This window comes from Amblyomma mixtum, chromosome 1 (genome assembly GCF_055824585.1).
Source record: "Amblyomma mixtum isolate Tamu chromosome 1, ASM5582458v1, whole genome shotgun sequence".
In the NCBI taxonomy this organism is placed as follows: Eukaryota; Metazoa; Arthropoda; class Arachnida; order Ixodida; family Ixodidae; genus Amblyomma; species Amblyomma mixtum.
The window spans coordinates 221,973,071-222,238,103 of record NC_143012.1 but is presented as its reverse complement, the minus strand read 5'-3'; the positions used below and the strand labels follow the sequence as shown (position 1 = coordinate 222,238,103).

Below are 265,033 nucleotides of genomic sequence, written 5' to 3'. Positions count from 1 at the left end.
TGTTCGCACGCATGGGTACGGCTTGATTCACTTCTTTAATCAAGTTAAACGTATACAGAATCTATTTTCGCTCTTGATAAGACTATTGATTCGGCGTGCTTTTGTAAACCCCTCGCCTCACGGTCAGGCGATCAATGTGCGCACACATAATTTACACTGGACCGGAGTTGTACTAAAAGTGTCATTACCTTTAGTGCGAAAGCACTTATACGCTCACCAACACCGACCATGGATCTTATCACCGTAGGTACGTTGTACGTGCGATAATGTGCCGCTGCCTAGCAACCCGAGTTACAATCCGAGCTTATCCGAGTTTCTCGGGTCGCACAACCCGTACCGGTGGCTGTGATAGAAACAGCCACCTGCCAGCGCAGTGGCGCAGTGGCGCAGATGCGCCACTACTCTGGTAGTAACATGAGGACTCACCGCTATCTGTGAATGTTCAGTATAGAGAATTACCAACTCTGCATATATGGCAATTAACCCACTAAGATATCGCGTCATACCCTTAAGGCGGAGCTTAAGTGTCTCCTCCAATTGAAGAATGAACAGCTGCATGCTTTCGCACGTCACCCTGCGAAAGCCATAGAGAGGGCGCATCCAACATCTGAGTCAAAACCATTTCCGCGCATTTCCTTGCGCGCTTTTCGCATAACTGTTCTGTTTTTGAGTTGCAGCCTATTCGTCAATAACTTTGCGAGTACAGAAGCTACTGCGGGATGAAAGAACAATCGGTTTACTGCGCAGTATGTGCAAGGAGGCAGGAAAGTTCACGATCTGCTTGTACCACAATATTTTTTTTAATTGCTTTAGGCCCGTTGCACCATAGGTGGTGCGGTCAGGGCCATTTTTATTTTTTCTTGGGCTGCCCACCACTTAACGAATGTTTCGCGACACAACAAGCGCGGACATACATATGCATATCACCCCGTCCCGCCTCTTTCTCTATCGCTATCGATCGGACCCTTCCTGTCCCAACTGCCCCTGTATCTATGCGGTCCTGGCCCATTGCCTGTTCTGTTGCCCGGCTGCTCAGCAGTCGGGTTCCTACCCCCCACCCTCTCTACCCATCACCACCTGGCTCGACTGGCTTGGCGCTGAAGGGGAGGAAGAACAGCGACTTCTGGTTGCCCAGGCGGTCGACATGCTCGGCCTATAAATTATGGTCGAATAAAGGTCTTTTACTACTACTGCATGCCATCGCGACTAAGTAAAGTAGCATTTCTCAGAAGATTCCTAAAGGAATCTTAGCTGCTTGTGTCCTGATGCTGCTTTTTTTTTCTTACGCACCATTCGTCTGCATCAGACTCTGCTGATAAGATTTTTTCCAGGTATGCTCTTTTTTCTCCGATGGCCCGTTCAGCGCAACCAGCTCAGCTGCTGCTTGTGCCGTTTGTTTTGTATATGATCTAATATTCATCATAATAATGAACGCTTTATTAATATTTTTCTCTTCATCTACATAGAATAGCAGCAGTTGACGCCAGCATCAAGCTTGCAGCGTGCAGCGGGGTTGTTGCTCAGTGCACAGTGCAAGCTTGATGCGGGCCCATAGTGCTCGAGCTTCTCTTTTGCAGAATAAAACGAACAAAATTTGTGGGAACAAATTGGGGCTACATATTGCAAACATCTTCTAAACTACCTGCACTCGTGGAAAAAAGGTCTTCCTGAGGCTCATTTCCAGTCTTTTTTTTTTTTTTTTTGAAGTTTGAGAAAGGTATTTTGAAGAGCACTTGGAGGTTCCTTGACTATGCCGAGAAGGCGGATTCTGAAACGTCTTTTTATACGGTCATTAGACGAGCTATTTAAGACGTTAACCAGCTGAAAATGAATTTTCCACACATTTTTTCTAGCCGATTGTTTCGTTTCGGATAGTTGCCTTGAAGATGTCTTCCCTCAATTTGTGCTGCCTGGGCACGGCCGTTTTGAGGAACGGCATAATTTCATCCAAGGAGGGCTGCGCACTTTGCAGAAGTATTTGAGCATCCAACGATGCAGTAATTCGTACAAGTCATCGTGAAACGCTTTCAATTGGAAGCGCACTTCACAATGATAAGCTTTGTTGGAACATTTTTTTTATTCTAATAAAAACTGTAGGCAACAAACGTGCACTATTGATTGTAATGGCAGGACTCTTTCGGCGCGAGGTGAAAAAAAAAAGTTTTATAACGCATAAAAGGCGTTCTGCCTTAGAAATCAAGAGCTCGCGAAATGGGCTATCAAAGGAAGCAGAGTCAAATCGTACAGTAGATAGTTACAAGCACATATAAAAATTCAATAATCAGGTTTAGAATTTTGTTTTTATTGTAGGTTACGCTTTAAATGAAGTGGCAACAAACTATCCAGAGCTTCTTTCCTTTGAAAACGTCGATGCAAGGTCAGAGCGCAAAACTGTGAGACACTTACACTACTGCACCTGAGAGTTCCCCAAGAAAACCCTGAACCGACCACCGAAGATAGCACTCCCGGTGTTAGTCGGTCACGAGATTCTCCTTCGCTGAGGAGGACAAGGAAAGCCAGGGAGGTTAACCAAGAGAATAAACCGGTTTGCTACCCTGCACTGGGGTTACGGTGTAAGAACAGCGTGACTGGGGTAAAGGGATGAGGGATTTAAAAATGAAGAAGAAAAGAGAGTAGCAGAAAAATGAAATGCAAATTCAGCAAGCGTTCTGTAAAATCACGCTGAGGTTTGGTTCGGATGTCGGAAAAACTGACGCCACATTGAGATCGACCAGTGGTTAGCATGGCGTCACACTATTTTTCTTGCCATCGCTGGGATTTTTTGTATCATCTGCAAGTATACACACATGCGCGCCGCCGGCTTTCCTCACAATGGGACCAATAATGCTTTCGCATTTAAAAAAATACAAAAGAAATAAAATAGCCACTTTAACGCCACTTCCCGGATTCAAAGTGGATGCTAAACGTTGTCTGTCTGTCATTATCTGTGTCTATCTCTGTCTGCTTGCCTGCTTAACCTCACCTTACCTACCTGCCTGCCTACCTAAACCTACCTACATAACCTACTTGCCTACCTATCCACCTGCCTGCCTTAATTACGTAGTACCTGCATAACCTACCAGCCTGCCAAATACATATATCTAATCTACCTGCCTAATCTAACCTTGTCTACCTGCCTGCCTACCTTACCAGCCCACCCACCTACCTACCTAAGGTGCAATGTGTCACCTGCCTACCTAAAGTAGGTAGGCAGGCTGGCGGTTCGGTTAGTCCGGCCATGGTATATGCTGTCGCTGCCAAGTCTTCTCAATACAATAAATCCCTTTGTGACGCCGTGCCTATCAACTCCCGATACTTTGTTATTGGAGGGAATAATTTAAAGTCCCGCGTATAGTTCGTGCAGCTCAAATTGATGCTATTGCTAACTAACGCTCACATGTTTTCCCTGGTGTATGACTGCAGCCGTGTACCATTCCCCCCTGGAGCTGTAGGGGCCTGCAATGTCGACGTAGAAGACATGCTTCTTTGAGCCATAGTGGCGGTGCAGGGCATCCGCCCGCGCCTGGCGCCGGCCATTATGGTCCTCCTTGTTCATCTTAGTCGGAAGGGGTCGAACGTAGAGGGCGCTTCTCCACAGTTCGGGCACTCGAACCCGTTTCATGGTATGGTGATCATGTCTGATATGTAACCGGTCCAAGAGGCGTCGACCGGACACGGTCTGGGCGAGACGCGTGTATTGGTTAACGAGATGCGCCTCGCGAAGTTCTCGATTGGTGTTCACCACCCCCAACGCGAGGAGTCGCGCGTTGGAAGTGGATATCGGGAGGTAGAGGGCTGTCTTGAAAATTTTGCGGAGTACAATCTCCAAGCGATCTTCGTCATGTTTCCGTAAGCGGAGGTAAGGAGTCGAGTACAGTACTCGACTAGTTACGAAGGCATGCGCGAGCCGCATCGCATCCCTTCGCAACCCTCCTTGCTTGTTGGAAACGCGGCGAACCATTCGGCCCACCTGGTCGCCGACTTTGCGGAGTTTGGCAAGAGTTGTGTCTGCCTTACGATGTTGATTAATGAAGAGACCGAGTATCCGTAGCTCCTTCGCTTCACGGATGGGGCCGCTTGCGAGAGAAAGCTGAACGGAGATTTTGCATTTCGGAGAAGATCGAATATGCACAAATTCAGACTTGGACGGGGAGCACTGGAGGCCGCAGTACGTGGCATAGTGGTCAACTATGCTCGCCGCTGCTTGCAGGCATTCCTTCATCTCTCCTATGTTTCCCGTAGTGGCCCAGATGGTGATGTCATCGGCGTACAGCGCATGCTGAACACCGCCGACAGCCGCCATCTGTGCCGGGAGATACACCATAGCAATGTTAAAGAGAAGCGGGGACAACACAGCGCCCTGTGGTGTGCCCCGCGTTCCCATCTCAAACGGGCCGTACTCGGTCTCTTGTATACGTATATAGGCCAAGCGGTCTGCTAAGAAATCTTTGATGTAATTGAATGTACGGCCCAACAGGCCCTGGTTCGGCGGACTTGTGTAGCGGTCATGACCAACGAGATTCCGGAATGAGGGACTCCGCCTAGTATTGTAAGGGGTGAGACCCACTAGGGGCTTCTCCCCGAGCACCTCTCTGTAATATACTAAATAAATGCTTTTCACCGCTACCACCACATGAAACGAGAAATTTGGAACCTTGTTCACGCGGCACCTTGTGCACTATGCACGTCCTAGAGCATAAAAGACGGGCGTGGATGGACGAACGATAACCGGACAGACAAGTTTTCCGGACAAAGGGAGGTGATAATGTAGCCGGTAAATGCAATACAACGAAACGCGAAAGGCTCGCGGTTGGTGGATCACAAGGATTTAAATGCTGCGGCCGGTTTCGGCGTCCGCGCTTGCAACCACCTCGCAAATACCGCGCCAGCCGCGATAGCGCCCCTTGCAGATGACGTCATGCAAGATGACCTCCTATAGGCCGCTTGTTTTGCAAGACTTCCCGTTAGACATACAACGAGCTGTTTTTTTTTTCGATTCCTTTTAACTACTTGTCTCTTGAATGTCAATGCTTCGGCTACAGTTTCTGTTCCTCGCTAAACGCGCCAAGAAATGTCACAAACTCGTTGCATCACAAGCAGGCTCTCACGACAGAAAACGCATTCAGCGAGCAGTGAACTCTCTGCTTGATCCAAAGCGTTTTGATCAGTTATGCTGAGAACGAACTACTTAACTTGCTCGTCACATCTGTGGCTGTCAAGTAGTGCTATCGTGAACTGCTTGTAAGGGGGGAAGCATGGGTGGAAGTACGAGGGGGTACCCAAAAGAAACCGGAATAAATTTTTTGGTCGGCAAAGCTTCTGTGGTACCGCGTTTTGCCACTAGCAGCGCATAGAACAAACATTCCAGAGTCAGTAAGCCGAGTGCCGTCGTTGAAGGAGGTCAGCCTAGTTTAGACAGAGTTTTAGAGTGAAGACTGTTTGGTGTGAATGTCGTTTTTGCAATGGCTGATTTTCGTGAACAGCGTGCGCCGGTGAAATTCTGATTTTCGCTCGGAAAAAGTTGAATGGAAACTCTTGAAATATTAAGAAAGGCGTACAAGGACGATGCTATGGGGACAACTCAAGTGTTCCCGAATTGAATCCTGAATCAAAGCAGCAATCATGCCAATGGAAAACTTCAAATTCACCTCGCCTCAGGAAAGTCGCCAGGTGAAGCCAAACCTCAAAACAATGCTGATTTGTTTTTTCGACGTGAGAGGAGTCGTCCATTGAGAATTTGTTCCGCAGGGTCAGTTATCCAGGCTTTCTACTCGGATGTTTTTAGAAGATTGGGCAACGGTGTGCGGTGGAAGCGGCCAGATTTGTGGCGGTCGGGTGACTGGTTTTTCCATCATGGCAATGCCCCTGCTCACACAGCCCTGTCTCTAGGACAATTTTGGACCAAAAATGGCATGACCCCTATTCCTCAACCCTCATACTCTCCCGACCTTGCCCCGTGCTAATTTCTTTGTTTCCTAGAATGAAAAAAATAGGTGAATGGAAAGCGTTTCGCTGATGTTGCTGAGGTGAAGAAAAAAACGACTGAGGCACTGTCAAGCATCACAAAAGATGAATTTAAACAATGTTTTGAAAAATGGAATGAAAGATTCGACAAGCGTATCATTGCAAGTGGGGAATACTTTGAAGGAGATTGAAGGTCTGTGCTTAAAATGTGAACAAATAAGTTCAAACAAAAATAAGTCCGGTTTCTTTTGGGTACCCCCTCGTATGTCATTTGAACGTTTCTAGCTTTGAAAATCATATGCAACCATCTGCGCTGTGGTAAGACTGTGGGAAGTCGGCACACTTCAGACTGCCAACCGCCCCGGTGGCTAAGTGGTTATGGCGCTCGGCTGCTGACCCGAAAGACGCGGGTTCGATCCCGGTCGCGTTGGTCGAATTTCGATGGATGCGAAATTCTAGAGGCCCGCGTACTGTGCGATGTCAGTGCACGTTATAGAACCCCGTGTGGTCGGAATTTCCGCAGCCCCTCACTACGACATCCCTCATAGCCTGAATTGTTTTGGGCCGTTAAACCCCCACAAACCATAAACCAAACTTCAGACTGCCGATAGCAGTTCGCCGCGTGCAGCATGGAACCGCAGTTTGCAAGGGCTGAAGCTGCCTCGTCACACCTAAGGAGGCTATAAAACTGGGAGAAAGAGAACGAACAGTTCATTACTTGCCTGGGGGCGCTTTTATTATCCGGGTCCATGCGATCACGGCAAGACCAGTCGTCATATTCGTGTATGGCTTTCACAAATTCTTTCAGACTCCTTGTATTGACTCCGCGTACCAAGTGCTTACACGTGCTCAGTGCGGAGCCAATATGCAGCCTATGTCGTCTGCCTGATACAGTAGGTATTGTTTCTTTGCGGCTGGTTGAGGATACAGCTAGTTTGCCGGTACTGCCCCATGTTTTGGCTATACACGTCATGATGTCACAACCGACGCTATTCGCAATTCTTTATAGCCGTTCTACAGCTGAAAGGGAAGCATGCACGTACTCTGTTTTTGTGTGTGTTTTTAGTCGACCTTATAAAAATCACGGTTGACCAATCCATTTGAAAGCTTCGACTGTCCTGATAACGGGCTGCAGCGCGTTGTTTGACCAAGAAGCAATGAGGAGCCGATGACAGGATGCAAAGCAGCCAAACCGGGGGTATCTGTCCAATTAAGTTCGGGCAATACAGCCGGCTTATGAGCTTGATTGCCCTGCAAATCAATGATTTCTGCCGGGATAGGCTCATTGGACAATTTCACGTGTGTTTGCTCAGTGAATACAAGGTCCCTTGCCGATACAACGCTGCGTACGAGTGTACGTGTTCAAGGGCAGGGGATGGGCCATTTATTTCCTACCCGCCCTCCCCTTCAACCAAATTGCCCGCCTCATCGAGAGCATCAGGTCATCTGAAACAATTACGAAGGCCATTTGAGAGCATTAAGTAGAGGGCATTTCGCTAATGAAATCGATGTCTACCGTCTGTACGCTTCTTGCAGCGCAAGTGAATATCACAACCAGTCTCGAAAGCAGGCCCTGCGATCCACGACATGGACGCTCTTCGTGAGAGGCATTGGAAGATCGCATACCTGTCGGTAGGGTGCCAGGTTTTCACGCCATTGTGAAAGACGCATTTGGGCGTAGGCAAGTTAAGAGGAAGCGCTGCAAACGTAGCAGTCCATTGAAGCGAGTGGCGTGCATGAATTTTAGCAGCGCGGTTACGTCGGCTCGCGTGGGCTCCTCATACGCGTTAGGTATAGCTTTGGTGAAGCGCAACTCAGTACATCTCCTCGGGCGCACTCGCGCAGCTGACGGCAGCTTCTACATGCTGCTTCTACATGCTGCGATAATCTATAGCTAATCGGTTCTCCCATTTTTTACAATTTCGAAAGCTGCACTTAACTTTGCTGGCTTTGTAGAGTGTTAGAACGCCTAGGGGTAGAACGTCGGTTAGGGCCTTGGTTCGACCGTCATTACAGTCTTCTTCTCTCTAAGGCTTTAGTAGGCTAACCATTGCTTCTAATTGTACTGGCTCTGCAGCACACGGCAGAGCTAGTGACATGTCCTTGTTTTCAGAGGCGCATAAGGAACTTCTGGACAGTTGTTCTTACTAGCCGAACATGTGCTGGTTAAAAGATGCATGGAATTCCGTTTTAATTTTGACGCTGTTTCTCGCAAGAAATGTGACAAACTAGGCGAAATACTGCCTAGAGCCCGCCGAGAGCGCGCACTGGTCAGCTATAACCACATTAGACTTCCCTCAGTCGCATATTGTACACCTATTTGTCATCATATTATGCGCCGTAAGAGGAGACAAACTTCAAAGGCGATCGAGTATTATCACTCTGCCAAAACAGGAATCTAGGGCGTTCACGAATGCAAAGCGCGACGCGCCTGTAACCGCACTTTGTTGTCGTCAAGCTTTCACTGTCCAAGCACACGTTCTAGATTCAGATTTGAAAAGATGGTTTATGGTTTATGGGGATTTAACGTCCCAAAGTGACACAGGCTATGAGGGACGCCGTAGTGAAGGGCTCCGGAAATCTCAGAAGAGTTACCAAGATTTGCCGCAGCTCGTTTGATCAACTGTGATATTTTCCGTGTGTCATTTTTTTGCAACATGAGTATATTTCTTGTACTGATATAAAACAACGCGAATATCAGTTGGGAAAAGTGATTTTTTTTTTACTTCTTTTTCAGTACCTTCCTTACATCGATGCTAAGGTGGAGAATGGTCAGATTCAACTACTCGGCTTTATCGGGAAAATCACGCATGCCGCGATAGACTCCTTAAAACTCAAGTAAGTGGTATACCGCTGCGTCGTTCTGCAGACTCTTTCTGGTCCTTGTGAAAAAGCGTGATGCTGTGCATCGGCTAGTCTTTCTTTTCTTTTCCAATTTGCTGCTTTTACTCAGCAGAGCTCCTTATTGGTTGACTTAAAAGAGGCTGCGATGTTATCTCGATAATGACAGAGACCAACAGCATGATCGTTTTACGCTGGCTTTGTCTACGTTCGAATTACAACTGGCCCCAGAAGATGCTTTACTGACGCTTTTGATCGGGTGGTTGAGCAGTGGTTAAAGTTTAGGAGAGCCGGTGCAATTAAATGTTCAATGAAGATCTTATTCTTTCTCTCCTCTTCTCTGCATTTTTGTTTTGTTTCAAAGCTGCACTTTCGTCAAGCCGAGATACGGCACGTTCGGCGGCGAGTCGGTGAACAACACGTGGCCCGGAATCGTGGGGATGTTGGTCAAGAACGTAAGTCTCACACCACTCCAGTTCGCTCCAGATACTGCGTGGCCGCGCTGTGGGGTTAATTTGGACGGTAGACATATGTGTATCAACACAATTCTCAACTAAGTACAGCGACAACATTCGTAATATGGCCATCGTAGATTTCTATAACTTTTTTTTGCGGTTGCTATGCTATACAACAAGCACAACAATGGGCACTGATAGAACTATGGCTGGCACATTCCCTCGCACTCAAGGTGGCAGAGTGAAGGCGTATAAGCTTCTATTGGACCCTAAAATGAAGCAACCTATTGACAAGGAATCAGTGTGTACAACGGTAAACTGCCAGCAGTAAGCTCGGCGCAAGATGGCATGTGGTCAGCGCGACTACAGCTATACAGACACGCCAATTTCAAACCCAGTAGCCACGAAGGAACACAGCATTAGTTCGAAGAGAGGTGGCTCGTTAATGAAACAGCAGAGATTGTATCCAGCTTGCAAAAACCTGCGACATGCGTTGGGGGGGGGGGGGGGGGGGGGTAGTGCAGGAAGCAATTAGGAAAAAAAATGGATAAAAATGGCAGCAGAATCAGGGTGCGGGGGTACATGGATATTTCAAACTTATTACAGGGATGCGTTGACAAAGGGCGTCAGCACCAGCATTAAAAAGCCACTCAATAAAATCTCGGCAAACTTGAAGTGACGAAGAAATAAAACAAAAGAGAATCGTAGAGAGAGAGAAAAAAAAAAACTTTATTGTAACAGGAATTCGGGGCAAGCCCCAGGGTCCCCGCACGACCCCACTACACTCAAGTGTTTATGTTCCTGAGGTCCATAACACTGCATGGCAGCACGGCCGGTGGCGATGGTCTGCACGGCCGGGTCCTCCAAGCGCAGCAGGGTCTCCCAGTCCTCCAAGGTCTTGAGGTTCTCTAGGTCCCGCGGGGGAGGGTCCGCCGGGCAGAGGGAAAGGATGTGTAGGGAACAAGCGAAGGGTCCTGGGCATAGGGCGCAAGCAGGAGCGGGGAAGAAGGGATGATAGGCTAGGGTAAGGGGTGAGGGGAGTGTGTGTGTCTGTAGTCTGCGCCAGAGTGTTGCGTGTTTGTTATCTAGGGAGGGGTGGGGCGGGAGGTAGCAAATGTTTGTGTGCTCAAATAGCGCCTCTGCAAGTCATATTTGTACACTGACGTATTTTTGTGTGTCCCGATGGCCTTCTCTTTATCTGCACACAGTAGTTACGGTCTTATTTCGACGTCTTTGTTCTCATGTTTATGACTTCTTAGTAGCTTGAAGAAAAATTTCGAGGGGGCGCTTTGGGGATCTAAAGTGCGAGGAGGCGAAAGCCTTTCCCGCAACGCTGTCCAGCGTCCTTACGCTAGACAAGGAGAACTGCATATGCGTTGGCAGAATATATATATCCTTTCTGTACATAACCACGATGAATAAATACCAATAAAGAAAAGAAAAGTCGGCGTAGCACAGTGGTTAGCATGCTCGGCTATGGAACTGAAGGATGGTGGTTCAATCTCGCCGTGCAAAAGGTTATAGGAGTTTTTTTCTGGGTAATGACAAGTTATTTATGACTTGGGACTAGTAATGACTAGTTATGACTTTCACTTCAGATGTAACGGACGGACGGAGTCATGGCCGCGAGTATGAGCCATTAAAGGCTTTCGCCTTAAAAACCAACTCGTCCAATAATGGATACTCGTGTGGCAGTGAATGTGATTTTGATTTACAGTATATATTTCATGTTGTTTCTCTAATAGTCTACTCTCCGTTATTCCGACTCGAAGGGGACCTAAAGTTTGTTGGAATTTTGCGGAATTTGAATAAAATGAAGCCTTTTCAATACATGTCATAAATATGAGAACAAAGCGCCGTTACGAATTAACCGGAAGCTCGAATTAAGCGAATTAGAATGAACGACATTCCATATTCACTTGTCGTTATTCTCTGCTGCAATGGCGCATACCCTCAGCGGGGCTTGTCTCGTATTTTGCTTGCCCTCTTTCTCGTCCGTTGCATTGCTTTTTTTTTTTTTACCTGGAGAAATGTATTATCTTTCTCTTTTGTTTCGCAAGGAGGCCGACATAGCGCCAGGACCGCTGGTGGTGACGTCACAGCGCGTCTCTGTGGCCGACCCTACGGTGCCGTACTCGTATGAGGAGATGGTCATCCTCGGAGGAAGGCCCAAGCAGTTCAAGAGCAACCTTTTCAGCATCGCGCTCACCTTTTCTCCCGCGGTGAGCGCGTTTTCCTGATAACCTTTACTTTACCGGAAAAATATAGCGTGCGTGCTTGCTTGACGAACTGTATATGCACGAGACCAAAACAAGACACCAAGGCTCTGCCTTTGTCTCGCTGACCGCGATGGTAGGCAGAGATACACGCACACTAACCAGCCTCACAGACAAAAAACAAACAGCATAGCTAGACTGGGAAACGTAATTTCCTGAAGGTTATAACCTCAGATAGATACGCAACAACATATTGAGAATATTACCACCACTCGCTTTCTCGCTGTTAAGAGTAGTCTGAACGGATGCTAGAGCCACATCGTGCCTTTTAATATCTCCTTGTAAATGTCTAGCCGCCGCGGTGGCTCAGTAGTTATGGTGCTCGGCTGCTGACCCGAAAGACGCGGGCTCGATCCCGGCCGCGGCGGTTGAATTTCTTTGGAGGAGAAATTCTAGAGGCCCGTGTACTGTGCGATGTCAGCGCACGTAAAAGAACCCCAGGCGGTCGAAATTTCCGGAGCCCTCCACTACGGCGTCTCTCATAGCCTTAGTCGCTTTGGGACGTTAAACCCCATAAACCAAGCCAAACCTTGTAAATGTCTATATTTTCGCTTTTCTCTGTAAAGTTTGGTACAGAAAGTTCCTGATTTATGAATCTAGCAACATGTTTTGCAAGTATTGATCAAAGAAAACTGCACACTCGGCGGTGCTTTTGGAGCGAGTTTTCATCTGAAATTGCTGCACAACTCGCACGCGCATATATTCGTCCACGCCACTGAGTGTATGGCAGGCTTAGGTTGCGGCCTCCGGGTCCTAGCCGCCGCATGCTTCATTTTCAACGATGACCGAGCGCTCCTCGAATGAGGCACTTCACCATATATACTGTGGCTGCGCGCAGGTGTGGGCTCTGATCATCGCCAGCATGGTTGTGTGCGGGCTGGCCCACTACGTCATCGAGAGAGTTCTGCGGACGCACGGGGGGAACAAATCGCGCGGACCGGGCTACTTCATATGGCCCTTCGCCAGCAGCGTTCTCTCTGAGGGTGAGCGCACTAGCTGACGTCGCTTGACCTCCAGCTCTGCACAGTCGTCGTCAATGGCGAATGCGTTTACATCGGCCGACCGAGAGCTATAAATTTTTTCCCGATCGTGATGATGACTTGCTCCCCGAAAAAAAAAAAATGGTGGTGAAGAATAGAAGGCACGAAAAGGCACGAAGGCACGCAATCAAAGCGCTTAATTTACTTGGCGCCGCACTGTAACTCAGGCCCCCATTTTCTTCTTTTTATTGAACTAGCTTTCAGTTGTTAAAGTAGAGCTCAATAGTTCCTCCATTAAAGTACTATGCTTTTATTGCGAAAGCAATACTACTTGAACTTTCACGCCTTTGCCGTGCCGCGGCGGTGACCACCATTGACCACCATTGACCTTCATTTGACCTTGATTGCATTAGATTGGATTGGACTGGACTGGACTGGATTGGATTGGATTAGATTAGATTAGATTAGATTAGATTAGATTACATTTGATTGGATTGGATTGCATTGGACTGAAATGGATTGGATTGTATAACCGATGCATCACCACAAGTCTAACCACAAGCACCACCACCAGCTACACTACCAGCTGTACCATGGCGTAGGTACGGATATTGCTTTCGCAATTACCGGGCTTAACCAAGCGAAGCCACAGCGAATTTTTTTGTTATGAAAGCTTAGTATTGCTCCTATTCCCGACGGCAGTAGTTCAAGAATTGTGGAAGTCGTGAAAAAAAAATTAATAACTCTGGTAAAGGTGGTAGCTCCGCTGACGGCAGTAACTATATTACTGTATGCTATCCCCCAAGACCTGGAGAAGAAGCCCTTGAAGGAAATCAGCATGAACAGAATCACGATCTCTCAGCTACAGAAAGCCGCGCTGCTGCTGGAATCAGCACTTATTTTCCTCCTGTACATAACAATATTTCCTACCAAAACAAATTAAAAAGAACTTAAATTATAACAACAATAATAATAATGCAGATGCTCTTGAGAGTAGTGGAGAACAAAGACGCAGGCAGGCGCATTACGACTCCTTGAGATTGAGTTTTTTGTGTTAAAACAATGCATTATTGGCTTCGAATCAGCGCAGATATCAAAGAAATACATATAAGCGGCAATGCATATCGTATAGGCACGTTTGTGGAAGCTGTCGGTGCTCTCCAGAGTAATGTCCCCAATTTATGGAAGAAGGCTCGACCTGCATTAAAATTCTGACACTTTTTAGAACTATTAGTACTATCACAAAAGACACGTGGCGGCGCTGCCTGCCTGGTTCGTGTCGTCAACAGCAGACGTGCCCGTGGTACGTGGTCTCAGTCGTATCCCTACTGCACGCGTGTGCTTTCGAGCGATCCCGAAAGTATGAACTTCGTTGCTTGCTTTTTTTTGTTTCCACAGTCGCTTTAATGAACTCTCAATGCCTCCGGTAACTCTGATTTCAGTGAATGTAGCTAAAGATGAAATAAAAACTGACAGTAACCAATCACAGAAGACAAGCGTGTATGTGCCTATCTGTTGTCTCCCGGTCATATTCGCAATACAGCCGTGCCTCGTTGGAGCAAGCCGGGCCCAGTCAGTCAGCGACTGGTGACGTGCTTCTGGTTGCTGGGTGTGATCCTGGTGACCACCTTCTTCACGGCCTTCATGAAGGCCAGCCTGCTGGTCAAGCAGGACGTTGAGCGGCTGTGGGACATCGATGACCTGGCTCGAGAGCAGAAGATACGCCCGGTGTTGCTGCGAGGGTCGGGATTCTACCAGGCAATTAAGGCGAGCGGAGCCGCTCATCTTCGAATGAGCTTACGTTTGACGCACCTTTACGGATCTGCATCTGCGGGCGCTGTCATAAAAATCTGAAAACAGAAGGTGCCCCTGTTTACGACATGCGCATTGCAACGGTTTCGCACTTGGGCATGGTGACCTTGTGGTACAGTTGGGTACAACTAAAAAACGAAGTGGCTTTTCCCCGTCAAAGGACCCCCTTCCAGCCAATGGCGTCGGCCGATTCTCATATGAGCCTGCAAGCGGGACAAGGGGTCCTTTGTTGCAGAGAAGCCGTTTTGTTCTTGAGTTGTGTCTGACTATAGCAAGTTGTCGACTAAGTCAGAGTACGCTTTTGTTGCAGGTAAGGGCTGAAAGTGGCGGTGTTCGAGAAGCTAAAATCAAACTGCGCGTTTTGAGCCCAGAGATGTGTAACAAGAAACTTTCGAATTCGTTAAGCCTGTTTGTACGCTTTGTGCCTAGACTGGAGCGTAGATTTCCAAATTTGTGACCTGCTGGCTGCCGGGTCACTGCGCCCTAACATAACAGTATAGGACTATAAAGGGAAGCAGGAAGTTATATTAGGATCAAGGAAGCGGTCTTTATGTTGACATTTCCTCAGTTCAGCACTGTTTCATACCCTTCTGGCTTTGCATATTCACAATTCGTGAAGGCACTACGAGTGTGCCAACTTCCTTGTTTTTATCACAATTTCCGCCTTGGTACAAACTGGCTCTCCGTTTGCTCACTGCGTGTTGTCCTCTGGCCGTGCAGTACACACGGGTGGACGCCTTCCAGAAGGTGTACCGGCGCATGGCGGAGCAGGGTGGCGCCCTTCCGGCCTCGGAGCTGTTCAGCCTGTCCACGCTGCGTGACATCCAGGCCGAGCGGGCGGCCATGATCTTCACCAAGGTGGCCATCAACCGCCGCCTGCATCGCTACTGCCACATGCTGCACGGCGAGTTCTACTACGCCCGCCAGCCGGTCACGCAGGTGCCCATGGCCATGTTCGTGCGAAGAGGACTGCCACTGCGGCGGACGCTGGACCACAAGTAGGTCGCCGTAGGTTGAAGTCGATCGCGCTGGATTTACTGCTTGTTTATCATCCCCTGTTGATGATTACCGATTGCTGCTTATAGGACAACGGAGTGGATTCCAAGATGGTTTATGGATTATGGCGGTTTAACGTCCCAAAGCAACTCATGCTGAGGGATTCCGTAGTGGAGGGCTCCGGAAATTTCTACCACCTGGGATTCTTTAACGTGCACGCACTGACATCGCACAGCACATGGGCCTCTAGAATATCGCTTCCATCGAACTTCGACCGCCGCGGCCGGGATCGCACCCGCGTCTTTCGGATCAGCAACCGAGCGCCATAACCACTAAGCCACCGAAGAAATGGACGAGAAAGAATCGGGTGTGCAAATGTTAAGAAGTTCGCTGTGATAGAGCGGCGCAGCTGGGGAAGACAAGGTTATTGGAAACCAGTGAGAGGTGCCTTTACCTTACAGTGAACTAGTTAAGGGCTGATGATGATGTCTGCTAACACTGGTCACCAGGCGACATTTCATTTAATTGTAGAACTTGATTTCTATAATTGGTAAACGTTTGGTCGGATGCAGAAAAGTAAAGGCAGAGAAAGGTGATGCTGCCCAACTATACTTGCAGACAATACATCCAGGCTCGTCACGCTGGATGTCCTTGAGGTCGTTTTGATGCTTAAAAGCAAGTCTTTCATTTGGCGCTTGTTAGAGTGCTGCTAAAGCTGATGTCATTTCTGATCGGCCACTGCCCGAAACTCCAAAATTATTTGCGCGCAGTAGAGTTTGGATTCCCAAGTATATGTAAGTAACCTATGCCCTTTTGGTCTCTATACGTACCCCGACTTTTGCGCTTTCACATCTGCTCAAGGCCAGACCATGAGAACGTTGGGCAGACGGTGTGCCTTTATTGTGCAAAGTGCGGCGAGCATCTTATTGCACAATAGGAGTCTGGGAGGGGGGGGGGGGGGGAGGATCTGGATCAAAAGGCCTACAGGTGCTCTCCCTTCAGGAGGACCATGACCAGCTGGTCGGTGAGGGCCGTCGACGCCAGACACGCCCGCCGGTGGGGAAGAATGGAGAGTCGAAGGACACGAACTTCAGTGTAGTGCACGCCGCGAGTCTAAGACTTAGAACAGCTGATAGCCCCGCGAAAAACAGCGAGTATTTCAGCTTACACAGAAAAGGCAATGGGGTGATGGAAGAGGTGCTCGCGTCGTGGAAGTCAGTATTTCTGCAATGTCCGACCTGATCTTTCTATGACCACTGCCTATAGTGATGTTTGGGTGGGGCCAAGAACAGAAAAACGCATCACAGCTACGGCTTCAAACCTCAAGTATATAAACCGGATGGTCTTAAACTGCAAGGCTGTATTCTACACCATGACTTTTTCTTTTTGCCAACGTGAGCTTGGAACGCCGAAGCTCACGTGGAGCCGTACTACAGCCAGCATTTAGTATCCAGCTAAAGCATTTCTGCGGCTTCTTGCTGGTCTGAACAGACCTGAAACGAAAGTTCCATTTTAAAGTATAAAGCCTGGAGATTCTGCTGACTGCACTTTCAGAAATGCTTACTTTTAATCGGACTGAACTCTTTGCCATCCGAGGCTGAGAGCAGAGCTTGCGCACTATGTATTTTTTGGACAGAACTTCGTACATTCGCTGTAGTATCAGAGGTGTTGTTATGAGTGAGACCAGAAAATATGATGACCTTGGGAACCATACATACTTCCTTACTGAACGGTGGGCACCTGGGCTGTTACGCGGCTGAAAAACGCCCAGAGAAGACTGTATGAAGGATAGATCGTGCAAATAAGTGATAACGAGGAGTATGCAGCAGGTAAGCAGGGACGCAGAGGTGGAGAGCTCCAGGGCGTCCTGCAAGGACATCTCTGCCTCAACGATGCGAATTGCGCACCCTATTTCGTCCTTGGTGGTAGTATTGAAGGATTCCGGTAGTACAGTAATCTGCTGCGGTATGCTCACAACCCTATCTCACCCGTCTCTGCATCCTCATAAATTTATTTCGAGTGGATATGCAGACCAGGGAGGAGCATGTCCTTGAGGCCGACCTCTTCACCTTTCGTGCGTTAGGAGCCCTAGCTGGCTTATGCGGCTTGAGCCAGCTATATGTGACGAGTAAAAGTCGCCTTTTTGAAATAAAGATATAGTACGAGAAATTCTATATTATTTACGATTCGGCCACTAGGCATCCCTTGATTGGTAGATTCGCCATCCTTCGCTTATGACCACTCTCAGTATACACCCTTGTGACGGTGCTGTTCCCGCTGCAGGCTGGGCCAGATGCGTGAGGGCGGCCTTCTGGACAAGTGGCTGGCTGAGATCTCGGCCCCGGGCTGCGAGGCCGTCGTCCCGCCGACCTCCTCGGAAACGGAGCCCGAACCAGGGGAAGGATCCGCCAGCCTCAGTCATTTCCTCGCCACGTTTCTGCTCCTCGGCCTCGGGCTGGGGTGCGCCGTCGTGGTGCTGTTCCTCGAGAATCTCGTTCACTTCTATACGACCGAGAAGATGCGTAGGGCGACACTGGAGCGACGTTGGAACAAGGCTAAACTTCCACAGGAATGGCGCAAGGGTAGCGTCAGGGCTGCGTCGAAGAGGCGATGAAGCGACGTATAGATGGGAGCGTTAAAATGATCCATGAACCTCGTGTGGGGTCTTTTGCGATCACACGCTTTGTAGTTGCACCTGAGTTACACGTATGTCACACAACGGGTGGGGCATTTAGCTTTGTGACGTTCGCACTTAAGGCTTCCTTTGTCCTCGCTGAATTGCTGTTCTTGTGCTCCGGCCGGATCACGAGGTTTGCACCGCGCCGCTGAATGCATTTTAACCTTGCAAGTACGTCAGCACCACGATGCAATCTCACCGCATGGCCTTTCGTGCCCTATTCGTGTAGCCAGATGAGAAGCAGAACATGGCAGGCAGTACAATATTGCGTTTTCTGTCACATCACTTGGCTCATCACCAAACTATGTATGCACTGTGGCAACGAAGGTAGGCCACTATTCTACATCACTGAGTTAAATAGTCAACGTTCTACTTGAACATATTCTATTCTATTAACTCAGTCTGTTTACTGAACCACGCAGCTATTTGAAGAAATCATTAGATGCGCACTGACTGCCGCAAGTCCTATGCGGAGAATAATTTTATGAACTTAATGACACCGTTTCGTTTCTCGCAACTAGCGATGTTGCAAAGTGTCCGCACCTAATTAGAAATCAGCAGATACACTTCTCTGTTTAATGAATGATGCCCGGTCTAAATGTTCGTGTTCGTAAAAACGCCACATTAGCTTTTTGGTAGAGGCCCGCCGCGGTGGCTCAGATTTTAATCCGGTCTACACGTTCAAAGATATCACAACCTACTATCAAGATAGCCATCGCCTTTACCCTAGCCCATGTAAAGGCCTCAAGAAGGCGGATGAGCGGCCCCTTCTCCGCCTCTTCACCAATACATTGCTGTGCCCGGCAGCCCTAAAACATTTCGACCCCTCCTTTAGCGGCAACTGCCCGCACTGTAGTGCGGTGTCTTCGGACACCTATCACATGGTGTGGGCCCGCCCCTCCAACCCGGCCATTCCCCCCATCCCCAACCCAACCCGGGAGGACTGGGAGGACTGAGGGCTGGGAGGCGACCCTGCTCGGCTGTCACGACTAACAGGCCCAACAAGCCTTAGTCGGGCGCGCCCGGGCGGCGGCCACCGCCACTGGGGTCCCAAACTAGGGACCTCCACCTAGTGCTTGTAATGATCGGTCCCTTACGGGCTGATCCAAACATACCTCCTGTCCCTTCTGAATAAATGTTTTCACCACCACCCAGCAGTGGCTTTGGCGTTCGGCTGCTGGCCTCGAGGGTCGCGGGTCCAATTTCAATGGAGGCGACATACCTAATGATCGCGTGCTGTGCGATGTCAGCGCAAGATAAAGAACCCCAGGTGGTATAAATTAATCCGGAGCTCGTCCTACGGCGCCCCTCATAGCCTAATTGTCACTTTGGGACGTTAAACCCCACAATTATTGTATAATAGAGAAGCCAACAGCCAGAGAAACCAAGTAGCATAGGGGATTTTTAAAGAAATTTTTGGTGCTGATCACTGAAAATTATTAGTAAATGTTTTATCACTTAAAGATAATTGATTAGAAAAGCAGAGGAAAAAACAACCACATGACGCCAGTGGGAACCGAGCCCACGACGTCCGAATTACATGTCTAGATCCGGATCATGAGAGGGAAATAACTAGAAGAATAAGAATGGGGTGGAGCGCATGTGGCAGGTTCTCTCAGATCATGAACAGCAGTTTACCAATATCCCTCAAGAGAAAAGTATACAACAGCTGTATCTTGCCGGTACTCACCTATGGGGCAGAAACGTGGAGGCTAACAAAAAGGGTTGAGCCCGATTCGCAGTCAGGCCTGCGCTCTTTTGTCGTGCGTGAGATATTTTCACACTATACCAAGAATTCCAAGTTTCCTTAAAAGAAAATAGAAGCTATCAGATTCTGCTCAGATCGCTCACCGCGGTCCGCACCACTGCTCAGACAACCTGCACGTCGAGTTGGACTAAATCCCCTGAATATTTTGTCGGTTTGACGAGTCGATGAATTACGGATGACCGATCAATGCAGGCATGTACTTTTTATCGGCCTAAGGAATTCCCAATGTTTCGCAGACGCTAGATAACCTGAAGCCCACGAGAACGACTGGTAAACACTGAGAATTATGAGAAAATGTTTAGTTTATGGTTTATGGGCGCTTAACGTCCCAAAGCAACTCAGGCTATGAAGGACGCCGTAGTGAAGGTCTCCGCACATTTCGACCACCTGGGGTTCTTTAACGTGCACTGATATCGCACAGTACACGGGCCCCTAGAATTTCGCCTCCACTGAAATTCGACCACCGCGGCCGGGATCTAATACGCGTATTTCGCGTCTTTCGCGTCAGCAGCCGAGCATCATAACCCATGGAGGAAGGAAAACTAGTTCTTTCCTTCCTCCATGATCATAACCACTGAGCCACCGCGGCGGGTCTACCGGAAAATGTGCACCTTATTTTTCGGTTATTTACTTATTACGTCTAAGCTTTGCATTTAAACTAGTTGTTCTCATTGCTCCTCAAAGTATACTTCCCCAATTTGCCAACATTTTGTTGCTGACGTCTATTGCTGCCCAATTTACTTTGCCGTTTCTAACTCCAAAAGCGGTCGCAGTCGTGTGGCGCCTTCTGGCCGAGCACAGAGAACTGCGAGCGGTTCTGTGCCACCTGCAGAGAGCTCGTTGAGACAACTTTCTATTCTTACATCGTGGCATGGTGTTGCGGAGAACATGGAGGAAGGAAGGCGGAGAAACTCACATGCATGCTCACGGGAGAAGCGCAAGGTGCGAGGAGTGGGGCAGCTGCGTGCGACAACGTTTTCTGCGCCCAATTTTGATGAATGAATGAATGAATGAATGAATGAACTTTATTCCCGTCATCATAAAATAGCCGAGGAAGTACTTTCAAACCAACCAGGCAGCCGCTTTCACCCCGCTTGCGTTTCGCCTCAGCCTCAATGGTAGAGCGCTCGTTCCTCCGACGGGCACAGATGGCCCTACGGGTACAACTGCTGAGAAAGCTTTTGCAGTGTCGGTCCGTGCCGTCGTACACGATGGAGGTTTTCGATTAATTCTGACCAAATCAGGCAAGTACCCCATCCACCTGAAGTGTAAAACAAAACTGGCCGCCAAATGCCACATTTGGTGCGAAATTGGAGCCCAAACAAGCAAGCGGGTAGGCCGAGATTATTTTGTTCGATTTTCTCTGATCGACGCAACAGTCGGTAGACACCAAATTTTTGCCTGTGTGTTTTCTTCTTTCAAACGATGCGTTAGATATTGGTATACATTGAGCACCCTGTGGTATTCGTTTGCGCACGATAAATAATTTCTAATGTCTTCTTCACGCTGTTTCGGTTTCAACTGCCGAACAATGGTTGTGACGTTCAGTTGATGTTTACGACATGAGAGGAATAAAAGATCTGCTGTATAATTGCTGATAGGTCGTTTGTTGTCATTCCGGCTCTTGGTTTGGTTGTGCTTTCCTGGCGTGTAACATCCCAAAGCGGCTCAGGCTATGAGGGACGCCGCAGTGGAGGGCTCCAGATAAGTTCAACCAAATGGAGTTTTTCAAAGTTTATTCACACCGCACAGTGCGCGGGCCTCTAGCATTTCGCCTCTACCGAAATGCGACCGCCGCGGCCAGTATCGAATCCGCGCCTTTCGGGTCAGCATTCGAGCACCATAATCACTGAACCACCGCGGCGGATGTTTCAGTGCATGGAGCAGGCTGGCAAAGCCTTACAGTGAACTAAAACTGAGTGTCAGCGATTATATTGGACTTTGCTTTTCATGCTTCACGTCACCTAAACACCTCTCACACGCCACAACCGTCGTTCCGTTTATGAAATCGAAACACCGTCAAGAGGAAGTTTATAAATTATTTAGCGGTCGCAGGCGAATACCACGAGGTGATCAACGTATACACAAACGCCTAACGCATCAGCTGAGAGATGAAAACACGAAAGCAAAAATTTGGTGCCTATAGGGGACCGCAGCTTCGCAGGAGGGCGCTGCGGACGCCAGTGAAATGCGCCCTCTGCGGCCGGCTCCGCACTTTTGTCCGGGCAAACCGGTCACCCCTCCCATTGAGTAGCTGCGCGAGCAGCGCGCTTTCTCCCGAAAAAAAGCGAGTTCTGCACGTACTTTGCACGTGTTGGCCAGCCTGCAAATCTCTTTGTGCAGTCGCGAGCTTTTTTGGCTTTTTCCCCTCGTGCTTGAACGCTGACGAGCTTCAGAGGATTAGCAAAATGTACAGGGGCGCTAGAAAGAAATGCGAACAGCACGGCGCCCACGCGCTGCGTAGTCGGAATTTATCTTTAATGCGTTTTTATCTCGGTAGCAACAAAAAGACGCTAGAGTGGTACATTATTATATCACGGACGTCTCTAGCGTATTTGTGTTGCGAGCCAAGCATAAGAGTGACGAAAATAAATTCCAACAGCGGCGCACCTAGGCACCGCGCTGTTTGCATTTCTTTCTGTCGCAGCAGTACGCTCTAAGATGTAGGTTAAAAGAAATAGTGGACAGTGATTTTTTTTTCGCTGCGCAAACTTGAAAAAAAAAAACTGCTAGTGGATCAGACCCACTCCGTGAAGCAGATGGTTGACGAAAAAGCCGGTACCGTAACGGCGAAATGTGTATCGCAAGTAAATGACGAGATCATTTAAGACATGGAATTCGAGGTAAATACCATTTTTTTTTGGCGCAGCCATCTTCGCAAGATACTTAATTTCGTTGGGTGGCTGAGCAGTTCGGTGCATGCAGGTTTGTTGGCCAAATAATGATTTTTTTACGTGTTTCGCTGAACACTAATGGAAATAATTTTCATTTTAACTTAAAATAAAGTGGCCTTAAGGAGACATGCGAGGCTGAAGAGAAAAAAATGGCTGAGGCTTATCTAAGGTTAAGCCTAGTCAGATGCGAAGCATATTGATGGCTAGGCTTGGTAAAGTTCCTCGCTTTGTTCTTCAGTTGTTGTAGAACGTTGTCGCCGAGCCGCATATTGAGCACGCCGCTTCCCAAGCAACCACCGATATCCTTCGGACGGCCGACAGAGGTCTGTTTCGGATGTTCTGTACGTCCGCTGAACATCCGCAAACAGCCGGTAGACGTCCGTCGGCCGTCCGAAAGGTGGCCAAAGGTATACGGTTCGCCGGCCGACGGACGTCCAGTTGAGTACGTCCATTGGCGGATCTTTCTCGAATATTCGCATATATGGTGCATGCGTGCTTTTTTCACTCCGCGCAATGCAATAAAACAAAAAACAGTTTGATGCATAGCAGGCATATTTTATTGTGGTTGATGATACATCAGCAGAGCAATGGGTTATATTCGGAAAATTTCTTAAATGTGACTCTTCAAATGTGGTAAGCTTGGGACACACATCCGTAATCTTCCCACCCACAGTATTTCTGAAATAAAAAGAACGCGGCAAACATCAGTCATGTAAAACAAATGGCACAATGCAGCAGCCCAAGTAAAAACATTGGAACCAATTAATAGAAGTGTTTAATGCTGCAAGTATAACAGACAATGCACTTTAACAAACACCTCAATAAGTATAAGACAATAACAGCTCTCACTTTCCACACCATATTTGACAATGTATATGTTCTTTATTTATTCTCATGGGCCTTAGCGCACTAACCTGCGCAGCACTGTACGCGACTGTGCACAGAAAGCTGCAAAGCTTCCGTTGCGAACCACTGCGAACTACACGTGCTTGCTATGGTCTGCCTTTCGCGCGTTGTCACTCTTTATATAGGCACAGAGAACCTAGCGATGCCTTAAATATTAACAAGATGCGAAAATACTCCGTCCCGCAACTTTGAAGAGGAGTGGGAATTAGCCGTGCGAGTCGAGGGCTCCCGAAAGTGTGAGAACAGCACACACTTGTGGAAGCCATCTCCTCGCGCTTACTGCTCCCACTGTCCTGTGAACGAATGTTATATGAGCATGCATGCTGCATTGTCCTAGAAGCAAGTTCCAAGAAGTGTACTGGATACATACCTTCGTAGGCAATCACATGTGCACTAAGCCTTCTTTAAAGGGTCCCTGAAACGGTGTCCATGCAGGCAAGGAGAAGTCGAAATATTGATAGACATTGAACGATCCATCATCCTACCGCAAAAATTTTTGATCTACCTTGTGTGGAACCAGAGATAATGGCTATTAAAAATGACCACCAGCCTTTTCCCTCTCAACTCGTACACCGGAGCGGACCATAAAAAAATAAAGATTACAGGCCGGGACCATGCTCCGCCCACAAATACGTCATCGACGAGATTGGTTTGTTTACTTCCGGTTGACGCGCTCTTTCGCTCGCTCGCTCGTTTTCCGGCTGTCTGCTGTGTTCACCTGTCTCGCAACCGTCGCTGCGGCTTCTCTCGTACTATGGACCCCGAGCTGAAGGAACGACTTTTGCGGATGAGTGCCGAAATGGGATTTCAGCCTTAAGGCGGGGACATATGTGCGAAAAGTGTGTGCGATTCGCTGCGGCGCGCCGTTGTGAACGACGTCGTAACGACCGATCGCAGCTCGTCTCCTGCGTCCAACCTGCTGGATGTCAACGACGAGCCGCGCGCTGAAAACGCAACGACGGGAAGCGGGAGCCAATACGAGCGCGGAGAGCGGCAGCGTCATGGTGCCGTACAGCGCGCTGCTCAGGGCGCTCGGGGCCGAGCCACGCCGGACCGGCCTGCCAGCCTTGATACCGGCCGCCGGCGACTGAAAAACGCGCTAGTATTGTTTGTTCTCGTCCATAGCAAGCCCTTGGATAGATGCATGTCAAAAATGCATAATTTCTGACGATCGTTGGCCAATACCGAGTTGCTGGTAAAAGTGATGACTGCGATACAAGCAAATTTCATCCCACAGCCGCTTTGGTGCTGCTGCTACTTGGTGCGGTTCGCCTACCGTCTGCTAGCTCCGTTGCTGAAGGCATTGTGGAAATTGAACATATCTTTTATTATGGGACGAGTTCGCAGTAAAGCGATGTGAATAGTAGGCCTTTTATTATAGGGCAGGCGACTTCCGAAGCGCCGTCAGCTGCGGTTTCAATGCGAAACCAGATAGGCCTAGCGACGACTAGGGCAGCCTGGGACCAGCGCGCAGTTCGTCGCGCGGCGTTGCCGCAGGCGGTGTCGTTGCCGAAAGATCCACTTTTGCACAGACATATTTTCGTTGCTCGAATCTAGGAAGCATCCTCTCTGGTATCATGGCTGTTTTGCATTTTCTTGTGCGAACGTGATGTACGCCGAGCATGCCGGCCGGCCGGCCAGCCTGGATCCCGTCTGCCGGCGTCATAAAAACGAGCTAAAGTGTGTTTTTGACGTAAATAATAAACCCTGGGATAAGAAATGTGAAAAATGTGTCATTTTTGAGGATCGCTAACCAATACTGAGCTGCTGGTAAATGTAACGACTGTGATACGAGCAAATTTCTTGCCACAACCGTCTCGCAGCTGCCTCTGGCCCGACGTGGGATCCGGCTCGCCTGGCGCCCGCTCGCTTCGCTGCTGAAGGAGTCGCGGAAAGTGACCATACTATTTTATTGTGAGATGATGCTGTTGACTGCAAAGCGATGTGTAGAGTAAGCCTTTTATTATAGCTCAGGCGACTTCCGAAGCGCCGGCCGCTGCAGCTTCGATGCCAAAGAGGCAATAGGCCTAGCGACGACCACGGCAGCCAGGCAGCAGCAGAGCTCGTCGCCCGGAGCGCCCGCGAGCGGTGCCGTTGCCGAAAGCTCGCAACATAAGCAGGCATGCTTTGTCGCTGCTCGAGAAGTATTTCTGATAACAAGGCGATCTTGCCTTGTGATATGTATTTGTACACCAACCCAAGCAGCGCTCAGGCATTGCTGCACGGCGGCGAAGTGCGACTGCGACACCGGTTGTGAGCGAAGCTTGGGTAGAGTGGCGCAGCGATGCTCACCGCTCCGTGTGTCCCTGCTTGTAGTGGGGCGGCAGTTCGCAAGCGACGATCGGTGCGGCGCGTTGGCCAAGTTTTTAAGGACACGCCGTTCAGAAATCGCGGGCGCTGAATCCTGACGACGACAACAGCTCGCTCACTTCCATCTTTCAGCAGACAGTGCCGAAGGGCAATATCTTGCCGGTCCCTGGCTTTGCAATCAATGACGCAGCACGGCCGATTCATTTCGATTGAGCATGCGACGGAGGTCACGAAAGAAATCAGTAGCGCGGTGATTGAACCGCACCTCGATATTCGATTCGACGGCGACGCCGGCGGAGTGACACAAGCGGTACGAGCAGACGACAACAATGTAAACCGGAAGTGTAGTACTAATTTCTGACACCGAACACACAATAACTGCGTAAACATGCATATAAACGACAACTCTGCTTGCTGAAATGCGAAATGTTTCCGAAAAGAGTAAGAGTGTGAAGTATCTAGAGCTTCTAGTTTGTTAAATGCGTGATTTCACGTTGGCACCGCGGACCAATCATAGCCCAGCACTTGTGACGTAAAGAGTACAAACTGACGTAATGAGTACGGATTCGGGCGGAAGTTCACCGCCGCTGGTCGCCGCGAGGCTCGGGAGAGGTAGTTTTTGAAAATGTATTATAAATCATCTACTCGCCTTTGATGTATTGTACGCGGCATGAACGTTCAGTGGCCTACGCTCTACATAATGCAAGTATTTGTTTGCCAACCTCAGACACCCCTTTCAGGGACCCTTTAAACCAAGGTAGTACGGGATTCCGGTGTTCCAGAAGAGCTTCAGGAGCTTCCCGTATCTTTCGAATTGCTTAAGTTACATACTACTTTCGTCCACAGACCGAACAAAGCCACACATTATAATAACAGAGCTATAACGCTCTGCGCGACAACACTACGCGACAAATCAACAGCGCTACGGAGCCGTACTGATGGATTGGATTGGACTGACCGCGAACTGACATCTATGATGATGGTGATAGCAGAATGCGCGGGAGTTTTGATACTTACGGGTGGTTTCAATGGCAAGTTTAGCTAGCAAAACGGTGGACATGTCGCACAACTCCACTAATTTGGAGGTTTTATAAATATACAACTAGTTATTGAGTTCTTGCAAAATTCTGCAACTCCTGCTTTTCCTCTTAGATAAATTTAGCTCGTTGGCGGCTCTTGCACTGCAGGTAGGAGTGGAATCGCATAAATTTACAAACATCTTCGCGTCAAACCCTCCAACTGATGCAAATAAAACAGTATACATACACGAAATACGCGAATTTTCTGTAAAATAAAAAACGTCCATACTCATGGCCTGGGAAAATACTCGGCCTTACATCCTTCGGACGTACACCTCGTCTCTCATGCGGATATACAAAAGTGGACACTGTCCGTACGTCCAGCGGATGTACGAATACGGATATCCGAAATCGGATTGTGTTCGTACGTCCGATGGACGTCCGGTCTCGGCAAAGGACGTTCGGATCTAGCTCGTACGTCCGACGGATATCTGTGGTTGCTTGGGTTAGCCAGACGTTCATCCCGCTCTTCATCGGTCTCTGTGGCACGCTGAAGCTTTCGCTTCTCGTTCAAATCAGCCCTGCTTCTAGGCGGCATCCCAACACCTGGCCGCCTCGTAAGTGCCCGGAGAGGTTGGTTGCGGTTGCGACTGAGAGAAGATGAAAAGGAAAGTGCACGGGCCTGTCAACTGGCTCCAGCCGAGCCACCACCGCTGCCACGTGCAGATAGTAAGAGAGTTGAAAGAGAAGAGGAGAGAGAAAACCAGAGAGTAAAGACGCGCGTCGCAACAAACCGCGTCCGCCGGAGCGGACGCTGGCTGAAAGAACAGATACACGACCGTAGCCCGAAGGCTGCCGACCTCGTCACCTCCTCCCTAAGTGCCCGGAGTTGTTGTTGTTGTTGTTGTGACTGAGAGAAGGATGAAGAGGAAATTGCACGGGCCTGCTACTGGCTCGAGCCAAGCCACCACCGCTGCCACGTGCAGATAGAGGAGAGTTAAAAGATCAGAGGAAAGAGAAAAAGGAAAGAAAAGACGCGCGTCGCAGCAACAACTGCGTCCGCCGGAGCGGACGCTGCTCAAAAAGAAGCGGCCGAAGCCGCGCTCGCCGAAGCGAGAACAGATACTCCTCTAAGTGCCCGGAGAGCGAGGCAAGCTCAGCTTTATACCGCTGTTGTACAGTCACGTGGTCAGCTGCAGCGCTTCTGATGTGGAGCCTCCACCGCCGCGGCCGACAGCCCATCTCTCGTCTGCTGTGACGTCATGTTGTCACGTGGTGTCACGTGGTCACGCTAAAGGTCAAAGGTAGCTCCATCGCCGCGCTCGACGGGCTGTAGTGTAGCTCTAGTAATATGCTTCGCATAAAAACGAAAACACGCACGGAATGCTCCTACCAGCTGCTTGCTATATACGGCTAAGAGAAAAAATGCTCTAGTTTGGTCAAACGCTGCAACGAAGATAAGCGGTTGGTATATTTATTTTAATGCCGATTACAGCGCACGCGCATCCCCAAAACAATTAATTTGCAGAGCCATCGCTCATATGCAAGCAAACATTTTATTATTTTTATTTTTAGAATTTTTTTACATGTAAAGCAGCTTCGAAAATTGAGCCAGGCGTCACAAGTCTGAACATTGAGGCGATCACTGACCTTGCCTCACACGCGTCTGCATAACGCCGCTAGCTGTTGTTGTCAGCCTCCAAAACAAAAAATGGCAAAAAATTAGTTTCGTTAGCGCGAGCTTTACTAAACACTGCATGCTTAGTGAATTAGAGCAAAAACTGCTCAGAATATCACGCGTCCAACATACCAAACGTGTTTAGCAACAGAAAAAAGCTTACTTCACCCTGCCCACAGTAGTTATCGAGGCCTGCCGTTTCTCGTTCTCATCCATTTCATACAATTCCGGAATAGAAAAGAGTGTGTGAACGCATTTTTTTTTTCATATACCGGAAGACTTCACTATAGCAATCTCCCATCGATAGGCTTGCATTTTTTTTTTCGTATTAACGTTTTTCCTATCGTCAACTGCTCGATAAGAGCAATGAAAAATTTTTAAGACCATTATCTTCAATATTTCTATTACTGTACGTTACAATTTTCCAATATTAATTTTTTTCCCCCCAAGAATGTAGGACATGTCCAGGAAATCTATAGAATTCCACGGGCAGTCCTTGGCCGTTGATGTTCAGAGAACTACTGTGACAGCCGCTGACACAACAAGTTTCTCCGCTCTTAGAACGTCGCGGAATTCTAACCATGACTCACAGCGAGCGGCAACACCTATTTTGTGCGCCCGCGATCAGGACGGCGCGTGCTCACAATGAAAGAGAGAGTGCCAGCCGCGCGAGCAGCACGCGCATGCCAGTCGACAGGCTGCTGGCTCAATGCGCTCCGCCGGCGACGTGCCCGGACGGAAACGCCAAAATGACCGGCAGGGGAGAAGTGGCGCTGGTGCAGTGGGAGCAAACTTCAGGTGCGCTTACCATTGTTTGCGGGACCGCAAGGAATAATAACAGTCATTCATGATATGGTAATATTTTACAGCGACAGCTGTTAAAGGCCCGTTTATTGGGCTCAGCGTCGGTGTAGTAGTAGTAGTAGTAGTCAGCGTAACCGGCAGGAATATAGGAGGAAGGTTGCGCTACCGTAACTCATGACGTCTCTGGAACGGGCTGTGGCAACGCACCATGCTGAGTGTTCCTTACCCTATGGCGTCGAGATCGAGCCATATCTTAGTTCCTCTACCTCTTAACTTCACGAACTGGTTTGACTACCTCCGGAAACACATGCAGAGAAATGACTTCATCTTTCAGATACAGGCACTGGTCCAACACCTTGAAAACATCTCCTGCCACTTGTCAGACTACATAGGCTTCCTTCATGGAGGACTGGGAGACAAGTGCTGCTTGAAGATATAGTATGTCTGAAGAATGAATGATGGTCTATAACTTACATACATGCATGTCGCTCTCAAACTCTTTGTCTCAGTATATCGCAAAATTGCAATAGCTCAATAGCCGTTTCGTAAATCTCGCGCTGCACAGTGGTAACCGCCCCGATTTTTTTTTGTGTTTGCTGTTTGCGATACGGAATATTGCTATTTTCAACAGTTATTGCTAATAAATCTCAACAACGAGTTGATGCGATGAGGTTTGGTTGTGTGCAGCTGTGCATAACGCACAGTCGAGGACAGAAGAAGAGGACAACTTGCTTTGGACCAGAGAGCAAAACCAATGTTTTATTCGCACATTGATTTCATTCGCATTCCAATCGCACATCAACTGCACTTCACTGATTATATCTCGTTTTATTTATCACTCAGCATTCTCTTTCATCGTCAAAGGCACCCGAGACATCACACTCGACAGATTTAGCGCTCGTCAGAAGTGTACGCTTTGAGCGGACACAAGAAACCATGCCGAAGTATAACTCGTCATAAATAGTACACACCAAGTCACAACGAAAGGGAAAGGAAACAAAGATGGCGCTGAGGAGAGCGAGAGGGGTGATTACACAAAAAGCTCTTCAGAGACAGAACATTATCAGGAATTCGGGACAGCGTCCATCCAGTTCTCATTCTCTATTTCTTATGCCACGGATGATGTCAGTACGCTATTTTTTAATAACCAAAGCCATGCGCCACGTGACGGCAGCCAAGGGAACTAGAAGTGCTTGTCCCGAAGTCCTGGTGATGCCTGCGTTAGGCGACGCGGTGCCGGGCAGTCACCAAGCTTGGTTCTTTTTCCCTTTGAATCTTCCGACTCTTGCTTCCAACCTGTTCAGATGTGCACGCCGTGCTTAAAGTGGTCGAAAGCTAATTTGTGTGACGTCGGAATCAGTGGTCGCTGGCATCCTATTAAGCCGTGCCAGCCCCCTATAGTCGCAGAGAGCCCATTTTTCCCCTTTGCTGAGGCCAACTTTACGAGGGAAAGTACTTCAGTTTCATCCATTACGCTTCTTGAAGCTCATTCTTCAAATCAGCTTTTCCGCAGTGGGAGCTTTTCCTACTGATAGGAACGCCACAAAGCACGACCTAGCGAACATAGCAAGCGGCTTCTATAGCTGTAGCTATAGCAATCGAGCAGTCACGCTTTCGTGACGCCATCTGCCGGAAATACACGCATAGCGTGCGTCTTCGTACCTCTTATCACACCGGGAGTAATACATAAATCAGCCGCACTTCTCTCGTCGTTTAGAGTGCTGCCACAGCCAGTAGGTTTTGGTACTACACTTTAACGATCGCAGCGCCATCTAGCTCGAATACCATTTTGCTACGGCTCTCAAAAATGGGTCTGCAATCTGCTTTTTAAGTAAATTAAATTATTAGGCAGTCTTTATGCGCAGCATGTTTTACGAGCGTTGTCAGCTGGCGCGGTTGGGTCACAAAAATTGAGTGGCGTGGCGGTTTATACTGCACGTGCGTACCGCTACACCTGCAGCTTTCCTCAGAGGAGCTGCGAGAAGGAGGCTTTCACCGAAGAAAGGTGCCCGAATGCGAGAAACTCCTTCGTTGCGCTCTGCATACCCACTGCACACGCGTGGCTTATTCGCAAATAAAGTGGAATTATGCTGTCACGGCAGACACAGGATGGTCGTGAAATCAATGAGAGAGAGGCGTTGATAGCTTGCTTAATTTCTGCGGAAACTGTATTCGCACTAAATTTCAATTTACTTCCGGGCACCGCTACTCGCGTTTTTAATGCTCCTTTTGCAGTTATGTGCGATAAGTGATTATCCAATAGGGTAATTTTCCCTTTTTGAGGAATTTAAGTAGTAAAATCTAGCGGGAAACGAATTTTCCCGGAGATTTACGGAAATTGTCCAAAACTGTCCATATTTTTTTCCAAATTGCGGCGGTTTTCAAGCTGCTCTTGGGAAAGGGAGCTTGAAATAGCGATTTTTGTGTCTAACTGAGGGAATTTTCGGTTACAGCATGGAACACAACTTTTATGTGCGTCTTTTTGTTTTGTTTTGATGTCATCAAGAAAGTAGAGTACCGTTGTATAAGTTGCCACGGTTACAGGTGTCTGCACGTATCTGCCCGTCATTTACGCCATTTCAAAGTCACACCAACAAGTTTCTCGCGATTTGGAGCCAAGCAAAGGATGGGCTGGTTACGACGAATAATTGTGCAGTACATGACCCACGACAGTACACATACAGTGCATGAAGAAGGATCGACCAGCACTGGGAGAACAGAGAACAAATAATCAAAAAATGTCCACGTACAGGGTTACGCAAATCGACAGATCTGTACAAAAGAAAAAAAAAAACAGTCACAGCGCGGTGCGCAAGCACACAGCAGCACAACTTCAAGGGCGACGCAAAGCACGACTAGATTCGCTATAAGAGACACAAGATATAAAGAATGGGTGTATAATATCTGAGCGGCGCGTTTTTCATCACTCCAAAAGCATCCCCCCCCCCCCTCTTTTTTTAAGCAGCTACATTTTCTGCTTCTCTGCGGATGCATTTGATTGTAAATGCTTATTTGGCGTGGAATAAGCACTTTCTCCATGATACCTCAAGTGAGTCCACACTGACGTCATATGTGATGAAAGAAATATGGAAAATGAAATGATGGAAGCCAAGGTTCAACTTCAAACCCGCGACAGTTTTTATTCAGCGAAGAAAGATTTAGATGAAGATATATTTTTTTGTTAAGATAGCATGGACTGTGGGGGCAGCACTAAAAGTTAGCTACGGCAAAACTAGGGTCGCAGCTAAGAACGCCAGTCGACTGTCTTGGCAGTAGAATGCATTCTGCGTGTATGAAGAGCTTTCCTGAATTTTGAAACCGACGCTTTGCCATACACTCTTCCCCCTCAATATTCGTTGCGCGCTCCATGCGACCCTTTTTGCGCCAACTTGTTATGCGTCACGTTTATGAAGTATAATTCTTTCTTTTTGTTTTATTTCAACCAAAGCAGCGACCAACTAAAAGCCCCAGACAGAGTCGCGTGCTGAACGTTTTGGCGAATATTCCTTCACCGTCTTGCATGTATGGGCCTTTCTACAGTACAGTTATGGTGGCATTCCCTGGCCGGCCGGCAAAAGCATGGCGGCGAAGATAGGGTTAACTAAGCTAAAGTCCTGTGTATGACACACTCGTATCTCGCTGGTCCACTGTTTGCATTAAATGCTCCACTGTGCTTCAGTTTGCACTAGTATATCACGGCCATGAACGTCATGTGACGCGCTAGGTCTTCACAGCTGTGTTCGCTGCCACAAGAAACAAGCAACCATTTCTTTTTTTCTGTTTGTTTGTGTTTTGCGTACCGCGTACCCTGCACACTTCATAGCGGGATGTGTGAAAGCCCTCAAAGCAGTTATCAGAGATCACTTTTGTGCCCTCTCATAAAGTGAGTTGTCCTTTCATTTTTGTGGAGAAAAGAGGCTTTCTTCCCACGATGAAGGCATACAGGTTGCAATGAAAATGCAGTATCTTACCAAGCCACTCAAACTTTCTCAGTCTTATTCATCTTGGAATCCATATTAGAAGCGAACATGTACGCGGACTAGGCGATTTAAGTACCTCCCTTGCCTAATGTAAAGAACTGTAATATGCGTGACTTAAAAAAAAAATAAACGCAGTGAATAATGAAATCGAGTGTCTGTAACGCTCCTCCTCACTACGGTATACCACATCTACACTTGGATACAAATTACTTTACACATCGCATTCATAAACCATATATATCCAACGCTTTATACGTATTTTCAAGATTCGTGACAAAGAGGCGTGGTCTTTTCTTACATATTGCGCCCTTTCGCGAAGGAGAACGAGGCGAGGTTGCGGCATTGCCTTCTTTCGTCAAACAAGCTATACAGGATTCGAGCCACCGTTGGCAGCAAAGCATGCTCCGCGATAACTGCGTCGACCTATTAGAGAAACAACCGGTCGTAGTTCATACCTACAGAGTATAGGTACAGCCACGAAGTTTTCAATCTATTTCACTGTGTCAGCAGTTCCTGTTGCACAAAACGACAAAAAAATCTTCCTTTTGACGTAATCGCTTTTCTATTCTGAGCCTGATGGCAAGGCGAGGGAAATACGAGCAGAACATTGCGGTTTAGGGCCGAGGAGCAGAAGGGGCGGGTACGCCATGGACCCTGCTCTCCCGGTGGGCACTGAAACTCCACTGGACATCCGCAGGACGTCTCAGACGTCCCCGGGACTTCCACAGGAGTTCAATGCCCATTGGGCTCTTACTGTACAGGACGATCGAAGCGACAACGAGGAAAGAGTGCCGTCATTATACGATCACGAAACACAAGACGGCGTGTCCACTGAGACTACAGTACAAAGTTCTATTTCACAGGGTTCATTTATAAGGTGCTATGCGCCACACGTGATGGTACCTTGCAGACGCATTAAGCGTCGTCATGCCATCTTCGCACACGCTCACCTAACCTTGCTTCGAGCAGGATCACGTACTCCTTCAACACATGTCATAAGCGAAAAATATGAGTAAAAAAAATGTGCTTGCATCCAGTCCCCAGTGGGGACTTATGGGGTACCCTTGGAAGAGGTGGTTGGGGGTGGGGGCAGTCCCATTTGAACCACGCAGTTCTTCAACTTTTTTTCTAAAAAAAAATGGGGTTCAGAATTGTTTTCCTGTGTACAATTTCTCTCGAGGAAGGGAGGGGGACTACCCCCTTCCCCATAAATCCGCCCCTGCCAGTCACTGCACCAAACTTGTCCAGCTGACAGGCACGCTGTATCATCCCCTTTGTGTTGCGGTTGCTATCTCGCACTCATCATCCTCCTTTCTCTCAAGCAACAACATTATCAATAGCGAAACATCATGTCCTATTAATTGAAACTCTCCTGAAGCGCGCAGGATGTGTTTATTTACAGGTCGCGGGTACATGTCTCAATGCACACAATTTGCATACTAAAAAAGTGACTCAGTTTGATTAGCGCTACAAGATATGAGAGCTCATGATTGTACGACCCAACTTGTACATAGACATCTTTGCGAATATTACCGTTTAAATGCTAAACACACCAATATGCCGACGCTTGGTATACAGGGTGTCTCGCATCACTTGAATGAAACTTTTTTTTTTCGTAAAAGTTGCGCGTTTTACGAGAATAGTCTACGGCCACCTAGAGCAGGTGAAGAAATATCTTCTTGATTAAGTCAACTTTTTCATCCCTTGTGGCTTTATTCTCTTTTCAGCTTCTTATCTGCACAGTGAAGAATTGATAACTCTACTAAACAGATTGCCTCATAAAAATCACCGCGATAGGAGGCGTCACATGTGGTTACCCCTCCTACTCAACAAATTATACAACTTTGGTAAAAGCTGTTTGAAGGTCCCTGTGAGAATAAAGCTGCCTTTTCCGAAATTTCACTGCTCGGTGTTTCTTTTGCTTATGCAGTTCATAATTAAAACATTTCACACGCTTATGTAAGTCGAAATATGCAAGAATTGAATTTAACGAATTAATGAGTCACAATACTCTTTTTTGCAGTAGGCGGCAGAATAATGCGCTGCTCGAACTTGAATCCTCAGAGTTTAATTTTTATATATTTAAACCTTAGTGCTAATTCACTTTACAGTAGGCACCCTGTATATGCTGGAGCTGTTCGTAAACGTTTGTTGCGGCAGGTTGGGCGGGGTATAGCTAGTTCTTCTGGCTCGTACGTTTTCACTTGCCATGCTTTCTTATAGAAGCAACCTTATAATACATCTGACACCACAAGCTGTGTACGCTGTGATAGTCTGTCACCAGAGAACCGCAAGAATTACTGAGAGTGCCTAAGTAGCTGAGGTACAAATGCTATTTTTATGCACACTTGACAACCATCAACACCACAAGGGTTGGCTCGCAATATTTCGAAGCAATAACGTTGCTTAATACAGACACAAGAACAATAACTATTTAGCCGCTCAAATTATAGTGAAGCACACACACTGATAGTGAAACCGGACATGGAACTTGACTGGCGCTGCAACTCTGTTGATCATTCCAAGACCCCGTACAGTGTACATGGTGACGGCTATTGTTATTGGGTGAAGGATCATATACACGAGACAAAAAGAAAGCTCTAGGAGTGACCTGATTGGCCGCCTACGTGCTAGAGCCATTTTACTGCGACAGTGAAGCTGAAAGCGCGTAGCATTGGTCGTGCGGTCACCTTTTAGATGCCATCAATAATAAACCTGTAAAATTTTCAATGCCACGTTCAGTGTCTTGGTTTTATCAAAAAAAAAAACAAACAGCAAAGCAAAAGTATCTCACGCGGAACGTGAAGTATCTGTAACACATCAAAGAAGCAAGGCGAGAAGGTGTGCATGTTTTAGGACTTGAAATTATGCACATGCACTGTTTGTTTGGAAACAGAAGGGTGAAGTGCAATGGGCCGTAGAGAACGTAGCAATATTTTTGCATCGGTTCCCTATCTGTATACATGTACAGTCTTTGTCAAAAGTTTAGAGCCCAGGTGGTTCACTTCCAAGCTTTATATTGGGACTCCAGGAGCATTCATGGAAGTCCTACCTATTGCAGGAGGCAGTACCAGAAATCTTCTCATGTCCAGGAAATTTGGAGCGCTAGAGATCCATTAGGAACGACACAGTTTGGCTCAAAAGAAAACCCCCTGGGCTCCAAACTTTTGACAAAGGCTGTACGTTTGTTGAGCTTCCAAACGGTGTTATCCATGCCCTTGAACGCATTCCACATACTGCACTGTATGCGGGTAGCGACCCTTGCGTCGATAAGTCTTCGAAGCTAAAGCAGCAGAAAACACGCGCGAAGATAAAAAGAATCAAAGGAAGAAATGGGTCATGCTTGCCTTGTAAGTATTTTTGCAAGCTCGGAGCTTGGCGGTTGGCGTATACGAAACGCGCGCAACTGAATGTGGCTTGCCATGACTCGCTGTGGGGAAAACGCGTTTTCCCTCGTGTGTATGTACAAGTTATCCCTATATTTTACTTACTCTGAGCGTTCAACGAACAAATAAACAGAAACAAAAAGCGGGCTGCAAACGTATACAGTAGGCCAACAGGAAACGAGATGTGCCCTTCTTTTTTGGCGGGAACGGGTGTTTTGTTCCTTGCGTCTGTGCCGCCCAGGAGGCCCAGCGGCGAGAGCGGACGAAGACCAGTCAAGTCTTCGGCCTGGGTGCAGCAGGTGGTGTGCCTATCTACCTTGGACCAGCAGGCGTCACAGGATGGGGGGCAGGAAAGTGCCAGAGTCCTGCAGTGGGTCTCCGTGGAACTTGTGACCGTTGATACTGCTCCCGCAGTGGCTCACAGAGCTGCTTGGCAGGAGCGCTGCGCAGAATTATACAGACGCGTTTTCAGTGTGCTGTTACCAGGGATATATATATATATATATATATATATATATATATATATATATATATATATATATATATATATATATATATATATATATATATATATATATATATATATATATATATATATATATATATATATATAGAGAGAGAGAGAGAGAGAGAGAGAGAGAGGAATCGACATAAAATTGAAAAGACGCAGAACGTCAACCCTCTCACTCAAGTAGATTACGGTTTGGTTTGGTTTATGAGGTATTTAACGTCCTAAAGCGACTCAGGCTATGAGAGACGTTGTAGTGAAGGGCTCCGGAAATTCAGACCACCTGGGGTTCTTTAACGTGCACTGACATCGCACAGTACATGGGCCTCTAGAATTTCGCCTCTATCGAAATTCGACCGCCGCGGCCAGGATCGAACCCGCGTCTTTCGGGTCAGCAGCCGAGCACCATAACCACTGAGCCACCGCGGCGGCTCAAGTAGTTTTCGGTTTGGTTTGGTATATGAGGTATTTAACGTCCTAAAGCGACTCAGGCTATGAGAGACGCTGTGGTGAAGGGCTCCGGAAATTCAGACCACCTGGGGTTCTTTAACGTGCACTGACATCGCACAGCACATGGGCCTCTAGAATTTCGCCTGCATCGATATTCGACCGCCGCGGCCGGGATCGAACCCGCGTCTTTCGGGTCAGCAGCCGAGCACTATAACCTCTGAGCCACCGCGGCGGCCAAAATTACGCCGCAAATATTGCAGTACTAGATCATGAGAAGCAGTTCAACACAAGTGTGAAGTCAGGTGTTCACCCAGATTGAGACAGTTAATGCGCCTCTCCATTCATCTTGGCTCCGGCCTGACTCATCAAACCAAATATGCTATGGTGTTTGGTTTATGTTTGGGGGTTTAAGGTCCCAAAGCGGCTCAGGACGCCGTAGTGGAGGGCTCCGAAAATTTCGACCCCCTAATGTTCTTTAACGTGCACTGGCATCACACAGCACAAGGGCCTCCAGAATTTCGTCTCCATCGAAATTAGACCACCACGGCAGGGATCGTCCCGTGGGCAGCTCTGTTTGCGAGGTATATGATCCGCGCGTAAATCGTACTCACGGGACTCTTCGGATGAGGCGCTCGTGTCGCCGCTTGAAGTGGTGGCTTTCCTCTGCTCTGTTATCTTCTGTTCCGTTGGCCTAGCACACTTGTAGACCTTGTAGGAGTTCGACAAGCTGCCTGAAATGGTGACGGAAAATATCAGAAGGTATGTATTTTCAAGTGAGTATATTACAAGTATTTTCAAATATAGAAACTGAGCCCGGAGTCTTGGGCTTAACAGCGTGGTCTCTCAATCACCGTTACGCGTGAAAAAGTTGCTATCTGCTTTACCGGTACGGCTCTTTTAAGCTGTCTACTAAAGGACCACTTTTTCTTGAAAAGAAAGATCGTTCAAGGCAATTATACAGTGCCTGATTTCAAGATACGTTTTTTTGCAACCTGCTCCCCATTAGTTAACCAGAGTTAAGCTGCTCTGAAAGGCTGTATTCAGAGCCACAACTTCTGGCGCTCCATGGCAACAATCAAACTACAAATTCCCCCGCTATTCGCGAAGGTACAGTATTCCTTACTAACTGCATATTCGATATTAGCTGTGCATTTCTAAGAGTTTCATAAATCTGAGCCAGGCTCACGACGTGGCTTGCTGAAGGGAGTGAATTTTTGCGAAGTCGGAAAAAAAGAGTGGTAGGGTTTTAACGTAGTTAAACCGAGTAGACGTGCGAAAGCTTGCGTTTATTCTTCGCCTCTTCTTTCAGCTATGTGCACGCAACCGCGTTTCTTGCTGTCCATCTTCACATCTTCACTCTGCGGCAGCTGGCGCGACGCCCTCCTCCCATTGGCTAAAGCTGGCGCAACAATCCCCCGAACTTAACCGAGCTTAATCATATTGGCTGCAGCTTGCGTGACACTCCTCCAAACTAACCCGAGCTTACCAGAGTTACTGATAGGCTTCACACAATAATCTTGGTTGGGTTTGACTCCGTTAGGTGCGCTTTCACATTATAAAATTACGAAAAAGCCACGGATGGGGGCAAGAGGTGCTCTACTGCGGCGCCAGGGCGTAAATAAAAGAAACTTGCCCGTTTCTGTCTCCTTGACAGTGATTGCCTGCACCGTCTTGTATATTTGCCTCGAGTCCTTGGGCATGGCAAGCCAGGAATGCCTCAGTGCCTCGTCAGGAGTCACTCGGGTTTCGGGGTTCCACCTTTATGTGGGAAAAAAAAAAAATAGTTTAGTTTTGCTGAAATTTACGTCTACGTTTCGCGCATGCGCAGTATAGTTTTGTGACCACACTTTGCTTCGGATAATTATATAATACTTCCTCACATTCTCTTCTGCACAATCACAGCTCCATAGTATAAATTTGTGAATCAAACTTTCACGAAGTCATTTATTATGAGCGATATCAGGTGGGAACAAGAAGAAGCTTGCTTGCCATTCAGTTTATTCGCAAGTTTCCCAGAGATATTACACACTCTACGAAGTGCCATGAGACCTACTCAACCAGAGCCGGTTCGTTTTTCCAGTGGTTTTGGAAACTAAAACAAAACTGAAGCAGTTAACTGCTGAGTCTACTATTGTGCAAGAAAAAACGTCCTTGTTATGCAGTCATGGAAGCGAAAAAAAGTGACCAACTTGAAATTTCTTCGAGACGCGTGCAGTAGCATATGACGTCATCTGCAAGGGGCGCTTGCGGCCGGCGCGGCATTCGCCATGTTGGTGGTCGCGCGCGCGGGCGCCGCAGCCAGCGGCAGCGTTTGAATAGCTGGTGATGGGTGAAATGTGAGTGTATTTCGCGTCTCGCCGCACGTAATTTCTGTCCGACCCGTGCCGCCGCGTGACTGAGTGAATATTCCGTGAACTGTGCGAAGCAGAAAAGAGCGGGCACGCTCAGAAGGTTCTATTTTGTGAAAAGTTCGACCCCCCGTAGGAATGCGGAGGCACCGGCATGGTGTGCGACGTATACAAGACTGCTGCCGCGCGTTGAATTCACCGGTATCGAGGCCCACCTTGTGCACGGCTTAAGTTTGCTGGCAGGCCAAGGAATTAAAGGATATAAACCTATGAGAGGGTGCAATTACTTGACAAGCGGGTGAGTCCAAGAGTCGTGCTGTGGGTGCCGACGTCCGCGGTGCCGACGGCCGAAGTTCCGTTTTTGAAGAGGTGAGTAATTCGAAGGGTCTGTTCACTTAGCTGTAGCTTAACTTGTCATCTCTACCTGCTGAAAGTGACGTGTTACAACTGAATCTAGCGGAATGGCTGCGCACTGCGTTGCTGCGAAAACGGTGTTGTGCATACGAAGCAGCGCTACGTAGCTACAATCAAAACTGCAAAACATTCTCGCTGTGTCTGCCGTTCGTGCTGCGAGCGCATGGCAGTATTTGTTTGGCCGTTCTGTCGGGTAAATAAGGCAGCCATGACGCTTTGCCTTTCTGCTGAAAGACCGTACGTCTGAGAAGCGTCAGCAGTTCGCGGACTACAGCTAGGCGCTTGAATTATCAATTTCTGCGGTGGCAGTTCTGGAATTTCGGTAATTAATCGTGCTGTTTATCCACGATGTGCCCTGCATGACTAGCTGACAGTTATCAACTGATATTAAAAGCTGCGAGTCGTGTACGTTCTTGCGTGCAGCGCAGCCAGCCAGTTTTGTTGCCGAGTTGAGGCAGCTCGGTTATATCACGGCGCAGAAGAATTCTGCTGCAAACTTCATGCACAATACGCGCTCCACAAAGATAAGTGGTCGCTGACGTATTCAACAACGTACAAATATGTTACGGATCACTAACAGTTCAGGCCGGGTACCTCACGGCGCGCCGTGACACTGCGCGAGCTGGCCTGAAACGACCGCAAACATGGCGCGCCTGCCGCGACGACGCTCGCGCCGTCTGGTAGCGCGGCCTCAGTGAATACCTCCTATAAGAAGGAGAACACGCAGTCATGCATGCGCACAGGTATACGCTTTCTCTACGCGTCAGTCATAATGGTGTATAGATGGTGCTTGAACGCACAGTCATGTAGGGCAGTCATGTACAGGGTGGTCCACTCTAAGTGCGAACACGGCTCCGCGTGGCCGCGCTCCGCGGAGCGCCAGCGGATCCGGCGCGTTCGCGCATCGAAGCAAAGCCGCGCAGGCGCACAAGGGCCCGGGGGAGGAGCTTCGTGTCGTCTGCTACCGCGCTGGCGCGCACAATGCCAGCAATGCAAGCGAGGTGCGCGCCAGCGCTGTAGCAGACGACACGAAGCTCCTCCCCCGGGCCCCTGTGCGCCTGCGCGGCTTTGCTTCGATGCGCGAACGCGCCGGATCCGCTGGCGCTCCGCGGAGCGCGGCCACGCGAAGCCGTGTTCGCACTTAGAGTGAACCACCCTGTACAGTAAAAAGCAACGACCAATTACACTGCGGTTCCTGAATTTTATGACAACTGAAAGCGTTTTGAGGCACAGCATCAAACCTACGCGGATACCGCAGGCAACGATGTCATTTCGAATGACAGCTAAGTGCGTATGTTTCCAGCACTGATGGGCGCGCACTGCTTCGAGGAGTGAGCTGCTATTACGTCCTTTCTGTTGCAGGAGGGGAGGTTGAGCATACGCCTCGTGTGCCGGAGGCCCAGGGTTCGAACCCCGGTGTCGCCTCAGTTACGATTTAAGAAGAAAACTAAGCCAGGTTCAACCACGTTCAAATGCATCCCCGAGTGAGCATAACAACGCACCCCTCTGTCAGCACAACAGTTTGCCACCGTGGTGCAATAACTGACCACCATCTCCCATTTGACCATCAGGGCTAATTGGTGGTCAGTGGGAGAGGAGTTTATCCTGCAGTGGGTGCAACTGGGAAAGGAGATGATGTTAATGTTATCTTGCGAGGAGGAAATGGACATGTACGAAACACGCAATGAAAATAGCAGATAACCAATAGTTTGCTAGCGCAACAATTAGATTAAAGAAGTACAGATGGGTAGCTAAATGCGGCAGAAAGTTAAGAGGGCAGATGGGAGTAGAAAATTTGTTAGGATCGGATGGCCAGGACTGGTGGTGACATCACGCTTATGCAGTGTCCTCCGCCATTGTAACAGAATTCCGAACATCGGATTAACGATGGGGCGCGAAAAAAGGACACAGACACCGTGACAGACACACATACGACATACTTATTCGGGATAATGTGCCAACTAGCCCACATAAATGTACTACTTATGTAACAAAAGTTAGAATGATGCATTTCGCAGGTGCGTATAGGGCATGCCACATTGCGGGAGGTAGTCAGTATGACGATTTTTTTTTTATCTAACAAGCGCCTACTGTATACTCACACGAGGCAGAGGGAAAGAAAGTCGACAAACTCCTCGTCGTTGCAGCCTAAAACAGCAGCCAGCGTTTTCGAGTTCGGTTTTCGCTTCTTTCCTTTGCTGTTCTGAGTTAGACGAGGAACGTTCTTCGAATCTGGACCAGAGGCAGGGAGAGGATAAAAAAGGAAGCAATAAATATAAAACAGGTGCTACCGCGTTTTTGTAAGTGCCTGTTCAGGCGACCACAACGAATATGTGCTGAAATTTCCTCCTGTTTTACATAACTGCAAAAGGTTTAGCTCACGCAAAATGATTGAGTATTAACAGATCCCCGTCTTCCTTCATTCGGAGTACGTTCGAATATCTTTGCGGATGTTTTTCCTTTTCTTTGGAGGAAAACTTGGCTAGTTCGCGCTTTAACACATACGATGCGAAAAGCCGGAAAATTCAAACTTGGGGAAAAAAAAAATGCTGTGTGAAGCTCAATAATGTCTGAACAGCAACTAGCCCCGCAAAGTCACATTATTGAAGCACTGCCAGTTGATCTTCAGCGCTGACTCTTGTCTGTTCAAGTTGTCGATATCGCAGCTAGTTTCACTTGTGCCCCGCCTGAGGCCGCAGTTATGGGCATCAGGGGCCGTATATATAAGAATCCATTATCCATTTTCCATTTATTTTGGCGTGACGTCTGTGTGACGGCAGCGTAAGGCGAAAGAAACGAGCGGCCAATCACAGAAATCGCAACGCAGTGGGTCTCCCTGTAGATGATAGCTTTCGCCATTCGCCGCACGTACTGGAACTCATCATTGGCTGCGTATCGCAACCAATGGTGAGTTCCGGCCGCCAATGAACCAATGGCCCGGTCGCTTCCCACGCACGCTCGAAAGCCGCTGCTTCGTCACGGAACCACAGCGACCAATGCCAGAGGACGAAATGAATCCGAAATGACAAATGGATAAGAGCTCCTTATAGAATATGGGCGCATCAGAGTTCGATCCTCTTTCTCTTTCAGCATTCGGTCTTGGTTTGGCGAGTTCCGTTGCTGTGACCTTCTAGTAGACACCTTTAGCATACCGTGTACCGTGTTACCGCTACCGTTACCGGAGTACCGGAAGCCCGCCCACCGGCGGTGAGAACGCGCTGATTGGTTCCGACGCTGCGGGCGCGATCACAGCGGCCGGGTATGTGGCGCCATCTGGCGCCGTCAAGGTGATTTGCGCATGCGCATTGGCTGCGCGCAGGCTCCCGGTACCCCGGTACTCCGGTACCGGTAACACGGTACACGGTATGCTAAAGGTGTCTAGTGTCGGGAAGAGACAAGAGTGGCGCCGTACCGAAGAAGAGCCTCCTGCGCGTTGCCAGCTCGAGGACGGCGACGGGCGGCACGCCGAGCACCTCCATGATGCAGGCCAGCTGGTCGGCCTCGTGCTCGCCCGGGAAGAGGGGAAAGCCCGTGTAGAGCTCAGCGAGTATGCAACCCAGGCTCCAGATGTCGATGGCCGTGCCGTACGGGAGACCCAGGATCACCTCCGGCGACCGGTAGAACCGGGACTGGATGTACGTGTACACCCTCTGGTGCACGAAGCAGGAGCTGCCGAAGTCTATCACCTTGATGGCGCTGCTTCCCCTCTGTTTGAGAAGAATGTTTTCCTGCATAGCGGGACAGAAACGGAGGAGTAATTAATGGTGGTTAAGGCGCCATCAAACGGCAAGAGTCCTATATACGCGCCGGCATAGTTGAATGGACATTTAATTTTGTATTTTTCTTTAATCTGAGAAAAAAATGCAAAATCGCGCTGTTCGCTTTATTTATTCTGATTATACATGCAACACTAGTGTGTCCGCTTTAAAATCTAGAGCCAATTTACCCAGCCTTGAAACGCGACGAAAAATTTCTCGATTGTGCCTCTTTCATATGTTTTGTCATTCATCTCTAGGAGAATCAATCATATCACCTGCTCATCGCCTCTCCCGCCATATTAGTCACCATAAGGCCGTCTACGCCCCCACCGCAAGAACTACCGCTCATTCCCGATCTTTTTTCATCACGCCATTCCGGGACTGGAATGATCTACCACACGACGCCGTGCTTCATATCAACGCCATCCATTTTAAGAACGCGATCAAGACCATTTTTGTTTAACTGCCACGCCCATCCCTCGTGTAATGCCCTATACCAAGGGACTTTGAGGTATCGAAAAAGTAAATATATAAAGACAGGCTGCTTTCATATAGTCAGTCTGCTAGCGTCCTCCCCCAAATGATGGAAAGAGGAACTCGTTATTCGCAGTCTTTCCGAGCAGTTTTATGTGATATGTCACGAGCGTGGATCGGTAACTAAACGCCCAAGATAAGAAAGAGGTGATTTCCACGCAAATGTTATGCACGATATTGAAAGGAACAGTAAACTGGTGTTTTTTTTTAATTGACCTGTACTGAGATCGACCTAATGCACACAGTTTCAGAGAGTTGTCACAATTAAGTTAGGGCTTTTAGCACTAGCTGATAATTAAGCTTCAGTACTATGTAACAGAAACAAAATACATGGATCTTCATATGAGATCGCCTCTGTCATAAAGCGGTTACCTCGGCTGTGTAGCATGCCACAACAGTTGCCATAGCGCCGTGCTGTCCACTTACAGGCTTGAGATCACAGTGGATAATCTTCTCTCGGTGGAGGAGTCGCAGGCACTGCACAAGGGAGTAGGCAAACCTCCTGATGAGATTCAAGCTGAAGCCTTGGTAGTTGTTGTTCTTGATGAGTTCGTACAGGTTCATCCTGTGGACAAAGCATGCATGCATAGTTACGGCGTGACGCATAACAGTGGGTTTTTACTCTAAACATTCTTTATAGAGAAGGCTCCTTGTAGGCCGGCACAGAATACGCCTAAGCTATTTATCGCTGAAGTTGGATACAAAGCCAGTGACGCAACGACAAGTCCTCTCAAGGCCATTCAAGATGCTTCCCCTCTATTTATATTGCAACCATTCAAATGAAGGGAAAACCGCCCCCGTCAAGTGAGTAAGTCTCCCAGTAACAGTCACGCTTGTATAATGGGGCGGTAGCGTGTCGCATTTCCGAGAGCACCACGACGAAAGAGTGCTTCACCATTTGCACATTGCTCTGCCTTGCTTCGCGTACCGAAAACGTTGCCTCACGTTGCAGCGGCGTCGACGTTCAGAGGCGAGAAGCACGCACCAGCCGACCCACATTACGTTTTTATATGACGGCGACAAATAGCGCATCGCATCCAATTTGCAACATGCATCCTCCTACCCCCTCCCCTTCAATAAATCCACGTACGCACAAAACCTTGGCGTGAGCAGCAGCTGTCACTGGCTGATAGATGTGAACGAGCAACAATTAATAAAGGAATGATACTTTCGAACTCCGTGGTGTTATTGCTCTATGGAAATTAAAAGCGCGTATAAACGTAGTTGCGCGATGCTCTTGTGGAAAGCCACTCACCCCATCAGCTCGAACGTGATGCACAGGTGATTCCTGAAGTAGAAGTAGTCGTACATGTGGATGACGTTGTGGTACGCGTCCTTGTCTTTCTTCTTCAAGTGGTCCAATATCTTCACCTCAATGAGGGCCTGTTGGTGAAACCTGGAACCAAGTTTGACGCAGTTTGATGGCTGCGAGGGCGCACGCACATGTCGCCCACACACACACACAAGCATGCACTAAGTGACGGATCAAGTTGAAGCTAGTGTAAGGAGCGCCACAACATGATCATCAGCTAAGGCTACCCAGACAACACCAAAGATCCGTAGGACGTCCCAAAAATGTACGCACGTCCCACATCCCTAACAGGACGTCCCTGGGACATCCGTATGAAGTCCGCACTGGGATTATCCCGGGAACAGTCGCGGCTCGAACGTTACACGGACATGACGTCCGTATAAAAGCCGCGGTGGGATCATCCTGAAAACAGTCGCAGATCGGTTGTTATAAGGAAGTGTTTATATTCAGAGGGTCTGCATCGTGCAGATGGCCATACAATTATCATGAGCGCTCGAGTGGCACGCTCCACTGTCCTTTTCCGACGTCTTTGGCTAGCGGGCTTGATACAGCTGTTTAGAAGAAGTAAACAATAATCCATGCAATGTATAAGCGCAAGATGTCACAAAGTAATACACAACCCAGTACTTATTTTTTGAAAGAGCCAAAAAACCGTTAAAAGCAGAGGGCCATTAGCTGAATACAGAAACCCTAAACTTTAAAATTTCGAAATTAGGGAAGGGCGACCTAATTACTCTAACTGAACCTGGCTTAAATAGTCTAATTCCCGTTTTGTTATAGCTATCGAGGATGTACACTCTTCTCCTCCAAGATAACAACATAACCACCTTGACGCCAATTGTATTCCCGCCTTCCGACCATAACAGCTACTGACGATGACAGTGACACCACAGCAAAAACAACTGGCCACTTGTTCGTGCTCTTAGAGCAGTGATCATGAAACTTAATAACACACATCCTTTTTTGCAGTTATTTTTTGGTTTATTTAGGATCACAGTTTTATTTTTGTTTTAGGTGCATGTTGCTTAAAAAGGCTCTTTGCTCATTAACTCAATGGCACCACCATCGTCATCGCACTACTGAAACAATGCAAGTTATTTTGCTTAGCTTGATGTTTTGAGGCGTGTATTAGCCAGTTTTCCGTTTTTTGGACCAAAATTTCAGGTAATTATTGACGTTCTTACTGCATGTTGGTTGCGTGACGAGTGTAATTTTTTTTACGTATTCAGCAAGGTTCCAGCAGCGGGAAACACAGATGGCACATGCGGCAAGTGAAAGTAAGTGGCAGTCGGTAGTCCTCGCCTGGTGTGTGAGCCGTGTAGCGTGATTTCTAGCTTTTGAAGTAATTTTAGCGGTGGTATTAAAGTTCAGTGACTGATTCTGGCTCAACATGAGCAGAAGCTTACTGGGGGCCAGCATATCAATATGGTGACAGCATAATGGCTACGGTGCCGAGGAGTACTGCTTACAGGCGTGCACGCCGAGAGGCACGTCGTGATATTGAGCTAATAGCGTCGGCTGCTGGCGATGGTGTTGCATACAACCCTTCTTAATTTGATCCGTGTGCTGCTGCAAAGTCGCAAGAGCAACTAGATCCTAGCTCGTCGCATGTTCCGTGCCTTCAACATTCGACTGAATATGCGCCTAAAGTTCCTGTTCTAATTTTGATTTGGTTTATTGGTTTGTTTGGGTTGAACGTCCCAAATCAACTCAGGCTCAGAGGGACACCGTAGTGAAGGGCTCCGGAAATTTCGACCACCTGGGGTTCTTTAATGGGCACTGACATCGCACAGTACACGAGCCTCTAGAATTTCACCTCCAACGAAATTCGACCGCCGCGGCCGGGATCGAACCCACGTCTTTCGGGTCAGCAGCCGAGTGCCGCAACCACTGAGCCGGGGCGGGGCTGTTTTAATTTTGTATTCTGTTTATAACTGTTGCATGCTCACAGTTTTCTTTTATTGGTTTGTTACCTAGATATATAGATATGTCCTGCTTGGACATACAGCATGTCCGCTGTATTCAATAAATAAATATAGTATTGAAGAGAACTATTGCAATTTCATTTGAACTATATGTGTTGTTTGGGCCTTTTGCATCCAAAAAATGAGGTCATGCATGTTTTGCTAATGAATTTTTTGCTGGCGAGGGCCAAATCTGCCCCTGTGTCATATGGACGGCTCATAATGAAGGGCATATGCATGTTTAATTATACCACCTTGGGATACCTCACAACAGCATGCCAGCTGCCTTCAATATGATAAAAACTGACTATAGCAATAGAGTTCCCCACTGTTAACTTAAGAAATCCTGATTTTATTTTCTTGGTCTGATTTCGAACCTAATTCTGTTTTGATCTAGAGAAATCACATGACTGTGCAAGATGGAGAGACACTGCAAGAGAAAAGACATCTCACATTCTGCGAAGTATTCTAACATCTGAACTGGCTTCTAGCTACAGCTGGTATGGTGCCAAGGCAAGAACAGGCTCTGTGAGCTGAATATATGCAAAATCATGTGCAGTAAGTATTATTTGGAGGAAGCTATTTCAAATCTTAAAGGAGCACAGATATAAAATTTTAAACTCAATAAGTGATCCTATCTGTGTCCTGGGCACAAAGGGCTTTATTATTCCAAATTCTCTGATTTCACTGATTCCACATGCCAAAAATCATTGACAGAGGAGCTGTTAGCCAATGCTGACAGCAAAACATGGGGTAAGTCCTAACCATGCCATCACATGATGCCATAATGGACTCCAGCACTGGCATTGACCTGACAGAGACCAAAAGTACTCATATAAAACAGTTTAACTGTTCACTCTGTGGACTAGATATTTAAGCTCATTTCCATGATTAATAGGCTTTTACGTCTCATTAAAAGCAGAAAAATGAACACTTCAAAACTCTGTGTCTGTATCCCTTTAAGACTTCGAATATAAATCAGATCACAGAATCAATATCTACATTAAGTGTTTATAATTGAATTTGTAGGTCTTGGTAGGATTGCGTCAAGACCAGTGATATTTGCTTTGAAAAAAAAAAGCCAAATTTTCATTGTTTATTTTCAGATCTGCACATTCACGCACTTCACAACTAGCCACATGGATTTTTGTTGTCATCTGGTTCATTGGCTCATGGCTGCAGTGCCATGAATGTTACCACAGGCTAGAACAAGCTAGAATTACAGCTTTCATAGTGTGCATTTGGGACTGTTTTCATACTGCCTGCACAGAAGGCATGGTCCAGCAATGGAATTGGTAATAAGATGTGTAGAAATATGCCATCCTTTGTTACTCAAGCTCATGCCCTTTGCCTGCTGATTCAAAATTAAGGAAATGCAGTAAAGTTTGGCTACAAAAATTTTTAGAGGTGAGATATATTTTTCTGTAAAAAATACATAACATATACCCTCTCATTTGTATATAGGTTGCCTAACTGACCAGCAGACCTCAACTCAGGCACAGCAAACTACGCTGAAAGAAATAAAAAAGGCAGCCATGTCATGGTTTCGACATGCAACTGAATGGGTAATGCGCAAGAAAACTGGCGAACAAAGCTTTGCTCCTGAGCAAAACTAAACGGTGAGTGTGTTGCTAGTGTGATACATTTTTTTGTTGATATTAACATCTTGCGTTGAGGATTTTTCATTCCAAACTGTTGATATTTTTCCTGTGACACTGTGCTGAGAGATGATTGATTTTGAGAGAGCACAGAATTCAGTAGATTATTTCAATAGATACTGTGAAAACTTCTGCATATTAGCCTGTGTAGTTAGGTAGAATCATGAAATGTATCTTTAAGTTAACTTGGGTATTCTTAGCCTGCTAAGTCCTCACGCACCTCTCTTTACTTGGCTGTCTGTTTGTGGTGGTATTACTCCTGGAAGTATGTACATTTACTTGTGCAAGGATTAATTCCTTGCCGCAAGTACCATTTGGTGCCAACACCATGTGAAGGTGCTGCAATTTGTATATTGTGCTGCAAGTTTTTTTTTTTTTTTCAAATGCAGTCAGTGATTGAAAAAAAAAGGTGAACTGAAAGAAGTGTCTATATGTATTGGGTTTTTTTTTTTGTCTTCCTTCCAGCAGGGCAGCCTATTTCAGCATTGGCCCAGGTGGCAGGATTTCTGCTTTACATGTATACATGACTCTTCTTTTCGGTGACACTATAGCAGAACCGAAAAGAAGACTGCCTAGAATGAGAAGCCGAGCAATATCTTGAACGTGTCACTTTATTGATACCTAGCAGTTGTAGTATACTTAAGTGTCTAGAAATGCGATGCTTTGTACTTGAACAATTTCTTTTTCTCTGACCAAGCTGGGGATTTTGTTGCCCATTTGAAATTTGCTTGTATCGAGCTATACTTGCTGTTATGGTCTCTAGTCCCACTATGCTTGTGTAAATTTGCTCCTGACTGCTACTACTAGAGTTATTTTTCACCCCCGTAATGCGTTTGTATTGCTGTTCCAGCAAAAAAAAGAGGATATGTGGATTTTAATTACTTTTATTGTCTATGTAAGAGACGACCATAGTTGCTGTTGCTTGTAGCAGTCTTATAACTTGTTAATGTTAATATCATACTATATGCAGCGTGTTTTAGATTTTTTTCTTCTGGCCGTGCTAGTTTCCATAAAGCCCATCTATATACTCCTTATGCACACTTATACGTGCTTTTTATTTCTACTCCTGTGCTTGCTGAAATGTGATTCTGAATGGTTGTGCTTGTGTCAATATTTCAACCTCTGATCTGTGTGCATGTATTGCTGTTATAGCGAAAAAAAGGCTCATTTGTGATTTAATAATCTTTATTGTTTTGAGTGAGACAAGTATAGTTCCTGTACCTTGTAGCAGTCAGACAACCTGTCTTATTTTAGTCATTCCACATGCAGCTTGACTGAAATGTTTATCTTCTGACCATGCTAATCGCCGTGAAGGCCACCTACTACTTATGCACAGCTATATGCCTGCTTTTATCTCTAGTTGCATGCTTGCTGAAATTTGATCCTGACAAATAGTGCTTATGTTATTATTTTAATTTGTAATCTGTGTAGTTGGGTTGTATTGCTGTTATAGCAAGAAAGGGTCATTTGTGTTTTAAGAACATTGATTATTCTAAATAAGACAAATAGTTCCTATGCCTTATTGCAGTCACATAATTTGCCTCATTTTAGCTATGCTACGTGCAGTGTGATCGAGATTTTTTCACCTCTGCTGCGTATGCTTGTATTGTTGTTTCAGTAAAAAAAAGTTGCATTTGTGTTTTTAGTTTGGTTTTTGGCGTTTTACATCCCAAAGCGACCCAGGCTATAAGGGATGCCATAGTGGAGGGCTCCAAATAATTTCGACTACCTGGAGTCCTCTAGCATGCACTGACATCGCACAGTACACTGGCCTCTCAACTTCTCACCTCCTTCGAAATGGGACTGCAATGGCTGGGATCAAACCCGCGTCTTTTGGGTCAGCAGCCGAGCACCATATGACCAATGAGGCACTGAGTGGCATATTTGTGTTTTGTTGCGTTCATTATTTATGAGACAGTCATATAATATTCATGCCTTACAGTATGCCGCTACTGTTTGTTTTAATGTCATGCCCTTTGCAGTGCAATTAATATTTTTTGTTCTGACCAAGATAATCATCCCGAAGCCTGTTTAGACCTTACATGACTTATATGTATATACCTGCTGTTTTAGCCGTATAGTTATTTTGCATCTCTCTATTTTGCAACTCTGCATCTGGGGTTGGCTTGGCTACTTATTCTATCGGAATCCTACTGCTTCAAGTTTGAAAACGTGATAATGTTGCCTCATACTAACCAGACAAGCTAAACATAATTAATGAAGCCTATTACACACATTGCGAAGCAAGGTCTATGTGCACACCATCCATGAACTTGCTCTTAATAACGAGAAATGCCTGAGAGGAGCTGTTAAAGCTGTGTTAGTGCTTCCTTTATGTAAAACAGAGTTCTGTTTCATGTGCTGTTATTAAAAAATAAAATTCAGCTGTGAATCAGCATTCGGCCTGATCATCAGCATGCCCCATATATTTGAATAAAACTATTTTAGCCAAAGCTTTGTGTTTTAAATCAGTCTGCAGCATAATCCAGGCCTGTGTTCTAACTTTGTGTCGTTTTTACTATAGCATCGCTCTCGGCCATATGCAATTGGCCGAAATGCCAGAAGCGGAAGCTGGTTCTGTTGCGGCTATGAGGCACTGCTTCTGCTTTTGGTATTTTGGTCAGTCATGCGTGACCAGTAGCGACACTTTTGAAAAGGACACGAGGTTATATATTGGGTCCTGGCCAAGGAAAAAATAAAAATAGTAACGTCCTGTTGCAGTCCTGCGAAGGTCCCAAAAATGTACTCGTCAGACATCCGAAGGACTTCTTTCGGCGTTTCACTTCGGATGTTTTCAGGATTTTTTCGGGACATCCGCGGGATGTGCGTAAAGTCCTGCCGCGGACTTCCCAAGGACGTCCTTAGGATGTAGGTGTGTTGTCTGGGTACTTATAAGCTGTGAAGGCGAATGCATTGACTTCTTTTTAATTCACCCACGAATCCACTGTAATCCACCCTTAATGCACCCAATCTCTCGAATCCAATTTCAGGTACCTAATCCACTCGTAATCTACCGCAATTCGTACTAATCCAACTTAATTCGACGTAACTCGTTCTTAGTCCACCAAAATCCGCCCTAAATATGCTACAATACACGGGAATACAAATTAATCCGATCTACTTCAGCTTAATTTAATATATAATAATAATAATAATAATAATAATAATAATGTTTATTTCATCACCACGTTGTACATGATGATGCAGGGGACCGAAGTAAAAGCTGTCTTTCAACAGCTTGACAGAGCAACGGCCCCCCTTTTTGGCAGCATACAAAGTGGCGCAAAAACAAAATATACAAGGTAAAGGGAAAATACGTGCGATGAGCGCACCGCACTAAAAGACAGTACAGAAACATGTTACAAAACAGATGCACCTGGCACATATATTTAAAGCAGTACAAAACCATAAACACAAGGCAAAAAGAAATAAGGAATTCTAATATTTAGCACAATGCAATTACATGGTAAAGACGCTTTAATAGAAAACATATGAATACGAGCCAGGAACACCAACAGTTCCACTCTTATCTAACACAATCCACCTTAATCCAACTTAATAATACATGATCCACCAAAATCTGCCAGAATCCACCACAAGCCAACTTAATCATACGTAATCCACTCTAAATACAGCGCAATCCATCGTAATCTTAAAGAAAACAAAGTGACGAATGGAAGTCGAGTTGCCAGGCGCATGACTACACTAGTTCAAATCGCCCGCGGTTAATGTTGCTAAAAGGCACCGATAGATGGCGCCACACTATTATTAGGTTTGCGGCTATTAGCCCACGGTGGCCACAGGGAAGAAGGCGCTGGTGAGCACAGTTTCAATCGCTTGTTAACAACCGAGAAAAGAAGAGTGAATGATTAATTATTATTTTTGTGCTTCTGATGGTCGTTTTGTCCCGGCCTCGGAGCGGCGTGGTGAAGGTAGGCCTAAGTGAACAAGTGTGGTTCGTGGGACGAAGATTCACAGAAGAAAAAATTAAAATCTGCATCCACCGAGCACCTACACAAAATAAACAAAAACATACAAATGCCGCATTCTATTAGCCGCTTGTTACAGCTCTACAGAACAGCTGTCAGGATGGCCGAGTGGTCTAAGGCGCCAGACTCAAGGCACTGCCTTGCCCTTGTGAAGGGCTCGGGATTTCTGGTCCACGAATGTGGGCGTGGGTTCGAATCCCACTTCTGACACACTTTTTTATTCTTTTTTTTTTGTTCAAAATTATTATGAACTGTGTTAGTTTGTTTCTACGAACTTCGTTTTCACGAGTACGAGGCTCTTGCTGTTCCCCACATCCCTTCTGAGCGGCGTGGTGGTGCGAGAGAGCGTTAAAAGATACTCATAACTATTAATAAATAACTTGCTCCCAACTTCTGCTTTATATTCGAATAACCACATATAAACCTTGTGCAGCTGCACAGACCGCGATGCTCAATCCCACCTTCTACAGCGGGACTGAACAAATGACCTGAGTCCTCACCTTGCAAGCTTTACGCGACAGCGTGTACAGCTCGTTCGGTCGAAAAGCCGTGGGCGTAGTAGTAGTATTATATGTATATCATGCTAACGGTTTGCCGCAGAATGTTCCGGATGGTGTCATACGATTCAGCGTTTTGTGCAGCATAAACTTACTAGTTAGGTTAGAGCCTAGCTCGCGGCAGGGATTCGAACCGGCGACCTATAATCGGGGGGGTGCGTAAAAAAAATCGTATCATGTGCGGTTCAGATCTTCATCAAGACAAGTGAGTCTGTTACTGGGTCATTTCCTTTCCTCGAAAAAAAAAAAAATTTGTTCAACGGGCAAGGCGTCCCGCCGAACGGGCGATGGCGTTACGTGGACTCCCGCCCCTGCTACGAGTGTACAAATAAAATTTTTTGAGTCACGGATAGTAACCGTAACATCTGAACAAACGGTTCCTTCTCAGGGACGTTTATTAAGGCGAAAGCCTTTAATGCCTCATACTGTCGTTAGCAGACGCGTCGGCAGCCGTGTCGACAGAGGCGTCGGCAGGAGTGTCGACAGACGCGTCGGCAAATTCATCCGCCTTTCGATGAATAAAGGCGCATCTAGTGAATGCATGGGCTTCATAAATAAAATAAAAGGAGGAAAGTAAATAAAAGGAAAATAAAAAATAAAAATAAGAAAATAAAAACAAAATAAAAATAAGATGTGAAAATAAAAATAAAAAATATAAAATCAAGAAAAGGAGCAAAAAAATAAATAAAAACAAAATATGAAAAATAAAAAAGTAAATGAAAACAAATAGTGGCCAGGAAACGCTTTCGCCTTGCAGCACTTTAGAGAGCCAAGTGCCCGCGGATTTTTTTGTTTCTGTGACGCTGGGTTTATCTAAGTGCAGTATTTGCCCTTGAAATCGAGAAATGCCTTAAACCTGTGAGGTCTCTGTCTTGTACGCAGTGCCCATAAGTTGTTCTCTGAGTATAATAAAAACCTCTAGTATTCACAATAACAGCATACTGCGTACTGCTTTCGTGCCGTCGTGGCAACAATTAAATTTAAAAAAATGCAACAATGTCAGAGGTTGGTCCTTAGTTGGGCCAAATTTTACCAAGGTTAGCTGGTTGAAATTCGCTATTATCCGGCGCTATCACAGACCATACGTTTCTATTGGCAGTGGCGACGGATGCGCAGTGGACTGAACTCACCTCTTCTTGTTGCGGATGATCTTGAGCGCGACGTGCTCTTTGGTCTTGTGGTCGTAGGCCCTGATGACCTGGCCGAAGGAGCCCTTCCCAATCACCTCCAGGATTTCGTACCGGTAAGCGATGTGGTCATGCATCACCTGCACAGCACACGGAAGGGCGCAACGATACCCGTGTCATCGCATCCGCTGTTTACGTCTGTTTCTCGCGGCAATTATGCAGTCAGGGATTGAATTGCAAAACATTTATTCCGTCAAAAGTGCAGATGCAGACGGTCCGCGCTAGATGGCCACCAAACCATGGCTGGCGGCGACCTGAGCGGCGCACTCGGTGGCCAAGGCTTGAATGCCCGGGTCCGAGCTGACCAGCACGGCCTCCCATCGCTCAACGGAAGGAATTCGTACTAGATCCTCCGGTGGAGGTTCTTTACATTGCCATAGTATGTGGTCATACGTGGCTGTTTCGCCACAGAACCTGCACTCGGGGATATAGTCATCCGGCTACATTTTTGATAATAGATAGGGGGTAAGAAAGGACCTCGTTTGGAGTCTCCTCCAGGTGGTCTCTTGTGCCTTATCCAACGTTTTGTCAGGTGGTGGAAATTTGTGTCTTTCCAATTTGTAATGAGTTGCAATATCATGAAAAGATGCCAGAGCCTCCTTGGAGTAATCCACGAGTACGGACGACCCACCGACTCGGTTGACGAAACCTCGAGCCATGTTGTGGGCTCACTCGGGGATGCAGTCAGGGAGAATTCCGGCAAATTTGCGGAGGTCGCGGGTTCGTATCCCACCGGCGACATCTGGTTACCTTCTCTTCTAGTTCAATTTCGCAAAATTTCCCATTTGCTTCTTTACTCAACAAAATACAATATAAACAATAGTAATATTCTCCTTCGCAAGTAGCGCTTACGTGCTACAGTAACGTTATTTTTTCTTTGATTCAAACTTTAATACATTGTTCTTAACCTATCATTTTTTTCCCAACTTTACTGAAACGTTACAACTTAACTTTAGTGTAACGTTTTCGTAACAATTGCTGAAACTTTTGTACAACAATTAAACCACTTTAAAATGAGAATTTCCAAGAACCAGACGAAGCAGTTGGAGTGTTACATACATGCACACCAGCATCCTCATTCAAGTGTGCATGAAGAATGCTACAAGGGCGACAGCAGAGCTGTATAATACAAAAACATATAAGGCACGCCTCACTCGTACACTCACCCGTTCAGTGCGGTTACCCGGTGTTAATGCTTAGACACCCAAAAGCAGTGCCGCTAAGAGTGTTAGTGATCCATTGTTCAGGTGTTTTGTATAGTAATTTTCAGCAGTAATTGCAAAGTTATGCTAGTTGTTAACGGCTGAAATGTGAAAAAATCCCTGGAACAGTGCTTAAATTAGATACCTGAAGTATGCTTGTTTTGATCACGAACATTACATTAACGTCATAGCAATGTTTTGCTAATGTTCTAAGTTACGTATTGATCCACAAACATTACTGAAACACACTTCCAATGATAATAAATAGTTTTTTTCTTGACTTCCATTATAGCTAGTCACTGTTTTAACGAAGAGCATGAATTCTTAGTTGCACAACAAGTTTCATGTGTTACATATTTGCATGTTACACCTCTGCTTCTTTCTACAGGTAATTGCCTCCTGTACATGGAACATTACATAAATGTTTACAACCTAAAAATACATTTCATGCGAAGTTGCAATGTGTTTCACTTATGTTTTATTACTGACGTTACAATTTCGTTTTACTTGGACCGCTATATTAACGTTCTGAGCGCGACAGATAAGTTGTACATTAAATTTTAGCACTCTAGATGGACATAATGGCGCAACAAATGGCGTTATTTTAACATTCATAACAAATATATATAACGTTATTACAACTTTTTGTGCTATACTGGGCTGTGGCGTGCGTCCGCGCGAGTGCGGCACAGCACACATTTTTTGCGTCATCTCCAGGCGTCCACCGAATGGAAACATTTGCAGGCTTCTTTATATTTTTCTTTCTTCTTTTCGGCATCTTTCATTTACTGTTTTTACCCAACGGGCACATGAACTCCCTTGGACGTCTTGAGGACGTTTGAGACGTCCTGCGGACGTCCAGTGTAGTTTCAGCGCCCGCCGGGTAGTCTTCACTCTTTTAAGCTGCGCAAACGGATAGGAACCGGGTGAGCGTAAGGCTCGCTGAGCCAATGACCTCCGGGATCCGCGTCGATTCCCCGAGGCTATTTCGTTCGCTCGTAGCGTGCCTGGATCGCGCGGAGCCGAGATGAGCGAGCGAGCGAAATCAGAAATGAGACGAGATGAGAGACATTTCGGGCGCGTTCTTCACTGAGTCGCAGCTGTCATCGCGTGGGCGCCCAGAAAGCGCATTCACTCGGTCGTTTCGCTGGTCCGTTGAGGAAGAGGGACTCCAATACACGCTGTTCATCTTTCGTCACGAAACGAGAGAACGAGAGGGTGTAAGAGGCCGTTTCTGTCTGATCCAGTTCATCTCGAACGACGCACGCCCGAATCATTCGCTCCACATGGTGTCCATCCGAACATTCTTCGTGAGCAATCTTCGCGAACGAACTCGGCCGCTCAGCACTCTGCGTAATGGTCTCCCTCCGTTTTGGTATGTCTGCGTGTTGTTGAGTTATAAGTGCCGCGGTACTGTGCACAGACTTTGATCAACCTCGCGGTATCATGTGTCTTCTGAGTTTTCACAAATAGGTGCGCAATGGCTGGCAGCGTTTGAAAATAATTTTTATTTCTTTTTTAGGAACTTTGGACGCATTAGGACTAAAATCGGGCATTAAGCAAAGGGGGAGTGGTTCCGTTCGAAGCTTATCCCGCTTTCATGGGTATGCCTGCTGGAATGCTTCGGAAAGCTATTTAGTATCTCGATTTTACCTTTTGTTTTGTGAGGAACTGTGCCGGCTCGAAACAGGAATTTGATTGTCCATACTGTTTGACGCAAAATGTGTCCTCTCATGACTCTACCTGGAGCTAGAGTTAAGCACAGACAATTTTAAGGGTGTTTGCAATATCTAGTTTATATCCCTCGACCACTTAGATATAGCGCGCTACTTCAATTATCGCTACCTTCTGTTTCGAGCAACCAACGCGAAAGGCGTATGAAATGCGGCGGACGGAGGCCACCAATTCATTTTCTTTCTTTTTTAATGGGTAGCTGTTCTTCCATTGCTGCAGCTTGAACACTTGCTACGGTCGGTGCAGAGTTAACGGGACATGTTTCGTGTGCCATCAGACCTGTGTTCTGTGACTAGTTTAATGTTTATTCACTGCATTCTTCGCGACGCAGGTAGAGCTCAGCTTAAAAAGGCAAAGGCTTGCTCGGCAAGGCACATCGCAATGAGCACTAAAATTCCCTTGGATGTCCTGAGGAAGTTTTGGACGTCTATGGGACGTCCAATAGAGTTTTGATAATCACTGGGACGCAAATGGCAGCGGCATGAAGAGATGAAAAGTTTTTGGGGAGAATAGAGCTCCAGAAAGGAGACGGAACGTACGTTTGCAAGTTTTTGTTGAGAAAATTTTTTTTTCAGTGAAACTTCATTTCGCTTTTTCAGCCCGCAGATTAGCCATGACGATTCTCCTCGGCGCAAATTCAAATTTTATAACAGGAGCAGCCTTTTAAGTGCATTTAACAAAGAGTATCTGAAATCAATTGGTGAACATTCTGATATTCAAATTAACTAGCAACACTTTGAGAAAGGACAATTCTAAAGTCCGTTGTACTCGATCGCGCAACCGAAGTGGAATCAGTATCTTCTCAGCATGTGTATTTTCACCAGCCACTTCTCTTATTATGTCTCACAGAAACTTCATCCGAGAGTTCGCCCCGCTTCAAAGCCTAATGCAAGTCTCCGCAAAAGGCCACTGTCATTTTTTAGCCCTTAAAGACTTCAGCGACGCCAGGCGTTTTTCCAATGGATAGCAACGAAGTTTCTAGCCCGGACACTTGCCCCTTCTTAGATGCACAGGGCAAATACTCAGAAGCCTTGGTGACCTCTCCAACCATTCATTATCATCATCAGCCTGACTTCGCCCACTGCAGGACAAAGGCCTTTTCCATATCTCTCCATTTAAAGGACTGTAGACAGCAAATTTTGGCATTCGTGTTTTCTTCTCTAAACGGTTCGTTAGACATTGGCAAACATGAAGCACCCCGTGGTATTCGCTTACGACCGTTAAATAATTTGTAGTTTAATTTCTTCTTAACGTTGTTCCCTTTCCGTTTCATCAAGAGAACGATGGTTATGACGCATACTTAGACTTTAGGTCATGTTAGGCACAAAAAAAAAAAACGGCAGTATAACTGCTGATCGCCGTTTATTGTAATTCCAGCTCTTGACGCAGGCTAGTTTAAGTGCTGTAGTGAGTTAAAACTAAGTATCACCTTTTATATCGCAGTTTTTACTTGCCTCACGTAACCTAAATTTCAACTGCACGTCACAGCCGTCGTTCGGTTTATGAAACCAAAACGGAAACAGCATGATAAAAGACATTCAATTACAAATTATTTAGGGTTTCTAGACGAACACCACGCGGGGATCCGTGTATTCGAATGTAAAACGCACAATTTAAAGAAGAAAATACGCAATTAAATTAGGTTTCTATGTTCCTTTAACTTTGTCCACCACGCATTGGATGTTTATCCGTCGACTGATCGATCAATCGGAAGACGCAGATAAGAGACAGGAAGCTGTACCTTGATGTAGGAGCCGGTCTCGTCGTCATATCCGCCGTTCTGGCCGGCCCCCTCGTCGAACTCGATCTTGCTGGCGTCGAGGCCCAGGTACCAGATGTCGCGGTACTGGGACACCTCGGTCCGCTCGTAGTTGCTCAGCCGGGTGCCGTAGTAAAGGATGGCCTCTGCGCGATCGGACAAGAATTTACATGTAGTGCTGAGGCAGTTTCAGCAGGGGAGGAAGCCTCAGTTTTGTCTACGCATGTGCTTGCGGGCAGAGAAAAGAGGCTCTTCAAAAAAAAAAAAAAAAAAAACGCTGAGGCAGCGTATGAGCATCGAGCGTTGGCTATATCGAAGCAATATTGCGTCGTTGTCATTTTCGCTATATCCGGTACAAATTTTTCGTTATATCCGGATGTCTACTTTTTCTGCCAACGTATACAGCGCAAAAAGACAAATCGTTTGACACCACTTCGAATGTCCTACGTCAAATATTTTGGCCGTAATGGACGTTTGAAGTTTCAAGAAGTCAGGGTTTAGGGAACCAAAGGTCGTCAGTGCGAGTCCCTGTGATATACTCCGCTTTGATTCCGCTAGTAATCGTATGCTCCGTAACGCGCTGAATTTTTTGATACACTCCGAATATTCTACGCCAATTAGGTGGTACCAGTGATACTACCCACTGGCCCCACTTGACTGACCTTGTGTTTCGTACTAACGCGACCTTGAGTAATGTGAGTGTTCCAACTTACGCTCTAAAATAAGATGTGGAATCTTTAGCATCTCACGTAACTGGCTCGTCATAGGGTCCCTAGCCACAACCGTATAGGAGACTGTATAGAGTGCTAGAAAATGAGCTAGAGAACTAGAGAGCAGTAGAAGAAGAGAGTGAGAGGCTGTGGTCGTATACGCATCGCTTACCCTGCTGGCTTGTGAGCAGGAAGACTTTAGTGAAAGAGCAAGACATCGCGTGCACATCACTAATGAGCGTGTGAAGATACATTTGATTCACAGTGACCAACGTCCGCTAGTTGTGAAAACTAAAGCGGCGGTCTATATTCGTCGCATTGGTGCGTCAAATCTCGACGAAACGGTGCTACTGACAGCTATGCGTCATCCACCGCGGTGGCGCAGTGGCTAGGGCGCTCTTCTACCGAGCCGCAGTACCCGTGTTCGAACCCGACCGCGCTGGCCGCGGTTGCAAAACATTTGCTCCCTTACCTTACGGCACGGTTCGGGTGTCCACCGAGATGGGAGACAGATATAACGCATTTCCTTTCCTCAAAAACCCTCAAAAACTGATTTTCAATTTTGTTCTTCTGTGCTTTACGTGTGCGGGTATTCTACGGGAAAAAAACTTATTGCGAAGTATTAAGTAACACCGTAAACTTAAACAGAAGCCAAGTGTAATGACTACAACTTATACTTGGGATACAATGTGGAGAACATTTGCAGTTCGAGACTGCATAAATCTCAAATACGCGGAAGCTATCTGCGCCGGGGAACAAAACAGCACTGGTAAATTGGTAAATTGGTTTTTGAGGAAAGGAAATGGCGCAGTATCTGTCTCACATGTCTCGGCGGACACCTTAACCGCGCCGTAAGGGAAGGGGTGAAGGTGGGAGTGAAAGAAGAAAGAGAGAAAGAGGTGCCGTAGTAGAGGGCTCCGGACTCTCGACGCAATAAATGTTTTACAATTCAATCCGGAATAATTTCCACCACTTCGGGAATCTTTAACATCCACTGACATCACACAGGACACGGGCGCCTTTTGCGTTTCGTCTCCACCGAAACGCGGCCGCCGCGGTCGGGTTCGAACCCGGGTACTCCGGCTCCGTAGACGAGCGCCTTAACCACTGAGCCACCGCGGAGGGTCACAGCCATACAGCAAAATTTCATTTGCGGCTTTCGCAATGGTTGCTCCTAGCGAGTCAAAGCCATGCTTCGTCGCTGCACAGTCAGTTCCAGGTGAAGTGGCCGGTGTGGTGTATACATCCGCGACCACTGCCTACGTCTTCTGCAGCGCCAAACCTTGACTTCGCAGAAGGAACCCCGGGGAACTTCCCAGCTCCGTCCGAACCGGACAAGTGTACGATGACTAAAGTCCGCAGCGGGACGAAGGCCTCTGCCGGTGCGCGACCGTCAATTTCCCCTGCTGTGTTGTTGTTGTTGCTACTGTAGGAAGGATGAAAGGGAAAGTGCACGGGCCTACCCACTGGCCAGCTGAGCCGCACTCGCTACTACGTGCGGACAGAGGAGAGTTTAAAAGTGTGCGAACAAAGATTGAAAGAAAAGACGTGCGTCGCAACAACCGCGTCCGCCGATGCGACGACGCCGGCTGTAAAAGATACCCCAAGCTCAAATCCCCCCCTCCTCTGCTGTGCGTCAACTGTAGCCTATACATACCCGCCGGCGTTCATTGTGCTCATTGGCGTTGGCGCTGACAGCGTTTTACACTTCGATCATTTTGAGGAAAGGCAGTGCGCATAACTGGTTCCCTGGGTCAGTGGAAGCCTGAGTCGCACTTAAAGCTATGTGGGGTGGAAGAGAGATGTGGGCTGCGTGCCCTAGCGCTGACAACGGTGAGCGAGGGTGGTGGTGGTGTAAACTTTATTGGCCATGACAAATTACAGGTGGGGGGCAGAGCCCCCCTCATGGCCTGCGGGAGGGGCCCACACAGTGGGTTCCTCCCTTACAAATGGTGTGCCAGACCCTGGAGGGCCAGCCTGTTAGAGGCACTGGTGATGGCGAGTCGTTGGTCTTGGAGTGCTGAACTGGGCATCAGCTGAAAGTGAGTGCCACCTCAGGGGGAGTGGGGTGCGGGACTCTCGCGATCAACCATTAACTGCCCCCGGCCAGCGTGGCAGGGTGGGTGGGGACTTTAATGTAGATATAAAGACAAACAGAAATTTCCTACCACTTATTCGGTTTGCAGCCTTCGGGCTGCAGCCGTGTATCTGTTTTTTTCAGCCAGCGTCCGTTCCGGCGGACGCGGTTGTTGCGACGCATGTCTTTACTCTCTCTTTTACTCTGTCCTCTTATCTTTCAACTCTCTTCTATATGCACGTGGCAGCGGTGGTGGCTCGGCTTGAGCCAGTTGGCAGGCCCGTGCACTTCTCCTTTTAAGGCGGAAGCCTTTAATGCCTCATCGTTGTAAGCAGGAGTTGACTGAAATAACACGCTCTTCAATTGGTCGTAACGGTCGTGACCTCACAGTGCGCGAATTTCAAACGGGGCCAATTGTACTTCGGCTAGTAACCATGCAACCAGTTAAAGGGATCGTATAGTGATGCTTCAAGTAAGTGAGACTGAGTTTAGTTAATTCGTTAATTAGCCAATCAGCCTAATTAACCCTTCTAGTCAGGCCAGATAAATAAATAAAATCGAGTATGAAATTGGTTGAGTTCGGGAATCGAACCCCATTCTTGGGAGTGCGAGACGAGCATTCTAACCACTCCGCCATGCCAGCTCGATGGTTTGGAAAAATTCAGGGGGCACTTTGGCTCTCTAAAGTACTGCAAGGCGAAAGCGTTTCCTGGCGCACTGTTTATATTTATTTACTTTTTATTTTTCATATTTTTTATTTTTTGCTGCCTTTTCTTGTTTTTTATTTGTATTTTCATATCCTATTTTATTTTGGTTTTATTTTTGCTTATTTTCTTATTTTTATTTTCCTTTTCTTGACTTTATTCCTTTTATTTTATTTATGAAACCTATACATTCACTAGACTGCCCTTTATTCATGCTCGAACCTTGAGCCTTCGTGGCGGAGTGGTAGCGTCTCCTCTTCAAATGCCAAAGGCCCTGGTTCGATTCACACCCTCGGCGCAGTTTCTTTTTAAGCAGTGACGCCGAAAGGCAGACAAATCTGCCGACGCCTCGGTACTCCCAATCAGACAATCTGGCCCTTACATTCAAGCAAATCACCGATTACTACAAGGAGGAGCACCGGCGCTACCCGGCCCCTTGTAAGGGTCTGGATCGCGCTGACGAGCGCCTCCTCATCAAAATTCTTACTAACACTGTGCTGTGCCCGGCGGTGCTTAAACACTTCAATACATCCTTTGATGGCGCGTGCCAGTTCTGTGGGGAGGTGGCTGACACCTTCCACATGGTTTGGGCGTGTCAGTCAAACCCATCTACCCCCCCAACCTCAACCCCACCAGAGAGGACTGGGAGGCGGCCCTGCTCGGCTGTCAAGACCTAAAAAGCCAACAGGCTTTGGTTCAACGGACGCGGGCGGCGTTGCTTGCCAATGGGGCACCGGAATAGGGGCTCCACCCAGTATTGTAAGGGGAAAGGGCCAATAGGGTCCTACCCCAGTCATCTTTCTGTAAAAAAACTTAATTTCCCATAAATGTTTTTCACCACCACCACCACCACCTCTGTCGACACGGCTGCCGACGCGTCTGTCGACATTCCTGCCAACGCGTCTGTCGACACGGCTGCCGACGCGTCTGCTAACGACAGTATGAGGCATTAAATGCTTTCGCCTTATTAGGATATTTGGAACGAACAAAGGCGCTTCTAGTGAATACGGTGCCTTCGTTCACTCCCATCTTCTTCCCTTCCCTTACGGCGAGGTTCAGGTGTCCCCCGCGGTATGCGGGACAGATACATTTCCTTTCCTCAAAAACCAATTTACCGACGAGCAAGGCGTAGAACCGAACGGGCGATGGTGTTCTATGGACTCCCTGGCAGCGTTGCAAGACGCTGTCGCGTTTCACTCTTAGAGGCGAAGCCTAGCATCTTAGCAACGCTTCAGTGACGCAAGCAGCAACACCGCGCTTAAGGCTTTCGCCTCACCGCACTTTAGGTGAACAAAGTGCCACCTGAATTTTTCATCCTTCTCTCAGTCGCAACCAACCAACCAACCTACCACTTATGCTGGAGAACATCCCGTTACTCTCACTTTTGGTTGGTTGGTAAACATTTATTAAAACAGTCAAGGGGCCGAAGGCCCAGATCTAGGGGTCGGCCAAGACTCCTTGGAATCTGGCAGCCTCTAGAGCGAGACCGATGAGCGTTCGTTGGTCGTCTAGGGTAGAGCTGCGTAGACGAGCCTCCCAGGTATGTTGTGTGGGTGTTGGCATGTGTTGTCGTGGACAAGTCCAGACCATATGAAGGAGATCTGCTGGGATATTGCAGTGTTTACACATCGGCATATACCGTTCAGGAAATATATTATGGAATCTTTAGGGATTGGGGAAAGTGTCCGTCTGGAGTTGGCGCCATGTGACGGCCTCTGTCTTTGTAAGTTCTTGGTGCGGACCTGGATAGAGTTGGCGAGAAAGACGATAGTGCTGGAGCAGATCGCGTGAAGTGATTATGGTGTCCTTCCTGACCAAGGCGGGCATGTTGGGGGCGGGGTGATAAGCTGCTCGGAAAGTGAGCCCTCGAGCTACTCTCACTTGTAACGCCTCCCACGGCTGTGACAACTTCGCGAAACACTTGTACAGACCTCGTCTTTGAGAACCAGACATTGGTGCAGCAAGTCGAACATATATCCATCTATTTCTCCGACCACAACGCTTCCTTCATGACAATCAACAACTGTTAGTGGAGTGTTACTTGAAGAAGGAATATGTGTGAAAAATAAGTTGTCTGTAATTGTACATTCATGTCTTGCTCGAAATGTTTGCCTCAATCTACCGAAAAGCTGAAACAGCTGATGAGCTGCGCTCAAATTTCGCATTAGGAAGTAACGTAATCGCCGCCATTTTTTTTTCTCATCAAAACAACTGACTCCCTGCCGGCCACGACGACGTTGCCTTTACGAGGTGTGCAACTAGTCATTCTGATGGACGACCGGTTGCCTGCCCTGCGCTTGCATGTTCTAAGTCCACTTCCCGGCGTTATTTCGAATTAGACTGCCATTAACTCAATTTTAATCGTTCCTAAAGTCTCATTTCAAAATTTCAGGATAGCCTCCAAGTTTGGGCCCAATACATGAAATTGTCAAATACGTACACTAGGATAAGTTATCGACTAATCACAATTGGAGGCGAAATCTAGACCCGTGTACTATGCGATGTCACTCGAAATTTCCGGAGCCCTTCACTACGGCGTCCCTCATAACGTTAAATCCCATAAATCAAACCAAATCAAACCAATTCACTTTCGATATTGAACCAATGAAAAGATCAGTGGATCTTGATGAACTCTGTGCGAAGGCCCCGTTGCTCATATGCAGAGCTTAAACCTTGCCTTTTTCTACGCGTGGGTACAGCCAGAAAACTAGCATTTGCTTGTGTGTGCTCAGTGCCAAGAGCGTTTGCTCTGTTCATGTTTTTCTTTGACAAAGACAACATTCACACCACGCGCAAAGGGACTATCTGTGTTTTTGTAAATGTGAATGTATGGAAATAAATTTTCTCTAAACAACTGCTCTAGGTTACAAAAAAAATTGGCTGGGGCGTAGCTTTGGTTACGCCTGGTAGGTTGCGAAAGCGAGCGCAGTGCCTCTAACGGAAGGAACGCGGCGCGCCGCGTCTACAGGTCACGCGTGGCTATCGGCCGCCGCTGCGCGACGACTCGACTTGGTAGCCCATCTCTCTCCCTGGTATGACGCCACGCTATGACGCCACTAGTCATGTTATGACGTCATAAGTCATTCACGCGTGGCTACCGGCCGCCGCTGCACGACGACTCGACTTGGTAGCTCATCTCTCGCCTCGGTATGACGTCAGAGGTCACCCTAAAGGTCAAACGTGGCTACCGGCCGCCGCTACGCGAAATGCCGTTCATGAGCGTAGTATTGCTTCCGCAATAAAAAAAAGAGAAAATCTCAGGCATACACGTGATAAGCTGGGTAGTGCCACCGGCGCCTTAATGAATTCCCATAGATTGCCGACAGGACCCAGTGTACTGTAAGAAAGCCCTATTTATTTATTTATTTATTTATTTACTTACACGCACTGCAGTCATACAAACGAAACAAAAGGGGGGGGGGGCGGGCAACCCACCTTCATCTACTGCTTCTTCCTCATCTTCGAAGCTCACCGCTCACCTGGAGAGCAGGGATAACCTCTACACCCATTTACGTGCTATGGCGTGCAATGCAGGTTACACGTGGCCACGTGTACTAAGGTTTCTAGATCGCTTTAGTACTGGGTCGTTTCAATATTTTAGTTACGTTTATGTTACAGTGCTCGCTTTCAAAGTCATGAGTGATCTTCATTGTGCGAACGCTTAAATTTTTTGAAAACTGAAAATTTTCAGCATCTGAAAGCAGAGTGCCTTACCAGCTGGTGAGAGGGGTAGCCGCCGTCCGTGCGGGTCGACGTTTGGTCCGTCCGGCGACTGCCTTCTGCGGTGGCCGTCCCCGGAAGGAACGGCCGCCGCCACGCCGTTGCAGGCCGACTCCAGGTTGCCGCCGCGCAGCTCGGACACGCTGCCGCCGCCGCTGATGATGCCGTTGTTGTTGGCGTTGTTACTGCAGCTCTGGCTCCGGCACGCCGCACTGCGGTCATACGAGATAGAAAATGACACGTTTATACCCTTCCGCATGGACCTGGGGACATGTGTCCACGTGACTAACCACGTGACTCGCCGTTCGTTAGAAAGGGAGACGGCGCCGCTTTAGCGTGCATACACCCCAGTGGGCACTGGTATTCTCTTGGACGTCCCATGGACGTCCAAGGGAGTTTCAATGCCCATTGGGACACTGCCGCCTCGCACTGCTGGGACCGTCTCCGCCATCGGGACGGTCCCGTAGAAGACTGATCATCCGGCTGACGTTGCCAGTCATGCTAAGTATTTAGCTAGAGGTAGGGAAGTTAAACGTGCCAAGCAAGCGGCAGGGACCGACGAAGAACGGGAGCGGCGACTGGCTCAACGGCGGTTGAAGATTGCCGAAATGCGACAGCGAAGATCTTTGGAGGCAGCCGCTGCTGCTGCTGCCTCCGCCTCGACTTGGCGACGGACGAAGAGGTTGAGTGTAACCTGTCTTAGCAACACAGCATAACCACGCATAACAAAGCTTTCGCTTGGATGACCGGGCTTAGCCGAGCTAAGCCGCGGCCATTTTTCTCTCACGTATATTTCAGCCCCCCTCTGTCAGCATGTGGCAGCGACTGGCTCAGCTCGAACCATTGGACATGCCTGTGCACTTTCCTTTCCATTCTTCCAGAAGTCGCAGCACTACAGTAACTTGATTGATTGATTGATTGATTGATTGAAAGCCCTTTGTTATGAGAGGAATTCACTTGACTTATTCAAAAACTGTTCTCTACTTAAGGCTATCAACGAAGCAACTTGAGAGACAAAACTCAAAATGTTGTTTTCTTCCCAGAATGGAACCGGAAAATAGCGACCGTGTGTAAAGAGGTTATAGTTAACTAATTCATTATTTGATTTGATGATATAAAAGGCGCAGTAACAGCCTCACCGATTATAGTCAGAGTGCTCATTTTATGAGTAGTGGGTGAGGGAGAAAGAGACCTCGCCCACGAAGAGTACTGCGGCACTTTCTTCTTTGAGCCCATAGCACCTGGCCACAGTAAAGCAACAAAAAGTTGCTACTATCAATTTTAATTTTCGTTCATATTCAACGCGGTTCGAGGAATGACAGTAGAGCCACAGTAACCGAGAAATTCGTAACATCGCAAAACCAGCGGGCACGCAGAAATAAAAATTGATCTGCAGACGTAATTCTCAGACAGCATCATTCCTATTGTACAAGCTCAGCTCACGACCCAAGTTCTCGTTGAGAAGAATCCGAATTGCAAGAATTCCCTCGAACACGCCAGAGTTATTTTTTGTACCGAAAACGACGCATTCTGCCTCGCTCGGCAAACAGACCTCGTCACGGTGAAGAACAAATCAAGAATCCAAATGACCCGGCCGCTCTCTCAGCCGTATGGCGCAGTTCGCTTTGGTTGAGTAACGATAACCAACGGGCCGTGCGCATTTCTCGCCCTCCCTCGGGGTTTATAAGACACTGCGATTTCTGCACTCGACTCCCTAGAAAAAAAAAAAGTGGATCGATTCTTTCATCGTTCCTTTTCTGCTGACTGTGCCCAGAAATCCAGCCTGAGGGCATAGTAGCGGGGAGGTTGGGGAGCGTTGAAGTTCGCAAGCTCGCATCTGCGTTACAGGCGATGACGAAAATGACGCAAGTCGTACTGCGTCTCGCTTTGTCGCCGCCGCGACAGTCGACTGTACCGTGGACCTCGACAGACTGACGACCCCTCACTCTTCCTCCTCTGTCTGCCTGTGAGGGTAGGGGCGTCGCCCAAGGCCTGTTAGTAAATGTCGATGACGAAACATTCATCGCAGTGGAAGGCTGCCTAGCGTATGTGTCAAAACGGAAAAGAAAGCGCGACTTGATGCAGAGTGCGAAGGCAATCAATTTGCAGCAAGAGTGTCTGCACAGCCAGCGCCTTTTTCAGCGGATCCGTGGGCGATCTTTCTGGTTTCATCGCCCAGTCGCTGTCCCAGTGCGCCGAAGAGAAATGCGCTGTCAATTACTTTCCACTGATTTGGCCACCGCCCATTGTGTTCCCGCTTCAGCGGCACTGTGCCAGACCATTTCATAGTTGCCTAATGAGAGAGGCACCGAGCGTGTAATCCGCGTGGATTTCTTTTTCTTCCCTTCAAGGTGTCCTGTCGTCGGGTCACGTGATGAAAGCTTCTTTATTTTGTTCTCTTCGTTTCTGTTTCAGAAGTGTGAGAGATCGTAGCTGATGAAACCTCTCGCCATAACTTTCACTCGTGACAGGCTCCGCTTCTTCGATCAGTTTCGACGAGCGTATTGTGCAACTTAGGAACATGGCGGCAGAATAATTATTCACACTGCCTGTATTTACTTCGTCTCTACAGAGATTTTTGAACGGACACTGCGTTTTAGCCAAAATTTTCGCGGCCGTATATTCAAGATCGGTGTACCGAATTTCCACGCCTTCGATTTTGTTTTGGGGAGTCAGTGGCTATGACGTTATATCACTTGTACCATTGCAATTTTTTTATTATCCTCATCTAATCCAGTTCTTTTAGCCTATGTGCTTTCGAAAGCAGCGGGCCAACATTGGGCTCACTTTGTCGAGGCAGAAACGTTTCTGTCCGATTCGCCTTGGCATCTCAGTGGTTATGGCGTTCGACTGCTGAACCCGAGGTCGCGGGTTCGAATCCCAGCCACTCGAATTCCAGCAAGATCCGAATGAATATCCTGGACATACATTTCTTTGGCTACTCACGGAGCAAAGACCTCACCTTTTTTTTTAGGAAGCCGAAAAGGATTTCAAGGACATACAAGTGACTGGCTTCTCAAAAGGGCATACGATGTAGGAACAGCCCATTAGGACGCAGCGAGCTAAACTAAACACCGAATCGGAAAGCTGACTGCATGCGCCACTAGGCACGTTCGGTCCAGTCGGTGTGCGCCGCTCGTGGAGCTCGCGGATACACGCGCGGATGTCGGCCGCTCACCCGTGCATCGAGGATGAGGAGGAGGCAGCGGAGACGGGCGGTAGCGCCGCGCCGCAGGACGCCGGCTGCGACGCCGGCGTCGCGGTTGCTGCGCCGGCGGTGGCGGCCGTCGCCGTCAGGGAGCAGCGGGTCGCCAGCGCCGCCGAGAGCCGCGACGACGCCGGAGCCCCGCCGCCGGCGCCCGAGGTGGAAGCGTGGTGCAGCAGTCCCACCCTCTGCACGGCGATGCTGGGCAGGGAGGTGGACTTGTCCCACAGGGCGCTGCTGCTGCTCGCGGCGCCGGCGACGGCGCGAGACAGCCGCTGGGAGAGCGCCGACGTGAGCGGGGCGCGGCCGCCGCCGCCGGCCGCCGAGGACGCGGAGAGGAACTGGGAGGGGGGCTTCAGGTGGAGCTGCGACGCCAGCGCGCAGCCCAGCCGGGCGCCCAGGTCGCTCGTCGAGCTGCCGGGGCTCTGCGCAAAGAAGAGGGGACAAGTGGGTCGGGGCCCTAGGCACGTATTGGTAGTGTTGTTGCACAAGCACTGCGAATGAAGTCGGCTTTGACAGGCCAGACGTGTAACTGTTATCAATAAAGCATGCATTGTATTGCATATACATTGCATGCGACAGCAGCAGCAGTAGCAGTTGTGGTGCAATATCGGTTGTCCTAGTTCTAGTATTAGTTGCATAGTAGTAGTTGCAGCTGTTGTAGCAAAAGTATTAGTAATAAGTTGAACCTCGTTATAACGAAGCTGAAGGAGCCCGGTGATTACTTCGTTATAGCCGGAGCTTCGTTATATCCCGTGTTAAACAAGCTTACAGCGTTAATCGCCATTCCTTCGTTATATCCATTATTTCTTTGCAAACCGTTTCGTTATAACGAGGTTGGAGCAGCCACTCATTCACTCGTTTCACACAAGCTGCTAGGGCAAACAAGTGTTCATCCTGGAACAAGTCTCTCCATAAGGCGGTAGGGACAAAGATCATGGCAACGATTGTTCGTGTCTTCTGTGTGACCTAGCACAATAATGGACAAATTCCCCCCTCCCTCCCCGGGCTTATTACGAATAGCTTCTTAACCCCCCCTCCCCCCTGCCACCCTTCCTCCGCTCTGCGCCCGCCTGTGTTGGGGGGAAGGTCAGAGCGGGGAGGATGCTGCTGTTGTACAGGCTACTGCTGTGAAAGTGTGTAGCTTCTCCTACAAGAGCATTGGTACCTGAGTATGAAGTGTGCTTCACCAGTCGCCGCTCATGCTTGGCGTAAGCAGAATACGTCATGAACTTCCCAGTAGTGCAGACACTGTACAAGACTGTGTCGAGCCACTGGCATGCATTTGCGTGCTTCTAAGTGTTACTCCAGCAGATGAACAAACAGATCGAATCTATCGTTGGGGTTTTTCATCAATTTGGTAGGAAGCGATCCCGTGGGCGCGATATGCAACCTGTGCAGCATTGTGTCGTTTGTTGTAATGATCATTTTCTCAATTCTTCACTATTCCCCGCTACCAATTGGTAAGTGTTGTCCAGAACGTCACAGCTGCGGTTGCTTTCTATAGCTGTCAGCCCTGATATCACATGCGAGAGGTTGCAAGCAACATCTGTCTTCAACTGCGGTAACGAAGCCGGGTTGACAAACAGCGAAGAGGCAAGGATATGGATAATCAAAACCGCTGTTAGAGAGCACAGCCCCCTATTAAGGGTTGGGCAAACTGCAAATATGAGAGCAGGCGTTCCTGTTACCCGCAACTCGTAACCATTGTGACCGAAAAGCCTAGTATAAATTTACGCTACTCCGAGCGTACATTAGTACATATATATATATATATATATATCTGCGTCATATTTAAAAAAATACTGCCTATTTGGTTTTAACTATTTATGCATTTTATTCGCAGCTGGGATTAAATATATGTCGCGGTAGTAAGCCATAAAGTTGAGAAACAAATAAAAAAAAAAGCTTTTCTCCTCTCTGTGTCACGGAACATGATGTAGGCACTGCCGATGCCGTCATGAGGTCACGTGGGTTTTGGGTCTGTTTCTCGTGGACAGAACGCAGGATTTTCTGACTGATGAGCCATATAATGTTTTCACATTAAAACAGAGGCAACGAGCGGCTGTGGCCTTCGCCCCGTAAATTCTGGTTGGTTGGAGGGAAACCCATTGTCTGTAGTTCTAATAAGTTGACCACACGATGTTATGATGCCATTGAGAAAACTTAGACTGGCTGGTAAGAAATGAGGTCTCGCTGGCCAGAATGAGATGACATGACGTTGTGGCATCACATGGTATTCAGTTACTGACGCCAGCGCCGCTGTTAATTCCACAGAACCTCCCTGATGCAGGTACAATCTTAAAAAAGCATGGTGCCACAGTGGTTTGATTTGGACAAGCAGTTACTAAGATCACAACAATAAATATAATTTCTGTGCTGGCTCGTCTGCCATGCACTTGCCACAGATATATTTATATTTATTCATTTTATTTACATTTATATTTTATAAATTATAAATCGAAGATATTAGGGAGCTTGTGATGACTCGTTTGGCGCTCGCGCAAATGACTGCATATGTGGCATGTTACAAACGGTGGGACACTACTGCCTTGAGTTGGTTTGAATGTGTTGCCTTCGCTATAGCAGTCAACGCCGTTACCTGAGCCTACACAGTGAAGCCGAAGTGAGCACACGGCTGCTAGACAATAAACGTCAACCTGGACTCGCGCTAGCTACCATAATGACGTCATCATGATGACGTCTATAGCCGTGCGGAGAGCGATTGAGTAAAAACGGTTTCATTTAGAGTGCTTTTCCCTAAAAAAATTTAAACATATGCGCTCACGTGCAATTAAATCATGGATAATTTTTCAATGTCCTTTTGCAAGACACAGGACTAATATATACGCTTTTTGAGCTCTCATAGATCGGCAGGAACTGAAGTGCTGTGGTTCGTTTCACATAAATACGTATTTCACCCTCCCGGCCAGTGAACGTCAACGAGAGGCACCGTCTTTCACGTACTTACAAGGCTTGTTGCCAAAATTAACCCTCTTTGTCCTGAAGAACATCATAAGTTGTCATTGTGCATTTCACCTTACAAAGCCTGCACGTTCATTCCACAACCGGAGCACTTTGTCCTTATTTGAATTCGACGAGCACCGTACTAAAGAGGGACCGGCTTCAAAACACACTAGTCCTAGTTTACAAAGCGCGAGAGCATCTGCATTGAAATTCAAGTTTCAGCGTACATTCAGTGAATAAAAGGCGAAAGGAATCGAGGCACTCGTTCGCTTTTTTTAGAAAGCCTCGCATTCAAGTACCGAAGTATGCTTGCGTCGGCTCGTTGCGAAATAAAACTTCGAAAAGCCTTACTAAAGAAGGAAACGAGCGTTAAGCAGCTCGAGTTGAAATCCGCGGTAGCGGTGCAGTGCTTTGTGAAGGGGTGCTTTCTTTTCAGCGTGTCACGGGATTTGTGGTTGTTGGATGAGAAAGGTATAAAGTATATGACTGCACAGCGCGTTTTTGTATTCAGTTCCTTGTGTTCGTTTGTTTGTTTTTGTCACTTCATTTGATATTTCTTCTTTACATCTCCCCCGCCGCGGTGGCTCAGTGGTTACGGCGCTCGGCTGCTGGTCGCCAAATACGCGGGTTCGATACCGGCCGCGTCGGCCAAATTTCGATGGAGGCGAAATTCTAGAGGTCCGTGTACTGTGCGATGTCAGTGCATGTTAAAGAACCCTGTTTGGTCGAAATTTCTGGAGACCTTCACTGCGCCGTCCCTTATAGCCTGAGTCGGTTTGGGAAGTTAAACCCCAATAAACCAAAACCATAAACCAATCTTTATTTCTTTTTTCTTTTGCTCCGCTTTGCGAGCTCTCTTCTCAATCTCTTGACCGATTCCACTTGTCGTAATAAATTCATTTCGCGAAAATAATTTCAAATTTCTAAGCGAGACAAAACCCATCCGCAGGGGCCGTATTCTATAAGCTGTCCGTTTTGAATTGTCCATTTCTCGTCCATTTGGTCAGTCTTTCATTGGTCACCCAGATATAGCAGCGGCTTTCAGGCGTCCGTAGGAAGCGACCACACAATTATGTGGTTGGCGACCGCACCTGACCACAGGCTGCCGTCGGCTGCGATATGCAGCCATTGGTGAGGTCCGGACGCCTTCAACCCAATGGCAGGGTCGCTTTCCACAGACGCTTGAAAGCCGCTGGCATATCTGAGTGACCAATGAAACAGTGACCAAATGGACGCAAAAATTGCGAGGACACTTAGGCAACTAAAGTGTTGAGAGGAGGCGAAAGCCAAGGACACTATGCCGTGACGACTTGTGATGGAGGTGACGCCACGCCATTCCCGTGGCTATATTGATACCCAAATTACACGTATTCCGGGGATCTGAAGTGTTAACTGCGCTTAATTACACATTTTGCCATCTAATTTGACACAAATCCGACGTTTTTCCGACCATTCTGTGTAAATTTTTACTTTGCCGTGACGACTTCCGGTGGATGTGACGTCACACCATTTCCGTGGTTATATCGACGTCCGCGCTATTTCGACACAATTTCGACATTTTCGCCTATAATTAATTAACTAAGTAATCTACAGTCGTCAAACTTGGCTTCTGGGTTCATTTTGTCCTCCTCTATCTGAAGCAACCATTCGTTTTCTCCTATCTTTTTTAATTCCCGAGTTAACACGAGTTAAACGCTGCCAAAGGTGTGACACCCTCTGCTAACGGACGACAGTATGACTCTCGCCTAATGGAAAATGGACACCTAATAAAATACGGCCCCGGGAGTATCGTTATATATTTGTACGGTTCTATGCTTTTTACGCCACAGCTACTTTAGATTTAACAACAACGAGAGAGAGAGAGAGAGATGCAGCAGCGTACCTTACGCTGATTTTTGCCAGCAATCGCGTAAGTTGTAATTCGTTTTGGCGGAATTCCCGGGTTACCGTATGGACGAGGTAGAATGATGGCACCACTGAACGGGCGAACGACGGTGATTTTGCGCAAGTGAATTTTGCCTAGCCGTTGCGTGCAGCGGCGACATCAATTCAGTTCGTGGCTTTTTATTCCCGATTCGACCATTTTACGAGAAAATTGGAGTAAAAGGACAGTGCTCTAAACAACGCTGCGCGTGAACGGAATGGTTCGAAGCATTTACATTTTTCCTCCTCCTCTTCCATCTCATAATTTAAGCGAACAAGCAGCTTATATCTGGCAACGTGAATTGAACGAGCCACCGAAAACGGACAAGCGGCCAGCGCTATTTCAGACCTCGCAGGAACTGGGAAGAAAGAAAGGAAGAAAGGAAGAACGAAAGAAAGAAAGAAGGAACGAAAGAAAGAAAGAAAGAAAGAAAGAAAGGAAGGAAGAAAGAAGGAACGAAAGAAAGAAGGAAAGAAAGAAAGGAAGAGAGAAGGAACGAAAGAAAGAAAGAAAGAAGGAAGGAAAGAAAGGAAGAAAGGAAGAAAGGAAGAAAGGAAGAAAGGAAGAAAGGAAGAAAGGAAGAAAGAAAGAAGGAACGAAAGAAAGAAAGAAAGAAGGAAAGAAAGAGAGAAAGAAAGAAAGGAAAAAAGAAAGAAAGAAAGGAAGAAAGGAAGAAAGAAAGAAGGAACGAAAGAAAGAAAGGAAGAAAGGAAGAACGAAAGAAAGAAAGAAGCAAAGAAAGAAAGAAAGGAAGGAAGAAAGAAGGAACGAAAGAAAGAAGGAACGAAAGAAAGAAAGAAAGAAAGAAGGAACGAAAGAAAGAAAGAAGGAACGAAAGATAGAAAGAAAGGAAGAAAGAAAGAAAGAAAGAAAGAAAGGAAGAAAGAAAGAAAGGAAGACAGAAGGAACGAAAGAAAAAAAAGAAAGAAAGGAAGAAAGAAGGAACGATAGAAAGAAAGGAAGAAAGAAGGAACGAAAGAAAGAAAGAAAGAAAGAAGGAAAGAAAGAAAGAAAGGAAGAAAGAAAGAAGGAACGGAAGAAAGAAAGAAAGAAAGAAAGAAAGAAGGAAAGAAAGAAAGAAAGAAGGAAAGAAAGAAAGGAAAGAAGAAAGAAGGAAAGAAAGAAAGAAAGAAAGGAAGAAAGAAGGAAAGAAAGAAAGAAAGAAAGAGAGAAAGGAAGAAAGGAAGAACGAAAGAAAGAAAGAAAGAAAGAAGGAAAGAAAGAAAGAAAGGAAGAAAGAAGGAACGAAAGAAAGAAGGAACGAAAGAAAGAAAGAAAGAAAGAAAGAAAGGAAGAAAGAAAGAAAGAAAGAAAGAAGGAAAGAATGATAGAAAGAAAGAAGGAACGGAAGAAGGAAAGAAAGAAAGAAAGAAAGAAAGAAAGGAAGAAAGAAAGAAAGAAAGAAAGAAAGAAAGAAAGAAAGAAAGAAAGAAGGAAGGAAAGAATGATAGAAAGAAAGAAGGAACGAAAGAAAGAAAGAAAGGAAGAAAGAAAGAAAGAAGGAAGGAAAGAAAGAGGATGCGGCCGAAGGAGAGGGGGAAGCGGAAAACACGCCTCAGTCACGCAATGGAGTCGTGCTCTGAAAAGGTGAACGCTTTGCTGGACGGAGAACAAGTTCGAGAAACTCCGCAGGGTGTCCACAAAAAACGTCCACTCAACGAAGAGGGCTCGTGCGCTTCAGCGAGCCTAAATTGCACGGCGTGGGTGGACGTCCTTACCGGTCGTTGCTGGCGCTGCAGGCGGAGACAAGCGAAAAATAAGAGCGGAGAAAGGAAAACAAGAAGAGAATATATTGGTTGGAGTGGGCTGAGCTGTATGCGGTTTGATGTGCGCTCGTATAAGCGGAGCGATGTGACCTCCCCCGCTGAGAGATCGCGTCCGCGGAGTGATTTATGTCGGGTCCGATTCCGCTCGCGCCAACTCGTCGAAGATATAGGAGTCGGGCCAGGGTTATGCGCCCGTGTACTCCGCCTGTCTCGGGCTGACGGCGGGCTGAGGCGTGTCCGATATCCCGCACTCGTGCTCTAATGAAGTCCGTCGGTTTGAAAAAGAAAAAAAAATGTTATATTGACTGCGCGGTGCTTTTCTTTCTCTTTCTCCCTTTTAAGTGTCCGCTGATGTCCTGACTGCATTACTAGGTTCATGTAACTAAAAAAAAATTCGCCGACCAGTTCTCAGAAAAAAAAAAGATTCCCAGTCGTGAGGGCTAGACGCCTTCGTCATCTTCGTCAACCCAAGCTCTGCATGAACATAGGTGAGTTACGGAGTTGACGTGCGGTTCAGCCACGGAGAAGAGCCGATTTGATAATGGGTTGTGCCTCTCATTGTCCTTGAATTTTTCTTGTGACAACAAACAAGCCCAGGAAGCCTGGAGAGCGTCTCAAGTTTGCGCGGTTTCCACCCTAGGTAGCGTGAACATAAAAAAAAAAATCTGAGAGGTTTTTAAAATGTTTTTGTAGGCACTTTATTGATTTCCTACAGCGCGCACAACTAGTCGGTGAGAACGTGGGAGTCATTTAATAAGGCCGATTCTGCAGTGCGTAGGAAGAGTAGGACCTCCGTAGTAGGCCCTCCGCCACTGACCGATTCTCCTCCTCTCCCCCTTGACCGATCCCCTTGGATCTGCGAGCCTGAAATCCAGGGTTGTGGCAGATGAAAGGGGTGGTGGTGGTGAAAAACTTTAATCAAAGAGAGCTTGAGGGTTAAAAAAAAAAATAACCCTGCTGCATTGTCGGTATCCTTAGTCCGGGACACGATAACTGGGGCTTAATCGGGTTAACCATCTCCCCCGGAGTCTCACTCGGGAGGAGGAGGTATCTGTGCGCCGGATTAGGGCAGGAGCGGCTCTGACTCCTTCTGTGCGTGATCGGTGGCGTGACAAACGTTTCGAGGTGACTGACAAGTGTCCTCATTGTGGTGCTGCGCTCGACCAGTGTGACGAAAAACACTTGCTGTGGACTTGCCCGGCTACAGCTTCCGTGAGACGACGCTTCCTAAGAAAGGTAGGCCTGCGATTTGACGTTCCAGGCGACTATCGCAAGTATGATAATCGCTTTATCGTGAACTTTTGCCACTTTTTAAGCGAGGCTTTTTTACACTCCTTCTTAAACTTTCTTTCCCTTTTTCATTATGCCTAATGCAAACATCTCGAATAAAAAAAAAACAACAAAAAAAACCCGGTGTCATGAAAAACGACCGACGCAATTGGCTGGAGGGCTGGCTTTGAGGGGCATCTGCCGCTTCGTCCAGGCAAGAGGAGAGAGAGAGAGTAAGAAAGGGGGGGGAGAGGGACGCCCTCCTGACTTGAGTAACATTACGCAGGCATCCCAGCCCAGACGCGCGCTGAAAAAACGGACTGACGCGCACTTTACTGAACCGTCCGCTTTGTTAAGCGCGGAAATCAAAGGCGCAGTAAAGTTAAACACACGACACGCGCGCATGGCTGAAAGATCTTATGCACCTTCCCCGGAAAAACAAGGCGTCGCGTTCCCACCCGAACGAACAGCAACGCGTCTTCGACGGTCTCGCTCTCCAAACCACTTTTTTATTTTTTTTTCCAAGAAAAAGAGCGCCGCTTTAAAAACACGTCTCGCGAGTAAACAGTCGGGTCTCTCGCGGCGAGCGATTAAGATGAAAAATAATAAAAGAACGAAGAGCCAAGGAGAAGCAAAGCGGAAGAATATCGAAGAAGTACTTTAGTAAAAGAAAGAGCTAGCCGTGCCGAGGCATTCCAGATAGGAGGAATGCGCCTGGCACAGCTAGGGCGCGAGTGCGGTACATCGACCCGAAAGAACGACGAGCCCTCCGGGGGGGGGGGGGGGGGGGGAGCGGAACAGACACGGAGGCAAGAAGTTTGCAAGGTGTCCGCCCAGGGCGTGGGCCTCATTCATCCCACGGGCAGCCTTTTTGCCTCCGAGACACACCGAGAGGAGCGCGCCCGGTGTCTCTCTGTGTGTGTACTGCGCGAGCTTTCGCGACTTCCAGACGGCTTCCTCCTCCCCCTTGCCTTTCCTCCTTCCCTTCGTTTACTTCAATCCCTTTCTTGGCCGCGTCAAGGTATATACGCGCGAAGGCTTAACGTGCGTGGGCCCGTAATACGGCGTTCGCAGAGGAAGAGTGCATTCGCGCCCTCGCTGGTACGCGGCGGTGGTGCCTTGGTGTATAACTGCATTACGGACTCGCCCCGTAGCCGCAGTGTACGTATGTACAAAAGCACCGGAACTGCGCAGCGCGCGCTCTTAATTGAAAGCACGCGTAGGTGCCCAAGGAAAGACAGGGCGCGAGCGTTCACGTCGCTCTGAGACGAATATGTACGCGTGTGTGTACACGAGAGGGGGGGGGGGGGGGGGGAGCAAGAAGACCCTGAAACGACACGGCAACGTCAGACCCAATGCGCTCTTCGACGCGCTAATGCTTGCTCGCCTGAGGCACCTGGTGGGGGATGTATGCATAAGGAAGCGTTGCTCACGTCAGGGCAGATTCACTTATGACTCAGGTCACTAGAAGGTAGTTGGTTCAAGCATCGTTAACGCATCGCTAATTGGCGACGCCGGGAACCGAAAGACAATTCTCAGCGAATCTGTTCTCAAACTACCATAAGGATGGAATCGTAAAGTGGAATCATTACCAGGAATTCGCGTCAGCGCCCAGTCAGTTCCGCTAAGCCCAGCGGTCTATCACGTTCTGTTCAGCAGCCAGTCGGTAATTCTCTTTATTTTCTACGTCACGGATGACGTCAACAAGCTGTTCTATTTTTGAATGTTCAATATTATGCGCCCCGTGGTGGCAGCGAAAGGAACTAGAAGCCGTCTCCCGAAGTTGGGGTAGAGCTCCAGAAGAATAGAGACTGTAGGATGTATGACTTACTAACTAGCCTGTGGACACGTAATTAATTAGCGAGTGGGCAAATAAATCAGAAAAGTCAATTAGGAAGCATACGCGACCGCGAGAGAGGTGCAAGTTATCTGTGAGCTAAACGAGTTTATTTAGCGAAGTGAGGTAAGCTGGTGTGCGTAGATAAGTTGCCAGAGCTGCGGTGAGCAGCAGTTATCTTTTTACCCGACGCTTGCTGTTTTGTTAGGCGAATACTAACTATATTTTAATTCACACGAACACGTAATTAGAAGCTGATGCCAGAGAGTAGCTCGGCCTAATCGCTGCTGCAGACTTGAACAGAAACCGCAGAAGTACTCAGGACATACACAACACCGCCTCTATAAGTACAGCACGCAACACATGGTACAGTCGCAACGCAACGTGTCACTCGTATTAGCGGCAGAAAAACCTAAAAAAGTCCGAAGTTACTTAATCGAATCAAAAGTGCGAGTCTTAAAAGAAACCGCTGTTGCAATGGACGAACACGTTTTTACATTTTGGTCCGCAGCTAAAGAAAATGAAACAACTATAAGAGGGCACAAAAAGGTGCATGAAGACGGACTCCGCGGCTCAGACGTCATGCGGCTAAAAATGGTGGGCGAAAAAAGGCCGCCGCTTCTTTCAGGAAGGCGCCTTCTTTTCAGACGTCACAGCGGCGGTAACAGACGCGCATTTCATTTCCAACAAGCTATAGCGGGGAGTTCAGGAGTCTTCTTTTTTTTTTTTTGCAGTTTGTTCCTCTTATTTTTTATTTCCTTAAGGACATCTGGCAACCACTTATTTCACAACTTCTTACTTTTTTTCCCCATGTGAGGCAAATGAAGAGACGGCGTCCGTCCTAACCTATTTGTGTGTGGCTGTCAACTTTATGCTCTTGTGAACGCGTTAATGTATACGTGGAAATTCATTTTGAGCACTACTCAAAGCGTGGCATTTACATCTTGAATAGCTTAATTACTACTTCAAAGATGAAGTCGCGTGATGGATGTAACTGCGCCTGGCAGGCATCAGGGAAGCGGGAATTTACGGAACGGGAAGACCCAGTCGAGAGAGTAGTCGTGAGAGAGTAGTCGAACATGGGTTGAGTGATACATAGAAGAATAGAAAGCTGGGAAAGTTGGTTCTGTTGTCGTGCTTGTTGTTTCTTAATTTGTCTTTTTCGCGCTGTTTACACTGGGTTGAGTGAATGAGTAAGTTTGAGTTAGAGTATTAAGTTAGTAATTCAATGTAAGTTGGCGGGCGAGTGAGCGAGCAACCCAATCAGCCAGTCAGTAAACGATCCGCAAAATCTATACCCGAAGACCTTTTAATTTCAAGCTAAGCACAGTGTTAAAATTTTGTTATGTAGGTCGATGTGCGATCATCAGAAGTGTGCCGCTGATTTTAGAAAATCATTGAAGAAAAAAAAAAGCAGGGTGTTGTGTTCATATGAACGCAACAAAAAACGGTGTAATATGATTAAAAATTCTTAGGAGGGCTTTTTTTTTGTGGCTTATTTTCGAGAGTTAGTTAATATCAATAAATATTTTTTAAAACCACAGCAGAGCACTTCCAGGTTGAAAGTAGCGAAGAGCTTCACAACAATTGACCGTCTACAGCGATTAAAATTACTGAAAACATGCCACTTCCCCATATTTGCGGCTAAACATAGATAAGTTTATGTTTATTGTTTATTGGCGTTTAACGTCCCAAAGCAACTCAGTCTATGAGGGACACCGTAGTGAAGGGCTCCGGAAATTTCGACCACCCGGGGTTCTTTAACGTGCACTGATATCGCCCAGTACACGGGGCTCTAGAATTTCGCCTCCATCGAAATTAGGCCGCCGCGGCCGGGATCGAGCCCACGCCTTTTGGGTCAGCAGCCGAAAAACACAACCTGAGCCACCGCGGCGGGGACTAAACACAAATAAAACACGCGAAATTCTGGAAAATACTAGAATGGGGACGCTGTCGCGCTAATGTATGGCTCGCGACTGCGCGCAATTAGGAGCGGTGTGTCAAGAGCTGTCGGCAGGTGCCCCCGACAAGCAGTAATAAATCAGGCTTTCACGCGATTAATTGCCGAAACCCGCAATTCTCTCTTGATTGCCTCACAAAGAAGAAAGAAGAAGGAGAGGGACTGCCTTAATAACGGAGAGCTATAGCTGGATTTCCGAAACTGCTTTTAAATTACACGCACTGAGCTCGAAAACTGTAGATTTTGTGTAGCTATAGACATGTCAGGTTTTCCGCTATTAAAGGGACACTGAGGAGAAATTGAAGTTGGCTTGTATCGACAGAATACCAGCTCCTGATTACAAAAACGCCACTCATACTGACAACAAAGCTCTTGTAACGTAGAAAAGAGCAAGAACCAAAATACAGGTATCGCCGCCACAGGCCAAACTCGCAAGTACAAGCGTCATGACGTCATATAACAAAACAGTGTTGCTGGAACCAATGGTTCTAGCAACGCTAGGACACGAGAAGCACAAATCACTGAGGCGCAGCCAATGCATGCGCAAATCTCCTTGACGTCGCCAGATGGCGCCACGTGCCGGGCAGCTACGCGCTCGCCTGAAGCATCGGGACCAATCAGCGCCTGCTCGCCGGCGTTAGGCGGGCTCCCTGTATTCCGCTAGCGGTATCAAGGTACACGGTATGCTAAAGGTGTCTATTTGCGAGAACTTCGTTGACGACTTCGAGAACGAGATCCATCGTAACGCTCGCAAAACGCCGGTGCAAACGTAAGCGAAGCGACTGTAGCGACGGCCGCAATAGCCGATAGATGCCTTCAACGTGCGGCCGGCGGTAGCTTTCTTTTCGGCTGCTGCTAGGCCGCACTGCTGGCAACAGAAATCACGGAGTCTGCATCACGTCATGTTTCACGTCACTTAGTCCTCTGTCGTCATAGCCGAATCCCAAGTTTGAATCACAGCGGCGGGAAAAACCTTTTCAACTTCGAATCCAAATTTCTTAGAAATAAATGCATTTTTCGCTGCCGGCCAAGTGGCAACAAAGCCATGACATGCCGAACTATCGGATTTTGCTATAAAAAATATATTAATAGTGCTCTCCTCAGTGTCCCTTTAAGCATAAAAGCAGCTTAAAAAGTGGGCTCTTGGACATTAAAGTGAATGATTTTTTTTTCTTTAAACTGCACTAGGTGGTGTTTTTGTTTTCTTTAATTTGTATTGTTTGATTCATTGTGCTTTTGTTGTACTGCTAAAAGATACTTAACTTATGCAATGATGTTTGGATGACCATGTAAATTGCACACATGTACAAACTAGAGGTAACATTTTTCTTGGTGTTAATAATGTGTTTTTCTCTGAATTGTTTTCTTCTGTTTTTTTGTTTTTTTTTTTCTCCTCGCCTGTCACTGCTGCCCGGTATAAGGGGGCTGCGGCTCAGTCAAGCTGTCTATGACAGCTTTTTCTGCAGCTCCTCTGTCATTTTTTGGAGGCAGAAATAAAACTTATTGATTGATTGATTGATTGATTGATTGATTGATTGAAAGTGGTTAAACATCAGAAAACAACCATCGCTACGCGTGCAAGCCTGTATGGGGTGAGGGAGGGAGAGGTCTCAGCACTTACGAGAGAGAGAGAGAAAGCAGTTCTTTAAACGACCCATATCTGGGTCCGCCGCACGTAAAGGGCGATACCAATCTTGCAGCCGCAACAGAAATCTTTGAAGTAACTGCCACCGAAAAATGCGTACAAGGGCCGTGCTTCCGCCGCCACACCTTCTATAGCAACCTTGAGCAAACGATTCTTCAACATTGCGCCCACCACACGTCAGCTCACAAGGTTCGGCAGGCTTTCTTGTGCTTCAGCAAAGACACTGGCTGCAGTCCAGTCGGCCTTTGGCTTTAGCTGTGTACGTCGCGGTTCCATTGCCACGCCTATAGACCAGATTTTTGAGCCTCTCCTGGGCGCGGCCATTTTGCACCGACTGGCGCGCCGCGGTGCGGGCGTTTCTTTGGGGACTGCGGGGCTGCGGCAGTTCCGCGGCCGCGCCTGCATATAGCCGCGCTTCGGGCGCTAAAAAAACATTGTCGAGCATACTTCCGCTGCGTGGCTGTGTTGCAGGAAGTATTTACGTTATCAAAGCGATAACATTGACGCGTTTTAATGACATTTAGTTTGGCATTCAGGTTAATTGTGCCGGCGCTTAGAACGCGCTCGTGCTTATATCGAATTCCGTCTTGGTGCTCCACCGCAAAGAAACTTTTTATTCAATATCAAGAATTAGGTGTGCGGCTAGTATGCAGTTCCAATTCCCATGCACTCTTATTCCTTCCTGCCGGCCATAAAGCCCCCCCCCCCCCCCCACTTCCACAAACGGCTTTCTTGTCGCCGGGCCTGTTTATCAACAAATTACCGCTGTGAGCTCAACTGAGTCGCAGCGCCAACAGAAAACAAATTTTGTCATGGTTTATGCAACCTTGTGCATAAAAACGTACTTTCGCTTAATTTATAAAAGCTTGAATAGATATGAGCAGCTAATCCAGCTTTCACTAATTCTGAGGTCCGAAGTTGCGTTATGTTATTCAGGAGCTCTCGCCGCGTGTGAGAGCGTTGCGTAGGCGTTTGGCTAAGTGTGGAAAATGTAATGAAATCGCGCATATTTTCCTATGAATAATGTAGATACCGCACCGCTGCGGTGGCTCAGTGGTTACGGCTCTCTGCTCTGGCCCAAAAGACGCGGGTTCGATCCCGGCCGCGGCGGCCGAATTTCGAAGGAGGCGAAATTCTAGAGGCCCGTGTACTGTGCGATGTCAGTGCACGTTAAAGAACCCCAGGTGGTCGAAATTTCCGGAGCCCTTCACTACGGCGTCCCTCATAGCCTGAGTCGCTTTGGAACGTAAAACCTTAATAAACCAAACCAAGCTAAGGTAGATACCAACAGCAGAAAGATACTATAGATAAACCTTTACCCCCCAGATACCTCTGACATGTGTGCGGAAAAAGCAGCTGGATTCGGTAGCGGTCGTGCTTACAATCATGTGCATGAAATGTGTTTAATGGGAACAAGAGCAAGCTCAGCGCAAGGATGCCGAACACGTACTAGTGATCGAAAACACGCGCTCCGTCGGGACAACCTTCAGTCTGCAGCTCGCCTATCCAGTTACTATTCCACTGAGTCAAATCAATAGATCTATATTCTGATGCATAAAATTATCATAGATGATATCGCACATAAAAGGCGACAACAAACGACACGACAGCGCAGAAATCTGCTTCGAAGTGCCGGTTTCCAGTCGGTACACTACCTGGTCGACTACCCTCGGATGTCACGTTAACGAGTAACTGCGCACAAGATAACCGCAGCACTGTCTGGAAGAGGGCAAATGTGAGTAGTGACGCACAGCACACCCTCATACGTTAGCTGATGGAGCACAAAACGGCAGAAGCGAACACGTAAACATGCGTTCTATGCGCGGCGCCGGCGCGACCCGCAGTCCCTCGGGCCGCGCGCGCTGACAGATGGCGACTGGCGTAGAGAGTAGGCGCGCGTCCGCAGCCTGCGTGCGAGGGTAAAAAAATCTGGTCTATATACACTCTGTATTACCCTCATACTTCTCTTCCCCAAATATACAGCAGCAAATACTATGGTCTGGTCGATTCTAGTCATGATAATGATGATGGTGTCCTCAGGCTTAATGGCACATACCCAAGGCGGGGGATTGGCCGGGGTGCATAGCGGATACAAACGCACACATGTGCAAGGAATGGAGTATTTTGATAATTTTGGGACGTAGAGCTAAACAGCGCTAAAGACGAGGATGAAGAGCAAACAGGACAGGGGTGTAAAGGCTGTCATCCTTTTCTATCACAAACAGTTATTTTAGATGCCCATTCGGCAAAGATCAACCGGGAAATCATTGAGGCCAGGCATATCATGAGATTAGGGGAAGAATGCGTCAGTGACCCTTCCATTGCTTTAACAGAAAATGAAGTTCGATTTCTTGAACAGGGCATGTTTAGGGGGTTGTCGTGACATGATTTTTCGGTTTTTGATGATTGTGCGGTGTTCGTGCTGCTTGGCTTGGATATATTCTGTGTTTTCCTCAATAAACATTAATTGCGAGTCAGCGCTGGTTATGTTTGCACTTCGTCATCGTCTTTAGCGTTGTTTGTTCATTATGTCACAGTACCAACTAGCCCAGATGCCCCCCCCCCGTTTGCTTATGTCCCGCAGATCTGGGCGCCTCGCGCTATAGGAGATCAACGAGTGCTGCAAAGAGGCTCATGGGAGGTTGCATATCATGAACGACGTCAGTTTCTAACCACACTCGGCGTTACCAACCTTGCGTGCAAAAGCCCAAGCGGAAACCTCGTGTGACTGAGAAAAATGGCTCGCCGTCTACGCGAGCGATGTCCTCTTCGCTTGGACAGGCGCCAACTTGCTGCGGCTGTGAGAGGCAAGGTTTTTCGCGGTAAAACCGCAGCTTGCACTCACGAAACGGTTTCCGTGTGAAAACGCATTAAGACTGACCGTCACCTTGACTGTTGTTTCGTTAGCAACACTGGTTAGTCAGTGCTGGCACGCCAGTCAAAAACCGTTCGTACGCGCAAATGCGTTTGTGAACACAGTCCCGTATTTAAAAAAAAGGGGGGGGGGGGGGGTAGTAGGGATGGTTGCAATTAGTTCCCTTTAGACGTAAAAATGCGCAGCTGAGAAAATTCTCATGGAAAAAGAAAGCGTGTGGGACGAACGATTTATTTATTTATTCGTAACATCAGTACGATAATATCCGGTACAAAAAGTATTGACGAGACGCTTGAAGACGCTTGAGAGGCGTACTGACGAGGCGCCATTTTGGTGCTAGCGCACAGGCCTGGAGGAGCTGGCGATACGCCGATTGGACACGGCGGGCTACCTTTCGCTCTTTTCCACCCTTACAAAAATTTATTCAGATAATCTATAGACTGCCTATAGACTTCTGTCTATACAGTCTATATACTCTCTGTAGACAAATCCTAGAGAACAGTGTATAGGCAATACAAATGATACAGACAGTCTTTAGGCAATCTATAGATTTATGGCCATACACTTTGTGGGGGCGCCTTCGTCCCCTGCGTTCGCTTTCCCTCAACTCACTACTTCCCTGTGGCTAGTTCCCTCGCAAAGCACTCCTCTCGGTTCGGTTACTTCTAACTAACAGGGGAGGGCGCTCGCGTCGCAGCGACACCAGCGCCACGGATGGCGTTTTGCTGCGCGCTCGCGGGGATCGACGGGGTCTCTTCTCCCTGGGATCGGGAAGCGACCGGACGTTTCGCTCGCAACTCCGCTCTTCGCCGCGGGCGCCTCATGGTCGGAACTTGCTCCCGCCGAGCCCGTCCCGTCGGGCCTCGGAGTTCATCCCTTTGCCCTACCGTGGGCGAACGTTCGCTCGTAACCGTGCTGGTGAGTCGGACAACTTCGATTCCTCAGTGTATTTTGTTGCTAGCTGGCGTTATTGTTGTTATAGCAATAAATGCCTTGCTTGTGTCAGCCAGTGTGTCGTTCCTTTGTTCCCGCAGAGCACGGCCCGCCGTGGTCGGCGTGCGCTCGGTAGCGCTCGCGACCACGGGGTGGGGTCAGCGCGGCTTTGAACTATGTCAGCCGCGCTTAAACGGGGAATACGTGTTTATCTCCCCATTTTCAACCCCACAACTTTTAGTAGAATTTTGTCTATAGATAGTCTATAGACTATAAGTAGACAAAAAGAAATATCTATAGAAAGCAAATAGAGTACAAAAAGTCTGCAGGCTGTTTATAGACAGACTATTTTTACAATGGTCCGTACACCAACAAGGCGGCCACGCGGACAGTACATGTTGAAATGTTCAAACTTTATGCAGTGCGGACTATCTAGTTTTGGATTCAAAATCGCCTATCAGAACCTGCCATGTCCAACCTACACTCATGGTGACGAGTACGAACATACTTGCACACCGTTTACATTTATTTCCATCGCGTAATTTATTATTTCGACGTGTGACTACTAGCAGCTATCTCCATTTCAGGAATTTCTCGTATCTTTTCCATACGACCCACACTGAAACCAAAACACGCGCCTTATCAATGGCCCCTGAATTCGAACTAAGACAAGCGCAAAGTCTTGCTGGCATCACAATCGGTCAGCGCAATATGCTGCTGTGCGTTTCGCTCAACGCATGCAGAAGGACTATGGAGTCCGAGGCAATAAACATCGCTTAAAAAAAAAAAATCGGAGCCAAGAGGACGGTGAAGATGAACGCTTCGTCGATATGTGATTGATCTTGTTTGCTACAGCAGCCTGGGTAATGATTTTCACTGGTTCTAGTGGCTTCATAATTTTGGTAGCGACTACAAAAAATCTTATCCTCGCCAGAAATAGGGGAAAAAAGCACGTTTACGTTTCGACGCCTGTACCAGTACACATGTCCGTTGCTGACTATGTACTTGGCGTAGACGATCTAGTAAAAAAAAAAAAATTGCTCTGAACGAGACATGAACACCATGGAAATTACAACAAAAATGGAGTTGAAACAATTGCTGTTCTAAGACTGTGTAGTTTGCGACACATACTTTAGCACGATACACAATGATATAAAAGGGGTACATGCTCTTAAAATACACTTGAGTAGCGAGCAGCGACATCAGCCAGATTACCATAACATCAGTATATGCTTTTCCTGGCTTAATCTACTGTTGGCTTTTCCCGCACAGGCGTATCCTATAGAGACCCATCTACCCACTCTCGTCTGCTCGGAATGCAATGATAAGAACTCATGGAAATGCGCAGAAAGTAATTTCATTCTCATTCTGAATCCGATTTGGAATTCTGAATTTGATTCTAACGGTAAAGAATTCTAAGAATTTCTTGGAGCCCGTTGCAGAGTTCACCTGCGCTGAGCAAAGCTGATGAAGAAAGGCAAGAGCTGGTGCGACCAAAAAGGCACTTTTGAAACTTGCGATCATTGAGCAAGTCGGGCGCTGACTGCAGGCCTCCTTGTGAAATTAGAAGATAAAAGTCAGCAAATACATACGTGCTGAAACCTTAATTAATTGCCAAGTGGACAGAAATTAGAGCTACCGATGACGCGCTCACGAACTCTTTTTTTCAGCTTTTTCGCTTCTGGTCAGTTTATCTATTTGCCACTTTTTAACGGATCAGCTTACGTGTTTCTGTTTACACGTTCGTAAACCAAGTGGATTCCAAAACCCGGCTGGTGCAGGAGCTATATACACACGGCCGATGCGCCCTTGCCAGTGGTGTCTCAACTATAGCCTTAGCAATGACAGAGCGAAAGCGAGTGTGTTTGCAGCGAGCCTATGTACAGGAGCAACGACAGCCTTACAGCATCATCTTGCCTGCCGCATCTGGCTTTACAGTCCAGCGATGTATTTTAGAACGTCGGCAGCTTCCAGGGCACTTGAGCGCGTATATACGCTCCTTAACCTTGGCCCGTCAGGAAGCAGCAGGAAGAAAGAACGAATAAAAAAAAAGCTCGCTTTGCTGCAGCAGGAGAAGCACTGCCATTGTTTGGGCAAGGCGAGCGGAATAGATGAAAATAGGAAACGACAGGAGGGGGGGAGAGATTTCAAAAGTGCGCTTCCATATTTCACGCGTGGCAGGAAAGAAACGCAAGTCAGAGGAGGTCGCGTTTTCTAAAAGTCGTTTACCATGGAGCGCGGACGGGGTGCCAACCCCCCCCCCCCCCCCCCACTATATATATATGCACAGACGCACAAACACCAACCCTTTTCTATTTCTTGCTTCCTACGAGTTGAGCGCTGTCCCAGATTTCTTAGTTCTTCTGCGTTCATCATTTATACACTACGGATAACGGAACTCGGTTCCTACAGTTTCATCCATTTTCTTTTAATGCGTACGGCGGCTGCTTTCTCACAATGAGCGCGGCGCCGAAAAGGAAGAAGACAGCTTGAAGGGGCCGCCCGCTTTTCGTAATTGGATTTCACGCAGACCGAAGCGCTGTGGCAGGCTGAAAACTGAGTAAAGCACAACAGACCGAATTCAACAACCGGGCGCGCGTACGTAGTCGTTTGTCGGTGTGTTCTTATATGGATTTGAAATGGGTCAAATGCTCGGGGACTCGTGCTAGATTACTAAAGCGAGCGAGCGGCGGATTTATTATGCAGTTGCTTTCAGACTCGAGCAGCGAAGCGCGAGAGAGCAGTGCGCCCCTGCACTGCGACAGAGACGTGGTGCAAATGTAGTGCAGTTTTAGCATCCGAAAAGGTCGCTAAGAGGATCTAGGAAGAACCAAATTGCTTGTGAAGTGCCCGTCAGTGGAAGTAAGAAGTGCCTTGGAACACCACGAACTTTTCACTTGTTCCTGCTTTTTTCATGTCAAAAGTGTCTTTTTTTATTTGAATAGAATATTTCCGTGAATAATCTTCAGCCAAGAAGGCTCTTGCTTTACCGCCGTAATGCATTTCCTGTTACGCACGTTGTGTCATGAATGTCATACGTGTGTATCCCGGCCGCGGCGGCCGAATTTCGATGGAGGCGAAATTCTGGAGGCCCATGTACTGTGCGATGTCAGTGCAGGTTAGAGAACCCCGGGTGGTCGAAATTTCCGGAGCCCTTCACTACGGCGTCTCTCATAGCCTGTGTCGCTCTGGGACGTAAAAAAACCATAAACCAACCAACGCCATACGTGTGTGTTTTGATTTGTTCCGGGTTAAAAAAAAGAATACAAAGAAAAGTGTCATGTTGCAATGCGTTATCCACCTTTAGTAACGCTGTACCAACACGAAGTTATAAGCCTCCTTAGGGTTAGTTCACCAAAGGTTCTAGGGTAAACCGCCGTGTTTCGTCCGATTGAGAAAAAAGTTCAACTTTGCCGCAGAACTCCAGCAGAATACAACATGTATTTCTTTCTGGAGATGGAAAGGTTAGGTGTTTGCACGTTCGAGGCCCACTGAGTCCTATTCATTTGAAAGAACACATTTAGCTTGAAATTTCAGGTGTTTGCATAAAGGGCAACTTCATAGGTTTTAGAAATCGCCGAGTTTGAAGCGGTCGAATGTGTGAAACTTGCAGGTTAAGCGCGCGGAGTCACTTCGGGTTAGCATTTGAAATGGTGACGTAATCACCGATTGAAATCGAGACGGCCATCAAGCTTCTCCGCAGCGCACAGCTCCAAGTGGGGGGCGGATCATATCGTTTTCGAAGGTACCAGTACATTTCCAACACATAAACGCTTGCTTTCAAGGAAAAAAACCAACGCCACCGAACGCAAAGGCCTCCGAGTGCTGTTTGATAGCATCCAATTAGGCACCGCAGGATGTGGTTGGCGGGAGCGGAAATTTGAAATCTTATCTTCCATGACGTCACACCGGGCTTCTCTGCATTCCTCCAGTGCTGTGAGGAGAAGCCTAAAATTTATTAATCGATTACATCACTATCTTAAATGCTAGCGCAAAAACACTTGGCATACTTGACCTGCAGCCTATATAAATTTAAGTCCTTGAATTGTACGGAATTTTCAAGAAGTGGTGCAGTTGTTATTTAAAAAATGGTGTCTTTCTTTCTTTCTTTCTTTCTTTCTTTCTTTCTTTCTTTCTTTCTTTCTTTCTTTCTTTCTTTCTTTCTTTCTTTCTTTCTTTCTTTCTTTCTTTCTTTCTTTCTTTCTTTCTTTCTTTCTTTCCTTCTTTCTTTCTTTCCTTCTTTCTTTCTTTCTTTCTTTCTCTCTTTCTTTCTTTCTTTCTTTCTTTCCTTCTTTCTTTCTTCCTTTCTTTCTTTATTTATTTCTTTATTTATTTATTTATTTATTTATTTCCTCCTTTCTTTCTTCCTTTCTTTCCTTCTTTTCTTTCCTCATTCCTTTCTTTCTTTCCTTCTTTCTTTCATCTTTTCTTCCTTAACGTAAAAGGCGTCTTCGGCAACGGTCTCGAGAACCTGAACAAACCAGCGCAGCAACCGGGAAAAAGAGCTCTTCACTCGACCGCTCGAAGTTCTGTTGTCCACCGGAGCGAAGCACGAACTGCGGCCGGGGCCTAATTGAGTTATTCGTTTCTATTAATATCGCGGGGCGCCTGCTTTCGTTAAAAGGCGAAATAATGCCGCTGTGCAGATGCAATTACTCAAACACTTCAAGCACCTTTCCAATAAACGCGCCTGCAGGCACGTAACAAACCTTTTACGCACGATTCGTGCCGCTAGAGTTACGCGAAGAGCTCATAGGAACCCTTGACATGGAAGGGTTTAACCGAGATGCAAACGCAGATATAGTGTAATCTAAAAATATTCGATACATAGACCCAAAAGCGCCAGTGAACTTATAAAACCACGTCACGTTGCGCGGCTTGAATTCTTTCGCTGTATTGAAGAAAGTATAAGAGCGCGGAGTTCGACGCTTCTCACGTCTCGGAGCACGTTCTGTGCCGTCTTTTTTTTTTTTTTTAGTTGGTGATGCGAAAGCAACACTACGCTAGTCACCGAGCTATTTCGCGGAGCCGAGGAAAGGCCATACTGCGCATGCGCGAGGAGCGCCGCCGCCGTCGTTGCGCGGGTGACTCAGAGGTGCCGCCGCCGCGCTCGCCAGTTGCGCATGCGCAGTAGCGGCGCATCGCTAGCATGCCGGGGCCGCCGCCGCTGCCGCGCGCTCTCCATCGCCTCTCTCTCTTTCCTCGTTGCTTTCGCGATCCTCCAGGTTTAACCAGAGCTAAACCACTGCCAATTTTTTAATGTTTCAGTTAGCATTTTTTGCCCGTCTCCGCACACAGAATAAACTAGTACAAAGCGGAAAGTGCGCAAGGCTACATGCGTCGGATTGAGACGCGTAGACAGAACGACGACATCCGTCCTGCAGCCTGCGTACGCACTACACAGCTTTCCTTCGCTCCAGGACGCGTGACCGACCAAAAATAAAAACGAACAAAATGAAAAAAAAAGAACGCGTGGGTGTATATAGTGCAAACCGGCGCTCCTCCACGACCCGCTTCCTACGAAGGAGGCATGAGCAAGAGGAAGTCGGGCGGAACTTTCCGTCCGGTTAAACAACGCGAGCACTGCTGTGCGTCGCGCGCACGTCAACCCCCCTCCCCTTTCGTATTTGGTTTCCTTCTCCTCCTCATCCCTTGCCCGCACGCTCTGTTCCTCCTCGCGTTTTGTGCTCCATTCAAATGAGACGGGCATCCAGCGTGCTCCTACTCCGGCGGTCGCTCATTTCGCAATGTGGCGGAGGTGCACGGGATCACCTCCCTGCCGAAGCGCGGAGCGGAGCACCCGGGGAGAAGGAGGATGACACGGAGGAGCCGATGCGCGTGTGCGACGCGGCTGCGCGGGCACAATGGGTTCGTGTGCAGCGCGGCATTACTTATTCACGCGAGGACGTCGTCTTAACGGCAGCACTGGGGCAGGGAAAAAGGAAAGAAACAGTGGGTGAACGAAGATGAAAGGAGATTCAAGCGGGGTAAAGGAACTGGCCTACGAAGGAACAAGACAGGATCCTCGCTAGCTCATCGCGCTTGGGTCATTCGAGGGAGTGGAGAATATTTTGTTAGCGCATGCTCGAGTACTTCAATGAGATGTACGAAGGGTGGGGCTGGGGGACAGGGTAGGGGTGCGGGAAAGAGTAGGGTAGGTGACTTGTACTGTTCGTGTATTCCAGCGGCAAAAGCGTAAGACTCTTGATGCGCTGAGCGCGGGAACAAGAAACAAAGGGAGGCTGGAGAAAGGAACAAAGTGTAGACAGTTCCTTCTGGATGAAGATTCAGTATGAATAGACGAGTCTCATCGATCGGTATCTCAGGCATAGAAAGCGGCTGGTTACTGAGTCTCTGTCTGCATCGATCGTGCCTCTTGTGAATATACTTACGGTTTGTGTATGGTTCTTTGCGTTTCCACTAAAAACGCGTGGTGAATTTCCTGGCGAGGAATTTTCAGGACAACGCAAGAACAAGGAACGTGGAAAACTGCCCTATTTAGGAAAGGATGCTAGGAGGCTGGTGATGAAAAAAATTGGCGGGGTCACTACAGGTCCGCCTGAAGTGTATGGCTCGATAGCGTTAATGTGTTGAGATGCGGAATTTATCATGCGGAAAGGCCAAATCTGGGGATTTTTGAGCATTTTTAGTTGATAATCGCCTCACAATTGCTACAGCCCCTTCGCCTCGGTACTGAAAGCCGTTTTTCTCAAAAAAAAAACAAAAACAAGTAGAAGTGTTTGAAAAGAGCAGAAATGGCCATGGCAAACCATGCTGTGACGTCATGAGTACTGTCACAAGATATATTTGTGTGTTTTTTTTCAATAAACCCAGTTGTTAGTCAGCGCCTGTTTGTCTTTACCCCTTAGTTTCCACGTCCCGTCTTTGTTGCGCTGTTCCAGAAATGAATACATACCAACTTGCCCAAATTTCTGCTTTACTCAATGTCACAAGACCTATCGTGCGCACGTCGATTCGCCACACTGGCCACTTTAAGTGAGGTCTTGGGTCATTATTTGTCTGAAATGACCAAAAGCCAGCTAGAAATTCTTTCTTTCAGCAAACGCAGAGCGAATATCGACAGCCGTGCGTCCGGTGACGTACGCGAAGTACGTCCGGTGACGGTGACGCAGGACAGTCGGAAACCAATTGGATAGGCCTTTGTCCTGCAGTTAACGTCGCCTGGCCAATTTATGCGAGCTTAACTCCTGAATCTACCCTATGTGAACAAAAGTAAGAGAAGTCATTTAAGTGCCGGAGCAGACGTTCCAACGCATTAGGTGCCGGAGCAGACGTTCCAACGCATTAGGTGCCGGAGCAGACGTTCCAACGCATTAGGTGCCGGAGCAGACGTTCCAACGCACTACGCTGTTCCTAGCAGCAGGATGTTACATACGACAGCTGTCTCTCGTCGCTGCATTAACCAGTCTTACCGAGCCTGACCTAATCTAATTCAGTCCAATCCAAGCTAGTTTTGTTCTCCGCTCAAGAGGTTGTTCGCAGTGTTGCGGCAACCATCAGTTCAGGAGGGAAATGCATGACACCATACTGCGCAAACCTACTACCTCGTATAAAATTTTGCTGCGTTTCTCTCTGCACCAAAAAACCGCCGTCAAGCGCTAAATTTTCAATGCTTACGAGTGGAACTTAGCACTCAGCACCCTGTACCAAAACGGGTAAAAAGTGGGTCTAACCTTACCACTAGCTCCAAGGACGGTTAGTCCACGGAGGGACTAACTCTGGTAAAAGTCTCCGCAGTCAGTCTCTAAACGAGTCATCCTTGCATTCTGAGTGACCAGTTGTGGCAGCGCAGTTAGTCCCGTAAAGGATCAGCCACTGTATCATTTTTAACCCTTTGGTTTGGTTTGGTTTGGTTTGGTTTATTGGGGTTTAACGTCCCAAAGCGACTCAGGCTATGAGAGACGCTGTAGTGAAGGGCTCCGGAAATTTCGACCACCTGGGGTTCTTTAACGTGCACTGACATCGCACAGCACACGGGCCTCTAGAATTTCGCCTTCAAGAAATTCAGCCGCCGCGGCCGGGATCGAACCCGCGTCTTTCGGGTCAGTAGCCGAGCGCCGTAACCACTGAGCCACCGAGGCGGGGCTTTTAGCCCTTTGGGTTTAGAGTTTACTTAACGGGAACAATACACTGCTAGTTTTTGGAATGCTGATGAAGCTGAAGCATTGTTATCCCTTTCAGGTTTAGAGTTTACTTAACGGAAACAAGACACTGCTAGTTATTGGAAAGCTGATAAAGCTAAAGTATCACGCCTTTGCGTTCACACCCTCAGCTTCCGCCATGCTGCACACAACTGGTCCCAGTATACAAGCGCTGCCCATGTACCGCACAGCGCGGCCTTCGCGTCCCCACCACCGTGGGCGCCCAGCAGGCTCATGCATACGCGCACAACAGAGGCGCGAACGACGCAACCTCGTTGCGTCAATTTGGTGCCGGCGTCGAGTGGACATTTATTCAAGCCCTCGCGAGATGCGAGCGGATAGATACAGGGGGGACAGATTCAATAAGGCTGCGACGGCTGCTTGCATCTGGCTATACAGCGGCGGCGACCCACGGTCAGGTTGCGCAAACCTGTCCGCGTGGTCCGTGCGAGCGTCGCCGCGCGGCAGCCGCTCACGCGTCGAAGTTGAGGCAAGCGAGCGAACGCGCGCGGGCAGGTCTCCGCCCTCCGCTGACATTGGCGGCCGTGTTTTCCCGCATACAACACGCGCAGTTGCGTAGCTCGCAGCTTCACCCTCTTAAAATTCGCACTACGCCTGGGACAAATCGCACAATTTAGCCACACATTTGCATTAGTCGCAGCCTATCTCGCTGGTTGCCTCATTTAGAAGACACTTGTATACTCTGAACAGAAAGGAGTAAAAAGGGGGTAAGGTGTCATCTAGCGCACTGTCTTTTATAAAGGGAGTAGTTATGTGGAGTGAACAAGGGAGTAAGGTGTTCTCTAGCGCACTCAAGGGAGTGAGCTAGAGAAGAACTTACTCTCTTTTACTCCCATCAGGCGTATTCATGCATAGAGTGTCGTAGGTGCACTACCGAAAGCTCCAGAACAGAAAAGCCACGGCCTTTACGCCGGAATATGCGGCACTCTTGGCGAAGTATTGCTTCTGTGGCGTGACGGCGTCGCTTGTCGCCGTCGGCCGGCGCCTCCACCGGCGCGGCAGCACACAGAACCGAGGTGCGTGATAAAGCCCGTGCACGGCGCTGTTGCCACAGCGGAGGCATGTGCCTGCCTTGTAAGCGTGGCCCCTCCTCCTCTCCCAACTCCCTCCGCTCTCCAATCGAGCAGGCCTTGCCTCTCCATGGAGACGCGTCGCCCGTGCGTTGCGGAGGGACAGTCGAATACTTCGTCGCAATGGGCCGCCGTCAGATGATCTTCGATTTCTCGAGCATAAACATAACTAGGAGAAAGGAACGTAGAACATGCATGCGATCGGTGAATCTGTGTTTTCGCGAGAAGAGGGTGGGGTTACTGAAGCGATTCCGAACCGTCACGGTATTCGTTTGAGTTACTCGCACATGCCCCAGTGTATGCGCGAGTAAACGTGGACGAGAATTATCCTATCGGGCTCTCTTTGAAATGTCGCATGCGATCGAGCAGTTCGCTTCCGCATATAGGCGTAGTAAAGACTCCCAGGCGGGCTGAGCCGCAGCTACGGAACCCGCATACATCGTAGACGAGGTAAAAAATCGAGGCAAAATTCTTAGGCACCATCGATGTTGACGTTCGCTACAGAGCACGCCCTGAGTTTCGAGAGAGTGAATAAACGTTGATTGATCCAGAACAAAGAATAATTCCCCGGGTGTGTCCCCAATGGCGCCGACACCCCTGTCGCTACAGTCGACTATCCATTGATGGTGTATGCGCTACATATGGCATGCACAGATAGTGCTGCATTTCCTCACTCAACCCGTGTCTTGCTTTATATAAGGGTTATCTGTGCACTGTTTTGGCTTAAAGGTATCACTATATGCTATCATCCGCTATAGCGCTACCATATGGCTGCAAGTGAAAGCTTCAAACAGCTACGCAAGAAAGCTACAAATAATGCTAATGAGTAATCAATTTCATTTCACATCTTCTTGGAGGAATCTCCCAAGCACATTGTACAAACACTGCTCAAATTTCGATGTTATCAATTCGGTTACACCCCGCCGCCTGCTAGCCTTCCTGATTGGCTCATGTGGTAGAGCAGTGGTCCAGAGTCCGGCCCTCAGACAAGGACGAATTTTTATTTAACTGCGAAGCTTGAGGAAGCTGTATAGTTTTCCTTTGTAACCGTATATCATTCGGGTCGATGCTAATGAGTAATTGCTCCTTTTTTAAAATCTTGATTACTTCAGCTTGTGGCTCTCCCCTACACGCATTGGACTAAAAGGTTTGCGGAATGGGCATCCTACAATGTTTGTCGCTTTCTCGTAACACTGCGAAGGTGCGTGCAAAGTGCTGAAGTGCATTCATTAATTATAAGCCAATTAAAGACACGAAGGGTAACTAATTAAACGACAGGGGTGGTAGCAGAACCGCAACGTTCAAACGCGTTGTGCTCCCATCGTATGGCATTCGCGTCTGAAAACAAAAGCGCACAACCCAGAGATTAGCAGGAAGCCAGCAAGTCAAATGGGAGAATAAGCCGCTCACCTACTGACGCTGCCATGCACAAACCATCACACGACAGCTATAGGTCCTCTCTCGTTAGCATTACCTGTCCCTGGCTGCTTGCCTAAAGGAAGCCGACGTTGTTATTTCGGACGACTGCTCTCCTGATGTATTAATTGCCTTGCGGACACCCCTAATTAATCTTATTAAGCCAGCCCTCCCCGTAAGAGGCGACACATATATATTCGAGCAGCGAATAACAACGCACCCCCCCCCCCCCCCCCCCCCCCCCCTGGCACGTCCACACATTGGATGGCAGATATCCAACCCTCCCCGCCCACTCACTCGACGATCATGAAAACGCGTATATACGTACCGTATAAGTTTTGTTTGCCAAGCCGCTTCGACAGCTCACCCGATTATTCGATTGTACGCGAAGAAAAACAACTGCGGCAGAGGCGCGGGGCGGGTGCAGGTTGAGATTACGCTAGCAGAACAGAACGTGGCAGGTGTTTTCGGGTGATCACCCGCGCGTCATCTCTGGGTTCGCGTGGCCGTGGTGGCGGATTAACGCCAGTCAGCACGAATAGCGGGCTTTCGCAGCCTAAAATATGCCGTATGACGAGTGCCGCTAGCCTAACGTTACGTCCAACGAAACAAAAAACAAGAAAACGAGAAGCGAGGGCCCCACGTTGCTTCGATCATGCTTCGCAAAAAAAAAAAAAAAAACTCAAAACTTGTTGCTCGCTGCTGCCTCTGACACTGCTGCGAGGGAACGGTAGACAAAGCGACGTTCCGCGTACGAGGAGGTAGGCCGCGCCTCATCGCGCGCTTCCTTATACGTGGAAGCGCTCGTCGTATTCGTCCTTGTGGGCGCACAGGGCGTGCGTGACCTCAGGCGCTTCTGAACGTTGACAGAGCGGCGGCGGCGCTAGACGCGAGAAGGCGCCAAGCGCCGCTGCTTTAGCGGTTAGCGTGGCGCTGCCGTCGCACGGCCACCGCCGCCACCGGGTCAAGATTGTTACGCGCCGGGTGAAAAGGACAGCGCGGGCTGCCGGAATTCAACGCCGCGTCGCGTGAGGAGAGTGCGGCGTCAGGTGAGTTAGTGTGCCGTGCGGTGGGAAGCTCCGACGGCCGAGTCCATTGTGGACGAGCCACTTCGTGAAGAGCTTGCGAGAGGAAAAGTGAAAAAAAAAAGAAAATGCAGTGCGACTCGCTCTAGTCTTCCTTTTGCCTGACCGCTCATGAAACGCGTGCAAAATGTTTTAATTGCAGTCTTTGCGCAAATAACCGTGGCTGAGTTCGCTGCGAAGTTAAGCCGGCTTTTGTTGCACGCATGCCAGGGAAAACCGTAAGTCCTTCAGGGAAGTGCTTCTAAGTAACACTCTGTCTTTAAGTCGTGTTGATTAGACTCTGAGTCTAAGATACGCTGGAAGCAAGCCCCAAACTGCGTGTGGATGGGCCCATAAGGAAGAGCGTTAATCCACTCCCTATGCCCGGAAAAGTGGTCACAAAACGCATTCTGAGTAAACGTGGTATCAATATTCATAGGTGAGCTCGTGAAATTGGCTTCACGATCATTTTCTCCGAGCTGAGCAAACACTTAATCGCTTTGCAAAAGAAAAAGGATGTATAAATTCCTCGCAGGGGGCCATTAAACCCGATCCAGACATACAAGATGTTTTACGCCAGAAGTTAACTACGCTAATTTTTTATGTTATGCTGACGAGGAGGAGCCAGGTTTTCGTTTGGTCGGCTTTCCAGGTGGAAAACTACAGAGAGCCCGCTTTAAAGGCCACCACCGTGGCATGTGCCGACGAACCGTTCAAAAACATATAACGCAGTGTACCTGCTACGACTACCAATACGAACTTACCCTAAATAGAAGTACACTGAGAACTTCTGTGAACACTGTAGCGAACAATTAGCCCCTACAGAAGCCGTTCGAGATTTGAGCTGAAATCTCAGAAGACCAGAAACTCAAAACCAGCGATATCTGCTATCGCTAGCCCCCTGGCGTGTGGCCCGATGAGCTTACAGTGTGCTTTATATTAACTGATACTGATACTGGCGGTTGTGCTGCAGTATCACCAATGGTAATACTATAAATACTGCTCTAATGTTACTGTACCACAGATGCTGGTACGACTCCTGTTGCTACTACTACTATGACTGCTATAGTAGTAGTAGTAGTAGTAGTAGTAGTAGTAGTAGTAGTAGTAGTAGTAGTAGTAGTAGTAGTAGTAGTAGTAGTAGTATCAGTCTTTCTTTAATTTATTATCCATTTTTTGTCACCTACATAATAGGAGAGGCATACTCCTATTATGGTCCTGCTGTTGCTATCACAGAAGTTACTAGTAGCCTAGTAGTAATAATAGCAGCACTTCGCCTTTGCTTCCTACTAGTAGCACTAGGAGTAAAATTCGGAAGAGGAGGAGCAACATACTACTACTATACTGCTGCTGCAACTACTATTACAACTAACAGAGGTTAGATTGGGCTAAAGAAAACAATTGCCCTGCCCGCACCGTCTTGCGGCACAACGCACTAATATTACAACTAACATTCAATAGCTTGGGGCAATCAAAAGGAAATAAAAATAATAAGCCCCTGCCTGCAATTACAACTAACAGTAGAAGCAGCACCAGCGATGGTCACAGTAATAGCAGCACTACTAGTTGAACAGTACTAATGTAATAGTAGCTCTACTACTACCCGCAGCACTACGTCTAAAGCCAGGCGTTGTTACTAGCAATGCCATCTCTCCCTCCAATCCGCTGCGCGCAACTCTGCCACGAAGTACTGGCAGCAACGTGCGGAAGAAAGCAAAGAGAAGGACGCCAGCCGGCGCACGTTGCAAAGGTCGAGGCGAAAGCGTCGAGGACGGGCGGCGAGGAAAAAGAACAAAGGGACGCCCGGTATCGTCCTTCGACCCTCGTCAAGTTGGCCGCAGGAGAGGGCGGAGAAGGGAGAAGGGAGGAGGAGAAGGGAGTCCGCTATTCCCATGGAGGCTGCAGCGGGCAGCCTTTGTTTCATCAGCGCTTGGGCGTCGCTGAGAGCTAGCGGGTGAGCGTCCGTGTGAGAAGTTTAATTCGCACGCTTTTTCGTCCAGTTCGCCCGGTGTCGGCCGCTGCTGCTTTTCCGACCGACGCCGCTCGGAAAAAAAAATGAAAAAAAAAAAAAAACTAGGCTGAATGACGTGTCGGCTGTGCTCTCGCTTTTGCCGGCGGGAACTGCCGCAGGCTCACGGAGAATGCAGAGACGACAGGCTCAGCTAGCCCTGTTCAACGACACGCTGAGTGTGAGGAGGTTGAACAAAAGGCTGACAGTAAGCACGCACTTTAAGTGCTGAGTTTCTTGCAAACAGCAGGTGAAGTCTAGAGAATTGAGGGCAAGGTTTTATGACGCGTACATCCACGGATGTCATGACAGGAGTGGAAAAAAGGCAAGGGCGAGGTAATAAGTCCGACATGTACAATAGTTAGGTTAGGTTAGGTTAGGTTAGGTTAGGTTAGGTTAGGTTAGGTTAGGTTAGGTCAGGTTATGTGGGACTCGAATTTCAACCTGAACTTTTGTTTGAGCGCAATTGGTCCACTTTCGCTTCTCCACAAAAACTATCACGCTTCGAGACAGGACAGTCCCGACTTCGAGTTGAGACGGCTTCGCGAAATGAGCTCCGTTAAGCACAAGGAACGCGAACGGCCGAACTGACGCAGTTCGGAGCACCGGGAGCATCCTCATCAAAAACAGCCATTTGGGAGCCAATTCGCGGGCGGCCAAACCCTCGCGTGTTCTCTTTCCAGGCAAGCGCGACGTGATGAGAAGACGGCTAAGAAAGAGCGAGGAAGAGAGTGAGAGAAAAAAAAAAGACAACTTAGTCTTATTAAAACTCGGACCTTGGACCGACCTACATCGCGTCATCAATGTCACCGGCGGCAAACTGCGGTTTCGAGGGAAAAAAAAAAAGAGTAAAATGAATCGCTCGCGACCGTGTTGAGAACGGGGAAAAGAAGGTCGCGGTGTTATTATTGTATACGAGAGCAGGAGCGAACAAAACTGCAAGGAGTCCCGTCGCTCACCGGCCGGGCCCACAACAACGAGTTCTCCGCGGGAGTTGCATAATTCCCGAGAGCGACGCGAACCCACGGACCAGCGTGTCTGTGTGTACGGACAAAACCTGCACTCCAGAAAATAGAGGGCAATACGCGGGCTGTGCACGAGGTCCTTCTTACTTTTCTTTCCTCGCGATTTATTTTTTTCTTTCTTCAGTTCCCGTTTTAAAAAAGGCTGCAAACTGCCCCTCCCCCTCCCCCTTGCCGCCTTGCGGTGGCGCGCATATTACGCCCCGCGAGCCTTTTTAAGCGTGCTCGGGCACGCCACATCATTGCCGACGCCGCACCTCGTCTGTCCTCTCGGTGCGCGCATACACACCCTGTCTGGCTCTCGTAACCGCGAAACCAACAAGCATCAGCAGCAGCTGAGACGAGACAAAAAAAAAAAAGAATCGGAGATCCCTCGCTGATCGGCCACTGGCCTCGGCTGTCACTCCTCCCTCGGGAATAGAAGCGGCTACCGTAAAATATACACAGAAATGCACGATATATAGCGTGGCTTCGAGTTGCTCGCGGCCTGTGACACAATAAGCTCAGAAACGGGAAATAAAAACACGCCGACCGACGGCGGTGCGGTGAAAGAGCGGTAACATACACACACACACATGGGTTACGTGTTCTTCGCTCGGAGGTGCTTGCGTGATCGTGCGTGTGCGTGCGTGTGTGTATGTCAATAAAAAGCCTCGCTTCGCGCGGACGGCTCTGCGCGCGTGGAGAGACAGGGTGGGAGCTTAGATTGGTCCCAAAACGAACGAGGTGATGATACGACAGGGTAATAATAAGGTCAGCCTTGGATGCCAAAGGGGGTAGGGAAGAGGGGGGGGGGGATGTTGGATAGAAGGGGCCTATATTCGTGTATGGCGGTGACTTGACCTCTAGAACAGCGACTGCTGACGTCTGACCGCAGCGAGGTCATACGGGTTCCACGCCTGCCGACGACGGTGTGTGTAGTAGTGACATTGACGGCGCGAAGCAAGCAAAACACTGCCGACGTTTCGCCACCGTGTCAAGTCATGGCGTATAGCAGGTTATAAACAGCGCATCACCAAAGTAATGAACGTGATTTATATTTTTTCTGTTTGTTTCTATCGCGATACACGCATACCACACGTCTCTGCTTTGGAATCAAGGACTCTCGTGACTGCGCCGAGGTCGTTGTGGTTAGCTATTTATACGGCGGAGACACCGTTGTCGCTCCTATAGCGTTCCACCGTCGTACGCGTACGTTATAGCGCGCGCGTCCGTGAACGCTGAGCCGCGCGGCTAAATGAGAAGCGACGACGCGTCCATCAAACGGTGGTGCCTGTGCCACGCAAGGAGCAGGTTTTTGTTCGCGTAAAGAAGTAATGGCCTGTTCCCTTTTCCTCGATGTCGCATGCTCTGCTGTAAGCGGGAAGAGAAAGGTCGTTAATGCGATAAGGGTGAAAAGCACGCACGCACGCACGCACGCACGCACGCACGCACGCAAGTTGGAGGGAGCGGTACCGAAGACGGACGACCGCGTTTCCTTGCAGATTCGGTTTACTTCAACTGAGTTCAATTTTTCCACCAGCGTTATTTGAATATTCCTCCGAGATATGTAGCAGAAAAGGTCTTCCTTTTTGTGGTGACATGCACGATGTCGCTTATAAATGATAGAGGAAATATGAGAGTTGCACGATTTTCAGAATAACGCGGCGTGATTAAAGCCTATTCGGCAAGGAGACGACGCAGTCAACTAGACATGTAACATGTAGAATACGGTGACCCTATCGGTTAGGTGCATAGGGGAATAGCAGGCTGATACGGCGCAGGCGCACGACAATAACCACCCTCCGGTTATTGTCCCGGCACCCTGCTATGCCAGAACCGATACGGTCACTTTATTCCAAAAGTCTCTACTCTTTCCGCAGCATTCTGATTGAAAACAATAGAATAAAATATTCGAAATCGCATGTTAACGCTACTTAACCGATGTCCATAGAGAAGTCTTCATCGCGACCGCGCCTTTAGTACACAGACTGCAGTGACCTTTGTTCTGTACGGGCACAGTCAGCTTCCGTGAGCTAACTTGTGTTCAACGTTGTTTGCCCCCGATGCGCCGCAACAACTGCGACTTCCAAGAACCTGGACCATTCGGATGAAGGGCAGTATACTCGTAGCGACGATGCTCGACCGTCTATAGCTGCCAGCACCTATATGGGTGACAGTTCGCTGGCACCCACTTTCGCAAGTTGTTTGCCTCTCAGCTCCGGTTGCTTACGCCGACCACCTGGCGTCAGGTTCGCCTTCCTTTCGCATCGATTTCCCCCTTATTAAGCAAAACAACCGTGACGGCTTACCTTCCCCCTTGTCGGAGGTGCACCTATATACTTCCTCCACTGACGCTGTCAAGCATAATGTAGTAGTCTGCAATACCGAAGGTTGGGCCGGCGCGCGCTTAGATGCAGCCCGGCTTCGAGATTTCGTCACCGGTTACGAATCAACGAGAAAAGTGGGCTGTATACGCTACACCCATTCTGACGCGCGTGCCACGTCGCTCGTGTAAACTGTTCCAGCGAGCAAAGGCCACCTCATGAGGCCCGCCACTGCCTTCGAGACGACGGCGACGGCGCCGAGGCGGCTAACGTTGCAAAACGCTGTCTGACGGCGTCCTGGCCCTTCTGCGTGTCGCAGGAAGCGCGCATTCATATATTCCCGGAATATTAGATCGACAGCGTATTTGCATCGGTCACCCCCTTCTCCTCTACCGCGTCGCGCTTTTCAAGGAAGTCGGCGCGCTCCCGCCAAGCCAGCGTCAGGAGCTCAAGCTGCGGCATGTTATGAATCAGGACGTCAAACGTCGCTGCCGCCGCCCGCCGACGTTAAGCGATGGAGAAGTGGATGCGTGGGCAAAGCACGCCCGCTCCTCTCTCACCTTCTCCTCACCCTCCCCTCGCTGCATTGCGGGCGACCACCGCCGATCGAGCAATCAAAAGCTATGCACTCACGTCGAAGCCACGGCGGTGGCGGCAAGTCTTTGCGGCGACGACCACGCCGACCGGATCGGAATTTGTTTCCCGGCGGAGCCGGGCGCGCGGCTGTGCACATACGTGTAGTATACGGGCGGCGGAATGCTCGCTGCCTGCTTGGCTTCACGCTGTACTGCATAAACCAACGCGCGGCATGCGACGAAGGGGGCGTGTCGCGAGGGCTTTTGCGACGGCGACGGATTAGCATAGGGCCTACTCCACGACCGCGCCAAGTATTCGGTGGGTTGAGGGCTCATGGAGACCCAGTAGAAGACAGACCTGTCCTGAAGTTAACGATGCGTGCTTAGATCTATTCTTTTTTCATCTTGTGTATTTCGTTTCCTATCTTGATGGTTATTTCCCCCCCCCCCCCCCCCTTTCCTCCCTTTACGCGTAAGTTGCGGCCAGTCCTGTATACTCACTGAAGTGAGAAAGTGAGCGGTCCGGGAGGGGAAATGTACACAGCCCTATGGGTGCAGTTACGCTTGCGAATACGTGTGCGTTCTAACGTATCCCCGCACCCCGTGTGGCTGTCACGAAAGCGTTTGAGATGCCAAACGTTCTCTCCTTCTTGTTTGTATGCTTCCTCTTCTTTATTCTTTTCGCGCCCACTATAAATTTCCGAAACTCGTGCCCGGTGGCCTTACAGAGCGAAAAATGAGTTCCTAAAGTATAACGGCGGGAGGCTTAAACAAGGACTGTGACTGCGGGAAAACTGTGCTTAGTAAACTTGTACACCGACGGCCATCTACCGCCTAGCGAAGTTTTCTGTCAGCAATGAGGGATGTTAAAAAAAAATTATTACTGATTCTGGACAACCCTTCTCATCTATATTTGTTTGCTTCCCCCAGAGACATAACAGTACCACAGAACACATGAGCACAAGATATTAAAGCGCGTATAAAGAGGAACGACCATGGTATCAACGAGCATGCTATGTTTTGCTAGCTCCTCACTTTTTGCGAAACGCAGTCCGCATACTTCAACAACGTGGAAATAACCCGTTTCTGAGCGCCAACGACAAAAACGAATCGGCACTCAGCTACAGTCTAATGCATCTCGAGAATGAAGCGGCAAATGCTCCTCAATGCAGGCCTTCCAGACAGTGGCGTCGACCGGTTCTCATGACGTCGTGGTTAATCCCCTTGGACTAGCATTGACGACGTGGTTAATTTCCTTGGACCTGCTAGCGTGACAACGCAAATTATGGATTATGAAAGTATGAAAGGGTGTTGACAAAGAATTAATCGGATTAACCGCGGCGTCATGAAAAATCAGTCGACGCCATTGGCTGGAAGGTTTCCTTTGAGGGGAATGTGTTGCTGCGTTGTTGGGTTATATCCGACTACAGAGAATTGAGAAAAATGGCAGTTTGGGCGAGTTGGTTATGCACCTTGTAATAAAACAACGCATGGACACAGGACAAGAACGGAGAGAAGAGAAATTCTTTTGGAAAGTGTTCAACAAACTTGGCCAAGCATTGCCTCGAGTGTAAGTGTACCCCGTTTCTCGTTGACACCGAAGTCTTGTTCATCCATAATGATCGTAGCACCACGGAAGTAGCAGAGGCATTTCATATCTTGAGAAAAGGAAACAGATGTGTCAGCCAGCCGCAGTAGCATTGTCCTGTAAGGAAATGAAGTTGCTAAACAGTGGTCAGCATCGATAATCACACGTGCGATTACGGGACATATTATTACCTGACAAGTGTATTTTTGACTAAGCGCATGCGCGCGCTTTCTTGACGCCCTCCCTTAAAAAAGCAGCTTGTTTTTTCCAAACAACGCAGTTGCAAGTAAAAGCAGCGCCGTGTGTGTGTCTTCTCTCAGTTCTTGTCCTGCGTCCACGCGCTGTTTTATTAGAAGAGACTTGAGAGTAAAGTGCTAGCCATTAGGCGACACCATGAGACCCGCAACCGATCGTAATGACACCTTAACCAACGAAATTTCTATAGAAATTGTGGTACTCTTGCCGCTTTCATTATTACCAGTGACGGAAATGAAGTGCCGCCATCGTTCGCCACGGCTGGAGAGGAGAAAACTTGGGGGAGGGGAATGGGCGGTTCGAGCCACTTCCAAACCCCTCTCCAAGCTCTTGCTGAGCAATATATAGCTATTATTTTCACAGTCTTCATTCTTTCTACGGCAAAAATAGTTCCTGCGAAGTTGTGGAAATCTATCTCCGGAATGACAGGAAGACCCGCAACCGATCGTAATGACACCTTAACCAACGAAATTTCTATAGAAATTGTGGTACTCTTGCCGCTTTCATTATTACCAGTGACGGAAATGAAGTGCCGCCATCGTTCGCCACGGCTGGAGAGGAGAAAACTTGGGGGGAGGGGAATGGGCGGTTCGAGCCACTTCCAAACCCCTCTCCAAGCTCTTGCTGAGCAATATATAGCTATTATTTTCACAGTCTTCATTCTTTCTACGGCAAAAATAGTTCCTGCGAAGTTGTGGAAATCTGTCTCCGGAATGACAGGAAGTCCAAAATGCGAAACGACTTCTGATAGCAGGTATATACCCAACTGGCAGACTGCCTCACTGTTGCATATATGTCCGATATATAATGCGATTCTCGGCGCTTTGTTCGTCGTCTGAGCGGCGCAGACGTGAAAGCGGCGATAAGTACGTTGTCCGCCCGGAAAAACCACCCTTTTAATTCCCGTGCACGGAAACCTCATTCGCACGCTTTGTCAAAGCGTTGAAACGGATATTTCGCGTCGCGATACGTTTCAACAAAAAGAGCGGAGTTTTCCACGCGTTGAAGCTGCAGCCCTGACTATCGCTGAAAAAGAAAGAAAGAGAAGATGGAGAGCGGGGGAAAGACGAGGCGGGAGAGGAGGGTTGATGGTCTTCGCACGCCGGTTTCCCCTTTGATGCGAAGCGGGGGCGCTACCTTCCTATACGCTCGAGGCCGCTCATAAGAAAAGCGGGTCTCAGGCAGGCAAGGTCTCTCTTTCCGACGGCAGCCGCATTGTCGGAAAAGGGAATCGAAAACAAGCGACTAACGATTGCGATTTGCTTGCAAGACGTGCTCGGCTCGGCTGCCGGACCATTTGCGCGGCTCGCTATCGTCACGACTTCTTTTTTCTGTATTTATTTTTTCTTTCAGCATTGCGGTGCTCGCGCACGGCTCGCGCTTTTCAGAAAGCCATCTTGGGCGGTAGTGACTCCGCACGCGACGTGTCCGTGAGCTTTCTTTTCCGCACAATGCCGCAAAGGCCGATAAGGCGATTAAGTCTTTCATCGCTCGCGAAAAGCAAAATAGCTTTTAGTTCGCCGCGTCCAGGTTGCTTGCATCAGGTCTGGTCGCGCCAGCTATTTTTGGGCTCGACTTTTGCGCGTGGTTTATGGGGGCGTGCATTAAGTCCTACGAGTGCGTCAAGCAGCGCTCCTCATTGAACAGAACATTTAAATAATCGCAATTATTAGAGAACGAACATGCTCTCGTTTTAAGAGTGCCGTCGTGGTAGCTCAGTGGTTATGGCGCTCGGCTGCTGACCCCAAAGACGCGGGTTTGATGCCGACCGCAGCGGTCGAATTTCTTTGGAGGAGAAATTCTAGAGGCCCGTGAACTGTGCGTAGTCAGTACACGTTAAAGAACCCCAGGTTATAGAAATTTGATCGAAAGGTGATCGTCCCTCATAGCCTGAGTCGGTTTGGGAACTTAAACCCCTACAAACCGTTTTAAGAGTGGCTGTGCGGTGAATTACAAAAAGCTAGTCAGCTTTTCATCGTAGCCGTTTGGCGGTGTTCACGCGAATTTCAATCATAGTTACTGCTTTCTTTCTCGCTCAAGTTCTACGAGTCCATCAACACGGATCCTTTGAAGGCCAGAGAAGCACTGTAGTTGTGCCCCTCAAGAGGCCGGTAAACACTGTTCCTGCAGCGTGCTATGTGGCCTGTGTAATTTTGGCAAAGGTTGTAAAAATGCTTCAAATCAGCTGGCGTACACTGTATGCTAATGAAAACAATGGCTCATATAGCTATCAACCCATTAACGTTTTCTACATGCGACACCGTGGTCAGGTTCGGCCAGAGAACTTGGACATTAATTCTTGTTTTTGCGTTTTTTTATTTATTCATTTCGATAGCCCTGCCAGTAGCATTTTGTGTGCTTTAAGTCACTGCGAAATGTTGATTCAGTGGCAAAGCTGGCTGATGAGAAAATGCCACCTGGAAGTTGGAACTTAATGAGAAGCTCAACGAAAGTACAGGAGCGTTTTTTTTTTTCCTTGTCTCTTTTTCGCTTTACGCTTCGGTATTTATTAAGCTGTCAGGCACAATTAACAAGCCTGAAATTTATAGATACTGAGAATGTGGAGGTCTCATGGAATGATTTGAACTGATCAAGGCACCAGACAGCTTTAGACGAGACAAATAATTTTGTCGTAGACGGAATAGTCAGATATGGATTGTTCGATATTTGCTTTCTAGTTTAATTAAAAAATCTTTGTGAGTGAAACGACGGACAGCGTTCAGATTACTGCCGCAAGCACGCGAAAACGACTGCCCTATATTGAGGTACGCTGAGTCGTTTGGTGGTTAGCGTGGTATAGATAAAATTACGGTTTATCGAAGAACCATGATGGTTTAAGCGTCCCTGTAATAATGTATGCAGGCACAAGCAATATTGAAAGGGGGACCTCCTTCGTATTTATAAGCTCATTTTATTTTACTCCTGCAGGAACATGAAAAAAAAAAAACATTATTATGAGGATCACTTGTTTGGAGGCTTAGTGGCCCATTACATCTTCCTGTGCTTTGTTTTCTCTACTCGTTACGTGTGCTGCTTCTGATATTTGCGAGAGGGGGTTAAGGTGCTAAAATGAGCCCAAATGAAAGCCATGGTATCGAAACCGCATGGCCAAGGGAATTGAAGCACCTTCGATTATATGAAATCAAGTTATGAGTAAGGTACTGCGCTTTCCCGTCGAGCACAACTATCAGCTGAGACAATGACCTCGCGCATGCTCCTTTGAGGTCTTTATTGGAACAAGCCATCCCCGTTCGCTGATATGCAGAGACCGCGTACTCACATTAAGTACATGTGACGTCGAGCGAAGCCCCGTGACTGACGACGTATACTGACGACGTACACGAGAGCCGTACGAGAAGGCATACATCTTGCTTGCTGAAATACGTACACAACGGCTTCAACCCTTCCATCATCATCAGTCGTGCCCCTTCTGGTCTCATCGCGCACCGCGGATCCTACACTACGTGAAGGCGGTGGCTATTACACTAAAAGCTAGGTCACCTGCAGAACGAGTTTTGTTACGCCTCTTTTCCTCTTTATGTGCGTTTGTTTGTGTGTGTGTGTCTATGTGTTGGTTCTAAATATACAATAGAGTCGCTGAGCGCTTCTAACAACGCTCGTTTTGATGCAGGCCATCGACACGAGGTGAAGGCTCTTAAGGGATATCTTTCAGACAGACAAGAACCCAGCACAGGACAGCCAGGCGCATCAATCATACAGGACGAGCGCAGCCAAATGAAAAAAAAAAGAAATAAAAATATACCTGCCTCAGAAACAAACGCGCTAAACACGGATAGCACACCGCAAGCTGATGTGCGGCGAAGCACAGGGGAATCGACACCGAGATCCTCTCTCGCACAGCTCGCGTTGTTATATTCCAGACCCGGGCGCTCGGCGCATCCAGTACCGTGTTTATTCATGAAGGGAATGACGGGAAGGGGTGAGGGAGGTTAAACGAACCATCGCGAGACGCTGATCATCGCCGATGGGATTTCAGGGCTGTCGGTGCGCAATCTATTTAGGGGAGACGCGCGGAGAAAAGTTTGTGTTTACGCAACCCGAGCTCTCTCCGAAGAGTCCGTAACGAGGCACGATGGGTGGCATGTGGCGGGGCGGTATACGTGTCTCCTCCACCGCAGACAGACCGGGTGACCGATCGAAACGGTCCCTACTGTGTGCACTTACACGCAGGCGCAGTGCGCTTCCCCCCCCCCCCCCCTCCCCCCGCCCTCCCTTTTTTTTTTCTCTGCTCCGCATCCCTCGTGCGAGCTCGCTTATGGGATGATGGTCCGTGCGGTGGAGCGCAGAAAAAAAAAGGAGGAAAAGAAGTGATCGCCGAGTTTGGTGTCTATAAATAAACCGAGCCCCGCCAACCAGAAAGCGCCCGCCACTCCCGCCGTTCAAGTTCATTGTGCGCACTACTGACGAGTGCGTTTTTTTTTTCCCCCCAGCGGAAGAGTTAATCCACGACGTCGGGACGGTGGAAGATTGCGACCGCCGAATGCGGGATAATGGAGCGAACATTAGTTGCAGCTAGAGTTTGAACGTTGCCGGAGTTGTTGCAGGAGAGAGAAAGAAGAATGAAACGCCGGGAATATGATGGTGTTCAGTGACGACAGACTCCACATAAGAGCAGTGCGTGGCGGATCAGCGGGAATATTTATGGGGGCGAATATTAATACCATTGTACAATTTCGTTCCGGTAATATAAGAGGACGGTCTGCGCCGTCGAGAACAACGTCGATTTGTCTCGAGTTTCTGAACGCTGAAATTAAGAGGAGTAAGGCGCGAGGCAGCCATTTTGCATTGTCTTTTCAAGCTTGCGATTACCGCGTGAACTGTGCTGAATGCAATCCGAGTGTACTAATCTATTTCAATGGGACATAGCTGGCTGCCTTTCATGACTGCTTGGGCATCTCGTTTCATCATCAAGCTGCTTCGGCGCTTACTTGTATATATGAAATAGGGAGAACACACGTTGCCGTATTTATTGCTGAACTTTTTGATTCCACTAACCAAACGTGCATTTGCGATACCATGTATTTTTTTTTTTAGCGATGATAATGAAAATATATCCGCCACGGTGGCCCAGTGGTTACGGTGCTTGGCTTCTGACCCGAAAGATGCGGGTTCGATCCCGGCCGCGGCGGTTGAATTTCTTTGGAGGAGAAATTCTAGAGGCCCGTGTACTGTGCGATGTCAGTGCACGTTAAAGAACCTAAGTTGGTCAAAATTTCCGGAGCCCTTCACTACGGCGTCTCTCATAGCCTGAGTCGCTTTGGGGCGTTAAACCCCATAAAGCAAACCATAAATCAAACAATGAAAATATGTTAAGCGCAAATCTCCCGAATATCTTGTAGACTTTTCCGCAAATAGTAGTGCTATTCTTGCGTAGATCACTTTTTCTTCTGAATGAGTTCTTAATTTCGTTATGTTACACGAATATTATGTTGCATATAACGCTAAGGGAGTGCTTGCGCTGCACAGACATTAAGACCGTGGTGCACGGTTTTGTCAAGTAGTGTTTATTAGATCTTTTTTCTTTCGCTTTCTTAATTGCGTACTTTGTACCGGATGAGAATAAAGTTTCAATTCGATTGAAATTCATGCAGCCAAAGCACTCGCACGGTGCCTTCGCAAGGTTTCGGGCGAATAATCAAGGCGCAAAAAAGCCAATAACAAACTACCGAAATCAAGAGGCGGAACAAGTTCACTGAACGCAGTGCTCATACGTCGACAGATGCACTTGCGAAACATGCAACTCTTCAAGAAAGCTCGTAAGATTATCGAGAAAAGAAGCCTGTCGGCGGACTCCATCTGGCGCATTTCATCAAACATCAGTAAGTAGTTTCCTTTCCTCAACATTTATTAACTTTCTATAGGTCTTTCACATATTGTATACCGATTCGCTTTCAAGCAATGCCTTTCAATTAGCAGCGCGAAATGAGTTACGAAATGTGGTGTAGAAGATCCCTGGCAGCAGTGCTGTAACATAATGCTTTTTGTTTTCGCTGAAAAAATAGTGAGTCATCATAGATCACAGAGCACACACCCAACAATCCTGTACAAACGTATTTTTGAACAGGAAACCGTTTATGAAACCATTTTTTTCATATAATGTAAAATTTCACAATAAGTCACTTTTGCCAGTGTCGTCTTTTTCTTGCGGTGCTGTTATTTATCCTAAAATTTTGCTACTATGTGCATTGTTGCGACTCTTTCTGTGGATGCCTATTTTTGATTAATATTTTGTGATTTCTATTTTATTTTAGTGCAATATTTTAATCTTATACCACTGCTTTGTACTTACTCCCCCCCCCCCCCCCCATTTAATACCCTCAAATGAGGGCCTTTGGGAGTATTTTGAATAAATAAATAAATATCCGCAGATCACCCGGCGGCATTCATGTATCTTTTTTTTTCTAATAAAGTTCTTGCTGTCATCAAAAGCATTTCCCACTGGTTTTTGTATGGCAGTCTTAACTGTTCGATGGGATCGATAAAAACACTGTAAAAGAAAGATTTTGCTATGTACCAGAAGAATGTATAATTACCTTCAACATTTAAACAACATTAACAAATTTTCAATTTTCAAAATTTTTTGTCCGAGAATGGTGTACATGGTTAATGGGGAATTTACGCGCAGAAATTTCAGCCTATTTTTTTTTTTTAGAGTCGCCTTAGAAAGACTACGTAATGCTAGAGACTTGACTAGAGTATACAGAGTGTCTGCTAATATGTACTCCTGATATATGTATACTAATACCCTCCTCCTCACATCCGGAGCTTCTGGTCGTTTTTTTTCTGCCGCTTGGAATAAAAGTAAGCACTGGCAGTTTAAACTGTCTAAGTACACAGTGCAACCTTAATTCGGTTTGTGAATAAATGCTGTTTTGTCTCTCTCGAAAAAAAAAAATTGCGAGGACACTTTGCCAACTAAAGTGTTGAGAGGTGAAAGCCGAGGACACTATGCCGTGACGACTTCCGGTGGACGTGACGTCTCACCGTTCCCGTGGCTATATCGATACCCAAATTATACACCTTTCGGGAATCTTGAGTGTTAATTACGCTTAACTACACATTCTTCTGTCTATAGTCGTGTACAACTTAAGTCTGCAGTGAAGCTGCGCCCACATTCAACCTTCGCGCAAAGAATTCCTCCAAGTCGTAAAAGTAGTCCGCTGCTTAAACGCTTCTTGTTACATAAACAAGAAGCTTATCACAAGAAAAAAAATTATGAGCTCTAGTATTATGATACATGTATTGTTTGGTATAGTAAAACATTAAAAAGCTGATTTCGTTTACAGTTGCGATTGGCCAGCGGAGTAATACAGGACGCCGCGGACCACGGCCCAGTGTTAGCAACTGCTGTTTTTTTAAGTTGTATCCTACTATAATTTAACTCAAATCCGACTTTTTTCCGACCAATCTGTGACCATTTTTCCCTATGCGATCACTACTTCCGATGTATGTGACGTCGCACCGTTCCCGTGGCTATATCGACGACCGCACTATTTCGACGCAATTTTGGACATTTTTGCCTATAATTAATTAACTAATTATTCTGCAGTCATCACACTTGCCTTCTGGGTTCATTTTTTCCTCCTCTATCTGAAGGAACCATTGGTTTTCTTCCATCTTTTTTAGTTACCATGTTAAACGCGTGTGACACGCTTTGTTAACGGACGGACAACAGTATAAGCCATTAAAGGCTTTCGCCTTAAATACACGTGACAGCGGCCAGAGCGTAGTAATCGGCGTAGTTCCCGCCGAACAGGTATGCAGTGTTTCGCTTTTTTTTTAATTCTCGTCCAGGATACAAGTCGCATTGTCGGCGCCCAATTTGTCCATCGTGTCTGCGGACAACAAAGGGTTATTGTCTTATTGTGCCACGGTACATAAGCAAACTATGTCCCACGCCACAAACGGCTTTGTTTGTATACCGCTAGTCCACGGGCGGTTGAGAGTCTTCCAGTGGCTGGCACCTGGTGATTTTCAATGCCAGAGCCGGCCAAAGGCGTACTTGGCGCAGGTCTTATCTCTCGAGGACCGCGGCCTCGGCTCGCGCGGCCTTTTGATCGGCCGCCCACTTTGCTGGAGGCGAAAGTGGTTCTCTGGGGCTAAACTGAAGCCTCGAAAAAAAAAAAAGGTTGAAGTGTTGCATCAGGAAGAAATCGAGTTCAAGGCTACGAACAAAGAATTTCAGAGTGGTACGAGGGACGCTTCGTACAGAGCCACGGACAGCGGCTAGCTAGGGCGTAGAGTCGGGCTTCAGCAAAGACCGTGCCGATTGTTTTCTTCTGATGGTTGCGTCATAAGTTTCGGTTCGGTCAGAAGATGGCGCTTGGGTTGCGTAAAAGGTCGCAATTCGCAATCGTGCGCCGTGGGAGGTTAGACACTGTGGAGTACCCTTATCGGAGCACTTATCTTTGGGACGCTCATCCTAAGTCGAAATTTGACGATCATTAACTTAGAAAAGTGCTGCGCAAGTTTACGAGTATTGCGCACAACGGGAACTCGTTTTCTACCCGGTCCTTCGTACGACAAGGCCCGAACTTTCAAAATCTAAGGATTGAATCGATAAGCCTGACTTATTGACCAACTGGGATGGTATTAACCGGGATGAAACATAAGCTCAATTCGGCCAAGAATTGTTTTGGGCGAGAATCTTAATACCATACTGATCTTTAAATCATTTGCCACAGTTGCTTCAAAGAGACGAGCGGACATTCCCCGGAAGCTTGTTTATGGCGCACAGTTTAAGTGACTACAGCGTCGCCAGTGAGCGTGGGAATGACACCTCCCAGCTCTCTTGTCAAGCCATTCTAAAAGCTGAACCGCGGACCACATTTTTCAAACTTCGGTGCGCCAATCGTCTAAAATCTGGAGATCTGGAGATCGCGTGGTAACATGCGGTAATCGTATACCTAACTTAGTTGCCCGACACCTTCAGAGTTCTGCTGATGGCTTACATCAGAGACCAGAGGCGCTGAAGTCGTATTCTGGATTTTGACAATGGGCCTTACAATTAACTCAAACATTCAGTCAAGAACAATGTAGCGGAACTGTTGAAAGAATGACGAACATTTTTATACGGGAGTCGCGACATACATAATGCAGCGACCGGGTAGAGTCTGACGTCTTTTATGTTTCCATTCATCACGTGAACGCGTGAAGTTGACGTCATCATTAGGTCTGCATAACAGCTTATCCCGAATAAAAGCTCATCAGTTGCTGCACGAAGCATGGCCAGCGTCTTCATTCATTACGCATCTCGCTAAGCATAACAAAGATTGGAATAGACAGCGTCATGTTATGCAAGTGGGTGGTCTGAAGCTTGTTCACCAGCAATATCGACACGCTGCGGAGCGAGTGATTTTGGGCAAATAATTTACCACGCATAGACAGTGCCGCTGTACGTAAGAGCACACCCACGAACGCATCGTGGGTGGCGGCCCACGCTTCTGCGTGTGTCGTTTTTACATTGAAATTCTAATGTTTCAGTCTACATCCCTGTCGACAGATTGCGATTAGCTCCTCGAAAGTAATGAAAGGGCTTTGTAATTGCCGCTAGTGTGCGGTCTCTCGACAGTCATCTATATTAAATTGTTTGTGGGTGTGCCAAACTTTCAGCGACGTTTTAGTTCATATATTTTCTAAATTCACAATCTTATGCATCACCAGTGTACTTCGACATAAAAGCATCAAAAGTACGTTGTTAGGACGCGCGCGAATTTTAAGTCTATTTTCGCCCTCCATGACTCTAGCCTCCCCAGACTTTCTATATACAGCCCATAGACATTAAAATTTTCGAAAAGATTGATGCGCGGTTCGTTGCAGCTTCTCAGGAATTTTGATTCTAATACTCGTTCGTTTCGGGGTTCAGTGCGCAATAATTCTTTCCTACGAAACGCATTTTTTTTCAACGTCATGATGGTTTTATTTTGTTATTGTTGTCTGTGTACCAGACTTATTCGTTAAAATCCCGAACAGAGCACCGTGTTACCACGACAGAAACAGCGACCATCACTTCCTTCCAATTATATCTTGACTTCTCTGCCTGACTTCGTGAAACGGCGATTTAAAAAAAACTGGCGACGTCACTGAATCCAGCGCAGCCTAAAAACCTGAAGTTCAAATTTTCTGCGCTTAGAAGATATGAACCTCCCTGTTTTGGCGATTTCCTCGCGCTGCGCGATTCCAATCACTTTAGGTAATCACGAGCTGCAGGAGCACGTAGCCGTCCTAAAGCTGTTTGCTTTTTCCCCATTCGCCGATCAAGATCATTTTCGTCGTTCATAGCAGGCGACGGGGAAAACCGAACCACTACCGGCCTTTTTCGGCACGTTCAAATATTAACGTTCGACCTCGGGCATATATTGCATCTCGCTAAATCATATGGTGAGGAAGCAATGAAGAGGGATTTCCTGTACTGAACAAACTTAGGCAGGGGACTTGCACAAATCTTCAGTACGCTCACCAACGCTTCCAAAAGAGGACTTCATCTTCTTTTAGGCAAGTTCGGTCATCATCCATAATTGGCAGGGGAGGAGGGATCTACGTAATCCCTGTCCTTGATGACCGCACTAGCCCGGACGAAGACAAGTCCTACACTCTTAGAAAAAAAGGTTGTGGAAACGTAGTAACGGCTGCTGTTACCTTTTTTTAACCCTTACTACCTATGTACTATGTTCCTACGACCTAGTTACTACCTCAAAAGAAAATTAAGTAGTAACAAGGTAGTGACTTCTGCTGTTACTACGTTTTTTGGCAGTTACTACACTTGCACTACCTCATTATAACCCTGGTAGTATCCATTACAACCTTGATCTGGAAATGGACGATCGGAATATGCACATGTATGTATACTAACATTCCTGGCGACATTGCTACTCAATGCCCCATGTTTTTATATAATGAAAAGGGTTTCCTCAATGGCAGCAAATCACAATCTAGGAAATCTAGCAAATCTAGCAAATGTTACTGCAGGTAGTTATGTTGCTACCTCTCGGAGGTCGTGGGTTCGGATCCCACCGGCGGCATGTGGTTGTTTTTTCTTCTGCTTTTCTAATCAATTACCTTAAAAAAAACGATAACATATTCACTAATATTCTAAATTGATCAGCACCGCAAAATAAATAAATTATTAAAAAAAAACCCCTGTGCCCCTTGGTTTCTGTGGCTGTTGGCTTCTGTCATATTTATAACGAGCCCCTCATTCCCCTTCCCTTGTTTGCTTAATTACCTCTCCAGAGGTAGTAAATGTTCCTACCTTGCAGTTACTACGCATAGTTACTACATAGGTAGTCATATATGTGACGGTTGTTGCTACCCCAAAAATGTAGTAACCTCAACTACCTTTTTTTTTTATAGTGTATTGTCGGAACATTAGACAGCGCAATGCAACTTCCTCCTGCCCCTTGTTGAAGTTAGTACTCTCACAAAATCTTGAAAACGTTTTGATGATTCCAGTGTCGAAACATATTCATCAAGACGCCGTCCAATTTCATCAGTTGAGACTAATTGCTCACAGGCACTGACGCTTCCCGCTTCAGGTTTCGCGCGACGCCCGCGAAGTGGCTGCGCTCACCTTCTTCCAGAACTTCCAGCGGAGCGGCGTCAGGGACGAACCGAGAGTGGTGGCGGAGCGTCGCAACGGCCTCCTACCAGGCAGAGCTGCTGAGGCAACTGCGGAGCGCGCCGTGCCATCGCCCTCCCGTCCGCCGTCGCCTGGGGTGGCGATCACGTAATGCTCGCCGCGACACGGACATCCGGGCAGGACGCACTGGCGGTCCCAGAAGTACGTGGGCACGCGCAGGCACGGGGACACGTGCAGCACTTCGACGCGCGGCGGTTGACGGCCGCCGTCGAGCGGGTTGGAGGAAGCCGGGTGGCAAGACACCGCAAACCACATGACGCTTCTAAATATGTTCGTGGTGACGGGGGTGGACCACTATTGAACAATCGCTGGTTGTCCTTCTAGTACAGATGAGTGAGAAGAGGCGAACTTGGATGCTGGTACGCGACGAACAGCGTTTTAAAGATTGACACAACGCACGATGTCAGCCAAGTCCAGCATCCTTGGACCTTGCCTTTTATAGCTCTTTCACCTTGAACTGAAGTCCAGCAGCCTTGGAACTTGCCTTCTTAAGCCCTTTCAACCTCAGCTGACATTCAAATATTGACGAACGGTGCTTGTTGGCGGGAGGGCGAGTGTTCTGACAATTGTAAATTGTTGTTTTCTCGATGGACCTTATGCACTACGTGACTAATTGGATCGAGGAGGTACGCTTAGGTTCAAGTGATCAACCAATAAGGCAGGTGAAATGCACCACTGTAAGGTCCTCAGCATGAGAGGCGTTCCTGGGAGCGTGCACAACCCGATGCGGCCGAAACATAGAGGACTGCTATATGGACTAATGGCCTAAAGTGCGCAGGACAACGAATCGCATTCAACCGGGAAACGACAAAGACTTTCTGCACTGGCAACAATGATTAAACGCGCTGTAGCATGCTTTTATATTATTGTACGACAATTTTTAAGAGGGAGACTTCACATCCAACACATTTGCCAAGTGTAGCCTCAGTTTTATCTTTAGTGACTGCCTGTACCTACTCGCAGCTACAACCATTTGAACACATGTCACCTTTAAGGTGACCCTTTTCTGCCTATGCAGCTCTCCCACAGCAGAAGCTATACGCACTCCGCCCAATCACCTTTGCTCTTCTCTCTGGATATCGAACTTGTCCTCGATGTATCCAGGCGGCAAGCGCAGGCACACAGAAGGCTGTGTCCTCCGCCGCAGCTTGGACGGAGTTCTAGGTCACGGGAATGCATAAAAGCAGAAAACCGAGCGGGGTTCTTTTAGCGGAATCAGCGAAGCAGCTCAGCTCGACGGGCAGTCAACTCTGAAAAGATGGCAAACGGGGCGCGCTTTTACATATGTGAAGCGGTGGAACGACCCTTCGGGAGAGCCTGTGTACGGAGACGGAGGATACAGTGAGGTGTGCGTGACACGTACCCTGAGGTGGATGAGTGCGACGAGCTCGCTCCGATGGACGTAGTAGCAGCACGGACAGGGTGCGTATGTGTCCTCCAAAAGAAGGAAAGAGGACAGACACGCTACACGGAGCGGAGAAGGTGTGTCCAGAGAGGGCGTGGACACACTTGCGTATGCAGAAAACGTACACTATTGTGCGCTATGTCTAGTGCTGATGGAAGGCCTGTTATGTAACAATTCTAGGCTTACTTTTTTTCTTTATATTTACAGCCGGAGGCGAAGGGCCGATATTACAGCTGGCTTTCCTTTTTTACTTTACACGCAGCAGACGTCCATCCGCTGTGCTATATGGCAAAGTTCGACTCACGCAACTTGTGTGCTGTGGAAGGTGCACGCTTGGAGCCTGTTCAAACTGTGAGCTCTACAGCAGAAAAAAGTTTCAATTTCAGATGATAGTTATAAGTAGGCCAGTGTACCTGACCCACTTTCAGTCAACTCTGTCAACTGCTGGAAGCAACAAATGACGAGTGTCACCAACTGCTGCGCTGTCATTTCGCAAACGACGCAGCTACGCAAGAATTGCCAGCCGAGGAGCGGCTCAGTGACCCTGTGTGCAACATAATGAACACCTGACGGCTGTACACGAATGTCACCTACAAACCTCAACGAAGCCAACAAGAGCGGTGTGATGGAAACTACACTCGGACCCTCGAGAAGCGACTGACGCGGACAATCTATGTCCACTGATTCAATTGATATATATAGTTTTAAATTTAAGCCGCATGCTAGTAACGTGCTTGTCCTCAGCCGACACCGCCCACCATTTCAAAGCATCACCGTGCACGGGTTCGATCAGAACGACACTCAAGCTTCTCCTTGACAACGAAAACCCATCAATAAAAGGTGCAGGATTGAAAGCGGCGATAACCTCCTATGCTTCGTACCCCTCACTAGCGAACAACACACGGGTGACCATCACCATTGCACGTCCTCGAAGGATTGAGCGACCGGTTCGCGCAGCACTCTAGGGTGTCCAAAGGCACACACACACACTCTGGGACTCCACACTGAATCACACACGCCGAGTCGACGGCGAGTAGAAGGAGCACTGTGGTCTGGACGAGCGCATCATCATCTTGACAAGGTGGGACGACGTCAGAAGGGCACCGACGGACATGAACGCCGTCTGGACATGGACTCAACGCCGCGCACACTGCCACCTCACAACGGAGCGTGTAACGTGTGTCAGGGTCCTGAAGCGAGCTAGCCGCGCCGGTCTGCGACGGACCGAGTAAAAACCGAAGGAAGGAAGAGGTGGAAGAGGAGTAGGGGGAGGAGGACGCAACTAAATAGGCGCGAGGTCGAAAGGACGACACGCAGCGCGGCGACAGAACGGCGCCTCTATTCGCGCGGTCAGCGGAGCCGCTGCTGCAGCGACGGTCGCGCGCAACGCGCGAGTCCATCCACCGGAAGCCGCGGTCCGTGGAGCGTGACGACGGGCGGCCACAGCGGCGCTATTGAGAGGCAGCACCACAGATGCGGCCGTCGTCCCCCGTCGCCCATGGACCGCCACCACCGCAGTCACTGTATTATGGCTGGGAGAGGACGGCGACACGGGTCACACGCGACTCTCTCGCTGGAAGGATCACCCTCACCTGTGTGAAAGCGCGCAATGCTTCCTGAGGTCCTTTTAAAGAGCCTTGCGCTGAGAAGATGCGCGGGCGACGACGTCGTACGCGCAAGTGCCTTCTTTGTTGGAACGGTACAGAGGATAACGTAACTTGCGAAGATGTACGCTGATTTGTTTCTGAGCCCGTGTAGGGGCCTCGGTGGCATATAGCGAAGAATCCAGGTAGTATGCGGGCGCCAAACGAATTCGTTCGGTAGGGAGTATGTTCTCGTAGTGGGTGCTCAGTGTGGATAGATGTAGAAATTGAAATTTTTCGTTCATAAACATCTCACAGTCAGCCGAAATGCAGTCGAATGTTCATAATTGGAACTTGGATGGGACCGAAAATTTGTTGGTATGTAGCGGGGCTCGAATTAAGTTAGCTTTATCGGGCTGCCTCTTAATACGCGTAATGTTGGTACCACCAGAGCGCCAGTACGAATAAACCGGGCTTTCGAATAAAGCGAATTCGAATTGACGACATTCAATTACATCAAAGTTATACGCCACTCGCACTGCTTCGAGACATGGACCCACCGCGGTGGCTTTCGAGTCCGGCTGCTGATCGATAAGGTTCCGGAACGCAATCTCGGCCGAGGCGGACGCATTTCCTTTTGTGCCAATTGCTAAAATGCCCGCGTGCTGGGCGACGTCAGCGCATGTTAAGGAACCGCACGTGGTCTAAATCAATCCGGAGCTCTCCACTATACTATACTATACTATACTATACTATACTATACTATACTATACTATACTATACTATACTATACTATACTATACTATACTATACTATACTATACTATACTATACTATACTATACTCTCATAGTCCATGTGTCGCTGCGGAACGTGACACTTCACACTTGCCATTACCACTAGATACCACTTCATCACATAAAGTCGCAAAGCATCGATGAGACAAAGATGTATAGAAAGTGTTAGAGGACTGTGTAATGAGAAATATGAAACTATTTAGATAGTTAACGCGTAGTGGCTAGACAAAACAACCCGCTGCGTACAAGTGGAGCTTCAATTTGAAATTTTTGTTAGTAGATAAACACGAAAGGAAGCTGAGCTAAGTGAACACGGAGCTTGAGATGTCTGGACCCACAGTCTCGCGGCAATGGCTGTGCTGCCCTGGTGTCTTCCTTTACCAGTAATTAGGCGCGTATTGTCCTATCATCGAGTAGAACGTGATCAAAGTGAATGTTTCGAAATCAACAGGGGTAACCGACATGGTTCAGCTAAACTATAGCTTCTCTAGGGTGTGGCCAGAAAACAATGGAGAGTTTTAACATAGCGTCAGCGTAGACTGCTCTCATTGCAGCTACTGCCTGGCGCAAGCTGCGTACATGCACCCCACGCATGCGCAGAATGTTTTAAATTACCGCTACCGCTGAACCGGTGGCCAGCATTCAAGGAATTGCGCATGCACGATAGCGGAGCTATAGATAGCGGCTGACGGCAGCGAAATACTGTAACGCTATGCTAAAACACTCTAATGTGGAAAGTGAGGAAACAGGGGGCGGTTTTTTTCGCCATGTAAATCGGATACGAGGAAACACGTGCGTGTATATGTGTGTGTACGCGTTAAAATGGCACCCAACTTGGCAGCGCGTGTTGGACAAAATATTCCGCCGCCGACACGTCCACTCTACCCCGGCTTACGTAATGAGCAGCCAGATGTAAAAACTACATGTAAAGTATTCAGGCAGGGAACTTTTTTTTCCTCGCCAACTTTAAAAATAAGTGCGAATAGGTACGCGCGCGAAAATTTTCGTACGCTCGCATATTCAATTAACCACCAGACAGTGATTGATGACTTTTGTTGACTATCTCGCTTAATCTCTTGTTCCCTCTTCTCACTTCCCTTCGTCACTCAAGATCAAGCCAGTCAAGAGGAAAAGCTTTTCGTCAAAGTTTGCCGTGCGAAGAAAAGCTGGAATCACAAGGACAGCAAAAAAAAAATCAAAAATTAAAAAAGGCAATCACCCATTGCCGGCTTTTTAAGGCGCTCCTTAATCTCTGTCAAAATAGAAGTTTTTCCGCAGGCTTAAAATCACGGCCAACATGATCGGTCGTTAAGCGGCGCAGAAGCAAATTCGAGTGGCGTGACGATGGTTTGGTTTATGGTTTATGCGATTTAACGTCCAAATGCGACTCAGGCTATGAAGGATGCCGTAGTGGAGGACTCCGCCTAGATTTGACGAGCTGGGTATCTTTAACGTCCTCTGACATCACGTAGCACCCGGGTTTCTACAGCATTTCACCTCCATCGATCGAAATGCGAGAGCCGTGGCCAGGATGGCGTGATGATTATATAAATAATTACGATAAAAAATTCAGAGGGCACTTTGACGATCTAAAGTACGCGAGGTGAAAGCTTTTCTACGCCAGTTTGGCTCCTGTTGCTGATTAATGCTGTTCACGAATGAAAAGAGACGTCCGACTCGGTCGGCTGAAATGTCAACGCCACACAACGGTGGCGCCACCATGCGCATATGCAGTAAGGAGCGACGCGAGCGCCACCAACCATGTGATAATCCAATTACCAATTAATAACAGATTACGAATTACTAGTTAGTGACTAATTTTCAATTACTAATTAATCACTAATTGCCAGTTAATGACTGATAACTAGTATTAATTAATATATAAATACTAATTAATTATTCCGACATACTATGCCACAGTGAAATCAGTGATTTCTGATTGCGGCGTATTACACCACTGATGACGTCATCGAGATGACTGACAGGTATAGCGCGACGGACAGACGGAATGATGAGTGCTTCCGCCGCCAAAGGAGGGACCCAGAAATTACGCGAGCCGTTCGTTAACGACTGTGGGGTGGGAACACCATAACCACAGGTGACTTAATGAAGCCTTGAATAAAGCCTGAATTGGGAAGAGGACATTCAGGGCGGGCGGGCTCTTCAAGTGTGCGCGCGGAAATGGATTCATTGAATCATTCTACTGACGAAAGTCCCTCAGAAACGACAGGCTGTTGCGCACACACTTTCGCAAGGCAGCGCGGCGGGGATTATGTTCTTCGTCGACACGTGGCGAAACTGCAGACGCAGCGCAGGAACTGCGGGAACGAGGCGGCGTCATAACTTCTTCCTGATTCCGTCGTAACGCCCCGCCTGGATGCGTGGTTAGGTTATGAGGGACGGCAAGCGCAATTGCAGCTTGGTCGCGATGTGTGGTCAATGCTTTATGAACGCGCCTTTCCCGGAACACGCCCGCCTTCTTTCGCTTTTGCGGCATATGCGTTTGCTGTGATTGGCGCCCCTGCCAGGGCTGTATGTATACTTAATTTGCTGCTGCCTTTCATCTCAAATACTGGATGCTCAAAACCGGGCGATCAAGATTATTGAACCAAACGATGAGCAGCACACAAAGATGCTTTTCCACGTATGCGACCAGATGAACACTATTTTATCACCGTCAGCGCTGTGACCAAAATCCGTTAACCAACGTTTTAGTCACTCCACTTATCGCGCATGTTTGTGTTATAAACTATAATGATGATAATGATGATACATTTTGTGGAGCAAGGGCATCTGTGGCCAAAGAGCGCCATGGCATATGGTTTTCCTTTTGCTCAAGGTGCGGTCAATGACCCATTTCCCAAGGATTTCGCCCCAAAGAAGCTGAGAATCAGGCCAGGAGCTTGTACCCTTTGTATCACTAGTGGACACTCGGCGGCTCTGTGGATCGAACCTCGAACCTCCCTCCCGCATGCGAGACGGATGTTCAGACCGCTAGGCCGCCAGTGCGGTTGTATACATACTGGAAACTGAGAGGTGGTCGTATTCCTTCAGACTTTGCGACTGGGTGGAATTCTTGTAGCCTGTCCGTGTTACGAGATAGCACTTGCTTCTAAACTTCCAACTTAGTGTAACTAAATACGCATGCAAGACGGCGACAACTGGAGCAAGACTTCCGCCTGGTTTGGCGCTGCTATTTGGGGCTGCGTTTAGTTTGCCAATAACGCCGAACGACAAGCGAAGCTGATGACTGATACCCATTTCGCTTTCGGCCAGCGAAATCGAGGAAATGCCATACGCAACAACCTTGTTACATCGGGTAGGAGTCTTGCGCTGATCGTCCCCGCCTTGGATGCGTAATTACGTCGACTAGGTTGGAAATTCAGAGCCCCATATTTTAGAACACGGGCGTGCTACGAGAGTTCTGCCCAACTGCAATGGAATACGGCCACCCTACGTATTCTATACAAATTGTAATAAAGCTTGTTGTTGGGCTAGTTGGTGCATGACTTAGGTGGGAAACAGAGCACAAAAAACGGGAACGGGAATAAGGTGACGCCGACTCGCGCTCACGGCTGTTTCAATATAAACATTCGCGCTAACTGAAGCTGCATCACTAATTATTTTGTAATTACGTCTTTCATTGTCTAACACTGTCACAAAACCTTGTGTTAAAACAGCTTTCGACTGCTGCTTGCACATCGTTCTTTTTGAAAAACGAATTATGTTATCCTAATTTAGAAAACCATCGTCAAATAGCTGCAGCGATCAAACGAAATGTAAAAGGCGAGCTGCAAATGAGAAAGAAAAAAAAAAGAAAGAAAGGTTTTGGCCGGTGGAGGCTAGAAACATGCTCTTCTGTCGTTTCTAGCTCGCAAAACCCATTAATCATAGGCTGTTTGAGAATACTCGCCGAGTCATTGCGCTTAGCTTTCGTCGAACAGATCACCCAAAACACTGCGTTTCTATTCGCACCGTCCCGTTTATGCGTCATTTCAAGTTTCGTGTCTTTGTTCCTATATACAGGAACAGCTACCGCCGAGTCTCCAGCTGTGCCGTCACAGCCTTTTCAATTTTTCTTCTTTTCCTTTTTTTTCTATTAGGACCTACTGCTCATCGCGTGCAGGGAAATAGGCGCCCACATCTGCTAGGAATACTGGGCTCACATTTAACCTTATACATCTGAACGCAATGAACGCAACGCCGATGTTCGGCGAAGCGAATCACTGCTACCTCTTCTCACCTCAGTGTGGGCCTGCTTCCGGGGCTTGCGTGCGCCTGCCACAGGCCTGCGGGCGTGGAAAAGAAACACGTGGTCTACGTGGTGAGGTGGGAGGAACCTTTGTGAATCACCCTACCGGAGAGAGACAGAGGCAGAGCCGCGAGCTGTGCTGTTTGGGAGTTTTCAAGCCTTCACCTCATCTGGTAAAGCCCGAAGAGAGAGGACCTCTCGAGCGAATGTGAGCTGGTGGGAAACGAAAATGGTGCGCTAAGAATTTTTTTATTTTTGAAATTAGTGGGTGAGAGGACAAAGACTGCCGAAATGATCCACGTGTAGTGAAGAATACAGCTATTTAGTCCTGTATGCTGGACTGCTGTATGCTTATACTGGAAAGCATAGAATGATCAAACTTTCAGCCATCTACTCTTACAAAATTTTTTACACAGTCTATAGACTGTCTACAGACTTCTGCCTATAAAGTCTGTAGACTCTCTATAGACAAATCCTAGAGAACAGTCTACAGGAAATAAATATGCTATAGACAGTCTATAGACAATCTATAAATTTATGACCATACACTTTTAGTGGACTTTTGTCTATTGGCTATGAATGGACAAAAATAAATGTCGATAGCAAGGCAATACAGTCTTTAAGAAGCCTATAGGCTGTCCATAGACCAATTTTATGAGGGTAAAAGGGGAACAACAGCTAAAGAGTTCGCAACAGCTACTGTCAAATATGCTAAAGCCTGCGACGATGGTTCACCGCCAACTTCACTCATGTGTCGCCCGTGACAATACATAGTCATCTGTCGTCAATACATTTTGAATGCCAATATAATGATACGTTCAATGGTTTAGGGTCCAACTATTCTTCTCTCCCATTAGGACCAAGCCTGAGCAAGTGCCGAATGCGGATGTGCACTTATTAAACTGCTACTTGAGACACGTTTCACCGCCGTTTTTATTTTTGCACAAAGCCTGAACGCTCCCTTTCGTACAAAGAACTCAATGATTCAAGCTTTGAGGCAGCTGGAATGGGAATGCCGAGATGAATGAATGTGTGGAGTGGCAACATGGAAAACATTTCGGTACCGAGCGCACGAGAGGGCGGCCAAGACCGCAAACATTAAAAACTACGCGTTCAATACTGGCCCAGTTTAGCCATGGGACGTGAAGAGACGAGAGATACGTTGAAAAGAAGGCCGAACACCATCAGAAACAGCGTCAGCCCGAATCTCGGTTAAAATTGCGAGGACACTTTGGCAACTAAAGTGTTGAGAGGCGAAAGCCGAGGACACTATGCCGTGACGACTTCCGGTGGATGTGACGTCACACCATTCCCGTGGCTATATCGATACCCAAATTTTACATCTTTCGGGGATCTCAAGTGTTATTGACGCTTAATTACACATTTTCCCATCTAATTTGAGACAAATCCGACGTTTTTTCGATCATTCTGTGACAATTTGCACTATGCCGTGACGACTTCCAGTCGATGTGACGTTACGCCGTTTCCGTGGCTATATCGACGTCCGCGCTTTTTTGACGCAATTTCGACATTTTTGCCTATAATTGATTAACTAATTAATCTACAGTCATCAAACTTGGCTTCTAGTTTCATTTTTTCCTCCTCTATCTGAAGCAACCATTCGTTTGCTCCTATCTTTCTTAGTTCCCGAGTTAATACGAGTTAAAAGCTGCCAAAGGTGTGACACCCTCTGCTAACGGACGACCGTATGACCCATTAAATGCTTCCGCCTTAAAACTCTTCGTCTGTGCTCGTGACGGTGCGTATATCACGTGATTCGCAAAGCGACCATTCGTTTAACAACCATTCTAAGAGTTTTTTTAACCCGTTACTAGGGTGAGTTGCATTAGGCGTGGCCGAAAAAAGACGCAGGAAAGAGAGAGAACGCAACATCGCGCCAATTTTTTCTTTTTCTTTTTCATTTCACTGCGGGCGTAACGAGTTGGCTTCGCGAGATACGCACGTCGGGCGCGTTGGTGGGCGCCCACGGCTGCGCATAGGAAAACCTCGCCGGCGCCATCCATCACCGCTCGACGCAAACCATTACACAAGGCGCCTTCATGAGGACGCGGACCCCATCACGGCCCGCGTTGCCAAGTCGGCGTTGGCAGAGATGGACGCGTTACGTGAAGGCATCGCCCTTGAGCGGGGCTTCTCCTTTACTATAACTGTTCATGCGCGCACTTCGCGCCTTGCCTCCACGAAGAGTCCCGTTACAGAGCTTACTTTGTCCTTATTTCCTTTTCTTTTTTCGCCGTCTAGAATAAGCGGCCCGTCCCAAGGATGAAGGCTTCCACTGACCTTCTAGCTGCGGCTCTCGAGTAGCCGTTGCCGGATTCTGTTTTTGCCCGTTTCCTTCTTTCTTTGTCATAGAGTTGGTTCTTGTATGTAGCACTGCATAAACTACAGTGCAATATGCCTTGCGCTTGCAAGGTTGATGCGGAGGCAAAGATGTACAAGCACAGCAGGGCTGGTCTCGCATAGGCAGGCATATCTGCTACGCTGTGCCTTTAAACATACTGTATGATTTGAAGTTGTGAAACGAGCGCAGAAGCTGGATCATCTACGCGTGTTCTTTGATCTCGGAGTTCGTTACTGTCCCGAGCTGAGGTTTGCGAAACTCCCAACAGGCCGCATGTTTAATGATGCTGCTCGTTGATTGGACCGATGTGCAGACGTCTGCGGATCTTGCGTCACTTTCGACGCGCTGCATATGGCTTGATTTTATAAGGCTCTTGACCGCCGTTGACCATTGATGGTAGAGCCGCGTTCGTGTGCTCCGCCATTGCTCGTAGATGGCGCGACACATCGTCCCTAGGACGCCATTCCTTCTATAAACATGCGCAGCCCTAGAGAAAAGTATCTAGGCCACATGTTATGTTTTTTTGTTTTTTTACTCGTATAGTGAAATACTTCCGAAAGCAAAAGTTCTCTCACCTAGCGAAGATTTGTAGCGTAAATGGTGGCATAAGCGTTCTAATAAACGGCTGAACAGTAAATCGTGTGAAATGAGAGCTTGACCTAAGATGCACATTCCATAAAGGCACCCACGCTCGCCATTCACACCGCGACAAGTAAAAAAGGAGCAAGAAAAAAAAAAGAAGAAAGAAAGCCGATGTCAGGGCATCAGTTACACGCCTACACATACAAACTGTCCGACAGGTTTTCAGTTAATCTCCAGCTGACTATATAGCTTCACCCGATGTCGAGGAGACCCACGCGCTCACGGGGACACGGAAAAAAATGGACTCCCCCCCCATCTCCATCAAGCGGTGTCCAGTTTGTCCCCTTATCGCACAAAAGGCGGTGGCGTGCGCAAACAAACAGCAAGGAAGCCGCTCTATTTATAGGCGGTGACCCGGACAAACTAGACGCCGCGTCCGGCTAGCTGCTGCCTCCGCCACCGATGGACGCTGACATCCAATCCAGCGCGGAGGCGTCGTGCGCCGCGCGGCGGATGGCTCGTTGATGTGACGGGAACGGCGGCCGGCGCGACGGGCAGAAAAACCATCCCCCGCAACGGACGAAGAGCACGAACACGTTCGCCTCCTCGCAGGAAGCGTTGGGAGAGGGGGATAAAAACGAAGAGGAAAAAAAAAAAAGACCCCAAAGAATGATTCTCAGCAGGAAGAACTTAATAAAGGGTGACGGCGAAAATCGGAGCAAAATAGCGAGCAAAACGGTGCCGGGGGGCCGTGTCACGGGCAGTGAGGAGCTGCCGTTGAGGCTTATTCGGCGCGATGTTCCTTGAGAGAGGTATGCGTAGGCGCTCTCCATTCATCGACATCACTATACTACCATCACACCAGCCTCTTTATTTATTTATTGTTTTTTCTGCGAAAGGGCAGACAAAAGGACGATACACGACCACGCTCTGATTGGATGCGGCTCTCCATCTCTGCTATAGCAACGCGTCTCCACCCAACGCCGTCGCGCGGAGCTGGACGATGGGCATGACCCCGATGGCAAACGACGCGGTGGTTTTCTCTTGTCCACGGCGAACTGCGTCAACTCGGTCCCCTCGCGTCTTTGGTTTCCTGGATATATGCGCGTATTTGCGGAAGTCTCCGCTACTCTCTCTCCTTCTCCTCCGCCTCTCCCCCTCCATCTCCATTCTGCAGGAGGCGCTCGGGACAAACCGCGCACAACGTGTTCTCGAAACGTTCCCGTCCACGCGAGATCCTCGCTGCGTCACGAGACCATCGCATCGTCTACTTTTGCGTTTGCGGGAATTATTTCTTTTTGTTCGTTCGTTTCCTGGAATTGAGCGCCCAGATATATCCCTTCCTCCTCTTCCTACCTCTTTTTTACTTTTGTTTCCTTGTTTCTCTCAAGTCTGCGCTAGTGCGCGAGCCCGCGTGTGCTGCGCGAGTGCTTTTGTTGCAGCCCCGATTCGGTCGTAATCGCTGAACCGTGAAGCTCTTCTCGCTACGTTTACCCCAGCGCACGTTTCTTTCTCCCTTGCGCAAACTAAAAGGACTGAAACGAAATGGCCGTTTATAGTCTACAGTGGGTAAGCAAGCTTTGTTGTTGTTGTCGTTGCTGTCGTTTTGCGCGCGGGAACTCCAGAAAAAGTTACACTTCTCCAACTTTTCTTTCTCGCTAGCCGCAAGGAAGGGTTTCGTGCTTGTTTTGTTGTACATTTATTTATTTTTTGTGCCTTCGTTTCAGAATGGCGTCACGGTCAGATGGTTCCTGGCCTCGAGCACGGCTTGTGCAAGCGCTCACGTTATTTGCATGCTTTGCTGGCTAATCCCAGCAGATTATATGGAGCGGCCAGACAACGCGACTCTGTTCTGTGCATTGCATTTGCTTTTCTTGACAGCCACGCGTTGCGTGAAGCACAATCGCGCCATTGTTGTTGGCTACATATTCACGATAGCATCGCCCGAAAGGTTGTTATTTCGCCGAGAAACCGCTCCGCAGTCCAGCGAGGGTTCCACGATGAGATCGGTGAGAAAATGCAGTCTTCTTGTTCTCTTCTCTCGGTATTACTATACTATATCTGCGCGCGTTACGCGAGATTAGCTCCGCGCTCTAGGGAAATTGGAAAGCTCTGTTCTTCGTTTGCCCTCATGGTGCAAAACTGTGCCGAATTCAGTTCACTCGCCTATTTACCCCAGTTCCCTCTGTTCGTCCTTCATTTGATCCCTACTAACTATCCGACACAGAGAGGGACGAACAAAGAAACGTCTTCAATAATTTGTTTTCCATGAAAAGAAAAAAAAAAGAATTACATAAAAGCGGTCAATTTTAGATTATAAGGAGGTTCCGGCGGCGTCGTACCGCTTCGCACAGCACAAAAAAGCTCTGGGGAGTTAATACGGTTCATTATTCTGCTGCTGCCACCACCGTTGCAGTTATTGTCTTTCGCATTGTCGTTTTATGCTTGCACGAGCACACCATTTGCATTATTCATACTGCTTCCAAGATTCTGTGTGGTAGGGATTGCGCAGATGGTGATTAGATTACGCGCAGGGACGATAAAAAAAGAAACCCTTGCCGCCTGTTCATTAAATTCTCATGCTGACAATGCAACTGGTTTTATTTTTTTTTTTACGTTTTGTGCATTCTTGTTTTTCACGAGTCAGAAAAAGGGTGCTTAATTCGGTACAGACAGTCTTCTCTTTTTTTGCGCCACGCAGCAAAGCTTCGGACTTTTCATTTACTGGCACTTCTTTTGTGATTACCGAAAGAGCAAAATCAGGGATACGGTGTAATGCATAGATATTAGAGGGAATTAATGTGCCAGCAGATTGAGGCAATGACTGCCATTTCGACACGCGTTCATTACTTGCTCGCGTAGCCCACTGATTTCGCGGCGCTTCTAATTCCAGCGGCGCTAAAGCTAATTCGGTAAATCAATATCACCTTTTCTCGCAGAAAAAAGCCTGCAGTTCGCTGTAGCTAAGTGCATTCCTGTGCTTGGCTATAATGTGGTGGAGCAAATGAAACGAGACGCGAAGCATTTGGAATGCCGCATACTATTACAGTCATAATTAGGGAATAATTACTCATGAGCATCCACCTGAGTGCAGCCGTAAGGTTACAAATGAAAGCTATCTGCAGTGCGATTGACTAATTACTCTATAATTAAAATCTATTCAATCTTGAGGGTTCCCCTTAAATACATTGGTCAATTAGAGTTGCAACTAGCATCATGCACATTGCACCACCCAAGGAACATCATTAGTATTTGTAAAAGCATGAACAGTCGCTAACCTAATTTGGGCTCCTTTCTTTATGAAAAGGTGTTGCGTTGCGAATTTCTAGCAACACCATACTAACACCATAACAGCACCACGCACATGCACGCGCGCTCGCACACGATAAGTGCACGTTAAAGAACCCCGGGTGGTCGAAACTTCCGGAGCCCTTCTCAACGGCGTCCCTCATAGCCTGAGTCGCTTTGGGACGTTAAACCCTCACAAACCATAAGCCGTAAAAGGGCGGTGGGAATATTATAAAAGCACCAAAGAGCTAAACGACTTGAGTCACGTGAATCACGAAAATCATGCAATATCGCATTGTCACGCGTGACAGAATTACAATGTCAGCATGAGCACGACGCTAACAGACGTAACCTGTTTTCTATCAGTTTCAGGAGAAACGCGGGAGAAGCGCTTCGCTGTCCAGGTTATAGGTGGAAAGCTTTCCTGTCAGTCGCCAAGTACGCATTCTCTATTAGCCCAGAAACCCTTACCCGCCGCGGTTGCTCATTGGTAAGGCGCTCGTCTACCGAGCCGGAGTACCCGGATTCGAACCCGACCGCGGCGGCCGTGTTTCGATGGAGGCGAAACGCAAGTCGCCCGTGTGCTGTGCGATGTCAGTGCACGTTAAAGATCCCCAGGTGGTCGAAATTATTCCGGAGACCTCCACTACGGCACCTCTTTCTCTCTTTCTCCTTTCTCTCCTACCTTGCTCCCTTCCCTTACGGCGCGGTTCAGGTGTCCGCCGAGATATGTGTGATAGATACTGCGCCATTTCCTTTCCTCAAGAACCAATTTACCAATTTATCCAGAGACCCGCTGAGCTACAGCCCTCTTCGCGTTCTCAATTTCCAGGAAAAACCAAACAAAGAAACAAACAAGCGAGGGATTGCGCAACCGCCAATCTGTGTCGTCCACCACCTTGGTCCAGCTAGCTGGGCTCCTCAAAACTTTCCTCACCGCTGACAGCTACCAGCCGCTGCCTTACGAGTGCGAGTATGCGCATCCTCGTATCATAATCACGCGCGCGGATACATATAGATCACCGCGCTCCCCGGAGCGGGCTATACCGGTGGCAGCAGCAGCAGCAGTCCGTGTCCGGGGCCGATTTCAACGGCCGCGCCGATCCAGGCTTCCCTACTCTTTGCAGCCACGGCCGCATACGCGCACAGACCGGAAATCAGCCGGATGTTCGGGAGAGGAACTGTTTTGTCGTCACCACCGGCTGTGTCCGTTCCGGTCGTGCGGAGCCACAGCGAGATGGAGCCTCGCGCTAACGGTGTACGCACCCTATATACCCTGCGTATACACACGACCCGGCGATGGGGTCTGCGTGTACGCGATGCCTTGCACGCGAGCCGTGCGTACAAGTGGGTCACGCCGGCGCACAGACAGACAGAGGGACCGGCGGACATCGTCGGGGCGGCATCCTCCCGGGCACGAACGGACTGCGGGGCTGTCCGAACTAATCGATACGGCACGGTTGGATCATTGCTCTCGCGCTCAGCACGTTCCACGATGGCGGCAGGAAAAAGTGATCGCCCGCGCATACACCGTGTTCGTTTTTGGTTATTTTTTGTTTTCCTCGCCCTCCATGCCAACCACTCTGTTCTTCCGCAGACGTTTCTTTTCCTTTTTTTTTTTTTAATAATCGCGTACCCTTAAGTTCATTGAAGCGGCCCCTGTATACGGAAGCCGTATACGGAAGACCGCGCCTTTATTCAAGTTCTTGCAAACACGAGCGAAGAACGTTTTCTAACTCTACCTGATTTGTGCTTTTGCAGGCACGCACACTGAAGGAAATGGTCTAGCGTTCGTTCTCTGCAACTGCTTGTGGGAGAGGCTGTATGGAAAGGGTTACGAACGCCACAATAAAGCTAAAAATATATGCGCATAGAATATATGTGCATAGAATGCAAGCTTTAAAGAATCCAGTGCATTCTTATGAGTGATGCGGGAGAATTCAGACGGATGTACCGAGGTGAAGTTCACTCGCGGGCAATAATCTGGCTTTTCAGTAAAGGAAGCTCTGGCGGTGACTAAAGCGTTTGGTTAATGCACTGATTGTTTCTTTTATTTTGAACAAATAAAAAAACGACCTGGTTGTAGTTAGGAAGCACGACCTTATATAATTTAGCAATGTCATAGCTACACGAGGTCAGATTAGCTTCATTAGTACGCGTTAACAAACTCAAGGCATTCTGAATCACATTATGCGTAGCGCATATATTTATTAATGCGAGAGCATTATAATATGGCTCTGTCTCGTCAGCAAAAAGGTGTCCGCAAATTTGTCCGCACGATTACGTCGTTCTCTGAAGATAAATGTGTAAAAGTGCGATTGCGACAGAGAGTGTGATATAAAATGTTGCCGTGGGAAAAATTTGGTTGAAGAGGTGTAAATAGGTAATTAGCTGAACTCGAAAAAATGTGAAAAAATACACTTAGACGTCAAATTAGTCATGTACGTCGATATAGTACATGGACGTCAGGACAGCCACGGACGTCGATATAGAATGTGGAAGGTTTGCTATCGCGTTGCTTCAATGCGGGTGCATTGGTTAATATGTGCTGTAAATAACTGCTAGTTCTTGGGTGCGTGTTTCCTTCTTTGTAAAGATGCTTAAGGCATTAGTACACATGGATTACCACTTTATATTCTCCTACGACAGGTAAATAATTTATAATAAAATTTCGCGCATAGCTAGTCACGCAAGGCATGAAAAAACAGCGATATAATCGCCACTTGGTCGTTTTAATTCATAGCAATTTTAAAGTCAGCCTGCCTCAATAGCTGCAATGACAACTAATGAAGAAATCATTACAATATATATTGTAGTTTTGGCATGCCTCACGTTGCCCAAACGCAACTTTGACATCACAGAGCTGTTAAAACAGAAACCGAAACAGCATGACAGAATAATTCTATTTTAAATTATTGAGGCGAGTACCACGTGGTGATGCATGTGTAGTAATGTCTTAAGCATCACTGAAAAGAAGAAAACATGCCACCAAAATCAGGTGTCTATGCTCCTTTGAGCGGAGTCTACAGCCTAAATTTTTACCGATGTAAAAGTTCGCTCAAAATACTCGAATACCAACTTTTTTTTTCATGTTCACTTGCAAAGCACGCGTCAAACTCCTCTCGCTGCAAGCTTCGCTACAGCCTTCATTTTTCGGCGCTCGTAAAACTTGGCCGCATTGCTCAGCACCGCCTCAGCAACTCGAGCTGTCATCGAGTCTGTCCTTATATAGAAACACGCCTGACAGAAAGCTGTGCAAAGGTACCACTATTTTAGCGCGGCATTTGCGTACCCGAGCAGATTATTACTCGCCTATCTCTGAGATATGGCGATCTGCCCAACGCCCGTCACTGCTGATGTTTCCTTTTCACTTCAGTTATTCTTTTGCTGCACAGTCGATGACGTATACCTGACGCAATCATGAGACTCTTCTTCCTTCACTGCATGCATGCCATTTAAAGAACCGAACACTTTGCATTCCTCGCTGTTTAGCCATCAATATGCACACCTTATGCATACACGCCACCGCTATCTAGAATTACAGGGAGCGCCAAGCTAGGCGAAAACAGCGATGCTCCGTTGGACTGAGCCAAAGGAGGAAAGACCGTAAAGATAAGACGCGATTATGTGACAAGCGTCCACCCATTTACACACTACACTTAACATCATAATGTATACACAACGCTCTGCAGACCCAAGTAAAAATACAGATGTGACGTTGGCTGTGTCGCTCACCGCCTATGAGGTCCCAAATAAGCAGCCTGTCACTCATCACATAACAACCTTCCTCCCGGCGTCAGCAGCAGCGCTACGTAGTATGAAGTGCCGTATCGAAAGGCATCTCGCTTTCGCCGCCTTGTTCCCAGGGTCGATTGTAGCGTGGGCGGCCTGTAGAGTGCTTCCGGATATCGCCGCGCACACACTCCCTGGCGGCCGTGAAAACAACAGCTTCTCGATACTGGAACTCGCTTGCACGCTTTCAAAGCGGCCGAGAACCTTTGCTCAGCCTCCAGAGTTCTGGCAACGCGAGAGCGCTCCGCGGTTGCTGGTTGCTTGCTTTTTTTTTCTTCGCGGTGCGACGGAGAGATTCCATGCGTGTAGCATCTCGCCACAGGTACGTAAGCCGATACTCAGCGACGAAGAGATCTAGGCTTTACCTGGAAGCTCTTGTTTCAGCCTTTGCGTTTCGACAAAAGGAAGCGCGTACCGCCGAGATTCTGCTTCATCCATAATGTCAAACTGTGAAAAGACAGCGGGGAGCAGGAGCTTGCTTACGGCTTTTCTCCAAGGAGGTTTTCCTATCGATTGTTTAACCAGTTTATTCAATTCAAAGTTTTCATCCTGCATTCACATCAGGCTCGACTGGGTGTCTGTATATCTGACGGATGGGAAAGTAAAAGCGAGCTAGACATTCTGGCGATATCTCGTTTTCTAGTTTTGGTGATAGTTAAAGACGACGGAGACTTTACCTTAAATCATTAATCTAAAGCTGCTAACGTAAACGCTGTCACTTGTAGAAAATGAAATGTTTCGTTAGTCGTAAGGAAATGATGATTGATGTCTATGTAGAGCTTGTAACTATACGGTGTCAGTAACGCTGCATAGACAAACTGCTCAAGAGAAGACCATTGCCCTTTTCTTCTGAAATATTCAATTTTCGGTTTGTACTCGTTTATTCAATCACGGTGCAAACACACAAAGATCCCGTCACATATGCCGACGGAGGTATAGGTGCCTACAAAATGATGTGTCACGCATGGCACGAGCTTAATTAATTATTTAAACTTCGTTTCAAGTGCACCGTCGGTATCAGAGAAAAGGTACAAACAGGCTGTCAATAAATGTGTGATATTCATGAGGCGTCAAAGGAAGCCGCTTCATGAATATTCTCCAGCAAGAACTTTTTAGTGATTTTTGTGCAGTCTAAGTTACCTGTAGTCAGAATTTGAATTTCAGAGTCTTCGCGTTTGTCCCTCTCCTTTCGTCACTTTTTGTCCACTCAAAGATCGGCGCTCCTTCGTTGTAACTACCGCCGACGCGCGCGGGAATTCCCCGGGGGCGGAGCTTACTCACCCGCCTCAGCAACGCTGCTGACCGGCCGTGGCCATGGTAGCTGCGTGACGCATGAAAGAATCTATCCAATAGCCATCTTTGAACGGAATTACGCAGGAGCGTGTGACGGAGGAGGGCGCGAGCATGAGAATGTCGCCGGAAGGGACTCGCCAACTTTCGCGCGCGATTGTGGGCTCTCTGCGGCGAGTAGAAGTGTATTATTTGGCTCAGGTGTTCTTGACAACGCAATGTATAGTGATTGAGCGAGTTGACACGTGCTGTTAAGTAGGTGCTTAAGAGCCCCTTTAAAATAGTATAGCTAGCACTCCATCCTCACTCTTGACCGCAGCAGCTGCTTATTAGTTAACATAAACACCATGATTTAAAGTCCGCGTTGGCTTCAATATTCCTTCCCACGTTATCAATCTTATAGCAGCAAATTACAGAATCTGGATTGGCTTCAATACTTCGTGAGAGTTTTTCAATGGATAAAACCCGATTTGTTTTTTACGTGAAACAGCTCGAGGACGCTAGTAACAGAATATGGCAGTCAGATTAGATAATAAGCAAGCACTGTACACGTAAGCACGATATGCTCGCTCGCTCACTCGCTCACTCACTCACTCACTCACTCACTCACTCACTCACTCACTCACTCACTCACTCACTCACTCACTCACTCACTCACTCACTCACTCACTCACTCACTCACTCACTCACTCACTCACTCACTCACTCACTCACTCACTCACTCACTCACTCACTCACTCACTCACTCACTCACTCACTCACTCACTCACTCACTCACTCACTCGTCAGACTACAGGAAACATTTTAAGTCACGTCAGATGTGCTTAAGACAACAGATTTCAACACGCCAGCTGAGTTCGAGACCGGCAAAAATCATGCTCATGACTGAACTTTTATCAATGATTTGACAACAGGCACCAAGCGAGTTCATTTCACTTAGTCCCAACTTATACCCGTTGTACACGTATACATTTGTGTGTCGGGGGGTTAAATTTTTAACTCTCTTCACTCCTATAGGCTTTTCGAGCAGTAAAAAGGGAACGGTCGCTCCATTCGATGAACGGCCTTTTTAAGTTTTACGACAATGGCAGCAATAAACGACCGCGGAAGGGCGGCGTCTTATATAGAATGATCTGAGATTGCCCTTAGACATGCATCTTTACTGCTCTTCTTGAATTGCTTTGGGGGCACTTCCATCGACTACTTGCAAAATTCAAGTATATGGCCTTTCACCCATTCTCAGAACTTCTCCATTTCTACGCACAGAGAAAACAACTATGTAATAAATAAAATAAAATGCACAGGTAGGCTTTTCACTTAACCAGATCGCTTTGAAAGTAGTTTAAGAACTCCCGCTGTGAAGAGATCGCTCTCGGTACATTAGTCCCGACCTTTCCACACACACACACACAAAAAAAAGAAAGATCGTATGTCAGAGACAATCGATGTTTTCGTGAGTCGTATCATCAATGATAGCTACGGCGCACTCCTCGGCAGATTACTCCACGAACTGCATGCCCCGAAGTTTACTCTGCTCCGCAGGACAGGAAGCTAGGATTTCGGCATACTCAGCTTTTCCGCGCAGCGCGCTTCTCAAAGCAATCAAAAGCGGTGTAAAGCGACCCTTTAAAAACTGCCCTTCCCAAAAAAATCACGTACGTCGTAAAAAAAAAAAACAGCTCGTAAATCAATATCTTTTTTTATGCTTTGCAACGCTCGCGCAAAAGGTCATAGTTTCATCTGCCGGCGTTTTATGCATCGCCCGCAGGACGTGAGTCATTTTCTCCGCCCTCACTTCTTCGTTTTTGAGCAATAGAGCAGATGACGAGAAACCAGAGCAGACAAGACCAAGAACACACGCAGTCAACAAGCTGAACCTGACAAATCGACCGGTGCAAACAAGTGCACTTCATGTGGCGTAAGGCGCAGTTTTGGCCACAGGCTCTTGCACCTCTCGCCGAAGCTACTGTACGAATCTTCGGCCAATAATCTATGCAATCGAAACGCGTGACGTAAGCCTAATTCTGGAAAAGTTTTCTGGTATTCAACGCTTTCTTTCTTTCCGTCTTTCTTTCTTTCTTTCTTTCTTTCTTTCTTTCTTTCTTTCTTTCTTTCTTTCTTTCTTTCTTTCTTTCTTTCTTTCTTTCTTTCTTTCTTTCTTTCTTTCTTTATTTCTTTCTTCCTTTCTTTCTTCCTTTCTTTCTTTCTTTCTTTATTTCTTTCCTTCTTTCTTTCTTTCTCTCTTTCTTTCCTTCTTTCTTTCTTTCTTTCTTTCCTTCTTTCTTCTTTCTTCCTTTCTTTCTTTCTTCTTTCTTTCTTTCTTCCTTTCTTCCTTCTCTCTTTCTTTCTCTCTTTCCTTCTTTCTTTCTTCCTTTCTTTCTTTCTTTCTCTCTTTCTCTCTTTCTTTCTCTCTTTCTTTTCTCTTTCTTTCTTTCTTTCTTTCTTCCTTTCTTTCTTTCTTTCTTTCTTTTGTAAGAGATAACAGTGTCTAAACTGCCGGCAAAAGCACTCCTGGAGGATGACCGGAACTGGCAATACATTCCATTCACTAATTACCGTCGAAAAAAAAGCTATACTTGAATGTATCATTTCTTGTCACTGGTTGCTGTGTGTACAAAGTGTGCCGATGTCTGGAGCTTTGATCTGGTGAAATTACGCAGAAGTCACCTAAATTAATTTAACTTGTTTATGAATGATTATGAATAAAAATTTTAATCTGTTCAACTTGGTCCGTTGCTCCGGGGAAGGCATTCATGATCATTACATGATCCCTACATCCATAGTTCAACATGGCGTTTCCGGCATGAACCATTCTTGTGAGAGGCGTGATCGTTTTTTCAGAGGCAATACACTAATTGTTTGCTCGAAATCCGAGCATCAGGTGTGGGCATTATAGTGTATGAAGTTAAATTAGACAGTTCTAGAATAGCGGAGACGCACTAGCGTAGTCATATAGTGCCTGATTACTGTACGCCGGCCACGCATGCGCAGTAGCTCCACTTGGCCCCACACCTGCCGCTGCCACTGAGCGTGCGCAGGACGCGTCCGGTAATCCGGCACTATATAACGACGCTATTAAACTTTTTTTATAATGGCAGGGTCCGTTCTCTCACAAAACACTGTCACTCGACATCGAAAGGTAATTCCGATCAAGCTATTATTCAGGAATCGGCCACGTCATTCCCGATCTTCTTCATTGTGATATCCGCTCTTTAAGTTTCCTGTGCGTGCCTTATCTCTTGTTTTAGCACCATCGTTTTCGATAATATCATCCCGACGTAATGCGTTTCCTTCTCCGGATGCCACACATTCCCCGTTCACACATTCCCACACATTCCCCAAGCACATCATGTGCTTGGCGCATGATGGCCCTAGCTGCCTGTATGCCATTAAAACCAACACAACACAACATACATTCCGCCTTCCCTCTTTTCTTCTCGTGCATACACTTCCTTCGATGAACTCGAAATTCTTTTTTTTTCCCGCTACTTTCTTTTCTCTTTCCTAAAATCTACTCACATTCACATTGTCCTCGTTTTTGCAGCAAGGTGCGATTCAAAAGGAGAGCATCACATAAAGGCCACGGATTAATGTGAATACATGTAACGCACTGACGCGTACGTATATTCTTTGCCAAAAGTAACCAGGCAATGAGATTCGATTCTTAGCCGCGTAGAGGAGCATTTACGTCACCGTTCAAGCTCTATATGAGGTGAGAAGAACCCTTGTCTTCGCCTTTAGGGACCTTCTGGTCTTTACGGGCGCCGTAAGGACTCGGACTATACGGCTGAGAAGCAATTAAATCCTTTTGCCTGGCTACTTTGCCAAAGACGCATACCCAACAATTTATGAAGAGTTTATGAACTCTTTTTTTCGTATACTGTGAGATTTGCGCACAACAATCAAATATGCCCGCAGATCTTCTGTGAAAAGGCCTGCATTTTTTTTTTTTTTGCTATTAACATTTTTGCTATCGTCAAAAACGTTCCCCCATTGGTTTTCTATGGGAGTCTTTGCTGCTCTATGCGACGATGAAAAGGAAGATTTTGCTACGCATTGCAAGAATGGACCATTGCCTCCAAGATCTCCATAACAGTACCTTACAATATTGCAATATTCAAAATCTTTGTCCAAAAATGGTAGACATGGTGTGCATGCATCCATGTGCGTGCGTGCGTGCGTGCCTGTACGTGCGCGAGCTTGTGCGTGTGTCGCTGTGGCCCGCTAAGTAATCGAGTGTGTTGCGCCTCTGAGAACTATACTCCCAGGCGACAGCTGCTCGCGTTCTCTTCATGGAGATTCATAGCACGCGCTCGGCATGCAGCCGCAAAAGGCAGCAGCCGCAACCGGAAGACGGAAGAACGCAATCGCGGCTATATCTGTGTGCTGGTGCACGTCTCAGGAAGAGCCGCGCCCATGCGTCATGCAAAGCACCGGCGGCGAACCACGCGACTGTATTGCCCACTCTGTGCGAAACGCCTCCGGTGCAGGAGCCGACACTTTTGAGCGCACAAAGGTAGAAGAATCGGAGCCTCCTACTTTCGGCTAGTTTTATATATTCGCGCTTGCGGCATCCTGCGCTACTCTACTGCACCGCATCGATTTCCATCTTTCTCACAGAACCGCCGAGAGAAGACTGCTGGTCTAGTATGTGCATACCTGATTGTTTATTCATTCTTGCAACACTTGCCGGTGTTCTGCAGGCGGTTTTCGTATTCTTTCCGACGTCTACGAAGCAGCTGCAGGGGGTAGTATACTTCAGCGCTGAAGCGCATGCTGTGGCTTCGTGCTATTTCTTAACAACGAGAAGAACCAAAGAGAAGATCGCTTGTATCACTTATTCAACGTTGCGGCATGAGGTGATACAATGTTTACTTTACGCATTACAGGCCTCCTTTAAATATTTTGTGCTCATGGCCTCGTGATGGGGTCGTTGTTGCCACTTCGGCTGTCGGTCTGTTCTTGTTCCGTCGTATCCGGGACAACGCCTCTTAATATTTAAGCTGGCGACTCGGACAGTAGAACTCCGAAACCAAGCCTTTTAGTTTTTGTCTCTCTCTCTCTTTTGTTCAGTGTAACGCCGTTCAGGTATTGGCAACTCAAGGTCAATGTTCTTTAAACAAAGCCGACGCAGGCGGTTAGGGTTAGACGCTAGGCATGCTGTACCTACAGTAAGCAGCGCTTCTTCCCTATGTTCCCTAATTTATTCAGTATGTCGACTAGATAAACCTATTTGGTTGCCTTGGCTGAGTTGTCCGTCCGAAATGGAGCTAATAAGAGTTCCCCTGAGCAGCCGAAAAGCACACCGTGCTTTGGACGACCTAACCAAATTAACAGGTATGAAAAAATGACCACTCAATCAAATGTAAGCACTACGAGAAAAACTGAGTTTAGAGCTTGGTAATTACCTTGCATGAAATGCGTGTTACCCGCTGGAGCTATGTAAGGCCCTCATTTTTTTTTTTTAATACGGAAGCTACAATCGGTGGCCCCGAAGGTCAGAGACCCAAATTTCTACACCCTCAGTAGGTTTGGGTGGTGCTGACTGCCCGGCGCTCCTGCTGTACCGTAGGAGAGGTTACTTCCATGCGTGACGTGACGGACCATGCACAATCCTATATGAGCTTTGATATTTCAGCCCCTGAATTGCAGCCGCCACTTACAGATCGCATTGAAGCTTCTTTACGAGCAAGATGGCAGAAGAGTTACAACCCGTACGGAGAAAAGTATGTGAATGTTCTTCATTACCCACTGTTCAGATCTGTACGCGACCGGGATTGATTTTTTGGAGGCGGTTGTAGCCGACTTTACGTTGGAGTTTGTTTTTTTTTCCTTTGTGTTACCCAGCTTCATTCCCGCGATGTGCTATTACAGCCTAGGTGGAAAACCTTCCGGCCACAGGGTTTACTTTCGAGCCCTAAAGAGGATAGATTATGCCACCAATAAAACTCTAAACCTCTGTAAGGCCAGGACCACTTTCATCTTTACCTGTTGAGACTGCTTGGTTGCCTGATTTTTAGCGTGCCCTAAGGGCTCCACTACACGGATCATAGGCAAAGCATATGGCCTGAAGACTTCTGATTAAGAGTGAATGTTTTTATCTTTATCTTTTTATTTGCATGCGCCTTTATGAAACCTACTTTGCACCCTAACGGAGCATGCATTTATCGGGTGAACTTTAACACGAGTAAATGACTCGCGAGTTGTGCGTGCCGGGGACGAAAAAACTGCAGTTTTCACTTCAGTCACTGCCTCATTTCCCCTTCTAGTTCACTCCTTCATCAGGCACGACGCTCTTCCATCCCGGAACACGAATTACGGGATGGCAGGCCTGTTCGTTGTCGGGCCGGGTACTCTAATGGAGCTTCCCTGAGGACGAGCCGAAAGCCTTAATGCAGCGAGTACCTCTTAGAGAAGTTGCAACGATGCTCGCATAACACTCTCGATAGAGGCTCACTCGACATTCCGGAAGGAACGGCGCTCCGCACCGTTCATTCGTTAGCTGCAGGAGTTCGCCTAAATGTACGCAGCTGCCGACTTTCCCAACCCTTTTACCGGGACGACACATTTCCGCGCGCTTCCCATTCGAGCCTGCAGATGGCAGAAAGCTGGAAAGGAGGTGGAGGAGGGTAAGAGACGCGAGTTACAGCAACAAGAGTGTTCGCGCCCAAGAACAGACTCGCAATCGCGGCGGCGCCACTTTGCCGTCGTTTCCAAGCGCAGCTGAGGGAAAGAATCCCGCATTGAGAGAGAGGGAAATAACTGAGGAGAAAGGGCAGAGAGAACAACAAGGCACGAGGGCGGAGGGAGGGAAGTTGGGGGAGCAATTACGGCGTGCATGAAAAATATGCGTGATGCGTGCGAACCCGCCAGCCGCAGCACAGCCGGGCAAAGGATGCTGGCGCTCGGGCGAGCAGGCAGGGAGGTAGGCAACGAACCGTACGCCCGCGATGAGCATCCGCGGTGGTTGCTCCCGTTGAGATCACCCTCGAGCCCTTCCCCGCCTCCACCCTTCTTCCAATCCGCCCTCTTCCGCACGTACGTGACGTCACTTCTGGGCCACCCGCGGAATGAGAGAGAGGGGAAATGGGAAGGACAGAGAGAGACTCAGAGTGAGAGTCTTGGGCCTGAACTCGGGGAGAGACAGAGGAGGAGAAGAAGGGGGGGGGGGGAGAAATAGCTGCACGCAACGCGGTTTTCGCCCAGATGGGAGGACTGGGCTCTCCATCGGCGCCGGCCGAAAAGAGAGCATCATCGATCGAGGCGGCACGCCCCAGGTTCCAGCCGGGATCGCCAAGACACGACCGGGGTGTCCATGAGGAGGGGATGGGCGTCTTGGGGTCTCTTCCTAGTTCTTCTTTTCTGGTTGTTCTTACTTTATTCTCGCCCGTTAGGTGAGCACGTACGGCGGTCTGAGACGTGCCTGCGGCGTTTAACCGACTGACCAGCATAGTAACATGTTACTTAAGGCGGAAGATAGTTTCAGAGAGGAATTCTTGACAGTATTTGCAGAGTGGCTGGGGCCTACGTGGGAAAACCTGCTGGAGAGAAATAAAATGTGCACCCTTTTTAGCAACTGATATGGTGTGGCTTGCAACTGATAATATACTATATGATATTGAAAACGATTTGAGAATACGCGTGTGCAGCAACGAGGAATTGAGGCCTCCGTTTCCTTTCATCGTATGGAAGAGTGGCATATTTTTAGATGATTATCTTATCAGTATCTCATGACTGAGCTAAGGTTTGCCTGGCTGACGAGCTGAAAGTGGCACTTTTTGGACTACTAAGTCGATATTCTTCAGCAAGAATGGGAGACCGTTGTACAGCCTACATTTGACATTAGATAGATTTAGCATCGCGGAGACCTATACCGATTTACCGGACGGTAAACCGGTATACGTCTACTCTAACACGCCTCCGCTACGCTAATTCTCTCTATTATGTCGAATGCTCGTATGTACAGTTCCCCTCGCCGCGACATGTGCATGGACTCAATTACAGACACCGTGTTCAGTACGGCAGGCTAGCGAAAACAACACGCCGTTTAGAACATCTCGACTGGTTTTCTCGTATAGGGCGACGCCCAGATCTTATAGCCTGGCCTAATCTTTAGCTAGGCTATGAGTAGATGTGTCGTTAAAGACATTGTTTAGAGGACACGCGAACATTTCCAATGAGCAGCGGAACAGTGTCGATAGGGGAAGGCAAATTCGAGGCGCCAATACGTCAGCGAGGTAATTGCTGGGTCTCCTTCCTGCTGCGTCCGCCCACAGAGATCCAGTCGCTGTCGCGTTATCAGACGAAGTCCATTCCATCCGCGTCGTCGTTCGCCCTGACTTATTGTACACGCTGCCCACCGAACCGCTACAGGCGCGTAGGCGATGAGCACCCGCACTCCGTCGCAAAACTTGGTGGCCCTAATCGCTACTCCGCTCGAGGCTCTGCATACGGCGGCCCGCATACGACAAAAGGTTCGGACATTGCGCCACAGCTACGGAGGAAGCGATGCTTTATCGTGAGGCCGTCTCTCTTTCTCTATCTCCTTCTCTGTCATCGTCGTTTGAATGCGCACGCGGGCGAACTGTCGTCAAAGGCTGCGGGGCCACGAGACGCGAACACCGGTCCACACACGCAAGCCCACACCGAGGCCTCGAAACTGACGCGGAGAGCCTGCGTGCCCGCATACTATTCATACTATGGCACTCTGTGTATATACGCCGGATCAAAACAGGCTCGTTCGGCCAGAGGTGGCAATGAGGAACATTACGGGCCTTCCTTTCTTCGCAGGAGAAGAAGACCAGAGCGCGCTGGCGGCCCATATGCTCGGCGAGATAGGCAGCCGAGCGTGGAGAGATGAGGGTCATGCAACAAGGTCGCGGCGGGCGAATTTGAAGAAGCCGGCTGAAAAACTGGGGAAGCCGGCACAGAGAAACTCCGGTGCGCCAGATAGGGAGCGGGAGGAGGTCGTCGTAATGGAAGAATTGAGAGAGAAGACGCGGATTTCTAAAGGAACTTGGTCGCTGTTGTATAGATGCGGTAGAAAAGAAAAAAAAATATGGTGAAAGAAACTATACGAGCTAGGCAGCCGTGGAGTCGTGCGCGCGTCGTACGTGAGTGTGTGTACCATACCAATGGCACTCAACGCGCGAATCGTAAACAGAGGTCTTTGTGACCGTTTTAGGGCACGCTGATGCGGCTACCGATTATACCTTGATGCGTTTCGCTCTTAACACTGCGGCGCGCGTTACCTGAGTGGCAACGCCGTTAATGCCACGTGCCTAACGATTCGCGAAGGCACGATGCTGAAGGCAGCTTGCTGACGCGGTGCTCTAGATTGGACTCAAGGGAAACGTAAAGCGCTGTGGAGTGCTTTGGGGAACGTGCCTTTAGTGCTCTAGTTACTGCACGTGTTCTGTAACGCGCATTAACGCGTCCAAAGGCGGAACGCGTGGGTAAGTATAGTTTGCCCCGTCTGCTGCTTAACTGCTGTGAGCAGTTGTGTTACGGATAGAAATGTGTGACTAAGCGAACCACCGTGAAGCTCTCTGTCTGAACCTGCAAAAAGCAGACAGAACATTGCATTCATCACGTGGGATCCACGTAAGGTTGAAACGAGTCAGTCTGAAATATGAGGAAAAAAAAGTGAAACGAATAGTTTTTGCGAAACTACAGTTAGAATAAGGGCACCTTTCTGCATGAATGCTAAGCACGCCGCAGCGCTGCAGAGACGAGCTGTTTCTGGTCGTGGTCAATTACACGACAAAAAACTGCTCTAAATATTTTTAAAGTTACATGCTAATGAATATTCAGTTGCACCTTGATCATATAATTAGAGGAAACATTCAGCCCTTGTGCAAGTGTGAGAGCTTATCCGTGAGATGAGAGTTTTCCCGGTCCATTCCAAACTTAGCATGCATGCTGAAGGACGTTTAGGTTATGCCCTTAATGATGGGACCAGTGACAGCACAGCTATAGGCTTTCTCGAGAAAAAACTCGGGCAGATTTATGTTCTGGTTCTGTCCTTGAGTGCGAACATCTGCGCGAGCGAGAGAAAGAGGTTTATTAAGAGAGAAAGGTGGAGTGGTCGATCTCCGCGGGCGACGATTATCTCTATGCGCGGCGGTAACGGGATTCGCAAGCGTTTCGCTTGCATGTGAACTAGCCGTAAAAAAGTGGTATACACCACTACAGTGCGAATAATTTCATGACCGCCATTTGAAAACTTTCTTTGAAGCCGCCCACCCGTCACGTAAAACCCCTGCCCAAGGCATGTGAGGAATAAATAAATAAATATACTAGACGACTTGAGATGAGTTGAGTCGTCTGTCAGTTTTTTTTTTCGTTCGTGAAGTCGAACAAAAATTTCTCCCTTTGTGATTTTGAGGAGCATTTTCAGCCTAGTTCGAGCTTCTGCCTGTGTTTACGTATTTCTCAGTAGAAAACTTGCGCCGAGCCCGCGATGACGTCTCTTTTTCGTCGTCTCTGTTTTTACGATTTTTAAAGCTGACGGTTTAAGCTCTTTCTGTTTGTTTAAATTCGTACGTTTGTTTCCTTTCTTGTTTGTTTGTTTGCTAGCTTGCCTTTTTTTCCCCTTGATATGCGTGTCAGCAGCGTCGTGTCTTTCTTGCCAGCCTCGGTCACGCGGCCACAGCAAAGGAGCCGGCGGTGCAGGCAATCCCTGACGGGTGACAAAGCGACGACCGCACTGTCCCAGCTGAGAAACGCTGCAGCGCGAACCGTCCTGGTTCGCGCTGCAGACAGCTACAGAAAACCCGCACACCGAGCAGCAGCGGCAGAAGCCCGCCAACAAGCGCGGCTGTTATCAGAGCGTAAGGCGCGTCACGGCTGGCCGAGCGCGGCGCCGCTAGAGCGCGCGTTGTCGCCCCAGCCTCCCGCCGCCGGCTCGCAGCGCATCCTGTGCGTGAGACGGGCGCACCTCATACACTTTTTTTTTTTTTTTCCCGGAATGATATACTCTTCTTGTGAGCATTGTCGCCATTTGCAGCAGGCTCTATAAATTTACGCACGCAAGTTTTATTAATGCGATAGGTTTAGAAGCCTCATCAAGGAAAAATCCCGGCCTTGTGGTCTGTCCTAAAATATGCAAAATTTCACGCAATATGTACTGCTACCGTTTTGAACACGGCCGCTCTCCTTCTTCCATGGTGCGCGCCTGAGGAGCGAGAGCATCGCTTTCGGCTTATATCACAGCTGCGCGATTCTGCGCATGCGCACTGCGGCGCATCCTGCGGCGCTATGATTGCCATGGTAGTGGTTGCCTCGGTAACGGAGCATGCGCAGTAGTGGCCTTTGGCAGGCACCGTGAAGTGCGCTTCTGCTAGCGTAGAGTAGCTTTCGCTACAAAACCCGGCGCTGTGGTCTGTCATAGAATTCGCTGTTTGGTCGAGACAGTTGTGACGTCATCACTTCACGTGACCTGTCGCCTGTAACCGCCCTCCGCCACCTCTCTAGATTTCCACCTGCAACAGATCCTCCTCTTTCCCCTTCCCCTCCATCTCAGCATAAGAAGATTTATCATGGTCATTAAGTTCGCTGACTGGTCGATATACAGCTGTGACGTCATCAGTTCACGTGACGTGCACCCTGCTACCTCCACCCCGCCGACTCTCTAGATCTCCGCTGGATACACCTGCCAACTGTCCACCTCTTCCCTTCTCCTCTCCCACTCTGGATAAGAAACCTCATCACAGAAAAAATCCGGCATTGTGGTCTGTCATATAATTCACTGATTAGTTGAGACAGTTATGACGTCATCACGTCATGTGACATTCCATCTGCCAACCGTATGCAGCGTAAACAGAAGTACAGTGAACAGTACAGTAATAGTTCATTGTAAACAGAAAGCACGCATGAGCGTCAGCCAGCAGAGCAGCCTACGCATGCTATGGCCTCATCACACGTAATCAGTGATTAAGTGTACTCCTGATTTCTTCTTCTTATCTTTGCAGTGCTATTTAGCTTTACTTTATTGGTTTGTTTTTATAGGTGGCAATTCAACGTATGCGGTGACATCATTTAGGTCACAATGGATTAATACTGCAGTTTTGGGCGGTTTCACGCAAATGCTGCGGCACTAAACAAGTTTGATGTCCAGGGATGCAGCGAAGAACGAGAAAAACGGACTTAAGCTCTCCAGCCACTGCCGATGAAGTTCAGCCGAGGCCATTCAAACTGTGTTTAGACCCCCCTCATTTCATCATTTCAAAAGTTTGTTATGAAAGTCAGCCTTGCACGAAAAGAAAGCAAGTATAGGGTAGAGATGAAGAGAAAAATAAAGTGGAAGAAAAAAACTGCCGCACGTATTGTTCTCCCCCTTGAAGAGAAAGCCCTCGAGGCGATGCAAGTATTCCATATATAAAATAAAATGAGACAAAATGCCACTGCAGCACTGCACATTTTTCTTTTTCTTCAATATCACTCTTTCGGAAGGGATTTATTATATTTGATGAATTCCTAAGAAAGCGGACAAATTATTACCGTTAGCGTAAATCATTTACTGAAAACCAAAGTGCCATCAAATGACCAATAGTCCCAACTTTTAGCATCGACTATTAGAGAGAAAAACAGCAAACAAGCATTAAAGATTTTCCGCAGCGGGCTCTGGAGTATCAACCAATTAAAGGAGTTTGTTAGCTGACTGGTCGTAAGAAAAACTCTGCATGTTGCACGGTCAACTTTTTTTCCTTCGTTGTTATATACTACCGCGGTTCCTGAAAAAGAATAAACAAAGAAAAAAATGCAGCAGGAGCTATATTACAAAAGTAAGGTAACGACGCACTTCGCTGCACATAATGGTCGCGTGACTTCAGCATGTCCAATGCAGTGTAGGCTGAAGTGCATATAACTCAAACCGATGCATGTGTTCCTACAAATAACAGGCACTGAAAACAAAATTTTCTTATTTGCGGAGAATCGTTACCGTAGAAAAAATGTCATGGTATCATGCCCAGCGCAGAAACTTTTGAGAGACCACTCCAGCGTCACTAATGCCCTCTAGTAGTTGTCGAACAAAAAAATGAAACTTCCCTGCACGCCAAAACTTCAACAGCACCCGCTTCGAGTGCTCTTCAGTTTCCGAGCCATTGAAATTTGCAGGCGCTTCCATGCGCCCTTTATTTTCTATTCAGCTGAACGCTGATCCCCAAGTTTCTTCGGCGGGCGCGCTATTTTTACCACCCCTAATCAGCGCACGTGTCCCTTTTCTATACAAAGTCAGCCGGAGTGAAGCCCGCGGTTTCCTTGCAGCGAGGAAAAAAAAAATCAAAACCAAAAACACAAGCTAAGCGTTTTCGCCCCTAGGCAAGGCACAGCATCAACAAGCGTTCGCAGCAGCAGTCTGCCATGAAAGAAATCAGGAGAAGCGGCTGATAGTACACTCAGGCGCACGCACGCAGCATCAGACAGAGAGGAGGAGGAGGAGGAGAGAGAGAAAGCGATACAGACGGGACAAGTGACATCAAAACAAAGCCAGCCTCCCGCCTGGTGCCACGGGGCATCCGCTTGACTGACCCATCGGCAGCAGCTTGGCTTGGCGACGCCCGGGCGGCGCGGAGGGAAGGGAGGAGAGAGGACAACACGGCACGCAACAGTGGCCAGAATTACCCGGCCACGGAGGCAGTAAGAAGATAGGGGAGGAAGGGAAGGCGGGCCGTTACCATGACAACGACTTTCCTCTTCGCGTCCCTAAAAGGAGACGCGGGAAGGGAGCCCGCTCGAGCTTTCTAGACACGCGCCTCTTTTCGTTAATCTTTTCCCCATCGTTTCCCTCTCACTCTTTCCCTCTACAAGGCTCCGCGGTGCGTCTCGTCTCCTGGGCGTCGCCACCCCAGTTCTCATCCTCTACCTAGATCCGCGCTGTCCTGGTGCTCCAATTCGCCTGCTGTGATGTCATCTCTCCTCCTCTACTCCTTGCGATTTGTGGGAAAGGGATAACTGTCATTCCCTACTTCCCCATTTCCGAGTGGCCTGTCCTGCGCCTCGTTAGCGGTGGCTCCTGACATAGGGACAGCGCGCCGTTAACTCCCATTCCTCGCCAGCGGTGTCCCATCCGGTACAATCGCTGACCTCTTTGAGCGGACGCACATTCCTATATTTACCCTAAGCATTCTTTTCTTTTTTGTTTTGTTTTTGTTTTGCTTTGTTTCACCCCGATGTTCGCCATTTTATTGTTTAGGATTCGAAGGAAGAGATGTAATCTTTTCGTCCCCCTCACTTACCCCGACTTCACGGAGAGACTGTCGTCGCAGTACGGGTACACGTTTCTGTCTGTAGTGCTTGACGAAAACAAGCTAGCAAACAAAACAACGTGACCACAGTATCACTGGGTGAAGGCGGTGAGCGAATCACCTTAATTTGCTTCTCACGAAGGCGTTCCTGAGGAAGTGTGGCTATACTGAACAGTGTGCCATCGTTGTCGAAAGAGAAAGAGAAAGGCAGGAGTAGCAGAAAAGGCTAGCCGCAGACGAATTCGGTTTGTTACCCCGGACTGGAATAATGAAATATTATAGGCTCGGATTTATCACGCACTCCATAGTAAACTGCGCAGTAGTAGGACCTTAAGTTGTGGAAGTTATAGTATGCAATCGACACCTCGGTAGCCAAGCGAGATCGACGTGCTGATGTATTCATGTACAATACTGCTTCAGCTTCGACGTGCTCCGAAGCTGTTTCCCAAACCGAACTACTTCCGCAATCTAAACCTGTTATACTTGGTGGCGCGAGCTGGTACCGTTAATTTGATTGTATTTCTTTTTCTCAGGTCCAAATCATGCTCGTTCACGGTTAGTTTCTAAAGCTGTCATAAAACACAAGTTACAGCGTAAATTTCTACGCCGAGAAAAAGTATTTATAAAGGTGCTTGAAGCAGCAACAAAAAAAAAAAAACATTCCTGCAAAAATATCGGCGGCATATGTTTAGGATGCGCTTAATTTTTCTTTTCTGCAAATCAAATCATTTTCGCAATGAGTAAAGCTGATTGAAACTGACGTGTAAAACTTTGAGTCGAAACGACTGCGTGTATTACTGCAGCATACAGTTTGGCGTAAGGCTTCGGTTCAAGATGCTCAAGCAGCTAACGCACGAAACACTACACAACAAAAAATTAGAACGAGTATTGGAAGATGTGCTTGAGATGCTGTTACTCCTTTTTCACACGGAAAGGACACAGCTGTACTTAGTAAATACCACAGTGGAATCTCATAATTTCTTTCTTTCTTTTTTCAGTTCCGAAGCAGACGAAGAACTTTACGAGATAAGGTCACTGATGTCTCTTGCCCTGACGGTCGTACAACAAAGGCAGCTTTTAACGCTGTAGGCCAACTTGGCTACGGCGTCACCACAACAGACACCCATCTGTCTTTTGCCAACTCCTCAACGAAAGCAAACGACTGTGTATGACGCTTGAGATAAGGTCACCGAGTGCGCTAGCCGTGACGACCGTGCAACAAGGACACCTTTTAACGCCATTAGGTACTCCACAAGGTAGTGCGACGCCGTTTATATTTGCCCACTTCTATGGCCTTGGCGTCGTCTACAGATGGCGCAGTAAATATTATTATTTTGGAAGTCCGCAGTGAGCTTTTAATCTGGAGAATGGAAGGTATGCGACGTCCCAGAGTGCAGGGTGATATATCAACGCGTAAAGTAGACTTTGCGCGGCAAATGAGAAAGGGGACTACAAGAGGAGAAGAAAATTTGGTCAGGAGAAAATAAGTATTTATTGTGATATATTGTCGTCTTTTCTTTCGTTTTCTTAAAGAAAGTATTCGCTAAGGAATATAGTAGAGCCCCACAGCATCGAAATTTATTCAAATTGAACACTTTACATACCTTGCTGAGAGGTTCATGACGGAAGCCAACAGTGACCGAAACCTATGACTGATGGCTTCCGTAGTGTATATCGAACGAGCCGCTCTTTCCCCTTCCCTTGTCTGCTGAGTGGTTGTTGCGCAAAACTGTCTGAAGCAAAAACATCGACAAAAAAAAAATGAGATATGTATTATATAGCAGAACCCTTTCTGTCCGAGTGCCAATTTTAAATTTCACTGTGATTAAAAGGGTTTAACAATAAACAAAGATAGAACATACCAGATGTTTACAGTACAGGTAAAATCACTTTTTCACAAAAATATGCAGCAGTGAAACACAATACAACAATGTAGGCGTCAATGTCCTCGTGTCTCTCTCTCTCCTTACGAGCATCTCTTTTACTAGTAAACGAAAAATAAATAACACACCACGGGATGCGGTATGCGGGGTGCAATGTATGTAACTACAGAGTAGTGCACATTCACATTACCAGCCTCCGCTGAAGGCGTTTTGTGGACATGCCATCTCTTCGCAACAGTGCTAAAGGACGTCGCCCGCAAAATACGCGAGACGAAGGACAGGAAGGGCATAATTGCATTGTGTCGCTTCCGCTTGGCACAGCGCCAAAAAGCGCCATCTTTTGGTCCACGACTCAAAGAGGGCTAGACCGCGTCTTTTCTGTTCCTCGCTTACTTGTTCTCTGCAGCATCGCCAGCGTGCGTGAAACGGACAAAGGCGAGGTGCCGTTTCCACGAACGAACAACGCGCGTTCCCCTTTCAGGACCCACAAGCGTACCATTAGTTCGAGTTAATGGACAGACGAAGCCGAGTTCAGGCGCGCAGAAACAGAACTACAGTTAACCCCTTATCAATGGAAACACTGAAGATGCCTGCAAATCCCGGCTAGACTCGCTATAGACAAGAGGGGCAGACGACAGTAATGACGGCTGAAAATGTCGCCCCGACGCTACTTCGGGCGAAAACGTTGGAGGCACAGCGTGATTACAGGGTGTAAGCTCGAAGGAAGTACGAACATTCGCCGGTACATTAGCGCAGATGCTTGTATTACGTCAGAAAGTAGCCACTGTTGCGGTCGTGTGTTTCTTTTCCCGCTTTGTGACGTAGTACTCGAACGTCATGTGTCAGGTGCGCAGCAATGCTTGTACCTTGAAGTCGACGTCAGCGCACACGGCACAAAAAAAAATGCAAATGTGCGAAAAAACAGGGTCGAGTAGATGACGTTTATTAGCTGTTACGGGCTGCTCTATGTTCCGAGTTGTTTTAAGCCCTAAAAACCGCCGCAGGAACACATGAGTGGTTGTCAGCGAATAAGAATTTTTGTTTTTCCCGCAACGCGGATGAACATTATCTTTGCTATATTATCTCTATGAGATAATGCTATATTATGCTATATTATCTCTATGAGATAATATAGCATGAAGTGATCCTCTTAACAGGCGGACCACAAATGGATGAGCAAGAGCTCATTCCGATTTTCAAAAATATTCGACAGTGAAAGTTATTTGCCGCTCAGTAGTTTTTTTTTTTTTTTACTTGAACCCTTATTCCTGTCTGTACAAAGCAGACAAATAAAAACCGGCGAGGGGAAGATAAATGAAAAGTCTGAGCGAGGCGCCTGCAAATGCTTGAAAACACATTTTGGCGCCATGGCGACGCGGTGTACATGTCTCGCCAGACGTACGGACTCCATAAGTGAGACTGAAAGGAGAAAAACTACAGCGAAGAAAGTAGAAGAGACAAAGAAAAAGAGAACTGCAGAAAAGCGTAGAGGGCGGTGCGAACGCTAGAGCATTTCCGGGTCGAAACGTACACACCGAACAGAACTGAAGACCGCGAAAAGAAAGGGGGAAAATGGGGAGGGGCGGGAAACAAATGGAATGGCGGGAAAAGCGACCACTTCCGGGTATTCTTTATGAATGAACCAGAGCCGCGCGAACGCTTTCTCGGGACGAAGACGCGACCATCAGTGCTAGGTCTTTAACCCCAAACGGGAAGAGAGGGGGAAAAATGAAGGGACTAAAGGCGCCCGTATTCTGGAATCCTCCCTCCGAACAAAATCGACGCACCTATGCACGCGAAACATGAGAGGGAAAAGGACAATGCTTCTAGGGAGAGACCGGCGGTGTCAACGACCTTAGACGGCTTGCCGGACATCACCATCACCAGATCAATACACAAACAACAAAGCATGGGAAAACACTCTTTCTCTCGCCTCTTCTGTTCATTGGTTTGCTTTGGCCATTGTTTTCTTTTTGTTTTTCGTTCACTTTATATATTATCCTTTTTTTGTGTGTCTTGACCACGACGTGCCACCTCCAAGAAGAATTCCGCCCTCATAAATTGTCGCGGACCCTGAAAGCAAGGCCAGAGGTCCAAACCGGTGCAGTGCGGGTCGGGGGAATTTGATACCAGCTTACAGTGCGCGTGCAGCTTCGATCGTGAGCAGTTTGATAGCGGAATAATTTATTTAACAGCTTTTGGCGTCCCATAGTAAAGGGTACGGGGAAGCAGAAAATGGCGCCGTCTAATCGCAGCCATTGATCTCACTTGAGAAGTGGCGGGCAGGTGTGTTCTCGACTGGCACTATCGCTTTAATGCCGCCTCAGCGACTGTTCTTTTTATCGCGCCGTTGGCGGCAGGCTATGTATTACGCAACGCGCTCGGCTTTCTCGTCTGAAGAAATTTGCACGCGAACGAAAAAAAAAGAAAACATAACGCTGTTTACAAGCGATAAAAATGTCTGTGCTTGACTGCTGATACTGTCGGCATACCGTATGTTCCGTTGCACAAGTCGCGGCTTTTCCTGGTGCCACTTAGGCAGTGCAGCTATTCATATTCTATTTGATATAAAAGGAACTGGAGACCTGATACCTGTTTCGTTGTACTGACAAGGTAATCAAACAGAGTTTGAACTCGCGCCTAGCCGCATCGAATTCGCCTACTGTCGGATGGCCCAAAGCTTTCTTCGCTTTGAAAGCTTTGATATAAAAATCTAAATGTTGAAAATTTATGAATCCACTTTCTTCGAGAACTCGGTGTAAGGAAAGGAAGAAAGTTATTTTCTTTACAAGCCACAAATTGCATGCCCAAAAGGTCCTGAATATAGAATGCGACTACCGCAAAGGCGTAGCTCTGGTTTGTGATATGCTTTCGAGAAGAGACAGTCATTCGTCGGGTGCGAGTTATAGACCGCAGAATGCGGTACTGATTAGGAGAAGGAACTGAATAGCGCAACAAAACATTTCTGCTGAGGCTCGATTCCCTGCTTGCACGAGAAAAACATAATACAAGCTTCTTATCGCCTCGCGTCCGCTGGATGTATTCATAAAAAAAAAGAAAAATAAATAAAACGTGACAGGAACACTCGCGGACTTCCTTGTTCATACGTACTGCACCGTTCGTATGCAACGACGAGTTGGCTGTTCAGTAAGCTACCGTTCGATAAACACTTCGACAGCCCGAAATGATGGTTTAAAAAAAGAAAAAAAATATGGAAGTGCAGGGGATTGTTCGCACGCGTTCTGCGTTCTCGAGTGGCACTCTTCGGAAAGATAAAACATCCTGTTCCCGGCGCATAGCACTCTGACAAAGACAGGGACAGTACGTATCTTGAAGCACGGCGGCCGTAACCGAGCAGGCAGATCAGCTCGCCGTCGCAGCAGCAGATAGCTCGCCTAAGAGCGCGCGTGTTTCCCCCAGGTAGCCAGTCGTCCCGGGGGCAGTCACCTTGGTCACGTTGCCATGGGCGCATTATGTATACGCAGCTGCTGAGACACACGGCCTGGAAAACGAGGGAGTTCGAGGAATACGATCGCTCCTCCTCCTCTCCCATATCTACCCCTCTCTCTCTCTCTGTCGGCCAGTTCGAGCGGTTGTCCACCTGTGTTTCGAGCCCCATTAAAAGCGGCGCTGATCGCGGTCGCGAGCCAGCCCGACGTGCGTCCCAGGGTCAATAACACTTGTTCGGAGCGCAGGTGGTAAGCGGCCTCGTAATGAGAGAAAGCGAGGGGAGGAAAGATGGCAAACAATCTGGACCTTCCTTCAGGGACGAGGAGATTGCAGCTGTGCGCAGTATGATAAAAAGCTGACGAATGCAGAAGAAAGAGGAGAAAAGAGTAAAAAAAGAAGCGAAACTATATAAGCGCCGATGTACCACCGCGGCAGAAAGTAGCTCAAACGCGGTAACAGACAGAACGTAATACATCAAGCACTTTTGTTCGTAATTTTGAACTACTACATACAAAAGAACGAACTATGTTCTGCTCTGAAGTTTAAAGCTCGTTAAGGGCATTATCTGCCCAGAGGCTAACTATTTCAGAACGGAAGAAAAAGTGAGCGATTAACTCGTAGTTGTGGAGTAATAAATGGTTCAATCCAGATATGATGTTCCCGTTGATATCAGAGCTACTTGTGGCAGCATTGGTTTGTTCGCTTTCAACAAACATCAGAATGAACGTGAGCTCGCTCATGGTGGCACTGGATGAGGTGGTTAAATAATTACGTAATCAATATTTCAATTGATTGATTGATTGATTGATTGAATGAATGAATGAATGAATGAATGAATGAATGAATGAATGAATGAATGAATGAATGAATGAATGAATGAATGAACCATGGTATTAAACTGGATGGTGTGGATGGTATTGTGAACAACACGCGCTCACTTGTCGCAGGTGTAGTTCAGAAATGTAACCATAAGTTCTGTCAGAAACTGACAGAGCAAGAGATAAGTGTTACAGTCAGGAGCAAATCCAGGTAATATTTCCCCTTTTAATAAAGCTTGCTGGCGAAAAGTTTTGTGTACCTCTTTAACGAGAAATTAACATTCCTCCCGTTTCTGTGTTGCTGTTTCTACAAAGTGCATGTGTATACAAACTCGTCACAAATCGAGGTCGCACTACCCACCTGTGAGGAACAATGCATATCGACGTTGGCATTCGAGCCCGGCCCGCTACGCTGCACACGCTCCTGCGGTTGATGCCTCCGAGCTCCCACACTCGTGAACGGCACCCGTGTTCACAGACACGTGGGCTGGCGCGCCCCGCAGCTTGCGACAGCCGGCACAAAAGCGTCGCGGCTGCGATACACTATAACGCGGAAGCGCACTTGGCGCCTCGGGAGTCCTCAACCCTCGCCGCTGCGGTGTTGCGATGCGTAAGGTGGGGGACAGTGAACCCGTCCACGTAGTCGTCGTCGTCGCCGGCGCTTCTCCCGCTGCAGCGGTTCGATAACGCAGCTTGCGCGTTACACATACGCGCAGGTTCCGGACATCGCATTGTTCCGTGCAGCACGACCAAGCCTGCAGGCGCGCCTCTACTCACAGCTCTGCGTACGCTTTTTGAGTGTTTCCGCATCCCCAGACGCTTTTGTGTGCCGCGCTACTGTTCCCCCTCCACATGCACATTGTTTTTCTTCACATTAACCCGATGCTATACACAAGCCATTTGCGCGGCTTTGCTGCTCTCTTTCAGGTGTCTTTCTTTCCATTTACGTCTTCACTTCCACCGCGTTACTACCGTCAGTATTCACTTCAGCCTAGCGGCAAGCTTCAGGTGATTCTTTTTTTCCTGTCCGTCGCACTCCAACTGGACTACGAGTCCGTAAGTAGGTACAGGTAATGACGGAGTGAAAGTACTGCAACACCGTGTCATTTGCCCGCCGTAACCGGCTCACTCGTCGTTAGTAGACGTCATCATCCTTCTTTGCCCCTGAAGAGCCACGCTCGCCTTAAGGTACTGCCACAATTAGCGAGCGGCGAATAATGACACGGTAATTAAGGCTGCCCTCGAATTGGACACTACGTCACGTCGAGTTGCTATACAGGTGGGCTCCGGACCATCTAGCTCCCGAACAGTTTAGCAGAGTCAGTGCACGATAGTGGGAGCGACTCTGTCGTCGACGGGCGCGCCGAGCGCTCATTGCGCCTGACTGCACGCATCCGCGCGGTCGAAACCCCGGCGTGCGACGCAGGTGGCCCGATTGCCTCTGGATGCTCGGTCGCTCGTGTCGAGGAGTGTGTTGTGTCTCTTCTCGGGCGAAGTGTCTGTCTCTTTGAGGAGCGCAAGGTGTACACGCGTCGTCGAATGAGCTCGACTTGCTCCGGAAAAACAGCTCTCGGTCACGTTCCGAACACTTGAGCGCGCGAGGAGACCTAACTGGAACAGCGCGTGTGTTTGGTTCTGTTTATTTAGTTGTTTGCGTCGCGTTTATAGTGTGTCTGTCTGAAGACGAGTTTGTAGGTTGTTGTGACACACGGCAGCTATGAGAAGGAAAAAAACAAAATCGTAGTGTACCGATCTCGCACAAAACGAAAAAAAAAAAAACGAAGAAATGTGGAGACGGCGTCTCTTTATCTAGGAGCAGCGAGATGCTATTGAATGACATACTCCAAGCAGTTTTCGGTCTCCAGCTAGCAGTACGCTCTGGGCTTCACAACCGGCGATTTTTCTTTTTTTTTTCTAAATAAGGTGCTTAAGAAGTTATAGGAGAATGACTTCTGCGCACGAGTGACCTCGAGCAAGCGACCTTTATCATACCCGGGGCAACCGTCTCCACGGTTGCACGCAGAGACACAAGCTCATTCTACGTATATTGCGATCAAGCGTTCGATGAGCGTGCGTAAAATGGGTTTGGGTTTGAGTAGTAACGGGGAGAATGGAGCGCACGATTAGGCCTGCCGCTCGAAGTTCACCTGCAGACAGGCAGCGAGTTTCCCTACAACTAGGCTGTAATGTAAGCATACATACATAACATGACCCAGCTGCGGCTTAAACGTAACTATATAGATCACCAGCATGAGTCGCGCGGCACCGATAGACAAGAAGACGAGTGGTATTTGACTATATGAACACGGCAACAAAATCACATTAAAAAAAAAGAAACGAAGAAAAGGCCCGTCGTAAATGCACAGTGTCTGCTTTTCTAGCTTCTCCCGCATCATCTCTGGAGTAAGCTTCAGATAGATAGAACCTCGCTTTTTAAATTTGCCTGTTTATCTCGGTGGTTAAATAGACCGGGCAGTATTTTTTTTTTCTGTGGAATGATTTTTGGTACCTAACTGTGTACAGAGACATGGAAAAGAGGCTCTTGTGCAAGATAAGCGAGTACTGTTTACGCCTGTGGCTTCCTGTGCCTAGTCTTCAACACGTTGATTTGTTTTGTTTTTTAAGCAATATACCAGCCATACCCCATATTGTTGTATCTCAGCATAAACGGCACTGTTAAATCAGTGTTTTTTAACCTCGGAGTCTATGGGAAGGCAAGCGTTGCAGGAGTTCGATGGAGACCAGGTGGGCGGCTGAGATTAGAAAGGTTGTGGGTACGGTGGCCGCAGCTGGGACAGTACCAGTTTAATCCAAGGGATATGGCAGAGGCGTTTGCCTTGCAGAGGACGGACAGTTAAGAAGTACTTGCAGCTGGGCTTGTTGGTGCGTATTCGTGAAAGACATGAGTGCGCAAAACGGCAACACGGACGCTCGGCAACAACACGCTCGTCCTGTTTCCTTACTCGTCCGTGTTGCCGTTTTGCGCTCTCATGACTTTCACGACGGAAAATTATGCTGGTGATTATAATGAGTATGACGTTAACCTTGGGAGTTTTATGTGAATTAATAGCGATGAGCGTCCGCTTCCGCAGTTGCCGGGTGCATATAGGTTACTTTGATCTTTGTTCTGAGCTACATGCACACTGAAGAGATAAAAACAGCAGGCACTTGTAATTGTTTAGTTTTCTCGCATGCCGGTTAAAGCTGGTAGTAGAAGCAAACTATAGATATGTATTTAGTAATTTGGTATAAGCTAACGCACTGCTACATTAAAGCATTCACTGCTTGCGTACCGAAGCTTTTTTCCCGTCAAGAAAGCACTGGCTTGCCGTCTAATGATACTCAGTGAGTAATCGATCGATTGATTGAGTAATGAATTGAATAAGTAATTGATTGAAAAGCATTGCCCTTCCGATATCAACCCAGTGAAGAATATACGTTTCTACGATGCTGACGTGGAAGAACTAAAGTTAAGTAGAAAAAAAAAAAATCCGACTTCAGACAGAAAAGCCGAGAAGTATTAGCCGGGGAAGGTCTGAACGGAGTACGTGTACTCAAAAAGGAGATCACAGCAATGCGCCGTCGGCTAAACGAATCCGGCGCCAACGAAGAGGAAGGGGATGAGCTCAAAGATTAGCGGCGAATTGCGCGTCCCTCGGCCAAAGTCGGCTCGTCCGCACCCTTCTCGCGCACGCACGCTCTCTATAGGTCGTTTCTAATCTCGGCCCAATTGGTAGCCGGCCGCCGCTGGCTCAGCAGGGCAGACATGCGGCTCGAAACTCATTCCCGGGAGCTCCATCTTCACGAACTCGCACTTTCTCCACAAAGCTAGCTCGCCTTCTCCTCAGTCTCAGCGTTCGCTACAGGGAAAAGAGAGAAAGGGGGAAAGAGAGAGAGGAGGTCGCGGGGGAACATTGCAAGGAGTGCTTACGAGAGCTGACGCCAACGCGGACGTCAATAATGCTATCTCGGAGAGCTGCCGGCGTCAGGTATGTGCGAAGGTGCTGTGGCCGACCAGCCGGCTTCGCATCCAATTAAAACGGAACTTCCGCAGACGCTTGCGCGAAAGCCCTGGAGCACCCGGATTCAACCCCCCCCCCCCCCCTTCCCCTTGCCCCTCCCACAATTCTCCACATCAGCATGCACGACCACTCGTTTCGACCCTGTTCCTATACATCCGTACGCGTGCTTGATTCCGACTCTCGCGGTCTCCGATGCTTGTCAGCGCGCGTTCCGTTGCCACGCGCCGCTCCCCGCCCGCTCTCGTTTCGTTCGCGTCGTGGGAAACGTCAGGGTGCAGTCGTTATGGAGCGACCTCCCTCCCCCCTTACGACACTGTACACGCGCCCCACATATAAGAGCGGGGCAGTGGTTGTGTCCCGCCGAACACTGCGTTGTGCGAGGACTGGACTAGATTAGGTTTGATGTTTGTTGATTCGCGGTGGCATAATAGGCGGGGTTCGGCCGCTCGCTGGAAATGAGGTGAAAGGACGGCGATTAAGTCTATTAGATAAACACGAAATGAGTTTTGTTTATCTGCGCCTTATCGGGAGTAAGGTGTCAAGTCGGGAGTACGTCAAGAAATATGAGCTAAACGTTCCTACGAAGAAAAAGCGCATCAGTTTCAAGGTAAAAAATAGCCTCAGTTTGAAAGAACTTAACTTTTGCAACTTCACCGCTCGCAACTGTTTGCAGAGCTGGCAAAAGGCCACCCGTCCTGCCTTCCGGTGCGAGAGCCCTTGGTGACGTCTGGGCGATTAGGATTCGAAAACAGCTCGTTTAAACCGCATGGCAGAGCGCCTGGTGCAAGCATGCAGCGAGCGTTTTACTGTCAAAGCTTTTACGAATATTGCAAATTTGGAAGCTATGATCCGAGGAGGGAGGAAAGGGGGAATGGTGGGGTGGTGAACGTTTCCCAGAACGCTAGCACCTGTTATGCAGTCCGAAAACTCTTCGTGCTTCTTGAAATTTTCGATTATTTGTTTTCGCTTACTTGGAAACTGCTGACTGGGGAGCAAGCTGATTTGCATGCTCTCAAATAAAAAGGCGTCTTCATTTTTTTTTTTTTTTGGGGGGGGGGGGTGCGTTATTCGCGTCTCCCACTTCAGTTAAGCATACATGGACACGACACTTTTCACCGCACTATAAACACGAATAGGAGTAACAAAGAAGCAAGCTGTCCTCTGGCGCATTCCCTTTTCGGAGCAGGGTATGCATCCAAAGCCCTGAGGTAAATTTCCATCACTAAAAATACGGAATACTTAAGGTCGGCAACGGAAACAAATTCTCGCTTTAAAACATGCGAAGTTCTGTCAGTTACAAATATTTTAACCAAGGTTTCAATATCCCCTGTTTGCTTACCTCAAGGCCTACTGTGCCTTGTTTAAAAAGCCGAATCAAGTTATCATTCTTTGCAGTGGGAATATACCTTCGTTGCCAAGAGCAAGCATTCCGTATGTTTAGTGAGCGAAATCTACTCAGGAAGTTGGGCAGCATACCTTGCCCCTAAAACGGAGTGCGTTCGAGGATAGCTCAGTCTTTTATAACTCCTTTATAGGCTTATTCACGCTTAGAGTGCACCTTCTTGTCTCAATGTAATTTCAGCTATCGTCGTGCCAAAATGGCGCCCAATGGGCCCAAGGACATTTCTTGCTATCACACAGCCTGTCATGTTTCCAGGAGAAGAAAACCATCACGTTCGTTTCGTTGCCAGCGCGTGGTTAGAAACCAAGCGAGCAGGAGTGGCCAGTGTGATTTGCTGATTCGGTTCATTTACGTAAGGAGCAGACCACAGATGTGCCCGCGAAGCAACCGCCAATGGACGAACCGAAATACATGAACTTTCACGTACGCCGCGCCGAGCCGAAAGGCACTGCTTAACTCGCCATGCTTCAAGTACGCTGTTAATGCTCCTGCAGTTCAGGCGCGCGTTCAGGGTTGGGTGGCGACGCCAGCTTTGAAGTCTTTCCGGCTACACCGTTGGAACGAACGCGTTTATATGTCTCCAAAACTGCGAGCAGTCCCCGCCACCAGAACCCCTATTTTGTCCTGCTTTGTGTTCGTTAGAAAAACGAATAAGCTTTTAAGTATACTACCAATAAATTTTGCCACTTGAACTGTCTAACATAAGGAAGAGATTTTCCAGCAACTCTTAGAGGAAGCGGTCCTATTTGGCTTTCATACCCAACAATTCTAGACAAGGCATTTTTGAACGGAAGAGAGTGATACATTGTAAGATTTCCCTCTAACGATCAATCTATCCGGAGATCTCCCGTCGACAGGTTTGCCTTTTTTTAACAAGTTTTTTGATATCATCTAAAACGTTCCCCATTGTTTTTCTTTGGCAGGCTTAAACTGCTCGATGCAAGCGATGGACAAAAATTCAAAGAAAGATCTTGCACACATCGGAAGAATAGACGATTGCCTTCAGTATTTCCGTTACAGTACCCTACAATTTTCCAATATTCAAAATTTTTGTCCAAAAATGTTCGACATATATTTTTTTTAGTTTTCTTCGCAGAGAAAATGACCGCAGATGCAGTTTCTTCACGGAAAACATGGCTGTCGCCTCCTCTTCCCCCTTAAGCTCCCTCGCCTGGCCTAAAATAATTTCAGCTGCGTACATAATTCGTTCTATTTTGAACTCCGACCTGCAGTCGTACCTAAATCTAAGCCTAGTATCATCTCGGGCACATTATATTTCCATTTAGCCTTTGCGCGCATAAGCCATCTAAATCTCGCTATAATCCCGGGCACACGCGCCCTTATTGCCCAAGTATGACAGTCTGGCTAGACGGGCGACGATATAAGGTCGACCGACGAGGAGGAGCGGCTTCTCCGAGTAAAGGTATTGGGGACGCATTAGGCCGCACGTCCGTGCACTGGCTCTCCACCTTCCTGCCGTTCGTATACACGACGGGTATTAGCGGCCCTTAGTGGTCCGTCAGTCTCGACGAGACCGGTATCGGATAAAGACGAAGGGAAGGACGGAGTGACTTGAATCGATTTGAGGATTTCTTCGCTCGCACACGAAGTTGTGGCCGAAGGGGGATTTTTTCCCAGCTCGAGTTCTTTTTTTTTTTTTCTCGATAAACGAGGGCGCGTCGGTTGGTCGGAGCGATATCGAACGACCGGGATGAGCCTCCCCGTGCGCCGAGATATCCCCTGAGGAATTTTAACGAGGGCACGCCACGAGCTTCCCTTCGACGAACGCGTAGAACCGGCAGTACGTGAGGCAGCAGTGTAAGCAAACACGTCCGCCGGCACGGTATTTTGCTTATTTTGTCTTTGCCTCCTTATCGCCAGTTTTCAAATCCAGATTCCCCTCTATACCATTCCCGCTCAACGAATGAAAAGTATACATATGAACAGTGTGCATTGGAAATCTTCAGGCGAAAAAGAGCAAATATTTATGGAAGAGAAATGCACGCCGTCAATCGATAGTATTACTAGGGATTTCGTTCTCTGTTATGACAAAAAAAGGCTAAGTGCACTGTTTTTGGAACAAAATTATAATTTTTGGGTCATGGGCGTTACTGCAAGAAAATAATATAAGTTGCAATTTCGTCAACCATAACGGCAAGTAATTATTGTTTAAATTGATTGATTGATTGATTGATTGATTGATTAATTGATTGATTGATTGATTGATTGATTGATTGATTGATTGATTGATTGATTGATTGATTGATTGATTGATTGATTGATTGATTGATTGATTGATTGATTGATTGAGTGAGTGAGTGAGTGAGTGAGTGAGTGAAGATAAATAAACAGCAATGCGGAATGGATATGACCTTTACTTTTTGTACAAATGTATCCTTACTGGCCAAACTTAAAGTAGCAGTTAGGATAAACTGTCGCCGTGGTTAAGGATCAATACTGCTGATCGTATAAACATGTAGAAAGAGCGCTTCGGCGCAAACGCCTACTCGTTCCGGCTTAGATATCGCGCAAGCAGACTGAAAACAGGAGTAGTGTCGACCTTTCCGAAAAGATGAAAGAAACGGCGGCAGCTGCGCATTCCAAGTTCAGCGCGAGGCGAAGCACTAAGCCTCTCCAACTCCTGCGCCTTCCACCCATAGGGGCAGGATGCCAAGAGACATTAACATACCGGCAAACAGAAGGAAACAAAGACCCTTATGTTAATATTTCGGCGAACTGTATAGTTCCCGGAATTGCGAAATTGTGACATTTCGGCTCCTCATCCACTTTGCGCAACGCTTTCATTGGGCGCGCTACGATATAAATGCGACAAAAGCCCACCTTTGTGCGTAGTATTAAGCAACTATGGACCAGTTTCATCCCGATTCCCAAAGGTGGAGCTCGACCCGCAGCGAGCCATAATTAAGTAAAGGAGAACAAAGACTACTCTGGTGCAGCATTAAAGGTCGGTAAAGTCCGCCAAAAATTTACATATTGCATCGCCCACACCCTCCCTCTTCGTGTTCTTCCTTAACTGCTTTTTTTTTCTCGTTTTTACAAACTTGTCCGAAGAGAAAGAGTGCTATGCGGCACTGCGCTGTTAAAAGCTCGTACATCAATCATATTAGAATTTCCCTTCTGTGTGCGCACGCGGTGGACTTATATTACCCGAAAATTGACGGACACTCGCGGTACGAAATCCGCCGGCGGCGGCGTGCTATAGGGGCCATTAGTGAAATCCGTGCCTCTCTTGCTCCCTGCACATACATACACGACCGAGCGGCAGCTTCGCTGGAACGAACGATCTGAGGGCCTTCCATTAACGGAGCAGCGCGTTAAAGGAACGGACGAATCGAACGCGCGGAAACGTAAATAATGAAAATAGTGACAAAAAGTTTAAAGGAAACGGAGAATAAAATAAGCAAGCAGGGAAGATATAAAGCAAAGGAACGAAAAATGGCCGCGGACTCAAAGCAAGATCTGGTAAACACAAGCTGTTTCTGTACTTAACAACCATCGTAATTCCCGGCGCAGTGGAGGAGAGCAGACCCAGTTTCCAAGTGCGCGCCAGCGTTATGCTCCGACTCCCCTTTGTGCCGGAGTTGCTGCTGTTGTTCATCTCCAAAGAACCCTTCTTTCGTTCCTCCCCCCGTTCTCCACCGGATGGTTCTCTCGATACCGCTCGCCTTTGTGATGCGCGCGCTTTTTTGGCGCCAACGCGTGTAACAATGCGCGCCAAAAAAGAAGGAAGCAGAGACGAAGAACGTCTCCAAGGGGCGGGGTGGGGGGGGGGGGGGGGGGGGGCTGCCGTGTGAGAAGCTTCTCGAGAATCGCCGAGAGGAAGATGGAGAGGAGGGGGGGAGGGGGGGGGGGGTTCGTGAGGCACCATCCGCATGTGATCCAATTTGAGCACGACAGCCTACCGATTATACTTTCTCCCTCCCCCTCCCCCTCGATCTCCCCCGTTTCGGCCCGTCCTGGCCTTTTGTGCTAGCGAATAAGAGAGCTAGAACCCCACAAGATAGACCCTTGCTATGGCTACGCAGGCAGCAATAAGTAGAGCAAGAAGAAGCAAGGGATTATGCCTTTGCCACCGGTCGCCACCGCCTATAGGGACCGATGGGTTGCTTAAAGGAAGGAGCGGCACGAGGCTGGGAAGCGCATATACCCTGCTTATCCCATTATCTGTCCGGCGGGACCGCTGCTGCTGCCCCGAGGTGCGGGCGCTCGACGCGTGGGCGCGGGGCCACTGAGCTAAGCTGATTGGAACTGTGAGTGCATGGCTCGGATCAAAACAAAGGGCGAGGGTGTTCCTCGCCTTAAAGACGCGTTCACGTAAGGAGAGAGAGAGGGAATTACGGCCGCTCTTGCAGCCGGCTTTGTGGACTGCTTTAATTTCGCTGGCGGCAAGGTGCTCTTTTTGTTGAGGACAGCTTTTTAGAAAAAGTTAAATAGAAGTGCCAAAAGCGAAGAGGAAAATGCGAGGTACGTGTATTTTGTTTGCGACGAGGCTTATGGCGTATTCCAGTCGGTGGTCAGGAGCCGAGCCCTGAATTCGGGAATGAGCACGAAATCTATCGCGAGTAATAAGAACTCTGGATTTATATTCGCCCATTGCAGCACGCTTTTCGGTTTGTGGAGCAAGAAGATGTGCACCGGATCAGCTATCGGAATACGCCATTCGACCTTTTCTTGTTTGTCCCTCCGTGTCGCCATTGTAGTGCAGTAGCGCCTGGGTGCTGTCACGCTTGAAAGCGAGGTGTTCAAAGCAACCCATCTTTTCATGAGGTATTTTTCACTCGCAAAATCTACATAATAAAGTCTACTTAGAAGACAAAAAAAATAAAACTAGGTAAGGTAGCTCACACGAAAGCTTTCTTCACCGGGAACACGATGCGTTTCGTTGGATGCAAAGCCAAAGAGAACACCCTGGAACACTCGTAAACTTCCTCTCCGAGTATATGCGTGTGAACAGAACAGCCATTCCGCCGATAATACTGCCAAGTGAGCAAAAAAGATTAATTTTCGTGCTTCGTTCAAAGTCTTCCGCACTTTATAGTAGGCCGCGGCGGCTAGAATTTCTTTGGAGGAGAAATTCTAGAGGCCCGTGTACTGTGCGATGTCAGTGCACGTTAAAGAACTCCAGGTGGTCGAAATTTCCGGAGCCCTCCACTACGGCGTCTCTCATAGCCTTAGTCGCTTTGGGACGTTAAACCCCATAAACCAAACCAAACCAAACCAACTTTATAGTAGGGCATTGACCTTCCAGCGTGAGAAAAACGTGTCCGCCAAAAATTTATAGAGCAGGGTCAAACATTGCGCACAAGTCCTCTAAAGCATGGGCTTTAGTGTGCGTATAGCTTTCGAGTATACGGCCTCTGTGAGCGGCTCTCTCTACGGACACGGGTTCAGAGCCAGCGTGCGCATACGTTGCGCATGCATAAAAAGTGCTCTGCTTTGGGTGACGTGTGCACGCATTCGCTCATACCGGAGATGGCGCACGCGTACCGTGCGGTATGCATAAAAACGCAGGACACGGGCGGGGTGTTCCAGCTTATGGCTTAGCGTTCGAGCACGTCTCGCTCCGTTTGCCACAAGAAAAGCGGGTCGAAAGGCAGGCGCCAGCACCCCCGTGCACTGCGTGCTTTTTCGCGTCTTAAGCAGGCAGGGAGGCAGGCAGTGGTCGCGCAACGGCACTGACTCCGCACACACATGTACCCGTACGCTGACGCAACGTTGCTCGCAGGCAGCCCGGTCGACGGCTCACCCCACGCCTGAGAGCGCGGCGAAGACCCGGTTTCCGCTGACACTATAGGGCATGCAATGCAGGTACCTTGCCCTGCAATTACTAGCGAGTATGCGCCGTATCTTAACGCTGCATCTTAACGCAGCGACAATCACCGTATCGCTGTGGGAGACCTGTAACCCACCGTGAATATATCCAGTTGAGTGTGTGCGAAGAGCGTAAGCGTTACGGTTAACTGCATTGTTTCGGACCCATACGCGCTGAGACGCATGGGACTTGGCTACGGGGCGCGGTTCTGTGATCAGTCATGGGGTCTGCAAGTTTCGCCACAGTAATGCAGTCATAGTTGAGTGTCGTTGCTTTCTCAACGTTGTACTATGCGTATGATCACCGCGGAGCTGTTATATGCGATGCATAAGTGACACTAAGAGGGGATGCGCATTAAAAACGAGCATGTTTCAAGCAGTATATATCCGGAAACGTGCAGAGGTGTTCAAACGGCCAAAGCAAAGCCATTCTACGAGACGGCTTCATGTAGGATTCATGTACATATACCGAGTCCTTTCTCGTTGTATTCGCGGAAGATTAACTGCCACTGAACGCGTGTAGCATACCGAAAGGGAGCTGCTCTGGTCACGCCGTCCGGCTGCATTTGTTAGGGAGTTTTAGAATAGGGAGACACCATCGATTATGGAACCGCAGGGCACTAGTGCGCATGCAAGGATGAATGACGCCCCTCGAGTTATTGTCTTGCTCACGTTCTCTGGCGACTCGCTATTCATTGTCCCCCCAAACGACAGAGTCCCACATTGTCCCCCCAAACGCTATTCTAAAACTCTCCAATATTGTTTGAAATGAAGCTACGCAGAGTAAAGGGAAGAACACCGTTCTGGTTTAGGTTCACGGGGGTTCAGCGTCCCAAAGCGACACAGGTTCCGGAAATTGAAGGCTCCAGAAAGTGAAGGGCTCCGGAAATTTCGACCACCTGGGCTACTTTAACGTCCGCTGACATCGAAGTTCGGCCGCCGCGGCCGGGATCAAACCCGCGTCTTTTGGGGCAGCAGCCGAGCGCCATAGCCACTGATCCACCGCGGCGGCAAAACATCGTTCTGAATGTTATGTTCGTGTGGTGAAGATTTCTGCGATGCAGTGTTTTATGATGCTGACGAATACCGCCACACCCTGACTTTCCTTGCTGCTTTTAGACAGCCGGTAGACGAACAGCCATCATTTCAGGCACGTTGTGTCACGACACCGCGGTCCGTATGTAATTAGCACGTCGTCCTGCATGTCATTATGCGGACATCGTGGGGCACAGCTTTCTTTGCTCTGCAGCATGGCGATTTAGGGGCCAGCTATGAATGTTGTCGATGATGCCAGCTATGCGGAATGAAACAGTGACGTTCTATCAAGGGAATTTTCTCTTTTGTACTCAGAAGTTCGCTCTGAAATTGAGTCTAAAGAAAAAAGGGGGATATCCTTTAGTTTTGATGGAATTTTAAGAATTATAGAGAAATGAGGGGAATTTTTTTCGCCTAAAGCTATTTCCGGATAAACAAAGAACTACGCAAAGGCTTTACGTGTGCCTGCTTTTAAGAGAGCTGCGCAAATTGTTTGGAGATGAAGGCCGATACAGCGATTACACTGAGCCCCGTCATGCCGTCGCCTCGCCGATAGCGCGTTCGCACTGCCTTCGCTTCGTTATCAGATAAATTATTTCCGGTAAAGGTACATCGATAAGCAATTGAAGTTGGCATGCATCGATAGGATACCGCGTTCTAGTCACAAAGAGACCAGTCTAATCTAAAACGGAAGCCATGTAAGCTAAAATAGATAAACTGAATTATGAGTAACATCGACCGATTTCGCAAGTGACCTCCTTGCGTTGGCACAGAGTTACCCGTGCGGATCCCTGAAGCTATATGCTGCACCACCGTTCATTTCAAGACTGCGATCACTGAGTCCTTTTCGGTGTAGACGTGACGAGTTTGAATGAAGTGGCAGGAGAATTTTTAAATTCACTTTTCTCCGCTGTAAATGCGTCTTTCGCTGCCGGACAAACGTCAACACACGCTCTAAAAATTTTTACACCCTTGTAGGTGTAACGGTCGTGTTTCTAGGCTAACAGCCTTTGAGGGTGCTCAACCACAACTTGAGGGTATTCGTGAACACTCTTATGGTGTTATGGTGTTCATGAACATTCTAACGGTGTTCGTGGACAACATAAGCATGTTTATGAACACCCTAAAGGGTTTGATCCCTGTGACACTCTGGGGCACTTTTCTTACTCCTTTAAGGGTGTAAAATGTTAGAGCGTACCCGCGAAGAGCCAGATAATCAATCTTCAGTAAGACCATGTAAATGAGTGGAGTCGTCCTCAGCGTCCCGTTAATATATGGCATAGGTGACGCCGAGAACATTTATGTTGCCTGCCGAATATTAATAGAAGAAGTAGAATCAACGAAGAATTCGATTCCATATCAGCCTTTTTTCTCGAGTTTAAATAGCGCCATTACGCCTGTCTTTGCATTGGGTGCAAACATGTGACATTCTCCGGGGACGCGTTTCTCACGGCGCCGGTGGATAGCAGTATGCGGTGCGAAAGCTTTCACTGGCCGACCTATACGTAACTCAAACATTAACCTTTTTTTTTTCTCCATTTCCCGAAGTTAGGAAGTGGGCAGGCCTATGCGACTGAATCACTAATTTGGGTGTCATTACGGTGGTCTTGTTCAGCTGACAACGCTAGCCTGGATTGTAAAGGTCACGTGATGGGTACGCTTCTCATGCAGTCATTTATGTGCTCGTTTCCTTCATCCCTTATAGCCATTCCTCGACACATTCATACCCCCCTCGTTGTGAAACCCATTCCCCGGAACGTTCATCCCCAGTACCCCATCCCTCGCCGCATGGCTCGCGCTAAGGCCCTACACAAGTATTACGGACAAGCCCATTTGGGTAGACGCCGCGTGCACAACGCATGAAGCTGTAGCATTTGGTTACAATCCAGCCCTAGCACAGCCCCTCACACACCGCCTTCCCTCTGGCTGTACGTCTGAGGAGGCAGAGGAAACCGCCATCGCCCTAGCCCTTGTACATTCCAATGCAAACTACGTTTTTAGCGACTGTAAAACGGCTCTGTCCAACTTCGCGAGAGACAGGATTCACGCCCCTGCTTGGGAGTTGTTGAACACCCCCTCCAAAAACTTCCCACGCAGGGTAGAGCTCCAGTGGGTGCCGGCTCACTCTGGGAATCCAGGAAACGAGGCTGCCGATAAACTGGCCCGAGGTTTGATTTGCCGGGCTCAGGACGGCCTCGGTCCAGGCTTCTCGAGAGAACGGGCGCACACCTTTGCAGAGCTCACGCAAATGCCCCGCTTGGACCGTCAGACTTACCCTCCTCCACACCCCTCCCTTACCCATTCCCAAAAGATCCTCTGGAGACGCCTCCAGACCCGCTCTCTCTCATCCCCTCAGCTGCTAACTCTCTACTGTGGCACCTCCTCTGCATGCACCCTGTGCGGCGACCCTCACGCCACACTCTCCCACATCCTTTTAGGCTGCCATGCTGATCCTCCCCCGCAGGGACAGCCCGCGTTATCAAGTTGGGAGGACTGGGAGGTCGTGCTCTCGTCTCTGGACCCGCCATCGCAGCTTGCTGCGGTGCTTCGGGGTGCCGACGTCATGAACAAACACCACATGAACGTTCCGACGTAGAGTGGGACCGTGCAGTGGTCCAGGGACCCAAGGGGGGTCTAAACCCACTTGTCATAATTAAGTTTTTTCTCTCTCTCTCTCTCTCGTTTCCTTTGCTTCAATCGAGAGGCGCGTTCTGATTGAATAAAGCTAGAAACTGGATTCTCAACTTTTTCTATTAACCCGCAGCCTTCGATGGCGTTGGCGACTAGCTTTACTCTCGGTACTTCCCTCCTTGACGTTAGTCAGGGACAAAAGTCTCTCGACCGTGTGTTCCGTTAACGAAGCCGATAGCTCTCTGTTATTGGACGCCGGCTGACGACCACACTTGTGGCGGTGAAAGAACAGGATTTTGACTTCAACCTCCACACGTGTGGTCTCCGTCAGCCGGTAAGTATTAGAGCTATCGGCTTCGTTTAAGGAACACGTGGTCCAGAGACTTTTGTCCCCGACTGTACATGGCTGAGCGCGGGAAAGGAAGTACGAACATGCGCAGCGAGCAGTGCTTCAAAGAGCAGTTTTCCAAGAATTCCGAACACCGAACCCCGCTACTCCCGCATAAGAGCCGGATGCTCAAACCACCCGGCCACTGCAACCATGGTTTGCCATAAACAGGAATTTTCGGATAGAAGTAAGAGAATTCTTGTTTACGGCACGAAACTTCACTAGCATGGAATGGTTTCCAACGTTCTTAACGTTCTAAATTAGCTCATATTCTTGCCAACATATTAGCCGGATCTTACGCCAGTCACGCGTGTGCTCATTTGTGTGTGTTAAATTTTCAGTTTTATCCTAGCACGAAAGCGAATATGCAAAACTACTGCGAGTATCAGGATTATAGTGAAGTGTGAGAGGTATACACAGATCTTCCAGGCTAAAACATAAAACGCGTCAACACCAAAAATAAGTAAATAAAGAGATAACTGCACTTATTCGCGGTTCATAGGTAAAGAAGAAAGGCGAGGTAAAGAGCAAATAGTTTTCCCATCTTATTGCGCTAAACTAACAGCCGCGGCGAGAAAGCCGCGGCGAGAAGGTGGGGAATCCTTTGGGATCTTCGGAGTACGAAAGAAAGGAAGAAAGAAAGAAAGAAAGAAAGAAAGAAAGAAAGAAAGAAAGGAAGAAAGAAAGAAAGAAAGAAAGAAAGAAAGAAAGGAAGGAAGAAAGAAAGAAAGAAAGAAGGAAAGAAAGAAAGAAAGAAAGAAAGAAAGAAAGAGAGAAAGAAAGAAAGAAAGAAAGAAAGAAAGAAAGAAAGAAAGAAAGAAAGAAAGAAAGAAAGAAAGAAAGAAAGAAAGAAAGAAAGAAAGAAAGAAAGAAAGAAAGAAAGAAAGAAAGAAAGAAAGAAAGAAAGGAGAGGTGTCGAGGCAGAGGATTCCCCGTTATCGGCACCGAATGACGAGAAATTGCCCGCCGCTTCTCACTCGAGCGCTCTTTGCTCTGTCGGGCTCGGGCGGCCTCGCGAATAAATATGCCAGTGCGGCGGTCTTAGCTACTCGCCAAGTAAGATATACGAGGAGCCCACTCTCGTGTGAGCAGGCACGTAAACGTCCCCGCCGGAGCCTATATAGGCAGACGTGGCGGCGGGAAGGAATTAGTGAAAGACGTGGATGGACAGCGTCAGCGGGCTCCACAAGCGAGGATTGGGATCACTGCGTGGAAGGACTCCCGGTGAACAGCAGGCAGGGGGCGAGAAACAATAAATGCACTGCGACGACGGGTCGGAACAAGGAAAAAGAAAAAAAATGAATAGGATAAGCAGTAGCAGCAAGAAATAGAAACCGAATGGTCTCATCCCGAGCGCAATTCGGATCCACGTCGCGAAGTGTACACCGACCGTGACTATGGTAACAAGTGCCAAGAACAGTTTTCAGACCCGAACACTGGTGTGATCCTTGATGACCCAGGTCAGTAACTGGCGCTTATAGCGCGGTAAACAAGCTTAGCACGTAGGGAACAGCTCTGCAGGAAATACAATACCCTTCATCTCCGCGGAGAAGGGGGAAAAAAAAAGTCATTTAGAAGATAATAGCGATGCGGAGAAAGGCAAACGCAGCGCCACTTCCGCGAAGGCTCCGTTTACCCCCTGAATACAAACAGAAGGTCTTCCTCTTGCTTAACCGAGTGTACGTATAGACGACACAGGAGGAGACGGAGAGCTATTGAGAGGATACTCCTCAAGGAGTTTGGGTTGACGAGATCAGCCAGTGTGCAGCAGAACCGAGAAAGCAAAGGGTAGAAAAAAAAATATTAGATCGATAGAAGTATGAAAAAAAAAAAAGGAAACGGAGCAAGTGAGGAACGGCGAATGAAACTGTATTGTGAAGATAATCATTATCAGCCTGACTACGCCCACTGCAGGGCAAAATGCTTCTCCCATATCTCTCTAATTAACCCTGTCCTGTGCCAGTTGCGGCTATCCTATCCCGGCAAACTTCGTCTCATTTGCCCACATAACTTTCTGACGCCCCCTGCTACGCTTGCCCTCTCTTGAAATCCAATTCGCTAGCCTTAAGGGCCACCAGTTATCTTTCCTTCGCATTACATACCCTGCCGTGGCCCCTTTCTTCCTCTCGATTTCGACTAGGATGGCATTATCCCGCGTACAGCAAGAACACAATATAATGGCCCACTGAGTATTACCTCATATATGTGTATCGCCGTCCGATGCGCAGGAAGATATATAAAAAAAAGAATGTTTATGTGAGCAGCGCAATGTTTTCCACACGACAGTTGGCTTCGGAGCTTCGTCCGGAATCCGCATTCCATTGGAGCGTTTGAACACTGTATAGAGCGAAGAAAATGTTGAAAATCCGGCAGGCACCGTCACAAAACTTGTGACTGAAATTAAAACAATAACAGCAACAAAAATACGGCTTTCTTTACTAAACAAAATTGTTGCAATGGAGAAAGAACGACTGCAAAGTGTTTTGTGCGTGCACCGCTGCGGCTGCAAAGATGTTTTCAGTGATCGACTCTTCAAATAGCAACTGTATTTTTTTTTTTTGTAGGATTACGCTCTCTACACAAACTTTCACCGCACCGCTTCCCTGATTCTTCCGATCTTTTGCGGCAGATTTCGCAGCCGTGCGCAGTTTGGGTCCGGAGTAAATGGATTTTCTCGTTAAAAGACCTCAGTCAGAACAATTTGTACGGCAATTTCTGGGCTTGATACATCACAAAAAATCTCTCCTGGGCACTGGCTGGGCGAGATAATGTCGACCTTAGTTATTTCGGGCATTTCGTGAAATGTGTTATTGCTTTAAAGTCGCAATTTAGCCATTCGACGCACCCGCGTGAGTATTAATCGCCGCAGGCCCAGGATTCTCGGCAATAAATTTTTATTGCGGTGCAACTGTGGATTATTGCAAGGTACCGTTATAGAAATGCTGAAGATAATGGTTCATTCTTCCGATGCCTAGCAAAATTTTGCTTCTAAAGTTTGTCCATCATTCGCATCGAGTAATTAAGACTGCCATAGAAAACTAGTGGGGAATGTTTTCAGTGATAGGAAATGTGTTGATAGAAAAGAAATTCAAGCCTGCCGAGGAAAGACCTGCGGATATATTGATTGATGAAGTAGAATCTTACGATCTATTTAGTATTTGGTAATATTAGTTATTGCAACTACGATGGGGAAGTCCAAAAAATGCCATGCGATTATGAAGTCTTAAATGTCGACAAAACCTCCGTAATTGCCCATTAAGGGAGTGGAACTCCAGGAGTGGATTTTTACATCGACAATAGTAAACTTTTGTGAAATGGGCACCCTGGTTCCTGTATGAATTCCACTTCTCCTTACCATGCAGGCCACATAGTCTACTTTTGAAAGACGCGTGTAGTGGGTGGTTTATGTAGGAAATTCCTGACGCTCCATATTTCTGGAGCCTGAAGAGCACAACGCTCGTTCTCCATCCTTTCGGAGCTCCGGGGCTTCACAGCTGCAATAAACCTAGCGGCTTGGGTGCTTCTGACCGAGGCTTTCCGCCCTTCGCTGAACTAATGCGACTTCCCACACACTAGAATCAAGAAAAAGTAGCCATTCCTAATATTCAATAACAGAGAGCGTTAGGTAGTGAAGTTTTTGTTTCTTTTTGAAGGCCCTTTAAAATGCACACGTGCTCTTAGCTACCATGCGGGGGCTATCGAGGCTTCGCTGTAGTCGCGGCGGCCTATGGGCGGATGCTGTCTTACTTCCGTAGAACATACTGCTCGGGCCTTTCAAACCGAATTCCGAGAGCTTCGCCCAGTGCAGAGCGACGGTCGCCCCGTCCCGTCTTGTGGGAAGCAGACAGTCGCCATACGTGGGAGGGAGCACCGCGATTGGTAATTCCGTGTGAGCTTGTTTCTGCATGTGTGGCCCCGAATACCCCTTGCTGGCACTCTCAGAATCCGTGGGCAGTAGTCGCGGTGCTCCGACACCGACGGCACGTCCCTTTGTCGAGGTCATTTTGGCACAACCTGCATCGCAGAAGCCAAGTGAGGGCAGTCTCTGCCGCGAGGCGGCGGGCCGAACTATGCGTATGCTATGTGCTTCCTATGGCGCCGGCAGAATGGAGACGCCAGCTCATCAGGACACTCCTCGTGTTTCCCGCACAGGTTTTCAAGGGTCATGCGGTGTCGATGCCACGAGATTCCTCTGAAAACCTTACGGTTCCAACTGGTTCGTGTCCGTGCCTGACGAAATGAAAACTGCGTTCTGCGTGTATGTATGCCTTAAGTGCTCACGTTCCTGCTGTGGGTTCCCGTACCCGTTGCCTTCGACGCCAATTAAGAGTTGGTTTACGTCGTTTTCGCGAAAAACCAACCTGGTTCTCCGTATAGCGGCCTCTAGCCGACTCGGCGGTCTAGAAATTCTCATTACTAGTCCACGCCCGATCGCCCACTCATCAAAGAGTCGCCCGACCGTGGCCTGGTTCTCGGAAACTCGTCTGAGTAGCGTACTCCTGCCGCATATGCCACCTTGCAACCAAGAAGTCAAGCGGAGCTCCGGTGTGGCGATGGCGGCGACGCTCGCGGACGTCCACAGAAAACGCGGGTTATAAGCACGGGTCTCCCACCTTCTTCTCCATCTTTCTCAATGCCCGTGCGAGGCGCCCGCCTCTCCGCTGCAAGACCGCGAGCGGAAATCGTTAATGTATACGCGCGAAGCTCTCGCGTCGAAGCGGGGCTCGGCGATCGGACTTGAAGCAACGGAGAAGAAATCCGGGCGACGATAACTTGTTTGCGCGTATGCCGACAAAGATGGTGTCGAGAGCGAGCTCTGGCGTTACGTGGCGCGCGGGCCGTGGGGGCGAGGTTTCCCGTGTTTCACCATCACGTGTGTGTATACCCTCACAAGTGCGGTGCGGTGGCCGTTGACGCCTGCGGCAATCAAGGCATTTCCTTCTGCCTCGCTTTGGAAAACAAAAGCGACGCACGGTGTGCATGCCCCGTGAGACGCGAGATGAATGGGACCGGGAGCCGTTTTGCAACCTCATTAAGTACCGGGTCGGCTCTCTAGTCCCTCGCGAGACCCATTATGATGCTCACCTATTAGCGGGCCATTACCTGCTTCTTGAGGAGCAACGTTTGTCTTTTAATTGAGCCTTATTAGAAGCCTTTACGCCAAAGCATCGCGGCGCTCTCACTTCGTCGATTGCAGCATCTTCATACATGCATGGCAAGAGTCGGTGGCCTCGTTATGACATATAGTTGCCACGACCAAGTTTTCGCTTTTCTCCACCACGATGCTGGCCTGTTCTTTAGTTGTGCTCCCGTTCGTCAAACACTGAAAGAGCTCTGCGCCGGTGCTAATTGATTTCTTTTTTTTTTTAATGAGCGTTTTGGTGCGTTGCAAGACTCGAACAAAGGTGACGTGCTCGCCGGAATCTTGATTTTGACATGTCTGAAAGGACATATTCAAGCGTTAAGCTGCGGCTAGGCTGATTGCGTCCATTTGATTTCGTCGCCCGACTGCAGCTTAATCACGTCAGTGTCTTTCTTTTCGAGAACCGCAAATATGCTAACTAACGCAGAAGCGAAATCGTTGACATTTGGGCTCAGTGTAAAAGAAAGCCAGCTTCATTGTTCACTTGAAACAAATGGAGTTAGTTAAGTTCTTCCTTTCTTCTTTAGGCCGTGGCTTCCAGCTTAAGGAAAAGAAACGTCCGGCGATATTGAGCGCCAAATTTTGCCGAGCCAAAAAGCCGTATTGCAATCTCCCTAGATAAGAGCGCATTGTTCAGTGTCGCCTTTTGACATTTGGCCCACCTTGTCTCATTATTTCGCAACTAACAAGATTGACTTTGCAGTTGGACAAATACGTACTAAAAAAGACCAGTACCTCTTCGACTGAACAAGCAATAAGTGAGCCCTAACTGAATTCATCTTAAGGATTGAGAGCTGGAGTTCCACAGCGGGAGCAAGAATAATGTAGACATAAGAGACCGTTCCAAAAAGGCGGACTGGAGAAGTTTCTTAAAAGCAATACCTTCTTTAAAAATAAAAAAATCCTGGTTTATTTCTAGCCTTTGCAACCATTGCAATGCTCGTGTCTGCAATAAATAACTCCATTCGATCCTCAAGTTCTCGTAATATCACATTTGCCTGAAGCACTGTGCTTGGCGAAACAGAAGTCGAATTCATAGTTGTTGCGCAAGACAATTGTCGCTGCTCTCAATGACAAATTTAATTTTCCGCTCACCTTATTACAGGTATTTAAAGCGACAGGTCACACGCCTACACGCGCACAAGAAAGTGAATATGACTATTTCACCATTTTATGCGTTTCATTTTTTTTTTTTTTGGAACAGAAAAACGAAAGTAATTACTGCACAACCCAACCAACAGCGCTGAGGTCCTGTCAAGCCCATGCACCGAATAAAAAAAATGCACAGGGGTGGGAATAATTGAGTTTGACAGGTATTGGACCGCTTATCTTGCAATGCCCCGTCTTCAGTTCCATGCCGTCGCGTTTCGAAATCTGCACTCCAGCACATGACTCAGAAAGTTTAGCACAATATTAATATCCCCGTCAAGAGCAGTGACTTGGCCCAATAAATGGGTTAAACGAGCGACGAGGACGTTGATGGTATAAAAAAAATAAAAAATAAAAAACAAAGCAAGAGCCGTCAAGTGGTGCGGTAACTTGACAGTCCATAAATTTCAATATTAAGGGACGGAGGAAACTGTAAGGGGCCTAGCTTAAAACATAAGAGGAAGCAGAGTGATATATGTGGAAGGAAGAGGGGGGGGGGGGGGGGGGGGGCACTACTCGCAAGTATTCTTGCGCTGGAAAGTGGCGGGATCTGTGGCTAGGAAGTGCGGACTTCATATGTGAGGCAGCTTTCTCACATACTTTCATCGCCGTATAGACATTAAATAGTTACAAAATAAAAACTGAGGCTATGTGCGTGCAACGACAGATGGTCCACACTCAACACTGAGTACTTTGCAAGACTGAATCGCTCGTGTGTGGTTCATTACTGGTGCCTGTCTATATTCATCGCGCTGTTTAGTTCGTCGTATGTGCAGTGCAGACTAGACCGATACCTCGCTCTAGTGAACTGTACGTATAGTTCCATTTTGAGCATGCTGCCTTTACCTTTGGCGCAGTACTGTCTCAGGTGAGGCAAATAAAACAAATGATTAATTAGTAGAACTACAGCAACAAATAATCGTTCACGTGAGCATGTGGTGGATACGAGATAGATAGAGAGAGGAGATAGACAGACCTGAAGGTATTTGGAGACTGGCCCTTTGGAAAGGTCAGTAAAATCTTGTTATTGGCATGAAAAGGTCTGATCTTTACAGGAAAGGAGATAACGATTCCTGAACAGCATCAGAGTCATCTGGTAGCATGAATGTTAGCCAGACAGAAATGAGAGGCGCACACGGAATTAAATCAATTAGGCTAATCTGTAATTCACATGACCAGCAGTCTTCGTTCGTTGCGTCATGTTAAATGCACAGAGGGTTCACGAGGTTGAAATCTTTAAAGGTAAATTAGAGGGCCAACAATCTTCGCTCGAAACATATTAAATGCGAAAGCAGGCCCAAGAGGTTAAGTTGGCTGTGGGGCCTGAAGTCTTTCAAGGGCGCCACACGTTGACTTGGTTTTGCTGGCTGGCTAATAGGGCCCGGCGGATGAGATTAGTAAGTTAGCGGGAATAGTGTGTCGGCAGATGGCACAGGAAAGGGTTAAATGGAGAGATAGGGGAGAGGCCTTTGTCCTGTAGTGCGCGTATTCCGATGATGGTGCTGCAGCTGATGATGATAATGCATAGAACAGCAGTTATTCGTTAGTCTTTACCCCACGAATCGCACCATAGTTTGCTCAATAATTCAAGAAACATTCACGATCATTTACACAGAACCTAGTCACACTGGACATCTGCGCTTTCAGCCGGAACATTTCCACAACCCACTTCCCCACACCTTTGTTTTTTCTTGAAGCCTTATTCTCTCTTTTCAAACGATCTCCGTTGGCCTTCAAGACGGAAACAATGCCAAGCCTTGATGAGAGGCCACCCCCGCGCGCGCGGAGGCGTGAGCAATGCACACGTCACTCGGGCAGGAAGAACATTAATAAATGGGGCCAGGGCAAAAAGAAGGACCGCGCTGGGAAACACACACTTAGCGAGGCGTGATGCCGCGTGTCAAGGCGCGCAACTATCCAGAGACCACCACCACCGCCGCCGAGCATGGCTGCGCGACAAGTTTCACTTCGCGTCGGAATTTTAACGGCCCTCGCATATAACTCGTGCCTGCCTGCCCGTGCAGAGAGCGTGCGTAGCCGGTGCACGGTGAGCGAGACGAGGAGGGGGGTAGACATTACACCGAGGCCGCAAGGGGGAACCAGCAGCCCACTGCGACGTAAGAATGACGCCGCGCTGTGCGTGAGCTGCAGCGGCTATATTTGTGAAATCCGCGCGTGCGCGCGGAATGAGCAAGCCGAAGGCAGGCAGACAGTCGGTCGGGCACTCAGAGGGATGGGGGTCAAGGCTTTCGGTGATCAGATAGACTCATTCTTCGTCTTTCTTTTCTCTGACATTTTTTCAGACAATGAGTGTCTCAAAAATATGGGACGCTGCCTGCGACGGTCCAGTCATCGTCTTTTGACGCTTTTTCCTCGGGACTTCTTTGCTGTCGAGCGCTACTCGTTCAGTGATGAGCACGGCAGCACGACGCCGCGTGGTGACGGCGATGATGACGACAACGAATGTGCGTGCGAGTTGTAGAGAGCGCGTGGTCTTGGACAATTGTTCGTTTCGACAACGGCAGTCCCCGGTTGCCACGGCTATACGGCTTGGCCTGAACATGGCGCGGCGCCAACCGTATGCTCTTGCGTTTCTCTTCGACGCTCTCGGCTCGATGAGAAAGTTTTGGGCGAGCTCACAATGCGGTGGCGGCTGCGGGCAGCGGCGAAGAAGATCCGTGCGGCCCGAAAGGCGATTCTGCGCCGTCGCGAACGCGAGGGCGCGGCGTTGTTTTGGCGGCGTCACCGATACGTGCTGTCGACATCCTCGTTTCCAGCTGCATCGTATACACTCTGCTGTTGCGTCCACACGGTGTCGCAGATGCAGGGATGGCTTGTGTTGCACGACGGATAGGTTTCAGAGACAAAGGTTTCTATGCAGTGTTAGCTGTATAGCCACAACCCGTGCTATACCCGTGGACAACCCGTGATTGTCCATTCTGGGTTTTAAATTTGCCAAAATACACGACGGAGCGCGTGAGGAGACGAGAATACGAAACGTCTCTTTTATCTAGTTTATTTTACCCACAACGCGTACAATCGGCCACAAAGGTTTAGGGGATGCGAATGTGCTGTAAAATATTTATTTCGACGCAGTAACATAAGCCAATCTCTTGATATGTCTGAAGGTATGTTGGAGACAGCATGCTCTATGACCTGGTAGCATCAGCAGGCGTTGGGTCGCGAGGCAGCGCAACAATACATTATAATTTTCCAAGAGCAAGCATTCCGTAAACTTTTGGAGAGTACATACGTAGCTTGTGTCGTCACCTGAGCAAATGAGTCACCACCGATCAAGAACGATGTGATAAAGCAGGCCAAAAGAATGCTTTTTCAAAGAACAGACAGAAAATAACTAGCAAAACACAAGTCCCCGTGGTTTTCATCCGAGTGAAGTGACGTCATCAGTAACAAGGTCTCGTGATCCGTCGTAATTGGTCACGTGACCTTGTTATCTTGTAAACGCGTTAGTTAATTTAACCTGCGAAGGTGTTCTCTCGTCATATTCTTTGCTCGTGTTTCCCTTTACACATACAGCTGACGCTGATATATCTGCGCCACATTATAATTCTCTCTTTGTTCTGCCTGGTTAACCTCCCTGCCTCTTCTTTCTTATTTACCCCCTCACCTTCTGTCTATTGTTGTTTTTTCTATGCCACCCACAAGCACGCGTGCGGCTATAGCTGCCAGGTGCGAAGGTGTTGAGCGAAGGAAATATATGCGAGGCGTGAGGAGACCCTGAAAACGGAGGCGTGATGAAGACGATAGCGATTGTAACGACCCTGAGAACACGCTCGTAACAGGCACCGTTTCGGCATATAGTTCACGTTGGAGGGTAAAAAAGAAAAGAGGGAGTAAAAAAAGGGGTAAGGGCTTCTTAAACTCCTGTGGGTGCAGGCATTTTTCAGTGTTTGTACATTACAGTCTACATACAAGATCACGCTTCGCCTCGTTAGTTGCGTGCAGTGTCGCTTAAACTTAACGTATAAGCCGGCTCCTCCAATAATTATAGAAGGAGGACGCGTTCAGGGAAGCCACTGCACGAAACTGAGAAGCGTTGTTTTGTTGAGTCATTACTCTGAGATCCATCATCATCATCATTTACCCCTAAGAGCCCCTCACGGGGAATCACATAGAGGGGGTGGAGAGAGAGATGACAGATGGCGATCATCCGTCACATTAAATAAACACGTAAGTATGAACAGCAGACGCAATTAAACCACACAAGAATGAATCCGTTTGGCACCTTTTTACGGCTCACTCACGAAGTTCGAATCCGCACGTCTCTTTCAAAGACAATGCTGTAGAGTAGAGCGGCTTAAAATCACAGCAGGGCGTTATCTACATAACCCAAGTAGAGACAGAGGACGTTGCCATTTGGCTGTCAAACCTGACAGCTTTTTATCTTCAGCTCCCGGGACCAAAGTAGCTGTTTGCGCGCTGTCAGCTTCAGTACCCATGCGGACAACAGGATACTATAGACGCCTATAGTTTGCCTGTTGTCGGCAACTTGAGCTTCCGCTTTGCCTGGTTAGACGTGTTATCTTCGCGGATAATACTTCAAGCGATTCGTAAACGGTGATTATGCTCTCAGATTCACCCCGTAGGTATTGAATAAGACAGGAACCTACGGTGGTTACGGCAAGAGCGGTTGCTGTTAAGCCTGCATGCTATTGCCAGAGATGAATCTGCGAACTTTGATAAAAATTTCGCCTCCTCAAAGCTGCTGCCATCAGCCCGAAAATCCTTAAGGGGATTTTTGCGTACATCACTACATTTCACAGTGCACACTAAGGTATACTGTCTGAGCTACAGATCCTCTACGCAGTTGAAAAGAAGCTCGGTTCTACTGCAGTCGTTAAAGCTTCGTGCGTCAGTTAACCTGCGCGTTATGTAGACGTACACGTGTTTGGAGGTGCTTGATTCTTTGTTAACCGTTCAAATATGCTACGGACCAAGCCTAGGGGAGACCTCCACAGACATCAGATCCAAATTAATCACTACGCAACCAGGCAGTCGGTGTTCGTCCTTTTCCACTTAGTTTACTGAAGTTTTATCGTTAAAACAGCTCTATTTCACAAACTCGTGAATAATCCTGAGCTGAGTCGGAAATTGTCATATCGTCGAGTTCTCTTGTATCATCAATACGCAGATCTACGGTCGTTCTGTCTAAAGTTTCGCTCTAAGGCAAACCTGCAGTTGCGGGGCTTCCCCTTTTCTGAGACCGACGAGTCGCGTAGTTTTCTTTAAATAGTCTGCGGAAGAAGAAAACGGGCCCACTTTGTCTCTAGTGTCTAACTCCTTTCATTTTTTTTTTTTTCCGCGACGACGGATATCTGGCAAGATCACCTTTCAGAGTGCTTTACGTCCTTGAGCCTTTCTACAAGTAAAAACTCTCAAAGCTATCTCGCAAAAAGTGTTTGGCACTGACTGCGATGGCAGGCTCAGGTCTCGCACGCGTTGGACTGCGCCGGGAACGTGGAGGAGGAGAAGGATAAAGAGCGAGGGGTAGAGGAGGCGAGGGCGAGCTTGAAACAAGAGCTGCCGTTTCGGTGTTGCTACAAATGAGGCGGCGGGTTACGGGCCGCCGCCGTCACAGAAACGGCGGAAAGAAGACAAGACAAAGAAAAAGAGGTAACCGGGAAGCTCGAACAGTTAGAGAGACAGACGGGCGAAAGAAAGAAAAGGATCCGGAGAAGAAGCAGCCCCGGCTTCGCCGGCAGCTGAGAAGTGAAGCGTAGACCCACGTCAGAAGCGTGAAGCGGAAAGGCGACGCCGACGGCGTAGGCGAAGGAAGCGTGACGAAACGTTAAAAAAGAAAGATGAAAAAGGAGAAGACAGAACAATTATCAAAGGAACACCGCCGCAGTGCAGGCACTGCAGGCAGGCAAAGCGGGCCGCACGTCGTATTCCAGCTGCCGGCCGGATAAGAAGAAAGCCACGCGAGGAAGGAGGAGAAGCGGCGGCTACGGCGGGATGTACACACTACCACTACGTGACTCGGAGCCGGGGGAGGAAAAATTCAAAAACGCCGGGAGAGACAGCGAGAAGAAAGACAGCGCAGGGGGAGGGGAAAATGAGACAGACACCTCAAAAGCGTGTCATTAACCCACTTGCAGGTATGCGCGTCAGACAGAGAGCAACTTTTTCTCCCTTTTTTTATAGTTTTTTTGTTTTGCGATACGAGATGAACAAAAAAGAGATGGAAGAAGAAAAAGAAGGTAACGATGGAAACACAGTAAGAACGCTATCGGCAGAATGGAAAGAAAGAGAGAGAAAAAAATAAAACGATTGAGCATGTGCAAGAAAGAGCAAGCGGAAGAACAGGCCCAGTCAGTGTACGTTGCACTGCTGAGCAGTGTACAGAAATGTTGCTGCAACGCGGGTATTCGCGATACGACTCGCAGAGTTCTGGGTATGCGTCGAGCGGATGCAGACGAAAAGACGAACGGTGACTTGGGAGGCGTTGTCGGGTGCATATCTTGGGTTTTCTGCCGGGCTGAGCAATTTCTTCGAGCGTGTAGCAGTCGAACATGCACCATGGAAGAGGTGGGAAGATCAAAAGCACAGATTGATGGGCGCGTTGGTGTTGCGTTGCAGGCCACGTAGTACGAGCGCGCAATAAAGAAGACAGAGAAAGACGCAGACAGCACAAGTACTCACAACGCAGTGTTGCCTGCGTCTTTCTCGTGTCTTCGTTCGTGTGCGCTCGTACGTTGTCTGCAAAGGTGGGAAGAGCCGCTCAAAGTGAGAGCTTGCAAAAATAGAACTCCTATCTGACAGGAGAGCCAGCCATATTATCGTTTTAGCGATAATATTCTTTTATTTTTTTTAAAGTAGAAATGGCAATCTTTAGGGGCTGCACTCCCGATTTTCGCGATAACACTTGTGTTCCCACACTGCAGAGCTCGCCTGGATAATAATAATAAAGGCAATTAAAGTATCTATAAACAGGGCACTCTGATCACATCAGCTGCGAAACACTATGTAGGACCCATGTATTAGAAATCCGGCGGTCGGGTTGGGCAAAAATCGGAGGTTTTGTGAACTGTCGCAACGCCTGTGGGCAGTGACGTAAACTGGGTTCAAGTTACAAAATTCGAAAATGTTTTGTAAACGCAATAGCTCCTATAGCGACAAAATCAGTGAGACAGGTGCAGTGTCAAAAATGCATCGATATAATAACCGGAGAGATAAATTAAGGTTGAAAAAGTTGGAGGGGGCACTTAAGCTCCGCCTTAAAGGTATGATGCAATAGCGTTAATGGGTTAATGCCCATATATGCGGAATTAGCCATTCTCAACTTCACATTAATGCGTCCCTGGGAATCCTCATAACACTCCTTCCGCAGTATAGTGCAGCTGTTAAGTGATGCGCCACTGCCCTGCGATGGCAGGTGCTCCCTGCGGTGGGCCTTGTGCGACCCAGGTTCGATTACTCAGTTATAGCCGGTGTTTACCAAGCTTCCAAGGGGAATCGTAATTCCTTCGTTATATCCAATATTTCTCCATAAACTGTTTCGTTATAGCGAGGTCGTATTTCCACCCAGAATTCCACTTGCGTGTAGCTGCAAATTCGTTGTCATTTGCCGACTTTTGTGCCCATGTGGCGACTCTAGCACACTTGGGAGTGCAGGTTAACAGAAGGAATAAAACTTCACAACGCTGATCCTTTGTTGCGCACTTGTCGAGCTGTTTGTGCTCGCAAGGCCTCATGTTCTTCTGCATAACAAGCTAAGCGTGTGGCACGATTATAGAACTTAGATGATGTCATTTAATATAGGTTATATTATGCGCATGTTTTATGCATTTAACGCAACCAGTTGGAGGTCAGCTGGTCACCATGAGATGCCATAGTTTGTTCCGAAGCGGTATCGTGCGCAAACTTCACCGCCTACGAATTGCTGTTAATCTTATTTGCACTAGTTTTCTTTTTTATCTGACGTAAGAATCTGTAAGGATACTTCATGCGTCACTCGGTCAGTGGGAGTGATTTACAACGCTAGTTCTAAGACTGAGTGCCGGGCAATATACATCAACTGTCAGCGTTTCAGCCGGATAGAGAGAGGTGTCGCTTTTGCTTTTACGCTCCACTAAGCTTAAACACGCTCCTGGCTCGGCTTTGCTCCGTGAAGTAATCCATCTATCGTCTCTAAACGTCTCGGTGCACCGGCTCGCTTTTTTTTTTTTATTACTATTTTCAAGCGCAACGCATTACCAAGGCATCCATAAGCGTTGACAAACGGCCCGTGTCTAGCTCTTGATTACGTTGGCGACCCGAAACTGGCAGTCACGCAGCGGGGTTTTCTCGCTAGCCATCTTTTTTTCTTCTTTCCGTTATTTTCCGTTTCACAACTTCTCTTCCACAACTCCACTCAGCAGCAGCTTGGCGTTGCCGCACGCACGTCGTTCCCGTCACTTTATTGCTCTTATTTCTGGACCCAGCCCGTTGAGTTGCTCCATTGGCCACGCATAGCAGAAGCGTATACGGCACTCGTCTACTTCGCGCGCACGAGCGGCTGGCTGGCTGGCTAGCTTTGGCAGCGGGCCCACCCAAATCGCTCGGCGGGGCCGAAGGTGTTAAAAGGACCACTCGACGCCCCTTCCGAAGTAAGACCGAGTGCGCGGTCCCCGCTGCAGCCATGTTGAGGCTGGGGACACCTAGGCCTGAACGGAGGGTTTGTAAGGTGCGCGCGTATGTGAGCTTTTACTTCTCCGACCCCGGCGTCAAGCTGTACGAGAAAGGAGCGACTGAAGAGCAAAAGAGGAGTGAAAGAAGAGTGAAGAGGAATTGAGAAACGTTCGAGAGAACGGAGAGGGAGGGAAGGAACGGAAAAGAAAAAGAAAGAAAAGTATAGGCATAGTAACAGCGAGGCTCGGAAACGTCACTGGAGGACCGTTATTTTCTCTTCGTCGGCGTGCGCCCGTCAGTGTGTTTCCACGTTCCACTTTCCACAGTGTGCCCCAGGTGGGGGGGGCTTGGGGAGGGAAAGAGTGGGGAGGGAAGTGCGCGCAGAAGAGAGGATGCCCGTCAGTCTACGCCTGCCTGCCTCTGACGCTATACGGCGTTTAGAAAGCGAGAGGACGTTGAGAGTGAGAGAGATTGAGGAAGGGAAGTGAAAAGACTGGAGAAGAAAGGAAAATAGAAAGAGAAACCGCCTGTCGAAGTTCAAGGCCGGATAAAATAGACGGCAAATTGTTTTTCCAGCGCGCCTAGGTTTCAAAACTGGGGCCCGATTGCTAAATATATACGCGCGCCGGCTGTGCGCTGTGCGGAGTAATATATCTGCTCTCGCACCCATTGCCTTCGTCGTACGCACGTTGTATCCGTACAGGCGCTATCGTATGGCACGCGCGTAATCGCCGCTCCGCGGTCGGACCCGGGAGCCTAATCTGGGCAGGCGCGGAGGCAGCCGGAGCGCGCTGTTATGACAGCGGGCGCTTTCTTTCTCTTCTTCTTTCTTTCTTGCTCTCTTCTTTTCGCCTCTCCTCTCTCTCTCGTTCGCTCTTGCCTCGAAACGGCAACATTGCGGGCAGCTGCAAAGCGCATGGTTAGGACACAACTCAAGACTGTGCACGTTTTGTATTCCCAGGCATCTCTAATAAAGGGCACGCTTGTGCACAGGAACCTCAAGTTGGCGAAGGAGCTGCGCAGGATTGAGGATATTTTTATTATGAACCATATCGCTAAATTAACGCAGAAATTACTCATCAGCATCAACCCAACCGCAGCCATACACGCCTAAGAAATTATGCTATGAGTAATTACCCTTTAATTTGAAATAGGCTCCACCTTGGGGTATTCCCCTGAAAACACTGAATTAATAGGGCTCTTAAGTGCGGCATTAAGGAGAAGTTCCTACCTGCCACTTTGTTTCGTTCTGCTTTTCGGTGTGCTGTGCTCTCTAGCCTGTCGTGTTAAGCATGCTACGGGCATAGCATTTGCTACCTAGAGGTGAGGTCGCGTTACGCAATTTTTTCCCTGCCTTCCTATCATAAGCCCAGACAATAACTGCGCCTAGAGTGCCCCGGGAAAACGCACCTGTTGCGAACACAGGCTAATTTAGTGTGAACCTTTTTTTGCCACTTCGAACGGCATTTACATAACTATGAAGTCAACTGACGACCTGGTCGCTTCGGCTGAACATTCTAAATGAGCGGTAGTGACAGTCTTTTTCTACCTATGGGCGCTAGTTAGTACCTGGTTAGCAACCGTTCCTTAAACGCTAAAATAAAGTCGTAGAAGATAATTGACACAGACTGCTGCGTGAATAAAATGTTTTTTTTTTTTAATTAGGCATATCTGCAGCGGCATGCTGTTAGGTAGACTAACCTGTTTCTGCAGTCGAAACTTCATAATAGACTATCTTAACTCAACGGATAAGGGCCACTAGCCTGTAAGTGAGTCAGATTTACAGAGTATATGAGACGGAGAAAAAATTAGCTCTGCACGCGAGGGCGCGTATCACGCTCTTGCAGATTTGTGCATTCCTTGCGTTCTGAACTTTTGTGTGGTAGGATTGTTTGATGCCATCGCCTCGTGTTACTTGTACACGTAATGCCTAATGTTTCTAACCCTACGGCCAGCACATTTTGATAGCCCTCGCTGGTTTGGACTTTGATCAAACTTAGCATATAGCTTTTTTATTTTTCGTCTGTACACGAATTTAAGAAGTCACGCCAATACAGCGTACGAGGAACCAGCAACATATGCGGTAACAGTTTCTACCCATTTTCTTAGTAAATACTACTACCTTTTTGTTTGCGACTATAATGCTTGCTCTTCACTATCCTAGTGAGGTAGTAACTTTCATTGGTTCTACTTTTACTACCTCCATTTATTCAGAAGATAGTGGTTTTTGGGAGAAGCATCTGGTTAGTAGTCACTTAATGAATTCTGCCACCCATGTCTGAAGAATGTATACACCCCTTGGGCTGTATACTTTTGACGGGGGCTGTGTACATATACATACTGAGAATACACCTAAAGTGACCACTAATAAGTTTCATTCATTCATTCATTCATTCATTCATTCATTCATTCATTCATTCATTCATTCATTCATTCATTCATTCATTCATTCATTCATTCCATTTCCTCACAGCAGATATAAACACGCAGGCATCTTGCCTTCTTCCCGCTAGTATACTATGCCAGCGCTCCTTATTTGCTCGACGCGTAGCGTACGCTCCATCCACGCCTTCCTACGCCGCGCACGACTTGAGAGGCCACGCGCACGACTTCGCTCTGCAGCGCTTGGCAGCCTCGTGCTATACGGGGCCCCGTGCCACCGCCTTTTCCCTCTGCACTTAAATAAACTGCGCGTAACTAAAAAGGTCGCCCCCATTCGCGCCCAGACTCGCCTCTCCTCCGTGTCGAGGGCGGCACAGATCTGTGCGCGCCGTACGGCCGGCCGCGATTGAATGCTGCTGCGCCGCCGAACGTTCAACACTGAACGCTTAGCGTTTCGCGTGTCGTAACAAGGCGAGCGCGCCTCGCGACGATCCAAGAGGAAGGGAAAGAAGAAAGGCTGCGGTGGTCTGGCTGAGCGAGCTTTAGTCCAGCTTTCTTTTTCTTGATTTTTGTTTTCTATCCCGACGCGAATCCGACCCGTTGCTCAAGATCCGCGCGCCCATTCACTGCATGCGCGGGCAGCGCCCACGTCACGGACGTAACACCATCCGCGCGGCGAGTGAGCCGCGCCCAGCAGCGCTCAGCTTTCGGTTTCCGAATCGGGGCCGTGTGCTTCTTGTAACTCGCGAGTGTCGTGGTCTTCGTCGTCGAGCCTCGCTTCGTTTCCGTATCGCTTACCGGTACGGTGTAACCTGCCGCAACTACTACTACACTTCCATCACCTCGTCGTCCCGGCGACGATTGCAACGCATATACTCGACCCCTTCGGGTGGGGCCCGTCTGTCTGTAGGCGTCTTTCTTTCTTTCTTTCTTTCTTTCTTTCTTTCTTTCTTTCGTTCTTTCTCATTCTTTCATCCTTCTTTCCTTTCTTTCTTTCTTTCTTTCCTTCTTTCTTCCTTTCTCTCTCTCTCTCTTTCTTTCTTTCTTTCTTTCTTCCCTTCTTTCTTTCTTTACCACAGCTTCATTAATTTCTTTTTTTCTCTTCTTTAAACCTTCCTCATTCTTCTTCCTTGTTTTTCTTTGATCTTGCACAACCTCGGTGGGCGGGGAGAGGGCGTGACCTCCGCTTCCCCCCCCCCCCCCCCCCCAGGGTGCCGGCCGAGGAAGAGGCGCAGTCGTCGCCCAGAGGTCCGATTGCGGCGAGACCAAGGGGGGCGTGTCGCCCGGGGGCAAGTTCTCCGCGCCTCGTCGGACGGGTCGGGCCAGCCGCATCCGACGTCGCCGCCGCAGCAGCAGCCACATCCCAGAGCAGCGCCGTCGCGGTGCCCCATCGACTGACCGGCTCGGAATGCGACCGGAAAGCGTAGCAGCGAGCGAGTCAGCTCGTCCCGGCCGGATTTATTTCACCCCTCGCCTCTCCCCTCTCTCTTTCCGAGGAACTCGACGCACGCTTGACTCTCGGACGGAACGCGTGCTATGGTTACTTTGCCTCGTAACGGCTCGGATATGCGCGCGTGTCGGTTGTATAACGTGCGCGCTGCGTGTGTTACCACGTTTATGACTAATGGTTAGTCACGTATGAGATTGCTGGTTGAGTCGGGAATAGTTACAGTGAGCATCGGAGTGAACGAGCCTTGGTTGGGTTGGGGCGGTGACGAAATACGGGGAAGTAAAGAAAAAATCGTGTCTGCGCTTCGGAGAAAGTACTGGTGCCTGTTTGCACCTTGTGCGATGGATGTTCCTTCGAGCTTCTCGACTCTGATCAGTAGTTTGCTGCCTTCCTGTCGGAATTTTTCGCGGAATAACTCGGTGACGCGAATATGACGTAACGCTTTGAGCTCCGCAGCACATACGTTAGGCATTATAACTGCATTTTTGTGAAGTCAACATAAATGCTCTGATTAAAGGACTTAGTTGCTGAACAACTTAGTTCACGAAAACATTTTGTTGGTTTCTGTTTGATGAAATATGGACTCTGCGTTAACACACGCACACACACACACGCACACACACATAGAGAAAAAAAACTGCTGGCACATTAAGTACATCGTGCATGCAGGGTAGCTTTACAGCCATATATATATATGTCTAAGTGGCAACAGAGAGCTGTCACCACGACTTACGCCATACAACATAATTCTTCAGTATTTTTAAGCATTTTTTTCTTCACTCAAAACAGCTCGGGACTGTATATCTGGATCACAGTCGCAAAGCCGTATTCCTCAGCTTTGGAGACTGCCACAGCCGTTCGTGTGGCAGACGATTAATGGTAAGCAGAAGCCATCAAGACACGAGGCGTGTGAGAAATGATTCGATTGGCCATAGGATACCTTCGGCTTCCAAATGGAACGTGTCACGGCAAGCTGACACACCGACAATCGAACAGCGCTCTGTGGAGAAAGCTATGGCAACATCGGCGGAAGAAGAAAGGGTTCATTGGTTGGGATCGAAATATAATATTGGCTTAGCATGAATTATTATTCCCAATAACAACCGATGGCAGCAAGCAAGCAAAAGCGTAACCGCATCCAGCTGCTGGGAATAACAGATCCAGACTTTTCAAAAAGCTTTTTCCGGGAAGATACAAAAAAAAAAAAGAACAGTACGGCAGTTAAAGACGCAGCAACGCAGAGAATCGGTATTTCACAGAGAGTGGAAAATAGAAGGGACATTCTGGAAATAAGACGTGTTCCACAGAAAAGAATGGATATAGCCGCGAAGGAAACGGCGCTGTGCGCACTATACAACTTCCTTCGAGTGCAGAAGCGAAGAGATCTTTCTGAAGTAAGGAAGTTCTTGCTCGAAGGGGCACAACACGACTTCTCCGTCCTTTCGTGGTGAGTCAGTTGCAAGCTGGAGAACACTGCGCAGTTTGCGGGGATTACTTTTAATGCTTTCAACGCGAATTGAAGGCCAGAAAAAAAAAAAAAGGGAATAGTGGCAGAAAACACTTGGACTCTGGTGCAAAGGAATGAAAACTGCAGTACATGTAGTTTCCGAGAGAGATAGAAAGAAGGAAAAAGAAACTGCGTGGGCGCCAGGAAAGGAAACCGAAATTTGGAACTTAAACAAGCCAGCTTAGTGGTTTTTTTTTTTTTTTTGTCGGTGCGTGTGTCTTTCAGTTTCCAAGCGTAGTGTATGTACGATATTGACTGGCGGCGTGCTGTCGGCCGGTTTCAGTTTGTCCATTGTAACGCGCGGCGACGACTGTGGGGCGTACACGCGCGTGGCATTGGCGTGCTCGAGCACGGTTCGCTCGCAAGCGCGCCTCTCGCGACCTTCCATTCCTTCAGTCGTTCGTTCCTTTTTATTTCCTTCTTTCTATACCTTTCGTCACTCATACAACCGAGCTTGTTTGCTTGCTTGTTTTGCTTTCTCCGCGCCTCTTGTTCTGTCTTCGCACTCTCGTCGACATCACCGCCACATGCGGGTGACTTGCACGCCTATACGAACGACCGGGACGCAGTCGGGACCATTTCGGCCGTGTGCGCAATCAGTCGACCGAGAACGGCTTTTTTTTTTTTTGTTCTCCAGCCGAAAGACCCCCGCAAAGGGTCTCCCTGCCGTTCGCCTTCTCCGCCGTTCGTGTTCTCTTTTTTGTTTTTGTTTTGGCTTACGCGGTGCCGGCCCGGCACTGCTTTTCAAAGACGAGTTCCAAGTCGCGCCCTTCGTAAAATATACGAAATAAACAAACAAAAAAGGCGAGTCACCCTCGAACCCGCATACTGTCCTCGGGGGTGATTGCTTTCCGGGAGTTTCCACTCGAACGCCTGCCCTGTGCGCTGTCAGAGACACTGCACTACCTTCGATCCGTCTTTACCTTTTTTTTTTTTTTTTGATGTTTGGGGCTTCCAAACATCACTTGGAAAACAGGAGTGTCGTGAAAAGGAGCAGGACCGGAAGTTGGTATTGGAGGCCTAAATGAACGCTCATTAGTTCGAGAACCAATACCGCCTCTCGAGAGCCAGAAGTCGGGGATGTCGGGGCTAAATGAGATTTCTTTCAGTTTGAGTGGAGCTGTTTGTTCGTTCCAAGGCAAACAAAAGCTTGGCATACTGGTCACATTATTACTTTTTTTTTGCTATAGTCAAGTCTCGCTGTTATATAACTGTTGGGTTTGAAATTCGCACTCACCGACAACAAATAAAGTAAGATAAGGCTCCCAGGCAAATATTTTAATGCATCATCCTGGCAGAGCAGAGCAGCGCACATCACAAGCGTTCGAGTCTAACTTCTATTCTGAAAGGGTCAAAGAGATCCTTTTCCCAAGCATTTCGCCCCGGAAGATCAGAGCACCAGGCAGCGGGAGATCTTGTATCCATTAGGAAACCGGAGGCTACCAGGTGGCACTGGGGATCGAACCCAGCACCTCCCCCCCGAATGCGAGGCGCATGCTCGACCCCCGCTTCACAAAGCCAACCAACCAACCAGCAACCTAATATTATTTGACAAGTAGTGAAACCAAAGCCGCTGCTTCCTTCTTTCTCGCTGTTTGATTCGTGTCCGCGCCATTATTTCTTGGACTTTATCTGCTCACAGCTAATCACATCCGCCGCAGCGTACTGTCCGAGCTGCCAATAAAGTTACTTCCTACCTGCCACAATGGCTCAATAGCTGTGATGTTCCGCAACTACGCACGAGGTTGCGGGTTCGATTCACAGCGCAGGAGCCGCGTGCTGATGGAGGTGAGATTAAGAAGCGCCAGAGCACTAAAGTTTCGACGGAAGGGGAAAACAAAGCGCAGCTGTTCGAAACTATAATGCGATATCCCCCCACCGCACAAATCTCTCAGCAGAGAGGAAGCTGTCACTTGGAGACAATTACAAACAGGCTCCTTCCCAAACCTACATATACTAAACAAAATGCACCCTACGATATACACGGACAAATGTCCCTGGTGAGACGAAAAACCTACTCTATACATCACATGGGCCTGCCAAAACATAGACGTGGTCCCCAAAATACAAAACCCGAGTGCGGAGCAGTGGGAGACTCTGCTGTCCAGCGGTCGCAACAAGGTCTGGTACAGCGAGCTCAACGGGCGGCAGTGGCCAGCGGAGCCCTGGACTGAGGGCAACCGACCACTGACTAGAGGCGGACGACTTCGACAGAGAAGGCTCCTGGGGGTAGAACCAAGACGTCTCTGAAGATGCCCCCAAGCCGCAGGAAAAACCATTAGTGTAAATAAAGTTTTCCCTTCCTTTTCCCTTCCCGTGTACTCCATTGCGGTGTAATTCACAAGTCACAGTTCGGCGCTGTCATGAAAGACTCTGTTAATGAAAACACAAAACGGGATACACGCCCATCAGGTGTCAGGGTATTTTTTTTTTTCTTCGCGTTAAAACATAAATGTCTGTCTGCTTTGCTGCTGTCCGCAGCGGCCATGACGTACAGTTCGTAGCTTTTACGTGGTAATAACTCACGTTCCTCGAACTTGGCGACGAATTCTCGGAAAAGACGCATTGTTCATTCTAGTCTGCATAACAAAGTAAATTCGTTTTCGTCTTTCTCCCAAGACGTGGTTACAAATATAGCACGTTCACTTTCACACGCGCTGCTTATCGTCCGCACACAGCACGGAACCCGTTTTGCAAATCGAAACGCTTTGAATTGTTCGTATCGGAATGTTTCAACCGTCGCTCGGAAGCGAGGGACGTTTTCCAGGAATAGAGGGAACCGGTTAGTCGGCACGCGTGTAATTTCAAATGCGCCTGATGTGCTGCTGCTTGTTCTCGGGCTGTTATTTTTATTCTCGCGCGCCCCTCCGTGTATGTAGTCTGTCTCGCGTAAGGCGCGCTTTGTTAAGGTTTCCTTTCTCATGGGAGAGCTCGGGACAAATTCGCCGCAGCTAGAACAGGAACGGCAGGAATAGTATATTTGTCGAAACCTCTATCGTTTCCAGACTGAGTATCCTTCTTTACGTCTCCACGCACGGACACGTCCGGTCTCTTGCTTCGATGACACAGACGAGAATCGAGCAAATATTTTACTCTATGGTTTACAAGTGCGCTGTCTACATGATGTCATTAGGTCGAGCCTCCTCGCTTTTGTTGCTCTGACCAAGTTGGGTACAGTGAGATGATTCTCACGCTCAGTGCAGCCAAGTTTTATCTTCTCATGAACGAGACTGCTGGAAAAGTATACCTATATGAATGGACGAATAAATTTATTTCAGAAGAGGAATTGCTTTAAGGCGCTGGTCGGGGAAATGGGGCGAGGTATAGGTATGGGAATAGATATGGGTGTGGGCATGAGTATGGAAATAGCTATGGATACGGGTGTGGGAATAGGTATGGGTAGAGACGTGGGTATGGAAATAGGTATGGGTGTGAGAACAGGTATGGTTATAGGTCTGGGTATGGGAATAGGTATGGGTATGAGATTGAGTACGGGTACATGCATGGAGATTGGTTTAGATATGGGTATCAGTAAAGGCATACTACGAGAACAAGATCCCCCCCCCCCCCCCCAACACACCTTTTGTAACATAGATGTATAAAAGTGCTTCCGAAAGATATTTTTACCTTGCTATAGCTTTTTAGTTTTTTCCGGTGTCACAGAATCTCTGTTTTGCTTCGCGAAGGCGTGCCCTATAAAAACATTATCCCAAGCAAGAATACTCTTCCTTTCCGCATTACTAGTACTATACCTTCCCACTGCTTCGAGTTCTCGCAGGCGGCAAATCGAATTCCCCTGTCACGCCCTACTTCGCGCAGATCCTTACGGCTGAAGCACGGGAAACAACGCAGAGACAAGAGGCGTCTCCCGTCTTTCAATCCTTTCTTTTTCTTTTTTTGGCACACCGGTACCGAAAAGCATCCTTGCACAGAAAGAGCTCCAGCGTTGCCTGCATGGAGAGATGACGCCAATGGAAGCTTTGCCCCGACGCTTCCAGTGAGGCTCCTGGCTGTGATCACATCCGAGATCAATTCGGCTCGCGAGATGACTGTCACGTATTGCTCGTTTTTCTGGAAGCATTGCTTTGCGATGGGGGAAGACAGCTGCTTCTACCGTAAACAAACAAAAGACACAGAGAGATACAGAAGGAAACCTATAGAGAATGCATATGAGTTATATAGTAAAACATCAGTGATGCAGCAGCTGTACCTGCGTGCACGCTACGCGTTCGTATACCGTTTTCTCGGTCAACGATTCCCGTTATATTTTTTCTCCCGGTGAGTCGTGCTGTCTCCAATGCTTATATCACTGTTTTCATTTTCTGCTCGACGCATTTTGAGTACGTGCATCCACTTGTCAAGCAGCGAGAGGGCACATTTTTCAACCAGATGCAAACCCCTGTCGGCGGGTGTGCCGCACTATGATGGCAGGGTCTGTAGGCAGCGACGCATGGTGGTGAAGATTGAAATTCAGGTGATCCCGTGTTACGCTTTCAAATTTCGCCTTTTAAATAAGGCATGCAGCGTCTAGATATATTATTGCAGCCGCGCGCCAGTTCTGTCTGCCGGTACACGAACTGCACCATCTTTGTTTTATGGCGCGCTTTGCGAGAGCGCGGTTGCCTAGTTGCTTCTCTGCTCCGCTTGGACTCGCGTCAACGTTCTGGGGCCTTGGACGCAACCTTCCAGACAACGGAAAGCGGTGAAAGCGCTCCTGAATTTCCTAAGGGACTCGGGGTTGCATTCCCGCCTATAATCTTTATGTTTTCAGTGCGCGCCCTCTGTCCCTGTGACATAGTGGTCGATGGACACTTGACAGACTCATTTCTTTGCCGCTCTTTTTCCTTTTTTCCCCTTTGTTCCCCTCCCCAAGTGTAGGGTAGCCAACTGGGCATCGCCTAGTTAACCTCCCTGCCTTTCCGTCCTTTTCTCTCTCTCTCTCTCTCTTTCCGACCCGCTGCGGAATCAGCTTCAAAAACCGTCGCGACACTCGCCTTCTACGCAAGCAATCAAGCAATGTGTGTCTGAAAGAAGCAACTGTAAATACAGGTAACATTCCTGTTTCCTGCGAAGGAACCGAATCTCTTTCCCAGGTCACATATAACTTCACAGCGTGAACGGTCGCGCCTTGTGTCGGGCATCGAACTTAATCCTTACAAAACTTCCGGTCTCGTCGACGCCAGCGATATGGCGCCGAGCACCGCCTCAGGGCTAACCGCTTTAGAGTCTCGTTTGGGCGTAAATGTCCAGCAGTGCCCAAGCAAGACCAGCAACTCCCGGCTCTGCGTCTGCCGTCGCGCCAACCATGCACTGAAGCCGACTTTACGATCCCGACCGCACCAAATCTGTTCCTGACATTTACTACTTATCGTTCTCGGTCGCCGAGGTAGCACTCAAACTCGTAACCCTACCCGTTCAATGCTGGCAACCCGGGGAGTGGAAGTCAGATCAAACTGTAATCAAACCGTACCCGCTCGTCTCGTGGCGCTGGAAACGAGACGGCCGTTAGTCCTGCTCAGTCAGGCTTTCTTTTTTATTTCGCCGTGTGCCATGTTATACGCTAGTTTAGATTTTCTTTTCTATTTTCAACTTTTTTTCAGCAGATCACTGTTTATACGCCATTAGGAGTGTGCAAGTGTTGAGTTGGCTCAAAAACCGAAGACAAATAAAAACTACGTTAGGTGCACGCAGTTAACGGCGCCGAGGCTCCGAACCGGGATCCGGCTGTGATAATTGGAGATCGCCTTGTTTTCGACGTATATCTGACAGCAGGGCGAAGGAAATAATCCTCGAAGTGAACGCCGGTGCCGTGACATCTGAAGCGCATTAAATCTGAGCTTTGCGCGAACGCAAAAAAAAAAAATAAAGATCTTAGGACTTGACTAACAAGCGCCAAGTCGAAGGCAGTCGTTAACAAATGAAAAAAAAAAAAAATAGACACGCAGCTCTGTGACTCGCAGTAAAGGCGCAGTCATAGCGACTAACAGCGCCGTTTATACCCGATGATATCAATCCCGACCTCATTAGGAGAGCTTTAAAGCTCAGGAATAGAAGCAACACTCTCCGCAGTCCTGCGAGGCGACAGGAAGTTTCTGTTCATCTTTCGTTGTTGTTATTTTAACAAGTATTACTGCAACTTTTTTTGTTTTTACTTTGGTGTTCTAGATAACAAGAGAAGCTGTTGAATGAAATGAAGCGATTAAAATTGAAAATAAAAAAAATCCCCTTTAGACTACGCGGAAAGCTGGTCTGCATGTCTTTGCCAAACAAAAATAAAGATGCTTTTCATCGCTTCCTGAACAGCTCAGAACACACCTTTGTTTGCCTACCAGCGTTGCTAAGTCGGCTGTATTTTCAAAAAAAAAAAAAAAAATCCAAAAGTTCCCTTATTTAAAAAAAATTCCACAATATAATAATGTTACATTAGAGGTCTGTAGTACAGGCATGTACAGTAGAAGTCGGAAATAGAGCTCTGTAGAGGCCTGTAGAGGTATGCAGAGTATGGCGGTTCAGTCAGTCTTAGTTTACAAACTTACAGTCTTGTAAGAGTTCGCGGGAGCCAAGATTTCATCGGAACAGATGAATGCAATTTCATTCTCTAAAAGTAGCCTTCCTAGACTCACAGATGATGCAGTCATTGAGTCACCGAACGTTAATCACGCATTCAAAGTGTGATCGTACGGTTCGTTTGATCCTGTGCGCTAGTCATCCCCGTATTCAACAGGTCAAAACATCCAAGATGCGTCACCATCCCTCGTGTTCAAATGTGTCGTCAACTTCACGCTCAAACTGCGATAAGGCTGCGCGCCAGGAATAGAACAACGATAGGGCTGGCGCCCCGGATAATTCCGTAATCTAACAGTTCAATGCAGTCCGCGGCAGCTGCGGACCACTTTCGGGCGTATACATAATCAGATCACGCTATTATCCATGACAAAAATATTGGTGTTGACACTTTATCTACGCCTTAAGGTCATGACGTGACACGATAGCGTAATGGTTAATTCCCATATATGCAGAAGGTCATTCTCTACTTAACATTCACAGATCCCTGGTATTCCTCATATCGCTCCAGGACCCGCCGCGGTGGCTCGGTGGTTAAGGCGCTCGTCTACCGAGCCTGTGTACCCGGGTTCGAACCCGACCGCGGCGGCCGCGTTTCGATGGAGGCGAAACGCAAGAGGCGCCCGTGTGCTGTGCGATGTCAGTGCAAAAGATCCCCAGCTGGTCGAAATTATCCCGGAGACCTCCACTACGGCACCTCTTCCTCTCTTTCTTCTTTCACTCCCACCTTCCTCCCTTCCCTTACGGCGCGGTTCAGGTGTCCGCCGAGATATGTGAGACAGATACTGCGTCATTTCCTTTCCTCAGAAACCAACATACCAATTTACCAGTGGTGCAGCGCTTGAGCGATGCGCCACTGCTCTGCGATGGCAGGGGCTCCGAGCGATGGGCCTTGTGCGGCCAGTAGTTAATTTAACTGCAACCTCCCACGGGGGGCAGGTCATGATGACGTCGCAAGGTCACGCGTCCTAAGTGGCCCACTTGCTTCCTAGGTTGCTCTCTGGGGACCTCCTGCCAGAGTCATTCCCGTGATTTCTCGCTCATAACACCGACGACGGATTTCCTGCCTAACGCGGCCTTTCCCACTATCGCGTTAAAAAGTAGCAGCTGAACCTATTTGAAGGCGACCTTCTGGGGCCTTACTCCATTCACATGTCTCTCTGCTTCAATTTTGCTAGGAGGGGAGGTGGGGGTAAGTAATATTATTTTAACTTGTACCTCAGTTTCTCCATCTAGTACGGTCAGCTGGAAAGAAAAATTCACCGTCACGCCATAACAGCTTTCTCGCCCTTTGTTCATCAGCAGCAGGAGCATCTTATCTCCTTCCAAAGGCCTCTGTCATATCTCCTGCTCATACTGCGGCCACCTTGTCCCCGTAAGCTTCCTAATCTCGTTATCGTCGTTATCAGTCACTATCAAGTTACTTCTGCAAAGCGTGGGCATACGGGGCTACGGAACACTCATATCAAACGCGCCATGCAAACTTTCTCGAGGGGCTTTTGCAATGGTAGCCGATCAACCTACGTAGACACAGCAAACGCGCGAACCAAAAACTTATAAAGAACAAAAACGTTAAAACCGCAGAATACCGACAGCCTACAGCCTCCGCCTCTTGTGATGTTCAGCGCTCCTGATTCCTAATATAGTGGACCGGAGTTTTCTGTAACACATGTTCACTCAGCATAAGATTTAAAGGTGTCGCAGAGCCCTCCGTCCCTTAACCACTCCCTCTTTCAGAAAGGAAAACCTCGTTGGCTCTCATTCTTTGGCCCAAGAAAGTTCAGGAAAAGCATTGTGCAAACAAAAGCAACACCTCCCTCTCCTATACCGCTTCCTCGAAGGGTGTCCTTACCTCACAAACGCGCCCCTTTGTTCAACCAAAGTTCGTTACCGATGCTAGCGTTGCTGCTTCCGGTTGTCTGTTTTAGTTACAAAAAAGCACTCGACAAAATAATCAGGTGCCGGTACCTGATTACCATCTCCGTGCCAACACTATATAATACGCCGCAGAGGAGCTAGCCCTATTGGTTGTGCATATTTCCCCTCCTAACCCGGGTTTCGTCTGGCGTGTTGCGTATGCACGCGTCGAGGTAGGTGCCTTTCTGTGGCGCCCTCAGTCTCTCGCACGCGTCGGGTGCTTCGAGCGAGGCGCCATTGATTGTCGGCTTCTATTGGAATCGATGGCTGAGGAGTCGAGGCCGCCGAGTCGCAGGCCCCCGGAGGAGCGTTGTGGCCGGGCGACAAGAACACACTGCTGGCTGGGAAAGAGAGGAAGTAGACACAAAACAGAAAGCAAGCTCGATCGATGCTCTGCAGAGCCGGGACGTTTCGCTTGCGACTGGCGCGTTATTATGAGGCGTACGCTTGGCGCGCGCGCGCGAGACGGGCACGTCCGAAGCAACAGGAGGAACAAGAGACGCTCGTTATGCGCGTTTCGCCAGTGCCGAGTTGGAAGAAGGGAATCCAAGCTGCTTGCATTCTTTTCGCAATATTTTTTGTTTTGGGAGCAAGAGCCGTTCTTGGAGAGTTTGTTTTCTCGCTGAAAGAGTGACCTGTATTCGTAATGCGCGTATTCCATTACCGCGGCTGTATTGTGTGAAACGCTGCGTGCTGCTATCCAAGTATTTCCAAAAATAGAGAGAGAAAGAGGGAGTGATTGTCCAAGCACGTTTCTGTCGCAACGATTTGGATACAGAAAAAAGGCCATTCTTTTAAGTCATTTTAAAAGTGAAGGCACATTCACGCACTCTAGTTACCGTTATTATTATTATTTTACGTCTGCAACATGTCGCTACGGGCTGTACCTAGCGAGGCAGTATTTGTAACGCACCAGATACGAGGGCAATTATTTAATGATGGGTTTCGTACGTATGCGACTTTGGCGTCTGAGCCAGAAAAAAAAAAACAAAGATGTGCGGATACTTAGCCCCAGGTTTTCTACGTCGCCCTCACGAAGAACGAGAAAATGGTGCAGCTCAACTACCGAACCACCTAGTCGACGCTAACTGTCGCGCCGCTATCGTGCGCTCGGCCGCAGGTCGGGCAAACCCGCAGGGTAAAAACCGAAACAGAGCAGCAGCTGCGAACCTGACTCCATTGCCTGAGGCTCAGACGAAGTGCTTTTGCTGGGGAGATTTCGACCTACCCGAGTCCTCCCTCATTAAAATTAGCTCAAGAACCTTCGCAAGAAGCTTTCACCAATGCCACAGGCAGCAATGTATAAATAAAGGGCAAAAGGTTGGGGCATGTAGTGCGTGTGGTTGCTAAATAGTCCCACAGCCTCATTGTATGTCAGGAATAAGCAGCCGTAGTCTACCGGATAGCAGTAGTCAAAGCGCAATGAACTGAGTGCGCGCTCACAGGTTTGCTCTTCGACAATCTAGATTGACGTATTAACATCACAAACTTGCTACAGAATATTTGGTGGAATAATGGCACACCGATACCAAGATGCCACTTGCACAAGTCCAGCTTTCTTGGACAAAGATTTGAATTTCGGATTATTTTAGGGTACTCTTATGGAAATAGTGAAGGTATTAATGGTCAATTCTTACAATGCGTAGCAAAATCTTTCGTTTGAAGCTTTTCCGTTGCTCGCATCGGATAATTAAGACTGCCATAAAAAACCAGTGGCGAACGTTTATGACGTTAGCACAAACTTCAATGGCGAAAACATGCAAGCCTGCCAAGGGGAGGCACGCGGATATATTGATTGTTATAGTTAAACGTTACATTATATAAAAAATTGCGCTCATAAACGGTTTACCGCTCAAAAATGCTTTTGTCCAGATTTGCTTGGTACGCGTGCACCAGACATCGTGTTCCAAAATCGTCACTTTGTCGACCAAGAGAGCTACCCTCTTTCGTCCATCTCTGTTATCGTCACGGCGAGGAGCACTTGTGCGTGTCCTGAACTTGACCAGCCACGGTCTCGGTCGCAACGTGACGTCTATACACGGAGAAGGAAGCGGGCTTTCACTATCGCGACGTGTATCTGGCAGCAATAAACGCTCGCGCGGCAAAGCCGTGTTACCTCCGTATCTGCCTTTTGCTCAACATGTAAACACGGGTGTCTCGAAAGTCTCTTACGCCCACACGCACGTACGCCCAGACATGTACGCATTTGGGCAAGTACCCGTCAGAAGTACAGCAACCATTTGTAACGATGTAAACGCAAAATGGAAAGAACAATGGAAACCAAAAGGAATTTCCTTTGGGAAAACCATATTGACCCCATTCATTCGCCGTAGTAAAATGAAGAAAAGCATCGATATAGCCGTTCCCTCCCACTGCTTGCCATAAAGGCGTTCCTTCGTCAGCTCCATTCGCAAAAGCTTGGCAGTTGCTTTTAGATTTGAAGGATGCCTGCATATCGCGAAACGTAATAATAATAATGTTTATCTGCACAGATAGGAAAGAACTGCTCGCAGGCAGCTTGACCAACCCCCGTCCCTGGGCTATATATACATATATACTTATGACGTCAGAAAACCGTTGTTTTTCAGCGTGCGTCAGTCTACTTCATAAGTATATATATATATATATATATATATATATATATATATATATACTCATCAAGTACACTGACACACGCTTAAAAACTTAACAAGGGTTTGCTCTGACGTTTCGACTGGGGACCAGTCTTCCAGTTTTCTGAAGACTGGTCCCCAGTCGGAACTTCGTAAACCTTTGTTATGTTTTAAGCTTGTGTCAGTACTTAGATATATATATATATATATCTTGATTGAAGACGGCTAGACGCACAGTGCAGAGAGTTCCGGAAATAATGTTGATGGCTAGAGGATAACAACGGGATTTATGAAGAGTGATGATGTCCATTGGAAGACGGAAAGACGAAGATTTAAGTTGCTCTAGCTTCCCTCTTGTCACTGCAGCTAAGTGCAAAAAAAAAGGGGGGGGGGGGGGGGGTAAAAGCAAAAGAGGCCCACGGAAAAGGAAAAGGAACGGGAGAGGATTTACGGCACCTGTCGTCGCCCAGTAAACAGCAGTGAAGAGACAGCTTAGAAGAATGCCTTCCAGGTCTTCGTTTATTGCTTCATTTTAGCTTTTATCGGCGAAAAGGTAACTGAGGAGGATAAGTGCGCCACTCAGTCCCGCAGCCGCTACGTCGTTCTCGCGTCTTCAAGAGCGAAATGAAGGAACCCGTTTTCAGTGCGGAGTTTTTACAACCGCCCAGCCACTTCCGTTTGTTATATTACACATGACACGCTGCACCCGCAGCAGCGAGTGCCATATGTGACTCACGAACCTTTTTTTCTAAGGTTCCATTTAGGCTGCATCAGTCTAAACGCAGCGAGTGATAAAATTTTATGCTTCCCGCGTACAGACTAACTTCACATGATTCACAGTTACCGTTTCTTGCTGGGACAAAATAAGCTGGAAACACGCGCACTTTTATGCCTACGAGATTTCAGGCGAAGACTCGGCGTTGTGCTTGCTGTCTAGAGTCTAAGCAGAAAGGATTAAAAAGGGAGTAAGCAGACTCCTTTTTATAAAGTGAGGTGTTCTAGAAGAGAGCTTAGACCCTTTTTACTTCCCTATAGAGATTCGTGTTTATAGGTAAGCCCACTTCTTTTTATAAAACGAGGTGTTCTAGAAGAGAGCTTAGACCCTTTTTACTTCCCTATAGAGATTCGTGTTTATAGGTAAGCCCACTTCTTTTTATAAAACGAGGTGTTCTAGAAGAGAGCTTAGACCCTTTTTACTTCCATATAGACATATTCGTGTTTATAGTGTAACTTGAGATTATATAGGATGTAAGAATATAAAGAAGTACGTTTTCCGGCGGACGTTTCACCGCCAAGTCGGGAAATTGAACAGATCGTGGCAGCATAGTGTTAAACTGTCGCTTTACATAAGAGACCGCCGTCCTCGAAATGCAAATCGGCGTGACAAGAAAAGGGCGGAATTCGCCGCGCCACCCGAGAGCCAGGAAGGGGGCGAAGAAGATTGCTCCGGCAAGAGTACGTTACGGCGGTGGTGGTGGCGCCTGCCTACGCCGCAGCGTAACGTGAATCCCGCTTAACATAGCGGCCTCGGAAAGGACGCGAAGCCATATTGCGTAAGAGACTCCCACGGAGCCAGCCCGTCTCGAAAATAGAAGCCGTCGAGTAGCTTTACGTTTGCTACACGCTATATTGCTAAGGGCGGCCGGTGGGCGATGTCGGACTCGACGTCGAATAAGAAAGCGTTTCGTTGGGCGATGATAAATGCTGCACATATATTAGAGGTAAAGACATTGTTAAAGTATATTTGAGCTGGGCAAGCCGTCAGTCTAGCTGAACGGCAGGCTGAAGGGAAGCATCAGCATTTTTGCGGTGACTGTAGCAAAGTGCCAAGTTGTACACGTATTATTTGTACACGCTCTTGTTACTGTATTGTATTGGTAAATTGGTTTTTGAGGAAGGGAAATGGCGCAGTATCTGTCTCACATATCTCGGCGGACACCTAAACCGCGCCGTAAGGGAAGGGAGGAAGGTAGGAGTGAAAGAAGAAAGAGAGAAAGAGGTGCCGTAGTGGAGGCCTCCGGAATAATTTCGACCACCTGGGGATCGTTAACGTGCACTGACATCGCACAACACACGGGCGCCTCTTGCGTTTCGCCTCCATCGAAACGCGGCCGCCGCGGTCGGGTTCGAACCCGGGTACTCCGGCTCGGTAGACGAGCGCCTTACCACTGATGCACCGCGGCGAGTATGTATTGTATTGCATTTGCGCAAATCGTACACGCACTATAGTCGGGTACAACTCAAGAACGAAGCAATTTCCCCGGAAAAAGACCCCTTCCAGCCAGTGGCGTCGGCCGATTATCTTGAACCTGCTATAGCGTGACAATGAAAGGGGCGGCCTGGCAATTCAGGGGGGGGGGGGGGGGGGGGGGGCTATCCCCGACCATGGAAGGACGCTACTATCCCCTTTCATCTGCCACTCCCTGCATTTTGGCGCTAACGGGGTCATAAGAATCGACGACGCCATTGGCTGGAAAGGAGTGTCCTTTGACGGGGAGAGGTCGCTTGATTCTTGAGTTGTGTCCAACTATAGGCAGTTACTGTGAGCTTGCTCCCGTGATGCGAGACAGTGCCATCCGCGTAATCAAGATCGGAAGCTTGTGCTCCACATCTTTTCTATAACGTCTTTAAGCCTAAAAATACATCAAAAATAGAGAAACAGAACAGTGGTGGCAGGGACGGGCAGAAGAACATGTATGGTCATGTCCGTTTGCTATGCTTCCTCTTTGCGGCCGTCCCGCTCATAAAGCTTTCTGTACTGCCGTGAGAGACGCATGTGCTGCGATAACAAGTGCAGCGCAGGTCAACAGAACAGCGACGACGAAGTGCTCACAAGATTATGGGTGCCGGTAAGATACACGCACAAAAAAAAATATGGGCGTATTCATTGCAAGAAGCAAGTAGTCCTTTAGTGTGAAAGCCAACGCCGGCCACTGCGGCATAAAGCAAGCGAACCGCGACAGCGTAACGCATTGGATATCGGTGGGGGAAAGAAGACCTTGCGATGGAGCAAATCATCTGGCTTGACGTTACAATTAAACACGACCATACAGTCATATCCTAGTTGAAATCAAGAGGAAGAAGTGGGCTTGGGCAGGGCATGTAATGCGAAGCCAAGGTAACCGCTGGTCCTTAAGGGTAATGGAGTGGATTCCAAGAGAACGCAAGCGTAGCAGGGGGCGGCGGAAAATTAGGTGGGCGGATGAGATTAAGAAATTTGCGGGAATATGGTGGTCGCGGCTGGCGAAGGACAGGGTTAATTGGAGAGACATGGGAGAGGCCTTTGCTCTGCAGTGGGCGTAGTCAGGCTGATGATGATGAAGATGATCATGATGATACAGTGCATGAACGTGACAGGAGGGTGTACTGCTTCGTCCGCACACCTCGGGGCGTGAAACTGTCCACGGGTATCGTGACGTCGGCGTCTGATATGGTGGAAATAGTGACAGCCCCGCGTGGCCTGCAAGTTCGAATTCCTTTGTCTCCTCTTTTTTCTTTTTTTTTTCTCTCACGGGAGTCCCGACAAACGAGACAATGTTATCCGCGTTCACACCTTCGGGGTGAAAATGCGCCTGTAGTCACGTGTCCCCATTAAAAGCTGACGTAATTCATTTCAATTTATCTTCATTCTCAAGTTTTCTTTCTATTATTTGGCAATCTCTTTCCATAAGTCCCATCCCCGAAATTCACGTCTGGAGTCGCAATAATCTTTGAGTTAGTGAATGCCTCTCTGATCGCACATTGATATTTGTGTCTAGGCCTACGCTGGACAACTGCCTCATCAGTTAAAGGTGTATCTCCTTCTCTCATCTGCCTTAATCATTCACCCATCCATTAATTTCAACACACATGCAGTGATACCAATGGAGAAGGCCAGACATTGATTTTTCTTTGACTAAACAAAGATGTTACGAACAAATCCCCTTCGGCCTCACCTATATGTGATTGATTGATTGATTGATTGATTGATTGATTGATTGATTGATTGATTGATTAAATACTGGGCCACTCCATCCGTGGCACTCAGTCCAACTCTATGGCTTCTCATGATTGCATGCATAACCTGCGTGTTGCTGAACTCCAACCCCAGCCCAACCGTACGAAAACCACAGTTCCGTACGTAGGACGCCTAAGAAAGTTTTTAATGCAGAAATGCACTCCAGGCCTCGCACATCACATTTTCTCGACACCACATTTCCGCCCGCTTTCCAGAGCCCACCTCAATAACAAAATGGCTGCCCATGTATTTAAAGCGCACGCTGTAAATTAGACACGTAAAAAAAGAACACTGCATATATTACCGCGTAGGTGGGAAGATAGGTTATCATCCTTGTCATCATGATGAGCCTAGGAGAAAAGGTACATGAAGTAGTGGATGCATAAGAGGATAGGCTCGATAGAATGCATGTGCTTCTATTGGAGCTCCCGTAGACGAAGAGGAAGAGCAGATTGTGCGTGTAGTAATCCGTTGCATTTTATCTTTGTATGATTTTATGTCCGAGCCCTCTGGGAGAACGTACACTGCCACCCAGGCGGTCTTGAATTAAGAAGACGAACGAGCATAGTAGACGATCAGGCACTGTAATTGGTGACAACGCATTTCCGCAGTTGGCCGCGGCGGTCGAATTTCGATGGAGGCGAAATTCTAGACACCCGTGTACTGTGCGATGTCAGCGCACGTTAGAGAACCCCAGGTGGTCAAAATTTCCGGAGCCCTCCACTACGGCGTCCCTCATAGCGCGAGTCCCTTTGGGACGTTAAACCCCAGTAAACAAAACCAAACCATTTCCGCAGCAGTACCGCCCACAGTTCCTCAGGTATGTCCATTCGTTTTTTTTTTTTCTTTTCTGTCTCTGACCTTCGCTAAGCTGATTCCTTCAATCGTAGAAGTCACAGCCTGGCACATGACCGTGGTGCCTTAGACGGGAGCTCCCCCGGGTCCTGTTACGCTTCCAACTGTGTGTGTGGTGTGGGCCGTTCCACGCACGAGTAAAGGTCGCCTGTGTGAGGGCTCGTTGCGCGGCGGCGCCAACGCACGCAGAGTCGCTGCTTTTTTTTTTCTACATTTCTTTCCTTTTTTTTTTCTTTCTCTTCGCATTTCCCAGCGACAAGGCCGTTACGCGTGATTCACCATGCAGAAGCCAACGGGACAGGCCGGAGGCGAGGCAGAGAAACAGAGACAAGCCGGAAGAACGAACAGCACAGACAAAAGCAAAGTGGCCACGGCGAGCAGACAACCCTCACCTCCCACTCTGCACTCAGCCGGCACTTGTCTTTGTTCGCAATACTTTTGCGGGTTCATGAGCACGTAACACGGTTTGCGCGCTTACTCGCACAGCCATGTTTGGTTGGTACGTTGAAACGCCCCACCGTGGACGTATGGAAAGCCTTGTTCAAAAGTTTTCACGCCTCATAGTTCGTTTTTCAGCTGTGGAAATGGAGCACATGTGGCACCTTTCGAGTTAACCTCTGTGTACGTGTAGGGTAAGGCGAACCCTTCTCCTCACCTTTCAAGACATCGTGGTGTTTAAGAGCGCGATAAGTATTTCACTGAACGTCTCAAAATGCAAACTACGTTTCCTGAAGACTTTTGTAAAGGTTTGTAGAGTCGGCAACAAAGGTTTATTGGATGCTCGTGCTCGGGCAAGCAATAATTTATTGGAGCGCTACCTAGCGACCAACTTGCCTTGTACTGATGTCAGCGGTTGGACTATACACGTTTCCTAACATGTACAACATTCTTGGAAAAAAAATTTGTATGTTGGAAAACTGTAAGGTATTGGTATTGAAATATTGAAGGTAATGGTCCATTCTTCCGATGTGTAGCGAAATCTTTCTTTTATAGCGTTTCCATCGTTGGCATATAACAGCTAAGAAGCCATTGAAAACCAATGGGGAACACTTTTGACTATAGCGAGAACGTTACTAGCAAAACATTCAAGCCTGTCGACGGGACATCTACGGATATTCTGGATGTTATAGTGAAATCTTGCTATATATGAAATAAATTACGCTCATAAACTCTTTCCCGTTTAAAAATGCTTTTCTCCAGAACTGCTAGGTGATTACCGTCAAGCATTTCAAGCGATTAGCTTGTGTGACTTCGGCGAAATTAGTATTATTTTTCTGGAACAGCCGCATCCGGAACAGTTTTGCTGCCAACCGTGATAAACAAGAACTTTCAGTTGAGTTCAAAGAAATACTGAACGCCTCGGCTATTCGAAAATTTGCTATGGGAACGGGCGCTTTTTCTTGTTATTTAGGGCTTCGTAGTGATAACGTAACTACAGCGTAACTTTGTGTAAAATGCTAGTTCCGAATTCCTCTACCTGTCGTGAAGAGACGCCGAACATGTGAGGCGAACCGAAGTTTTGTGCATTTCATGCGCTGCGTTGAATCTGAAGCTACATATAATTTAGGCGGTTCCTGGCTACCGTATCGAGTATCACATATCATACACTTCATTTGATAGAAAACTAGCTCATCACTGAGTCAGGTCATCCGATGTTCATTCCAGGATGACTCCAAACATTTGTTTTCCCGATCAACATGCACGGATAGCGCCAGGTCTATTTCATTTTTTCCACATCGCGCGGCGGCAGTGCTTTGTCTAGTAACGTCACGCAATTCGCATCTTCGAGAAAGCGGCTACGGGAGGACCCCACGTTCGGAAGTAATAGCCCTCATATTTATTCGCATAAATCAAGAATCTGTACAGAAAACTCCATCGTCGTGACATTTGGCTGCTGTTGTCAAGGTCGTGAAATCGAATCCTATCCGCAGCCACTTTTTTTTTATGGAGGGGAAAGGAAAAAATCGCTCGCGCAGTGTACGATGCCAGTGCCCGTTAAAGAAGCCAGGTGGTCGAAATTATTCAGGAGCCCTACACTATACCCCGTCTGTAGTCGCCCATGCAGAGCTTCGTATCGTTAAACCGAATACACCACCGAATCAATCACCTGTAAAGCAGCGTTGACTTTCTTCATACCACCACGTATGTCAACAGCCAGCAGCTTTCTCGGTACGCGCTGTTCATTAAGCCAAGCGCCATTCCTATTGGCGGAGGGGGTCCTCATTAGAGCCACTTCGTCTCATTTCATTCGTTTCGCACCGCGATTCGCGTTGGTGGCCACGAAACTTTTCCACGCGTCCTCTTACACATCACCTGGGCACACTGAAGCGGGGCGCGGTATACGTACTGATAAATACGAAGCCGGTGGAGCGAGCGCGAATCTATCAATGAAGCGTAGTCGACCGTGCTTACGCGCTCGCAAACGAATAAAGTAAGAGATGGAGAAAAAAGCGCAACAAGATCAATCTTGACGCAAAAAAAAAAGATGCAAAAAAAAGGCGATCGCGAATCTGGTCCACGCAGCCGTTAATGTCCGATAATTGCGACACTCCGGCAGCGGCAGCCTTATACGTACTACCCGCGGAATGCTCGCAGCGGCAGACTTTAATCGTACACGCAGAGGGAAAAAGAAAGAAGGAAGGATGGAGAGAGGGAGAGGAGGGCTGAGTACGAAGCGCGAGATTATAAATGAAGGTCTGCACCGAACTGACTTCCGCTCTTGAGAAAAAAGAGAGAAACAGAGCCGAGGTGTTGGCGCGGCTGCAGGCCATCAGTACTGACGCGTTGGTTCCCCCGCGGCTTCCTCCCTACCCGCCCCCTTCCCGATCGGCAGCGATAATTCCTTTTTAATAAAAAAGGACGGCACCGCATTTGAACGCAACACCGACGAGGGCTCCTGAATGAGAAGTTGATGGAGCAATAATCTTCCCAATCTGCGCGAATTCTGTGCGCGGGATAAGAGACTGCCCTGAGGCGGTTTTGGTTGACCCACCGCGGTGCGAACGTCTTTGAGGCCAAGATGCGTGGGCAGAAAGCATACATCTGCTCTTTAGCGACTGCGCGAGGCGAGTCCATTAGAGCCGGATAGTGTTGTGAGCGCGGTGCGGACATATCATGTTCTCGTCGTCGATGTATATATAGTTTAGCGCACGGGACTACTTTGTAGGTCGGGTAACGTCGAAGATAAATAATTCGACCAGGAAGTGCCGACATTAGCGCAATTATCTCCACGCTGCAGGGAAGCAGTTAGGTCAGTGCAGGCATTATAGCCGCGTTATCTACGGCAGGCGAGAGGAGAGAAGTAAAAAGAGAAGAAAAAAGAAAACAGAGGAGATGGCCTCTTAATCAAAATGTCCAGCACACTGCAACACGTGTTTGCGGGTTCGATCCCGGCCGCGGCGGCCACCTTTCGATGGAAGCGAAACGCAAACACTCCCAGAGTATTGAGTTTTCGGTTCGCGGCAACCCGAGGCGTCACAATTAACCCGAAGCCTTGGACTATAGCTAGTGTTATTTTAACGGAAAATTTTAATTAGTTGATTCATTTGCCGCGGCTGACGAGCGAAAGGAAGGACGGCTGTTTCTTACCCTCAGCGAGTAAAAAAGAAAAGAAAAAAAAAACAGAATTTGCAGTTGAATTTAATTTTTATGAGAACAAAGATAAGGCGGCCAGTGCATATGTTTTCTCTTACGAGTTTATTGCCACTGGCAAATTTTCACCAAAATTTTATGGATCAGGATTGGAATAGCACTTGCAAGAAAGCTAAAAGCCGTTAGGTAAAGCTGAGAAGGTCCTAAATGACAGGATGAAAGACGTGCTGAGCTGAAATTTCCCGCTAACAATGCATGGATGTCAAACTTCATTCAGAATACGCATGTGCATAGGCGTGTGTTGACCCGTCAGAGACAAAACTTTGAACAGATACATTCTTACGTACATCAGCAAGCCATCCTCCCAGCACATAAGCGTATAATCATATCCGTTAGCCAGCTTTTGGTGGCGGTTCGAGCAGATGCGAGGAGAGCTATATCACGAAGGTGCGAAGGTGCATGAATACGCCATCGTGCACAAGGCATCCGTGCAATAGCTGATCGCTGGTGGTAAAGCGACAGCGAAAACCAAACTAAAATTAACAGAGCCAAGAGCGCATAAATCACCGGAAACTCTCTAGAAGGGAGTAGAAATCGACGGGAATAGCAAAAGCACAAGTAAAAAGGGACGATGCTCCAGCTTCTTTCCATTCCGCGATTGGGTGCGCTGACCAGATGACAGCGTGCATCCTCCACCGAAGGCGGAGACCGTCACACGCCCCTCTCATTTAGCTCTCGCGGTTCTGCGGGAGTGGATGGAGGGACTAGGCGCGGAAGAAAAAAAAGAAAGTCCATCGCCCGGGACCATAACGGGACGTGTGTGTACATGCGCAGAGTCGCGTGCAAGCAGCAGCCTAAGGAGGCGGTCGGTGTGGGAGTTGACAGCGCCTGTTGGGCGCGCGCCCTCTCCTCCAGCCTACCTTCAACAGGGTATCCTTTTGGATGAGCGGGATCTGACGCTCGGAGCACACTTGCTCGGCCATCCCGTCGCCGAGACACCGGAGCAGCTCCTGCTCCCGACGGACTGTGGGAAGAGACCAGCTGGACCGAAGATCAGGAGGAAGAGGGACGGGGAGTATGGCGTGCGGTTTCGGCGATCTCCTCAGCCGCGCATCGCAGCGGCGGCTCCTCCGCTTATGCTCGCACCGCCAGCCACAACGGGACACAAGCGACACACACTCCGCCGGCTCGGCCGGCCGATCTCGCTGTGCGGGCGCCCACCGGTGGGCTTCTCCTCCGCGTCCTCTCTCTTTCCCCCCTCTTTCTCTCTCTCTCTCGCGTTTTCTCCTCCTCTTCTACTTCACCTCTTGCCGCGCAACGAAGCTCGCCACCAGGGGCGTCGTTCGCCCTGCCTGCGGTAGCCTGCGGCGGCGCGGTTCGAACAGCGTCCGCGGCGGTGAGGAACCTAGTTCCTCCACCGAGCGAGACGAGGAGGCACGGCGCGAGGGTCGTCGACGTCGTCGGGCGCGCCTCTTTCCCCGGAGGTGGAGAAAGCCCCCCGCGATATTGACTCACCTCTCGCGGCAGCGACAGCCAGCGCCGCCTTTTGACGGCCGGCTTAAACGTTAAGACGGAGCGTTGCACTCTGGCCGATTGCAACGCGAGTTCAGTTGCGGTGTCTTCCCCATAGGTGGCCTGTTGCCAATCGATAGGCGCTCTCGGCGCTCGCGGCGACTCTCGGAGATCCAACGATATCGCTCCGTCTTCGAAACTTGAGGGGTTTGCAGCTTCACTAGGTGTGCGTACAGACAGCAACGCTGGTGCGCATTTTAGAAACGTGCGCCACTGGGCTAGTTTCTGAACCAAGTGTTGCTATCGGTTTGTCTGCTGTGTTCGATGATTGCGTTCTTTGTCGGCAAAGGGTCAAGAGCATGGTGCAGTAAGAGCGTAGTGAACATTTGATAGGATGCCCATTTTGCTTGTCATCTCACAAGGCCAGTAAGAACTGTTTGCCATTGTAAATGCGAAGTTAGTCCTTTAGTGTTAAATAACTTGCACGTTGATTCAACTTTTCATCACTGGAGTAGAAAAGGTCTTACTAGTCTTTGCTTCAAGCAGGAGCATCATTGTGAGTTCATAAACTGTTTCTTCAGAAGATTGGGACCAACAAACTGCGGGCTGCACTTTAAGAGCCTCAGCCTGCAGGCTATGATTGTCATTAGAAAAAGCCATCTCGTCGTGTCATATGCCATCCCAAGTACCTGACGCTTGCGATGTAAACATTATTTCTATTTCCTGTTTTTCACCCTCAGGGACATCGTTCAGAGACTGGAAGTGGTTTGGGTTATGACTTCTCTACAGTCTACATTAGTGAATTCCTCCTTTCCTGGCTGTTTGCACCCGTAGGCACACGTACTGACCCGACGGTGTGTAAATATGGGACCACTGATAGCTTAGTAAACCCACTAGTGCCCACCGTACTATATGTAGTGCACTCGGTTTGTATTAGTCATTCCTTATTATTGAAAGAACCCAAATATTTCTTTCAGTATGTGGCGTTTCTTGCGAACGAGCGATGTACATGTGCATATTAATCCGGAAGGTTACAGTTGTTCAATTGGACATTTTTGCCTTGACGTTCTAAAGCGCTTAAGCATTGAGCAGCACTCAGCGCTTCCGGGTGAGTAATCATTCCGCTCATTATTTGTCTTATCTTTTCTTTACCGCAGTCATCGTATTCCTTAAATTTTGACGAAAACGACCGGCGACGGAAAATAATTTAGACGGGTGTGCCTCATCATTGAAAAAAGCGCGCAAACTTCATGCAATGTGCCAATTTTACTGCAATGGCTGTCCGTCAGTGTGAACCAGGGTGGCCTTTTTAATACGTTCTGGCATTGTTACGAAAAATAACTGGCGAAAACCGGTTCTTTTTATTTCGTGACACTTTAAAAGTGTCTGGTTGCTTAAGGGATTTAAAAAATCTGATTACAATATTTGAGACACTCAAAAATGAACTATGGCCTAAAAGAAAGCACTCAGAACGGTGTCTTGGTGCCAAAAAACACAAAACAAGCATTGAATTTCCCGGAAAAGTGCTTTAATTTCTCTAGTAATGAATTTGAGCTTTAGACATGAGAAGAAAAAAAAAAGGCGGAGCAGCTGACGTATACTCGTAAGGCTAGTTCTTTATATGGCCACTATACGGCGACACATAAAACACTACGCATACTTTTATGCTTTCCTATAAAACATTACTTCACTAATGCGCGGCTGTATACGTTCAAGACTGTAGGCATGCAATATTAGTGCTTTTTATGCTTTACTACACTGCAAAGCACATCGCTGGGCTCATGAGGGACATCAGTGCATTTGATGGATGTGTACTAACCGATTTATTGTTTGCAACGCAGTTCGCCGAGTGCGATATATTCTTAATAGCCAAGTTACACTACCTTGCTTAAAACTCTTATGTAGTTTAAAAATCATGAGAGTGTAAAAATAAAGGAAAAAGTGTGAAAACTTCTATTCATTGACAGCAATTTTCTGTGCACCGCAAGTTTGGATCCTTGCAGAATGAAAAGTAAGCTTACGAAAATATTTTTGCTGGATGCAACGTTAAACTTTTTTGGGTCTGGGGATTTTTCAGCAAACAAATGGCAAAATTGTTCAAAAAGTTATGCAATCTCAGACGGGCGCTTTTCAGGTCGATAATGGCACAAGTAGGTTGGTTGGTTTATGGTATTTAACGTCCCAAAGTGACTCAGGCACAAGAAGGAGTAAGAACTTGAACCTAAAATTTCTTCTCAGCGTTCATCGGTCATTCCGACTACAGCAATGGAAAATTCATCCTTCTAGTTGCTTGTTGAAATTTCGTGGTTTTCAAAATTTTCTGAACACAGCCGAATTTTATTCGAATATAAACAAAACTTCATTTGTTTCAAAAGTTGCCTGGAAGACCTTGATTACCCTGTAATTCTGGATCAACAATGAAGTGTTGCATTATATTTGCTAAATTTTGAAGCAAATGACTAATGCAAAGCATATTTCGTTAAGTTACCGTTACTGTATATCGTCCGTTAACAGGAGCAACGGTCACGAATTCGACTTTGAACTGAGTGCATTTGGCTGATTTTTTTGTTAGCTCAATCACAAGATTTAAAAAATAATTTGGAGGTTTACCGCAACTTATTGCGCCCACATTTATTACGTTAAACTTTAATAAGCCTCCTATTTGGGGTTTTGTTTCCGGGCATCGCTATTCCAGCAAAATAAATTTATATTCCTCCTTATCTGAAGGTTCTATTGTTATGCTAATGTTTATTTATTCTTAGTATTCTTTAGACGACGTACTTCATTACGTAATGTTGCTTTATAACAATTTTTTATTGCTGCCGACTCCACATAGAAACAACTATTCATACGTTCTGGGATCGCAACTTTTTCGAATGTGAACTACAGTACCTCGGTGTGAAAAAGCGCTTCCAAGCGGTCAGTCAGTTTAGGCTGTGGTACAAGCCGGAGTGGGCTCAGGGGCTGTTATGCAATATTACTTTCTGGAATTTCTTCACACAGGCCATCGTTTGACAGCGCACATTAGCCCACTAATGGACTCCTCTCTTTACAGTGTTTCAGGGTTACAGTGATCCTATATGGCATAGTCACCCAACAAAATTTAATCTGCACTGAAGACAATTATGTCAATATCTGTGTCTTAGATGAAGATGCCTTATGACATTTTCGATAAACTTGCAGCGGAGTTGCCCCGAAACCAGTGCGGTAATGTAGCAATTATGCGCACCGGTGCAATTTATAGAACACAAAATTATGCATTGGTGCACACTAGCGCGAATCGGTGCTCACCGATGTAGTTTATAGAAGATGCTATTAGGCAAATCACGAGCATCTCCCAATAAGAAGCTTTCTGAGGCGCATGACTTTGTTTCCATAAACTGCACTACAAAAGAGGGGAACCATCCATATCATCCCCACCGCAAATGGTTCCGCATAAGATCGTAAACTAGTTCATAACTGATTCTTACCCCAGACAAGTGGAGCAGACCACACAAGAATTCGCTATATCGGATCTAACATCTTTACATTCGGAGGATCTGGGTCTTGCGTATTTTATTTGCCCTTTTTCAGTCTTCCATCCTGTCCTGAAAGTCAGTAAGCGGACTTTGCGGGAGGTCCTGAGTGATATATTTTCGTTTAGCTTTCCTTTGAGCTCGCTTACGAAGCCACTGGCTGTTTCTATGCCCTAATTTACAATCAAAAGCAACATGTCCAGTGTTCGTTTACCAGCTCGGCATCGCCGTTGCATGCACTTCAGCTGTGCCCTATGGACGGAAACGTCAGCCTTGTAACGTGAAGTTCTTCGTGTTGGTGCTCGCGAAATTTAGACTTGCTCTTAAAGTGAGTAGGAGCCCTGCCATTGACAAAAGTTGCCTTAGCATGTCAATAGATACATTGTGCTGATAGTGCGCCTTGTGCCGGCTAGCATGTTCCGACTCGCGAGGCATATCTTCTGAAATAATAGCGAATCTCAGCGTAGAGTTGACGCCGCAACGGACGTGAAAACGACCCCCCCCCCCCCCCACCCCCCCCCCTCTTGGCACACTGTTACTGCATTTGAAAAGAACTTGAATACTGGACAAAATGCAAATGCAAGACAGTGTTTTTCTTCTCACTGCTCTGCCTTCTATTATGCATAATTCCTTCTGGGATACGTCTTGTGTAATTGTAGAGAGTAATTATGAGGCCTTACTTGAAAGTTAATTTAAAAGCAATAAATAAGGCCGGGCTCTTTAATTTTATTAATTAGTTTCGGAAGTGTTCTGCTTCCTACTTAAGTGAAACTTTTCTTTTTTTCTTTTTGAGAAATTGCTTCTCTTCGGCGAAGCTTACATTTATCGAGGACAGAGACGGCACTAACTTGCCGGCGTATGCAAAGAATCTTCATATTTCCCGCAATGAGGGTTTTCCTGGCGCTTTTTAGAGTACCAGAAGAGCAAAGCACAGCTATACAACTTCGTGCACCTTTGATCTAGGCTTCATTAGAGGGACTACGCTCAACTGAAAGGCAGGGAACGTTTGAACTAAGCATTTTATAAACCTAATCCCAAGCCAAACTGCCCTGGAATACTCTGGAAGTACGACACAGTTTGATTCTCATTAACCAGACCTATAGAAGCCACGAAAAAAGGCATATTCGTGTTTTGACTTCATAACAAAGCTAAGAAACGTCGCTTCCAATGTTTTGTTTTTTATTAGATTCTGCCGTTTTACTGACTATAATGCAAACAAATGCACCCAGTTCAAAGTCAAATTCGTTATTGTTCCTTCTTGTTTTTAGCGGACAATATCCTGTAATGGTACCTGAACGAAATATAGTATGCATTAGGCAACTGATTTTACTGTTTTAAGCAATAAACGTCCAAAGTTTAAATTCAGTGGTGGAAAAAGTTTTCGATTAAACTTTCTTAGCTTTAAATGCGTCTTTTGATGCCTGACAAACGCTAAAATAGCCAGAAAGAGCCAGAAAATCGATTTTGTTGAGAACAATAATTACGTGGATCAGTCTTCAGTGTCCCTTTAAGCCAGCAGCTGCTAACTAAGCGAGGCTGCGTGTAAACTGCACGTAGAAGTCTCACAGCGCACATATTTGACAGCAAACTTCACAGAAATTTTGACGAACAAATACGGAAACCTGTTTCAGCCGTATTTACACGTCCAACATTCTCGAACAAAAATTTGAAAATTGAGAAATTGTAAGACACTTTTGTGAAAATATTGAAGGCAATGATCCATTCTTCTGATGTGTCGCAAAATCTTTCTTTAAAAGTGTTTCCATCGATCGCTTCGAACAGTTAACACTGCCATAGATAACCAATGAGGAACGGTTTCTACGATAGCCAAAAAAATTAATAGAAAAAGAATACTAGACTACCGTCGAGTGATCTGCGGACATATTTATTTATGCTTATAGTGAAATGTTACATTATATGAAAAAAATGCGTTCATAAACGGTTTTCCGCTCAAAAATGCTTTTTTTTCAGAATTGTTGGGTATGTTCCCGAAAAAACGGCTCCACGATAGTGTATCTTCTCAAAAGAGCTGAAGCAGAATAGGCACCGGACTTCTTGAACCGATTGCGTAACGTGGTTTCTGTAGTTGGAAATTGCAACATTCATAAACCCTTGTCAACCATGGAATGACATCCTTTCAGGTCAAGTGTGCATATTCCCGCCTAGAAGCGAGTTCCCAAAACTCGAACACTGACCTGACGTTTTATCATTGTATAAACCTCTAGAGATGGCAATAACGACCGGCTCTAGCACTGGCGTGTATCATTTGCGGGTCAAAGAAAAAGAAATATCAATAATAATGCCCTGCCCACAACGCGTGAGCACAAGGGGCTGATGTATGTGGGTGTCAGTGAGAGCGGCGAGGTTCTTTTTCAGCCAACGGAGAGCACTGCACGGCCTCGGGTTTATACTCGAAATCCCAGGGTTGTACCCGCTATTATTGTATCCGGCCCGGCTTGCGGGCTGGGTCGGGCCGGGTGCAGAACTGTTTTTTTTTTTTGCAGGGCTTGGCCATGTGCTCAAGCCGGACTCGGGTCTAACTGATGGATCTGCGCGGAGCTCGGTCTTGCGTATACTGCAACCGGTTACTGCGCATAAGGTTCGGTTACGTTACAACATGTCGAGACAAAGCGTCGATCTTCAATGTGCGCACTTTTTTGAACATAGTGTCAGCATGCGAAATGTTGACTGTAAAGAAAAAGAAGAAAACAAATGAGAAAAGGTAGAACATGCTAAACATGCAGAAAAAACGGGACGTACCATTCCGTTTCCCGGAAGGTCGTGCGCTTTTTCGCAGTTGTTTTAGCTTACAGAGTACCGAAGGTATTATAGACACTCTGCTTTATTCGCCGCCATTTCTATTCTGCTGCACTGAACGTTCTGCAATAGAGGCATCAGTATGACGACCGCACACTCATTAAAAAAAATAAATTGTTGCTATCACTTGAAGATATCTAAAAATCAAGAGAGACGATATACCATCTTTACCGCTTTGTTCTCGAATTTACAGTTCTGAGCATCGCCTCTACCTTTTCTACAGCAAGCGTCTTTGCTTGGTAATGCTGAAAACTGCGTATTCAGGCGTGTCGTATTTCCTAATAGACTGAGGATTTCTTCCGTTTTCTTACGCTCGTCTCGCGGGTTTGTTCGAATATAGCGGAGGCTACGCGTGGGGGAAAATCCAAGCGTGAGCTGAAGCATCCAAACAGGTTAAGTTAAAAGCCCGTGTTGTGTGGTTTTTCTCCTTTCGTACCGTGTGTTCGGGCTAAACACTGTTCATATTACATGGCCCAGTACTGGTGAGAACACCGTTTTCTATAAGGTACCGGCTTTTCTTCAAACGCCCTTTGGCTTCCCAAACGCTTTATGAACTGGTTGTCTAACGCATGGTAGCTCAACATCACTTTCAGGCATCGTCGATGGCCGGAATCTTAGGACGTTAATGCATTAATATCAAAATTCACTACGATTCCGGGTACTCTCGCAGATAACTCGGGATACTCTCGAGCGATTGAGCTGCGATAACTGTATTGACATTAAAGCAAGAAACTTTTTATATATCGTACTTTTTGGCTGACATGAACCAAGGCACAGCTAAGTGAAACAAAACAAACAAATTCCGCTGTGCATGCTCAAAACGCAAAAAAAAGTGAGTTTTTGCGCAGTGCGCAGGCACCTTACTTTTTTTTTTCATGCGGATTCATTCTGTTAAAAAAAAAGCTTAAATAATTAATTGGTTGCGATGTCCTAACGTTCCCATTCATGCAACGCCTGATTTTTTCAGCCCAGCAGAAGGCGGATGAGCATCAAGATATCTCCCGCCTGCGCATATGACTCGTGGACACTCTATATGATTGAAGCACCTCCTACACAGCGGTTTTCTGGATCGTATTTAATATTTCGACAATGTAATGACGAAAGACTGAAAGTTGATGCCAGATTTTGGCCCGCCAATACGCATTGTTCTCACATACAATCAAGGGATTGAAGGCATGCGGTGTGGCTAGGAGCGAACTTTTCGGAAACTGCAAACATACCCTCGCCAACATCTGAGGAAAGAAAAACACGACCATCAGGGGGCTTGTGCGGTTTTCTTGATCGTCGTGTTTTTCTTTTCTCAAATGTTGGCGGCTGTATGCGTAGTGTTTTTGCCATGTTCGCAGATATAAATCAGTGTCCTGGCTGTCTCAGTTTAGCTAAAGCTAAATGTGATTCGCGCAAAACTCCGCAGGAAACCCATCGACCACCATCAATGCAACACGTCAAAGTACGTTCCCACAATTTAAAAAAAATTATCATTCCCTTTCTCAAACCCATAAGTACCGCATTATTTTCTCGGACCACGAAGAGTTTGTCCGTCGTGCTCAGCAAATAGAAAGGGCTCTTTTATGTAAAAAGTATCTCGATGCCGCTTCCCACAATGTTACCGGCGTGCCCGGTGAATAGAAAGGGCTCTTTTATGTAAAAAAGTATCTCGATGCCACTTCCAACGATGATATCGGCAAGTTTAGAAATTTCTTTTACTTTGTTGTTTTACGACAAGGGGCGATAAGATCTCGACGAAAGCTAGACATCGACTATATTTTACCAGAAAAAAACAGAAGATATAGAGAGCGGCATTCGTAAACGCATGCACGGGCAGCAAAAATAAAAAAAAGTAAAATTGAAGAAAATAGGATGTAAAATCAATATAGACACGTTAGGATGATCAAAAACCACTAATACTAGTTTTCATTTTTCTATGATTATCATCAGCGGGTGAATTGACTTGGCACTAGGACTATCTTGGTAAGAAAAGTTCTTTAGCCCGTCCCCCAAGACTGCACAATAGTAGTAGGGGCTCTTTAAAAAAAATAAGAAAAGGAAGGAAAAGATGCCGCCAGCCGCGGCTATATATATATATATATATATATATATATATATATATATATATATATATATATAATAGCTTAAGCATCCGAGCTGCGGTCAGTGGAAGTAAAGGGACAGGGAGAGGATAATGAGGAGAGTATAGAGGGGAGCAATGGCGAGAAGGGACAGGGGAGAGCTTTATGCGCTATTTATAATTACGAAAATATAAAAAAAGGTGAACGCTGCACCGTTCTCGTCTGAGCTGTTGTTTCGCTGTGCTCTTTTGTTTTTTCCTTTCTTATATCCCCTGTTATGCTACGCAGGAACCTTCGAGGGCACATTGGCAGCTGAAGGTTCTGGGACATGGGCAACTTGTAGCGCTGGACGAGGACAGAGAATGGGCCATAAACCTGTGGTGGAGCGGCTCAGTTTTCTATAATGCAACAGGAAAATGCGGGTGAAGCAGCCGTAGACGAAAAGTGTGCGGACTGTTAGCCTCGAGGACAAGTCTAGCTCGTGGGCTTTGTGTGAGGATGACCACCACAGACCTGACAACGGGGAACTCCAGGTCGGTTGATAATGTGGGGCGTTATCAGGTCACACGGGAGTGAAAGCGTTCGTGCTAGGAGAATGTATGTTCCTTTTCGGCGTGTGATGTCATTGCTGGGAGGCGGGAGAATCAGGTGGGTCAGGCGGTCTTTGGGGCACTGTTTGCAGCGCTTTAGGCAGGCGCCGCGTTCTTCTCGAGGGGTCGTGGGGCCGTGGTTCAGGACAATTAGATCTCAGTGGCAACTCAGAGCGATTGCTGCCTTCCTGATCTAGGGCTGAAATTTAAGATGCGTACACGAACAAGTCAAAGATGTTCCCCTATAGGTAAAAATACGTAATCTAAGTGCGGTAGCACTACTAGGCGCGTTTTCCAATTTCGGGCATATGTATGTACAGGGTTGGTCGCAGGGAGCTCGCAGGCCACAGGGTCTGCTTTTCATCTGTATAATTCTGGCACTTAAGATGCCGATAAAGCTATAAATGTTCTCAGAGGCTAGAACGATACTTCTTCTACCCCTTACGGATCTTTTGAGCTTCATGGGCGTCGTAACAGCCCGACTATACTGCTCAAAAGCAGACCCTGTGGCCTGGGAGCTTTTGACCAACCCTGTACGTACTACGTGTCTGATGCCGGCTTTGTGGCAGGCGGCTCACCTACCCACCATGTTGTGGGCAACCTGCCAAATGTGTAAACCTGGCTGAAGGCCTTCAAGGTAAATGTCTTCAAGGTGAAGGCCTTCAAGGTAAGGCATTTACCTTCAGTAAAGGCCTTTAGGTCATAGACCTTCGCGGCAAAGGCGTTTGCAGCAAAGGCCTTTAGGGTAAAAGTCTTCGTGGTGAATGCCTTCCTGGTAAAGACCTTTAAGTAGAAAGCATAGCCAAAGGTGTTTAGTTCAAATGCCTTTAGCACATAAGGACCTTAATCATTATAACAAGTGCTACTGAACGAGATTCCGCGCTTAGCCATGCTAAACTGTCTGCTATTTTTTTTAAGAGCTGAAGGCATGCAAGCAATAACAGCAATAAGATATCGCTTCTCTAACAGTTGTCCGGTGCTGGAGAAAATCCTTCTAATGAATTTAATGTTCTCTTTCATAGCGTGTTACGTGCTGCTAAACCATGCGCAGACTTCTGCACTCTAGGAAATAATGTCGACGAGTATGCATTTCTTACATCGCTCCTTCACCTGAAAGCATGCTTCACTGCATAGGGGTCGCTCTGCGTTCGCGCAGTAGGACGGTTCTGGTGGCTGCGGTGACGCGGAGCACTTGATTGCAGTACTGCGAACTGCAGCATTTGATATGATGAATTGGTTCGCTGCCAAGTTAATCAGTATGAGTGTGTCTAAACTAAGCTCAATATTTTTCATACGGTCTAAAAGAAAGCTAACTGTCATCTTCCTTAATGACGTTGCTGTCCTTTCGATTTCATTGCGCTTGTTGGCCTGTACCATATATGCATGCTTAATGCATTCTAAGCCTAGTTATATAGCGCTTGAGGTGACCTCGCCTTTAAATCCCACCTCGCTTACGTGGGCTCATAAATCTACGTAGTATCAAACACATTATATAACATTATGTACCCGTAGCTCTGTCTCTTCGCAAAATTATTCTCCCAACGTTCTATTAAAATCTGTTTCGCTATGGAATTAGTCTATGCGGACACATCACGTTTCAATGTCATAACATCGTATGCGCTACTCTGAAAATTATTGCTCCGATCAAAGCTCAGCGGCTGACACTGACTTTTCCAATGATGCCCTCATGAAAACGGGGCTCTTGAGGCAGTTTTGGGGAAATATTTAATGGCGAAACGCTTCACTTGTTTTCTCGTCCTCTCTATACACAGTTATTTCTGCGGGCACGCGGCCTTAAAGCGAAGCTTAAATGGCTTTTGAAAATTCGACGTTATTCACGAATTCTAATGTATGGAGCTCCTAGGTAAAGCAAGCCAAGTAGTTTTGCAGTAGCATTTCAAATGGTGACGTAATCGCCGATTTAAACCGCGACGATGTTCAGGCTTCTCCTAACTGAGCTGCAGACATGCGGAAAAACTCACGATGAAGCTATTGTTGCGGGAATTTCAGAAGCCCGGTGTCGGCGCCATGAGAGAGCAGCACACGGCAAAACATCATGCCCAGAAGATGAAAAAGGAAGCGGCTGCGAAAGGGCGGCACGTAATGCATCAAAAGCGTCTAAGGAAACCGAACGTAACCAGTAAACAAGACGACATAAACTTCCAGGGACATTTGACGGCAGAGCGGATGCCCAGGACAATTTTTTCTCTCACTTGCCCAGATTCTGCTTACATACGTAATATGAGCCTGTCATGTTTCTTAATGAATCAGCGAAACAAACACTCGCTAACTCCGAAGGTCGCTGACGTATGTGTTATGACTTACCATTTGCGGTTGTGGCTATGATAGTTCACCTCTCCAGAAGCGTTGCACCGTACTCCGCTGTGCTATTTTGTCATCGTGCTCTTTTTCACTGCGCTCTTCTGTCGTCGTTCTGTTTTTCCACTGTGCTGTTTTGTCGTGTGCCGTTTTGTCCACCGTGCTGTCTTGACGAGTGCTGTTTTTTCCCCTGTGCTGTTTTGTCACTGTACTGTTTTTTGTGCGCTGTTTTGACGCATGCTGCTTTGTCGTGTGCTGTTCTTTCGTGTCCCCCCACTGTCTTCCCCGACATGCGGCCGTGCGTCGTACGATGACGCCAAGCAATGCTTTCTGGGCATCACCTTCAGTTGTGCTGTTTTTCTTCTCGAAGCAACAGTTTCTTTGCTGGAAACGTAGTGCCGCCGTCCGTGACGTCATCATTGCGGCCTCTGCCGTCGCTGTGCACTGCAGAAAAGCCTCAACGCCGACTCGGTTCTATTCGACGATTACATCGTCATTTCAAATGCTAGAACAAAAAAAAAATCGCATGCTTTACCTGCAAGTTTCAAACATTTCACCCCTTCAAACTCAATGAATTCTAAAATCTCTTCAGTTGCCCTTTAACACTTTTAAAACATGTTGCTGGACGAGTTGGCATTTTCTATGATATTCTAGATTGTTACAGGTGCTTTAGGCGCCTTACCTCGAAAATTGACCGCCGACTTTTAACTGAGCTTGGGTGGGATCGATAACGGTCCAAGACCCAACGTCCACCAGGCAGACTTTCTGCTATCCCAGGTGTCTGTTTTCAGTTTATGGGCACAAGTTCGCCCAAGTAAAAAAAATAAGGTCCATGGTCACTGACGAAGTGAAGATCATGAACGACGTTTCGGAGCCTGATTATTTGTGCAACTTTGCCGGACTAAACATTTTTGGTGGAGCATTCAACGGTCTTCCTGCAAGCCTGATTGCTGTCACCAGCGCGTGGCAATGTAAACGGTCCGCTCCAGCTCGTTCTCTGTTACCTACATATCGCTATCGCTCGTCTTGTTCCTCAACGAGATATGGTCAGTAAACAAGCGCTTGATACATACCCTCTTATCTTAACAAACGACCTGAAGGTGTCTTTCACGCTAAAATGAAACCTCAAGCTCAAAAATATTTACCGCCTAAATCCGAGGTATTCATGTGACGTCACGGGCTCCATTCTGTGGTATAGAGCACAGCTTCAGCAGTGTGAACCAGAGCAGGTGGCGATAAACTACATATAAGGCAATATTTAGCAGCCTTTCGCCGTGCTACATGAACCGTAAAATGGCCGGCATTGTGATGTCGGTGCATACTCCCTACAGTCTCTCATTTGCCAAGGTTTAAGCCAAGGGTACTTTGGAGTATAGTAAAAATGATGATCTATATCCTATATTTGCCTGCTTTTTTTATCTCACAATAACAAATCTACAAGCGACGTCAGTTTTTATTCTTGTTCTTGTGGCCTAAATAAATCTCCTTTATATTCATTAATTTGTGATTTTTATCGTGTTTCCCGCTAGGCGCATTTGTGCATGACGTGAATTTGGTGGGTGTGAGTGTACACTAGCGCATTTGTTTCTTTTCGTTGCGGTGAGCCCTCGTCTCTTTACAGGATTCATTCCCGAATGGTATTGCTATATCCGGCTATTTCCGCTTTCTCCTCTACTCTCGATTCGTCGCGGTGGCTCGATGGTTATGGCGCTCGGGTGCTGACCCGAGAGACGCGGGTTCGATCCCGGCCGCAGCGGTCGAATTTCGATGGAGGCGAAATTCTAGAGGTCCGTGTACTGTGCGATGTCAGTGCACGTTAAAGAACCGCAGGTGGTCGAAATTTCCGGAGCCCTTCACTACGGCGTCCCTCATATCCCGAGTCGCTTTTGGACGTTAAACACCCATAAACCAAATTATACTCCTCTAATCTCTCCTGTGTGGGAGAAGCACTTTGTACTCGCTGATGTCTGCCGCCTCCTTTCAAGACCAACGCTGATTTAGCGGGTTTGCATTGTAGTCCGTCTTTTTTGTTGTCATGACAACGTTAAACTTCATTTGGCCTTAATGGCAGTTTGCCTGATAGTCGAATTCATCGTTGCATTTAAAGGGACAGTGAGGACAACCCCATTCTACTTTTTGTTCTTAACACAAATCGGTTTTGCGGTTCGTTGTAGGTGTATGTTTTTTTGAGCAGCAGTCATCATCACCATCAGCCTGACTGCGCCCATTGTAGGGCAGAGGCCCCTCTCCTCTGTCTCTCGAAACCTGTCCCTTGCCATCTGCGGCCACTGTACCCTCGCAAACTTCTTAATCTCATCCGCCCACCTTACTTTCTGCCGCCCCCTGCTACGCTTCCCTTCTCTTGGAATTCACTCCGTTACCCTTAAAGGGACACTGAGGAGAAATTGAAGTTGGCTTGTATCGACAGAATACCAGCTCCTGATTACAAAAACGCCACTCATACTGACAACAAAGCTCTTGTAACGTAGAAAAGAGCAAGAACCAAAATACAGGTATCGCCGCCACAGGCCAAACTCGCAAGTACAAGCGTCATGACGTCATATAACAAAACAGTGTTGCTAGAACCAATGGTTCTAGCAACGCTAGGACACGAGAAGCACAAATCACTGAGGCGCAGCCAATGCATGCGCAAATCTCCTTGACGTCGCCAGATGGCGCCACGTGCCGGGCAGCTACGCGCTCGCCTGAAGCATCGGGACCAATCAGCGCCTGCTCGCCGGCGTTAGGCGGGCTCCCGGTATTCCGCTAGCGGTATCAAGGTACACGGTATGCTAAAGGTGTCTATTTGCGAGAACTTCGTTGACGACTTCGAGAACGAGATCCATCGTAACGCTCGCAAAACGCCGGTGCAAACGTAAGCGAAGCGACTGTAGCGACGGCCGCAATAGCCGATAGATGCCTTCAACGTGCGGCCGGCGGTAGCTTTCTTTTCGGCTGCTGCTAGGCCGCACTGCTGGCCGCCAGAAATCACGGAGTCTGCATCACGTCATGTCACGTCATTGTTTCACGTCACTTAGTCCTCTGTCGTCATAGCCGAATCCCAAGTTTGAATCACAGCGGCGGGAAAAACCTTTTCAACTTCGAATCCAAATTTCTTAGAAATAAATGCATTTTTCGCTGCCGGCCAAGTGGCAACAAAGCCATGACATGCCGAACTATCGGATTTTGCTATAAAAAATATATTAATAGTGCTCTCCTCAGTGTCCCTTTAAGGAGCAGCGGTTATCTCCCCATCGCATTACATGCCCTGCCTAAGCCCACTTCTTCCTCTCGATTTCAACTAAGATGTCATTAACCCGCGTTTGTTCCCTCATCCACTCTGCCCGCTTCCGGTCGCTTAAAGTTACACATAATTTTTCTTTCCATAGCTCTCTGCGTTGTCCTTAACTTACGCTCAACCCTCTTTGTTAGCCTCCATGTTTCTGCCCCATAGGTGAGTACCGGTAAGATACAGCTGTTGTAGTTTTCTCTCGAGGGATATTGGTAAACTGCCAATCATGACCTGAGAGAGCCTGCCCCATATTCGCTCCACCCCATTCTTATTTTTCTAGTTATTTTCCTTTCATTATCTGATTCAGCAGTCACTACATGCAATAAGTAGACGTATTCCCTTACCAATTCCGCCGCCGCTGTGGCTCAGTGGCTATGGTGCTCGGCTGCTGTCCCGAAAGACGCGTGTTCGATCCCGGCCGTGACGGTTGAATTTCTTTGGAGGAGAAATTCGAGGCCCGTGTACTGTGCGATGTCAGTGCACGTTAAAGAACCCCAGGTGGTCGAAATTTCCGGAGCCCTCCACTACGGCGTCTCTCATAGCCTTAGTCGCTTTGGGACGTTAAACCCCATAAACCAAACCAAACCTTACCAATTCCAGCACCACGCTACCAATTGTGAACTGTTGTTCCCTTGCGAGACAGTTGAACATTACTTTGGTGTTCTGCATGTTAATTTTTAGACCACCGTTCCGCTCTGCCTAACTCATTGATCATGTTTTCCACTTCATGTCCTGAGTGACTTAGCAAGGCAATGTCATCAGTGAATCGCAGATTACTTAGTTATTCTTCATTAAGTCTTATCCCCAACTGTTTCCAATCCAGGCCTCGGAATACCTCCTGTAAACAAGCGATGCATAGCACTGGCGAGATCGTGTCTCTCTGCCTGACATCCTTCCTTGTTGGAACCTTATTGTTAATTTTATGGAGGACGATGATAGCTGTGTAATCGTTATAGATAACTTCCAGTATTTTCACATAAGACTCTTCTACACCCTGATTCCTCAGTGCCGGCATGACTGCTGAGGTTTTCACTGAGTGAAATGCTTGCTCGTAATCAATGAAGACTATATATAGGGGATAGTTATGGTTTATTGGGGGGTTTAACGTCCCGAAGCAACTCAGGCTATGAGGGACGCCGTAGTGAAGGGCTCCGGAAATTTCGACCACCTGGGGTTCTTTAACGTGCACTGACATCGCACAGAACACGGGCATCTAGAATTTTGCCTTCATCGAAATTCGGCTGCCGCGGCCGGGATCGAACCCGCGTCTTTCGGGTCAGTAGCCGAGCGCCGTAACCACTGAGACACCGCGGCGGGGCAGGGGATGCTTATATTCCGTTCATTTCTCTGTCACCTGATTGATAGCGTGAGCATGATCGATTGCAAAGTATCTTTTAGGAAAGCCTACCTGATCGTTTGGTTGATTGAAGTCTAAGGTTGTCTTGCCTCTATTAGCGATTCCCTTAGTAATTACCTTGTAGGCAACGGTCAGTAAGCTGACCGGACAGCTGCCGGCACGACGCTTTATCGCTCTGTTTGTGTTTCAAGACGCCACCAGATTTATCTTGATTGATCGCATCCAGGCGGAGCCGAGTCTACGTTGTTCCAGAATGTTTTCGTAACTTTGCACAATTTATCTCTAAAGTTCGCTATCAGCTTTAAATTGAACATGGCCGAGAGCGGTGGGGATTCGGTTCGACGACCGCCGAGCATGCTGGTTGCTACGTCGCAACCGACTTATTCAGTTCTTTACGGGCGTAAGTCAGCCCAAAATAAATAAAGAGTTTTGTTTAGAAGCTATTTTCGCTGCCTGTATTTTCGCTAGGGCGGCGTATGCTGCCAACGTCTCCGCGTTGACTGGTTCGGTTGCCTTTCGCTCCGTGTGACCGGGCTCAGCCGAGTTTAGCCACAGCCATTTTTTTTTTTTGGTACAAATCGATTTCGTGGTTCTTTCTTGCTATTTGGTTTTTGTGTAGCATTAAAAGACGCATTTATTGCTTAGATAATTGCATTTAAACATTTTCTTGCAGCTGTATTCGCTCTCATGACGTCAAGACTGAAAAGGACTCTGCTGTCGCCATTTGGAAGTAAACGGGAATCTGCGTGAAAAAAAAAAAAAATCTTTCAAGATTAAGGTTTCCACTTGCCATTTTGTCGCCACACTAAGGACCATCATCTTTTTCTTGTTTTTTTACAACTTCTAATTTGCCACTTTCAGCCAAGGTATCACAAGCTCATGGGGGAAAAGTATACCTGGCTGCCGACTCAAAGTGCGCGACAACTATATCAGCTGAGCCTCGCAGTAATACCAGATAGAGAGCCTCAGAAGAGTTTTTTACTCGTCTCTGTACTACTCGTTTGAGTCTCAGGACTGTAACCTGACATTTACATAGCTCGCGAGACTTGTCCCTAAGAGCACTGGCATGGTTTCGGGCTTTCCTGTGTGCTTGTTTCTTGTTATACAAAAATGTAACCCGTCTATGAGCCATCCAGACCCTACACTGCGTGAAATTAAATGCGTTACTTTGTGCACTTCCCCAGTTAAAATATTTAATGTAAAAAAGAGTTAATCGCGGTACACACCCCGTCTAGGGAAAGCCTACGACGAACGAAACCAAAAATTTCCTCCACTACACCGTCTAAGTTGCAGTGAGCTGAACACAAAGCGTCACGAGTTAGGTTTAACTGGGACGTGACTAACTTTAGCGGAGACATAGACGAAGTGTTCGCGTTAAAGAGTAACGAGACCGAGGAAGCTTGGAGGTCCGTTTGTTGACTCAAAGTGCAGGAGCGCGTGCGGCGAACAAAACCAGCGGCCGACTGACTCATTCGTCGCCGCGTGGTCCGCGTGTGCTTTTAAGAAATTCACCACGCTGTTCGTTAACTAGACCACTGCGGAGGAATGAGGGATCACTGGCAGACGTCATCCGTCTCAAAGATGGAACGAGAGTGCGCTTACGCGTTGCCCGACTTTAATTGGGTGGGCCAAGTATTAATAAGGCAAAAACGCAGGAAGGCGCCTTGAAAGCGGCGGACACGTGCGTCGTTCAGTCTCGTGGAATGTCAAGGCAGCTGACGCTGAATATTTCATGTCGGTGCCTTTAGATCCTGTCTGTATAAGGAATACAGAGCATCTAAGATTTGCATTCGTGGAGCCAGCCTGACTCAAGTGTTTGTTTATTCAGAGGTGAAACATGACTGTGCCGCTCGTGGATTTTTAGTAAACTATGTAGTATTTTCGTAAATCCCCTAAAAGCAACTAGCACTGACATCGCACAGCACACGGGCGCCTCTTGCGTTTCGCCTCCATCGAAACGCAGCGGCCGAGTTTCGATGGAGGCGAAACGCAAGAGGCGCCCGTGTGCTGTGCGATGTCAGTGCACGTTAAAGATCTCCAGATGGTCGAAATTATTATCCGGAGACCTCCACTACGGCACCTCTGTCTCTCTCTCTTCTTTCACTCCTCCTATCTTCCTCCCGTCCCTTACGGCGCGGTTCAGGTGTCCACCGAGATATGTGAGACAGATACTGCGCCATTTCCTTTCCTCAAAAACCAATTTACCAGTTTTTACAAAAAATGCGCAGAAACACACGCATTAAAAAAGTCTACGAATAAAACCTGGAGGGCACCAAGTTCAAGATTTTTGGACATAAATTTTGGATATTGGAATATTGTTAGACACTGCTAGGGAAATATTGAAGGCAATGGCCTATATTCTTCCGACGCGTGGCAAAATCTTTGTTTTAAAGCTTGTACATCGCTAGCATCAAGTAGTTAAGACTGCCACAGAAACCCTATGGGGAACGTTTTTCGTGATAGCAAAAATGTTAATAGTAAGAAAGAAATGGAAGCAGTCTGTATTGTTATATTGAAATCTTACAACATGCAAAAAAAATTACGTTCATAAACTATTTAACGATGAAAAATGCGCTTATTCAGAATTTCTGTGTATCCTTAAGCTCCGCCTTTAAAGGGCCACTGCCCAGGGTCCGGACATTTTTGAAAAACAAGCCCACTGCATAGATGAGGCATCGAAGATAACCTCTGCAAAATACTAGAGCCATGCGCGCCCCGAAAAGCTGCGAAAATTCAAATCAAAGCCCGTTCGTTCTTTCCTTCCTTCAAAAACGGGCCCGGCCCACTACTCTGCACCCCGCTGACGTCAAGGGGGGCTACTTTCGCTAAAGGCACTCCATTGGTGCATCGTTCTGACTGACGGGAGAAGGTTGGGCGTAGCCTTGGCGTCGCGTCGTCTGCACAACGCTTTCCGCAGCGCCTTCTGTTCTGGCTCATGCCTACAAACCCGCATGAAGGAACAAAAAAAAAAACTGCGGATGGAGCGTGCGGCGACAGCCTTGAACCCTAGCCATAAAAAGTAAAAAAATAGTAAAACTGAGGGAGTTGGTTCGCCCCCCCCCCCCCCCGCCGTGATCACGTCACGAGACGCTCTGCGTGCGCGCTCCCTTCTCAGTTTCTTTTCTTCTATGCGAGCCCCCCAAAACAAGGTTTTAATTAATAGTGCAGCAGAGCCTTTCCCTCGCTCGCCCACTTGACCGCTCCGCACACACACCCCTTATCTTTCGTGCATCTTGCGTACGCCTTGACTCCAATGAATGACATATGTTTTGGAGCGGAGAAAAGACACAAACACACAGAACACAAACACGCATGGAGAAAAGCAAACGGGCGGTTGCCGGGTCCGCGCTTCGCCGTGTGTTTCGAACACAACCGACTTCCGCCCCTCCGCTCGTGAAACGGTGGGGAGGCCTAAAAGAAAATGAAAAGGTGGCTCGTTAACTGGGAATGACAAACAGATGTATGAAAGGATGCGCTCGCTAACAAGTCTAGGTGGTCGAGCCGATCGCGCCTCTCGATCGTTCAGTGTGCGGAGAAAATGCAAAAACCAAGAAAAGAATTCTATTGAAGGCGGGGCCATGACGTCGCCCTGTGACGCACTCCACAGACCCCACGCCTCCGGCTTACACCGGAGAAGGAAGGGGTGATTTTGCCTTGCCGAGCCTACTCGACGAGGAGCGGGAGAGAAGAATTTCGAGGAGGGAATGGAAGGAGAGGAGGCTCGCTCAAAGAGAGGTAGAGAGTGTCTGCTTCGCTGGGGTGGGCACGGGACCTTTAAGGGCAGCTGCAGAGGTTTAAAAATTCGACGAGTTTAAAGGGGTCGAAACTGTCAAACTTGCAGATAACGAGTGCGAAGTTGTTTTGGGCTGGCACTTGAAATGGTGACGTAAGTGCTGGGATCTGTCGCGAATTCCTGGTAATTTATTCGTGAACATGTGAAAGAAAGCGCAAATTGTACGTCTTTGTCACGCAGTGATAAACGCAGATTAACTTTTCAATTGCATAACCCAGGAAACTGAAGCTGGCCCACGTAAGGCCTAGCTAACATGTGGCTCATCTTTGCTGCCTACATGTATTTTATACAGGGTGTTTCATCTAAGACTTTACACAATTATTAAAAATAGCCTTTTTGTTTTAGAAGAGCACTTTTTTTCGGCATAGCATTGTCAGCAGTGTAAAACATCAGATTGGTCAAATATTTAGGGGAATCCCCCAAGGTGGAGTAGATTTGTAATAAGGGAGTAATTACTCATTGACATCCACCCGAGCGCAGCCATACTGCTACAAAGGAAAGCTATACAGCTTTCTCATAAACTCTCATAAGCTTTCTCATGACGAACACAGTCCCCACTTCGAGTTATTGATCAATTCGCTCTCGCCCTACCATAAGCTCGCCGTCCCGGTTAGCTCACTGCGCTGCCGTTTGTTGATGAACCCCTGGACATGTTCTTTCTGATTGGACTACACAGCATCTGGAAAACCTGCATGATAGACAGACACTGTGAACCTGTTGTGTCTACAAAGGATCACTTCAGTCGAATGGTTGTTCATCTGAGAGACGTGTATGCCCAGACTGAGTACGAACCGGAGTGGCACTCACTATTAGTGATGTGCTCTGCATTGCCCCTTTTCTAGTGCATGGTCTTTTCAATATGTATTGTTTAACGCTGTTTTCATAATGGCTTGTATATAGTTCATGTACATAGAACATTACATCACTGTAATAAATACCATGTTGAAGAAAAAAAAAAGTCCCGGTTAGCTAGAGCGACTGATCCGATGAGGCGGTGGTCCCGGGTTGGAACTCCGGACCAGGACGAATTTTTCTTTAACTGCGAAGTTTCTGAGAAAGCTGTTAGCTTTCCTTTGTAGCCGTTTGACTGCGCTCGGGTGGATGTTAATGAGTAAGTACTCCCTTGTTAGTACATCAGATTACTGCTAAGACGTGCTAACTAGCAAGCTGGTTAACTAATATTGAATAGTTAAATTTTCAACTATCGTTAAACCTGGATGTAACGAACCGCCATATGGCGAATTCCTCGATATAACGAAGTTTTTAATTTGCCCAACGCCGCCCCGTTGAAGCGTGTGTATTAAGGCGGAAGCCTTTAATGCCTCATCGTTGTAAGCAGGAGTTGTCGACAGAAAGGTCACGCTTTTCAATTGGTCAAAATGCTCGTGACGTCACAATGCGCGAATTTCAAATGGGGCCAATTGTACTTTGGCAAATAACAATGCAACCAATTAAAGAGATCGTATAGTGATGCTCCAACTAAGTGGGATTGAGTTTAGTTAATTGCTTAGTTAATAACTTAGCCTAATTAAAGTAGAGGAGAATCAAGATGAAAAATAAAAGACGCGCGTCGCAGGATCAACCGCGTCCGCGGAAGCAGACGCTGCTCAAAAAACAGATAAGCGGCCGAAGCCGCGCTCCCGATTAGAAAAAATTTATTTACATATGTACACATGCCAAGGTTACAAAATACATTCACATTTACAAAAACACATGACATTAAGTATGTAAGGTAAGCCAATTAAAGAGGTACCATAAACATTTCTAAGTAACTAACAGAAATGGGCAATGTAAAATAGGAATGCATATATACCGATTGACAGAAGAGCGAAAAGTCGATAATTAGACATTGAAACATTGAAAAGTTGACCTTAGCGCCAGTTTGGCCTAAAAACCAAGACAAGACGACCGTTATTAACAGAAATAAATTGGCACGACCATTGTCGGAGAAACTCTTCCTCACCCAAGAAAAAGAGTTCCTCGGACAAAAAACTGATTAGCTCCCGTCGGAGACGGCCGAGAATTGGCCACACAGCGCGGCGTCGAAAGCCACTAGCGACCGCGGCGCATCGACTGCGCCATAAACTAAAAAGACCTGCAACTATTAACAGGCGAGCAAAACGGCCGCTGGGGAAGCGGCCGCGGGAGACGAAGCACGAAATGCCCTGCCCACGAAATCCCGCATGAACCGCGCGCCAAAAGACACGCGCTACAACACAGGTGACTGTAGCGTGGCGATTAGATTCCGGGAGCGGGCAATTCGGACAGGTACTGGAGCGTAAAACACCCCATCGCTCTAACCGATCACAAGTAGGGAGCACTGCCCAGCCAAGTTTCCAGACAAAGTCGCGTAGATGGTCTGGGAGAGGTGTCGACGCTAAGCGCGCCCACTGAACGCGGCGCATAAGTGAGCGGCGAGCCGCCGGCACAACAGGCAACAATAGCGAGCCCATAATGTCCACCACACGGTCTGCGACGATGTTGACATCAGGTGCTACTGCTGTTACATGCCTGTAAAAGGCCACTGACGAGGCATAGAAAGCGGAAGGTTGCTCTGACTGAGGTCCATGATTAACAGGGGCCGCGGGATCCAAAAAGCGCAAAGAAGGGCCCAAAAAGTACCGAGTCAGGGTTCGCGCCGGAGACGCGTTTCCTAGCAGGATACGCAAAATACCCTTTAAAGCTAACAGCGAGGACGTAACAGACAAATTTGGAAAGGCAAAACCTCCTCTCTCCCGTGGTTGTCCAAGAACAGCACGAGCCACAAGCTCGGTACCGCCTGACCAAAAAAAAGAAAAAACTGTAGTCTGCACCCGCCTTATGACACGGAGGGGTGGTTTAACAGTATAGCAAAGGTACCAGAAGGCACCGAGAATGACTGACTGAACCAGGTAGCGCCTCTCAAGCAGAGGCAGGTCGAATGTCTGCGCCCTTCGCACACGAGCTGTAATGTCGTTGACGACCGAAGACCACACACCATCCCATATTCCAGCACAGTCGTAGGTCACACCTAAAATGCGCATCTGCGCGCACCACTGCAAAGGTATTGCAGATGAAATACGAGTCTGGGTAGACCCCACAAAAAAGTAACAACTCTTCGAGTAATTAAGAGCAGCTCCAGACAAGGAGGCGTACTCACGAAAAACATTTAGAGTTTCAAGCAAGCTGCGTTCATCAGCTAAGTACAGAGTGATGTCATCTGCATAAGCAGTGACGCGTACCGCTTCGCTCCCTGGCAAAGCCAGACCTCTAATAAGGGAGTGGCGATTCACTGCCAAGAGGAAAGGCTCTAATGCTAAGACAAACAAAAGGGGGGAGAGCGGACAACCTTGACGGACGCCACGGCGAACATCAAACGCGGTACTTTCCCGGCCATCGAGGAACAGAGTGCTTGAAATATCTCTGTACATCTCTTTAATGAGAAGCACGAAAGAAGCTGGGAAACCGAAAGCATCCAGCGTCCCGTAAATATACTCGTGCTCTAAAAAGTCGAACGCCTTCTCTTGATCAAGGGAAACAAGAAGACCCTGTGCGCGCCGCCGTAAAGTATACGTTAGGATGTCTCGCGTTACAGAAGATAAACTATGTATTTCACGGCCTGGGATGGAGCAAACCTAGGAAATAAGCAACGGGAGGAGAGACCGCAGACGACGAACGAGTAATTTTGCTAGTACTTTGTAATCTGAATTTAGTAGGGTGATAGGGCGCCAATCTGCCGGACATGTCGAGAAAGGAGACTTTTTGGGAATTAGGACAATGCGGCCTCTTCTGAATGATTCAGGGAAAACTTGCTGAGTGAAGCATAATTTTAGCACTTCCGAGAAAATGGGGCCTACAATATCCCAGAATTGTAAATAGAACTCCACAGGAAGGCCGTCTGGTCCAGGTGCTGAGCCTCGTTTCATGGAGTCCAACGCCTCCTTGATTTCCCTTGTTGTTGGCAGAGCCATAAGGCCGTCATGGAGTTCAGTGGAAACCTGAGGCAAGCCTGCTAAAAATGGGTTTGCGGAAACTACATTTCGATCAAGTAGAAGGAGCGACTGAGCAATACTGCTGAAATGGTTATAAAACGCACTGAAGTTCCTGCCACCTGGTTGGGACATAGACCCTGCGGTAGGTGTAAAGGCAGGGGCACCTTGAGGGGTCAACAGCTCTTGACGCGCAAAGCGAAGTACCTCGGGATGAGCAGTTGGACTGCGTCGACAACGCCATGCAGAAGCTGTCAAAGAGGAGGCACGTAAAAGGCGCTGTAGGCGCTCCGAAAGCTCCTCTTTCCATGCGCACATAAGCGACGAAGGCGACGGAGTGCGTTGAGCAATACGCAACTTCGCCGTCACCACGCGCACCTCATCTGACACGCGAGCCCTAAGGGCTCGACCAGATGCGGCGCAATGGTGACGCCACTGCTCCTTCAGACGGTCCCAGTCACCAGGCACGGCCCCAACAACCGAAAAACGCAAGACGCGCGTGAGCCCCTCTTTAGTGCTGGCGTCGTGAAGGATGCGTGCATCCAACCGCCATGGTCTCTGAGGAGATCCTGCAGCCGCCGGAACCGCGAGCGATAGAAGAAAAGGGCGGTGGTCTGATATGTGCACCGGCGAGGATGGTAGCATCATTACATTGGCTGCACACACTGTCCGCGAAAGGCTCGTCGGAACATATGCCCTGTCTAACCGACTCGCCGATAACCCGCGACGCCAAGTCCACACAAAGACGTTGCCATAGAGGAGCTCATAAGCGTCCGTGAGCATAAAATGGCTGACTAGGCGGCGCAACTCGCGCGCATTCCAGCCTGGCCTACCCCTACCAGGGCCTTGCACATCGGCGACCGTATCGAGCACGCAGTTGAAATCGCCCAACATCACAACATTACGCCCTCCAAGAAAATACACATCTAAATCTTTAAAGAATGCGTTTACCAAATTAGAATGAGCAGGCGCATAAATGCAAAGAATTCTCAGCTGAAGTGCGTTAAACGTGCAGTCGAACGCCAGCACGCGTCCAAGCGCATCGTAGATAACATGATGATCTCGCAAGAGTGAGCGGTTCAAAACGAGAACGCCAACGCCGCTAGAACACGTGCTGGCGTACGAAAAGAAGGCATCGACGCCAAACCTACTCTTGAATTTCAACACGTCACTGAGGCGAAAAAAATTGGTTTCCTGCAGACAGACAATATCGCAACCCGAGGAACGAGCGAATGCGACCACCGCTGCCTGCTTCAAAACACTGCGGAACCCCTGTACGTTAAGAGTAATAATTTGAAGATGAGTCATTTTGGAAATGAAAAATTAAACCTGAAAAGTCGTGATGTTTAGGCAATACAAAGCGCGCCGCGAACGGCGCTAAACCACCTCACTTTTTGCGGAGGGTCGGACCAGAGGAGGCACGAGGCCTCCTTGGCCGACCGGCAGAATTGTCCGAGTCCGTAGTTGACGTATGTGGACGCTTTAAGCTTGAACTCAAAGCGACCATCTCAACATCGGAAGACTGTGCGCTGGAAGTGCTGGCGCTGGTCCTCGATGTCGAAGAGGACGGCGATTGCACAGGATCAGCGTCTGGAGATGATCTTGGCTCCTCTCCAAGCGATGTCGGCGACGACGACGGCGGCGTCGGGTCCTCCTCAGGCGTGATGACAGTCTCGTCAATGACGAGGTTGACTGAAGAGGCTGAGGATGGCAAGCTGCCGTCGTCACCGTCAACCTCAGCTATGTCGGTGTCCCTGCTCAAATCCGCAACGCTGGCCGCGGGCTGTAGCACGGGCTCCGAGAGGGGCACGTTCTCAGCATCATGGTTTTCCAGGGCCACAGTAGGCTCGACCCCCGTGGCATCAGGGACGCACGGAGAGACGGAGGCTGACGCAGCACGCACATTTACTGTCTGCTCACTTGGTGCAGTATTGGACGCATCAAGAGCAGACTCCGGTTCTTCAACGCAGTGAGGCTGGGACGCAGCGGAAGCAACCGTAACGGCGTCGGTGTTGGATGCGCCGGGCTTCTTGATGGTTTCAGCGGCTCCCTGAGCGGCCTGCGGGGGCGCAGGGCGAGCCGCAGCCTCCGAGTACGAGGGCTTGATGGCGCACGCCACGGTAGCGTGTGGATCGCCACAACGGCGACATGGGAGCACGCAACCTTGGCCTTGGTGCCCAAAGACCACACAGCGGGCGCAGAAAGGAGCCGTACACTGTGCCCTGAAGTGCGCAGTGGACCCACAACGCCGGCAAACGCGCTGCATTCCCTTGTAGTCACAAGTCACGCGGTGGCCCGCGACCTTGATGTAGTTTGGTACGGGTGACTCCGGCTTCATCTCAATCCGCACATAACGGGTCCCGGTGGTGACAGTGGGACGCGACCCCATGACGCCGCGACTTATGTGCAGCACCTTGCCATAAGGGGAGAGAGCCTTGGCAAGGGCGTCACTAGGTACACGGGCGGGCAGAAAGAGGACAGTCACCTGGGTCACCTGCGGGCTCAGGGGAACGATGGCGACGCGTTCCTTGCCGATGATGAGGCAGGAAGCTTCAACGATTTTAGCCATGGCGGCTTCACTTTTCACAGTGACTTGGTAGTTGCGTCCACCGAAGTGCTGGACGCAATACACTTCTTCCAATCCAACAACGGAGGCTGTCGCATCGACGACATCCTCCGGACTAGCCCCCTCAGGGACGACAACATCAAAGGCAAGAGCCTTTGTAGGTGGCTGGCTCACCATATTGAGGCGCCCGCCAGCCGAAGGACACCTTAACAAAAGCGCACGTCCAAAGGCCGAACACCGGCCACCGACGCAAGCCGGCGGCCGGAACACACACCGCAGCGTCCACCAGCTAGCTAGCCAAGAGGCCGAGAAGCCGCGCTCCCTCCACCACCACCCACTTCCCCATCCAGTTCGACATTGCCCGTTTCGACGTTCCTCGTTTCGTATACATTGTGTCGAACATCCTAAACAGTTCCAACATTTGACAGGTGAATGACAGAACACGATGAATAGAATTTCAGTAATGTAAATATCAAATAGCCTAATTAACCTTTCTAGTCAGACCACATAAATAAATAAAACCGATTACGAAATTGGTCGAGTTGGGGAACCGAACCAGGGTCTCTGGAGTGCTACACGAGCACGCTAGCCACTGCGCCATGCCAGCTGAATGGTTTGGAATGAACAAAGGCGCGTCTAAATAATACGGCGTCTTCGTTCACTCCCATCTTCCCCCCTTCCCTTACGGCGAAGTTCAGGTGTCCACCCAGATATGCGAGAGAAATACATTTCCTTTCCTCAAAAATAAATTTACCGTCCAGCACGGCGTAGAGCCAAATGGGCGATGGCGTTCTGTGGACTCCCTGGCAGCGTTGCAAGACGCTGTCGCGTTCCACTCTTACAGGCGAAGCTTAACATCTTAAGGCCGGTTCACATGCAAGCGACTGAGCGATTGAGCGGCGCGTCGCAGCGAAAATTTCCAACTTGTTGAAACCTCGCCGCTCGTCGCAGCGACGACTCAAAACAGGTTTTTCCGTCGCGGCGGCAGGATTCGCTAGCATATTCGCTTGCATGTGAAACAGGCTTTAAACACACATCAGTGACACAAACAGACAGCCAATGGACGCGTCACTCGCTGGCAGCACTTGAATCATCATTCACAACCACATTCGTGGCAGAATGCTGTACTCAGGCTTTCGCCTTGCACCACTTTAGTCGCCAAAGTGTCTCCTAACTTTTTGATACCTCCATGTAACGAACGCCTAGCGGCGGGTGACCTTGGTGTCACGAACTCGCTACGCCGACTGTCTGTTAGCTTGTGCTGAGCTACGAAATTTGGCTGAAACGTAAATCACAAACTGGCATGAGAGGAGCGTCAGCGATCGCAACGAGCGACCGCAGTTGAGACAACGCGTCCATCAGCGCATCTCCGTTGCCTTCTCTTTCGCCGCCCCGCGGTTGCTCGCGTATACATGCGACGTTTTTATGCGAAGCATATTACTAGAGGTACACTACAGCCCTTCGCCGTGGTTACGCGCCGTGCACACCACGTGGTACAGTGACGTCACACCACGTGGCATACCACGTGACACATGACGTCACGACAGAGGAAGACGGAGGTACACTACAGCCCTTCGCCGTGGTTACACGCCGTGCACACCACGTGGTACAGTGACGTCACACCCCGTGACACATGACGTCACGACAGAGGAAGATGAGGGTCCACCTCGCGCCGTCGCTGTGGTTGCACGCCGTGCAGACCACGTGGTACAGTGACGACACACAACGTGACATACCACGTGACACATGACGTCACGACAGATCGGCGTCACGCGCTGGGAGAGGGAGAACGATGCCATCGCATAGACACCGGAATGTCCTCGAGCGGCATTCCCGCGCATTTCGAACGCGCGTTCACACTCAATGTAGGTGAAACGCTCGCTCCACCGGGCAGGCGGACGCGGCTTCCGTGGCAATCCAGGCGCCCACCCAACGCGCGTCTCGGGGTTAGTCGACGTTTCGCTGTAGCCATGCCGTTGACTTCCCCCACGACGAAGTCTTCTAGTGGTTGTATTAAAATGACCAAGTATTCAACCAAGGAAAGCCATGTATTACCAAGCCTAGCCATCAATATGCTTCGCATCTGACCAGGGTTAACCAAGTTAAGCCTCAGCCATTTTTTTCGACGATATTCGCGCGGCAGAAAACGTCGTGGCGACGCGACGCCCAGCATGAGATGCACGGAGCGAAGAAGCGGCGGCGCGCCTCTTGACGCGAAAGCAGTTGCGATCCACAAGTGGCAAATACCACTGAGCGATTAGGTCTGTGAGAGCAGCGACGCTGACTCTCGTGCTAAAATCACGAAAGTGTTCCCTTCGATACCAATGGACTTGCTTTAGCACCCGTGCATAAGTATCTATAAGAATTTGCGTGCTCGAATGCATGGCGTCGAGTATCTTTGGACGCCCGCTCAGCCGCGGACACCACCGGCTGCGGTTTTCTTCGACACATTCGCTTCAGGAAGAAAATGCAGCCATTTAGATGCAATATTCGGCCGTGTTCTAAAAAAAAAAAGAGCGACATTTCATGTCTCATGAAGCGTTTATTGTCACGATAATAACATTTCCGTGCCAAAATCACTGCGTAGTTCGTTGGCCATGGCGGCCATGCTGGCGACGGCAGGCACAAGCAGCCAAACCGGAAGAACGGGCTTTCTGCGCTGCTATTGGCTTGCTTAAGCTGACACTTCCGGTCTCCCCGGACGCCGCGCGTCAATATCTGGCGGAAGTAGATCGCCAGCGGCGGGTGTTTTTCTCGACGCCTGGAGTGCGCGCCGTCGGATGGAAATCGTCAACTTGCAGCCATAAAAACGCTCCATGTATTCCGGCTTTACGCAAGCCGCGACAGTCATTCTGTCAGATATCTAATAATAGGGTTTAATGGAAACATTTTCAAGGTGATTTCACCCACATTTATTTCTTATTTTGGTTTCCGTTCTCAATTGCCCTTCGGGTCTTCTCGTAAAAACTGCATGTAACGAAGACCTGGATGTAACTAAAAAATCCCGGACTTTTTTCAACTTCGTTATATCTAGGTTTAACTGTATTACTGTTAGGTTCCTCTGTTATAGAGAGGCGTGTAGCCCACCGTAAGCAATATCCATATTAGTTTTTATAATTGCGAAAACGCTTACCCTCGGCGCTGAGGGCCAACAAATTTTGACTATTTAGACGCGTTATGTGCACTGAAGAGGTTGCTTTGCCTGTAAGGTTCTCGAAAGGACATGCATTTTGGCGTGAGAAAGGCAAAATTTGTTGGGCCACAGCGCCGAAGGTAACCAAGTTTTCGAAATTCTAAACTGACATGGATATTACTTGCGGTGGGCTACACACCTCTCAGTAATTAAGAAGCCTACCAGTAATAGTTAAAAAGTTAACTATTCACTATTAGTTAACCAGCTTGCTAGTTAGCACGTCATAGCTGAGAGAGAGAGGGACTCTTTAATGAAGAGCAGAGAATTTAGCCGGCGTTTAAAAATCGCTGGCATGCTACTCTCCGTAGGGAGGGGAATTTGGGAGATAAAGCCAGAAGGAGAGCAGTGTGGAAGAGGTAAAAAAAAACTAAGATAAAATGCGGCCATGAAATGGGTACTAAGGATGCAATGGCGAGTATTGATGTAACCTATAGAATGATGGAGTGCATAGTCCGTCAAATGGGCTGACGAAGTTCACTGCATGAAGAATGCATGAAGGTGACGTGCAAGCGAGTTTAAAGCTGATCGAGAAGTCCAATGTCTTTTAAATATGGGAATAGAAAGTTCATTGCAAGTATCTGTTGCCTAAGGCAGGCTAAGGGACCTAAAACTTTGTCCATTGTTAGGGGCACTGAGCAGAGCTTCTACATTCAATGTTCATAGTACGCACGCTCGTTAGCATACACAGGGCACTCAAGCAAGATATGTTCCACAGTTTCTATCGAGGCACAGTTGTCACAGTGCGGACTGTATTCTGATACCCAACTATTTTTAAAAACGTGTAAAGTCTTAGGCGAAACACCCTGTATCACATGTTAGTATTGTCGGCAGCCATTTCACCGAGCTGCTTGCTAAAAACAGCGATCCTTCCCATCTCCTTTGCGTTTAGTAATCTCCGCTCTATTCCTTTTCCCTTCGGTAAAGTCGGTGTTTAGTCTTAGTCTCTAAGCGTTTCCATAGCCTAACGTAGCTGACTAAAGGTGGTCTAGGCAGGGTGTCTGCATAGCTGAGCTATGGCGAATCTTCGACGCCTACTCACACATCTTTTCCGGCTTCATGTTTAGTCCACCGGTACGATTAAGAACCTATCGGTATATACAAACCAGCTTGCAAGCGACGAAATTTTATATAGAGTGGTTGTAAACTGGTCAAAAACGTCCCCTCGCAATACGGTATTCCTAGAAAGCAGCGTTCGGCGATATTGCTTCGGTGAAGCAGCTTTCGATGCGCAATATACCTCCTGAAGTTGCATATGCAAAAGCTTCCGGTCGAGTCACAACCCAGGTGCTGACCATTGTTGTTACCCCGTGGTTGGGGCAGATAGCGTTATCCGCTCATGGAGCGGGAGAAGTCATCACAGGAATGTCACATGCCGGTCGAACTTCGGTCTCCATCATCAGGACAGGGGGAGTTGTCGCCATACTGTCGTGGACTCCCGATTTACCGGCAGCAGAGTCGCCTCGTCGGGATTGGTTCTTGAGAGCCACGGGCAGACGAGATGACTGCTAAAAAAACTAACGTGCGAGCCCACGTAATCCTCATTTGTTTTTATCTCTGCAAGCCAGTTTTTTCCGGCCTTGTTTCGATTTGAGCGCTTTTGCCGGCCGCTTTTTACTTGGGTGTTATGCGTCCATTTGCACGCAGTGAGAAATTTGCGGCTAAACCTGACTAAACCGATGGCCGGACCCAGCCTTGAACCAGCGGGCCCGGCCCGGCCCTGGTCCTAAAACAGGCCCGTGCGGTGCTGTTGTTCAAGCTGCCCGGCAATCTGAGTCAAAGCATACCAAGAAAATTTAGCCGTCCGATATTGCTTCACGGTTACATCTCTGGAGATCTGAAGGCAGATCTTTCCGATTGTATTAAACTGGCATGAACTAGAAGGACTCGACATGCAAACGACCATTCATTAGCCCCAATTTTCACAGGAACCAATGGTTTGAAACAAAGCTTTTTCCCGAATACTGTGGCGGAGTGGAATCGTCTTCCTTAGGATTTATGCAAATCCAAGCATTTTGTCAATCTCGAAATTTGTTGTATGGCTCCTAGTCTTGTTTTGTTCTGATGTTTGTTTGATTTATTGTGCTGTATTATGATTTGCGGATGTTGTGGCTGATGGTTTTTATGGCTTTTATATTTTATTGTAATGCCATCCTGCTTGGGCCAGAGCTATGGCTCGCAGTATGTTCAAATAAATAAATTAATTGATTTTGTGATCTTGGCTCTTTTATTATTATATTTGAGGCTGGGTATTCTTTCGTTATTCTTACAAAGCTGTTCATCTGTAGTGCTGAGCACCACTACACTTCAGGCATGTTTATCAGTTTCAGTGTTCATTTTTACAAGAGCTGAATCGCAGGGGCTCATTCTTGGTCTACGCACTTCCTGGTAGCGTTTACCCAAATATGATCCATCCATTTGTCGGACTGGCCACCTAGCTCTTTTTCATTGTTCATTATATAAGGTAATAGTGAGAGCTTGTGCAAAATATCAAAGGTGCAAAACATTCAACACTCTTTAGAGATGCAGATACCCCCCCCCCCGCACGCACGCGCGCGCGCGCGCGCGCACACACACACACACACACACACACACACACACACACACACACACACACACACACACACACACACACACACACACACACACACACACACACACACACACACACACACACACACAAAATTGTTGCGAACAAAGTAGACAAGCTGACAAACCTGCAGTGGCATCAAAGTTGTTACATGGCGGGTGTGTTATGCCCTAACCGCTGCTCTCAGAAAAAAAAAAGAAAAATTCCTCGTCAACATTTCGTACCCGGATGAGGCAGCTTTAGGGGCCTGCTTCAAACCACTAATGAGGTATGTCTTTAACGCCTTCAGGCACCGTTTGTATTTTGTCATCAGAAACAAAAAGCGCTTAAAGGTGCACTGAAGAGGAATCTGAACTCGTCTTTTTGCCGCGGGAACTCAATCTGCACGTTCCCAGCATTCTTAGAAACTTCGATTTATTGCCCTGTGTGGCTGATTTTCCTAATTAAATCGAATTAACGTCCGGCTCCCGCCATTTTTTTTTTAATTCTCTCTCGTACGGTGGGCGGAGTCGACCAACGCGTGGAGTGCCTTTCAGCCAGTCTCGCGGCGGCTTGCCGCTCTGCCATCGGCGGAGTAATACGTAGTAGTCCGTAGAAGCAAATAGTCCGCGCGTATTTTTATTTCTGCGGGCTTATTTTGCGGCTATATTGTCTGCGAATGAAACTACTTATTCACGGAAACTTAAAAAACAAAATAAAACGAAAGCAAAGCCTCCATGGAGCTGGCTGCAAGGCACTCCACGCGTTGGTCGACTCCGCCCACCGTACGAGGGAGAATTAAAAAAAAAAGGCGGGAGCCGGACGTTAATTCGATTTAATTAGGAAAACCAGCCACACAGGGCAATAAATCGAAGTTTCTAAGAATGCTCAGAACGTATAGATCGAGTTCCCGCGGCAAAAAGACGAGTTCGGATTCCTCTTCAGTGCACCTTTAAATGGGCTCTGCAAGACTGAAGACATATTATTATTATTTATAACGCAAAACACCAGCGGTTACTTTTTACAATCATGCACAAAATTTCGCGCATAGTTGCACACTGGTAGGAAATTGAAACATCGCAAATACCGAGATTTGTCAATTGAGTGTTCTTGTCAATGAGTGTGTCAAATACCGGAATTTGTTAAATGTGATCTATAGAACGTGACCACCTGTCTTTCTTTTTTTTTCAAATATATATGCCTGACGCTTGAAACCCGGAAAAAAAAAACATTGCGGTCAAAATCTCTGCCACGAGTATGTCAAAGGATGTGTTAAAGAGCTCACTGTTCTGAGAAAAAAGATTTACAGCGTTCACTACCGAACATTAAGAACCACTCTGGAGGCAATATGAAGGTTGCTAAATGTGAGAAACAAAGAAACCCCTGCTAGCTAGCACACTGCCAAAATATGACTCCCAATTTATGACGAACAGATTTGCGTATATAGCGCCTGAAATGGGCTAAGCTTTAGGGTTCAAAGTGTTAAGACATCCATTATCCGTACAGTATTTATTCCGCTGTTTAAGGTCGTCAAGCGCAGTATGACTCGTTCTATGTTTGTGTCTGTTCGGGGATTTAATGCAACCTTTTCCTGTACTGGATTGCTGCGGAGGCTGAATTTAGAAATACATTCCTGAGTTTTCTGTGTTGCTTCCTCGCATGCGCGCACTATAGAAAGGAACACAAAAAACAAGCACCTCAATCGCATTTTCCTCCAGTGTTTTTTTTTTTTAAATTTATTTCCGGCTTTCTCTCCTTCATGCCATATATGTATATGAGTAGCGCAAGTGAGCAATCTAGACAGTGGAAAACACGGAGATATTTGTGTTTGTCCTTCTTTCCATTGTGCGCGTGTAACCGAGAAGCGCAGGAATTCAAAGAAGGTTAGAACTGAGCTATACGTGAGCAACCAATCGGCAGAGTGCAAACGCACACCGGTACAAATATTTCCAGCGCAGTTCACTGCGCTTGTGGTGCGCGTCGCGGCTTCTGTTTTACAGCCTTACCTAACATGATGTCCTCATGACGCCAGTGTAGCTTGCGTAGTATGACTCTACGCTTCCAGGTGGTCACGTGATGCGCTGCACACTCAGCAGAGAGCGCGCTTTTTGAAACGAAAGCGCGGCTGAACCTAGTTGATAACCTTTCCACTGCGAGGCGCTTCGGGGTTATTTTGATTCGGATAAACTCGAGCGTTGAAGCGCCTAAACAGCCGTAATGCAAGTAAAGTCCCATTCTAGGCCTTATTATGCTGCCAGTAAGTGTGTTTACAAGAGCAAATAATATGGATTGTCCTTGACTGAAGCGGGTTTAGAATTCGATGAGTTATATGTTGCCGATTGTGCAAAATGTGCAGGTAAAGCCTGCGAAATTGTTTTGCTCTAGTATTTTAAATGGTGGCGTAATCGCCGAATAAATTCAGCGTCGGCGTTCAGCTTCTCTGAAGTGCACAGCGACGGGCAGAGGCCCGATAATGACGTCACGTACGACAGCACTACGTTTCCAGCGGAGAAATGGTTATTCCATGGATGAAAACCGATGCCATCGAAGGTGAAGCTCACGATGCATTGTTTGGCGCCATCTGACGACGCACAGTAGCATGCAGGCGTAAGCAGCAGACCTCTGAAATTTCGGCAAAAATGACGTCACTGACGAGTTTTTTCGCACTCCTCCAACGTAGTGAGGAGAAGCCTAGACATCATCGCGGTTTTAGTCGACGATTTTCTCACCATTTTAAATGCTAGTGCAAAAATACTTTGCACGCTTTGCTAGAAGCTTGATAGATTAGAATTCTTGAATAACCTCGAATACTCAAAAAACCGCTTCAGCTTCCCTTTAACGAACGAGAAACCCCGCACCGCGAGTAATACTGAGATTCTCAGCAGTGCTTTGGACGCGGCGCTCTTGTGTGCCTAGTTCATTGCACTGCGCGATCAGTGGTGGAGAGCAAACGATGCGGATATGACGTCGGCTTACGCTTAGATACTACTCATGACGATGTTCCACGCGAGGCGTGACACAGCCACCTCAAAAAGAATGTTTTTTTTTTTTCGTCAATGAGCCCGTGGAATGCACGAAGGCGGACAGTGAAGATTATAAAAAAGGGGAGCGTGGGGGCAACCATGAATGAAAATAACGTGAAAATATCATGAATAGAATAATGAAACCTCTGCTGTGTGAAGAGCAAAACGCGAAGTGTTCCACAAGGTACACTTTCCCAAGTGGAAGCTCTATGATATCGTAAGTTAAAAAGAAAAAAAAAAGGGTTTGTTGTACCACAACAAGTAAACATAACGGCTTTATTTGCTTCTATGCCAGGGTAAAGGAGTAGGGCCACTAAATTTCTATTTGTGTGCTTTATTCTTTCGATGATGTGTATGGCATTAGCACATTATGGATTACCACATGAAATTCCCCTGTACTTATTAAGTAATCTATAATTTAATTTCTTTACTTCTGCTATTTGGGTTTCGGCTTCAAGAGCCGGAAATGGACTATGACGTCAAAGCTGATTTTAGGCCTCGTGAGACATAAAAGAGACTGCAATCAAATCTATATTTCGCCGCTTTAATTCCCTTCAGCCCTTACGCTAGGCCGCACCAACAAGCCGCAATGACACCGAATACAACAGCAACTTCAATGTCGCGGCTTTTTTATGCCTAATGTATCCGGAAGTCAACTCTAAAATCACAGCTACCGTTCTGCTGCTTAATCCGCAACCGAAACAGCACGAGAGAAGAAACACAAATACAAATAATTTACCAGGCGCAGGCGAATTCCACGTTGCATTTCATAACTACTAAACTCTTGCGCATCATTCCACACGTCAAACATTCTTGGATAAAATTTTTAATATTGGAATATTTTAAGTTGCTGTTATAGAAATATTGAAGATGACGCTCCATTCTACCGATGCGTAGCAAAATCTTTCTTTTAAAGTTTTTTCATCGCTCGTAGCGAGCAGTTAAGACTGCCATATATAAAGCCTATGGGGAACATTTTTGAGAGTTGCAAAAACGTTAATAGCAAAAAAATGCCAGCCTGTTGAAGGGAGACCTGCGGATACCTTGATTGTTATAGTGCAATTATAAAATATATGAAAAAATTGCGCTCATGATGTCTTTCTCGCTGGAAAAAAGCTTTTGTCCCGAATTGTTGTGTATGGGTAACACACAAACCATACTTCGTGTATGATGTTTCAAACTGAAAAACGGTCATCAGCTATGGGCGATGGCAGACTGAAGGCAGTGGGATTGGCGCAAGCTGGAAATATTCAACGCGAGAACCATGGAAACAACATTTTTTTTTTTTAAGCAAAAGGTCCCAGATGTGTGCTGCGCAAATAGGATCCCCCCTTACCCCATTGTGTACTCCAAGAGTCACCCACACATCCGCTTCTGGAAATGCGCGACCTTCTTTAATATACTTGAAATTCTCAAGCAGCCTTCCACTAATGGAACGACGTGAAAGAAACCTTCCATATCCGCTCACCATAGCCTCGAGGAAGGCCTGCTTCTATACGAAGAGTGAGTCAACTCACCAGAGGGCACGCACTTTCTATTGCTTAGCCACTCCGCTCACCAACACCGCATACCCTCTACTTTTCGCCGGCAGACGGGTTTGGTCGGCGTTGGCAGTTTTGTGGCATCGCAACTGGTTTCAGTAGAAAGCCGCGACAACTTCTCTCGTATTGTCGCTTTCTACTGATGTTATTTTTAGGCCGTTATCACCCAATTTTGAAACTTGTTCAGTACACCACAAATATGCAGTAAACCCAAGCAACTTGCTAAAAATTCAAGAATATGGTAATCTCAGGAGCGTTCTTTGTCTCCTCCTCCGCCCGTACTGCCACGTAAGTAATGTTTCCCAGAGTAGCTTCAACGCCACTCAAATAGCAAAAGTGGTCCTTTTCAGGAAAAATTATATTTCAAGACAATTCAGGGTTAGCCCTAAGTCTGTCTTGAGATCGCCCTTACAACAAATAGCTTGGCGAGTTGGTATGGTTCCGCTGCTCGCGGTGGCTACTTTTTTTCGCAGACAGCCGCCGCGGTGGCTCAGTGGTTATGATGCTCGGCTGCTGACCCGAAAGAAGCGGGTTCGATCCCAGCCGCGGCGGTCGGATTTCAATGGAGACGAAATACTAGGGGCCGTGTGCTGTGCGATGTCAGTGCACGTCAAAGAACCCCAGGTGGTCTAAATTATTCCGGAGCCCTCCACTACGGCACTTCACTTTCTTTCTTTTTCTCCCTTCTTCATCCCTTCTCTGAAGGCTCGCTTGAAAGAAAATTGGTTGGCATCAGCGGCCGAGATGTCTGGAGTGGCAGGCCCATTTTCACGTTTGTCGTCGATTTTGACGTTGGGCGTCTCACAGGGCCGTTTTGGCTACTATACACTCAGGTGCATACTCGGTCTTCTTCAGCTTGCGTTCTGCGGTTCGATTCCGTCTCTGTCACACTTCACTAACTCCAGGGCTCGCTTGTACGAAGCAAATAGTGTAGTTTCCAGTATTGTCTTATTCGTAGTCTAAACCCTCCTGTTGCTTCTGAGGAAAAGCAAGGCGCATAGCTGGCTTCCTGGGTCAGTGGACACATCAATAGTTCTTTGAGGTATAGCTTCTGTCAAAAATGTACAGCACAAGAGGTTTAATTTCAAACCGTGTAGCTGGGCTCTTAGCACATTTGGCAGTCCTAAGCTTGGGATCGTTTAGAACTTAAATTCCTTCCGCCTTCGTGTGGTTACGGTACTTGAATATGCAAGAGGAACCACGCAGCAGTGCTCAGAAGCAGACCCCTTGGGCTGTATACTTTTGACAAAGACTGTGCGTGGCGCTGGTGTCCACCTGCAGCAACACGTTACGTATAACGCGTGACACGACTGCCGTAGTAATAATAGCTTGTACAAAGCTATCACAGCTCTGGCAGTAAAACGACCACTGGCTGCTATGGTTTTCACCCAGCACGGTTCTAGCCAGAACGATGTCAGGCTTTGTGAAGGTTTTCTCAGCCCCCATTAGCGCATCATGTATGGTGAACACAAGCACTTAGACAGGAATATCTGTAACACAGTGCGACTGAATATTCCACAGAGTCCTGACGCCATATGTACTGGCGCAGGTGAAGTAACATGTACGGCCTAAAGCTCTGATTTGCGCTCGTCAGAGGGTCCCATACAGACGGTGAATTTGTTCGCATGTTACAGTATATTATGTTAAAAGAAAGGCCTCTGGTGTTTGGGAACCCAAAGTGTTTTGTTTAGAGTATCTTTTTTTTTAACAGCACACCCAGAAATTCTGGACAAAAACATTTTTCAACGGCAAAGGGTTTATGAACGCAGCTTTTTTATATATATCCTGTAAGAATTCACTATAACAATCAATATATCTGCAGATCGCTCGTCAGCAGACTCGCATATTTTTTGCTATTAAGGTTTTTACCAGCTATCGTCATAAACGTTCCCTATTGCTTTTCTATGGCAGTCTTAACTGCTCGATGCCAGCGATTAACAAACATTAAAAGAAAGTTTTTGCTACGCGTCGGATATGTACATATGTATATATTTTCACATATACTTGTAAAGTTATGTACATGTTTCAATATGTACTTGTACAGTTATGTACACATTTCAATGTCTACATAACAATTCTAATATTCCAATATACTGAAATATTTATTGAATCATCCAACATTCAAAAATTCTTGTCCAATACTGCTGGACTTGAGAAGCGCCAGAAATCGATCGGAATTAATGCTTCCTACTGCAACCACAGTTCTGAATCTTACTGTAAGCGATGTGACTAAAATAGGTCATTTACTGCATTCACAAAGGTCATTCCTGCCTGGCTTAAAAAATTAACAAAGACCACCGTGCGTCACGCTCAAGCCCAACGGTGAAGCTTGAACCGCTAGTTTTTTTTTTGTTTTTTTGCTATCACAAGGCTAGTATCCCACCCCATTATTGTGATGCTAAATTAATATGGGTGTCATCATTGCCAGCTATGCTCTGGTTAAACATGCCAAACTGTCTGTATACGTTAGCCATCGCGGAAAATACGGAGTTTCACAGGCAGTCATAGATGCGTCACTGCAAATCTCATATTCTCTGCCAACTGACGCACGGCGAGGTCACCCCACAGGGTTGGGGCGCATTTGCTATCGCTTCATGCAACCACATGACTAGAGAGCTTTTATTAGAAGCAGGGCGCAATACGCGACACACCAAACCTTTAAACAAAGTGGAACGGCAGCGACGCAGAGGATAGGTTTTTCTGGTCGCGAAAATTATACAGACAGCTCATCATTCTCTTTCCTTGCGAATACACGCAGCTAGACAGTTTCTGTGTCATCACTGTGGCCCAGTATTGTATATAAAAAGATTCTCATTCGTGTCTCAAAGATTCGAATTACAAAATACATGGACAACACACAGAGCACACTAACATATATATACCCACCTTAACGCACACGCACATCCACACACCTGCGCGCATTGTCAGTTACTCGAATACAACAACATATTGAAGTTGTGCTGTACACAGAAAAAAAAAAGCATGCATTTGATAATAGAGTACAACTTCATCAACGTATGGACGTCCTCGAATTTTCTGACGTAAGACAGAGACAGTGGTTGGCTGTGCGCTCTATCTCTGCGTGTTTTCGCACCGTTACTAGCGGTAGACAGTGTCATCCGTACGGCCTACAAGGCAGCGCTAGGGCTGCCCTCCATGCCAGCACATAACGCCTCCTTCAACTTGGTGTTCACAGCACTCTCACAGAGTTGATCGAGGCCCACAAGGCAGCTGAAATCCACCGCTTCTCACGTACCGTTCATTGCCACCATATTCCCAACCAGTTACATATCAACCTTGTGGGCGACTTTCACTCCCTCAGCCCTCTTCCCACAGGCATCTACAGTCGTCTAGTGGCCAAGCCCCTGCCAAAGAATATGTTACCTGGACGACATGATACACGCCCTAGACACACCGCAGAAGCGCACAAGCCGCACAGACACACAGCCGCACAGCGCACAGACACAGCGCACATGGATGGCACCCACGCCGTCAATTTAGACGCCCCAAATAGGATATCAACGCCTACATAGCATGTGTTGCCACTTATTGTGCTACCCTACTCAACGCAGCCACGACGCGGGTTTCGTGTCCCACTGCTGCAGAAGAAGTTGATATAGCGCTAGCCATCGCTCACTCTGCCATTCGCACAGTCCTTAGTGATTCCAAAAACGCCATCCGCAATAACTCCAACAACTCCGTTTGCTCTGCCGCGGAATCCATCCTCAAAAACTGCGTCCTTCCACGACAGATCAGCCTAGTCTGGCTTCCTGCTCATGCTGCGATCTCCGGGAACGAGGGAGTCGACCACTTAGCCCGAGATTTTACGATCTGAGCGGCCGACGCGCCCTCCTCTCTGGACGCACCGGCGGAGACCCTGCTAACCTGCGCTGAAATTACCGACCTATACAGAGAACAACGCCGAATATACCCCCACCCCCACCCTGTCCTCGACAAAGCACACGCCACCCTGCTCCGTCGATTACAAACACATTCGCTTCTCAGTCACTCCCGCTTGGCGCCTATCACTAACGGTGAATCCGACCCCTCTCACCCAAATTAGTAACAATGGTATCCACGGAACAGAGGCTCACATCTTAAGAGAATGCACCAAACAACCGCTCCCACACACCCTACCGCCAGCTCCCACGGAAGGGGGTTGGAATGGACTGCTGACAGCCGGACAAATCGCAACAAGTGGCTCTGACGTCGTGGGCTCAAGCAGTCGCCCCCACCTGTTGACCATGCCGCCCCACTATGCCTCACTAATTACAGTTATGGCAATAAAGTTTATTCACTCACTTGCACCGTTATTATAAACACGCTAGGTATTAGAAAAGAGCAAAAGTCAGTTGTTAGAGCCAGATAAATGCATACATCGACAATAATCCAAAGCCAGCGTACATCCTGGCCAGACTTCGAGTGCATTAAAATAGATCGCCTCTCTTTTATGGTAGTCAAAACAAAAAAGAAAGCTCAATTCCGTAAACTAAGTGCCACTGGAAATCAGAGTACTCAATATTCCCCGCCGCTCTTCTCGCGTAGTCATTTTTTCAAGAATCATATAGCAATAGTGACGCTCTGATGAGCCTTGTAAGGTGGGTGCCTTGTCTAAAAAAGATTCCCGCTCTCAGACTCCGAATAACTAAATCTCTCGAGCTTCACCATCAGATTATTTGAAATTTTGGTTTAAATGCGTATTTCCCGCTTGTGCTATTAACTAAATAAGCTCCACAAAAAGTTGTCGCATGTTTCTGAAGGCATAGGGACTCGTAGCACAGGCCATGAAGGAAGATCGTAAACTACTGATGGGAACGCGGAAACTTCAGCAATGTTTTAGTGCGAAAGAACTTCTAGCCGCTCCCCCTCCCCTGGGTTTCAGCGGTGTCCGTCTGAGTGAAGCCTCTCAGTGGCAGGTGTAACTGGCTCACTGAGGCAGTGGACACCTCAATCACGCTATGAGTATGCGGTGGCATCCACCTACAAACTAAGGAAGTTGTGCGGCTTTTCTTGCCTCAAAACCAGCGGAAGGTTTAGACTGTTGAATTTGAGGAAAGGAAAGGCGCATAGCTGGCTCCTGAGTGAGTGGACACACCAATCGAATTTTGAGGTACGTGACCATGGTGAAAAAAAAATGAAAATTGGTTTTTGATTAAAGGAAACGGCGCGGTAATTGCCTCACATGTTGGTGGGCACCCGAATCGTGCCGTAAGAGAAGGGACGAAGGTGAGAATGAAAGAAGAGAGAGAAAGAGGTGCGTAGTAGTGGGCTCCGGAAAAACTTTCGAGATCACTGCAGCGACCCGCATTGGAGCAATGCGAAAGCAAAACGGCCATGCACTATATCGATGTCGACGTCCATGTACTATATCGACGTCCATGCCTATTTTGACGTCCAAGTGCAATTTTCGCGTGTAATTAATTAACTAATTACAACTCATGAACCAAATTTTTCCCACAGCAAGATCTCATCACGCACGTTAAACCCCATAAAACAAACAAACCAACAAACAAAATCGAACTTTTGCATATTAATCTTTACTGGACGACACAATCTTGCGGACAAGTTTTGATGACGCGACATAGCCATCTAATGCTTCAGCATTAATAATTTCGATCATCTAGGGATCTTTAACGGTGCTTGCAAAAAACCGCGCTTTCGCACAACATTTCGTGCTTCGCCACGCTAAACCACGAACCATTTTTTTTTATTTACCCTGACAAACAGAGCTCTTGCTCAGGTCTGAACAGGCTATAGCAACGGTTTTTATAGGCCAGCCTAACGCGGCCAGCATTGGTTTGCCTCACCGTTGGCCTCCCCAGTGCAGTATATAACGAACGACGCCTATCACCGCCGTGCATACCACTCCATGCACGCGTAGACGTGAAAGGTGCACGCAAGGATCGCGGTCTACGCGAACCGCGCCGCGTGTACGCGGACGACCCACAGAGAGACTCTTAATTCTGGGTCCAGAAGCAGAAGACCGCAGGGGGGCGCAGCAGCGGCCAGCGCGCCCGCGGGACACTGCGGCGGGTCGTCGTTCGAGTGACGCTTTAATTGCCTCGCGTAGAGCGGCGAGATTCCGCGAAGCCCATCTTCGCTCGCAGGCCTGTTACGGAGCGACCCACATTTTGCCGCGTGCTGGGCGGTCTTCGAGTGAGCCAGCTTGTTCTTGTGCGCATAACCGAGGGTCGTGCATCCGCGCCTGCGGCTATGCAAACTGACGCCCGCTAGGCACGCGACGAGAAGGGAGGTAGAAAAACAAAACTGGGGGGGACGCAGGACCGAGAACCACGCAGAGAAGATATAGCGAGTCGTAACGATAACGCGTCACCGCGAGCGCCGAGCTATATTTACGCGTATCAGCTCGACAGGTTTCCAGTCGTTGGGGTCAAAGTAAGCGCCCGCGGGAGGGCTATGGCTGCGGAGTTCTGGCAAGCACAACATCGAGTGGGTTTTTTCTCGTTTTTGTCGCGGCGAGATAGATACCTCTGGTATGCGCTGAGCCACAATGCTGAGGCGTTGGAAGATTTTCGCCGCCAAACTGCTGACTCAAGAGAGTCGCTCCGAAAATCAGCCCGGTCGTTGAAACAAAACGTCGCCGCCTGGTAAATGTTAGTTTGATGTGCGGTGATAGTGCGGCTGAAGATATTGTTTGGGTGGATGACATAGCTAAATGTGCGCAGCCGGTTTTGTTTTGAAGCAGGAAGAGGCGCTGGTTTGAGAAACAACTGTGGCTGTGATAAGGGAAGAGACGGAGAGTGAACAAAAAACAATTGTAACAAAAGAAAAACACTTGTGAAGGGGTGTTTCCATTTGATTTGGCCTGCTGAGTGGAGGAGTTCAGTATCAGCACCTGGCTCCTGTTTTCTTTGGGGCAGCAACTGTCCTAAACACGGTCCACAAGAGTTCATCGAAGTGTGCGCGCAAATAGGTATATCCTCACTATCTTTAGGTATGCGCATGGAGTCGTTGCTTATGGGCTGTACACGTGAGAAAAGGTGTCAGACAGATGGCAATCTAAACTGTCGTTCTGTCACAAAAGAGAAAAAAATCTGCAGAGAATGTTTACTACATTCGAATCAGTGCTAAAGCTCGGATTTGTGCTACGTAGAGTTTCTTACTATCACCTGGAGGGAAAGCTGGCGGCGCTGCACTTCAGCCACTATGGACGCTCAAAGCATCATGGGGCGGTGAGCTACTTGTTGCGGGACAGACGTATTTTTGGGGGAACACGGAGTGGCACTACTATGATGTTTCATTCCGAAAACGCTGTTCGTGTGTGCGCAGACGACTTTCGCGCGAACGCAGTGTGCAAAAGCCATAGTAGTGAAACCGCCACGACACACGACGCCAATAAAAGGTTTCACTTTTCCGAAATGCCATTAAAAAACCTCTTAAAGTATCTAAGCAACAACATTTTTTTAAAACATATTTACTTTTAAAAATGCGCCTGTTAAGCCCGAAATATTAGTTTTTGTAGTGTTCAATACTTGACCAATAGGAGAGCGAGTCGTCTCTTATTTTGGGCAAACTTTGCACTTAAATGCTTTTTCTGCTTGTTTGTTGCAATTTACAGACAGGATATTGAATGTTAGGACATTGGTATTTATCTAACAGCTTTATTTTTGCATTATTTTTTGGCCAAAAGTTGTAGTTCTGTAGTCGGTAGCTCACCGCCCCATGATGCTTTGAGCGCCCATGGTGGCTGAAGTGGTCTCGAGGGGCCTCTATGCAAACTTCCATAGACGGGGCGCCAGCTTTATCTCTAGGTAACAGTAAGAAATTCTATGTTGTGCTACGTAGAAGACATCGACGAGAGGGGATTGCCGCGGGACGGAGCACTCGCGCTAGGCCAGCTGCGAACAGACAAGGGAACAGACAATGGCCGACTGGGCTCGGGGTTTTTAACAATCGTATAAGTGCTTACGCACTAATAACACTCCTCACTCAGCAGATCTGCATTCTTCATGCCACGGGGTAGCCATTAGATACTCGTCGTAAGTTAAGCCTTAAACGCTTTCCCGTAGAGGTATGCATCGATGTCGACTGACAGGCATCGCAGATACGCACTTTCAACTTTTGCAGATTCCAATTAAGAGAATAGGCTACGCGTTATCTGTCATGTAACATTCTGAGAAGTCACAAGGCCGCGACACAAACTTATTCTTATGTAAGAGGAGACGCTTTCGTCGGCTGCTCCACACACTCTGGAAACGAATACGCCTATATGGAATTAAAAAAAGAGTAAGTTCTCTAACGCACTCCCTTTTAAAAGGGAGTGCTGTAGACGACTGTTTACTCCCTTGTTTACTCCTTTATGTGTTGAGTGCACCCTGCCGCTAATTCGCTGTTAGTCATGACTTCGTGTGCCGTGGTGCCACTGGAGCGGAGCTCCATACCTGACACATGAAATTTCTTACTGTCATTCGTCTTTAGTGAAAAGGGTCATTTTAGTCGGCGCCTCCATTTTTTATGAAGGTGAAAGCAATAAAGTGTGCTCAGTTGCTTTGCAGTAGGGACACTGGCCAATGAAAACCTGGCAAGAGGCCTCGAGATTGACATACCCTTTAATTAATGGTTTACAGCAGGATGTTGCACAGGGGTGTGCGAAAAGAGATATTTTAAGCCCCAACAGCTTCATATTATTGTGTGGTTATGGCGCTCGGCTGCTGACCCAAAAAACGCAGTTTCGATCCCGGCCACCGAGGCCGAATTACGGTGGAGGAGAAATTCTAGAGGCCCGAGTACTGTTCGATGCCAGTGCACGTTAAAGAACCCCAGATGGTTAAAATTTCCGGAGCCCTTCACTACAGCGTCCCTCATATCCTGAGTCGCTTTGGGACGTTAAACCCCCATAAACCCATAAATCTAAACCTATTCATAAACCGTCTGTGGGTGTCTTTTCCGGTGTGCGCCAAATAGTATGAGAAAGATTAAATAACCCCGTATAAAACTCTGTTGAATTGAGGAATTGATGTCTTAGTTGTTTTGAATGAACGCGGAGGTGCTTTACAGAAAACAGTTCATAAAATGGGTACCTTTAGTTAATAAAAAGGAAAGCAAGCATTGAAGGGCATCCGCATTGAAGTAACTTTGAAGTGACAATAAAGTTTCGCGCTGAGCCTTTTCCTGTCCAGTAAAGTGATCCATGTTTTCGTGCAGAACATGGTACACAAAAACAGTACCCTACCACACGGTTTCTGTGAATAGCGTCGCTTTTTCTGCGTAATCAAAAAGGACTAACGAAGAAAGGGCAGTATAGGATTCTGGCAATATACGTCTTTGAAGGAGGCGACGATCGGCATTCGGAGACACATGGGGAGGGCGCCTGACGATGGCGCGAGCTTCACGATGCTCTTCGGTGGAACATTTTTGCGAACACAGCGTCAGAACCTAAGCTGCATACTTTCGCTTTACGCAACCAATAAGTTCAGTAGCATTCATTTCATTAAAGTATTAGTACCTAGGATGGTTACTTGAAGGAGTATACAGGCACCATATTTTTGCTTGCGTGTTTTCATCTTTCAAACGATGCATTAGACGTTAGTAAACGTCTGTTCCTCCGGTGGATTCGTGGTCTAACTGCATTTCTTCTTGAAGTTGTTTAGGTTTCGGTTTCAACTGGCGAACGGTGGTTGTGACGTGTAGTTGGTGTTTAGGTCACGTTAGCTATGAAAAAGCGGCTATAAAATTTCTGATACATCATTTTTTGTCATTCCAAATCTTTAAGCAGGCTGGCTATAATGTTGTAGTGAACTAAAACTACGTATCAGTGATTGTGTTTCACTTCTTTTCTAGTGCTTCACGTGACCCAGATACCAACTAGACGTCACAGCCATCGTTCGACTGAAGAAAGCAGAACGGAAACAGCTTGAGACAAGAAACTGGGTTATAAAATTCTTAATAGTGTAGGCGAATACCCCCGGGTGAACCATCTATTCTAAGGTCAAACGAATCACTTGAAAGCTGTTTAGTTTTCGGTTACAACTGGCGAACGGTGGTTGTGACGTGTTCTGACGGTTTTGAAGTCACGTGAGCTATGAAAAAGCAGCTATAAAATTTTTATTACATCGTTTTTTGTTATTCCAAATTTTTAAGCAGGATGGCTATAGTGTTGTAGTGAACTAAAGCTACGTATCAGCGATTGTATTTAACTTTGTTTTAGTGCTTCACGTGACCTAAATACCAACTAGACGTCACAACCATCGTTCGGTTGAGAAAAGCGAAACGTAGAGAAGAACTTAAGGGAAAATAATAGCGCACACAAGAGACGGGACAAGCGAGGAGACACAGACAAGCGCTAACTTTCAACAGACGGTTTATTGCAAAATCGGGAGCATTTATACACATGTCCAGAAAGGCAACAAAGAACAGGAACGAAGATAACATCAACAAGACACACACCCCCTCAGCAGCCATCTGCTTATCGTGCCAGATATGCAAGCTCTTTTTTTGACAAATTAACGTAAGGTTCACTGACACAATCCGGACCAGAACGCACGATGTTCGACGCTTCAACAATCTCCCTGGCAAGTTGGTCGCGGTGATGGTACAAGATTACAGTATCTTCAAAAATTGGACGGCAGGGAGGGTCACAGTCACATGTCTTGCAATGCAAAGCCAGATGCCCGTCGACACCACCTGTGACTTTCTTCGCATGCTCTTTTAGGCGTACGTTGAGGCATCTGCCCGTTTGCCCGATGTAGTATCTACCGCATGACAAGGGGATCGTGTAGACTACCCCCAGCCGACAATGGACGTAGGTCTGCCTATGTCTGATAGTACAGTCGGGTCTACGCTTTTTGACCGGGCAACTCATTCTGCACAATCTCCCCAGCCTCTCAAGAGCCGTGAACACGACCTTAACATGAGACCGCTCACCCACCTTCTTGAGGTTGTGAGATACCTTATGCATGTAAGGTATCACCGCCAACTTTTCTTTGTCTCTACTATCCCTTTTCTTTTTCCTGTCCTCTGCTCTTTGTTCATGACTCAGGCGAGAAGCTTCCTTCCTTTTGCGATGCAAGCTTTCAGCAACCGAAGCTATCACGTGAGTCGGATAGCCCGCGCCCTGCAAACGTGTAACTTGCATGTTTAAACCCTCCTCGAACGTATGCCGGCATGTCTTGTCAAGAGCATTGGACAGGAACGAAAGAACGATATTTCTTTTGACAAGTTTAGAATGCGCTGAACTGAATGGCAAAGGGGGCTTGTTAGCTCTGGGCTCGTATATCCAACAGGCATGGTCCTTTCGAAACCGCTGCCGCAGGTCTAAGAACCTAATGCTGTCATGCTCAGGCATTTAAGACGTGAATGTCAACGGGTAGGAACAATCAACAAAAGAATTTAAAATGCGCGTGACAATAGGGTGACTACTAACGAGAAGATTAGAACGTCCGACGAGAGGGTCAGTAAAAACAGACAGGTCAAAAAGAAGTAAAAAGTGATCCACATAACGAAATATCTTTAAAATCTTTAGATCAGTTAGCCGCTCAAAAAGAGCCTTGTCGCAACGATCTAGAAACAAGGCACTCAAAATCGGTGCGATGCAGGATCCGATGCAAACACCTTGCTTTTGCAGGAAAACGTTGTTGTCAAAGGTAACAAAAGTGGATGACTTTTTACTTCTATATATATATATATATATATATATATATATATATATATAGGGGTGATTTTACATTGTTAATGCATCCCCTTTTATAGGGGTGGGTACAGGACAGGTAAGTGGGAAACACAAAGCACATAGCAGAAAAATACACGTAAAAAATTATTAGAGGCAGCGCGACCCACACCAAAAAAAAGGAGGGGGGGCTATATATATATATATATATATATATATGCCACCGGCGGCATGTGGTTGTTTTTTCTTCTGCTTTTCTAATCAATTAGCTTTAAGCGATAACATATTCAGTAATATTATAAATTAATCAACACCACAAAATAAATAAATAAAATAAAAAAAATCCCCTGTGCCCCTTGGTTTCTGTGGCTGTTGGCTTCTCATATATATATATATATATATATATATATATATATATATATATATATATATATATATATATGGCCCGTACCTCGTACATAAAATCATTTCGGGCATTGCGTGCTACCTTGGGGGTATATTGAAAAAGAAAATGGTGTATAGGCCGCAACCAAGTGCAAACCTTAATTTTTTTTTTCATATTAAGCATGTATGGCCACTGGGCTGTACTAGAATTTACGGTACTTTAGCATACGACCGGGAAGCACCGTGAACATAGGTAAAAATATTAATTTCTGGCCTCATTTTCAGAACCGTATGAAGTGCTTTATTATGTTAAGTCAGGTGCGCATTCAATATTAATCCTGCTTCATATGCCGCGCAATTTCCTAATCATGAGGGAATAAATTGAGTCGTTATAAGCAATGATGCATAGACATGTCAATGTTCAAAAACGGTTCGGGATACGAATCGCACATTGTACGAAGCAAACAGTTATTATATGGATACTTAATTATGCATTGTTTGTCTAAAAACTGCGTGCCCAAAAATCCTTAAAAGAAGTGCGTATTTAGATACAAATTTATAGTGATATATAAGAACAAAAATGCATAAGAACAGAAACACAGCACAGCACTTTAGCAGAATAAATACATGCGAGTTAAAATGACTGAACAATTTTTTTTAAGGAACATGTCATCATGGTCACGGCCCAAGCTATAGAAATAGACGCCTTGCTCACATGCGTTATGCTATATCGTGAGGCCCTATACAAAAATGAAACAGTTTATTCAGTGCATGGATTTACAGATTTATGGTTGTAGTCACTGTAAATAAAAAAACACACTTTCTACGGATTTTCCACCGTGCAGTGTCGCTCGTGGTGTATCGCCAGCATTCCAAATGCCTCATAAGTGATGGGGACTGGAGCTTCGAACTTCTAGGGGAACTGCAAGAGCGCCACAACGCGGCTTGAGCTGAATATTTTTTCAAAGACTGTACATGGCATATGTCTGGTCGGTGCTTTCCCTTTTGTAGATTTGGTTACAGTGAGAGAGAGAGAGAGAGACATTTTATTTTCTTTCAACTGAAAGTGGAAGACAAGGCAAAAGGCATGGAGCTTGACAAGGCCTCGTCTCCCGTCTGAAATTAGCAGTGGGCAGCTTCAATACATATACAGGTTTTCCTCCTGTTTAAGCGATATACATAATGAC

The 265,033-nt window shown here is 47.7% G+C and overlaps 2 protein-coding genes, 2 long non-coding RNA genes and 1 other non-coding gene across 8 annotated transcripts; 3 read left to right on the top strand and 2 right to left on the bottom strand.

Moving 5' to 3' along the window:
- The first annotated feature begins 7,551 nt into the window (after window positions 1–7,551).
- On the top strand, window positions 7,552–17,938 carry LOC149370997 (glutamate receptor ionotropic, kainate glr-3-like). Its single transcript, XM_089578980.1, has 8 exons — window positions 7,552–7,596; window positions 8,702–8,802; window positions 9,170–9,260; window positions 11,321–11,482; window positions 12,375–12,519; window positions 14,060–14,283; window positions 15,049–15,326; window positions 17,608–17,938. Exons 1-8 carry the CDS (start codon window positions 7,552–7,554, stop codon window positions 17,936–17,938), a joined length of 1,377 nt encoding a protein of 458 aa, XP_089435106.1.
- A 5,259-nt stretch (window positions 17,939–23,197) lies between these two features.
- LOC149370996 (uncharacterized) lies at window positions 23,198–23,978 on the bottom strand. The gene is made up of 2 exons (XR_016291781.1): window positions 23,940–23,978; window positions 23,198–23,341 (listed from the first exon to the last, which is right to left on the bottom strand). It is a non-coding gene; the product is annotated as an uncharacterized LOC149370996 (long non-coding RNA).
- A 6,134-nt stretch (window positions 23,979–30,112) lies between these two features.
- LOC149370993 (dual specificity tyrosine-phosphorylation-regulated kinase 4-like) lies at window positions 30,113–215,127 on the bottom strand. The gene is made up of 12 exons (XM_089564222.1): window positions 214,636–215,127; window positions 70,510–70,961; window positions 67,326–67,543; window positions 60,103–60,266; window positions 55,369–55,505; window positions 46,014–46,154; window positions 45,185–45,323; window positions 43,879–44,194; window positions 42,569–42,698; window positions 39,334–39,462; window positions 38,316–38,431; window positions 30,113–37,188 (listed from the first exon to the last, which is right to left on the bottom strand). Exons 1-12 carry the CDS (start codon window positions 214,696–214,698, stop codon window positions 37,079–37,081), a joined length of 2,115 nt encoding a protein of 704 aa, XP_089420348.1. The 5' UTR covers window positions 214,699–215,127; the 3' UTR covers window positions 30,113–37,078.
- On the top strand, window positions 46,906–52,145 carry LOC149370995 (uncharacterized). 4 transcript variants are annotated; one of them, XR_016286519.1, is made up of 4 exons: window positions 46,906–47,347; window positions 48,432–48,592; window positions 49,499–49,653; window positions 50,161–52,145. It is a non-coding gene; the product is annotated as an uncharacterized LOC149370995 (long non-coding RNA). The 4 variants fall into 4 exon arrangements; XR_016286517.1 differs by lacking the exons at window positions 49,499–49,653; window positions 50,161–52,145 and adding an exon at window positions 49,141–49,461 and having other exon boundaries at window positions 46,906–47,234; window positions 47,300–47,347; XR_016286518.1 differs by having other exon boundaries at window positions 49,499–52,145.
- Window positions 53,776–53,891, top strand: TRNAL-CAA (transfer RNA leucine (anticodon CAA)). Its single transcript has 2 exons — window positions 53,776–53,813; window positions 53,846–53,891. It is a non-coding gene; the product is annotated as a tRNA-Leu (tRNA).
- Window positions 215,128–265,033: the final 49,906 nt, after the last annotated feature.

Excerpts from the sequence above, each read along its gene's own strand:
- LOC149370993 (XM_089564222.1), bottom strand. The coding sequence starts at position 214,698 with ATGGCCGAGCAAGTGTGCTCCGAGCGTCAGATCCCGCTCATCCAAAAG. Across the intron at positions 44,195-45,184 it reads TCCACTGTGATCTCAAGCCT|GAAAACATTCTTCTCAAACA; the intron begins GTAAGTGGACAG and ends CCCGCTATGCAG. Across the intron at positions 39,463-42,568 it reads TTTCTTTCCCTCTGCCTCGT|GTGGAACCCCGAAACCCGAG; the intron begins GTGAGTATACAG and ends TCCCACATAAAG.
- LOC149370997 (XM_089578980.1), top strand. The coding sequence starts at position 7,552 with ATGGACGCTCTTCGTGAGAGGCATTGGAAGATCGCATACCTGTCG. Across the intron at positions 7,597-8,701 it reads GGAAGATCGCATACCTGTCG|TACCTTCCTTACATCGATGC; the intron begins GTAGGGTGCCAG and ends CTTCTTTTTCAG. Across the intron at positions 9,261-11,320 it reads TGGGGATGTTGGTCAAGAAC|GAGGCCGACATAGCGCCAGG; the intron begins GTAAGTCTCACA and ends TTGTTTCGCAAG.